The sequence below is a fragment of the Hypanus sabinus genome, chromosome 12, assembly GCF_030144855.1.
Source record: "Hypanus sabinus isolate sHypSab1 chromosome 12, sHypSab1.hap1, whole genome shotgun sequence".
In the NCBI taxonomy this organism is placed as follows: domain Eukaryota; kingdom Metazoa; phylum Chordata; class Chondrichthyes; order Myliobatiformes; family Dasyatidae; genus Hypanus; species Hypanus sabinus.
Genome location: NC_082717.1, coordinates 63,579,875 through 63,864,076, shown reverse-complemented (window position 1 = coordinate 63,864,076; position 284,202 = coordinate 63,579,875). Strand labels below are relative to the sequence as shown.

The 284,202-nt window shown below is 40.8% G+C and overlaps 1 protein-coding gene across 1 annotated transcript; it reads right to left on the bottom strand.

Annotated features, from left to right (window-relative positions):
- Positions 1-158,839: 158,839 nt before the first annotated feature.
- LOC132402944 (synaptojanin-2-like) lies at positions 158,840-281,025 on the bottom strand. Its single transcript, XM_059986082.1, has 27 exons — positions 280,695-281,025; positions 276,774-276,860; positions 263,693-263,957; positions 258,493-258,718; positions 239,576-239,659; positions 233,251-233,312; positions 226,656-226,752; positions 219,566-219,738; positions 217,746-217,827; positions 215,934-216,086; positions 205,631-205,787; positions 205,310-205,501; positions 198,004-198,088; positions 197,162-197,302; positions 190,899-191,091; positions 185,759-185,917; positions 182,245-182,404; positions 180,940-181,045; positions 173,943-174,164; positions 173,037-173,115; positions 171,549-171,717; positions 169,486-169,641; positions 169,275-169,397; positions 169,072-169,187; positions 167,177-167,285; positions 166,982-167,073; positions 158,840-165,854 (listed from the first exon to the last, which is right to left on the bottom strand). The coding sequence occupies exons 1-27, from the start codon at positions 280,816-280,818 to the stop codon at positions 165,240-165,242; spliced, it is 4,227 nt and encodes a 1,408-aa protein (XP_059842065.1). The 5' UTR covers positions 280,819-281,025; the 3' UTR covers positions 158,840-165,239.
- Between the last annotated feature and the right edge of the window lie 3,177 nt (positions 281,026-284,202).

Sequence of the window (284,202 nt, the reverse complement as noted above, 5' to 3'; positions counted from 1 at the left end):
GATTTGTCAAACATGACCTTCCATGCACAAATCCATGCTGACTGTTCCTAATCACACCCTGTCTATCCAGGTAATTATATATACCATCTCTAAGAATACTTTCCATTAATTTACCCACCACTGACGTCAAACTGACAGGCCTATAATTACTAGGTTTACTCTCAGAACCCTTTTTAAACAATGGAACCACATGAGCAATACGCTAATCCTCCGGCACCATCCCCATTTCTAATGACATTTGAAATATTTCTGTCAGAGCCTCTGCTATTTCTACACCAACTTCCCTCAAAGTCCTAGGGAATATCCTGTCAGGATCCGGAGACTTATCCACCTTTATATTCCTTAAAAGTGCCAGTACTTCCTCCTCCTTAATTGTCATAGTTTTCATAACTTCCCTACTTGTTTCCCTTACCTTACACAATTCAATATCAGTTAACATTTACTTTGTTTTGTTCAATAGTTCCACTTAATATCAGATAAATATATACAATATACATCTTGAAATTCTTGTTATTCACAGACATCTACAAAAACAGAAGTGCCCCAAAGAATAAGTGACAGTTAAAACATTAGAACCCTGAAGTCCCCCCTCCCATGCACAAGCAGCAGCAACATAACGACTCCCCCACCCACTTGCGCAAAAAAGCATCAGCACCCTTCACCCACCAAGCATGCAAAAGCAAAACCCCCAATAAAGATTACTATCTGCAGTGCAACTAATTATTCACCTGACAAATCAACATGCCACAGGGCTCTCTCCCCAATAAAGGGAAAAACAGGTGCCCGCTTTCACAATAAGAGGGGAGACATAACAAAAAACTCGCTGATTTACGGTGTTAAGAGTCTGTTGCGCTACTTTTTTTCCCCTGAGTTCTCCACCTGGAGAATCGTTAACATTCTCTCACCCATCAACAGGAGAGAGAGAGAGAGCGAGCATGACTCGCCGAGTACAGAGCCTCCGACAGCTAATCCGCTGTTCCTGATGTTCCGTTCTCTCATGATGATTCAGTTGGTAGCATCAGCTTAGGATCAGTCCGTCCACAGCGTCATGAAATTTCAGAACCCCAAAGGCGCACTCGTCTTCTAGACTACATCCTTGGGATATTGGAAAAACAGCCGGACATGAGTCTTCAGGAGCGGGTCCCACCACTGCAAAGAATCCGGAGTCTAAGTGTAACTCCAGGTCGCGGTCTTCAACAGAATCCAATATACCCTGCAAAGGAAAAGAAGAGACATCAAACATAGAAATTAAGCTGTTTTCGTAGATGAACACAAAGGAGTTGCAGTTTAGCATCATCGTAACCTCACCTCGCCTATTTGGTCAATATGCGAAGCTAAAACAATATACTTTTACTCTGAAACTCAGTGAAGTTCAAGACGGTGCCCATAAGACCTCAAATGTAAACAAGCAGTTGCATTTCACATCCACAGGTAACATCTTGTCCAGCATAATCATCAGACACATTCTTCCCAAAGTCACTTAACAGGTGTTCAGGAAATAGTTCCTTCCAACTTCGTTTGCAAGCATTCTGATTGGCAGCTTTCTTCTCTGCTCATTCTGTTGAGAGTGCTCTTAACTCTCGGGCAATGTGAGCAAAAGATAATGCCGAGTCACACTGTAGAGATTAGTGTAGTTGCTGAGCGATCCTGATGGAATACTACTCCAACTGAAACACCATCTTTAGATGGAGGGCAAACCTGACCCTATAGGAAAGTGCAAACTAAACTATGCCGCAATTCAAAGATAATATCAGTTTCCTTGCCCTCTGGCTGATGCTAGAGCAATTTATTTTGTTGCTGATGTCCCACCATGTGTGCATATTTGCTGCCACATTTCCCAACATTTAAATAACGCCTGTGAAGTGATCTATTAATAATTCTGATGATCTAGAATGTGTTATGTAGATGCCTTTTTAAATTTTTATTTTGATATATTGCAGACTAAGTAAGCTAAGAATAGGAAAAGGAATTTAGTGTTGGCAGATGTCAGGAATTGGGCATTGAATACAAAATTGTGAGTGGTGCATAACTGGAATGCAACTAGATTAGGGAGGAGAATGCCAAGGGATTGGGCATTTAACCTATCTGATCACTTGATCTTTGTATTAGAAAACTGTTAAGAGAGACTAACTTCCAAGACAGAACTTTAAATGACAACATTATGCTCAAAACAAGTGGGTATGAGTCAGATCTTCCAAAAAATTAATTTAGGTGTAATATCAGGGAATTTTTTGAAGTGTGACTGTTATATTAGTGTGGTGGAAAACTGTACTCTTTTTCCTTATACGGTGAGTTAAAAATGATTGAAAAGACTGCAGGTGTGTTCACTGAGTGACTTTTTTAAAGTTTGTGTGGTTGTCCACTGAAGTATATGTAGAGGCAATTTGTTTTTGCGGTCTTTCGTCATGGAACCTCTCTGTCTGATAGTCAGGAATTTCCAGATGATAGACTTGATGCGCTATTATTTCTTTCCAAGTTCCTTAAAGCTGCTAAACTATTCAACCAGCAGGAGTCATCTCTCCATCAGAGAAGGTGTGTTTAGATTGGAGATCCCTGCGAGTGTGTTAATAACATAGCTCAAAATCCACAGCAGCAGAAGAATGGGTGTATTTTTGTCGAAACAGCTTTGAAAGCTATCTCTTTCAAAAAATATAGGTAATAAACTTCCTGTTGCGCCTTTAAGGATGAGATGTCAGGCATTAAAGAATTCTTGAAGGTAAATTAAGATGAATTTAAGATATTTGAAGTGGAGAGGGAGCATTTTTATTGAAATGTGTGGAACTGGCACAGAAGTGAATTTGAGGCCTGGGGCTGATCAGTCACAGTCGTATTGAGAAACCAGGTGGACTTCATATGCTCCAGTTTTCTGCTGTTCTTGTGAATTTTAGTGCAGATTCCATATAAAAGAAGCTGCTTCCTCAAATTCCTGTCCTTTATCCAAGGCATAAAATAAAATTAAGTGAGTTGGCAATAACAAATACAATTTGAAATACCAGTATTAGTTAAACACATTGAGTCTCTGTGGTTCAATGCCATTTAATTAACGTGTGCAACCCAAAATAAGCAATGATGAAAATTTGCAAGGTTTAGAAAAAAAATCAAATGAAAAACTTCAGTTCATTTTCAGAGATACAGAAATGAAAAACAGAGGAACTTCAGAAAATGCTAACATCACTCAACTTGTTAGAGCTGCTGGAGGGAGAATTGATGAATCATCAGAAATGTATTCATTCATCGATAGTACACATCCATAGATGATCCTCTATATTGCTCTTAAATGAGGCAAATAACAAGCAGTGAGCTTCTAATATCCTTTGCTGATGTCACTTAATTAACAAAAATGGTTTATGTAACAGTGATTCAAAACTCATGCTACATATCTATTATATCATAGTTCTTACAAAGTATTTTCATACCAATATACTTCTTTGTTTTTCCTATACAAAGTAACAGGAGTACCAAGCTCTAAGTACATTAAATTGTTCTATTAGCTATTTACAATGTAAAATGGCACAAGAAATTAATTATTCATGTGCATACAAACATAGACAATCACTCTAAAGTTACCCAAGTAGATCTCAAGTACAGCATAATAAAGATTCAAAGTTTCAACGTACATTTATTGTCGAGGTCTGAATGTCGTATACAACCTTGAGATTTGTCTTCCCTCAGACAGCCACAAAACAAACATCATGAAATCTGTTCGAAGGAAACATCAAACACCCAAAGTGCAAAAAAAGAGAATAACACAGAATATTAAACATCAAACTGTGGAGTCCTTGAAGCAGTCTAGGAATGTTCAGTTTAGTTCAGCTCAGTTCAATTTAGCATCGTCGTTGGTTGACTGCAGGCCACAGAACTCATCTGCCCCGATCACAAAGTAATAATTTTAGAAAAGGAATTATGAGAGATCAGAAACACGTATAACATGAACTGCAGAGTCCTCTCAAAATTAGTCCAATCCACAAACAGCACCGATCAAACTTTGCCCAAGACCCAAGACTCCTGCGCTTTCCTCTGGCAGTGGAGAGGGAGACTGATCAAATGCAGGCAGATGGTGCTGAACACATGATTGCCTTCTGCTCTCTTCCTTGTTGATTTCAATCTTGCCCAACACTTTGATTGATGAGTTGGTTGAGAATTTAAGCTAATCATGGGTTCGTGCTCTGCCATTAGGCCACACACTTCGTTCCCAACCTCACTCTCAACCGTATTAAATTCCCTTGGAGACAGTAAAAGCTCAGTTGACCCCAAAACACATTATCAAAATGTAAATTATGGGTTCCAATCACACACAGATTAGTAGTAGAAGTATATTTAACAGAAGAATGAGAAGAAGTTGTTTCGTGAACTGTTTACAGGACATCGCAGTTAGTCACGTTGGTTTCAGGTGTCATAAAAACAAAACCTTTTAACATCATGTCTCTGAAACAAACCCAAATGATGACTTCTTGAAAGGGCATCATTTCTAACAAATGTCATATTCTGTACTAATGAATATCTATGAATACAATATATAAGGAACATTCCAAACATTTGTAAACTACAGGCCTACAGAATGATTTGTAATGACTACAGTAATCACAATTATATATTGTTTCTAAAATATATCAGACTCAACTATAATAATCTCTTAATTTTCTTATTGCATCCCATCTTCATATATAAATTTCTCTGACTTCCCATGAATATTGGAACTCTCTCTTTTCTCTGTTGGCTCTTTCAAAGGTGGGAGATTACTAGCTCTTACCATCCCTCTCTCGATTCTTTCTACCACTCGCAACACTGCCATTACAGTTTTCAGCTTTTCTTGTTGCACCTTGACTCTTGCCTTCTAAATGCATTCAATCCTGAAGTAACCACCTTACGTGGCTCTTCATCTTCCATTTTTCAGTGCGTTCCAACATTGGTACTGCTGTCTTCTGAACATACTGACAATCTTGTGTTATTGAAACAGACCACAAAGATTCATTTCCAATCTGATCACTGCAAAAGACTCTGAAAATTCATTTTCCCAGAAAACCAAATTGATTCACTCCATCTTGTTTTAGTATCAAATTCCTCATCAGGGATTATTCATCCCTCGTTTATTTGCATTTTCAGTAAAGTTTCTAACTGGCAGCTGGTTCCACAACTGTCTATCTGTGATTGTTCTAATGCTGTTAGATTGTATTGCTTGGCTCCACACTGCTGGATCTTCTTTCAGTCTCTTGTGCTTGCAGTATTTGCATATTTGAATGGATCTTTTAGCTTTCTCTTCTCTGGAAAGCCTTCTCTTTGTTTCTCTCAACCTTGACCCAGTCTGTGACTTCTCTTCACATGGGCTCAGTTGACTCTGTGCTGGTCCACTGCAACTTGTACAGTTTTCACTGTGTGTAACAGTATGGAAAGAGTTATCACGATGGTCTCTTGTAAAGGAATGCCTTTATTCGTCTTTCCATGTTATGAAAATGTGACTGTGACTTCTCATTGTCTATTGTTACCTTACTTGACTTGTAGCTGTCAGTCTCAGTGTTAACACATCTGTAAGCTTGGTCATCTGTCGGCTACCTGAATACTGATTATCTTGGACATGTAAGTGCACAGACCCATTTGAATAGTTCTAGGACTGTTCAGTTCTTTGAAAAATCCTGCGTAAGTGGTTGGTTCAATTATTACGCATGATCACATGCCCTGAGCTCGACTCACACTTGGGAAAGGTAACTCCACTCGTATGTCTCCTCTGGCAGCCCGATAATCTCTCTTTAGAACTTGAAAGAGTTCCTCTTGCTTAGCACCAGTTTAGTCTGCACAAGTGAAAATAATAGAGATATTTTCAATGCAGACCAGCCAGACTGTTATTATTAACAGTGCAATTTGTTGATCGCATCTTGAACTGATATTTTGCAGGTAATTCAACTTGGAAGAAAACAATAGAATCCATTTAATTTTGACAACTCCACCTCTTTGTTGTCCTCCACTTTTCTCCTTGCACCACCCATCTAACTTGCAGCCTGCTGGCAACCCACACACCAAATGATCACAATTCAGAAAGCGGTCTGTAAGTTGTGCCTGATTACATATTTGACCGCCATCTCTTCTGATTCATAGATGCACATGTCAGTTACATAAATTGGTAAAAATTTGTGAAGATGATGAATTAAAGTCTCATGGCTCTAATGTACTCGCTACTGTTTGTCACTGGTCCTCCTTGAAGCTTTAGTAATTTTCTCTTATCACTTTCCTCTATTTTATATCTCCCCTCAGACTTTTGGTCTTAGTAACATTTTCACTTATTCCATGTGCAAAACAGAGCTCCAATATCTCATGTATGTCCAGCTCACCAACATATTCATTTCTGCTACCTCCTGCCAGCATAACTTTCTACCTGGACCCACTCTTTCCTTTTCCCTCATTATTCCTTGATAACACCTCAATATTCCTCTTCTAAATGCAAATGTAACATTTGCAGATTCTACGCTTTATTGCTGTTTATCAGAGCATTTGACAAGGACAGAGCCAAGTTTTCTTTATTGATGGTAAACCACAGTTAGGTGAGAGCATGAGTGGAGGCAATAATTTGAAACAAAATTGATAAAGTCTCAACATTTCTAGGATCTTCTGCACACAATCCCCAACCCAACTTAAAATAGTACTTAATTTAGTTTTATTGAGTCCACAAAATTTGTCCACAACATTGAGACTATGTGATTTCATAGTCTAACTAACAACATATGGTTACAAAGTAAATGCATTTTTCATTCCACATATGCAACAGGCACATGGTACTTGAAGTATTTGGTGTAATAATGGTGCAGCTTTGCAACGCCCAGGGTCACGTGACCTGAGCATATGCCAAGAAGACTCATCAGTGGATGCGCTTTTAGCAAAGAGAACTGGAGAGCAACTGTCAGTCTTTGAATTTGAGAATTGCCTGGCTTTTCACTCGTGCTGGATAAATACTCCTCTGAGTGACCAATTTTGCAGCTACCTTTGACTTTTGCTTGAAGTGCATCTTATAATATAGCACTCAGATGTCCAACTTAAGGGAAAATAAGGCAATGTCATGGGAAGCCTCATCCTAATTCATTAATCTGGCATACCCAAGAATGGAAAAGCCTTCAAAAAGTGATGGATACGGCTCAGTACATCGCAGAAACTTTCCTCCCACCGGTATGCACATCTACAGTGTGCATTAAAACACGAAAGCAGCATCCATCATCAAGACTCCCACCATCCAGGCCATGCTTTCTTCTCACTACTACCATAGGGAGGGAGTTACAGGAGCCTTGGGTCCCATGCCACCGGGTTCAAGAACAGTTATTTACCCTTTAACCTTTAGGCAGCAAAATACTGAACCGATCATTGAACACAATCTGTAGACTCACTTTCAAGGAATCTACAACCCATGTTCTCAGTATTAATTATTTATTCTATTTGCACAGTGTGTCTTTTGCGCATTGCTTGTAGGTCTTTGTGTGTAGTCTTTCATTGATTTGATTGTATTACTTTGTTCTACTGTGAATGTCTACAAGAAAATGAATCCCATGTTCAGATCTCATGGTAGTATGTACTTTGATAATCAACTTACTTTCAACTTTGAATTTAGGTATGCCTGAAGATCTAGTTACGTCTGGAATCCTGCAGCATTTATGGGAGCCTAATGAGTCTTGTCTTTTTCATTTTCACTATGCTAATGAATAGCAATTGCTCAATTAGAACAAGGTGAAAAATTTACCCTGTAACATCATTTATACAATATTATCCAAAATAGTGTATAATTTTCATTGGAAAACATATTGAAACACTTTACTCGTTAAATGTAATGCTTCTCTTCAAAAAGGCTCTGATTTCATCGGCCTTACTGAAGGAAGTATTTCTTCTGCTGAAAATATGATAGAAGGGTTCATTGCAGGTTGTAAAGACTGTAATGATTATTAAAACAGCCAAGACTGTGGGAGGGGGGAAAAGGGGGGGGGGAAGACACCATGAGAAGTAGGAAATGATGCAGATTTCAGAAATGAAGTATCTGGAACTGTTCCCTAACACTTTAGGGATTGGTAATTCCCAGTGCATCCACAGATGTAAAGTCAGTATTGTTCAGTTGTATGATGTGGCAATAATACTTCATATCCCTTTTGAACAGTGGAAAATCAAATATGCCTTTACACAATGACTGACATAAGTAAACAGTGATCACCACTTTTTCCTCCAAAGAAATCTTTAATCAGAACCTTCTGTCACACAGCAGCCCCCCACCTGACCCCAAATTAAGGCATTCAGAACTATATCACTGGGGATCACTTGAATTGTTAGGAAGTCTGGTATTTGCAACAAAATTTATTACCTCTTTTAAGTAAGCATTCTGTCTTTTTGTCAGAACTGAATGGTGCTGGAATAAATCTTGTTATTGGCTGAAGGTGCTTATTATCTAATACATGCTGCAGTATTTTTCAGAATGTGCAAAGGATATGTTGTTTTGATCAAAAGCTCCAATAGATCAGAATCACAGCTACAAACTGTTTTACCTGAACTATTTGAGAATGGACTGGGATGGATGTGGCCACCTAATGAGAAGTATAAATTGTGAGGAAACCTTTGTTGCATTTGTAGGTGTTTAGATCTGTGTTTCATAAACTCTGTTTGAGGTGGCATGGTATGTCTACATGTCTTCAGCTGAAGCCACTGATGGGATGCATATCTTGGTGTTCTAGCTCCGCCTGGCTCTGTTAGAGATGCATAGCTTTGAGAAGCAAGTTTGAACTCCAGTGCAAATGGCCACAAGAAGAATAGACAATGCACATTAATCATAACTGAAAGGACATTTCCTTGGCAGTATTACATTATCCTGGAAATTTATTCTCAACAGTAAGGATAGCTAGGTAACAACCCTCAAATAAACCATCTGTTTGTATTCTTGAGCACCGTGTGCAATGAGAGCCTAAGCTACAGGGGCACTTAGTGCCTTTCTCACAGAAGTATTTTGCCAATGCAAGATGTGTTGCACATGATGTTTTTTGCAAGCACATGTTAATTCCATGAGTTTTACATCTGCTGTAAGGAATCACCATTCAGTCTGAGGAGTTCAAAGTCTGATCTTCAGATTTGGCAACAGCCACCGCCCTTGCACAGTCAGTTGGAGGTGTGGTCCAGTCAGCTTCAGATGGAACATTTGCAGCGATCCGCCTGAGAATGAATAAAACCCAGAACTGTCACCAGTGGTGTCCAGTGGCTCTTTCGTACTTGTATGCTGCTTAGGATCAGGGTCATCTAACAAACCGCTCAAACCTTGGAGCCTTCTTCAACAGCCCAATTGATAGCTGCACAGTTCTAACCTCAAACTTAGCTAAGTAAGTTTAAATCCAGTACCAATGGCCTCAAAGGACGAGCCCACAACAGAACAGTTTCTCTTGTGTAGCAGTGAATCAAATAAGGCCATGTGACATCTGCAGAATGAGCCGATGAAGATTCATTCTCTGCAGTACTCTCTCTCCTGTCAAATGTCTGCATCATCACGTTCATCTGATCAAGGGCATTCACTGCACCTTGCAAACTCCGACTTTGTTTAAATTAATGAAAACGTATTAGAAGCAAAACTCAGCTGAGCCACTATTTATCAGTTTTACTTTGATCATAAAAAATCATTTTGCCCACTCTGCAATGCAAGTGAGAGATATTTTAGCTATTCTAATCGGCTGTTCAGATTGAAAACATAATTGTGCCATAAACTTAGCATGAAAATGCACACTGTATGAGATGAAGGATGTTCCAAACAGTTACCAGAATGGATCAATACTACAGAAGAGATTTAACATTTCCAGTATCCTGTTGTGACTTGATTTATAATTGCAAACCTTTCAATAGAAGGATCCAGCTGCAAACCCCATACACTTCCAATTAGAAAAGCAACCAGTCCATTTACAATGCAGCAGGCCATGTGCATCCTTTGTTGTGCCAGTTCCATCCAGATTAGTTGCTGGCATTTCAGTACTGATTAATACCAGGTCTTGTGAAACAAAATGGAAAACTTACTAAAATGACCTATAGAATTAAAAAGAAAAGATTAGTGTGATCACTCATGAAAATTCACTTTTTATTATTTGTCCTAAAATTGCACAAAATATTCATTTGTATCCGCCTAAATTGAAATAATTCAATCTGATTTCACAGGAAATTCAGGCATGCTTTATGAGCATCTTGAATGTAGCTGTTGCTTTTGGAGAGAAACTCATCCAGTTTGTGCATAAAGTGATATAACTTCAGAACTGAAAATGTTATTAAGCTGACCATGAGACTGTTTAGCCTGAGGCCTTGGATGTCTTTAAATGTGCATCAGTAGAAGAGGAGCAGGGTTCGAAAATTCAAAGTAAATGTATTATTAAAATACAAATACATCACCATATACAATCCTGACATTTATTTCTTTGCAGGCATACAAGAGCCATAATAGAATCAACGAACAACCACACCCAGCAGAGTGGACAAAACAACCAATTGTGCAAAAGAAATGGTGCAGAAACAAAATCAATTATAATAAACAAATAAGCAATAAATATCAAGAACGTGAGATGAAGAGTCCTTGAAAGTGAGTCCATAGGTTGTGGGAACAATTCAAAGATGGGGCAAGTGAAGTTATCCCTATTGGTTCAGAGCCTAATGGCTGAAGAGTAATAATTGTTCCTGAACCTGGTGGTGAGAGTCCTAGGACGCCAATTTCCAAGAGACTACTCCAAAATCCCCATTTTCTTAGTAATATTTTTTGTATTACTGGAGACAATGGGTCAAATTAACAGTATTTCTGGGTATGAATGTTCTTTTAATGTAGGTTGACAGGGGAATATTGGTTCTATTGGAGGGAGAGTATCATATTCTTGTTTATATTGTCCTATGGTGGATTTTTAATTCTCTATCAAGAAAGTAGAACCGTCAGTTTAATTTCCCCAGAACCATAGTCCCTCTTGATCATTTTGGATTTTTCCAGTTCCACACTGAAGTATTGTCCAAAGTTGTGTGTCCCAGTCCTGTATTAAGGATTAAACTAAATACCTCCTTGACTTAAAAGGACAGGGCATTTTTTATTTGGATCAGTTGATAACAAAATGAATGTTTAACCTTCCTTTCCTCTTAAAGTCATGATCCACCTTTCTAGAATGAGCATCTACCCCCTAAATTGGCCAAACTTTGTTTAATCCGAACAAATGCAATCGTGCTTTTCAATTTTGGTCTCAGAAGTAAAGTCTTATTAAACTCTCCATTATCAACATCTTTGTAGCTCTATGAGTAAGAGATTATAAGTTTTACTCTTGTTTTTGGGAACCAAATTCTATACAATTTTCTAGTTAGATGTAGATTCAAATTGATTGCATTTATTTCACATCCAGCTAACAGAGCCGTCAAAGAAAGGTATCTTTTGTGTGTCATAGCAAATATGTGTTATACTTTAGCATACAATTTGCCTGAGTGAGATATCACCAGGTGAGCCTGGTGATTAGGACTTTTTTCCCCAAATCCTTCTCAGAGATTTTTATTTTGCACCGCAAATGCTGGAAGTATGAACTTGCATAAGCTGTCTTACTTGTCAAATAAATGTTGACAGGGCAGGGATGAACTCACTCCCTCTTTGCTAAGTGCCCTGAGAACTTCTCTAGAGTTCTGAAAGTTTAACATTTATTTGAGATGCACTCCCTCAGCACCGTGTTGAAATGAGAATAACCAATTGCAGGTTTCTAGCACAGATAATGAACGAAGTACCTTTGGAGTTTCAGACACAAGAGGAACATTGTTTGAGATAAGTCGTTTACTTCTGCTAAAAACCAGGAAGTGAAAATGAACCTCAGGCCTAGATTAAAAGAGTTAACATTGGTACAGATGTGCCAAAAAGAGAAGTGAGAAAGTAAATTACTGAAGTCTGCTTTGTTGGATTACTGTACAGGGAAAATCCTAAACTGGGAAAAAGTTGCTAAAAAGCATTTTTTTTCTCCTAACAACTAAATACTTTTCCAGGTGCCTGAATTATGGCTTACAGTCCTAGACTATGATCACCAGATGAGACCATCCATTTCCTTTCTCTTAGATTTTGACAGGACCCAAGTGCAGTTTTATGTCAGGAATTGGCAGCCATGCCTTGTGTTTCTTGTCTGCCATATTAGAGCTTATAACTTTTTAAAAGTAATGTTTAAACTGCATTTATTTGTACTTTAAAAAACATTTTATTGAAGGTCAACTGAGACAATAATACATTAATTCAAAAATGACTCAGCTGTAGTACACACAAACTCACAATAGCCAACAAAACTGGTAAAACAGTCAGCTCCTATCTCCATTTCATGTCTGGCTGCTGACGGTCATAACAATATAATGCTGCAAAAAATAGGTCAACCTATGAATCACCAGCTCCTTGAAAGGGAAACATCTGGTTTTCATTTGGTATCAGTCACTATAGATTGTTTTAGTTCATAGATTAACTGGAAATAAATTACAAATTTGCAGCAAAGAAATGGGCCATTCAGTCGAGCTGGTGTGGCCTGTTCCTTATGCTACCCACAGGCCTTCTGCTACTCAATTTGTTCATACCTCAGTTTTGTTCTTTACCAACTTTTCATATAATTATGGATCTACAATTACTTTAAACTAGTATACAAATTCAGCATCTTTTCTAACAGCACACAATCAATTATTTCAAGTCATTTTTTCAATGTAACATCAATATTTTGATGTCATTTTTTTTGCTGAGCCTTCAGATTAAGAGTGAAGAAAAGAGTCTCTGATACCTTGCTTATCTAATTAATAGAGAGGTTCCTTCAAAAGGCCAAGCAGAATCTTTCAGCACTTTGTACCTCTCACTTCAACTCCTTAATTAGATCCTGGATTCAATAGAAATGAAATTTAAGTTAAAATATTGCACTATGCATAATGTATAGAAAGCTAAACACCCATTAAATATTCTCCCATATATCAATATTTTACCAACGGACTTCACTTTTGCTGGAATCCCTGTTTCTGCTTTCTTCTCCAACTGCAGATTAAGTATATATGTGTGTATGTGTGAGAGAGAGAGAACACAACGTTAGCTCATATGAGAACAGCTTGTGCATAAAGCACATATTTAGTATAAAGATCATGACACTTCACACATGTGTGGTGAAACAAAACTAGATCAGAGCAGTGATGGAATTTAAGGAAAACAAGCAGAGAGTTTTGTGGAGAAAAATCTAGATCTTTGGACCTTTGTTGAAGGTAGGGTGACCAATTGTGGAGCAGTAAAAATCAGGGATGTGGCTAGAACTGAGAGCAGAAATTGCTTTCAGTTGTAGAGATGAGAAGATAAAGGATATAGAATGGGTATTTGGAAAGAATTGGTGAGTATCTTGAGGCCACTTGAAAATGGAGGACATGTTGGTCAGTGAATATAATATATGGTGGATGGGTGAAGAGGATTGGTGTCACTTTAGATACTATAAGCTTTACCTGCAGTTAGCAATGCTAATGGTGAGTCTTTGTATCCAAGATCTTTCTCAAATGAAATGCTCAGTGAGATATTCATCCATGAGCTATTCTGTCAACTGGGCTCAATAATGGCTGATGCTACTTAACATCTTGTTCCTCTGCACATTCAGTGTCCAGGTCATGGCATGTTCTCTGTAATGGGACATGGTGTAGAGGAACAGATTTGAACAGATATTGTCCAATGCTACTCTATGTCCTTGCCCGTGTTAGGAATCATTAGCTGTCCCGTGTTTTTAGTGTTCTCTTGTGGCCTGCCCAAGTAGCTGGAACAAAGACAGCACAGAGACCTCATCAAGTATGAATGAACCATGTAAGTGGTGGATGAATCCTTTTAAATAGTCTGTAACATAAATTGCTATACCCTAGTTTATCACATATTAAATGCAATAATTAGAGGAATCCAACAATGAACATGGGCTTCTAATTTAAATACTGTATTCAGAGTATTCGGCATGTACCACGAGTAAACAAAGCAGAAGATTGTTGGAGCTCTAGCAGAGATTTTGCATCTTCCTGAGCCATGTGTGAAGTACCCAAAGACTGAAGAACAAATGATGTTGTCCCTTTATTCAGAATGACCAATTGGAAACTGCGAAGGGACAAGGTGAGTCTTGTATCAGAAGTGAGGAAATTATTTGGGGGGAAAGGTAAGGAGCAGGATTTATATTCTCTTGGAAAGGTAGGGAGTGATTAGGAAGAGTCAATGTGGTTTTGTGCCGGGGAAATTTTGTCTCACTTCAGTTTTTTTGAAGAGGTAACAAAAATATTCAGAATGTTTTCAGAATCAGGTTTATTATCACTGGTATGTGATGTGAAATTTGTTAACTTAGCAGCAGCAGTGCAATGCAATACATAACCTAGCAGAGAAAAAAATAATAAATAAAATAAAATAATAATAAATAAACAGGTAAATCAATTACTTATGATGGATAGATTTGTTAAAAAACATGCAAAATCAGAAATACGGTATATTTTTTTAAAAAGTGAGATAGTGTCCAAAGATTCAATGTCCATCTAGGAATCAGATGGCAGAGGGGAAGAAGCTACTCCTGAATCGCTGAGTGTGTGCCTTCAGGCTTCTGAGGGCATGCCCTGGGTGCTGGAGGTCCTTAATGGACACTGCCTTTCTCAGACTCTGCTCCCTAAAGATATCCTGGGTACTTTGTAGGCTAGTACCCAAGATGGAGCTGTCTAGATTTACAACCTTCTGCAGCTTCTTTCGGTCCTTTGCAGTAGCCCCCCCCACCCCCATACCAGACAGTGATACAGCCTGTCAGAATGCTCTCCACGGTACAATTATAGAAGCTTTTGAATGTATTTGTTGACATGCCAAATCTCTTCAAACTCCTAATGAAGTATAGCTGCTGTCTTGCCTTCTTGACAACTGCATCGATATGTTGAGACCAGGTTAGATCCTCAGAGATCTTGACACCAAGGAACTTGAAGCTGCTCATTCTCTCCACTTCTGATCCCTCTATGAGGATTGGTATGTGTTCCTTCATCTTACCCTTCCTGAAGTCCACAATCAGCTCTTTTGTCTTACTGATGTTGAGTGCCAGGTTGTTGCTGTGGCACCACTCCACTAGTTGGTATATCTCGCTACTGTATGCCCTCTCGTCACCACCTGAGATTCGACCAACAATGGTTATATCTTCAGTAAATTTATAGATGGTATTTGAGCTATACATAGCCACACAGTCATGTGTACAGAGAGTAGAGCAATGTGCTAAACACACACCCCTGAGGTGCAGCAGTGTTGATAGTCAGTCAGGAGGATATGTTATCACCTATCCTCACAGATTGTGGCCTTCCAGTTAGGAAGTCAAGGATCCAATTGCAGAGGGAGGTACTTCTCAATCAGGATTGTGGGAATAATGGTATTAAATACTGAACTATAGTGGATGAACAGCACCCTGATGTAGGTGTTTTTGTTGTCCAGGTGTTCTAAAGCCGTGTGGAGAGCGTCTGCTGTTGACCTATTGTGGTAATAGGCAAATTGCGATGGGTCCAGGTCCTTACTCAGGTAGGAGTTCAGTTTAGTAATAACCAACCTCTCAAAGCATTTCATCACTGTCGATGTGAGTGCTATCAGGCAATAGTCATTAAGGCAGCCCACATTATTCTTCCTAGGCACTGGTATATTTGTTGCCTTTTTGAAGCAAGTGGGAACTTCCACTTGTAGCAGTGAGAAGTTGAATATGTCCTTGAATACTCCCGCTAGTTGATTGACACAGGTTTTCAAAGCCTTACCAGGTACTCCATCAGGACCTTCCACCTTGTGAGGGTTCACTCTCTTTAAAGACAGTCTAACATCGGCCTCTGAGACGGAGATCACAGGGTCATCAGGTGCAACAGGGATCTACACAGCTGTAGTAGTGTTCTCCCTTTCAAAACGTGCATAGGAGGCATTGAGTTCATCTGGTAGTGAAGCATCGCTGCCATTCATGAAGGTAGGACAACAGATGTGGTTTGACAAAGTTACAGCTGATAGATTTTTCCAGAATATTTCGATGGGAGCATATGGGAGCCAACTGGATTCAAAATTGGCTTGATAGGAGGCAGAGGAAGTCATCAAAGGATGTTTTCCTGCTGGAGATCTGTAGTCAGTATTGTACCATAGGGATGCTGCTCGGCCCAGTGTTGACTGTTACATACATAAATGGCTTAGAGGAAAATGTTGGACTGAGGTGTAAGTTTGTTGATGACACAAAAGTTGATGGAGCAGGTTATAGTGAAGAAGATTGTAAAAGTATACAGAGGCACATATAGTGGAACATTTGGAAAGTCAGCTGGAGCAGTGGCAGATAGAATTTAATCCAGATGCATGTAAGAAAGTGGATTTTGGAGCATCAAATATTAGCAGGATATACACAGTAAATGTTAGGGACACCATGAGTGTAGATGTACAAAGGGATATTGGGGTGCAAGTTCATAACTCTTTGAAAATGGCAGCACTGATAGATCATGTAGTGAAGAAGGCGGTCGGCATTCTTGCCTTCCCAGGCTGATGCAGTGAGATGGGATGTCACATTGGTCAGGTCTCTCTTTGGAAATCGTGTACAGTTCTGATCATCATGTTCCAGGAAAGGTGTGGTAGCAAAACAAACAGTGTAGAAGAGTTCACCAGGATGCTTGGAGAGATTAAATTATGAGGAGGATTGGATAGGCTGGCTTTATTCTTACTGGATTGTTTGGGACCGAGGTGTGACTTTATAGGGATTTATGGAAATATGAAGGTCATAGAATGGTAGATAAAGTCTTCCTCAGGTGGAGTCTCCAATACGAGAAGCCATAGGTTTAGAGAGATTGGAGAGAAATTTTAAAGCCATAAGGACGTGTTTTCTTGGAGTGTGGTGGTTATATTGAATGCACTGCCTGAGGAGATGGAAGAAGCAAATGTTACTCTAGTGCTTAAAAAGCATTTGGACCTGTAGCTTGGTAGCAAAGGAGTAGATGTACTGTATATGGACCTAATGCAGACAAATAGTATTAGCATAGATAGGCATAATGGTCTATCTATGTGTGAGTTAGGCTGAAGACCCTGTCTTAATGCTATATGACTCTCTATACCATGAATGCCAAAAGACCAGTCCAGTTCCACATGGCACGCAATGCGTTTTCAACTTGTAGTGAGCACGCATGGCCCACTTACCATGCCAGATAATTACATTCCAGCTTAGTGCCAAAGAAACCGGCAGAGTTCCACTGGATTTTGAGTAAACTCTGAAATAAGAGTAGCAATTTTGGTGTTTTCCAACAGTCCATGAAAATTCCTTTAACAATCTGATCAAGGAAATTGCATCCATACTGAAGCTTTGGCTAAAGCATAAAGAACAGATCAAATCCATGCACAGAAAATTGGGTTCATAAATGATGCACCAATAAACCAATATATCTGAAAAATTAAATTGTTTCATTCTGATCCTTTAGTTTGTGACTTTATCCAGCCTTTTTATGATGTACTGAAATACTGTTGAGAGAATTCTGTACTGTTGTCAGAAGTATGTTTTATTGTGGTAGTTACCCTCTCTGATAATGTCAGATACTAATTAGTTATTTCAATAACACATCTGAGAGTAACATAGATTTTTGGATGCAATGCTCCTCAAACAATGAAGATAAACTGATGTGGGTTTAATGTATTTTAAAAAGTAAAGTTCTAAACTCCAAGCTTTGGTGGATATATTTTAGAGAGATGATGTGAAAGGGATAGGTTCATAGATTGCAATAAAAGCTGAAGGTGTCTGTTTAAATTAGTGGACAGACCCATGACTGATCATAAAGTCAAGAACTTGTCGAATCAATTGTATCAATTTTGTTATTCATCATATCCTTCATATTTCAAGAGGTTTTTGATGGTGGTTGGGTGGATGGGGGGTAGGGGGAGGTGATCTGGGATGGGATGGTGTTAATGTGAGGAAATTAATGGAATGAAAGTTAGACATATGAAAACGAGATAAGTTAAATAATAGTCATGCAGTACAGAAACAGTTTAATAGGCCTCCATGTCCACACTAACCTCAAACACCCACATATTAATACAATCTTCCAACACTTGTCTTAAGACCATCTAATCTGAGATGATTAAATGCTGCCAGTGACTCTGCTTCCACCACTCTCTCCCATAGTGCATTCCAGGTATTAATCTCACTCTGGGTAAAAAAAAAGAGTCCCTTCTGAAACCCTTTGAAGCCTCTGCCCCTTATTCTATGTTTCTGTCTTCTGGCAAGTGGAAAAATTTCCTGAAATCAACCCCTCATATTTTAAAAATATCCCTCAATTTCTTTGTTTGATCCCTTGGGTTAACAGACCTAGCCTTTCCAGTCTCTCCTCATTACTGAATGCTCCATCCTCAGCTACATCCTAGTGAATCTCCTGTGTATCCTCTGCAGTACTTTCACATTATTCCTGCACTGTGGTGAAAGAACTGCGTGGAGTACTCCAGCTAATGTCTGGCCGATGCTTTATGAAGCTGGGGCATTAACATATGTGAAGAATAATGTAATGAGAGGAATTTTGTTAAGGCAACATAATCAGGAGTGGGAGAAATAGTACAATGGTGAGCTTTCAGGAGTGAGTGCACAAATATAGGCGAATATGCAGACGTGTTCATCTTGACTTGCCTGGTTAGGTCATTCAAGCATTTCTTGTACGGAATCCAGGAATCTGGCAGCATTTCCAAAATCCTTGAATATATCCAGCCATGACTCTTTATGGAAGCAGCACATTTCTTCCCGTTGTTGTTGAGGAAGAACTGTCTCTGAGCAGACAGAGATTCCAACAGAATATCACAAGAGACATAGTTCCATGCCTTTAAGAACATTGGGTTAATCTTTTAAATTGCTGTATCTTAATGCAACTTAAAAATCCATTTTTGGATTAACCCTTTAAATATTCAAGATCATGTCAAATCTCTGTGACTCTCCATATGCTTAACTTTAATTTCATGCATAACTACTTGCATTAAATGTATTAAAATTGACATAATGATCAAGGTGAATTGCTTTCTGTTGAGGGTAACTGTTCCATGCTAGCGTTTATAGTCCACACTGGCTTCCATTCGTTCTATCATTTTATTTTATCCAGTGAAATGTGCAGTGATTTAATGCTGTGTCACTGAAAAGATTATTACAGAATTTTAGTTTACATACAACATTAACAATTAATCAAGCCTTGTCACCCTAGGCAGTAAATGATAGGAGCAGCAGTAAGAAGTCTGTACATACTGTAGGCCAAAGGATATCAGAGGTTGCCATTTCAAAATGGAGAGACCCATCAAAAATGTTTTGGCACTTTCTTCATCTCTTATAATACTGAAGTGAGAAAATCAGATGAAGATTTATTTATTCCAAGCCTCATCATTATATCTATCACCTTCTGAATCTATTGAATCAAAAATATCACCACTGATTTGTGTTTTGTTTTTATTTTATCACTAGTATTCCATTTAAAATAACATTCAAATTCACTCCTGTTCTCTGTTGTCCAATCAATGCTGTCATTAGGTTTGGTGGTACATGTTTCCGGGGTTTTGTATTTTCTGCCCAATTTAGTGGGGGGGCGTAGAAGAGAGAATAATGAGGGTGGGAGTGCTCCTTAATTATGTTGGCTATTTTTCCGAGGCAGCAGGAAGTGTAGACAGAGCCTCTGTAAGGGAGTAACACATACAAAATGCTGGAGGAACTCAGCAGGTCAGGCAGCATCTATAGAAAGGAATAAACAGTTAACGTTTCAGGCTGAGACCCTGAATCAATGCTTAATGTTAATGATGTGTCTCTGGAAGGGAGGCTCGTTTGTATGAAATACTGGGTTGCATTCACAGGTCTCTGCAGTTATGTGCAATTTTAGCCAGAGCAGTTGCTGTACCAAGCTGTGATACATCCAGATGGGATGATTGCTGTGGTTCCTCTGTAAAAATTGATTGGAGTCAACGGACATATGCTGAATTTCTGTAGCATCCTGAGGAAGTAGAGGTATTGCTGTGCTTTGTTGGCTGCAGCATCAATGTGGCTGGACCAAGACAAAGTGGTTACGCCTAGGAGTTTGAAGCTGTCAAACATCTCTACTTCAGCACCAGTCATGATGTGTGCTCTGCCCACTTTCCTAAAGTCAATGACCAGTTCTTTTGTTTCACTGTGTGGTAAGCTAAGTATAGCTGTCTGGACACGCCCCCCCCCCCCCCCCCCCACCGCTGACTGCTCCTGCCACACAGACCCCTGTATAAAGGCGATTGGGGGCACTGCTCCTCCCTCAGTCTTTGACATGGTCGTGGTCCCTTTTTTGCTGTTAATAAAAGCCTATCATTCACTTCCAGTCTTCTAGAGTTATTGAAGGTGCATCACGCTGACAGTGAAGCAAAGGTTTCATTTGCCTCACAGTACTCAATCTTCTTGTACTCTCTCTTGTCATTGTTTGAAGTTTTTCAGAAGGTAACACCTGAAGGAGTAACAACTGGCCAGATGTGACCACACTGAAGCTAATGTAATATGTAGTTTTTGCCCAGAAAAAGATTATCTATCTATCAGCATTCAAATTGTTCATGCATTTCTGAATTTTTGTGGAGGTACTATGTACACAGTGTGCACCCAGCAATGATCTACAAGCAGCAGTAATATAAATGACCAATTAAGTTTAGGTGATACTAATTTTGAAACAGATCTAGGATAGAATACTGGGGAGAACATACTACCTTAAAAATATATTGGCTCTGCAAAAAAAACATACTTGTTAGACAATTTTGAAATTAAGCCATTGTGTTGGTGCAAAACGAGTGAGAACTATTCATTAAACCCATTTATACCCTGCCCATTTTTCCACCTATTTTCTCTCATCAAAAACAACAAATGAATAAACGAGTTTTATATGTAAACAGGACTGAGATTTCTCAGCTTTGGGCAACAAGGACTGGACCTTGAGGACATGTGTGAATCAGGCACCATTGTACAATAATCTTCCTATTCAGTTTAATTAAATTAAATACAATTGGCTCAAATTTAGTCTATGCAAACCCTTGGTAGTTTACTCTGGTGGATAAACTACACTGTTATAAACCTATATTGTTCCCATGTGTATGTGGATTGAGTTATGTTGTAATTTCCTTATATTAAGTCAATAAAAATGTTAATCTGAAACAAATTACCCCAGTTGAAATTGGATGTTACCATCACAATCAGCTAGTTTTTTTTCACATATTAAAAATGTATTGGGGGGGCCTTCTCCTGTTGAAAGGGTTGCATCATGCAGATTTTCCCTATAAGCTTTTATTCTTGATTCAATTATAACCACATGATTTTTTGTTATCTCTTGCATCCATGAACATATCATAGGAAAAGCAGAATAAATGTAGATTGTATCTATTGTAATTGAGTCGAAATTTAAACAATGTAATGTCTGCTAACTATTTTGTAGTCAATCCTTACTGGGATTGTTTACTCACGTGTAAATCTTGTTTCACAAACAAATGATGTTTCAATTTGGAAATATAATAAAGGCAATAAGGTTTAGGAAAGAAATGCAACACAATGGGAAATAAGCAAAGCATATAGAAAGGCATGGGATTCTTCATTAGAGCTACCCTTCTCCTAATTAATTATGTTTGTAGTAATGAGTGGGGAATGGTATTTAAAACATATAGGAACAGCCATCATTCATTTAGATCTTAGCCTATACATATTAACAATCCATTTACAATTCACTAAAGTGTAATGCAATTTGTTTTCAGAGAAGTAGCAGTGAGATGGAATGAATAAATCCAAATTGTTTCCAAGTTACACAAGATGCTGCCAAGGGGTTGCTTGAAAGCAATGAAGATGAAAAGGCCAAGGGTACACTTTGAGGTGCCTCTGAGTCTATTGTTCTGAGCTTGAGGGAGCAGCAGTTATGCTTTGGGTTGGCAATGAGAGTGAAAGAAAGGAGAAACTAAATAATACAGGGATAAAATAGATTCTGCTAGTGTACAAATTCACTTGGTTAGCATTCCTTCACATCAGTTATTATTTGCTTTTTACTCCTCCCTCCCTTGACGGCAATTTTTCATAAATACTTGAGATAGAGCTCATTTGAACTCACTGCTGGTTGAATTAAGCCTGGCCACAATCACTTAAAACATTGGTTTTGAACTATTCTGGTCTGTTGAGGCCAGCCATATTAAACTGATTAACTTTAAAAAAAAATTCTGATGTGAAGCAGTTATTGTTGGGTTTTGAATTCAATTTTAATGTAATTTTCTACACTCATGAAAATAAAAAACGCTAATATTTAGCCCAGGACCACCTCCTCTTTAAGGCTCCCAGAATCAGTGTCAAGGACTTCCTGCTCTATATGCAAAGCTACTATGTGTGACCACTTCTTAACCTCTCACAATTGTTCACTCCTCAGTGATGGCAACTTTACCCTCTCCAACAATTCCCTCTTATTTTGCTCATTATCTCCCTGTGCACCCCCCCCCCCAATCATATTTGAATTTGCTGGCTCAGGAACATAGCTCACCTATAATTTCTGTGTATTGTACACTGACACCAGTCTCAGACTGGGTGGAGTGTAACATGACACTTGGAAGTGAAGAGGTGGGAGCACGCTGGTGGGAAGGAGAAGGAGACTAGTAGAACATCAGGACAAGGCAGGTGTAGGACTAAGCACATGGGTGACAGAAGCTTTGCACATGTATAGTTTGAAGCTTCTGCAATAATTATCTAAATGCATTATGATTATATGCACTGTGTGCACACGTTCGACCAATATCATTAAGGACGTGTGCATGTGCCGCCTTCGAGAGTCAGCATATTTCAGTTCCTGCAGCTGCACACACCACTGGGACCAGACATGGCAGGAGGTTGCAATAAACTGTGCCAGAAAACACAGACACGCTGACAAAGCTGTTGCACGGTTAACTGCAGAATCTGACCCAAATATGCCCTCACTCCAAATTCTGAAGAGCACTCTTGTACTAATTTATACTTTCCCATTACCAAGTAATTATATGTCCTTGCTGGGCCAGACTGTCATTGTAGTAGTGTATTATTTGCAGCCACAGGCTTTTGACCGAGCTGGAGCTGATTTCAGACTGCCCAAACATCATGGCCCATGAAACTCAAGCACAATCAGTTTTACAGAGGGAAACTATTAACTGATTTGGAACTGAGCCCTTCAGAAAGGAAGCCAGAATGCATCATCCTAGTACGTCTCCCTTACTAACAAATGCAGGAATTTCAATTTGACTTCTTTTGGAGAAGAACTTTAAACAGATACATGTTACTCACTAATGTACATATACATACATTTTTAAAGTGAATGATTGCTGGGGGCCCTGTCCCCTCCACTAATACCCCTCTCCCACTAAAAATCAAATAAGAACTGATTGTTCTGAACCAATGTTTACTATTATAGGTTGTAACTTCAGAATACTTTGAAGTACTGTGTGCAAAGCTGTCAAAATCAAGTAAGTGTGATTGGCATATTTTCAATGTAATTTCAGATCATAGATTAAAATCAGGCCAGGTTTATTCTATATCATATCCCATAACAATTGGGCATTATCATTTTGCTGTGCATCAATTTCCTTCAGTACATTCAGTTGTCAAGTCCTTTTGGATGTAAGAAATGTGGTATCTTAATTAAAGTGTGAATGTTGCTTTCGAGAGCAGGAGGAACAATATATTCTCAAGTGATGGATGGAAGCAGCCTGTAGATTTCATCAAAATTTGTGACTGGACTTAGCTGAGGAGGTGGGTGACAGTCTCATGTCTCGAATGTAAAGTCATGAGTAAATAGCAGGCCAGCATATTCAGATAAAATGAATGCATTTTCTATTGCCTTGGGGTTCCTGCTGTTGGTAGTCTAGGTCTCTGAAGTATATTGGAGAACAGGAATCCCCAATGCCAAATAAATTTTCAAACAGACTTCTCTTGTGGATCACTTCTTTATCTCCTTGCTGCTGGGGACATCTCGTCCTAATAGTGAAAAGTAGCGAGGGCAGATGGAGAAGGGGGTGACAGCAAACAGCAAGCTGAGAGTCACACTTGTCAACTAAAGGCAGTTGCTGCACAAAGTGGTCACCCAATATGTGTTTAGTTCCTCCAGTATACTGTAGAGGAGGTCCCAATGTGAACACTGAATAATGATACATTGGATAGGAGAAAGTGCAAGTGAATCACTGCTTCACATGGATGCCCGAATGCTGAGAAAGAAAGATGAAAGGACAGGCATTGCACCTCCTGCTGGTGTGTGAGAAAGTATAGTCACATAGAAAGCGGTATGTGGGAACAGAAGAGTGGAACAGAAGGTAATGAGGGGACAGGAGTTGAGGTGAGTATCCGTCTAGTGGTGGAATCCTGTTAAATTTGGCTTGAAATTGCAAAGAACAATAGATACTCTGAACACAAATGTTGTTGGAGGTAAGCATTAGGGCATTTCTGTTCTTGCTTTACTAAGGGTTCTGTCAACTATGGTAGAGGTGAGGAAAATTCAGAGGGATCTCTGCAGAATGTCACATAATGAGAACTAATGTGACAGAGACTGAGGATTTGAGAATTTAATTGGAATCCTTACAGGAGGCAGAGGGCAAGCAGGTATAAACCACGGATCTGTAGGTTTGTGATGGATGTGTGTTCCTCGCCTCTTCTCTGAGATAGATACTGAGAAACCTAGAATTGGGAGGGAAATGTTAGAAGTGGGCCATGTGAATTGGAGAGCAAGATAGAAATTGGCACCAAAAAGGAATACTTCTTTTGAGTTCTGGGGACAGCACTCAACATTTGTCAGTGTAGTCAAAAAGAGATGAAGGAGTGACATTGGGGACTGAAATGAACTTTGTTCCATGCAGCCTGCCAAAAGCTTGAGCCTACACAAGTGACCTTTTTTTTACCTTTAAACTGGAAGAATTAAGTTGAAAGAGAAGAGATTGTGCATCCATGGGGAAGACAAAACAGTTGGGAATTGGAAACTATCAATGTGGTAGAGGTGGTCTGAAGTGTGGATGGGAGAGGAGAGGGGATGCATCAGGAATCAAGGATGGTGTTAATACAGGAAAGACATAATTTCAGTAAAGGAAATGCAGGGGCACCCCGCTTGTGGAAATTGGACAGAAGGTAAGAGCTGACTAAGTGGTCCTGGAACACCACAAGGCTGGAAGATGTCCTGAGAAAATAAAGTTTTTGACTGCATGAGAAACAATGGTCTGAGTTCAATATTGGATTCATGGTCTGGAGGAGGTATATGAGAGATGACATTTACCTTTGAAAGATTGGGACAATAACAAACACTTTTTTTTGCAAGTTTGATAATGATGTCAGTATTGGTTCTTAGTGAACAACTAAACAGACATATTCCCTTTGTCTATCCATTCCTCACCCTACCTCCACTTGCTTCTCCACCGACCGAACTTGCTTCACTCTTTCTTAGTTCTGTTATGTGATCTGTATGTGAAATGTTGCACATTTCTCTTTCTATGAAATGTTGCATGTTTCTGCTATTTTCATATTAGTTTCCTCCACTTGACTCTTCTTGTCCTCGCGATTATTAAAATTACTTCTGTTATCAGAGTTATTTTGATCATATCGCGGCACATTACAGATGGTTGTGATCTTTCCTGCCTGGTAAATGTAACTTGTTAGCTTAAAAATGCAGGAAATGCTCTACCTGAAGAACTATGTCAAATATGTGCCAGAGGAAAATGAGACAGCAGCTGTAATATGAGTTTTTATTCAGACCAGACTGTCACATGTTTAAAAGAGCACCTGAACTGTAGCTCAATTGTGTCTTCATTCCTCACCATCTTCCTGAGCCTGGGCAAACTTAGGAAAAAATAATTTAAACCCAATTAAATCAAAGTCTTCATTAACCTACTATTTCTTGACATGGCCCTTGGAATCAAGGATAATCTGCTTCCAATCTGATTTTGTAGGTTCTGAGATAGGGTAGGATTATAGGAACCACAGACTCTTCTGCCAAAGGAATAGGAAGTAGCTAATGGGTGGGTAGATAGTTACTAAGGTGTTTCCAACCTAACCAACTATCTTAGCACACTGCCTTATAGATCTTACTACCATCCTGAATGCGCTTTGACATTTTCGGTCCTCATGGCCAGAGGTTTTCTAATTTCAACAGGAATGATGCACTTTTTTCAGGTAAGCTAAGAGCATCACTTTAAACATTTTCCCTTGTTTGCCTGGTAGTCTTATATTGCAAAACTTGGAATGCAGTGTCTGTTTGGAAGTCCAGTGATGGCCTGCCCAGCATAGCTGAATGAATATCATCAGGACCTCTTTGCTGAAGATGTCTGTATTGGAGACAATGCTGATATTGAATTGGTTTTTCCTTTCAGTACATTTGGAGCATTTTGCAGAGGCAAGATTAGTGATGTTTTTCAGTGTGCTGAGATGCTTGTTGTAGGTAATCCATGTCTGAGTAGCAAATAGAAGGACAGGGATGCTATCTGCCCACAGGGCCATGAGTCATGATCCAGCTCCAAGGTCATGCTCTGCAAGTACCGTACAGTACTCCTCAATCATTGGAGATGATTGCAGGGACATGGAAGGTGAACTTCACCATTTGTATCTGCCTTTACCAAGAGCTAGCTCCAGGATATGGGAATTGTATATAGTTTCTTGTGAACTGGCAATGTTAGAGGGAAGTACAGTACAATGGAGGAAAGTTGGTTGAGGAATTTAGCTTTGTACATAATAAGATTAATAAGTGTAACTATCTTCAACAAAAGTAATGGGTCTGTGGGACTGATAAAGAGGTCTCCCTGTTGCTGCCACAGGGGAAGTATTTCCTAGCTACCTTTTCCCAGCGGCCAAAGAGCTGCTTCCCAAATCAAATTGTAGATCCTGCTTGTCAAGATTGATGATGGACATGATCTTCAACACACACAGGTGGGATTGTTATACACTCTTCTCAAATATGGTTGTCCACAGAAATTTGCTTCCAACTTGTATTTGCTCCACAATGGCACACATGCCAAAAGAGGAACCAAGATTCTACAACAGAGCCAAGCTCAGCAAGGGCTGATGTCAAGAAAGGCTGTGGCATCAACTAGGATAATTTATTCATGAAATAACTAACCTTCCACGTGCACTCAATTAACACCTGGAGTTTGGTAAGTTTGTTACTTGTATGCATATAAGCATGCCTCCAATGAACCCATAACTGATCAGTAATCACAATTTAGCCTTTCCTGCCACTACCCAATTGCACCCCAAATGTTAATTCTTGACAGTCAAAATGAACACTGTTTTGGTGTCTTAATGTTTTCAGTTCTAGGCACTTAGAATCCCATTATTGGGTAAAGTACCATTTGAGTTTAATCATAGAGAGATCTATATTTTTTTGTAACAACAGGCCGTGTTCCACAGGCCATAGATCATGCTTCCATCAAGTTTCTGTGATTTTTCAACCATCTCCCATTAGTTTCAAACGAGATAAACCAGTGTGGAAGAAGCACTATCATGAGTTGGACTGAATTAGTACAGAGTTGAATAATCATGTATACCAAATATGACCTAGAACTTTGACTCCCTTGGTTTCTTAGGAGAACCAATATTAACATTTGTTTTATGTTTGTTCAGGTATCCATAAAGTTCCAAAATTCTTTCCAGTGCTTTAGAAGTGAATGAGACTCAGAAAATGCTGTGATGTGGAAACTTTGGAGACAGTTCAGAGGAGATTCACCCGGATGTTGCCTGGACTAGAGGGCACATCTTATGAAAAAAGGCCGACTAGGACTTCCCTCTTTGGAGCGAAGAAGGATGAGAGGTAACTTGATAGAGGTGTACAAGATAAGGGGCATACTGTAGATAGAATGGGTAGCCAGAGACTTTTTCCGGTGTGGTAATGGCTAATACAAGGAGCCACAATTTTAGGGTGATTAGAGGAAAGTATCAGGGCAGAGAGAATGTCAGAGGTATATTCTTTACACAGTGATGGGTGTGTGGAGGGTGGTGCCAGGTATATTATGATAAACTGCAGATATTGAATATAACGATGAAACTCAGAGCGATTTTCTATAATAAGTACAATGTTTTGCAATATAAATAAGCAATGTACTCTTCCAGATTTGCAAAAATCCAATCTTATCCAAAAGGTTTTAATGAATCATTTATTTAAAATTATTAACTTCTGACACACATGCAGCTGGAAGGTAAAAGCATATGGAAAAGTCAGAATCTCTAAATTGTAAGACTGGTTGTAATTAGTCTGGCTTCACTTGAATATAACTTCTTTTTCCTAGACAGCATTGTGTGCCAATTGAATTACTGCAGCTTCCATGCCTAATATAATGGCATGCAGTGATAATGATATCATCTGAGACTGAATGCAGTGATGTAATGTTTGAAGTAGTTGCCTAGGAGAAGAGTGCAAAATAAGAGGCAGCACACAAGTCGGTTGTAAACCTCATTTTTTGTTGTTGAAAATTCATCACAAAGTAAATTATAAAGCAGCCAGACTATATCTATCAAGTATAATGATTTGCTCCATGAATTCCCTGATTTCTGCTTAATAGTATGTGATGATGTAGCATTATAATTTTTATGGTCTACAGAGAGAAAGTGGAAGAGTTCGAGGCCAGGTGCTGGGCAAATAACCTCTTCCTCAATGTCAACAAGACAAAGGAGATGGTTGTCGACTTACTCTCACTCTTTTTTTTACATCAGTGACGCAGCAATGGAAACTGCAAGCAGTTTCAAACTCCTGGGAGTGCACATCTTGAACAACCTCTTATGGTGTCCCAGAACACATCCTACACAATCAGGAAAGCTCAGCAACACTTCTGGTTTCAGAGGAGGCTGAGGTGTTCTGGGCAATGCACATCTATACTCACATCATTGTACAGAAGCGCAGTAGAGAGTACCCTGCAATGCTGCATCACTGCATGCTACTGAAGCGCACAGTGGCAGACAGGAAAGCTCTGCAACAGGTAGTCAGAACTATGCAACACATCACCGGCAGCAGCCTACCCACTATCAAGGACACATATACAGAAAGGTACCAGAAAAGGGCCAATAACATCATGAACAACCCACCCTGCTCATGGACTGCTGATCCCACTTCCATTAGGGAGGAGGCTATGTAGCATCCCTGCTAGGATCACCAGATTCAAAACCAGTTACTTTCCCCAAACAGTAAGGCCGAGCAACACCTCCATCTACTAACCCCCAACACACCCCTACCACTACTACTTTATCATTTCCTGTCACTTACCTTATTTACAGACACCCACTGTATGGACATACAATCAATTTATGTGTATAAGCCATCTTATGTATTTTTTTTATGATTGTGTTCTTTATCTTATTGTATGTTTTTTTTGTGCTGCATTGGAGCTGGATTAACAACTATTTCATTCTCCTTTACACTTATGTGACTTTAAACAATCTTGAATTATGAATCTTATTGTCTTCAGTCATTCCACTATTGACCAATAGTAATTTGAGTTTCGATTGTGCTCTCATTAGGTACAAACATTAGACCTTGACGTCTCGATGAATAAAGATCCCCCAAAATATCCCATGGATTCACTTGGACCAAATGACAGTGAGGAGAAACTTGGAAATCAGATTTCCTCCATTTACCTTTTTATAGCCTTTGTGCATACTTACAGGGCACAGAACATTTTTTTCCACAGTGTGTGTTCCAGTTCAAAGTGTTTTCTCTTTCTAAAGGAATGCACAATAAGGGTTAGCATTTCATTACAAGATTACTGTGGTTTCTGTTTTCAACACTTTCGTATTGATTGTAGTGTGTTAACCACGTGTCATTTATATAGAGTTCCACTGATAACAGTGTTGAAAACACATTGACTGCCAACAAATTCAAGAAAACTCGGACCTCTCTAGGCTCAATGTTTTTCACAGTTTTGCACAGTTTAACTAAAGCCATATGCTAACTTTGAAGGGTAAAGCTGCAATTGACTACCCTATGATCATCTAAAATTGTGTAATGTATTTCTATATGCACAATTTTTGCACAAGTTTTAAGATAAATGGGACATGGTTTGAGTTCAAAAGCAGATAAGTGTTTGCACCAAAAGTGATGGATAGTTTTATGTTTTTTGATATTTCAAAATATTTTATTTTCTGATTACCTTTCTTGTTCCCCCTCTGTGGATTAAAACCAGACGCTTGTTGATGTCATCTCACACCAGTGTTGTGGGAGATAACTTAGACCTGCATTTCAGAGTGTTGGTATTCTACATTGTTGGAGGTGTTCTTTTTAAATGAAATGTTAAAGTGAACCCCTGTCTTTTCTCTCGAGGGTAAAAGAATCCAAGGTACTATTTCTAGAAGAGCAGGAGTTTGTGAGCCAGGGTATTCCAATGATCCAATGTTCACCAAGATCATTAAATTTCATCATCTGATCATTCTTACCATTTTCAGGACCTTAAGTGCAAATTAGTTGCCACATAATCTACATTTCAACAATAACCACACATCAAACACATTACTTTGGGGGTGGAGCTTAGGAGGACGATGGTGCGTAACAGTGACTCCTTTGCTTGCATCTTCAGAAACAGCTCTATTTCCATCTTTAATATCTCTATTTACCCTTTCAGGGTTCTTTTGAAGACCCTGACCTGGAGTTACACACTGACTTCGGTTCTTTGCAGGAATAGGACCCGCTCTCAGGGTCTCACAACTGGCTGCTATTCAATAAACCAAGGACGCGGCCTGGAAGACTAGCACGTCTTCAGGGTTCCGGGATTTTGTGGCTCTGGAGGTGGGTAGTCACGAGGTCGGGGCCGCCGACTGGTGTGTTGTGGGAGACAGAAGATTGTAAGCACTGAGCTGGCTGTGTGCCCAGAGTTCTTTGGGCACAGAGCTCAGAAAAAATGGAACAACAGATTTTTAACATTGTAAACCAGTGGGTTATTTGTTAGATAGATAGATAGATACTTTATTCATCCTCAAGGGGAAATTCAACATTTTTCCAGTGTCCCATACACTTATTGTAGCAAAACTAATTAGATACAGTATTTTACTCAGTATATGATATGCATCTAAAATCACCCTCCCAAAAAGCATTAATAAATAGCTTTTAAAAAGTTCTTAAATAGTTTACTAAAGTGCATTGAGTGGTAGCTTAAGCTCAGTCTTAACCCCGGCACTTTAACATGTCTTGCCCCTGGTGGTTGAACTGTAGAGCCGAATGGCGTTGGGGAGTAATGATCTCTTCATCCTGTCTGAGGAGCATTGCATTGACAGCAACCTGCTGCTGAAGCTGCTTCTCTGTCTCTGGATAGTGCTGTGCAGAGGATGTTCAGGGTTTTCCATGATTGACCGTAGCCTACTCAGCGCCCTCCACTCTGCCACCGATGTCATACTCTCCAGTTCTGTGCCCACAACAGAGCCCACCTTCCTTACCAGCTTATTAAGACGTGAGGTGTCCTTCTTCTTAATGCTGCCTCCCCAGCATGCCACCACAAAGAAGAGGGCGCTCTCCACAACTGACCGATAAAACATCTTCAGCAGCTCACTACAAACATTTAATGACGCCAGCCTTCTGAGGAAGTACAGCCGACTCTGTGCTTTCCTGCACGGGGCATCTGTGTTGGCAGTCCAGTCTAGCTTCTCGTCTAACTGCTCTCCCAGATACTTGTAGGTCTTAACCTGCTCCACACATTCTCCATTAATGATCACTGGCTCCATATGAGGCCTAGGTCTCCTAAAGTCTCCCCTTTATGTCTCCCCTCTCGCTGTGAAATGGAGAAACATTTTTTCCCTTATCAGAGAGAGAACGGGTGAACGAGTAGTCTTTGGGGTACTGCAAGTCTGTGACTTTACCGATTATTTGCTGCACGTTGAGTGCTTGGTGGGAGAGTGCTGATGCTTTTTTGCTGGGGAGTGGGGGTCATTGCTTTTCTGCTTATGTGTGGGTGGGGGGAGCTTTGGGGTTCTAACATTTAACTGTCATTCATTCTTTGGGGCAGTCTGTTTTCATGGATGTTTGCAAAGAAAAAGAATTTCAGGATGTACACATTTGTATATTGTATACACTTCTCTGACATTAAATGGACCTTTCAAACCTTCTTTATCAACCACATTGGAATGTCCTATTTTTGTAAATGATGATGTCTCATCCTAAACTTTTCTGTGTATAAAATTAGAATGTATGCACAATCTTTTCTTGGCTGGCCTGCCAGTTCTGATCCACTTTTTGATGATTGATTTGAGAAACAGGACTTGAGCATTTGAGTTACAGGGTGAGGTTGAATAGGTTATGACTAATTCCTGAAGCTTAGGAGAATGAGGAGAAATTTTATAGAGGAATACAAAATTATAAGGGTATTGATAGATTAGATGTAAACACGTTTCTTCCACTGAGGCTGGGTGAGAGACTAGAATTAGAGGTTATAGGTGAAAGGTGAAATGTTTAAGGGGAACATGAGGAAGAACTTCTTCAGCCAGAGGGTGGTGAGAGTGTGGAGTGGAAGTGGTGAGAACAGCTTTGATCTTAACATTTAAGAGAAGTTTAGATAAGTACATGGATGGGAGGGTTATGGAGAGCTATGGTCCAAGTACAGGTCGATGGGACTAGGCAGAATAATAATTTGGCATGGAATAGATGGGCTGAAAGGCCTGTTTCTGTATTGTTGTGTTCTGTGGCTCAGAAAGTAATGGTGAATTGTATCTGTGAAAGCTGCTCTCTCGATGTTATTGGGGAGGGTGTTCCAGGAGTTAAATCCAGCAATCATAAAGGATCAGCAATACATTGCCCGATCAGAAAAGTATAAAACTTGGAGGGGAACCTGCAAATGTTGGGTTTTTTTCAAGGTTGTGAAGGTGCTGTCAGACTGGCCTGAGTGGGTCACTGCAGTGTAATTTGTAATCAGTGTGTTTCTGCAGAATGAGGAATGAGTGACTTTGACAGAGCCTCTAGGAAACTTGGCTTGCAAGTGTAAAAAGCCAGAATTGGAGTTGTTGTGTCATATGCAGGCACTCAGCTTCAGAAGAGATGTGAAGTCACTGTAGAGGATGCAGAAGAAATTTACCAAAATGATTCCGGAAATGAGAGACAAGTTTTGGTATTCTAATTGGAACACAGAAGGTTGATGGGAGTTCTGTCAGAGTTATTAAGGATGATGGGGAGAGAAAGGGAGGGGTTAGGGTCTGGAATGTGTTGCCAGGGATAGTAGTGGAGAATTGTAGGATTTTAAAGGTTATTGGATCTGTATCTGGGGGAAAAAAAGAATTTGCTGGAGGAAGGGGAAAAAGCTGTCCTGTACTTGCAAGGAACTGATATGATCGTGACAGGCTAAAAGGCTTCCTTTATTCTTTAGCCATGAGAGACATACAGCACAGAAAGAGGCCCTTTGGTTGTCCATGTCACCTGTTTCTGCGATTGCTGCCCTTAAGTACTATTAACTTTGCAGTGGCTGGTGGAAGATGTTGATATTCAAAGCAGCAGGGTGCTAATGATTTTGAGCCAAGAAGATTTCCCTTCATACTGCACTGTCTCAGCATGAGTGAGAGTGGTCAGGGCAGACTCTTTCTTAGGAATATTATCACTTGTAGGGTGAACTGATTGCTGCACTGCTACAGTACCACACAACATCCTTTAAACGTTGGAGTGCAGTGATCTGATGGAAAAAGCCTGAGCCTGAATAGCAACTATCTGAGTTTGCACAATGCTCTGACACTGGGTGGATGGGTAGGCAGAGGGAGTGGGGCTCTGTTTTTGCTGCATGGAAACTGCATGGATCCTCAAACCAGTAATTTCTCAACTGGTTCCATGGTGAACAGGATAGATTGTAAGCAAACCTTTAATCAAGATTGATCAGACACTATTCTATACTCTTCGATATCTTACAAAATTTCTCCAGTTTTGCCACTGCACCAAACTTTTCATTGTTATGACTGGTGGACTTGCAATGAATAAAGTACTGCATCCCCACCCCACCCTGTCTATAGTTTGCAAAAACCTCTGGGCCAGTGTCATAAAATTTTACAGATTAAAGATGAAGATTAGCTTTATTTGTCACAAGTACATCAAAACATTGAAACATACAGTGAATTGTATCAATCGAATCAAACCAAATCAAACAAAATTCAATTATCATTCAAAGCATGCAAGAATATAGCCGAATGAGATGGAGTTCCTCTGGGGGCCATGGTGCAAAAACATACACACCCATTCAAAAATAGCGAGTCAAAAAATTGGACATGGTCACTGATGCACCATCAATAACTCACTCTGAGACGTAGGCGAGATATCGGCTTTTATTGACTGGAAGAAGGAACCAGGAGTGAGTGTCTATCATACAAGGTCTTGGAGACTGAGGCCGAGCTTCAGGCCGCAGGTCTCCTTTATACAGGGTCCTGTGGGAGGAGCCACAGGAGCAGTCAGCAGTGGCGTGTCCCGACAGGCACATAGTTCACCACATTCACCCCCCCTTCGTTTGAAAAAGTCCTCATGTAGCGAAGGTTCTTACAAGTCAAGCCGATCAGGCGGTCGAATCTGTCGCTGCGATCGACGTAGCACCGGCTGTGACCACATAGGTGCCGGCAACATTGGTGATTGCACAGGGGACGGGGGTTGCGCTTGTTCCTGCCCACTAGGCGCCGGTGATCCCTCATGCATGTGCGAGGCGCCTGGTATAAATGCGTACGAAACGCCCGGTATACAAGTGTCGTGAGGAGTCTGTGTAGGGCCTGGTGAGCACGGTGTCAACTCTGGTGCAGGGTTCACAGTTACCGGAGAGCCTTCAGGGTAGTGGTCTGCTGCACCTGCGGGTGCCAGGTCGCGGATGGAGACCGTGTCCTCCCGCCCATCAGGTAAGACCACGTAAGCATACTGGGGGTTCGCATGTAGAAGGTGAACCCTCTCCACCAGCGGGGAGTATTTATTGCTCCTCACATGTTTCCGGAGCAGCACTGGCCCCGGGGACGTCAGCCAAACTGGTAGGGTGGTCCCAGTGACAGACTTCCTGGGAAAAGAGAATAGGCGTTCGTGAGGGGTGGCATTGGTGGACGTACATAACAGAGAGCGGATAGAGTGCAGTGCCTCAGGGAGGACCTCCTGCCATCGAGAGACCGGCAACCCTTTTGACTTAAGGGCTAAAAGTGTGGCCTTCCACACTGTGGCATTCTCCCGCTCCACCTGGCCATTACCCCGGGGATTATAACTCGTGGTCCGACTGGTAGCAATGCCCCTAGCTAGCAAGTACTGGCACAGCTCCTCACTCATAAAGGAGGACCCTCTATCACTGTGGATATAGCAGGGATACCCGAACAGAGTGAAGAGCTGGCGCAGGGCTTTTATGACGGACGTGGCAGTGGTGTCGGGGCAGGGGATGGCAAAGGGGAACCGTGAGAACTCGTCAATAACACTGAGAAAATAGACATTGCGGTCAGTGGAGGGAAGGGGGCCCTTAAAGTCAACACTCAGGCGTTCAAAAGGGCGGGTGGCCTTGACAAGTTGTGCCGTGTCAGGACAGTAGAAGTGCGGTTTGCACTCGGCGCAAATTTGGCAGTCCCTGGTCATCGTCCTGATGTCCTCCAGGGAGTACGGCAGGTTCCGAGCTTTCACAAAATGGTAAAATCGGGTGACCCCCGGATGGCAAAGTTGTGCATGAAGGGCGTACAGCTGGTCGAGCTGTGTGCTAGCACATGTTCCCCGGGATAGGGCATCAGGGGGCTCATTGAGTCTGCCAGGCCGGTACAGGATATCATAGGTGTAGGTGGAGAGTTCTATCCTCCACCGCAAAATCTTATCATTTTTGATCTTGCCCCGCTGTTGGTTGCTGAACAGGAACGCAACCGAGCGCTGGTCGGTCAGCACGGTGAATCTTTTGCCAGCAAGATAGTGCCTCCAGTGCCTAACAGCCTCCACTATGGCCTGGGCTTCTTTCTCCACCGCGGAGTGCCGAATTTCAGAGCCTTGGAGGGTGCGAGAAAAGAATGCTACTGGTCTGCCTTCCTGATTAAGGGTAGCAGCCAGAGCGAAATCGGAGGCATCACACTCCACTTGGAAGGGAGCGGTCTCGTCCACTGCATGCATCGTAGCTTTGGCAATGTCCGCTTTAATGCAGTTGAAGGCCGCGCAGGCCTCAGCAGAGAGGGGAAACGAGGTAGACTTGACCAGGGGGCGAGCCTTGTCTGCGTAATGGGGGACCCATTGGGCGTAATAGGAAAAAAACCCCAGGCACCGTCTGAGGGCCTTGAGAGTGGTGGGAAGAGGGAGCTCTAACAGGGGGCGCATACGTTCGGGATCAGGCCCAATAACCCCGTTTTCCACGACATACCCAAGTATAGCAAGGCGGGTGGTACCAAAAACACACTTGTCCCTGTTATAAGTAAGGTTCAGAGCTGCGGCCACTTGGAGAAACCGTTGGAGGTTGGCGTCGTGATCTGGCCTGTCATGACCACAGATGGTGATGTTATCCAGATAGGGAAATGTGGCCTGCAGTTGGTACTGGTCCACCATCCGGTCCATTTCCCTCTGGAAGACAGAGACACCATTCGTGACACCGAAAGGGACGCGCAGGAAGTGATAGAGCCGGCCGCCCGCCTCGAAGGCGGTGTAGGGGCGGTCCTCTGGGCAGATGGGGAGCTGGTGATAAGCGGATTTCAGATCTATTGTCGAGTACACCTTATACTGAGCAATCTGGTTGACCATATCCGCGATGCGGGGTAGGGGGTATGCGTCAAGCTGCGTAAACCTATTGATGGTTTGACTATAGTCCACCACCATCCTATCTTTCTGCCCAGTCCGAACAACAACTACCTGGGCCCTCCAAGGGCTTGTGCTCGGCTCAATGATCCCCTCCCTGAGCAGCCGCTGCACCTCTGACTGAATGAAGGCCCGGTCCCCCGCGCTGTACCTCCTGCTTTTGGTTGCCACAGGTTTACAGTCGGGGGTCAGGTTGGCGAACAGCGGTGGGGGAGGGATCTTGAGAGTGGAGAGGCTGCAAGTGTCGGTAGCGCAGCTGTTGGCCTGGTTCTGGATGGGATGTGTGTGTCCGTGTGTGTGTGAGGTCAGTAGCGGGGTATGTGAAGAAGTCCCACAAAACTGAGGATTCTTGACAGTGAGTGGTGGGAGGGGCCCATCGTATACCATAGTCACACTTTCGAGATGGCTCTGGAAGTCCAGCCCCAATAGCACAGGTGCGCACAGATTAGGCATGACCAGCAGTTCAAAGTCCCGATATTCTGTGCCTTGCACCACCAAAGTCGCTACACAACCCGCCCGGATGTCTGCGGACTGCGACCCAGAGGCCAAATGGAACCTCCGACTGACCGGCCGCGTTGCAAGTCCGCAGCGTTGCACTGTGTCCGGGTGAATAAAACTCCCAGTGCTGCCCGTGTCAAACAGGCATCCAGTCCAGTGCCCCTCCACCTGGATGTCCATCATGGACCTTGCAAGCTGGTGTGGGGCACTTTGGTCGAGAGTCACAGTGGCCACAGTTGGATCGCCGTCGGGGTACCCGGTCAGCATCGGAGGGTCGGGGGCGGGGCATGCTGACGCCGACAAAGATGGCCGCTCACATCCGGGGCATCCGGTCAGCATCCGAGGATCGGGGGCGGGGCGTGCTGACGTCGACAAAGATGGCCGCCCACATCCCGGCATGCAAGATGGCGGCCCCCACGTTTCACCCGCAGCGCTGCACCCCGCTCGAGGTTGAGACTTACAGACCTTGGCGAAGTGGCCCCGCTTTCCGCAGCTGGAGCAGGTCGCTTCTCGCGCTGGACAGCGTTGTCGAGGATGTTTCTTTTGGCCACAGAAATAACAAAGCACGAGTTTCTGACGGGCCACAGCCGTGGTCTGGGTCGGGGAGCGCGTGGAATCGCGACTGGCGGCGGCGTTGGCGAAGTCGCTCCCGGGAGCCGGCGGTGGCGGGGTCTGAGGCGTCCACGAAACCGGCGGGGAATCGCGCGACTGGACAGCTTCGGCGTTATGCAAAGCAGCTTCTAGAGCATTTGCCGTCTCTATCGCCGAGCTTAAGGTAAGATCTGAGTTCTCCAGCAGCCGCTGGCGCATGTACACTGACCTCAGTCCCGTCACAAAGGCGTCTCGCACCAGCAGCTCTGCATGCTGTTCTGCCGTGAGCGTCTTGCAGTCACAAGGTCGGATGAGGGTCTGTAGTGCTCGGAGAAACTCAGCGCACGATTCGCCAGGCCGCTGTTGCCGGGTAGCTAAACGATGTCTTGCGTAGACGGTGTTCACCGGCCGCAGGTACTGTCGTTTGAGGGCGTCCAGTGCCCCTTCGTAGGTCGGCAGGTCCCGGATAAAGGAGTAAACTTTGGAGGAGACCCTTGAGAGTAGGATTCTGTGCATAACGGCGGGTTCAGTCGCACGAAGCTCCGCCAAGTACGATTGGAAGCATGCAAGCCAGTGTTCAAAAGCGAGAGCTGCGTCAGGGTCTTGAGGGTCCAAATCCAACCGGTCCGGACGCAAAACGGGTTCCATGTTTTAAAACTTCCAGTCAATAAAATTGATGCACCATCAATAACTCACTCTGAGACGTAGGCGAGATATCGGCTTTTATTGACTGGAAGAAGGAACCAGGAGTGAGTGTCTATCATACAAGGTCTTGGAGACTGAGGCCGATCTTCAGGCCGCAGGTCTCCTTTATACAGGGGCCTGTGGGAGGAGCCACAGGAGCAGTCAGCAGGGGCGTGTCCCGACAGGCACATAGTTCACCACAGTCACACAAGAAAACACATTTTTAGTCCAAGCCCCTGAGTGACAAGTCCCGCAAGTTGATGGTTCCGGCAGTCCTGCCTGTAGTTCCACCATTCCAACATTGGAGGGCAGCACTGATGGGAGAGTCCACCCTCAACTGAGCACGGATGTCACACTACACCTCCTCTGGCTTCTCCTCACCAGGGACTGCAGCAGCAAGCCCCTCACAGCCTGAGGCCTAGTCCTCGCTACAACAGAGGCAACAATGCTGTCTCACCACTAACAAGGGAAACAGGCCTGTGGCAATCAATGTTCAACAGGGTCTTGGGATCGCAGAAGAAATGTCCGAGACAGTCACTCATGGTCTCACTGCACGCTGCCTTCATGGACCAACTCCGGGGTCTTTGAGTAACTGGCAACAGCATGGTCTGCTCCCAGGTCAGTTCCTCTGAACCCAGTCTGGCTCCTCCTGCAATCCAGAGTGGCCTGACACTGCTCTTGTGGCCCAATGCTCTGACCATTGCTGTCCAAGACTGTGCTGGGGGCTGCCTGTAGGTGTTGTCATGCTGCAGTGCCAACAATGCATGTTCATAGGTTACCGGTAAGCCTGTGCTGTGGAAGGAGATCAGAGCACCTGGAGGAAACGCGTGGTCCCAGAGAGAAACTCCTTACGGAGGCAGGAATTGAACTGGGTCACTTGTTCTGTAAAATGTTATGCTAACTGTTACATTACTATTTATTACAAATCACTATAAATTGCAAATTGCACATTTAGACGGAGATGTGCATAAAGATTTTTACTCCTCATGTATGTGAAGGATGTAAGTAATAAAGTCAATTCAATTACGGTGCCACCCTATCTTGGAGCCAGCATTCTACACTGTCATGCTTTCATTTTTAGGATTATAGTGCCTTCCACTACGCACAACAGTCACTTTGCACCACCGCTTTAGGAGGAACAGACTAATCTTAATTTATCCTAACCACTTGCAAATCAGGACATATGCTGGAGTGTACAGCCAATTAGCAATGTGGTTTGTGCTGGCTGCGTGCTGCAACCAGTCATGAGCAAACAACATAAAACTGGAACAGTGCCGCATTGAAAACAATATATGTGGGTTTGCCACACTTTGTAATGCCCTGGCTGTTTTGAGAGCTGTCCAGTTTTGCTCCATCTTGCAATTCATGCATTTGTCAATAAGAAGTAATGTATTTGTAAATTCATACTAATCTGTACATCTATATTGATGTGGTAACCTTAGAATGAGGGTCGTTAAGAAGGCATCCGGTGAGTTGGCCTTTGTCAGTGTGGGTGATTGACTTCAAGAGCTGTGAGATAACGGTTCACCTCTATAAAACTCTAGTTAGACCACACTTGAAATATTGTGTTCAGCTCTGGTTATCTCATTATGGGAAGGATGTGGAACTTTAGAGAGAATGCAGAGGAGATTTATCGGGATGCTACTTGGATTAGATAAAGTGTAGTATGAGGAAAGCTGGAGCAATCTAAGGTCTTTCTGTTTGGAGTGAAGGAAGATGAAAGATGAGGTGTATAAGATAATAAGAGGCATTGAGAGTGGGCAGCTAGTGCCTTTTTCTAACAATGGCAACGGCTAATAAGACCATAATACCATCAGATATAGGAGTAAAATTAGGCCATTGGCCATTTCATTATGGCTGATTCATTTCCCAATCAGCCTCAATCTTCTGTTTTCTCTCTATAATCCTTAATGCCCTGACTAATCAAGAACCTATCATCTTCTGCCTTAAATATATCCCCCAACTTGGCCTCAACAGCCACCTGTGGCAATGAATTCCACAAATTCAAGACTCTTGGCCAAAGGAATTCTTCCACATCTCCATTCAAATTGGATGTCCCTCTATTCTGAGCCATGTCCTCAGGTTTTAGATACCCCACCATAAGAAACATCCTCTCCGCATCCACTCTGTTGAGGCCTTTCAACATTCAGTAGGTTTCCATGAGGTCCCCCCTCATTTTTCTGAATTCTAATGAGTACAGAGTCAAAGCCATCAAATGCTCTCCATGTTAAGCATTTTAATCCTGGAATCATTTTTGTGATCCTCCTTTGAACCCTCTCCCACGTCCTTTCTTAGATATGGGGCTTAAAGCTGTTCACGATACTCTTAAGTTAGGCATCACCAGAGTCTTATAAAGCCTCAAAATGACATCTTTGCTTTTATACTCTAGTCCTCTTGAAATGAATGCTAACATCGCATTTGCCTTCCTCACCACCAACTCAACCTGCAAATTAACCTTTAGGGAATTCTGTACAAGAACTTCCAAGTCTCTGTTCGACCAAAGTGCATAACCATACATTTCCCAACACTTTATTCCATCTGCAATTCTTTGGCTATTCTCCTAATCTGTCAAAATCATTCTATAGCCTCTCTGTTTCCACAACACTTCCTATCCCTCCACCTTTCTTTATATTGCCCACAAGCTTGGCTGCAAAGCCAAATCATTGACATATAAAATAAACAGTAGTGGTCCCAACATAGATTCCTGTGGAACACCAAGAGTCACCAGCAGCCAACCAGAAAAGGCTCCCTTTATTCCCATTCTTTTCCTCCTGCCAATCAGTGAATACTCTATCCATGCTGGTATCTTTCCTGTAATACCATTGACTCTTAACTTATTAAGCAGCCTCCTGTGACACTTCTGAAATTGCAAGTACATAAGATCCACTGATTCTCCTTTGTCTATCTTGCTTGTTATTTCTTCAAAGAATCCCAACAGATTTGTCAGACAAAATTTCTCATTAAGGAAACCATACTGATTTTGGCCTATTTTATAATGTACTTTCAACTTCCCCCAAACTACATCCTTAATAATCAACTCCAATATCTTCCCAACCACTGAGTTTTCCTTCTTCAGCCTCTATCCTTTCTTGAAGAGTGGAATGACATTTGCAATGGTCAAGTCCTCCAGATACGTGCCAAAATCTATTGATTCTTGAACGATCATTAATAATGCCTCCACAATCTCTTCGGCCATATCTTTCAGAACCTTTGGGTGAAAACCATCTGGTCTGGATGATTTATCTACCTTCAGACCTTTCAGTTTCCCAAGCACCTTCTCCTGGTAATGGCAACTTCACTCACTTCTGCCCCCGACACTCTCAAACTTCCAGTATACTGCTAATGTTTTCCACAGTGAAGACTGATGCAGAATACTTATTCAGCTTGTCCACCATTTTCTTGTCCCCCATTACTAACTCTTCAGCATGATCTTCCAGCAATCTGATATATACTCTCACCTCTCTTTGTCTTGATATATTTGAAGTAACTTTTGGTATCCTCTTTAATATTATTTGCTAGCTTACCTTTTCCTTTTTTTATGTCTTTTTTAGTTGCCTTCTGTTGGTATTTCAAAGCTTCCCGATCCTCTAACTTCCCACTAACTTTTGCTCTATTATATGCCCTCTCTTTGGCTTTTATGTTGCCTTTGTCTTCTCTTGTCAGCCACTGTTGTGTCATCCTGCTTTTAGAATATACTGCTTTGGGATGCTGCACCTTCTGAATTGCTCACAGAAATTCCAGCCATTGCTCCCGTGTTATCATTGATGCCAGAGCCCCTTCCAATCAATTTTGACCAGCTCCTCTCTCACGCCTCTGTAATTCCCTTTACTCCACTGCAATACTGATACATCTGACTTTTGCTTCTCCTTCTCAAATTGCACCGTGACTTCTGTCATATTATGATCACTGTATCCAAAGGGTTCATTTACTTTAAACTCTCTAATCAATTCTGGTTCATTGCACAACACCCAATCCAGGACAGCTGATCCTCTGGTGGGCACAACCATGAGTTGCTCTAAAAAGCCATCTTGTAGGTATTCTGGATCTTTGGATCCAGCATCAACCTGATTGTTCCCAATCTACCTGCATATTGAAATCCCTCATGTCTATTGCAACATTGCTCTTTTGACATGCTTTTCTGTAGCGCATATCTTTGCTACTGTTCAGAGTTCTGTATATAACTCCCATCAAGGTCTTCTTACTCTTGGACTTTCTTTGCTCTACCCACAATGATTCTACATTTTTTGATTCTGTCACCTCTTTCTAAGGATTTATTCCATTTTTATTAACAGCCACTCCACCCTCTCTGCCTACCTGCTTGTCCTTTCGTTACTAAGTGTATCCTTGTGTAGGCCAGAAAGAACCACAACCTACAGATCAGTGAATTTGGATGAATCAAGGAGAGCAGACCAATTGTCTTTGCGCCTGCCATGTGTTTACGAATGGAGGCTGACATTTTGTGGAACTGTTTTATGTCCCCATTATGTGAGCTTGGTGCTTGGCTTGATCAGTGTTCTAAAGTAGACACGATGATCTGCTGGACTGAGGATAATTTCTAAATAAGAAGTTAGTTGTGAGGTGTTCTTTGGTTGGATATAACATGCAGGCTTGTGACTGCTAGGGTCTGTGCCTGCCCTGAGTGAATCAAGCTGGTTGTTAATTGAGAACAAAGCCATAAATTACCGATTGTCTCTTGCTGGGATGCAGGCAATGGCAATAAATGGATGCTGGATTGAAGCAGAGACAATAAAAAGGGTTTAAAGATCAGACACATGACCTGTCAGCAATGACACTGGAATGTAACATTTCTGGTAATTACTGGAATCACTCTGTGTCTCTCTGATCATTATTACAAAGAGTGATTGTCATAACACTTGGATATTAAGTTCCCAGCTAAAATCTTCTTTCAGCCATAATTCAGTGATGCCCACAACATCAATCTGTAATTGTGCTACAAGTTCATCGACCTTATTCCATATACTGCATGCATTCAAATATTACACCTTCAGTCCTGTACTCATCACCCTTTACAATTTTGCCCCCTTTTACAATCCCATCCCGTTGACTGCAATTTTGCCCTATCATCAGCCTGCCCTTGCGAGGAGTCTTACTGCACACTGTTCCTGTTTCTAAACCAACTACTCCATCCTTAGCCCTATCACCCCAGTTCCCATCCCCCTGACAAATTAATTTAAACCCTCCTGAACACATGTCTGAAGTAGGTTATTTACACAGATAATGAAATGTACATTGAATGCACTGCAGGGTTGGTGGTGGAGGCAGATATATCAGGGACTCATAGATACAGAGTGAAGGGTTATGTGGGAGGGACTGTTAGATTGACCTTGGACTAGGTCAAAGGATTGGCACAGCATTGTGGATCGAAAAGCCTGTACTGTGCTATGCTGTTCCACGTGCTATGTTTTAAGTTTAAAGTGGAGTATTCAAATACAGTTTGATGCTTTAGACTATTGTACTGGTTGACACAGATTTCCTAATTTTTTCCTTGATGAACATGTTCTAATTATTCCTGTAAACACCTTTCCTATAACTGACATGTCAAGTGTTTTCTGGATCAATCTTCCTTTGACAGAATCAAAAACAAATGGGCCTCCTACTTTTCTCTACAGTCCATTTCAGACCCATTTGTACCACTAGAAATAAATACAGTAGAGATTTGTACAGCCCAGAGCCTGTCTTCCTTAAGTTTGGCAGCAGATAGTATTCCAACCAGCTTCTCTATCGATGTTAATTTTTCCAATTCTATTAAATGCATTGGCCTTAGAATTCCATAGATGATGGTTGATTGGAATGAATACAGATTTTCCACTTTGGTCATGTGTGAGTAGCAAATTATTTCTTAATTACATAACCTTTACACAGGCCCCAACATTGGTAGGAAATCTAGAAAGGCAGCCAAAACTTCTTAATGAAGTGAACTGTTAAAGTTCACACCCAGGTGGTTGAGGTTGGACATAAAGATGCTGCGCTGAAGGCTTTAGTGGACAAAATATGAAGAAGTAGGCAAAATGGCTTGCAGTCCTGGACTAGGAGACAACCTCAGGGCATTACTAAAAGGTCATTACTTGGACTTTAACATTTGGTGCACCTTGTAGTCCCATTCTGAAAGTGAGAAAACTGGAGATTCTAACCATTGGCAAGACTGAGAAATGTCATTTAAAGATGTCTTGCCCCTAATAATCTTCTCTTCCATTGACTCCTTAACTCTCATACACTCTGCATGACAATATTGAGATGGCATCAGCACACAATTCTTCATTTCTGTTCCACCCCATCATTACCTAATTCTCACATTTTTCTCATTTCTTATTTCCTCTTCCTTATCCTCGCTGGAGTTTTCTTTAGTCATTATTTCAAGATATGTGAATATCAGACTTACAGCAATTAATAATTGTGGTTACCATTTCTGATACATTTTTATTCTTGTCCTAGATCTAACAACACAGAATGAGGAATACCTTGCTGCCTCAGAGTAATCCCATCAGTACCATTCATCCACTTATTTTCTTTTAAGCCTCCTGTCTCCGCAACTTCAATTCTGACGTCCAACAATCTGCAATTTATAGCAGCCAGCTGATTTACCAGCATTTCTTTGGAAGACAAGGAAACTCACATGGTTGCAGAGAGACTGCCATCTCTACACTGATCAGGACTGACTGTAGATAACCAAACAACGCAACAACAGCATGAAGTGAGACTAGAACTAGGGGATGTAGCCTTGAGATTCGGGAGAGTAGATTTAGGACGGTGAAGAGAAAGAACTGCTTTTCCCAGAGGGTGGCGAATCTGAGGAATTTTCTGCCCAGTGAAGCAGTGGAGGCTACCTCAGTAAATGTATTTAAGACAAGGTTGGTTAAATTTTTGCATAGTAGGGGAATTAAAGGTTATAGGGGAAAGGCAGGTAGGTGGAGATGAGTCCATGGTCAGATCAGCTATGATCTTATTGAATGGCAGAGCAGGCTTGATGGGCCAGATAGCCTACTCTGCTCCTATATCATATGTTCTAAAGTGCAATGATTCTAGGACACCACCAAATCCATAAATTTATATTCTCAGTTGTCATAGTTGGGTTGAAACTCTTGTTAAGATCAGGAGTTCCCAAGCTTTTGTTATGCCATGGACCACCAAGCCAAGGGTCCATGGACTTAAGGTTGGGAACCCCCACTCTCAATCCAAGGTCCAGGCATTTGCAGGCTAAAGCAGTTAAAGATGGGCTTTTATTAATAGCAGAGTTGAGAGACTGAGAGATCAAAACACACTGCAAAACCCATCTCCAACATACCAGACAGCAAAAATGTTGGTTTGAGTATTCCAGAGGCTGTATGCTCTCACCAGACTCCTTTGCAGCTGTGTAAAGATTTCTATTTGGAGACATGAACCATATCCAGAGGTATGCATTTGAGATTGTGGAACAACCGTCTGGTAGTTTGAAAAATCTAGCCACAAATAGTTTCCACAGCTCAGGATTCAAGCGAGTAAAAGCACAATAATAAGCATCCCCAGTCCAAACACAATCTGGCCTATCTTTAACTCACCAGTGATTCCGGAGCACTCATACTTCAATTATCAATGCCTTTACCAATATTTGTTATACAAGAAATGGGAAAGTAGGTGAAGGCAGAAAGTTTCTAAATGCTTTCATGACACCACCCCTTTCTAAAGATGAGCCTGTTAGCTGCTCTTTTACAGCACATTCAGCACAATAATCTGGGGTGAATTTTTTGGCAGGGGTGCTTCTGCATGAAGTTGAGCTTCTTTAGAATAGTGCAGAAGATAAAGATGCAATTGCAGAGGGAGGTACAGAGGCCCAGGTTCTGCAGTTTCTCAATCAGGATTGTGGGAATGATGGTATTAAATGCTGAGCTATAGTCGATAAACAGCATCCTGACATAGGTGTTTGTGTTGGCTAGGTGGTCTAAAGCCATGTGGAGATTGCATCTGCCGTTGACCTAAGGTGGCAAATTGCAAATTGCAGTGGGTCCAGGTCCTTACTGAAGCAGGAGTTCAGTCTAGTCATGACCAACCTCTCAAAGCATTTTGTCGCTGTCAATGTGAGTGCTACCAGGTGATAGTCATTAAGGCAACTCACATTATTCTTCTTAGGCACTGGTATTATTGTTCCCATTTTGAAGCAAGTGGGAACTTATGCTCATAGCAGTGAGAGGTTGAGAATGTCCTTGAATACTCCCACTAGTTGGTTGGCACAGGTTTTCAGAGCCTTACCAGGTATTCCATTAGGACCTTCCACCTTGCAAGGGTTCACTCTCTTTAAAGACAGTCTAACATTGGCCTCTGAGACAGAGATCACAGGAACATCAGGTGCAACAAGGATTGTCACAGCTGTAGTTATGTTCTCCTTTCCAAAGTGTGCATAGAAAGGCATTGAGTTCATCTGGTAGTAAAGCATTGCTGCCATTCATGCTATTGGGTTTCGCTTTGTAGGAAGTTACGTCTTGCCATAGTTGCCGTGCATCCTATGTCACCTCCAACTACGTCTGAGATTGTCTCTTTGCCCTTGAAATAGCCCCCTGCAAATCATACCTTGTCTTCTGGTACAGGCCTGGGTCACCAGACTTGAATGTCACAGATCTAGCCTTCAGCAGACAATGTGCCTCCTGGTTCATCCACGGATTTTGGTTTGGGAATGTGCAGTAAGTCTTTGTAGGCACCCACTCATCCACACAGGTTTTAATGAAGTCAGTAACAACTGCAGCATACTCATATGGGTTCGAAGATGAATCCCTGAATCAGTCCACCGATTCAAAGCAGTCCTGTAGGCGCTCCTGTGCTTCCCTTATCTATACAATGGTGAAGGCATTAGGTGCACTGTTTCATGCATGTTGATCCCATTGCTTAGATCATCTAAAGCCTGCTTGACATTGGCCTGAGGTGAAATGTAAGTTGCTAACACAATGACCTCAGAGAACTCCAATGGTAGGTAAAAAGGATGGCACTTCACTGCTAGATTTTCCAGGTCTGGTGAGCAAAATTGGGATAGCACTGATATATCTGTACACCAAGAAGAGTTGAATATGAGGCATACTCCTCCACCTCTGCTTTAGAGAAACTATAGATCTAGCCTGACAGTGTATAGTAAAACTGCCGATCTGAATCATTGCATCTGGTACAGAAGGGGTTAACCAAGATTCAGTGAAGCAAAGAACACACAGGGTCCTAATGTTTCTCTGATTCAGCACCCTAGCTCTGAGATCATCGATTTTATTCACCAGAGACTGCATGTTCACCAGCAAGGTCATCGGTATAGGGAGTTAAGCTTTGTTTCCTTAAATGCGCTTGTAACCCTGATCTACACCCACACATCTTCCAAGGAGTCCTCCGTGGGGGCTTACGACCACAATTGGTGTTGTTTCCATCAGTTTTAAGCAGTGATTGCTTATTTAAATACATTGAGACATCTTTGTTGACTGTACTGTCCTTGGAAGCAGTTTTGCTTTTTAGCTGTATCAGGCTGAAACTGGAATATTTAATTGTATCCATTGAGAGTTCTACTGCTACTTGAGTCGCACCTAAGCGCTCCAGAACTGTCCTCTGACTAAAGTAATTTCTCCACATCTCTGTTCTAAATGGATGTCCTTCAATCCTGAAGTTGTGCCCTCTTGTCCTGGACTCCCCTACCATGGGAAATAACTTTGCCATATCTAATCTGTTCAAGCCTTTTAACATTTGGAATGTTTCTATGAGAACCCCCCCCCCCCCACCCCTTGTTCTTCTGAACTCTAGGGAATACAGTCCAAGAGGTGCTAGGCGTTCCTCATATGGAAGCCCTTTCATTCCTGGAATCATTCTCGTGAATCTTTTCTGAACCCTCTCCAAAGTCAGCATATGCTTTCTAAAATAAGGAGCCCAAAACTACACACAATACTGCAAGTGTGCTCTCACAAGTGCTTTATTAAGCCTCAACTTCACATCCCTGCTCTTATATTCTATACCTCTAGAAATGAATGGCAACATTGCATTCGCCGTCTGCACCACCAACTCAACATGGAGGTTAACTTTTAGGGTATCCTGCACAAGGGCTCCCAAGTCCCTTTGCATCTCTGCATTTTGAATTCTCTCCCCACCTAAGTAATAGTCTGCCCATTTATTTCTTCCACTGAAGTGTATGACCATACACTTTCCAACATTGTATTTCATTTGCTACTTCTTTGCCCATTCTCCTACACTATCTAAGTCTCCCTGCAGGCTCATTCTTTCCTCAACACTACCCATTCCACACCTATCTTTGTATCGTCGGCACACTTAGCAACAAATCCATTAATCCCATAGTCCAAATCATTGACATACATCGTAAAAAGCAGTAATCCTAACACTGAACCCTGTGGAATTCCACTAGCAGCCGGCAGCCAGTCAGAATTGGGTCCCTTTATTTCCACTCTGTTTTCTGCCAATCAGCCAATGCTCCACCCACACTAGTAACTTCCCTGCAATTCCATGGGCTGTTATTTTGTTAAGCAGCCTCATGTGGGACACCTTGTCAAAGGCCTTCTGAAAATCCAAGTAAACTGCATCTACTGTATTTCCTTTGTCTACCCGGCTTGTATTCCATCAGGTCCAGGAGATCTATCCACCATCAGACCATTAAGCTTCCTGAGCACCTTCTCAGTTGTAATCTTCACTGCACAATCTTCACTTCCCTGACACTCTGGAATGTCCAGTATACAGCAGATATCTTCCTCTGTGAAAATTAATGCAAAATACGCATTCAGTTCCTCTGCCATCTCTCCTCAACTCTCTTTTACCCTTTATTTACTTAAAAAAGCTTTTAGTATCTTGTTTGATATTAGTTGCCAGCTTCCTTTCATAATTCATCTTTTCCTTCATAATGACCTTCTTAGTTTTCTTCTGTAAGTTTTTAAATCCTCTATCTTCCCACTAGCTTTGGCTTCTTTGTATGCCCTCTTTTTTGCTTTTACTTTGGCTCTGACTTCACTTGTCAGCCATGGTAGTGTCCTTCTATTTGAAAATGTCTTCTATTTGGAATATAGCTATTTTGCACTTCTCTCATTTTTCATAGAAACTCTAGCCATTGCTGCTTTGCTGTCTCTTCTGCTAGTGTCTCTTTCCAGTCAACTTTGGCCTGGTCCCTTCTCATGCCATTGTAATTTCCTTTATTCCACTGAAGTACTGACACAATGGAATTTTGTTTCTCCTGCTCAGATTTCAAAGTGAACATGATCATATTGTGATAACTGTTCCCTAAGGGTTCCTTAACCTTAAGCTCTCTTATCGCCTCCAGATCATTGCACAACAACAAGCTGTTCTAAAATGCCATCCCTTAGACATTCTATAAATTCTCTCTCTTGAGGTCCAGTACTGGCCTGGTTATTTCTTATACACAGGGCCAGACCACCCCTTCAGCTTACTAACCTATCTTTCCGATACACCGTAAATCCTTGGATGTTCAGCTTCTAATGGCAGCCAGCCTTTTGCCAAGTTTCAGAGAGGGCCACAACATCATACTTGCCAATCTGTAGCTGAATTTCAAGATTGACAATTTTATTTCTTATGCTGCCTGCATTCAAATGTAACACTTTCAGTCCAGTATTTGTTGCTTTCTGTTTTAACTGCACCATGCTTCTATTGTACTGTAAATCACCTGACTGACTGTGATTATGCCTCATCTCCTGTCTGTTCTTTCTATCATCTCTGTTGCACACTATCTTTGATTTATTTCTGTTTCCCCCTTCCTCAGCCCTATCACCCTGGTTCCCATTCCCCTACCAAATTAGTTTAAACCCTCCCTAACAATTCTATTAAACCAGTCTGCTAGGATATTGGACCCCTTTGGGTTCAGGCGTAACCCATCCTTTTTGTACAGGTCGTACCTCCCCAGGAGAGGCCCCAGTGATCCAGGAATCTGAAGCCCTGCCCCCTACACCAGTCTCTCAGCCGTGCATTAATAAGCCTGATCACGCTAATCTTGTGCTCGTTAGCACGTGGCACAGGCAGCAGCCCTGAGATTACTACCCTGGAGGTAGATTCGAGACATCCCGTACCCTGGCACCTGGGAGGCAACACACCACATGGGTAACTCTATCAGGCTGACAGAGCCTCCTGTCTGTTCCCCTCACTATGGAATCCTCTATGACTACCGCATTCCTCATCGTCATCTCTCCTTCTGCGCCACGGAACCAGGCTCAGTGCCAGAGTCCGGATCACAGTGGCCGTCCTCTGTCAGGTCACCACCCCCCCCCCCCCCACCCGCCAACATCATCCAAAACGAGATAACGATTACTGAGGGGGATGGCCACAGGGGTGCTCTCTACTGTCTAGCTCTTCCCTTCCCCTCCCTGACAGTGACTCATTTGTCTAATTCCTGCAGCCTCGGGGTGACTAACTCCCTGTAGCTCCTATCTATCTCCTGTTCGCTCTCCCTAGTAAGCTGTAGGTCATCAAGCCACAGCTCCAGATCCCTAACATGGTCTCTCAGGAGCTGCAGCTTGGTGCACCTGGTGCAGATGTGACCATCTGGGAGTCTGGAAGATTCCCAAGATTCCCACATCTGACACCTGGAGCAAAGCACTAACCCAACAAACATGCTCTCTATTCTGCAAAAAATGCAAGGAAAAAGTAAAGTCTACATACCCACATACCTCACCAAACCCCGAATGAACCAAAGCCCTAGCACTCTGACTTAGATCACTCCCTTGATAACCGTTCCACTAGGCAGTGTCTTCCTTTTATGCCTGAACCTTCCTTGTCCTTCAATGCACGATTGGTGCTCTGGTTATAGCTGAGTTCCCATGAAGCTTTCCCCTTTTAAACTTCGCTCCCGGACCTGTGCATCGCCTCCTTTCTGGTAGCTCTCGAACTCATGATTGGTGTGCCTGTTATAGCTGAGTTCCCATGAAGCTTCCCCCTCTTAAACTTCACTTCTGGACCTGTGCACTGCCTCCTCACTCGTAGCTCTCCAACTTGGGTTTGGTGCACCGGTTATGATTGAATTCTTACTGCAGTTTGAGAGGGAGAAGTATAACTCACATGCATCAGTATTGCAATGGAATAAAAGGAGTTATAGAGGCACGAGAGAGGAGCTTGCCCAGGTGGATTGGAGGAAGATACTGGCAGGGATGACGGCAGAGCAGAGGTAGCTGAAGTTTCTGGGAATAGTTCACAAGGCACAGAATAGATATGTCCCACAGAAGAAATAGTTCTCAAATGGCAGGGGGTAAGCAAACGTGGCTGACAAAGGAAGTTAAGGACTGCATAAAAGCCAAGGAAAGGACATATATGGTAGCAAAAGTAAGTGGGAAGTTGGATTATTGAGAAGCTTTTAAAATCCAACAAAAGGCAACTAAAAAAGCTATAAGAAGGGAAAGGAGGAAATATCAGGGCAAACTAGCCAATAACATAAAGTAGGATACCAATAGTTAAATGAAGAATAAAAAGGAGGTAAGAATTGATATTGGACCACTGGAAAATGATGCTGGTGAGATAGTGATGGGGTACAAAGAAATGACAGATGAATTAAATGGGTACTTTGCAACAGTCTTCGCTGTGGAAGACTCTAGCAGTGTGCCAGCAGTCTGTGAGTGTCAGGGAGAAGGAGGAGTGCCATTGCTATTACAAAGGAAAGTGGGCGAGGCAAACTGAAAGGTCTTCAGGTGGATGAGTCACCTGGACCAGATGGACTACACCCCAGAGTCCTGATGGAGGTTGCTGAAGAGATGACAGATGCATTGGTCATGATCTTTCAAGAATCACTTGATTCTGGCATGGTTCCGGAGGTGTAGAAGATTACAAATGTCACTCCACTCTTTAAGAAGGAAGGAAGACAAAAGAAAGGAAATTATAGGCCAGTTAGCCTAACCTCAGTGGTTGGCAAAGTTTTGAGTCTATTATTAAGGATGAAGTTTTGAGGTACTTGGAGACTAATGATAAAGTAAGTCAAAGTCAGTATGGTTTCTGTAAAGAAAAATCTTGCCTGACAAATCTGTTGGAGTTCTTCGAGGAAGTAACAAGCAGGGTGGACAAAGGAGAGGTAGTGGATGTCATTTACTTGGATTTTCAGAAGGCATTTGATAAGGTGCTATGCATGAGACTGCTTAACAGGATAAAATCCTATGGGGATACAGGAAAGATACTGGCATGGATAGTGGAATGGCTGACAGGCAGGAGGCAGCGAGTGGGAATAAAAAGGGCCTTTACTGTTTGACTCTGGTATTCCTCAGGAGTTAGTTTTGGAACCGCTACTTTTCAGATTGTTTGTCAATGATTTGGATAATGGAATTGATGACTTTGTAGCAAAGTTTGCAGATGATACAAAGATAGGTGGAGATGTAGGTAGTGCTGAGGAAGCAATGCAATTGCACCAGGACTTAAACAAATTAGAAGAATGGGCAAAAAGTGGCAAATGAAATACAGTGTTACAGGAATACAGGAATAAATATGGAGAAATTTCAAACATCAGAGGTGCTGAGGGACCTGGGAGTCCTTGAGCAAGACTCCCAGAAGGTTAATTTACAGGTTGAGTCTGTGGTAAAGAAGGCAACTATAGTGTTGGCATTTGTTTCAAGGGGAGTAGAATATAAAAGCAAAGAGATAATGCTGAGGCTTTTTAAGACACTAGTCAGGCTGCATTTGGAGTATTGTCAACAGTTTTGGGCCCCATATCTCAGAAAGGATGTGTTGTTGTTGGAGAGAGTCCAGAGAAGGTTCACAAGGATGATTCTGGGAATGAAGGGGTTAACATATGTGGACCATTTGGCAGCTTTGGGCCTGTACTCATTGGAATTTAGAAGAATGTGGTGGGATCTCAATGAATGTTGAAAGGACTAGAAAGGGTGGATGTGGAGATGATGTTCCCTATGGTGAGGGTATCCAGAACTAGAGGGCAGAACCTCAAAATTGAGGAGTGACCTTTTAGAACAGAGAGTAATGAATCTGAGGTATACTCTGTGGAGACCAAGTCCATGGGTATACTTAAAGCAGAAGTTGATCATTTCCTGATCAGTCAGGGCATCAGAGGATATGGCAAGAAGGCAGGTGTATAGGGTTGAGTGGGATCTGGATGGAATGGCAGTTCTGCTCCTATGTCTTATGGAGTCGCTGTGATATGGTGAACTATGATCTTTGATCAGAGCTTTTGCTGTGTGTGTGGCAGTGGCTTTCTTTGCTAGAATAGCTTCCACTGTTGCCAATGCATCTGAGTATCCATGATACTTCGGTAAAGTAAAAATGGATCAGGAGGGACAGGAGCACTTAATTATGGTAGCTTTTTTGCTACTCCAGGATTTGGTTTCTGACATGTTATGCATCTTTCAAACGTTTGTTGAGCTTGAGCCTTGAACTTCAGATTCCAGCACCACTGGGAGAAGCTATTGATTATCTTTTGCACTCCAATGTGTCCAAGAGCTTACATCTCTCAAATATCTTCTGTGTTCATCTGATACAGAGTTCAACTCTACTTCCATAATTTCAGTTGTTGGCTTCACTGTGTATGATCTTTTATTCCTTCCCATGCTGCCCCTTTTGCAATTTCATCAGCAAATACATTTTCCCAGCTTTCCATTGTAGTCATTTTTGGAATGGCGTTCACATTTTAACACAACAACTTCTGATGGCAGTGGTATGAGATCTGTAAGCTTGTATACTAGTTGCCTATTTTTCATTTGGGTAACTACAGCTGTAAGAAATCCTCTGTCTCCATAAATTTTGAAAATGATGAACAACTCCGAAAGCATATTGAGAATCAGTGTAGATACCAGCTGATCTTCCTTCTGCCAATTTACAAGCTTTGATTAAAGCTTTTAGTTCACAGACTAAAAGTTGCACAGAGGTACCAGGAACCATTCTTTCCGATGCCAGCATTTAAGTCCAAAGCAACTACTAGAGTTCCCCTCTCAATCATTGAGGAGCCATCAATGTCAGAGTAATAACTAACATGATACCATTGGACTCCATGTTGTTGAGTTAAGACTGCCATCATGTATTTGTCATAGGCATACAGGGTAAATGGTTTACCTGTATCAGGGATTCTTAATGCAGGTAAAATACACAGTGTCACCTTTAACATTTGAAATGCTTTCAGTTGTTCTCCATTAGGAGTCACAGGGTTGTCTGAGTGTTTACTGCCTTTCAGTATATTGTTGAGTGGTTGAGCATTAATTGATTAAACTGCCACAAGCAATGATTTCATCTTTAATCCTGTGTGCCTTCACTCCCTATGTCTTTATTGGAGCAAGCTGTGACATAGTTGTCAATCTTACTGTTTTATCAGTTATTCTCATTTGAGTTGCTAGCAGCCACTGTAGAGTCCATGTCACCCTGTCATTCTTTGGAGTTTATATGGTATCACTGTCTCGGGAGACTGTTCGATATGAGCTGTAGCTCCTCAGACGTAGTTTCAGAAGCAGATGTTTCCCAGGGTGGGGCACCAGAATCACTAGCAGAACTGCCTACTTGAAGTCGAGGCTGCGCTTGTCCATTTTGTTTCTGAACTCTGCACAATGCATTTCAATTGAATTACGGTATTGTTCTTTCACTCATTTGGTTAATGCAAAGATTTGCTTGTTGGACGTTTTACTGTCTATCATGCTGTTTTTGTAGTTTATCGCAAGTTTTGCCACGAGAGGCATATTGAACTGTTACATGCATATAAGAACTGCTTAAAATACAAGCAAATAATTAATTGTTAAACCACAAAGAAGATAACAATTAAACAGTCTAATCTAAGAAATAAGCAATCAGATCCAGCACCATTATTACAGAAAATAAGTCAGATTCTTTTGCATGGAACAAATGTGTTTAACTTTTTACTTTGGATAGGGCGTGATTTAAAAAAATGTTCCCTCTACTTCTGCTGAAGGAGTTGGCCTGAAATGTTGATTGTACCCTTTTCCATTGATGCTGCCTTGCCTGCTGAGTTCCTCCAGCATCTTGTGTGTGTTCCTCTGCTTCAATGTTGGGTAAGATTGATTTCATCTTTTGGTTTTGCTTTACGTTGTGAAATGTGGAAGCTAGGAATAAATTATCCAATTTAAATCTCTACAGATAGAGGGAAGAGGGATGAGAATAGAAGCTAACAAGGCAAATAGAAAATTTGCCTTCTGAAATCCCAACTATGTTTTTGTTTGTTTATACTTAGTCAAGCCTAGTATGTCTACTATTTGGCTTCTCTGACTCTTGTGGTTGATAGGAATATGAGAAAATTCACACTTGGACCTTTTTTTTTGTACCTTTTTTAACAGCATGTGGCAGTGAGTAAGTGAGAAAATGCTTTTCCTTTGAAATCAATATTTTCATGATGTACCTTTCAATTCCCCTGCAGAGATTGTATTGAGTTTTAAGAATTTGTGCTTTATCACTGAGTCAAAGAAATATGAACATGTTTGTTTGTTGTTATCATAGAATGAGGAGTTCAAAATGTGGTGCTTCCCCTGCATGAAGAGTATACATTCAGGAGTCACATTCAGAATACAGAGTGTCAGCATGTATGATTGTGATAAGGAGAAATCTTTTTATGCAGAAGATTTGGAAACTTCGGAATTCACTTTCAGGGCTCAGTCCTTGAATTAATTCAAAGTGAAGGTTAGTAGATTCTGATATAAAGGAAACCCAAGGAAAATATGGAAAATATGGAAAATATAGCTAAAGGTTAGCTTGAACTTGAATTCTGAACAAGGATCCAAGGGCCAAGTAGCTTGCTAAGGAACCTATTTCATGTGCTGATGATAAAATTTTGTGCCAAATGCAGACACAATCAAGGGTGCTAATTGTTTTTATTTCAATTTCCTCTGCAGGGTTAAGTACTTTTCTCTCAATAGGTGAGCAATAAAATCACATTTTCCAAAATGTCAGCTGAGGAATTGTAGGGACATGAGACATGCAGATTTGAAAACTGATTTCTTTGAGCCATCAACTATAGATCATTTTTATTAAAAAAGTACTCTATACATTAAAATAAATTAAACTTCATTCAGATATTGTGCGTGTGTTGGTAAACAGGTGTACTGATTGCATCACTGGTTTCCAGAAATAAAAGGATCATTTCTACCTTCAGTGAGTGGACTGGAAACTGTTGGAATCTCGCAATATATTTGTTTTGTTGAACCTGGTGGTAAAATGAAAGCTTCTCAACAACTGTAAATTTTAAAGGTGTTGTCTGAGAAAGATTGCAAATCATTGTAATTCTGTTCCCACTTCCCGGTTTTGAACTTAACTTTACAGGATAGACTGAAAAGTGTTCTTTCAGTAGTGATGTAAAGATATTTTAAGTTAACTTGTTTAAGCATCTGCGCAATTCTCAGTACAAGTCTGCAGCACAGAACTTATTGAATGTATTTAATACCAAATTCAGCCATGTGTATGGCTCATACCAGCTGGTATCTGAGGGAAGGGTAATCAAAAATATAAACACCATTTTATGCAACTCACAAAAGGATTAGTGGTATTTTAGCAGATTTTCAATATCATGGGCATTTCACACTATTGAACAAATGCAAAACCTGAAGATTTAAAGCCACAACAAATACAAAGCGGTAGCATTTAGCTTCACTTATGCTACTTTTATAGACAGTTGTTTAAATGTTCATATCTTCTCTCTTGTCTTTTACCAAGTTTTTTTTTAAACAATATACTTCCAATTTTATTGACTACTCCTGCACTTGTTCTTCCCACATAGAGTACATTTCTCTGCAAATCTGGAATAAGCCAGAAACTCTGTGAACACAAGGAAATATGCAGACGCTGGAAATTCAAGCAACACACACAAAATGCTGGTGGAACACAGCAGGCCAGGCAGCATCTATAGGAAGAAGTACAGTCAACATTTTGGGCTGATAATAGTAATTATTATCTCTTCTTTCAGTTAGTCCTGACAAAAGGTCTCTGCCAGAAATGTCGACTGTACTTCTCCCTATAGATGCTGCCTGGACTGCTGCGTTCCACCAGCATTGTGTGTGTGTTGCTAGAAACTCAGTAAAATGTCTTTCCAGTCATCACGAATACAAATACTTAGGGCAGAAGGATGTACTACAGATATTGCAGCTCCTTTGTGAAAAGGCAACCGCCACAGCAGAAAACCATTCCACAGTGATGAATTTTAGCATTAAATTCTCAGTTGGTCATTTTTCAGATTGGGGCACTGAGTTTTTTCATATACGTACCTGTATGTTTAAGGTTTCACTTAGAAAATAAGAGCATTGTAGAAGTGAAAATAATGTATGGAAGAGATTCTTGTTCTCATGCTTGCACTAAAAAATATTCCCTGGACAAAGTAAAGCAGGAAATTGGGTGGGAAGGATCACACCGGTCCAACAGTCTACTTGATTTTCTGCCAATTTAGGTGAACAGTGGAAGGTTCAGAGACTATGTTACTGAATTGTCCCTGATCAAGTTTCCTCCGTGCACAGAATCAGACTGTTTGTCCAACATCCAGACTGGTTGAGTAGAAATTTCCTCCAACTACTTACTGGAAAACATTTATCCATAGTCTAGATTTAACTATTTCATCACCTTACTCACTGATCTCCCTCTTTCAGTCAACTTGAATCACTATGGAGCCATGTATCTATTTTCTGTCTGTATTTTGTGGTGCATTTATTATAGTAATCTGTTGTGTAGGTAGAAGCAAATGAGTATAGTCAAGTATTCACGTTTTGTCTTAGGTGTTTAATTTTGTTAGAGGCAACTGGGAATGATTTTTTTTTGTTGACTGTTAATTGGAATGAGTGTTTAAATACACAAACTTGGCTAATTCAGATACAGCTTATATCGCTAATTGCAATGAGTAGTTACCTAATTATGCCGTTATACCACCTTGTATCTCTGATATCACTATTAGACTTCAAGTTAGACTGTTATATCGTTAATTTAGTTTCATTATTTTTATGGCTACAAGGTTGTTTGTCTTTGCTGGTTTTATAATAAAGAATCAAATGTTCCTTTTTCAATTTGGGAATTCATTACTTGGAAGTATCCTGGCTTAATTATACCAAATGAACTCCAGTCTATGGCAAAGGATTGCCTCGGACCCATTGGCAAAATTGGAATTAAAACTGACAACATATTGGAAACAGGAGCAACTTGCGGTAGTATTATCTGCAACCTTTTGTTGATTCATGCTGTGTATTTGTAGTTTGAACACAGTTTTGAATGGTCAGTGTTGTCCATCCATTGGGGAACATTGCTCAATCATGTGGTGTTTGCTTGGGGTTTCGTTGCTCTATTTTATTGAAGCTGAAATATTTTGTTTGCTGACGTTTGAATTGAAGGTTGTTTGTTTTGCCTGGTTAAAGTGCTGTTTCTTGACTTCATTTATTGAATTGAATATGTTGGTGCTGTGAGTAAACGAAGAGTTTGTTGAGAGTCACACAACTAGAGAAAGTAACATGAGTGTATTGAAGCATGGAATTGGTACCAATGATCCTGCAGCTGGGGCTTGCAAAAGAGAAATTGGAGTTAAGGCTAATCTAATCAGAAATTTCCAAAGGAGTACAAGACAAATGTGAACAAAATTACAGGTTTAACACCATCAACTAATGATCTTATGAAAATTAAAGAAAAGGCCTTGCATGTGCAATCTTGTCTTGAGGGTCTGACTAATTTCTGTGAAGCTGTTCCTAAGCAACATCACATGCTTATCTCATTACTTACCAAGCTCAAACAGGTAAGACAAAATAGATGTTTTTCAAACACTGATGTCCATAGTAGTGAATACATAGGGTATATGAAAGGTGATTGAACCAAACGTGATCCATTGAAGGTCATGTTGCTGCAACAAATGAATATGGGTCTCACCTTCCATCAGCCAATGCTCTGTAAACTCCAAGTCATGTTTTGACTATGCATATAGTAGGTAACCCACAAGATGATGTAAACACAAATGATAGTGTGTCAAATGTCAGTGCTTCAAATTCTGTTGCTGGAAGAAAATCTTTTGTATGTACTACATCCTCTGCATGCATTAATCACACGTCAATGATTATTGAAGGGCAAATGTGCTAGAAGACCAAGAGAAGCAGCTGCAGGAAAGGAAGGGACAGCTTAAGTTGAAGGAAGAAATTGCTGCATATATGGCTAAACTTAATGTGCTAAGGGCTTCAAGCGTGGCGAGTGTTCAAGGTGCTCCAGCAGGACAGTCCTACGGCCAGAGTTCCTATATTGACAAAAGCACAAACACCCAATATCAATGCTGATTTATTCATTCCTCTGGTGTCTGTGAAACTTGAATAAAACCCCCAAGAGGAAGTTCAGGGTGTTTCCTGCCTGCACTCATGAGTCACTCTCAACCTATGTCAAATCCAGCAGCTCAAAGTGCTCATGAGGACGTTAACTTACAGCATGAAAATACATTTGTTTTAGATGATAGAGATTAAAATATTACCGCTGATATTATGAGGAAGCAAAATGAAATAACAACCTTATTGGTACAACAGCAACACATTCCATTTGTGCCCAAAAGGAAGATTCAAATTTTCTACTGTGATCCATTGTTGTATCATGCCTTCCCGAAGGCTTGTGAAACCAGTGTTGAAGGCAATACTAATGGCAATAGTGATTGCCTCGATTCTGTTGAACAGCACACTAGAGATCTCCCTTGATAAGTTGCCAGCATGTTGACCCTAAGAAGGGATATGTAAAAGCTAAGGCTTTACTACAGGAGCATCTTGGTCATGAACAGAAACTCAGAATCAGGTTTATGATCACTGGCATGTGAAATTTGTTAACTTAGCAGCAGTTCAATGTGATACATAATCTAGTAGAGATAGTAATAATAAATACATTAAGACATAATAAATAAATTACAATTATGTGTAATGAATAGATTATTAAAAATGTGTAAAAACAGAAATGCTGTATATTAAGAAGTGAGGTAGTGTCCAAAGCTTCAAAGTCCATTTAGGAATCGGATGGCAGAGGGGAAGAAGCTGTTCCTGAAATGCTGAGTGTGTGCCTTCATGTTTCTATATCTCCTACTTGATGGCAACAGTGAGAAAAGGGAATGCCCTAGATGCTGGAGGTCTTTAATAATGGACGCTGCATGCAAAATTGCATCTGCCTGCATGCAAATTGCCCCTTCTTGGGTACCTATCAAATCTGAAGATGTGAAAGCTCTGGAAGACTACTGACTTTTTCTTTTGTGAAGCCATGGACGTGCCTGCTAATACAGTATGTCGAAAGGAAGTGTCCCATAAATTTAGGGATAAATGGAAAATGGTGGTCTGTAAACTGCAAGAAAAGCACAACTGTAAGATTACTTTCACTGATGTTGATTTTATAGAAAGGCAACTAAAGATTGCTACACACCCTGAGTTTGGAAATATACAGCATGATTCATCACCAGCAATTAGCAAAGGTGTGAACAAAACTAAGTCACAACTGCATTCATAGGTTAAAGGAAGCAGCTTTTTTACTACTGTGGCCACTGTGAGAAGTAAAGCTAAAACAGAACATAGAACTAATGGAACAGAAATGGTCTCACCAGCTATAAGGCTTTGTCTGTTCTGTGAGGATGTACACACATTGGATTTGTGCCCTCAGCTGGAGAAAAGGGTTTACAGGATTACCATCCTAAAAGAAAATAGTGTCTGCTTCAGCTGTTTGTGTATAGGACACATCAACAAGAATTACAGGAAGTGTCTTTCATGCATTATATTCACTCTAATGAAAAGGATGTTGAATCAAAAGAAGTGTGAAAGAATCAGACACAGCAGGGAGTAACACCCTTGTATCTAATGGCTTTAACATGGGCAATCATGGCTGTAAACTCACAGTTTCAGTTTAAGTAAAGCTAAGAAGGGTAATAAACGGTGGTTACTTAAGCTTTCCTAGATCAAGGAAGTACTGCAGTGTTCTGCACAGTGGGCCTCATGAACAAGCTCAAAAAGGAAAAAGGACACACATTCACTTACACACCAGGGGTCAAAAGAAGATTGTGAGTAACTACATTGTTTCAGGACTGGAAGGGCTGGCTTAGATGGTGAAACTACTGTGAACTACCTAACATCTATACGCAGAAAAGTATACCTGTCCACAGAGGGAACATTGCATGACAGGGATCTCCAGGGATGGTCTCAGCTGAACCATGTCCATTTGCCAGAGATTGAATCAGAAATTGAGCTGCTGAGAGCGACAAATGTGCCAAAGGCATTAGAGCCATTGCAAGTGATTTGTGATGTTAATGATTGACCCTATGCAACTAGAACAATGTTGGTTTGGACTGTGAATGGACCACTGAAAGGAGATCATGGTGATGGAAGAGACTGCACAGGCAGAGCTGACCGTCAACAGGATCTCAGTTTTGAACTTGGATGAGCTTTGGCAGTGGCAATTCTACACAGTCTTCCCTGAATGCATGTAGGGTGAACAACCTGGTTTGTCAAGAGAAGACCACTAGTTCATGGAGCTGGTTGCAAATTCTGCAAAATTGATGGGTGACCACTACCAGATTAGTTTACCTTTTGAGAAAGAAAATAATAAGAAGATTGCTGACCAGTGTGCTCTAAATCTAAGGAAGAGGTTTAAGAGGGATTTGTCATTTCACATTGACTACACAGCTTTCATGAAGAATGTCATCTCTGATGGTTATGCCAAGAGTGTACCAGCAGAGGATCTGGAATGCAGTGAAAGGGAAGTCTGGTATATTCCACATCATGGTGTTTATCAACCCAGAAAGGGGAAACTTTGTATTATATCTAACTGTGGAGCAACTTTTCAGGGAATATCACTTAATGCTCAGCTCTTACAGGGACTCAATCTTACTAGCTCACTGATTGGAGTAATAACCAGATTCAGAAAAGAGCCAGTGGTGATCATGGTAGGTATTAAATCAACATTTCATCACATCAATGTACTAGCAGCAAATGCTGATTAACTGAGGTTTCTCTCGTAGCCTGATGGTGACGTCAGCCAAGATATGGTGGACTTTAGAATTATGATACATATCTTTGGAGCACCTTCATTACTGAGCTGTGCCAACTTTGCTCTTAGGAAATGCAGAGATGGTGACCAACAGTTCAGCTGCGAGACGGTGAATAAGGTTTTGCATTGCTTCTATATTGATGACTGCTTGTATCAGTGTCCTCTGAGGAAGAAGTGGTGAGTCTTTATCATGACCTTTTATCCATTTGCGTTTGAGATGGCTCTCGACTCACAAAGTGGATAAGCAACAGACATAGTGTGCCAGCTGTCACAGTGAAAGGGCAAAGAGTGAAAGACGTGAAGGACTTGGATCAAGATGTACCTTCAGTGGAGCAAGTATTAGGTGTGCAATGGTGCATTCAATCTGATGCTTTCAAATTTAAGGTCACAGTGCAAGATGGACAACTCACCAGAAGGGGAGTCCTCTCCACAGTTAATTCCATCTGTGATCTGTTAGGAATCTTGAGTCCAGTGGTGCTAGCTAATAAGAAGATCCTTCAAGATCTGTGTAAGAAAGGGCTTGGCTGGGGTGACACTATACCAACATCCGCTTCTAACGAGTGGACAAGCTGGCTGGAAGAACTCTACCAGTTGGAAGATTTCAAGGTTGTTAGATGTTTGAAACTCCTGGATCTTGGAGAAGTTCCTGCTGCATAGTTGCACCACTCTACAGACACAGGTGAAGAATGCTTTGGAGCAGTGACTCACCTATTGTTGCACAACATGCGCTCTGGGATGCACAGTGCTATTATCATGGAAAAATCTAGGGTAGCTCTATTGAAGTCAGTTTCCGTCCCTCACATGGAGCTCACCCCTGCTATGATGGCAAGTTGTATGGACACACTGTGGAGGAAGGAGTGGCACATGCAGCTTCAGGACTCAGTATTTTGGACCAGTAGTGCTCGTGCACTGAAGTACATTAAGAATGAAACTTCCAGGTTCCAAACCTTCATTGGAAACAGAGTTTTAGAAATTCTTAAGGTCTCACAAGCATCTCAATGGAGGTGTCTAAACACTTGAAGCAACCTGGCAGATGTGTCCTCTAGAGGGATGAAGGTGAAAGCATTCCTGAAGAATGAAATTTGGGTCTCAGGGCCTCAGAATTTCCTTCAGCCTGTAAGTGAATGGCCTGCAAATCCCGATTGTTCTGGGGAAATTCTGCTAGATGATCTTGGAAGTAAGAGGAGCGCTACGATGAATGTCATGCAGATTGAAGAGGAGGTGGAGGTGATCTCGTCTTGGACCCATTTAAGGAAGTTAGTCTGGATTCTTAGGTTTAAGAATATGCTCTTGTTTCTTAAAGGGAACAAGAAGCTCTTACTCTGTCTGACTTGGATGAAAGACAAGAAGGGTATTTTCTGGGGAGAGAGAGAGTAAGAAGGCCCAAGGTCAGATCAGCAGAGATTGTGTATCAGTGGAGCAGCTCAGAAAGGCTGAAATGGAGATCGTTAGATTTTCACAATGAAAGAGATTTCCAGATGAATTTTCAAGTTTGGAAAGAGGATAAAGTGTGAAAATAAACAGCCATATTTTCAAGCTCAATCCAGTCCTTGAAGATGGTGTCTTGAAAGTTGGTAGGCAGCTTAGAAGGGCAGCCTGCTTGAAGAGTCTAAGCATTCTGTTGCACTGACAAAGAATTTCCATGTTCTCAGACACAAAATGCTGGTGGAACACAGCAGGCCAGGCAGCACCTATAAGGAGAAGCACTGTCGACAGTGCTTCTCCTAATAGATGCTGACTGGCCTGCTGTGTTCCACCAGCATTTTGTATGTGTTGTTTGAATTTACAGCACCTGCAGATTTCCTCATGTTTGCTCCATGTTCTTAGACCTCATTCTGAGGCGTGTACATTAAGAGGTGGGACATGGTGGCCATAACCGCGTTATCTAGCTGTGCTAAAAGTATTGGATTCCTGTTGCTAGTCTAGCTATAAGAAGAATCTTGTCTAAATGTGTTGTTTGTTGACTGTTGCATGCAGTTCCAGGATGCCAGCACATGGCAGATCTCCCTCTGGACAAGGTCTCTCCAGATGCACCTCTATGTTCTATGTGTAAGAGTGGACTACTTTAGACCTTTTGAGGTGAAGAGTAGAGGGAGTAGAGTGAAGACGAATGGGGTTATATTCACCTGTCTAGCTATATGAGCTGTTCACATTGAGGTGCATCTTCTTTAGACACAGATTACTTTGTTAATGCACTTTGACACTTTAGAGCAACATGAAGACAAGTTCGCACCAGTGCTGGTAATTTCTGCTCTAGAGGACTGTTAATGACTTGACTGGAAGAAGAAAGAAGACATTTGTATGAATGTTAAGATGTTTGACCTTGAGGATGTCATGTCTCTTATTTTAGAATTATGTAGTTGTAATTATTAAAGTGTAATAATCAAGGGGTTTGTCTCTAGGAGCCATGTGTCTATTTTATGTCTGTATTGTATTTTGTGGCACGATATTATGGTCATCTGTCATGTGGGTTGGGGCGTAGTAGAAGAAAATGAGTGTAGTTACATATTCTTGCTTTGTCCACATTGTTTAGTCTAGTTTTGTTAGAGACAACCAGCAATTATATTTTTTGTTGACCGTTAATTGGAACCACTAAAATACGCTAACTTTGCAAATTCTGATATCACTTATTTCACTAATTGGAATGCAGTTATGATAATTATGCTATTATGCTGCTTAGTGGCACTAATATCGCCAACAGACCACTAGTTACATTGCTATGTTGCTAATTTAGTTTTGTCAGTTTTTTTTTATCAATACAAGATCATTTGTCTGCTAGTTTCATAATAAAGTATCAAACGCACCTTTATCAATTTGGTGTTGAGTGCCCTGGCCTAGTGTCTTAGTGTTTTGAAGTAACAGCTCCATCGCCTAAAATGCAGCAGCAGCATCCTAAACGGCACCAAGTCCTGTGGTTACTTTCCCGGCTTTCAGTGTTAAGCAATGATTGAATTTTTAAATGCTCTGCTAGTTGGAGAAAAAAAGAATATCATACTAACATATGAGATTTAGATCAGAAATCTTTTTTTGTTTAAATATCGATGTTTAAGATAGTAAATCATTGGTTTAAAATGGTTGGTGCGCAAATAATCAAGACCAGCATAAAGGGATTTTAAACATGAATCATGCTGTTATTTAAAAAAGTATATATACCAGGATAAATGATAAGTTAGGGGGAAGTCAAAACGTTAATGGAAGTGTACGACCTTTGTTAGGAGCACTATATAGAACGTAGAATGAGAACAACATATGGGCTCTTGGGCCCATGGTGTTGTGCTGGCCTTTTAACCGACTCCAATATCGATCTAACGCTTCACTTCCCTCCTGTATAGTTTCCAATTTACTTTCATCCATGTGCTAAAGAGTCTCCTACATCTCCCAAATATATTTGCCTCTACCACCACCGTGGCAGCACAATCCACGCTTCCATTCTGTAGAAAAACCTACCTCTAATATTCACGCCCCCCCCCCCCCGTACTTTCCTCCAATGATCTTAAAATTATCCCCTCCTTTATTAACCATTTCTACCCTTGGGAAAAAGGTGCTGGTTTTTCACTCCATCAATGTAAAACCACAAGATATCGGAGCAGAGGGAGGCCATTCGGCCCATCAAGTCTGCTCCACCATTCAATCATGAACTGATCCAATTCTTCCAGTCATCCCCCCTCCCCTGCCTTCTCCCCATACCCTTTGATTCCCCCGGCTAATCAAGAACCTATCTATCTCTGCATTAAATACACCTATTGACTTTGCCTCCACAGTCACTCATGCAAACAAATTCCACAGATTCATCACCTTCTGACTAAAGTGATTTCTCCGCATCTCTGTTCTAAATGGATGTCCTTCATTCCTAGAGTCATGCCCTCTTGTCCTAGATTCCCATACCACGGGAAATAACTTTGCCATATCTAATTTGTTTGGCCCTTTTAACATTCGGAATGTTTCTATGAGATTTCCCCGCCCCCCCCCCAGTCTCCTAAGCTCCACGGAATACAATTTATCCTTTCTAAAATAAGGAGCCCAAAACTGCACACAATATTCCGTGTGATCTCACGAGTGCCCTTATAGAGCCTGAACATCACATCCCTGTTCTTGTATTCTATACCTATAGAAATGAATGCAAACACTGCATCTGCCTTCAGCAGCAAAAACTCAGTCTGGAGGTTAACCTTTATGGCATCCTGCACAAGGACTCCCAAATCCCTTTGCTTCTCTGCATTTTGAATTCTCTCGCCAACTAAATAATAATCTGCCCATTTATTTCTTCCACCAAAGTGCATCACCATACACTTTCCATATAACCATATAATAATTACAGCACGGAAACAGGCCATCTTGGCCCTTCTAGTCTGTGCCAAATGCTTACTCTCACCTAGTCCCACCTACCTGCACTCAGCCCATAACCCTCCATTCCAACATTGTATTTAATTTGCCACCTCATTGCCCATTCCCCAAAACTATCTAAGTCTCTCTGCAGGCTTTCTGTTTCCTCAACACCACATGCACTTTCACCTATCTTTGTATTATTGACAAATTTAGCCACAAATCCATCAATCCAATAGTCCAGCTCATTGACATACATCGTAAAAAGCAGCGGTCCCAACACTGACCCCTATGGAACTCCACTGGTAACTGGCAGCCAGCCAAAATAGGATCCCTTTATTCCCACTTTCTGTTTTCTGTTGATCAGCCAATGCTCCACCCATGCTAATAATTCCCTTGTAATTCCATGGACTCTTATCTTGCTAAGCAGTCTCATGTGCAGCACCTTGTCAAAGGCCTTCTGAAAATCCGTACACCACATCTACTGCATCTCCTTTGTCTACTCTGCTTGTAATTTCCTCAAAAAATTGCAGAATGTTAGTCAGGCAGAATTTTCTTTTCAGGAAACCATGCTGGCTTTGGCCTATCTTGTCATGTTCCTCCAGATACTCCATAATGTCATCCCTAACAATCGATTCCACAACTTCCCAACCACTGATGTCAGGCTACAGGTCTATAGTTTCCTTTCTGCTGCCTTCCACCCTTCTTAAATAGCGGAGTAACATTTGCAATTTGCCAGAATCTATTGATCCTTGAAAGATCATTGTTAATGCCTCCACAATCCCTCCAGCTACTTCCTTCAGAACCCGAGGGTGCATTTCATCAGGTCCAGGAGATTTATCCACTCTCAGACCATTAAACTTGCTGAGTACCTTTTCAGTCATGATTTTCACTGCACATAACATACACAAAATGCTGGTAGAACACAGCAGGCCAGGCAGCATCTATAGGGAGAAGTACTGTCGATGTTTCGGGCTGAGACCCTTCGTCAGGACTAACCAAAAGGAAAGATAGTAAGAGATTTGAAAGTAGTGGGGGGAGGGGGAAATGCCAAATGATAGGAGAAGACCGGAGGGGGTGGGATGAAGCTAAGAGCTGGAAAGGTGATTGGTGAAAGTGATACAGAGCTGGAGAAGGGAAAGGATCATGGGACGGGAGGCCTCAGGAGAAAGAAAGGGAGAAGGGAAACACCAGAGGGAGATGGAGAACAGGCAGAGTGATGGGCAGAGAGAGAGAAAAAAAAACAAACAACTAAATATGTCAGGGATGGGGTAAGAAGGGGAGGAGGGGCATTAACGGAAGTTAGAGAAGTCAATGTTCATGCCATCAGGTTGGAGGCTACCCAGCCGGTATATAAGGTGTTGTTTCTCCAACCTGAGTTTGGATTCATTTTGACAATAGAGGAGGCCATGGATAGACATATCAGAATGGGAATGGGACGTGGAATTAAAATGTGTGGCCATTGGGAGATCCTGCTTTCTCTGGCGGACCGAGCGTAGGTGTTCAGTGAAACGGTCTCCTAGTCTGTGTTGGGTCTCACCAATATATAAAAGGCCACACCTGGAGCACCGGACACAGTATACCACACCAGCCGACTCACAGGTGAAGTGTCGCCTCACCTGGAAGGACTGTCTGGGGCCCTGAATGGTGTGAGGGAGGAAGTGTAAGGGCAGGTGTAGCACTCGTTCCGTTTACAAGGGTAAGTGCCAGGAGGGAGATCAGTGGGAAGGGATGGGGGGGATGAGTGGACAAGGGAATCGCGTAGGGAGCGATCCCTGCGAGAAACAGAAAGGGGGGGAGGGAAAGATGTGCTTGGTAGTGGGATCCTGTTGGATGTGGCGTAAGTTACGGAGAATTATATGTTGGACCTGGAGGCTGGTGGGGTGGTAGGTAAGGACAAGGGGAACCCTATCCCGAGTGGGCTGGTGGGTGGATGGGGTGAGGGCAGATGTGCGGGAAATGGGAGAGATGCGTTTGAGAGCAGAGTTGATGGTGGAAGAAGAGAAGCCCCTTTGTTTAAAAAATGAAGACATCTCCTTCGTCCTGGAATGAAAAGCCTCATCCTGAGAGCAGATGCACCGGAGATGGAGGAATTGCGAGAAGGGGATGGCATTTTTGCAAGAGACAGGGTGGGAAGAGGAATAGTCCAGGTAGCTGTGAGAGTCAGTAGGCTTATAGTAGCTATCAGTAGATAGGCCGTCTCCAGAGATAGAGACAGAAAGATCAAGAAAGGGGAGGGAGGTGTCGGAAATGGATCAAGTAAATTTGAGGGCAAGGTGAAAGTTGGAGGCAAAGTTAATGAAGTCAACGAGCTCAGCATGCGTGCAGGAGGCAGCGCCAATGCAGTCGTCGATGTAGCGAAGGAAAAGAGGGGGACGGATACCCATATAGACTTGGAACATGGACTGTTCCACAAAGCCAACAAAAAGGCAGGCATAACTGGGACCCATACAGGTGTCCATGGCTACACCCTTGGTTTGGAGGAAGTGGGAGGAGCCAAAGGAGAAATTATTGAGAGTAAGAACTAATTCTGCTAGACGGAGGAGAGTGGTGGTAGAGGGGAATTGGTTAGGTCTGGAATCCAAAAAAAGAAAAGCGAAGAGCTTTGAGACCATCTCGGTGGGGGATGGAGGTATATAGGGACTGGACATCCATGGTGAAAATAGGATGGTGGGGGCCAGGGAACTTAAAATCATTGAAAAAATTCAAAGCATGAGAAGTGTCACAAACACAGATGGGAAGAGATTGAACGGGGGGGGGGGGGGATAAGACGGTGTCAAGGTATGCGGAAATGAGTTCAGTGGGGCAGGAGCAAGCTGAGACAATAGGTCTACCTGGACAGGCAGGTTTGTGGATCTTCGGTAGGAGGTAGAAATGGGAAGTGCGGGGTTGGTGGCAGTGGATGGGAGATCCCCAGAGCTGACAAGGTTGGTGATGGTATCGGAGACAATGGCCTGGTGCTGCTTAGTGATTCACTAAGCATTCACTATTCACTATAGTGATTCACTATTGCTGATTCACTGCACATATTTCACTTCCCTGACACTCTTGAATGTCTGGTATACCGCAGATGTTTTCCACTGTGAAGACTGATGCAAAATACGCATTCAGTTCCTCTGCCATCTCAGTGTCTCTCATTACAATATCTCCAGCATCATTTTTCTATTTGTCCTATATCTACCATCACCTCTCTTTTGCCCTTTATATACTTAAAAAAGCTTTTAGTATCTTCTTTGATATTATTCGACATATCATCTTGTACACCTCTATTAAGTCATCTGTCATCCTCCTTCACCCCAGAGAGAAAAGCCCGAGCTCACTCAACCTTTCCTTGTAAGACAAGCTCTTTCGTCCAGGCAGCATCCTAATAAATTTCTTCTGCACCCTCTCCAAAGCTTCCACATCCTTCCTATAATGAGGTGACCAGAACAAAACCCAGTACTCCAAGGATAGTCAAACCAGGGTTTTATGGATCTGCAACATTACCTCACCACTTTTGAACTCAATCCCACAACTAATGAAGGTCAACACACCATACACCTTCTTGACCACCCTATCAACTTGTGTGGCAACTTTGAGTAGGCTATGGATCTGGATCCCAAATTCCCTCCATTCCTCCTTACTGCTAAGAATCCTGCCATTAGCTCTGTACTCTGCCTTCAAGATCAACTTTTCAAAGTGTATTGCTTCACACTTTTCCAGATTGAACACCATCCTCTACTTAGCCCAGTTCTGCTTCCTATCAATGCCCCATTGTAACCTATGGAAACCTTCTATACTCTTCACAACACCACCAACCATATATTGTCCCTTGAGAGAGTTGGGGAAGTCATGTTCTTGTTTAAGTTTACGTTGCTGTTTATGTTTCAAGACAGTGGTTCTCCACTATTTGAAACTGAAACTGTCAACAAAAAATACTGTGTAGACTGAATTAAAACTAGACAGCAAGACAATAGCAGATGTACCAAACATGTACAATTTTTTCATTTTAAAATCTGTGAAGAGGAAAATTCCAGTAATGCTGTTTCTGGGGAAAAAAGCCATGGACAGAAACTTGTTGAATATTTATTGAGCAAGCAGGTGGTTCTGATGAAAATAATAAGAAATATAGGAAAATCCACAAGACCCGATGTTTTGGACTCCTGATGTTGAAAGTAGAGTTCTCTAGGGGAAAAAAATCCTCTTCTACTCAATAATTTGATTTGGAATGCACTGAAGCTTTGAGGAAGAAATAATTGCAACTTCTAAGAAAACGGAATGAACTAAACTGTTTTACAAAAGAGACTTCATAGTTTGATTAGGAGAGTGGTCATCTCTCTTGGATTCAGGATCTATATACTTCCATTGGAAAGTTGCTGATCTCACTCTGTAATCTAGGATTGATGGGACTGGTAAACCAGTTAACCACAGTTCGGTCAGATTAATTATGCCTGTCAGAAAGCTGCCAAATCAACCCTTAAGGAGAGAGTTGTTTAGCATTTTGGCATTATTTAGCATTTTGAAGGGTATGGCTAATTTAGATGAATTTATTGAATGTTTGATTAATAGAATAGATCCTGCTTCATCTCTGAATGTTATGATTTGGAACTTACTGGTCTTTAATGAAATGTAACCTACAGGACATTCACACATAGTCACATTTTTTGAAAAGTTGATGGAAAAGTCAAAGTCAACAAGAAAGCAGTCATAGTGGTGAAATATGGTGTTACAGGTAATGAATTTTCATTATATTTATTAATATCCCAAATTAATAGAAACGTGTCCTGTCTGTGTTGTAAATGAACATGCTAATAGACAATGCTCATTATACTTCTGATTTCTAAACCTGAGCATTAAATGATTTGGAACCATATTTAATGGTCGCAATAAGGGGAAATTTCTTACTAATGACAGTTAGTTAAAAAGGATTGTAAGTATAACTAGTATAAATTAGTAAGTATAAATAGATGCTGCCTGGCTGGCTGTGTTCCACCAGCATTTTGTGTGTGTTGTTGTAAGTATAACTGTTGACAAGAGGAGCCTTGAATTTGATGAAAATAGATGAACTGAGGTCAAAGTGATGACAAGTGAAGTTGCAGTGTGAATTGATCTGCTATGGACAAGAAAAATAAATTGGAGTATTTACTATTTCTTTAGAAACTGAACAGCTGCAAAGAGATCTGAGCCAAAGTACATTAATCACTAAAACATTAAGGGCCACTTCCATAATCACATTAACATCTGAATGTATACCAAGGATGATAGATAGTGACTCGGGTAGCACAGGGGTCATATTTGGACTCCAATTTTTCACAATCTGAATTGAAATTTGACAGAAGGGCTCAAATACTATGCAAGTTTGCTGACAACACTGAATTTGGTATTGATAAGGATGTAAAGACGCTACAAAGGGATATGGCTGAAACTGAGTTAACTGATCAAGAGCATGATAGAATATAATGTGAAAAACATTGTGGTCATCCGCTGTGGTACACAATAGAAAACAGCATTTGCACAATAGTAAGAGACTGGGTCATGTTGATATTCAACAGTAGGAATGCATTTAGACTTTGCTGAAGATCAACATGGAGATGCAACAGACCATGGCAAATAGAATGTTAGCCTTGTACAGGAAGGGAGAGAGAATACAAGAGCCAGGAAGACTTATTGCAATGGTATAGGGCCTTGGTGAAGCTGCATCTGAATGGAATGCACAGTTTGATCTCCTGAACTAAGAAAGGACATACTTGCCAGAGAGGTAATTTGCCTACCAACTCAACTGGTCAACAGATGACACAGTAGCCACTGCTCTACATAACATCCTTACACATCTGGAGAAGAAGGATGCTTCTGTGTGAATGCTTGGACTACAGTTCAGCATTCAACATCATAATTCCATCCAGGCTCACTAGGAAGCTCAAAGACCTTGGCCTTGACCCTGCCTTGTGCAGCTGGATCCTGGACTTCCTGTCAGATCACCGGCAGGTGGTGAGAGTGGGCTCCCTCACCTCCATCCCTCTGACTCTCAATACAGGAGCCCCTCAGGGCTGTGCACTAAATCCCCTGCTTTACTCCCTGAATACCCATAACTGTGTCACCACCCACAGCTCTAATCTGCTAATTAAATTTGCTGATGACACTACACTGATTGGCCTAATCTCAAACAATAACGAGGTGGCCTACAGGGAAGAAGTAATCTCTCTGACACAGTGGTGTCAAGAAAACAACCTCTCCCTCAATGTCGCAAAAACGAAGGAGCTGGTTGTGGATTACAGGAGGAATGGAGATGGGCTAAACCCTATTGACGTCAATAGATCTGGGGTTGAGAGGGTAAACAGATTTAAATTCCTCAGCAGCTACAGCACTGAGGATCTCATGTGGGCTGTATACATCAGTTGTGTGGTGAAAAAGGCTCAACAGTGCCTCCTGCACCTCAGACGGTTGAGGAAGTTTGGTATGGGCTCCTATATCCTAAGAACTTTCTATGGGGCACAATTAAGAACATCCTGACTGGCTGCATCACTGCCTGATACGGGAACTGTACCTCCCTTAATCACAGAATTCTGCAAAGAGTGGTGCGGACAGCCCAGCACATCTGTAGTTGTGAACTTCCCGTGATTCAGGACGTTAACAAAGACAGGTATGTACAAAGGGCCTGTAGGACCATTGGGGACCCAAGTCACCCCAACCACAATCTATTCCAGCTGCCACCATCTGGGAAGCGGTGCCGCAGCATAAAAGCCAGGACCAACAGCTTCTTCCACCAGGCGTTAATCTTCCACTGATTAACGCACATTGATTTGTATGTATTTCTATGTTACATTGACTGTTCTATTTATTATAATTTATTACAAATTACCATAAATTGCACATTTAGACGATGACGTAATATAAAGATTTTCACCCCTCATGTATGTGAAGGATGTACAAAATAAAGTCAATTCAATTCAAAAAATCATTAGATTGGTTCCAGGGATCGTGGGCATGCTGCATGAGGAGAGACTGAGTGGACCAGGATTGCCTCCTCCAGTATTTAGATAAATGAGAGGAAATCTCATTGAAACCAACAGAATTCTGAAAGGGTTGTGCTACTTAGGACCGAGATGAAGAGAAATTTTCTTAATTGGAGTTCGATGAATTTTCACAGGCCTACACGTGAGACCTGTGAAAGTTTATAATACAACTGCTGTGTCAAAGAAAAATTGGATAGATTTCAGGTTATAAAGGAATCAAGGGGTAAGATACAGTGCTTTAAAGTAACTGCAAGCTAGAAGATCATTCTTGATCTTGATACATGGCCCACTGCTGCTCCTGGCCCACTAAACAAAAGTGCTGCTGGGTGCCTTTTAGATATTAGGGCCAGTGTTTGCCATTCTACCAATCAGGGTCTCCCTGAGAACTCTGAATATCTATGTGATTATTTGCAACACTTCTAAGCTTTGTGCCACGTGCAGACATGAAGTTCTAGTTTATTGATAGGTTATAATAAAACCATTGACCTGATTGATACGCCAGTATATGTTCAGTTCTTGTCTGGAAAACTAGAGCCCCTTACCCAATTTCATATTCAGGAACCTTCAGTCTCTTCACTTCCTCTGGTTTTAAATTTGTTTGGTTGCTTAAGCAAACACTGTTCCAAAATGCATCTTTTCTCTTTTTTTTCCCCATCAAAAGATAAATTGCAGACCAACAATACAAATCCATGTTGAGGGAAGGAAAAGCTGCAGATGCCTGAAATCCAAACAAAATAAAAAAGCTGGAGGAACTCAACAGTCCATCTAAGGAAAAAATACAGTTGGCGTTTCGGGCTGAGACCCTTCAGCAGGACTGGAGGGACAAAAAGTTGAGTAGATTTAAAAGGTGGGGGGAGAGGAGGGAGAAACACGAGGTGATAGGTCAAACCAGGAGGGAGGGGTGAAGTGAAGAGCTGGGCAGTTGATTGGTGAAAGAGATATGGGGCTGGAGCGTCTGGTAGGCACTTCAGATCCCTCCAGACTAAGACTAATAGGCACTGGAGAAGTTTTTTCCCTACTGCGGTCACTTTGCTGAACAGTTAACTGCCGGTTAACTGTCGGCTAACTATTACTTGGATTGCACTACCTGTATGTATAATCTATATTTTCATTTATATTTATCATCTGTTACGAGCAGAGAGACAACATCTGCCGGAAGTAAATTCCTTATATGTGTACAGGTACTTGGCGATTAAAGTCTGATTCTGATTCTGAGAAGGGGGAATCTAACAGGAGAGAACAAAAGGCCATAGAAGAAAGAAAAGGGGAGAATATCACCAGATGGGCGGGCAAGGAGATAAAGTGAGAGAGGGAAAGGGGGTTGGGGAATGGTGAAGTGGGGGGATTACCAGGAAGTTTGAGAAATTGACACTTATACCATCAGGTTGGAGGCTACCCAGACGGAATAGAAAGTGTTGTTCTATGTTGTTTTGTTTTATTCATTAAGCCTATATATATTTCCAAATGGCAATTTTCTGCAGTTAATTGTTAATTCACAGCTATTTGATCCCACTCAGTGAATAGGTGGGCCTATAAATTTGAAATTTATGTCACCAGAGCTCCTGCTGGTCCCCACAGTTTCAACTTTAGATCCCTCGAGGATTTAGTGTATCCCTGCTGAACTTGGATAGTTGATGCTCAGTTACTAACTTTTAAGTAACTTGTGTTCATCAACATTTATCTCATGAAAAATAACTTGAAATAATGTATTTTTTCAGGAGTCTGGTGTTGAGCATGCAACAATGGGCCACAGGCTTTCTGTTAATCTTTCCATTTTCCAGCTTTATCTTCTACTGACCTCACAGATTAACTCGTTCCATGCTCCCCCAAACCTACTTTCCCACCATTCATCACCCTCAGGCCGCTATTATAGGCAATGGCTAGATCTGTACTTACCTGTCTTCTTCCATAAGTCAGAGCTCATGAGGATGGGGAACTTTTCATTATTTAAGGCAAATGCCTCCAACACATCACATAGCTTTGTAGCACCAGCCCTTCAAACAAAACACTCATTAGCAGACCATGACTGCCTGTTTAGCATTGCATAAAATAGGTGTCAGTCAAATCCTACATGTGTGCAGTGAATAGCATGTTTAATAAAGTAGGTGAGTTACATATTTAGTAGCATCGACTGTACTCTTTTCCGTAAATGCTGCCTGACCTGCTGAGTTCCTCCAGCATTTTGTGTGTGTTGCTCAGATCTCCAGCATCTGCAGTTTTTCTCTTGTTTGTGATATTTAGTGCATGAGTTATGATCTGGTCACATTTACAAACCAATTAACACTACTTTCTACTTCAGACTTGGTTCAAGCAAGGGGAGGAAATGCCACAAATTGTTTGGTTCCAATGCATTTAAGAAAGATGGGTAACAGTGGGTGTGTGACATGATATGTCAGTTTTGAACAAATAAACTATCTCAGCATTAAAAGGAAGATTCAAAGTCAAAATCTATTCGGAAAACATTTAAGACCAAGAAGGAATAAATTAGTACTGCGTGCAGCATTATGAGCTGAAGGGTCTGTACTGTTCTTTGTATTTACTAAAGGTCACAGGATAGAGGGCAAGAGAGGGGCAAATTTACATGAAAATTTCAGACAGCTGAAAGAAGTTTAGAATATAGTATTCTTTGTTGATTAGAGAAAAATAATTCAGAGGCAAAAAAGAACAAATATGAGTGTTTTATACTTAAAGGTGAATGAAGAAAGAAACGGTGCTAGATCTAGTTTTTTTATTCTTAAAACATAGAAAAAAGTCCTTTGGGCTATTGAGTCTCAAACATCCAATTGATTTAATCTCCCTACTAATTTTCTAATAACTTGGGAAATTTCTTTCTCATCTAACTATCAATTCCATTCCAACTTCCCTACCACTCACCTGCAGAAACGATAATTTACAGGAACCAGTTAACCTAATAACCAGTACATCGTTGAAAAATGGAAGGAAGCTGGAGCTCCCAGCAAGACCCATGTGATCACAAGGAAAGAACATGTAGTCTCCACAAACTGCTGGCCATGAAGTGTGGAATTGAACTCTGGTCATTAAAACAGTAAAGGACCTGAGGCTCTGCTGTACCAGCATAACTAGTCCTGGAAAATTAAGTAAAATAAGAGAATGGTTTCAGTGAGAGCACTTTGAAATAGCCATTCCTATTATCATTAGTTTCAATATGATTATGGAAAATCATGCTGAAAATCAAGATTTCATTAAAATTCAGTGAGTTTGGTATCCTAAAATTAAAACAAAGAAGTGTAAGACCCTTATTGAGTGATCATGGCATAAAGATTAGAGGGGAAAAGGAAGGCCATATGAAGATAGATCTCCTTGGATGGCTTGAGCCAAATTTAGTCATGATATATGCACGAAAGTTTAGCAGGCAGGTGTTGTACACTGGTTTATTCTGTGTGTGTTTTATGTATGGCTTTGAAGATGCAATCATAATTTTGCAAATTAATAGCAATTTCTGGAGCCCCATACGCTGGTTAAAGGTAGTCCATATTCAGATTTTAAAGCTTTAAAGGGAGTGGATATCAGATGCACTGCTGAAAATCATTGTGCATCTTGGAGTCTCCTGACCAGGACAGGAGCACAGATCTGGAAACAAGCAAATTACTTCAGCAACAGCATTACTTCAGATGTTGGTGGAACTTGTTAAAATCAGAGATGAATCAGAATTAGGTTTAATATCACGGGCGTATGTCATGAAATTTGTTAACTTTACAGCAGCAGTACAATGAAATACCTGATAAATATAGAGAAAAAATTACAGTAAGCATATATATGTTTATTAAATAGTTAAGTTGAAATAAGTAGTGCAAAAATAAAGAAATAGAAAAAATAGTGAGGTAATGTTTCTGGGTTCAATGTCTATTTCGAAATCAGATAGCAGAGGGGAAGAAGCTGTGTTATTTCTTCAGCAGTTTGAATGGGGCATGACTATGCAGGCACGTGGAAGTCAGCCGGTAGAACAGAGGGAAGAGATTAAAAACAAGCAGAGTTGAAACGGTGACAGTTACTTCTTCAGTAGTTTGAACGGGGCACGACTGAGTAAGCGTGTGGAGGACGGACAGAACAGCGGGAAGAGTTTAAAAAGGAGACAGCTTTATAGAGTGGGAGACAGAGTAGGAAGGCTTTGGCTCAACGGGGCTTAGGTGGTAAAGAATCGAGGCAAGGTAGGTTGCCAGTTTAGAATACAGACAGAAAGAATGTGTGTGAGGTCGGCTTTCTGTGCTCGGTTTCACGTGTGGGAGGTCCTGGAGACTCCCAGTCTCCTGGATGACTCCATCTGCACCGGGTGCATTGAACTGAAGTTCCTTAGGTACCGTGTTAGATGTAGTTCGATGACCACCTTCTGGTCAGGGAGAGTGAGGAGGTGATAGAGAGGAGCTATAGGCAGGTAGTCACTCCGGGGCCTGGGGAGACAGATAAGTGGGTAACAGACAGGAGAGGGAAGGGCAAGAAGCAGGTGCTAGAGAATACCCCAGTGGCTATCCCCCTTAACAATAAACACTCTTGTTTGAGTACTGTTGGGGGAGATGGCCCTGTGGCTCAGAAGGGTAGGGAAAGGAAGAGGATGGCAGCAATGATAGGGGACTCTATAGTTAGGGAATCAGACAAGCAATTCTGTGGATGCAGGAAAGAAACGTGGATGGTAATTTACCTCCCAGCTGCCAGGGTCTGGGATGTTTCTGATCGCGTTCACAATATCTTGAAGTAGGAAGGAGAACAGCCAGAGGTCATGGTGCATTTTGGTACCAATGACATAGGTAGGAAAAGGGAGGAGGTCCTGAAAACAGACTACAGGGAGTTATGAAGGAAACTGAGAAGCAGGACCTGGTAGTAATCTCAGAATTATTGCATGTGCCACATGACAGTGAGTATACGTTTAGAGTGAGGTGGAGGATAAATGCATGGCTGAGGGATTGGAGCAGGGGGCAGAGATTCAGATTCCTGGATCAAAGGGACCTCTTCTGGGGCAGGTGTGACCTGTACAAAAAGGATGGGTTGCACTTGAATCTGAGGGGGACCAATATCCTGGTGGGGAGGTTTGCAAAGGCTATTGAGGAGAGTTTAAACTGGAACTGCTGGGGGGGGGGGGGTGGGGGGGGGGGAGGTGGGAACCGAACTGAAGTGACGGAGGAAAGAGAGATTGGCTCACAAATAGAGAAAGCTTGTAGATAGTGCGAAAGGTAGGATAGGCAGGTGTTAGAGAAGGGACGCACTCAGACCTATGGTTTGAGATGTGCCTATTTTAATGCGAGGAGTATTACGAATAAAGTGGATGAACTTAGAGTGTGGATCAGCACTTGGAGCTATGATATTGTGGCCATTACAGAGACTTGGAAGGTGCAGGGGCAGGAAAGGCTACTTCAAGTGCCAGGCTTTAGAAAGGACACGAAGGGAGGCAAAAGAGGTGGGGGTGTTGCTGATCAGGGATAGTGTCATGACTGCGGAAAAGGAGGAAGTCATGGAAGGGTTGTCTGTGGGTGGAAGTTAAGAATAGGAAGGGGTCAATAACTCTACTGGGGTGTTTTTTTATAGACCATCTGATAGTAACAGGGACATTGAGGAGCAGATAAGGAGACAGATTCTGGAAAGGAGTAATAATAACAGGGTTGTTGTGGTGGGAGAATTTAATTTCCTAAATATTGATTGGCATCTCCCTAGAGTGAGGGGTTTAGATGGGGTGGAGTTTGTTGGGCGTGCAGGAAGGTTTCTTGACACAATATGTAGATAAACCTACAAGAAGTGAGGCTTACTTGATCTGGCATTGGGAAATGAACCTAGTCAGGTGTCAGGTCTCTCAGTGGGAGAGAATTTTGGAGATAGTGATCACAATTTTATCTCCTTTACCATAGCATTGGAGAGGGATAGGAACAGACAAGTTAGGGAAACATTTAACTGGAATAAGGGGAAATATGAGACTATCAGGCAGGAATTTGGAAGCATAAAGTGGAAACAGATGTTCTCAGGGAAATGTATAGAAGAAATGTGGCAAATGTTCAGGGGATATTTGTGTAGGGTTCTGCATAGATACATTCCAATGAGACAGGGAAGGATGGTAGGGTACAAGAACAGTAGTGTACAAAGGCCGTTGTAAATCCAGTCAAGAAGAAAAGAAGACCTTACAAAAGGTTCAAAAAATGATAGAGATCTAGAAGATTATAAGGCAAGCAAGAATGAGCTTAACAACGAAATTGGGAGAGCCAGAAGGGGCCATGAGAAGGCCTTGGTGGACAGGATTAAGGAAAACCCCAAGGCATTCTACAAGTATGTGAAGAGCAAGAGGATAAGACATGAGAGAATAGAACCAATCAAGTGTGACAACAGAAAAGTGTGCATGGAACTGGAGGAGATGGCAGAGGTACTTAATGAATACTTTGCTTCAGTATTCACTATGGAAAAGGATCTTGGTGATTATAGGGATGACTTGCAGCAGACTGAAAAGCTTGAGCATGTAGATATTAAGGAAGAGGATGTGCTGGAGCTTTTAGAAAGCATCAGGTTGGATAAGTCACTGGGATCAGATGCGATGTACCCCAGGCTACTGTGGGAAGCGAGGGAGGAGATTGCTGAGCCTCTGATGATGGTCTTTGCATTATCAATGGGGATGGAAGAGGTTCCAGAGGATTGGAGGGTTGCAGATGTAGTTCCCTTATTCAAGAACAGGAGTAGGGATAGCCCAGGAAATTATAGACCAGTGAGTCTTACTTCAGAGGTTGGTAAGTTGTTGGAGAAGATCCTGAAAGGCAGGATTTATGAACATTTGGAGAGGCATAATATGATTAAGAATAGTCAGCATGGCTTTGTCAAAGGCAGGTGATGCCTTATGAGCCTGATTGAAATTTTTGAGGGTTTGAGTAAACATGTTGATGAAGGTAGAGCTGTAGATGTAGTGTGTATGGATTTCAGCAAGGCATTTGATAAGGTACCCCATGCAAGGCTTATTGAGAAAGTAAGGAGGCATGGGACCCAAGCAGTGGCATATCTAAGGTATGGCATGTGCCCTGGGTGCCACTTGAAGGGGGTGCCACTGAGCAGTTTCTATTAAAGTCAGACAAGCCATCCTCGGACAGTGAAAAAAGAATTTTCTTCAGATGTATGATCTGTCTTTGATTATCATGGGTGAGAAGCACTAGGATGGCCTTGTTTCAGAGCATTGTGTAAGAAGACCATAAAACGTTTCTTCACAAAGAAGGGAAGTGGAGCTGAAGGATGGAAGAGACGAAAGTTGGAGGCAGAGGAAGCCAAGAAGTCGAGCAAGTTCTTCATGCCCTTCTTTGAAAAGCTCAGAACAATTGGTTCAACACGTTCCATGGAGTCACCTGCACCTGCTACACTTTTGTTAGAATCCGAAGGTGGATCAAGTACAAATGCGTCATAAGCCAAGGAGGAAGTCAAGTCAGATAAATCCGAGTATGACGAGATTAAGAGTGAGGCTACAGCAGAGAATGTGGACGTGACAGGAGGGGAAGACGATGGTGGTGGTGATGTTGAGTTTATTGGCGAGATTTTACCTGACGAGATTGAACCTGACGACACTGAACCTAATGAACTGGATGGTGTCAAAGAGCCTCGAACTGTCATACCAGAAGTGAGTGAACAGCATGACATTGGACTTCAGAAGTTCAACAAGGATACTGGAAAAGCAATTCTGCCTGATGCGTTGAGAACAGAAATAATAAAGCTGGGTTTGAAGTATTTCCAGAACAGCGAGGGTCCTTTCCTAACAACAAATAACCACTCAATGAACAAAACTTGGTTCAAGAGGAAATTGGGAAATGGTCATGGTGAGGGAGTGACTTGCTCATGGCTGCTCTATTCCCCTTCTAAAAAGTCTGCATTTTGTATCTGTTGTTTTCTCTATTCCCTGTCAGACCGTCAATCCTCATTGGAGCAGGAAAGTGGATTCAATCAGTGGAAAACACCTGAAGGGATTAGTGTTCATGAAAATGCCAAGAATTATCGGGAATGCTTCACACAGTGGAAAGAAATCTAGCTGGCTGGAAACAGAGGAGTTATTGACACGGTATTTCAGTCACAGATTGAGAAGGAAAAGCAGAAGTGGCGTGATATCTTGACAAGAATCCTTCACTGAATAAAATTCCTTTTGACTCAGAACCTGGCTTTGCGAGGACACAGGGAGTCACTTCAGCTAGACGATGACTCCAATGTAGGATATTTCATTGGCTTACTGAAACTACTGGCCATCTTTGACCCTGTCATAAAAAAACACCTCACTTATTTGGAAAGTCATCCTGGATCCACGTCTTATCTTTCACCGGGTGTCCAGAACAAATTTATCCACATGATGGCATCTACTGTTCACCAGAGTTTACTGAGCAGTATTCGTAAAGTCAAGTACTATGGTCTCATGTTCGACTCGACTCCTGATCAGGCACACCGTGAGCAGGTGTCAGAAATATTCAGGTGTGTGGAAGTTGATTTTGAGAGGTAAACAGTCTGTGTCCGAGAGCCCTTCCTTGGTTTTATCCAGATAAGCCAGAAGGATGCTGAGAGCTTGGTTGAAGACACCTTGAAACAGCTAGAGGAGGACGAAATGGAGCTACAAGATTGTTGGTCACAGTGTTATGACAACACTACTGTGATGGCTGGACACGGAAGTGGTGTTCATCAAAGAATAAGTGAGAAAAACAACCTGGCAGTGTTTGTGAATTGCAACACTCACTCACTCAACTTGGTGGGTGTACATGCAGCCAAGCAGGATACAATGATGGTCACATTTTTTGTAACCATCGAAGCTCTCTACATGTTTTTCTCTTATTCAACACAGCGGTGAGAGAAGCTCAAAAACACTGTGCCTGTGTTTGTTAAGTCGGAGTCTGAAACCAGATGGAATGCAAGGACAGAAACAGTGAAGCCCGTCAACAAGTACTTTAAGGAGATACTTAAAGTTCTCCAGGACATGATAGACAATGAAAACAAGACCAGTGAAACAAGAAGTGATACAGGGCAGTTGTACAACTGCATGTTGAGTTACAATTTTCTGATTTTGCTAAGATTTTGGAACAAAGTACTCATTCGCATTGATTGACTCTATTCAAAAGTGGCTGCAGGATCCTAGCATGAACTTCCACGATATTGCCCTGGATTTGAAAGCCCTCCGAGATCATTTTTATGATGAAAGAAGTGTTGGTCAGTGAGTCACTAGAAGAAGGAGTCGGTCACTTTCAAGAATGGAATATTGAAATTGAAAGACGACAGAGACAAAAGAAATGAATGGCTGATGAGAACTTGAGAGATGCTGGATTAACAGCTAAGGAGAAAATGGGAAGAGTCATGAAGGGAACACTCGACCATCTTCACAGAGAAATGGATGAAAGGTTCGTTCATTTGCATGACACTGACCCAAGTTTGGGTTCCTTCTCGATGTCGAGGGACTGTGTTACAGTGCCAACAGTAACGGCCTAAAGAAGAAGTGCAAAAATTTTGGCAAATTGTACAGCTCTGATGTTGATGGACAGCAACTATATGAAGAAATTTTGGATTGCAGAGTGTTGTAATGTCAAGTCCTGAAGAACTTCTTGAATTTATTGTTCAGTATGGAGATGTGAGCGTCTTCCCCAATCTTCACATTGCTATTCAGATAATGCTAACCATTGCAGTTTCTATTGCCAGCTGTGAGAGATCATTCAGCAAGTTAAAACTAAAACTTCCATATTTGAGAACCTCTACGGGTCAAGGCTCTGCTGAGTGTAGAAAGAGTCAAAACTGAAAAAACTGACTGATCGCATCATAGACCAATTTGCATCAGTGAAAGCAAGGAAGGTGCAGTTATAATTTTCATGTAGTGCCATAATTTGTTAATTAAAAGATTAGCGAGCTTGACTTGTAATTTTGAGCTGATAAAGTTATCTAAAAGATGGGTGTCTGAAGTTTGGACAGGGGTGAAATTTCAGTGCTTGCCGTAGGTGCTGCTTTCTGTAGATACGCCCCTGGATCCAAGAGGGCAGTGCTTTGTGGATCCAGAACTGGTTTGCCCACAGAATGCAAAGAGTGGTTGTAGATGGGTTATATTCTGTTTGGAGGCTGGTGACCGATGGTGTGCCTCAGGGATCTGTTCTGGGACCCCTACTCATTGTGATTTTTATAAAGGGCCTGGATGAGGAAGTGGAGGGATGGATTTGTACATTTGCTGATGACACAAAGGTTGGGGGTGTTGTGGATCGTGTGGAGAGCTGTCAGAGGTTACAGCAGGACATTGATAGGATATAGAACTGGGCTGAGAAGTGGCAGATGGAGTTCAACCCAGATAAGTGTGAGGTGGTTCATTTTGCTAGGTCAAATATGATGGCAGACTATAGCATTAACGGCAAGACTCTTGGCAGTGTGGAGGATCAGAAGGATTTTGGGGTCTGAGTCCATAGGACACTCAAAGCAGCTACACAGGTTGACTGTGGTTAAGAAGGCATATGGTGCATTGGCCTTCATCAATCGTGGGATTGAGTTTAAGAGCCAAGAGGTAATGTTGCAGCTATGTAGGACCCTGGTCAGACCCCACTTGGAGTACTGTGCTCAAGTCTGGTCGCCTCACTACAGGAAGGATGTAGAAATCATAGAAAGGGTGCAGAGGATATTTACAAGGATGTTGCTTGTATTGGGGAGCGTGCCTTATGAGAATAGGTTGAGCGAACTCGGCCTTTTCTCCTTGGAGCGACGGAGGATGAGAGGTGACCTGATAGAGGTATACAAGATAATGAGAGGCATTGATCATGTGGATATTCAGAGGCTTTCTCCCAGGGCTGAAATAGCTAACATGAGAAGGCATAGTTTTAAGGTGTTTGGAGGTAGGTACAGAGGAGATGTCAAGGGTAAGTTTTTTACTCAGAGAGTGGTGAGTGCTTGGAATGGGCTGCCGGCGATGGTGGTGGAGGCAGAAGCGTTAAGGTCTTTTAAGAGACTCCTGGCTGGATACATGAAGCTTAGAAAAATAGAGGGCTATGGGTAAGCTTAGGTAGTTCTAAGGTAAGGACATGTTCGACACAGTTTTGTGGGCCGAAGGGCCTGTATTGTGCTGTAGGTTTTCTATGTTTCTAAGCTGTCACTAAATCACTAATTCACTCCTGCTGCACCTCCTTCCTGATGGCAACAGTGAGAAGAGTCATGTCCTGGCTGGTGGGAGTCCTTAAGTTTTCGAGTGATTTAGTTGACAAACCAAATCTCCTCAAATTCTTAATCAAATATGGCCGCTGTCTTGCCTTCTTTATAGTGGCATCAATATGGTAGGACCAGGTTAGGTCCTCAGAGATATTGACACCCAAGAACTTGAAATTTTTTGCTCTCTCCATTTCTGATCACTCTGTGAGAACTAGTTTGTGTTCTCTCTTCTTACCCTTTGTGAAGTCCACAATCAGTTCTTTGGTCTTGCTGTGACACCACTCAACTAGCTGGTATATCTCGCTCTAGTACGCCCTTTCATCATCCTCTGAGATTCTGCCAACAATGGTGTATCATCAGCAAATCTATAGATAGCATTTGAGCTTGGCCTAGCCACATAGTGATGGGCATAGAAAGAGTAGAGCAGTGGACATCCCTGTGTTGCACTGGTGTTGATCGTCAGCGAGGTGGAAATGTCATTACCAATCCGTGCACATTTTGGTCTTCCATTCATGAAATCGAGGTTCCAGTTACAGAGGAAGGTACAGAGGTCAGGACTGCAGAAATTATGATGTTAAATGCTGAGCTGTAGTCAATAAAAAGCATCCTGACATAGGCATTTGCATTGTCCAGGTGATCCAAGGCTTCGTGGAGACCATTAAGATTATGTCTGCAGCAGAGCTAATGTGATGAAAGGCAAATTATAGTGGGCCCAGGTCCTTCCTGAGACAGGAGTTAGTTCTAGCCATGACCAACCTCTTGAAGCATTTCATCACCATAGATATGAGTGCTACTGGATGACAGATGTTAAGGCAGCTCATGCTGGTCCTCTTGGGCACTGGTGTAACTGTTGCCTTTTTGAAGTCTGCATAATTTTAAGAAATGACAGAGATAGCCAAAGATACTTCTCCAGAGTAATGCTCAAATACTCATTCTTATGGCTGGGAAATATCAAAAGCATTTAGTTAAGGTTCAAGGAAACAGTATTGTGCTTGTTGCACTGTGATATACAGAGACAGGTTACCAACCCCATACACATCCCACTCTAGGCCGCTGTGGCCGCTGTATTAGGTACAGGAGTGGAAGACAGTGTGATCTTCTGTTGCTGTAGCCCAACTACTTCAAAGTTCAATGCGTTGGGCATTCAGAGATGCTCTTCTGCACACCACTGTTGTAACGCATGCTTATTTGAGTTACTGTTGTCTTCCTGTCAGCTTGAACCAGTTTGCCCATTCTCCTCTATCCTCTGTCATTAACAAGGCATTTCTGCCCACAGAACTGCTACTCACTGGAATTTTTTTGATTTTTGAACCATTCTCTAGACTCTAGAAACTGCTGTGCATGAAAATCTCAGGATATTAGCAGTCTCTGAGATGCTTAAACCACCCTGTCTGGCACCAACAACCATTCCACAGACAAAGTCACTTAGATCACATTTATCCCCCATTCTGATGTTTGGTCTGAACAACAACTGAACCTCTTGACCATGTCTTTCTGCTTTTATGCATTGAGTTGTTGCCACATAATTGGCTGATTATAGATTTGCATTAATGAACAAATGTACCAAATGAAATATATGTCATATGCAACACTGAAAGCCCAGTAATTAATGAGCTCACAAACAGAGATGGCCAGAGATACATTTGGACTAATGCTCCAAAAAATCTGTCTCATGGCTGAGAAATATCAAACACATTTCATTAAAGTTCAAGTGCACTACAATACTCACCAACAAGTTACCAAACCAGTACACCTCCCACATTATGAGCTCATAATTTTTATTTAAGGGATTTTGACTATCTTGGGAAGTCATGTGGAAATTTTGTGAACTACATGGGCTTCTGTTGAACTAAATGGCTGGTCAGTGATGGTGTAGCTGCTTGGCACTTCCAGAGAACCAGATGGAATATTTGGCTTCAGCATAATTTTTTAAACTTTATGAAGTAAAGTTGCTTTTTAAAGTTTCTTTTTGGATTACAAAATAAATTGGCTATGGAACAGGTCAAGAAGTCAATATCAATGGCTATTTTAACATAAAATTTAGTTTGCCCTTGCTATTTTTCAAGCTGGTATATATTTAATTTCAATAAAAAATCAAATATAATGTGGCAAAGTTTCCACTGTGAATACAATTGGCAATTCAGGTGCAAACTGTGCCCAAAAATACACTGGCTTTGAAAATTACTTTTCTCCTTCTCAAATTTCTTCTCAGTTTCATTTGGCTATCAATATACTGAAAATCTGTCCTGAAGCAGCACTATGGGACCAACATTTTAAAGCATTATAGTCTTGGAAACAGCCTTGGAAATATTTATTTTATTTAAAACAAAAAAAGAGACTTTTAAAAGATATACACATTCAATTACCTGGAATAATAGAGTGTGCCTACAGGTCACCCTTGTAGCATCTGCTCAGGACCTGATGCACCATCAATAACTCTTGGAGACGTGAGGCGAGATATAGGCTTTTATTGGCTGGAAGAAAGACCAAGCAGCAATTGACCACCACACTACGTCCTGGAGACTGAGAACGGGGTTGTGTCTCCAATCGCCTTTATACCGGGGTCCATGGGAGGAGCCACAGGAGCAGTCAGCGGGGGGGGGGGGGGGTGCGTGTCCAGACAGGTATGTGTAGTTCACCACAGCACCACCTCCCCACTCCCCAGATCATGGTCATGTGAAGCCATAGGGGCTGGCAGTGGATGGTCATATGAGCAGTTAGTACATATCACAGGTTCTGATTGTGCAATCACTGACACCAGGCAGACCATCTCTGAAGAGTATTGATAATGTCTGGGGTCACCCGTCTTGTAAAGGCACTGCCCAGAAGAAGGCAATGGCAAACCACTTCTGTGGAAAAAATTGCCAAGAATAATCATGATCATGTAGACCGTGATTGCCTGTGTCATACAACACAGCACATGGTGATGATAGGTAGGGTTTGTAACATTATCACACCAGATCTATAAAAAGCAAAAGCCTACTTATGTTTGATTTTCTTACATATCTTCTCAGAGATTTACAAATTTGCAGTGATCTGTAAGTTTGAAATTTTAATCAATTCAAATATGTTTAAATCACTAGATTGCCATAAGATGGGCAGAGAAGGTGAAGGAGAATTAGGAATTCAAGATTGTTTAATGTCATTTCCTGAACACAACACAATACAGGCACTTTGGCCCACAAAGCTCTGCTGAACATGTACTAACTTTAGAAATTACCTAAGGTTACCCATAGTCCTCTATTTTTCTAAGCTCTGTTTACCTATCCAGGAGTCTCTTAAAAGTCCCTATCATATCTGCCTCCACCACCATTGCTGGCAGCCCATTCCATGCACTCAGCACGCTCTGCATAAAAAAACACCCCCAACCGCAAATTTACTAATCCATCCCTCCACTTCCTCATCCAAGTCATTTGTAAAAATCATGAAGAGTAGGGGTCCCAAAACAGATCTCTGAGGTACACCACTGGTCACCGACCTCCATGCAGAATATGACCCGTCTCCAACCACTCTTTGCCTTCTGTGAGCAAGCCAATTCTGGATCCACAAAGCAAGGTCCCCTTGGATCCCATGCCACCTTACAATAAGCCTTGCATAGGGTACCTTATCAAATGACTTGCTGAAATCCATATACACTACATCTACTGCTCTACTTCGTCAATGTGTTTAATCACATCCTCAAAAAATTCAATCAGGCTGGTAAGGCATGACCTGCCTTTGACAAAGCCATGCTGACTGTTCCTAATATATTACGCCTCTCCAAATGTTCATAAATCCTGCCTTGCAGGATCTTTTCCATCAACTTACCAACCACTGAAGTAACACTCACTGGTCTATAATTTCCTGGGCTATCTCTACTCCCTTTCTTGAATAAAGGAACAACATCTGCAACTCTCCAATCCTCCTGTCCCCATTGATGTAGCAAAGATCATTGCCAAAGGCTCAGCAAACTCCTTCCTCGTCTTCCACAGTAGCCTGGGGTACATCTCATCCAGTCCCGGAGACTTATCCAACTTGTTGCTTTCCAAAGGTTCCAGCACATCCACTTTCTTAATGTCTATATGCTCAAGCTTTTCAATCCGTTGTAAATCATCCCTACAATCACCAAGATCCTTTTCCATAGTGAATACTGAAGCAAAATGTTCATTAGGTACCTCAGCAATCTCCTCTGGTTCCATACAGATTTTTCCACTGTCACATTGATTGGCCCTATCCTCTCAAGTCTTATCCTCTTGCTCTTCACATACTTGTAGAATGCCTTGGGGTTTTCCTTAATCCTCCTCGCCAAGTCCTTCACATTGCCCCTTCTGGCTCTCCTAATTTCATTCTTAAGCTCCTTCCTGCTAGCCTTATAATTTTCTAGATCTCTATCATTACCTAGTTTTTTGAACCTTTCATAGGCTCTTCTTCTTGACTAGATTTTCAACAGCCCTTGTACACCATGGTTCCTGTACCCTACCATCCCTTCCCTGTCTCATTGGAACATACCTATGCAGAATGCCACACAAATATTCCCTGAATATTTGCCACATTTCTGCCGTACATTTCCCTAAGAATATCTGTTCATAATTTATACTTCCAAGTTCCTGCCTGATAGCTTCATATTTCCCCTTACTCCAATCAAATGCTTTGCTATCTTGTCTGTTCCTATCCCTCTCCAATAATTATGGTACAGGAGATAGAATTGTGATCACTATCTCTAAAATGCTCTCCCAATGAGAGACCTGACACCTGACCAGGTTCATTTCCCAATACCAGATCAAGTACAGTCATTCCTCAAATAAGTTTATCTACATACTTTGACAGGAAACCTTCCTGAACACACCTAACAAACTCCACCCCATCCAAACCCCTTGCTGTAGGGAGATACTAATCAATATTTTGAGAAATTAAAATCTCCCACCACAACAACCCTGTTATTGTTACACCTTTCTAGAATATGTTTCCCTATCTGTTCCTTGATGACCCTGTTGCTATTGGGTGGTCTACAAAAGAGACCCAGTAGAGTTATTTACCCCTTCCAGTTCCTAGCTTCCACCAACAGTGACTCCGTTGACAATTCCTCCATGACTTCCTCCTTTTCTGCAGCGTGACACTATCTCTGATCAGCAGTACCACACCCCTACCTCTTTTGCCTCCTTCCCTGTCCTTTCTGAAACATCTAAAGCCTGGCACTCGAAGTAACCATTCCTGCCCCTGAGTCTCTGTAATGGTACAACATCATAGCTCTAAGTACTGATCCAGGTTCTAAGCTCATCCACTTTGTTCATGATGCTTCTTGCATTAAATTAGACTCATCTCAAACCATCAGTCTGAGCGCATCCCTTCTCTATCACCTGCCTATCCTCCCTCACACACTGCCTACAAGCTTTCTGCATTTGTGAGCCAACCACCCCCTCCTCCATCTCTTAAGTTCGGTTTCCACCCCGCAGCAATCCTAGTTTAAGCTCTCCCCAATAGCATTAGCAAACCTTCCCGCCAAGATGCAAGTCCCCCCCAGGATTCAAGTGCAACCAGTCCTTTTTGTACAGGTCACGCCTGCCTCAAAAAAGGTCCCAATGATCCAGAAATCCGAATCCCTGCCCCCCGTTCCAATCCCTCAGCCACACATTTATCCTCCACCTCACTCTATTCCTCTGCTCACTGTCGCATGGCACAGGAGTAAGCTGAGGGTAGTAGACACCAACAGAATCAACAAACACATTCGTAAGGCCAGTGATGTTGTGGGGGTGGAACTGGACTCTCTGACGGTGGTGTCTGGAAAGAGGATGCTGTCCAAGTTGCATGCCATCTTGGACAGTGACTCCCATCCATTCCATAATATACTGGTTAGGCACAAGAGTACATTCAGCCAGAGACTCATTCCACTGAGATGCAACACTGAGCATCATAGGAAGTCATTCCTGCCTGTGGCTGTGGTAAACAATGTATACCTGTCTGGACATGCCCCTCTGCTGACTGCTCCTGTGGCTCCTCCCACAGACCCCTGTATAAAGGCGATTGGGGCACTACTCCTCCCTCAGTCTTCGACCTGTCGTGCTCCCTTTTTGCTGTTAATAAAAGCCTATAGTTCACTTCCAGTCTTCTAGAGTTATTGATGGTACATCAGTGGCCATCAAACTTTACAACTCCTCCCTCAGAGTGTCAGACACCCTGAGCCAATAGGCTGGTCCTGGACTTACTTCCACATGGCATAATTTACCTATTAACTATTTAATTATTTATGGTTTTATATTGCTATATTTCTACACTATTCTTGGTGCGACTGTAACAAAACCCAATTTCCCTCGGGATCAATAAAGTATGTCTGTCTGTCTGGCTGTAATCCCAAGATTGTTGCCATTGAGGGCTTGCTTCTCAACTTCCTTCCTAACTCCCTTAGGTCTGTCTTCAGGACCTCTTCTCTTTTCCTACCTATGTCATTCTCTTGAAGTCAATAACCACTCCATAATCCTCTAGGATGGAATTGTAGAAATACTTGAAAAGACAATGCTTATAGTGTTAACTCAGAATTTTGACCTCTTTGTGCTGGAAAAACTTGAAATAATATTGGTTCACAAGTTAACATTCTGACTTCTACTTGTGAAAGAAAAAATAGAACCAAGATGAAGAGCGCACATTCCAAAAGATATTTTCTTAACTGTGGAATTTAAAAGCAAGGGTTACAATATTGGAAAAAGAGGTAGGCCATTGAAAGATTGATATAGGGATTTTTCCCTAGTCAGGCAATTATAAACGCTTGGAATTCCTAACTCCAACAAGCTGAATAAATTCAGTCATTGTGTTCATTCTATAGAGATACTAGTAGATTTTTAGATATTGAGGGAATCATGGAATAATAGGGACTGTACAAGGATGTTTAGCTGTGGTAGAGCATCAGACATGTTCTTGATGAATGGCAAAATATGGATGAGTGAAATGGTCTTTTCTTGCTCATAAGCTTTGTGTTCTTCTGTAAGAGTGATCACCAGTGACTCAAGTTCACTTGCATTGTTTGTGTACAGATATGCACAGAGAGATTGTACTATTCCTCTGGTGGTGCCCAAGGTCCTTCCAAGAGTTGAATCTTTCTCGGAAGGATGATCAACGCCATATGCTATTAATTTACTTTGTTTTTCAGTGGGTTTGGAAATATATAAAATACCTTATTGAGACTTGCACCAGCTCTCAGCTGCCATGAATCATGCCCATACCTTGTAAAGGCATATAGGATGAAATTCTTGGAGAGGAAAAGTGGAATAAAAGGTTTAGCAATAATCTCTTTGCCAGTAATTCTTTCAGAAAATTCAGCAGAAGTTAATGTGGAAACTGCACTGAGGTAATACTACCTGGAAGGGTGAAAAATATACTGTTATTTGAATTATGTCTACATTTCCATTGCAGTGGAAAACAAAAAGACTTAGAATTGCAGAATGAAATTGTAACTGTTTGGGCATAGGATGTGGGCATTATTGGAAGCCTAGCATATATTGACCATCCCTGATTACTTTTGAGAAGTGGTTATTGTTTTCTCTTTATGACTAGAGCAAGGATTGGCAGAAAAGGCACGACTAAAAGTGTATGTAGGATTAAGACTCATACTGAACCTTTGGGAACAACCCCTTCCCCTCCACTGTCAGATTACTGGATGGTCCATGAATGTTACCTCACAACTCCTATTTTGCACTATTTTTTATTTTATCTATCTATGTATTTATTAATTGTGACTTAATAGAGGTTTTTATTTCTTGCACTGCATAATCGCTACAAAACAACATGCAACAACAACATAATAAACCTAAGTCTGATACTTGGCTTACTTCTGGATTGCTTCATCCCCCTTCTCACTAAATAAATTCATCAGCTTGAAACTGAATTGAAAATTGACTGCATCCACAGATAGAGATCTTGGCAGGCCCAAGATATCCCAAATACGTTAAGAGATATGGGAGCTCTTGCCTGGTCCCTTAGCAATGTAATTTGTTTGTCCCAGGTTGTCCTTTCAGATACAATCAGCTGTTTCATAATTTGGTAAGTACTGTTGAGCAGACTATATTGAATGGTGGTCAGAATGCCCTGGTGCAGGGTGTGAATATTTAGGATAGCAAATGTGCTCAGTGTAGTGGTCACTGCTGCCAGTCCTGTCTGAGACGGATGCATCTACGGACCAGGAGCAGATGGACGGAGTGTTTTGGTAATACACCTCATAAGAGAAAATAAAATATCATGGGATATGTAGAAAACATGTGCTTTAATTTCAATTGAAAATGAACAAATGCATTACAACAAAATATCTGTCTTTGAAGTCCCATGGTATTTAGCTATTTATTGAAATGACTTTTAAAACACTGAAAATTAAATTAATAAAATACTGCTTTTTTTAATAGTAACAGTTATTATTTTAAAGCACTAAAAATTCTGTTATCCTTCAAGATATTATCATCATCACTCTCCTCCTGCCTGTCTTTATTTCAAAAATGGTAGGAGATGCAGGTCTACTTGTCCTGCTCCTTCTTATTCAATTGTGCCCTGTGCCAAAACTCAACAACGGCCAGCACAAGGACAGAACAGTGACAGTGCACCAGTATGCGGAGCGCGTTATTTGATCTTGAGCGCATTTTTTTATTTTGAGAATGTACGTGCACCTGCGCACTACTCATGTCCATCACTTAACAGAAATGACATGTAACATGTAAGGCTTATTGAAAAAAATATTTTCAAATGCATTTTTTACATAACACAATGAAGAAACTTATTTTTAATTTCAGTGGGAACAGTGTTGTTGGTCTCCCTTTTTAGCCAGCGCATCAAAGTCTGGATTTAGTTTTGTTGTGGCGATTCTCAGGATGGATCTGAGGTGTTGGTCAGTTAACTTGGATCTGTGGCTGGCTTTGTTGATGTTCATGACGCTGAATGCCTGTTCACACAAATAGGTCGAGCCGAACAAAGAGTAAAGTGCAAATGTGGAGTAATACGCTGCACCTCAACAAAGGTCAATGTATATAGAGTGCATCATCTATTGGAAAAACGCCAGAATTGTGTTAAATTTGAATTGCAAAAAAACGTTAACAAGGTTTATAAATATAATTTCATCAAGTTCTGCGGGCCGGATTAAAAAGCTTAACGGGCCGCATATGGCCCGTGGGCCATAGTTTGCCCATGCCTGAATTAGCCTCTTCTGCCTGCACAATGTACATACAGTTCTATTTCATGCACATTCATAGGTATCTAAGAGCCTCTTGAACATCCCTATTGTATTTGCATCACCACCATTCCTGGTAGCATGTTCCAGGCACTCATCACTCTCTGTGTCTTAAGAAAAATTACTTGCCCTACACATCTCCTTTGAACTTGCTCCCTTTTATCTTAAATGTATGCCCTCGGGTATTAGCCAATACCACCACGGGAAAAAAAATGTCTATTCTGGCCATGACTCTCATAATTTTATAATTCTATCAGGTTTCTCATTGGCCTCCGCTGTTCCAGAGAAAACGAGCCATATTTGTCGAGCCTCTTTTTATAGCACACACTGTCCAATCCAGGCAGGATCATGGTAAACCTCACAAAGCCTCCATGTCCTCCCTAAAATGGGGCAACCAGAACAAGCATGCCGTACATGTGCTTTACTACCCTACCAACCTGGCCAGTTACTCTTGGGCAACTATGAATTTGGACCTCCAGATCCCTCTGCTCACCAACACCATTAAGGGTCTTACCACTAAGTGTCTCTATATTTGATCTCCCAAAGTGCAGCACTACATATTTCGTCGGCTTAAATTACACCTGACATTTCTCCGCACATAACTGCATCAGTGTTCTATGTTATTCACAATGCCATCAAACTTCGTATCATGGTTTGTACCGACCGGTCTTGACTGGCTTGGGCCAGTCCCAAATGGCTCAGACTGGTCCCAACTGATTTAAACCTGTCCCGACTGGTTTGATCCAAACTTGACTAATTTGCATCCAATCTTAGTGGTTTAGACTGGATTTGACTAGACTCTACTGGCTGGGATACAACATACCAGTATGGGTCAAAATTGACTTGTTTGAGCCAGATATGATTGGTCCTGACTAATTTGGACTGGACAGAATCAGTCTGGACCAGAGCTTACCACTTTGGTCTGGATCTGGGTTTGAACTCGACCCAACAGGTTCTAATAGGTTTGAATTGGACCTAAGGTCCCAGAATCCTCACCTCACAGAATTCAGTCTCCAGCTGAGCTAATTCGCTCCACATTATCAAAGAATGGCTGATGGCACTTGATACAGACATTATCCCACAGCAGAAGACCTGAACTTCAGAGATAAATGCACCTACTTAAGCTGCTCCGGTGAGCTGCAGTATTGGGACCTACCGGATAATGTGGAAAATGACCCAGGGACAGCAGGGCAAATTTAGTCCAGATAATTACAAATTGATCAATGTATTCTTAATAATCGGCAAAGTGACAGAACCTGCCATTGACAATGCTATGAAATGATACCAATGCTCAGTTTGGACTTGTCCTAACAATTATAGACCAGACCAACTTGGTCCTGACTGATTATAATGGTCCCAACTAGACACTTCCCCACTCGATTTCATCTGCTCATCATTTCAAGAAAAGACCCAAGCAATTTGGATGAAGCCTAATTGGCTTAGATTTGACCCAACTAGTTTGGACCAGTTCACAACAACCTGGACTGGATTTGACCAGTCCCAACCAGCTTGGACTGAATCAGGCTCGACCTGACTGGTTTGGACAGGTCCAGAGTGGTTTTAGCCAGTTTCAACTGGCTTGGGCTGGTTACAAATGTTTTAGTGATTCCAACTAGTTTGGACTGGTCCTGTCTGATAAGGACAATCTTCATGGTTTTGACTGTATTAGACGACATTCTTCCTCCCTCACTGACCCCACCAATAGCCTTCTTCCACCATCTCCATGGAGTCGTTGACCTTTCACACTCTGATTCCAGTATCCACTTGTGGACCTTCTGTTCTCAACACCCTTCACCCTGCCCATAACAAATTAAATTCACATTCTCTTCCAAAAGCTTCTCACCCTTATAATGCTTGATGTTCCATCATGCACAGAAACTTCCTGTGTTTTGACTAGAATGGTCATGAGTGGGATGCCCAACCACCGATGAATTTGTCTCGGCAGGCGGTAAGGAAATTTGAAGCAATAATATCACAGCTATCAAGTTGATGCTTGGAAATGCTGGCACGTGTGTGTAAAAAGAATGTTTTGGACTTCTGCTGAGATTCTGAACTATCTTGCCATTATTTGGAGCCACTTTATGTTGATACATTTGCAGTAGCTGCTCATGGAGTCCAGTAGTAGTGTTGTATCACGTGAGAACTGGGTTGTAGATGATCTCAGCTCCTGCCACAACTGTAGACTTGATGCTAGATCTCTGACCATCATTGATTGCAATTTGGCAAAGACCCTGAAGGAGTAAGTTCACCTTGTTAAAATTTATTTGTGTTTTTTTCCATTGAAAAACACAAAACATTCATTCTAAAGTGCTTCAGGTATTTTAGTTAATATTTTACATAACACATTTTCTTAAGTTCTTCATTTTATTTTTAATGTTTCTTAAACATTTTCTTAAGTTCTGACAGCCAGCAGATCTAATTAGCCACATCTAATTTGATAACTCATATTTTGTGATGTTAACTATCAGTCTTCTGTCATCTCACCCAAGATTATTGACACTACATTTCCACAACTTTCTGAGTGTCAGAAGCTTATCCAGGTGGAAGAAAGTGTTTCTCACTTTGATTTATCCCAACCACATACAGGAAATGATATTTATGTTGTATATGTTGCGTGTCTCTTCCAAGAATGATATATAGTAATTGAAAAATACTCCTTAGTTGATATGGTGGTGCTTCTAACACCACCATATAGTTGTCCAACAGTGGTGGTTCTTGCACCTTGTGACACCTGGAGTTTGGATGTGTTTTTCCTCCATTATGTAGATACTGAATCCATTTATGTGTTTACTGTGAAGAGTCTCAGCATCATTTCTGATTGCCTAGCGCTTACATATAACCAAATTCAAAACATAAAACTAGCAACATATTAATAGGGCTTTAAGCCAAGTATTGCCAAACTTTCAATGGAGACATTTTTTTTTATTCTAAATGTCTACACAATTAACCTTTCATTTGAAATATCTACTGTAAAACAAGGTGATTTCATAAAAGCATTTTCATTTATTTCAAGCCATCATCCAAAGTGCAAGTAGGGGGTCACTAAGTATGTTTTTATCAGCTGCAATATCTTGACCCAATTCTTGATCCAAAACAATCAGCACCAATTAGCCAAAGGTGAAAGAGACCTGCCAGCAGCTATGTGGGAACTCCAACCTGCGCTGCATAGTTTGAAATATAGCTGCTACTTAAAGAGGCAGAACACCAGGTAAACCACATGATGGTAAACCAACATAATCTCACAATTGGCTACATTTCATGTCAATCATTTCAGCTCATATACGAAAAAAGACCAATGATGATAGACGAAGAGTTTTTGAGATTAGAGAAACTGAACATAAACAGAAAATATTTCAGACTGACTGAAGTGAAAGCAAGATTACGTCAGCAGGAGTAAGATATTGTTCACTATGTCTCCTGAGTTTGAATTTCAAAACCTAGTTCCAGGGGATTGTGTGCTGTCCTGGCACGATCAAAAATATACTTTGGGAAGTATTTTACAGAATCGTGTCTTTGCATTAAAAAAGATACAGATGCAGGAGTAGAACATAGAATTATACAACACAATATGCACCTTTTGGCCCACAATCTTGTGCAGACCTCTATAAACATACTCCACAATCAATCCAACCCTTCTTTCATACACAGAGCATAACCGTCCATTTTTCTTACATCCATGTGCCTATCCAAGGATGTCTTTTTAAGTGTTCTTATAGTATCAGCCCCTATTACCACCCTCCCCCCCTCCCCCCCCCCCCCCCCGGCAATGTGTCTTAGACATCCACCAACACTCTGTCTGCATAACAACCTCTGGCATCTCCCCACAATTTTCATCCACTCTGCTTAAAATGATGTCTTCTGGTATTGGCCATTACTACTGAAAAGGTGCTGGTTGTATGCCACTCATAATATTTTATATACTCTCTCAAGTCATGTCTCTGTCGTTCCATAGAGAAAAGCCCAAGTTCCCTTTTCTTACAGGCCAGTCAGTTCCACAAATCTACTTCACTATTTGGTAATATTATGGCCGGTGATTAATGGCAGCATCAGTTTCCTGTATGGAACCCTTATCGAAAGATCTGATACTAATAGTGGTTTATTTTTCTGTAAACTCTGATGGGTCACAAGTGATTTATAACCAGCACACTGAGCAGAGAGGCTGCAAAAAAGGGAGATATTTGAACTTAGCCGAGAAACAAATATAGCAATGAAATCAGTAGCCATTTCAACTGACCTCCTGTGTTTAGCAATAGCAGGGAAATAATATGCACTCAGCTGGTTGAATGATAAGCTTCTCTGCATTTGAAGTTGAACATCTGAATGAAATATAATTGAGTTCAGGAACTGAAACCATTTGATTCATATACAGATACTGAATGTACGAAATAGATTCAAGTAGTATGCCTGTGATGTATTGTTCTATGATTCCACATTTACATTAAGGAAAGCCATTTTAGCACCGATAATAAATAATCTTCCAGTTGCCATGCAAGTAAAGGTATTTTCTTTCCAGAAGAATGGAAAATGTGAACAAGGTTTAGAGGTTTGGAATGCAATCAAAACTTTTACTGAAACCAAAAGAATTAGTTCAGCACTTATTGGTTATGCCAAGTTGATTTTACAACCATGCTGATCAATCCATCACTCACTTTAATACTGATATCCATCATCGTCTCAGAGCTTTATCTGGCATGAATTAGTGAAATGTATTTGCTCCTCTCAGTACATCAGCCAGCACTTAAAAATTTTGCTGAATGTGGTACAAAACTGTAAAAGTTCCGTGAAGGAAGTTGTTCATTTGTTGTGGAAAACATGAGAACAGTTTCAAGCGGGGGGAGCTTGCTCTATATTTAAGCTGTAAAATACATGATAATAACCCGGTGGAGGAATCAAGCACAGATATGTTCGAGAATAAAATACATTTCTGATTTCACTGTGGAATCAGATTGAATTCTGTGGTCACATTTATCCTCAAGAAAGTGGAAGATGGTTCAAGGAGACTGTAATAGCAATCATAAGCATAATAGCTGCTTTGGAGAAACAAGGTGACAGGCATCAATATGTCAAGACATTTGGGTGTGTTATTGCCCCTGATGAAACAGGAAAACAAAGTGAGGCAGGAGATGAGTAATAAAATTCTATGGTGTTTGGGATGAGCATCTGAAACTACTCTTAACCGCTCTATTTTCTCCATGTCCAGAAATTAAAGTTGGAAATTGGAATGTTATACACTCAGACTTGACTGGGTATTTTGTTGTTTTTGCTTAACTCCTGTGGGATGAGAATTGAATTAGAAAGTTGTAAGGTTGCAGAATGAAGTGCAAACTCTTGTATTACGAAAACCAGTTGCTTTGTATGAAAGAAATGGAATTTTCTGTACTGCTGCTATTGCAGGTACTGAGTCATAGACACTCACTCCAGCTGGAACAGTAGCACTGGTGGCAGCACTGTCCTTTCCTCAGTAGATTTGAGGAAACAAGGTTCTTTAGTATCTGAGAGAATTTCAATTGACTACGGTTCCTCATTTCCTCTGAGCTATTTTTCCACATACTTTGTAATCCAATTGAATGAATTCTGCAGATATTTCCACAGTTCACCATCCATGCTATCACACTGAGCTGACTGACTTACATTCATTTCACTGAAAGTAGAGGCTAGGGGAATGTTTAAACTGTTTATGAGCTGCTGATTTTCCCAATACTCTACAACCCTTATGCCCAGTATTCCATGGCAAAGCCATGAAGGATATGTAGTTAATGCTTTGTTGCCAGAATTGCTGAGATACTCATTATATTTGCAGCCAAGAGCTGACATATTCCAAATGTCTATAAAGCAAGTCCATTCAAGTTTCTTTATCCTCTACTTGTGATCAGTGTGTGAATGTTTCCTGATCTTCCTCGATATAGAGGTCTACAGTTTTTGCTTATTGTGGTTCTCCCCACTTAAAACATTTTCTGTCAGTAAATAAATGACCCACATGAGTAGTTTCCTGTGTAATCACAAACAAGAGAAAATCTGCAGATGTTGGAAATCCAAGCAACACACACAAAATGCTGGAGGACCTCAGCAGGCTAGGCAACATCTGTGGAAAAGAATACAGTCAATGTTTCGGGCTGAGACCCTTCTCAAGATTCATGAAGCGCCCTCATGAAAGGTCTTGGCCTGAAATATTGACTATACTCATTTCCATAAATGCTTCCTGGCCTGCTGAGTTCCTCCAGCATTTTGTGTGTGTTCCTGTGTAATCACCTACTTTACAGAAGCTATTATCAAAGTAAATTTAAAACATACACTTCTACCAGCCTCTGCAAAGCCATAATGATGATTTTACCATTATCTCTTTGCCACAGGCTAGAGCCAAATGTTTTGTTGCAGTGTTAATCAGCTGATGAATGTACAGTATTCCCTCCCTGTGTTTCCCTGTGTACAGTATTCTTCTGCAATTTCAATTTAAACAACTCTAGATTCATGGAATAAATGGAATAAATTGTGTGGTATGCAGAAAGCATCCAGAATCTTCGATCTCTGGGCATGTGGCACTAGATGCTGCTTCTTCAAAAAAGTACAATAATAGAGCCAAAAATCTTGTGTGGAGTTGGCAGTGCTGGTGGTCACGTGATGTAGTGTGGGATCGTTTTGACTGCTGGGCGCAGGTAATGTCTCTTTTCTTTACTGTTTCATTGCTCTGTCATTCGTTCTGTTAAAAAGCATCCATGGAAGTGAAATTTAATAACTTTCTGATGCTACTGGATAAGAAGCATCATCTTCTTCATGATCCCAGATGATATTTTCTAATTGATAGCATCATTTGCACTCCATTTTTTCTAAGTTGAGACACCAGAGCTTCAACAAACTTTAACAGCTTGTGTTTTCTCTCTTATTGCAGATGTTTATTTTATTTCCTATTGTAGAAGCCCATTGTGTGGCTTTAAATTGGTGTAGTCCTTGAACTTCCTTAGAATCTTTTGTTGAATCCCCATATATTACAGAAATATAGGCCTTGTTATAGGGACAACTAAAGCTGCATCGTGAATATTAGTCATCTGAAGTATTTTTTTTTTGCTATTTTGTAATTTACACCATTTCACCACTACATTCTAAATGTCGTACAGCATCATTCCACGAGTCTCCCACTAACATTAAAGTAAGAGCTAGAGAGTGCCAGAGAAGTTGGCTAACCCCAAATAATGGCATGGGGCTATTTTTTAACCCTGGACCCATTATTATATGAGTGACAGCATATGAAGTTTGTGCTGTCTTGCATTTTTAAATGATTGCTTTGCGTATCTATTTTCCCAGCACTGTTCATTAGCTGCATATATGAGGAGAAGTATTGTAAGTGGATGTTGTTATTAAAAAGTAGCCTGTTCAAGGCAGGTTTTCTTCAAGTAACTATATGAATCACAGCTTTTAAAAGCTTGTGAAGGAGTTCTCAAGTATTCAACTTGAATATATTCTACAACCCTCTTCAGTGGCCTTTTTCGCTCACTACCCATCCACCAATAATCTCTTCCAATCATCATCTCCTCACCTCAGCTTTCCTTAATTATGTTATGGTCACAGTTTCCATTCCAGGTATTTTTTTTTAAACTGTGATATCTGGGTCAATGTTGTTGTCACTAACACAATTTGTAGAAACATAATGTCAATGGTCTTCAGTGAAATGCCCTTTCCTCACAAATCAAAGTGGCACTTAACAGCAGGATAGAGCTGAAGGAGAGTAAGTGCTTCTCTATGTATTTCATGTGCAGGAAGGCATTGTCAGTCAGACAAGAAGTCGTTTTGCTGAGGCCATGACAAGCATCCATTGTGATCAAGAACGAACATTATTGTATTCCTAATTCCTCCCTCCTCCCTCATCCATATTCCCCTCTAACTCTTGGTGTCCTCTAATGTGGACGTTGCTGGCTCATGCTATAGCACGTACTTCTTACTTTAGCCTCTCTCTTCAGCAATTTAGCCCTCGACTCAAATGCAGTAGTGGCTGAGCGCACAGCTGAGTGCCATGTTTCAAACTCGTGCAGATGCCCTTGGTTTGAAAAAGCACCATGGAATCACATCAGCATTACAACTGTCATTCCCTGCCTGTTTTGTATGGTGTTGGTGATTTTTAGTCACATAGTCCTTTTGGTCATGCTGCTATGAATGCTCTTGGGCAGATGCACATACACACCTTGGACTTTCTGAGCATTGGGATCATAACATTTTGCTCAAGAAATTGGCACTCCTCTGCCCTTTTTTATGAGGAACCTTATCATCTGTAAAAGATTCTTAGACAAACCAAAGAATCCTAGACAAACAGTACATTGTGTACTGTCCTGGGGTTTAAAATACCCAGCTTATGGATATCCAGTGCATATGAACATGCTTCCATAATGTTAAATTCAAAATTCTGTATCTGTCGTCCCTTAAAAAGTCTGTATATTTCAATGAGATCACTTCCTGTTCTTTCAAATTTAAGAATCCATTCTGCCTTCATACAACATAACCTCACCCCAGGAGATATCACTATAGTCCCTTCTCACATTACTATCCTTCCTTAGGTGGGAAGAGCAGACCTGTACACAATATGCTAGATGCAACCTGAATCATGCTCCATATAATCAGAGAGGGTGCCTCTACACAAATATTTAAATTCTCCAGGAGAATATTTCTTAGTAATTGCTAGCTGTACTGGTATGTTAACTTAGGGCTGCTGTCATTGTTAGGACAGAAGTAACTTTGGCAAGACATTCTTTATGAGCTAAGGACAATCAGGAGAACTAGGGAAGTTTCCAAGCCTTCTCAATCTTCTTCAAGCTGCAGGCTCCATTCTGTGCCTATGCAGTCCCATTCAGATATCACTTGCTATCACTTTTACCAAATGCATATACAGATTCTCCAACCTTTCCTATTAGTATACCTTCCCCAAAGACAGCTGAACATTCACCATTTGGAGCCTGTGGCATGAGTTGTTCATCTTCAGTTGACACAGAATTAATAGATGATTTGCTAGAGACCCTGTAATGTTACAACTTTATCAGCGACTCCAAGGTCAACTCAAGAAACTTACGGATATTTGCTGAAATTAGATTGACACATCAACCTACTCTGATTTTTGTCAATGTAAAGTGTGAGAATTGAAAAGGAGTGATTGCACTCACTTAATGTGAATCTCTGGTTTGAGTGCTATTCTAGAAAATGTGATGCTTGTCATAAATTGGCAGGATACTGATTAATGAAACAATAGTCTTGGCCCAGCGGCATTCTAACACTTTGCACTGGATCCTGGCCACATAACCCAATGGGTTTATCTGTAAGGAATCCAGTGAAATCTAGAGAATTAAGTTTTAAAAGAAATTGACTATAATCTGGCTCATGCAAGCATTCCTAGTCCTCAGGGAGCCACAAAGGAAAATTTAGCCTCCACTGATCCAGGCCTCCTTGGTTAATAAACTGTGCCAAACTTTAGAGTGGTCATCCAACTGTAGATGCCATTTTGCCAGCTGTACTTTGATAAAGGCAGGCTCCCGCCTTCTTCCTGACCAAATGCTGATTTCTGCTTCCAGTATTGCAATTAAATCTGCCAGATCTTCAGCTCAATCACGTTGAGCATATTGGCTCTCACAGGAATCTGACTGAGTTAAAACTGACTTTTTAATCATTCATAAGCTGTAAGACACAATCATGATTACTTTACATTCCTTAGGAATCGGGCACTGTTGGACTTAATTTGCATAAGAAACATTCTCACATGTTTTCATTTTAAGGTTCCAGATATGTGGAATTAGCAAGTGAATTGGAGTCCCCTGATTAAAAACAAAAAATGCTGAAAATGCTCAGGCAGAGTCTATGGAGACAGATGCAAACTCAAAAGTTTCCGCAAATGCTGGAAATCTTGGGTAAAATACATAAAATGCTGGAGGAACTCATCAAATCAAGCAGCGTTTATGGAGGGGAAGAAACAGTGGACGTTTCTTGGCCCAAAACATTGACATTGGCCCCCCCCATGAATGAATGCTGCCTAACTTGCTGAGTTCTTCTAACATTTTGTGTGTAATGCAAAAATGACCTTTATGAACTTAAATCATTCCTTTCTGCACACACAAGCTGGTTGTTGATATTCTTTGATGTTCTTGGCATGGTTTTACAGTACAAACTGGAAATTCTCACCAACCAAAATTTGCATAATGTTCTGCTGTTTTATTTTTTAACCTTAACATTATTCTTGAGATCTGGGCATTGAAGGCAAGGCCGGCAATTTTTGCCCATACGTAGTTTCTCTTGAATTGAGAAGATTTGGTTGATCTTTTTAAGAGTCTGCAGTCATGAATAGTCAGATTGAATATGGATGGCAGATTCCCTCCCAAAAACAGGCATGGTTCTTACAGCAACCTGATAGTTTTTGAACATCAACATTAATGACATTTTGTTGTATTATTAAACTTAAATTATACAGCTGCCATGATTGATTTTGATCTGGAAGTGTTAGTCCAGACCACTGTCCCTCAAGCTCACTGTGCCAATCACTGTGATCACAGTTGATCATTTATCTCAATTCTCAACATCTCTCATAAGTTTTCAAAACATTTTAACTTGATTTCTATAGTTATTTGTGGGAAATGATTCCACAGGTTCACTACATTCTGAGTGAAGAAAACTCTCCTCATTATGAAATACATAAAGTTTTGCCTAACCTGGAAGGGCTGAAAGTAACTGTCTGAGAAAAGAAGGATGTTTCAGGAGTCCTAGAATGGAAAGCCTCATCTTGAGAACAGATGTGGGTGGGGAGGGTGGAGAACAGAGAAAGGAATGGTGTCCTTACAGGAGACAAGGTTGGAAGAGGTGGGGTCAAGGTAGCTTTGGGGGAAGGTTGTTTTAAAGTTGACACCAGACAACTCTGTGGAGTCCTGCAATAGAACATACTATTTTCTGAGTCAGATAAATACACTTTGTCTTTAGAAATAGATATACTTATATCTTTCTCCTAGCATCTACATCTGAAGTCTAGTCATCAAAATACATCAAGAAGGTCATCAATGGTCTTTTGGTCATGGTCAACCCCCAAAGCTTTCCCACTGGGCAGGAGCAGTCAAGCTGAAAGTTCCCAGAGAGTTGCTGCAAGGTATGTATCCTTTACAAAAAGTTACAATCATCAAAAACTACTGGACCCTGCCTAAAAAAATTATATTAATAAATGATCTCATTCCATCAATATACAGCTGGCTATAAAGCTTTTTGATGGAATAATGTGGATTTCTTTAAGTTCTTCAAGAATAAGAAGAGAAAATGTAGGAAGTACTATGACACTGAGTTCTGATGGAAGATCGTCAAAATGAAGTATAAACTCCAATTCCTCTCCACAAACGTTTGCTGAGTAGCAACACCATTTTAAATGTTATTTCAGTTTTCCACCATTGTGGTTTTTTTGTTTGGTTTCCATTTTTCCAGATAGCTGTCACAATTCCTTCATCCAATACCAGTCAAGCATCCTCACACGTTTCTAATGGTTAAGGAATATTCGAAGATGCTTAGAAGGGAGCAAAATCAATCTCTCTCAAAGAAAACTTCAAGGGTGCTTTCTAACCTCAGCTTTCTGTGTATGTCATGGTTGTGATAACTGCCAGGATTGTTGCACATGGAAAACACAGGAAAAATCTTTATATTTGACAAGGAAGAATTGGACAAAGGGAATGAAGGAGGTAACATCTCATCTTTCAGCCAGAGATGAGATGGTAAGAATGGGGTAAAAGCACAACATTATGTGGTCCAACAAGTCTCCTTGCATTAAAGACTTTATATCATGACTTGAGCCTTACAATAAAGAACACTGAAATTCTTGGAATCTGTTACTGCAAAGCTGGCATTTTGACAGTTTTGATTAATTTTCTGGTCTGCATGTGTGGGCACAGGGAAGAACAAAGGCCAAGTATCCAGGTGAGAAGAGGCTTGGAAAAAGGAAAGATCAGAAAGGCACAGCGAATAGAAGACTGTGACTCACAAAGAGGTTTGTCCATCTTGCTCAGGAGCCTAATGTAAGCTGCCCCTGTTCTATTTGCTTGTTTTATGAGCCATTATTTTGCTACATCAAAGGTCAAGAGATTTAATAGATGGGCATTGTTCATGAATGGGTGTTCTTCCTATAATGCTTACATTGAGCGTGAGGAGAATTGAGTTGGAAATAAGAAAGGGAGTTGCTCAGCTGAGGGAATTGAGAGACATCAGGCTGTTTCGTAACTGTTGCCAGGTAAAAGCAGAATGCTGTATGTACCCATTGTCAATGTGAAGATGTGAAACATGCAGGATGGTGAGGGGATTGAGCAGGAGTCAGAGGGAAGGCGTTGTTGTTGCATGTCATCTATAACTTTGATAAACGTCCACAGATGGAGAGTATATCGATTGGTTGTGTCATGGCCTGGTATGGAAATATCAATGCCTTTGAAAAGAAAAGCCTATAAAACATAATGGATAGAGATTAGTCCATCATGGATAAAGTCTCGCCTACCATTGGGTACATTTACATGGAATGCTGTTACAGAATAGCTGAATCCTTTGTTAAGGAGCCCACCATCCAGACCACACACTCTTCTCACTGCTGCCACTTCTCCTTGTGTCTTAGAGTCATAAAGTCATATAGCCCTTCAGCCCCACTACAGCTTTCTGATTGACAGCTCAGACCAACACCTACTGCTGCTATACCAACCTCACACAGTTTGCCCTGGACTTGCACATCTGCAAGAACTAGAGAAGCCCCAGTTTCAGTTTGAATAGAAGTTTCAGTTGTTTCAAAGTTCAAATTCAAAGTAAATTTATTATCAAAATACATATATGTCACCATATACAACCAGGAGATTCATTTTCTTCCAGGTATTCATGATAAAGTATAAAGAAGTACAATAGGATCAATGAAAAGTACATGTAAACAAAGACAGGCAAACAACCAACGTGCAAATGTCAACACACCGTGCAAATACAAAAATTAGTAAGTGATAAATAACTAATAAATACTATTGAGACCAGGAGCTGTAGAGTCCTTGAAAGTGAGTCCATAGGTTGTGGAATCAGTTGTGACCTCAGTGTGAGAGAAGTTATCCACTCTGGTTCAGAAGCCTGATGGTTGAATGGTAATAACTATTCCTGAACCTGGTGGTATGGGACCTAAGGTACCTATACCTCCTCCTTGATGGCAGCAGTGAGTAGAGAGCGTGGCATAGATGGTGGGGGTCCTTGATGATGGATGCTGCTTTTCTGTGATGGTACTCCAAAGATGTGCTCAATGGTGGGAAGGGCTTTACCTGTGATGGAGTGGGCTGTCCACTAACTTTTGTAGGCTTTTCTGTTAAAGGGCATTGGTGTTTCACATACCAGGTACAACCAGTCAGTATAGACTCCCCGTGCATCTATAGAAGTTTGTCAAGGTTTCAGATGATATGCTGAATCTTAGCAAATGTCTAACAATGTAGAAAGATCAAAGTAAAGTTATCAAAGACCTGTACATACATGTCATCTTATACAACCCTGATATTCATTTCCTCATGGGCAATAAATCAATACTCAATAAATCCAAACATAATTGAAACAATGAAAGACTGCACCAACTTGGGCATTCAACCAGTGTACAAAAGACAACAAACTGTGGAAATTCAAAAAGAAGGAAATAATAATAATAAAAAAAATAAAAAAGCAATAAATATCAAGAACATGAGAAGAGTCCTTGAAAGTGAGTCCATAGATTGTGAGAACATTTCAATGATGGGCAACTGAAGTTGAGTGAAGTTGTCCCCTTTAGTTCAAGAGCCTGATGGTTGAGGATTAGTAACTGTTGCTAATCCTAGTGGTGTGAGTACTGAGGCTCCAGTACCTTCTTCCTAATGGCAGCAATGAAATGTTCTGGGTCATGGGGGTCTCTGATGATAGATGCTGCTTTGCTGCAACAGCATTTCACATTGATGTGTTCAGTGATGGGGAGGGCTTTACCCACGATGAAGGAAACCATATCCACAACTTTTTGTAGGATTTTCCATTCAAGAGCATTGGTGTTCCCATACCAGGCTGTGATGCAGCTAGTCAATATACTCTCCACTACATCTACAGAAAGCTACTGTGCTTTCTTTGTAACCCACATATGTGCTGGGTCCAGGATATGTCCTTTGAAATGATAATGCCAAGGAGCTTAACATTACTGACCCTCTCCACCTCTGATCTCCTGCTGAGTACTGGCTCACGGACCTCTGGTTTTCTGCCCCGAAGTCAAGAATCAGCTGTTTGATTTTGCTGACAATGAATGAGAGATTGTTGTGACACCATTCATCCAGATTTGCAATCTCCTTCCTACAAGCCGATTCATCGGCACTTTTGATTTGGCCAGCAGTGGTGTTGTCAGCAAACTGAAGTATGGTATTGGAGCTGTGTTTAGCATCACAGTCATAACTATAAACTGAGTAGTAAAACGGACTAAGCAGAAAACCTTGTGGTGCACCTATGGTGATTGTGGAACAGACATTGTTGACAATCCAAATTGACTGAGATCTGTAAGTGAGGAAATCGAGAATCCAATAACACAAGGAGGTATTAAGGTCAAAGTCTTGGAGCTTATTGATTTGTTTTGAGGGGATGATGGTGTTGAATGCAGGGCTGTAGTTAATGAAGAACATCCTGAAGCATGCATCTTGACTTATTGTTATAGTAGGCAAATACGAGTGGATTCAAGTCGCTCCCCAGGCAGGAATTGATATATTTCATCACCAGCCTCTTAAAGCACCGGATGATTGTCATTGAGGAAAATTACCATGTTCTTCTTGGGCACCGGTATAATTGAAGACTGCTTGAAGCAGGTGAGTACCTCAGACTGACAGAGTGAGAAGTTAAAACTATCAGTAGACAGTTAATTAGCAAGGTTTTCAGTACTTGGCCAGGTACACCATCAGGGCCAAATGCTTTGCTTGGATTCACCCTCCTGAAGAACGCTCTCACGTCTGCTTCAGAAACTGAAATCACGGTTTTTGGGGGCGTTGGCAGTTCGTGAAGGTGCCTCCATGTTCTGTCAGTCGAGGTGAGCATAAAAAGCATTGAGCTCATCCGGGAGCAAAGCCTTGTTAACACATATTTTGCTTGGTTTGGCTTTGTAAGAAGTGATATCATTCAAGCCCCATTACACCCATCCATCTACGAATCAAGTTTGGTCCAGAATTTCCACTTCACATGTGAGATGATTTGTTCTGGACAACTAGTACTTCCTCTAGTTGCCAAGCCTGAATGCTACCAATCTAGCCCTTGGCAGATTGAGGGTCTCTTGGCTCATCCAGAGCTTCTGGCTGGGGAAGACGCTGAATGTTTTTGTGTGGACACAGTCTTCATTGAGTGTCTTTATAAAGTCTGTGACAACCATGGTGTATTCATTCAGATCCTCTGATGAGTCCTTGAATATGCCCCAGTCCACTGACTTGAAGCAATCCTGTAGCAGCTCCTCTGCCTCCCATGACCACCTCTTTGTTGTCCTTTTGAAAATGTGCCAGGGTTACCTAATAGGCATAGAGTTGTACAGCATGGAAATAGGCTCCTCAGCCCAATTCATCCATGCCAACCAACTTGCCTAACTGAGCTAGTCCCATTTGCTTTTGCTTGGACAGTATCTCTCTAAAGCTGTTTAAATGCACTTTGAACATTGTATTTATCTCCAACTTACTACTATCTCTGGCAGCTAATGCCATATACTTTCCATGTGGGAAAACTTGTTGCTCAAGTTCTCTTTAAATCTTTTTTTTCTCACCTTAAACTCATATCGTCTAGTTTTAGACTCCCCTAACCTGCAAAAAGGATTGTAACCATCCACCTTATCTATGCCCCTAATGACTTTATAAAACTCCTTGCTGTCTCCCTTCAACCTTCTTCGCTCCAATGTGAACCTTTCCAGTGAGTCCTTATGAATCAACCCCTCCAACTCTGGCAACATCCTTATGAATATTTTCTGACTCTGCATCCTCTGGTTTAATTTCATCCTTTCAAACATGGGAATCTGAACTGCTCACAGTACTCTGGGTGTGATTTCACCCTTGTTTTGGACAGTTGTAGCATGATATTCCAATTTATGTCATTGAGCCCCTGACTGATGAAGGCAAGCATGTCATATGCCTTCACCACACTGTCTAACTGTGTTGGCACATTCAAGGACCTCAAGGACTTGTACCTTGAGGTCTCTGTTTTAATACACTCCCTAGGGCTTTGCCATGATTGTGATCAGCTTCTTGCTGGGGATGTACACAGCGTCCAGTGACCAGTTCAAGCTCAAGAAGAGTCTTGAATGCATTTCAATCCCAATATGAATGACCTGTGACCTTCATTCACATGCTGCCAAAAGGTTTCCCATTCGTTTCAGAAATGAGTTACAACACTGCTCGAATTTAAAGTATTGTTTGCATACTCAAGGGAACCACAGCACTGGAGAAACCCATAAAATGAGACATTGCATCATGGACATTCTATTCCAAATACATTATCTCCCTCAGTTTCTGTTTCCACTTTGAGTAGCGACTGTATGAATGCATATGCTTTAAAAAGAACAAAAGCAAAAATCTCTATCTTTAATCATTGACATAAATGCTGATGCTGTGTATACACAACTGGAGCATGTTACAATGACCACAATTTAATTGTTTTACACATCCCTACCATTCCCTTGTACTTTAAGACCCGATTCTCTTAATGGCACTGAAGGATCACAACATCTAAGATTTCCCAGTACGCTGCAGTTATGGAGCATGGTCAGAGAGCTGGTTAGACATGACACCTTCTTAAAGGTTAATATTGCATGGACAGGAGTCTGGAATGCTTAAGGTTGGTGTAATCAATTACAAGTAAACTAGTAAACAGTATTGTTCATCATTATGCTAAATCATGTGTTTGCACTGTTCATTTCCACAGTGCTCACTTGACAAAATAGATAACTGTAAACCAGTTGCTCATGGCAGTCTGTGTGCTAACTTTCCAAATAACACAATGACAGCTGTAAGCAGCTTGCATCATCTTCTGTCTACCGTACTTTCAACCTTCCCGTAGGGATCTCCAGACGATTAAGGCAGTCTGTATTAGCTGTGCTGTTGTTTGTTGTTCGGAGACCTGCCAATGTTTCCAGTTGATACTCCCAATTTTGACTCATCCATATTTGTACCTGCTGGAAGCTAAACTCTGACTGTTTCTCACTGACTCCTGGTGAGTCTGCTCTCACTGCCACACTGCTCATGGGTCTCCTGCAAATCTAAATGATCTGTTGTAACTAGAAATGAAACACTGAATCTGGGGAAAAAAGATACTTAGTGAAATCCTGCAATCTTGTTTTTTTAAGGCAAGGAAAGGAGGCATGAATGCTGTGGTATTATGATGGTTTGTGAGCACAATCTCTGTTTACAGTTTGAAATAAATTATTGGGTGCATTGAAGTCACAACATTTATATTATTTTCCTTATTTATTTAAGAATGTTTTCATACTATGCATATTTTTGATTTCTACTGCGGATATATTGATATATATTAGACTGCTCTGCAGTCTCTAATTCAATAACTTTGTTCATGAAGGATTATTGATTTAATTTCCTATTTTCTCCACTGTTAGTATAGAACATGGAAATCTACAGCACATTGCAGGCCCTTCAGCCCACAATGTTGTGCCGACCATGTAATCTACTCTAGAAACTGCTTAGAATTCCCCTAGCGCATAACCTTCTATTTTTCTAAGATCCAGGTACCTATCTAAGAAGCTCTTAAAAGACCCTGTTGTATCCACTTCCACGATCGCCGGCAGCAGTGCATTCCATGCACCCACCACTCTCTATGTGAAAAACTTACAGCCATGGGAAAAAGTCTTTGGCTATCCACATGATCAATTCTCCTCATCATCTTATACACCTCTATCAGGTCACCTCTCATCCTCTGTCACTCCAAGGAGAAAGGCCAAGTTCTCATAAGGTATGCCTTACAATCCAGGCAACTAAATCCCCTCTGCACTCTCTCTATAGTATCCACATCCTTCCTGTAGTGAGGTGAACAGAACTGAATGCAGGACTCCAAGTGGGATCTGACCAGGTCTTATATAGCTGTAACATTACCTCATGGCTCATGAACTCAATCCCACAGTTGATGAAGGCCAACACACCATATGCCTTCTTAAAAATACTATCAACTGTGCAGCAGCTTTGAGTTTCCTATGGACATGGACCCCAAGATCTCTCAGATCCTCCACACTGCCAAGAGTCTTACCGTTAATATTATATTCTGTTTTCAGATTTGACCTACCAAAATGAACCACTTCACACTTATCTGGGTTAAAGTCCATCTGCCACTTCTCAGTTCAATGTTTCATCCTATCAATGTCCTGCTATAACCTCTAACAACCCTCTGGGCTATCCACAACATCCCCAACCATTGTGTCATCAGCAAACTTACTAACCCACCCTTCTACTTCTTCATCCAGGGCACTTATAAAAATCACAAAGAGGAGGGGTCCCAGAACGGATCCCTGTGGAACACCACTGGTCACCGACCTCCATGTAGAATACAAACCATCTATAACCATCCTGCCTTCTGTGGGCAAGCCAATTCTGGATCCACAAAGCACTATCTCCTTGGATCCCATGCCTCCTTACTATCTGAATGAGCCTTACATGAGGTACCTTGTCAAATGCCTTACTGAAATCCATTCACACTGCTCTACCTTCGATGTTTTTTGTTACATCCTTAATCAATTCAATCAGGTTCATATGGCAAGACCTACTCTTGATAAAGCCATGCTGATTATCCCTAATCAGATTATGTCTCACCAAATGCTTATAAATCTTGCCTCTCAGTATCCTCTCCATCATCTTGACCACCACTGAAGTCAGACTCACTGGGCTATAATTTCCTGGGTTATCTCTACTCCCTTTCTTGAACAAAGGAACAACATTTGCAACCCTCCAATCCTCTGGTACGTCTCCCATCCCTATGGATGGTGCAAAGATCATCTCAAGAGGCTCAGTGATCTCCTTCCTCACTTCCCACTGTAGCCTGGGGTATATCTCATCCAGTTCCAATGACTTATCTAACTTAATGCTTTTCAAAAGCTCCAGGACATTCTCTTTCTTAATGTCTATAATTCTCAAGCATTTCAGTCCACTGTAAGTCATCCCTACAATCGTCAAGGTCTTTTTCCCTGGTGAATACTGAAGCAAAGAATTCATTAAGTACCTCAGCTACCTCCTCTGATTCCATGCACACGTTTCCACTATCGCACCTGATTGGTCCTATTCTCACACGGCTCATCCTCTTGCTCTTCACATACTTGTAGAATGCCTTGGGGTTTTCCTTAATCCTGTCCACTAAGGCCTTATCATGGCCCCTTCTGGCTCTCCTAATTCCATTCTTAAGCTCCTTCCTAGCAACCTTGAAATTTTCTCGCGTTCTAACAGTACCTAACTTTTTGAACCTTTCATAAGCTTTTCTGTTCTTCTTAGCTCAATTTTCTACATCCTTTGTACACCATGGTTTTTTTTTTACCTTACCATCCTTTCCCTCCCTCAATGGAACATCCTTGTGCAGAATGCCACATTTCTGCCATGCATTTCCCTGAGAACATCTGCTCCCAATTTATGCTCCCAAGTTCCTGCCTAATAGCATCAGATTTCCCCTACCCCAACTAAATGTTTTCCCAAATTGTCTGTTCCTATCCCTCTCCAGTGCTATGCTGAAGGAGATAGTGTTGCGGTCACTACCTCCAAAATGCTCTCCCACCGAGAGATCTGACACCTGACCAGGTTCATTTCACAATACCAGATCAAGTACAGCCTCTACTCTAGTTAGCTTATTTCCATCTTGCATCAGGAAAACTTTCTGAACACACCTTACAAACTCCAACCCATCTAAACCCCTTGTGCTAAGGAGATGCCAATTAATACTAGGCAAGTTAAAAATCTCCCATCACAACAACCTTATTATTTTTGCACCGTTCCAGAATCTGCCTCCCTACCTGCCCCTTGATATTGTTGTTACTGTTGGGGGGGAGTCTATAAAAAAAACATCCAGTAAAGTTATTGCCCTTTTCCTGTTTTGACTTCCACCCACACTGACTCAGCAATGAACAGTGGGAAAATGAGTTCTTATTTATAGTCAGGAAAACCGTTGTGCATTGTTTGTGAAAACACTTTGTCACATAATAGAAGACATGATCTTACTAGACACTATAAAACACAACATCAGACTGAAATAGAAGGAAAACTGAAGCTAGCACTTGGGTCTGAGTTATGGAAAAAATATGTGATTAAGATAAAGGAAGAAATCAAAAGAAGACAAAATATTTGTTAAAAGTCTCATTAAGAAATGTTCATCTTGTTTTTATATTAAATCAATATCTATATTAACATTTTTACAGGAATTGAATGGGAGGTACAAGAGTTGTCTGGCGCATCTGAACTCGTGAGTGAAAAAATTGACGCATGGAATGTAAAGGGTTGGCCAGCCCTGCAGTAGACAATCCCTCCATGACTTCATTCTTCTCTGCAGCCATGACACTATCCCTAATTAGCAATGCCACACCCCACCTCTTTTGCCTCCTTCTCTGTTCTTTTTGAAACATCTAAAGCCTGGCATATTCCTGCTCCTGAGACATCCAAGTCTCTGTAATGGCCACAATGTCATATTATCTCTGACTTCAGCTGTAGTTCAGTACCATTTTATATTTTTTGTTAGTTTTCTTTTTTCAATGTGAATATGACAAAGGCAGCTAAATGAAACAAAATGTAAACTGGGCTAGTCTTCAGTAGTTTGTGGATCCTGATTACTGTCCAGAGTGAGATACTGAAAAATGCATTTACTTGGCAAGCTGGGGATCAGGAAACTGGTGATACTTGACAACCCTTGGATCAGAATCGGAGAGAATATTGGAATAAACCAGGCAGGAATGAAGCTGTGATGAAAGATTGGCTGATTCTAAGACAAACTGATTTGATAACAATTACAGTGTGGCATTCCTATGGAAATCATTCTCGGGCTCCACTGGGCTGAATTTTTGCCAATCATCAGACAAGCCATGTTTTTGCCACAAACTGCATTGTAAGTTATCATATGAATTGCTCTCAACTTTCATTCAGAAAATTCTTCACTACATAAGCCACAAAATAATTTCACATTTATTTTAATTGATTTTACAGTTTCCAAAATTTAGCAAAAGATATGCCGAACAGGCTTTCTTTTTGCAAAGTATGTACATTGTTTAAGAGCATAAGAATGCAAGAAATAAGACCAGGAGTAGGCCAACTGGCCCACCATTCATTAAGATCATGGCTGATCTGTCCATGGACTCAACTCCACCTACCTGCCTTTCCCCATAATCTTTAATTCAAAGTTCAAAGTAAATTTATTACCAAAGTACATATATGTTACCATATACAACCTCGAGATTCATTTTCTTGTGGGCATACTCAATGTCCAATAACCATAATAGAATCAATGAAAGAATGCGCCAACTGTATGTACAACTAGTGTGCAAAAGGCAAAAAATTGTGCAAATACAAAAAGAAAGAAATAATAATAATAAATAAATAAGCAATAAATATTGAGAACATGAAAGTGAAACTTTCAAGTGAGTCCATAGGTTATTGGAACAGTTCAATGATGGGGCAAGTGAAGTTATCCCCTTTGTTTCAAGAGCCTGATAGTTGAAGGGTATAACAGTCCCTGAACCAGATGGTGTGAGTCCTGAGGCTCTTGTACCTCGTATCTGATGGCCGCAGCAAGACGAGACCTTGACCTGGGTGTGGAGGTCCCTAATGATGGATGTTGCAACAGTGTTTCATGTAGATGTGCTCAAACGGTGAGGAGTTCTTTGCCTTTGATGGATTGGGCCATATCCACTACATTTTGTAGGATTTTCCATTCAAAGGCACTAATGTTTCCATACCAGGCCGTGATGTAACCAGTCAATATACTCTCTACTACGCATCTATAAAAGCTTGTCAAACTTTTAGATTTAATGCTGAATCTTCGCAGAATTCTAAAGAAATAGAGACATTGCTGTTCTTTATTTGTAATTGCATTTACATGCTGGGCCCAGGACAGGTCCTCTGAAATTATAATACAGAGGAATTTAAAGTTGCTGACCCTTTCCACCTCTGATTCCTCCGATGAGGACTGGCTCATGGACCTCGGGTTTCCTCCTCCTGTAGTCAACAATCATCTCCTTGAGTGAGAGGTTTCTGAGTGGCACCACTCAGCCAAGTTTTCAATCACCCTCTTATATGCTGATTTGTCATCACTTTGATTCATTCTACAACACTTAGTGTTGTCAGCAAACTTGGAGCTGTGCTTAGCCACACATTCATACGTGTAGAGTGAGTAGAGCAGGGAGCTAAGCACGCAGCCTTGTGGTGCACTTGTGCTGATGGACATTGTGGTGGAGGTGTTGTTGCCAATCCAAATTGACTTGGTCTGCAAGTGAGGAAATCCAGGATTCAAATACACGAGGAGGTATTGAGGCCAAGGTCTTGAAGCTTACTGATTAGTTTTGAAGGGATGATAGTATTGAATTACCCTGCTATGCAAAAATCTATCAAACTGTGTCTTAAGTATATTCAATGAGGTGACTTCTACTGCTTCCTGGGGCAGAGAATTCCACAGATTAACTATTTTCTGGGAAAAGCAGTTTCTCCTAATCTCTGTCCCAAATCTACAGGCCCCACCCCCAAAATCTTGAGGCTCTATCACCTAATTTTAGTCTCATCTACCAGTGGTAACAACTTTCCTGTGTCTACCTTTCATTATTTTATAAATTTCTATGTAACCCCATCTCTTTCCTCTGAATTCCAGTGAGTTTAGTGTCAGGTGATCCAATCTCTCCTCATAGTCTTTCGACTTTCATCTCTGGAATCAACCCAGTGAGCCTCCTATACACTGTCTTCTAAGGCATTTTGTCCTTTCTCTAGTAAGGGTATTAGAACTAAACTGTTTGGATTCAAGGCTTTCTTTTTTTTAAGCAATAAAATATGCATTGCTGTATATTTTAACAGTATTAATGATAGTTGTTTTTCATAGTTTCAGAATATTTTCTTGTCAGTTGTTCTGCAGGTTTTCCACACTCAAATTAACACCCATCTTTCAATGTTTGTGAAGGTAGTTAACTTTCTCTATTACTGATGCAGCTGGCATGAACATAAGACAGTCAGAAAATCATAGAATCAGAATGAAAAGCCCGTGGATGTCTCCTCAGCCCATCATATCTCTGGTGGATTATTGAAGGTCTTCCCAATTGGATCATCTCTATTAATCTTTTCTCATTTCATGCTCCCCCCCCCCAACTTTTTTAAACTTTAATAATCTAATTCAAGTTGTCAAGGAGATTGTTTCTTTCCTTTATTTTCAATTATGTATATATCTTTCCTTCAAATACAAATATAACTTTTCTTCAAAACCATTTCCCCTTCTGAGTTTATTTGTGTGCTTTACTCTCGATGCCCTGCTGGAGAGCAGCTTGATGACGACTCTTGAAAAGCTGACATTTAATCCAATGCACAGGAGACTGAAGACACCTGAGTGGCCATTGTTTGCAGGGAACTGTCTGAAGCTGATTGGAACTGTGATCCAGGTTCACAGACACAACTGGAATCTTGATGGAAGATTGTGTGGCAACAAAAGGATGGACGGTTCCTAACAGCAGGTTTTGAATAAATTTTAACATGGGCCATGTAATTGAAACTACACTTGATCTGAGCCAAAAGGCCAAGAAGTGAAAGCCATATTAGCTCATACCCCACCACCAGGTCTTGAGTTTGACATTTCTGCCAAGCTAAACATAGCTCATCTTGACTAATAAACAGGCCACAATGACACAGTTATTACTTTGGTAATGCTCAGTTCTGTTGTGTCATTTGCATATTCATATCCAGTCTAACAGCAATGAAGGTCTCACTGAAGTGCTGTATGTTGCCACCACATCTGCACTGTGTTCTCATCTGGAATGATGTCAGCTCGTGGTCCCTGAGTGATAGCATGAGAGATGATTATGACTGAGAAAGTATATGCTGCTAATGTTAAAGTAGAAATAATTAAACAACCATACTTGATAAAAAATCTGAACTCATTTAAGTTGTCGCTTTGCGTTGGGGAATTAATATTGTCAAATAGTTCAATGTCTAAATAATTCCATTGTTTGCTGCACATATATCAAAACCTCATCCTCTGATGTTTAAAATTGGCCAGGTTTTGGTGTTTGCATACAATTCTTGAAGTGTTCCGACTCTTCTCTTGCAGACTACCTGGATGGACATTGAAGAACTAGCTCTGTCCACGTACATTGGATGTGGTAGACATGCAAAAGGGATAATCATGCACAAGGATTAAACGTAGCACAGACATCCATTTGAGAACCCTCTTAAAACTGTCATTGATGGCCGTCAGGCCGTCAGTATCACGTCAGGACTGGGGTGAGTGTCATGGTGGAGACAGAAAGTTGATTTGGACATGTGGGAGAATGATAATGATTCTGTGTGCATTAAATTGGCATGACTAGTGATGATGGAAGTAAAGATGTGTGCAAAAGGAATTGCTTGCATTAGAGAGGACATGGGACAGATGTCTACACAAGATGTCAATGTATCTAATTTTGTTCCTCATTCCTGACTTTGAGATTTCTGATACAACGTGATCTGCGGTCACCCATCATTTAGTGCAATGCTGTACTGTGCCTGAGGTGAAATATTAAACTGATCTCCTGTTGGCATTATCATGAGCACATAAAATATTCCAGGATACAAGTTTTCAAATCAAACAGAAAAGTTTTTGGTATCTGAGCCCATATTTATTCTGCAAATGCTTGTTCATTATGTGCCATGTCATACGACATGGGGATCATGGTTTTTCCGTGACCAGAGTTGGTCTTGACAACTTTTTCTACAGAAGTGGTTTGCCATTGCTTTCTTGTGGGCAGTGTCTTTACAAGATGGGTGACCCCAGCCATTATTAATACTCTTCAGAGATTGTCTGCGTAGTGTCAGCAGTCGCATAACCAGGATCTGTGATATGCACTAGCTCATTTAAGCATCAGTAACCTGCTCCCATGGCTTTACATGACCCTGATTGGGCAGAGGGGGGGTGTTGGCTAAGCAGGTGCTACACCTTGCCCAATGGTAAGCAGTAGGCTAGTGGAGGGAAGGAGTGCCTTGCAGAAATGATCTAGCAAGTGTGGATTGGGACAGGCTCTTTTCTGGCAAAAGTGGAAGGCCTTCAAAAATGAAATTTTGAGAGTACAAAGCTTGTATATGTCTGTCAGAATAAAATGTAAAGATAACAAAATGTAGTGAACCTTGGTTTCCAAGAGATTTTGAGGCTCTGGTTAAGGGAGAAAGGGTGGTCCGTAGCAAGTATAAGCAAGCAGGAACAAATGAGGTGTTTATAGAGTACAAGAAATGTAAGAGAACACTTAAGAAAGAAATCAAGATGGCTAAAAGGAGGTATGAAGGTGCTCCAGCAGCCAAGGTGAAGGAGAATCCTAAAAGATTCTACAAGTACGTGAAGAGCAAAAGGATTGCAAAGGACAAAATTGGTCCTCTGGAAGACCAGAATGGTAATCCATGTATGGAGCCAAAACAGATGGAAGATCTTAAATGCATTCTTTGCATCTGTATCTACTCAGGAGATGGATGCAGAGTCTATTGAAGTGAGGCAAAGCTGCATCAACTTCATGGACCCTGCACAGATTACAGAGGAGGAGGTGTTTGCTACCCTGAGGCAAATCAGGGTGGATAACTCCCCAGGGCCAGACAAGGAGATTGCGGGACTCTGCAGGAGGCAAGTGCAGAAATTGCTAGGGCCCGATAAGAGATTTAAAACATCCTAGTGACAGGTGAGGTACCAGAGGATTGGAGGATAGACAATGTTGTTCCACTGTTTAGGAAAGGCTCCGAACAGAAACCAGGAAATTAAAGGCCGATGAGCCTGACATCAGTTGTGGGAAACTTATTGGAAGGGATACTAAGGGACCGGATATATAAATTTTTCAATAGACATGGACTGCTTAAAGATAGTCAGCATGGCTTTGTGCATGGTGGGTCATGTCTAACCAATCTCAGAGATTTTTGAGGAAGTTACTAGTAAAGTTGATAAAGGCACGGCAGAGGATTTGACAAGGTCCTACATGGATGCTGGTCAAGAAGGTTTAGTTGCTTGGTATTCAGGATGAAGTAGTAAATTGCATTAGGCATTGGCTTTGCGGGAGAAGCCAGAGAGTGGGTAGTAGAAGGTTGTCTCTCTGGCTGGAGGCCTGTGACGAGTGGTGTGCCGCAGGGTTCAGTGATGGGTCCTCTGTTGTTTGTCATCTATATCAATGATCTGGATGATCTGTGGTTAACTAGATCAGCAAGTTTGAGGATGACACCAAGATTGGGGGTGTAATTGATAGTGAAGAAGGCTGTCATGGCTTGCAGAGAGATCTGCATCAGCTGGAAAATGGGCTGAAAAATTGAATTTGGAATTTAATGCAAACTAGTGTGGGATTTTGCATTTTGGTAGGTCCACCAGGGCAGTAAATGGTCGGATACTGAGGATTGCAGTAGAATAAAGGATTCTTGGAATCTAGGTACAAAATTCATTGAAAGTGGCGTCACAGGTAGTTAGGGTTGTAAAGAAAGCTTTTGGCACATTAGCCTTCATAAATCAATGTATTGAGTACAGAAGATGGGATGTTATGTTGAAGTTGTATAAGACATTGGTGAGGTCTAATTTGGAGTATTGTGTACAGTTTAGTCACCTACCTACAGGAAAGATGTAAGCAAGGTTGAAAGAGTGCAGAGAAACTTTACGAGGTTGTTGCTGGTTAGGACTGTATTTTTTAGAACATGGAAAATTGAGAGGAGATTTGATAGAGATATACAAAATATGAGGAGTATAGATAGGGTAAATTCAAACAGGCTTTTTCCACTGAGGTAGGGTGGAACCAGAGGTCACGGCTTAAGGGTAAAAGGTGAGATATTTAAGGGGAACATGAGCAGAAACTCCTTCACTCAGAGGGTCATGAGAGTGAAGAATGAGCTGCCAGGACAAGTGGTGCATGCTAGCTCGATGTCAACATTTAAGAGAAGTTTGAATAGGTACATGGATAATAGGGATCTGGAGGGCTGAGGTCACTGCGTAGTTCAATGGGAGTAAGCAGTTTAAGTGGTTTTAGTATGGACTAGATGGGCCAAAGGGCCTGTCTCTGTGCTGTACTTCTCTATGATTCTATAAAAGTACTGTATTGTCTACGAAGAATAAAGCCAAGGAAAGCAGTCTGCAAACGCAAACGTGTCTTGTCTTTTTTTTGTTATTGGTAGCAAGTTTACTTTTCCTATTGGATAGTGAGGAGAATGGGTCAAGAGGTGGCAGATGGAATCAAGTGTAGTGAAATGTATGGTCATGTACATTGCTAGAAGGAATAAAGGCATAGCCAATTTTCTAGGTGGTGAGTGTATTTGGAAATCAGATGTGCAAAAGGGACTTTGGAATCCTAAAGGTTGACTCGCAGATTGCATAAGTAGTAAGGAAGGAAAATTCAATGTTAAAAGAGGAAAAAAATCTTTGTTACAATATTTCTGATAAAATCAATACGAGTAACTTTGGTAGCTCTAGGCCTCTACTCTCTGGAGTTTAGAAGAATGAGGTAGTAGTGGGGGGGGGGGTGGAATCTCATTGAAATCTCCTGAATATTGAAAGGCCTAGATAGAGTGGACATGGAGAGGATGTTTTTGATTTTAGGAGAGTCTAGGACCAGAGAGCACAACCTCAGAATACACAGATGTCCCTTTAGAACAGAGATGGGGAGGAATTTCATCAACCCAAGGATTGGTAATCTCTGAGATTTGTTGTCACAGGTGGCTGTGGAGGCCAAGTCATTGGGTATATTTAAAGTGGAAATTAATAGGCTTTTGATTAATAAGAATGTTAATGTTATGGGGAGAAGGCAGGAGAATGAGGTTGAGAAGGAAAATATATCAGCCATGAGCGAATAGTGGAGAGGATTTGATGGGCTGAATGGCCTATTTCTACTCCTGTGTCCTTTTATTTTAATTTCAAGATACATCACAGAATAGGCCTTTCCAGCCCTTCAAGCCCCACCACCCACCACCCAGTGCCTTTTGCTGGGAAATAGGGCTCTTGGGTCTTATTACATACTGCAGAGAATAAAGTGACAACTCATATTGATTTTATCAGAAATAGCAATAGTTTTTTTTAAACAGTGCTGATGCTTTTTCCAAATTGCCTTCTATATGTCATTTATGAATTTGACTTTGAAGTAGTTGAAATGAAATCATGTCATGTCTGTCTGGTGTATGCCTGCTTATGTTCAAAGTTCAATGTAAATTTATTATCAAAATATGTATACATTATACAACCTTGAGATTTGTCTTCTTGCAGGCGGCCACAAAATAAAGAGATGCAATAGTGGCAATGGTTGCAGTTCAGCACTGAAATGTCTTGATTGTGCAAATAGTAAAAAAATAGTGAACAAAAACACATGGAACATGATCTGCCAAGTCCCCGAAAGTGAGCCCATGTCTGCAGATCATGTTTAGCTCTCAGGCAAGTGAAGCTCATCCCGATGGCTGGAGGGCAACAACAGCTCCCGAACTTGGTGGCGTGGGGCCCAAGACTCCAGCACCTCCTACCCAACGGAAGCGGCAAGAAGAGAGGGGGGACTGACCAAACGCAAGCAGACAGCACTGAGCTCCTGTCCATTTCCACTCTCACCCTCAATGCTGTTCAACACTTTCACCCTGCGCAGAGTAATGGAGCGGCCACAAGTTTCTGTTCCTCCATCAAGAATCGATGCAGCCACGCCCTGTGAAGGACACCCCAGCCTTTGCTGCACTTTCCACTCGCATCCTTGCCGAATCCCCCAGGAGAACGCTGAAGGAGCAGATTGTTTAGTTGGCTTAAAAATACATCCTTAAAAGGAAATTACAGCTGCAATCAATTGCAGTTCAGAAGTCGTGGTGTATCTGGAAGAATAAGAGTACCTACTTTTGTGTGTTGTCTTCAATGTGTTGCCATTGGTCACTGGCAGTATTTTGCCACTGCGTATGATGGAGACATCAAACCGCAAATAAAAAAGCTAATTGGGTAACTCCCTCCCCCTCCATTGAAAACTGACATTGTTATTTTGCCTGTGATCTTTCTCATGTTAATTCCAAATTCAAATGTAAGTGAAGTTCTTGCTGTTTACCAAAGCAGACACATTGAAGCAGTTCAATGCAGGTTCAACATTTCAACTCGTTGTATTTAAGGTTAAGGTCTGATCTGATCAGTTTATTTCAAGAAGGAATATGTCTTAAAATCATCTTATTTTTGTAAGTGAGTCTCTAATTCAGTCATTCTGTAAGACATTTTATGATCTTCCACAGTTTTTATTGGCCAGTCCTCATGCAGGAAATGTGTGCAGCAGAGATTTCCTGTCTTTTGGCACTTAGTGCATTTGAAGACGTGCACAATGTGGAAAAAACCCAGTCATCAAATACTGCAAGGTCTTTGTCAAATGTCTACAATCAGCACATTCCATGCGTGTGATCATCAGAAACAATTAGATATGTGCCACATAGCCTTTCACTTCATATTCTACTCCAAGAAGTTCAAGATGAAAGGTCGTGTATGTTTAATGTGTCTTTCCTGTTCTCAAGCTTATTCCATAAGACCGTAAGACACAGGAGCAGAATTAAACCAATCAGCCCATCAAATCTGCTCTGTTATTTCATCATAGCTGATCTATTTCCCTCTCAAACCCATTCTCCTGCATCTCCTTGTAACTTCTCATGCCCTGACTAATCAAGAACCTATCAACCCCTGCCTTAAACAATGACCAGGACTCCACAGCCACTTGTGGCAACAAATTCCACAGAATCCCTATCCTCTGGCTAGAGAAATTCCTCCTCATCTCTTTTATAAATCGACTACCCTCTATTCTGAGGGTAGGCCCTCTGGTCCTAGACTCCCCCACCATAGAAAACATCTTCATCATATCCGCTCCATCTAGGCATTTCAACATTTGATAGATTCCCACGAGAGCCCCCTCATTCTTCTAAACTCCGACAAGTACAGACCAGAGCTGTCAATCGCTCCTCGTCTGATGAGACTTCCACTCCTGAAATCCTTCTTGCGAACCTCTTCTGAACCCTCTCCAATGATATACAAATGATTCACAATTTTCAAAGTTAGGATAGTGCAGATAGGGTCATTTTGGCCACCATTTGCATAAACAACATGAGTGAATCTGCAGATGCTGGAAATAAATAAAAACACAAAATGCTGGCAGAACTCAGCAGGCCAGACAGCATCTATGGGAGGAGGTAGTGACGACATTTCGGGCCGAAACCCGAAGGTTTCCTGATGAAGGGTTTCGGCCTGCTGAGTTCTGCCAGCATTTTGTGTTTTTACTATTTGCATAAACAACAGTTTTGGTTCATCATCTCATTCAAAAGGCAGTACTAAAAGCAATGCAGCAGTCATCAGTGTTGTCCAAATTATCTAAATGGTTATATGCAGAGAGTGGGAAATATAATTGGTAACTAGCTTCCCAGAGTAGGTGAACTTGGATGGAAGACTAGACAGCTAAACATTGAAAATAAGAACTGATATGACCTTTGTGCTTGATGTTGAGGGAGAGTGCAGAGCTCACAGCACGCAGAATATTCAACTGAACTTGACTGATCCCCCTGCTTGTTCGATAAGTGAGCTCCTCCCATGTGGGAGCGGCTAACTGAGTGACTTAGGAATCACTATTAACAACCACTACAATCCTGATCCTAAACATCTCACCTTTACATAAAATGCAGGATAAAGGTGGTCAACTTTCTTGCTCTTTAAGAATGAAGTAGCCATTTGAATATATTGAGGCTGGTTTTATTCTAATAGTGATATTAGGCTCTTATTTTGCTGGGATCTCTTCAGAAGACCAAGCTGGCAAAAGGAGGCCAGAAGGACAGAAGCTATTACTTTTTTTTCTGAAGACTTTGAAAGGTACTTATACATCATCTATAAGCACATACTGTATGATCAGAAGAGATTTAAAACAATCCACTTCCTCCAATTTTTTGCTACTTTAACTTTAGCAACAGCGGCACATTACCAATTCTTTCGTGGAGACCCTGTTATTATAATCTGCCTAATGATCTAGCCACACACATCCTAATTACAGCTTAAACTGCACCACTTTGCCAAGTGGTCAAGCTGTTAATTATGTTAATTGCTTAAAATGCATCCTGAATTAATACTGCAGGCCGCCAAGGATTTTGGGGACTTAAGTTTTTCCAGAATGGTGCATTTATTCAACACAGAAACTACAAGAAATTCTGCACAGATGCTGTAAATCTTCAGCAACACACACAAAATGCTGAAGGAACTCAGCAAGTCAGGCAGCATCTATGGAAAAGAATAACGACTCAACATTGTGGGCTGAAGACACTTCATCAAGCCTGGAAAGAAAGCGGGCGGAAGCCAGAATAAGGTGGTGGAGGGGTGGGGGGGTGGTAGTACAAGCTAGCAAGTGATAGTTGAGAATAGGTGAAGGGGAAGGTGAGTGGGTAGGGGAAAGAGGATGAAGTAAGAAGCTGGGAGGAGATAGGTGGAAGAGGAAGAAGAGGGAATCTGGAAATGGACCGGAAGAAAGAGGAGGAGGGGAACCAGAGGGAAGTGAAAGGCAGGGGAAGGACAGATCCATCTTGGGGAGAGGAATCTCTGGGTTTGGATGGGGCAGAAATTTCAAAACATTAGACCTAGAACTGGTCATTGGGGAAGAAGGAATGGAGATGATTTCAATGTTTGGGGAGAGTTGTGCTTGAAGAGCAGGAGAAGATTGGAATGGATGTGAGGATAAAGATCAAAGAATGTATGGAGGTGGGTGGTGGGAGTGTGAAAAAGATTTGTGAGGGACCTCACAAGTAAGGGACCTCCCGCATCCAGGGCATGCCCTTTTCTCACTGTTACCATCAGGTAGGAGGTACAGAAGCCTGAAGGCACACAGTCATTGATTCAGGAACAGTTTCTTCTCCTCTGCTATTTGATTCCTAAGTGGACATTGAACCCTTGGACGCTAACTCACTTTTTAAAAAAATACACTATTTCTGGTTTTGCACTTTAAAAAATATCTATTCAATATATGTAATTGGTTTATTTGTTTGTTATTTTTATTTAATATATTAATTTTTTTCTCTGCTAGATTATGTATTGCATTGAACTGCTGCTATTAAGTTAACCAATTTCACATCGCATGCCGGTGATAATAAACCTGATTCTGATACTCTTGAAGCTGAAGTGGATTCCAAGCATTGGGTCCAGAACTAGGATCACTTGAAATGACATGACAGGAGGCCTCCCAATGAATGTGAAAATATGCATCTGTGTACATTGGTTTAGTGTGCACATTATCAAACTGAGGAAGTGTCATCCTTCTGTATAGGTATGATATTGAAGATGTTGGTAAATCTCTAATCTTGTTCTGAAATTTTTTTCCTGCTGAAGTTTGATTGCATTGCACATGCACTGCACTGCACCCATGCCCTGTAAAGGCAGTATCAGACATTGTATCCATGCTCTGTAAAGGCGGTACCAGATATTGTACCCATGCCCTGTAAAGGTGGTACCAGATATTGCACCCATGCCCTGTAAAGGTGGTAGCAGATATTGCACCCATGCCCTGTAAAGGTGGTAGCAGATATTGCACCCATGCCCTGTAAAGGTGGTACCAGATATTGTACCCATGCTCTGTAAAGGTGGTACCAGATATTGTACCCATGCTCTGTAAAGGTGGTACCAGATATTGCACCCATGCCCTGTAAAGGCTGGAGTAGTCATACTTGCTGTCCTTGTTGCCTCTTTGCTTCAATGTTCAGAGTGACCTGATGCCTGCTTGGGTGTGGAAGGTTCACAGTGCCCAAAAGGTGCTGTTCTGTCTGGAATGAGCATGAGTTTGGGTGTTCATTGCCACAGGCTCCTTAGGTTTGCGCTGCTATAGAGCAGAAGGGGAAGGTAGCAAGAGTTTGCAAGTACAGTACAGGTATGTGCATCAGATCTCAACAGGATGGGGCACTGCTTGTACTCCAAAATGAGAAGTCATGTCCAGAGCAAGTATGATGCAGGTGTTTAGTGTTCAACTGAGTTTGCACAGTGATGTGATATAACATGGAAATGGCCATTATCACATTTACTTTGACAAGTATCAGTCTCCTGTTCCATGAAACTGAAAACCTTTGAGTAAAATTTCTCAGCAATTCTGCCTTTTAACATTAGGCACGTTGTACTTTGATAAGCACCTGAATGTGCAAGGCAAAGAAGATTAGCTTGTAAGTTATGGTAATGGGATAAAAATAGATCAGTACTTAGAGTCATAGAGCAGTAAGGAACAGATTTAGGTCACTTGGCCCATCTAGTCTCTGCTGAACATAGACCATAGCTGTCCATACTCATTCCCTCCATGTACTTCTCTTAACCTCTCTTAAATCTCGCAACTTCTGCTTCTGCTTCTGCTTCTGCTGGCAGCTCGATCTATACTTGCACCACCCATTGTGAAGAAATTCCCCTCAGGTTCCCCTTGAATATTTCACGTTTCACCCTTAACCTCTTGTTCTAGTCTCACCAAACCTCAGTGAAAAGAGCCTACTTGTGTTCACCCTTTCTCTACCCCTCATAATTTTGTATACCTCAATCCAATCTCCTCTCATTCTCTTATGCTGTAGGGAATAAACTCCTAGCCTATTCAACCTGTCCCTACAACTCAGGTTCTCAAGTCCTGACAACATCCTTAGAAATTTTGTTTGTAGTCTTTCAATCTTATTGATATCTTCCCTGTAGGTGGGATAACAGAATTACACACAATATTCCAAATTTGGCCTCACTAATGTCTCATACAATTTCAAAATATCATCCCAACTCCAGTACTGAATATTCTGATTTATGAAGGCTGAAGTGCCAAAGCTCTATACATCCCTATCTACCAGTGCCGCCGCTTTCAAGGAAGTATGATCAGTATTCCCAGATGTCTTTATTCTATGGCGCTCCTCAGTGTCCTACCATTCACTGTTTAAGTCCTACCCTACTTGGTCCTCCCAAAGTGCAACACTTCACACTTGTCTGCATTAAGTTCCATCTGCCACTTTTCAGCAGATTTGCAAGCTTTGGTATCCTTCCTTGCTGTCCACCACACTCCCAATCTTTGTGTCATCTACAAATTGCTGATCCAATTTATCATATTATCATCCAAATCATTCATATAGACAACAAGCAACAATAGATGCAGCACTGATCCCTGCAGCACACGCCTAGTCACAGGCCTTTAGTTAGAGAGGCAACCATCTACTACCACTTTCTGGCTTCTTCTGCTAAGCCAATGTTGCATCCAATGTGCTACTTCATCCTGAATGTCAATCAACTAAACCTTTCCTAAAGTCCATGTTAACAACATCCATGGTCTTCCCTCCATCAATTTTTCTGGCAACTTCCTTGGAAAAATTTATTAAGATTGGTTTGACATGATTTGTCACACACAAAACCATTTTGACTTGCCCTAATCAGTCCTTGTCTATCCAAGGTCTTATAGATCCTGTCCTTTAGAATACTTCCCAATAATTTACCCAGTCCTATCATCAGGCTCACTGACCTGTAATTTCTCATCTAATTCTTAATCATCTTTGATCTTAAGATGTAAAGTAGAAATAGTTAATGAAAAAACTTTGAGCCACCTGAGATTATCTTAGAGCACTTTGACCACTGATTTGTTCATAGAAGTGAGACCATAAGATATAGAAGCAGAAGTAGGCTATTCGGCCCATTGAGTCTGCTCTGTCATTCAATCCAGGGCTGATCCAATTCTTCCAGTCATCCCCACTACCCTGTCTTCTCCCCATACCCTTTGATGCCCTGGCTAATCAAGAACCTATCTATCTCTGCCTTAAATCCACCCAGTGACTTGGCCTCCACAGTTGCTCATGGCAACAAATTCCACAGATTTACCACTCCCTCATTAAAGTAATTTCTTCTTACCACCCTCTCACTAAGATAGATGTTGGGCTGCAGTGCAAGAGAAGAGCTTGATAAAGATTTAGTATAATTTCCTTGGCTCTTTTTATAAAGGACAGAACAATATATGTGGTTTTAATATACCCTGTAAATTTCAAATCTTTGTCCATTCTATGATCACTCTGTTTCTGCCATAGTACTTTTGAAATTGTATTAAATTGTTTATGCCCTTTCTGTTCATTTGCTCTGCCAGTAATATTTAGTTTTGCATTTATTTATATTAAATGTTATTTTTCATCTTGTTATCTTCTTAGCACATTCCCCACTGCTTATTTTATTTCCACATTTTTTACCATCTGTCCTCATACCTTCTCGCAGTTAGTCTATCCTCATTTTAAGGCACCTTCCCCATCCCTCATGCCTGCTCACAATTTTCCTCTGGCGATAGTCCCATTGCCTCTGCCTGTTACGATTTCAGAAATCCAGTGATAGATCAAATTATGCTTCACCCACTAATACTCTCTGACTTAGACACTCCCACTGACTGAATACCAGTCATCTTCAGCTTCCTGCACCCATTTTAATTCTACTTCCTAATCCCATTCCGACATGTTAGTCCATGGCCTCTTCCACTGCTGCAGTGAGGCCACACTCAGGTTGGAGGAGCAACACCTTATATTTTGTCTGGGTAGCCTCCAACTGATGGCATGAACATCTATTTCTCAAATTTTCCTTCACTTCTCCTTCACCTTTCCCTCTCTCACTTTATCTCCTTACTTGCCCATCACCTCCATCTTGTGCTCTGCCCCTTTTTCTTTCTTCCATGAGCTTCTGTCTTCACCTGTCAGATTCCCCCTTCTCCAGCCCTTTATCTCTTTTGCCAATCGACATCCCAGCTCTTTACTTCACCCCTCCCTCTCTCCCAGTTTCACCTATCACCTACCATCTTGTACTTCTTCTGCTCCTCCCCTCACCACCTTTACACTCTGACTTCTCATCTCTTTTCTTCCGGTCCTGATCAATGGTCTCGGCCTGAAACATCTCTCCAGCGTTTTGTGTATAAAATATTGGTTAGGCCACATTAGAAATGTTGTGTGCAGTTCCAGTTTCCCAATTCCAGGAAGAATGTGCAGGCTTTGAAGGGGAGGTTCACCATGATGTGGCCTCGATCAGAGAGTACTACCTACAAGGAGAGATTGCACAGACTTGGATTTTCTTTGGAATGTTAGAAGGAAGACCTGATAAAAGCATATAAAAAGCATAGATAGTTACTTTCTTTTCCAGGATAGAAACATAAAAGAGGGCATAGTTTTAAGGTGAGATTGTGAAAGTTTAAGGAAGATGTGAGGAGCAAGTGTCTTTGTGCAGAGGTTTGGTGCCCAGAATGTGCTGCCAGGGGTGGTGGTGGTGGTGGAAGAAGACAAGATAACTGTGTTTAGGAGCCATTTAGGCAGAAACCTGAGTATGACAGGAATGGAGAGATATGGATCATGGGCAAGAAGATGGTATTAGTTTCATTTGACATCATGGTCAGCACAGATATTATGGGCCAAGGGGTCTATTCCTGTGCCTCATTGTTTGCTGGAGAAGTTATGGAGCAAGTTGAGAAGAGGACATGTTAAAGTGGGAAGTTTGAACTGCTGTCCTTGTAGGCAACACAAGGTAACACTTGGGAAAACTGCCATATAATTAGGACACTCAAGTTTAAGACAATCAAACTTGTAAATACTAAACTTAATCTGGACTATCGTGTTCATATTTGTCACCAAACTTTATGAAGTGTAAACAGGACTTTATTTCCTAATATAGTTATGCGTTGCTTAACGTCCACAACACGTTCTGTGAAATCAGACGTTATGTGATTTGCAAGTTGTGCGAACACTCATATTATATACTTAGAAAACCTATATGGAGTACTGTAGTGTATCTGTATTGACTAAATAGCCAAGAACTTATACTAAAACTGTATATTGTACACTATAATACATACACTATAATTTTTATTTCATTTTAAACTTTTAATTTTTTTTCACTTTTTAAACTTTTATGTAAATACTTTCTTAGCCTATATCACACACAATTTATCATTGCGTGACATGCCTAAAGCCTAAATCTCGAGCAGTAGCATTCACTGGTTTTCCACCTTCGTATTGTTTAATAACCTTTTGTTTCACTTCCAAATCAATACTTTTCCTTTGCCTCTTGCTGCTGCTATCACTAGGAGAGGCTTTGCTGTGTTTGGAAGCCATGATGTACTTTACGGTAATATTTTCGAAAGAAAATTAAACAGAGAGATAACGCTACTACACTCAAGAGACGCGCGATACACAAGATTGGCTACATCCGCTACGTCACGTTCTCCGATCAGGACTACAGACGTATATGCAGTCAGATGTTGTCTGAATGGATGTTAAATGGCGCACACCTGTAGTTATCGATGGAGAAATTTATCTAGTACGTTGAAGTGATCTTTTGATTGATTGTAAACAAACAAAATCAGCACAGACACCTACTGCAGATAATGACCGCCTTCATACAATGGTTCAAATCTTCACTTTCATTGTAATATTCAAGGTAATTGTTGATATCTTCATAGTCCAAAACTTGTTGATGCAGTGGCATTGGTTCATTTTCACTCCTGGCTGTTTCTGGCATTTCCAAGTCTGAATGCTTGCAACCGCAACGAGCAAAACAGAGATTTGAATCGTCTTGCTGCTTATTTCTTGCCACTGTCGGTGACAAAATGACTGCTTTTTGAGCACAAATACATGCAACTGACACGATTGAAAAAGTATTTGCTCTAAGCAGATTGTATTGCCCAAAGGCCACACAAATGGATGCAACTAATGCTAGGTAGAAGTTGTTTGGCAACAGTCTCCTGTTCTAATTAAGCAGCATAGTGTCCCAAATAAATTACGGGAAACCTGGTAATATTTGGAATTAGTTTTTGTTCTTTAAGAGTTGTCCAAAATAAGCAACTGCCCTGATTAACCAATGGCTCAATTAACTGGAATCCTGTGTACTAACTTTGTGGGTGGAGAGCAGCTTCATGAGCAGGATTGTAGGTATTAAGGGAATAGGTTACATTAACTCAGTTTGTGTTCTCTTGAGTTTCAAAATACTATAATGTGGGACCTTGAACCTACTGAAATAAGAAGAGAAAAGTAAAATGATACTTTATTAAAAGCAAAGCACATATACTCTAGGTTTGGGAAAATTTAGCTGGAAAAAAGATAACAATGCCAAGAGTTATGTAGGAGGTACGAATTTCTGTTAATTGATAACAGAAGGTTGCAGATTTTAAGGAATGTTGAATGATTGTTCTTTTTCCAAATGCTGAGATATGTTAGAAACTTTCAAGTAATAAATTTCAGCTATTTATTGGAAGGTTATTAGATCCACAAAAACATAACTATGAAAAAGCAAACTAAGTTGGCAAGAAGTATCAGCGGTTTTAAGGCAGTAAACACAAGATATATTTATGACATAGAAAACAAATCACTGAGAATAATCATAGTGTCTATGAGACTTTCCTACAAAAAAGATTGCTGAAATTGTGATTTTGCAGCAGGTGAGATTTTTGAGTCAGTGCAATACCTACACTGACAAGTCTATAAGCAGCAAGGTAATTAACAACAAGTATTTTGAGTGCTAGCACAGAACCAGCAGAGATATAATGACCATTATGTTTTGGAGGCTTCAGTGATTTAATCTACATTATGATTTAGCTGTTTGTTGATAACTGTTATTCCATTGTTTTAGGCATTCTGAAAGGATGCAACATCTGAGACTTCCTTTGGATCCCCTGTACTAGCTCCTAACCATATCATACCTTTCCAATCACTATAGGAGATCTTGCAGTTGCCCTTTTACCTCCTGCCTCCTCCTCCCCCCCCCAGGGTTGCAAAGTTTATCGGAGGCAAAATTGTGAGATGTATATTTCTGACTTTTGAGGAGAGATTGTTTCAAGATAACGAGCCATGCTTTAAAACCAAAGTATATAGAAACTTTGAAAATCCAGGCTTGGTGCAAGCTTGGCTTTCTTTTACTTTGTACATTCAATATTCATCCCTTACCCTTTCAAGAGCTGCATAAACTCAATTTTTTTTTGCTGAACTCACTATGTGACTTCTTTTCATGAGTTGGATGAAGCTAAATTGAAGGAATGGCAAAGCATCTTGCAAGAGTCTCAGGCCCTGGAGTTCATTATATTATTTAATGATGTAATAGCTGACCTGATAGCCACCTATACTCTGCATCCCTCCCTGCCCATGGTGACTTTCAACTCTATTGTTTATTCAGTATTAATGCATTTTTAAGACCATAAGATATAAGAGCAAAATTAGGCCATTTGGCCTATCGAGTCTGCTGCACTATTTCATCATGATGATCCATCTCCCTCTCAGCCCCAATCTCCTGCCTTCTCCTGTAACCCTTAATGCCCTGACAGATCCAAAATTTATTAATATTGTCCTTAAATATACCCAATGATTTGGCCTCCACATCCACCTTTGGCAACAAATTCCACAGATTCACCACTTTTTGGCTCAAGAAATTCCTCCTGATCTCTGTTCTAAAAGGACATCCCTTTTTTCTGTGACTGTGTTCTCTGGTGGTCTTAGACACCCCCACCCTATGAAATATCCTCTCTATATCCACTCCATCAAGGCCTTTCACCATTTAATAGGTTTCAATGAGGTCACCCCTTATGCTTCTGAATTCCAGTGAGTAGATGCCCAGAGTCAGCAAATGGTCCTCATATGACAGGCCTTTCAATCCTGGAATCATTTTCATGAACCTCCTTTGAACCCTCTCCAATGACAGCACATCCTTTCTTCGATTAGAAACCCAAAACTCACAATACTCCAAGTGAGGCTTCACCAAAGCTTTATAAAGCCTCAACGTTTCATCCTTGCTTTTATATTCTAGTCCTCTAGAAATGAATGCCAACATCACATTTACCTTCCTCACCACCAATTTCACCTGTAAAATTGACCTTCAGGGAATCGTGCATGAGGACTCCCAAGTCCCTTTGCACCTCAGATTTTTAAATTTTCTCTCCATTTAGAAAATAGTGAAAATTCTTTGGTAAAATAAATAAAATTCTTTTATTTCTTCTACCAAAGTGCATGACCATACACTTCCCAACACTCTAATCCATCTGCCACTTCTTTGCCCATTCTCCTAATCTAAGTCCTTAAGTAGCCTATCTGCTTCCTCAAAACTACCCGCTCCTCCATTTATCCTCATATCATCCACAAGCTGGCCACAAGTCATCAATTCCATCATCCAAATCATTGACATATAACATAAAAAGAAGTAGTCCCAACACAGACCCATGTAGACCACCACTAGTCACCAGCAGCCATCCAGAAAAAGCTCATTTTATTACCCTTCTTTGCCTCCTGCCAATCATTCAAAGCCCTATCCATGCTAGTATCTTTCCTGCAATACCATGGGCTCTTCACTTATTAAGCAGCCTTATGTGTGTCACCTTGTCAAATGACTTCTGAAAATCCAAGCGCACAATATCGATGAATTCTCCTTTGTCTATCCTGAATATTATTTCTTCAAAGAATTTCAATAGATTTGTCAGGCAAGATTTTCCCTTGGAAACAATTCTGTTGATGGCTTATTTCATCATGTGCCTCCAAACTCCCTGAAACCACATCCTCAGCAATCGCCTCCAACATCCTCCCAAACACTGAGGTCAGACTAACTGGCCTATAACTTCCTTTTTTCTGCCTCTCTCCCTTTTTGAAGAGTGGAGTGACATAGTAATTTTCCAGTCCTCTGTAATCATGCCAGAATCAACTGATTCTTGAAAGATCATTACTGATGCCTCCACAATCTCTTCAGCCATCTTTTTCAGAACCCTTGGGCATAGACAATCTGCTCCAGGTGACTTATCTACCTTCAGACCTTTCAGTTTCCAAAAGCCAGATTCCTTGTAAAGGCAACTTCACACACTTCTGCCCCATGACACTCTTAAACTTTCAGCATATTGCTAGTGTCTTCCACAGTGAAGACTGATGCAAAATACTTAGTCAGTTCATCTGCCATTTCCTTGTCTCTCATTGCTACCTCTCCAGCATCATTTTCCAGTGGTCCAACATCCACTCTCACCTCTCTGTTACACTTTATATATGTGAAGAAACCTTTGGTATTCTCTTTGTGTTTATTCTTTTCCTTCTTTATAACTTTTTTAGTTCCCTTCTGCTGGTTTTAAAAAGCTTCCCATCCTCTAACCTCCCACTAAATTTTGCTCCATTATATGCCCCTGATTTGGCTTTTATGTTGGCTTTGACTTCTCTTGTCAGCCACACTTGTGTCATCCTGCCTTTCAATTACTGCTTTTTGGAATGTATATATCTTACCTTATGGACTGTTCCCAGAAATTCAAGCCATTGCTGTTCTGCCATCATCCCCACTAATGTTTCTTTCCATTTAATTTTGGCCAGCTCCTCTCTCATCCCTTTACTCCAGTGTAATACCAATACATCTGACTTTAGCTTCTCATTCTCAAATTGGAAAATGAATTCTATCATATTATGATCACTGGCCCCTGAGGATTCCTTTATCTGAAGTTCTCTAATCAATTCTGCCTCATTGTACAACACCCAATGCAGACTAGCTGATCTCCTAGTGAGCTCAACCACGAGCTGCTCTAAAAAGCCGTCTCATAGGCATTCATGAAATACCCGCTGTCTTGGGATCTAGCACCAACCTGATTTTCCCAATCTACCTGTATCAGCCATGACTGTCATAACACTGATCTTTTAACATGCACTTTCCATCTCCAGTTGTAATTGGTAGCCCACATCTTTACTACTGTTCAGGGGTCTGTATATAACTTCCATCAGGGTCTTCTTACACTTGCACTTTCTTAGCTCTACCCACAAAGATTCTGCACTGATATCACTTCTTTCTAATAATTTGATTCAATTTTTTACCAACAGAGCCACACCACCCCCTCTGCCTCTGCCTGTCCTTTCAATACAATGTCTATCTTTAGGCATTAAGCTCCCAGCTGTAATCTTTTTACAGCCAAAATTCAGTGATGACCACAACGTCATACATGCCAATCGGTAACTATGCTATAAGTTCATCTACCTTTTTCCATATATCGCTTGCATTCAAATATAACACCTTCAGTCCTGTATTCACCCTGTTTGATTTTGTCTGCCTTTTACGTTGCAATTTATCCTGTTGGCTGCAATTTTGCCTTAGCACCAACCTTTCCTTGCTAGCAGTCTCACTACACACTGCCTCTGTTTGTAAACCAACTACCCCATCCTGAGTGTTATCACTCCAGTTCCCATCTCCCAGCTTCATTAGTTTAGACCCTCCCAGACAGCTCTAGTCAACCTGCCTACAAGAATATTAGGCCTCCTCTGGTTCAAGTGTGGGTACACTTTTATATGGGTTTTCCCTTCACTAGAAAAATCCCAATGATCCATAAATCTGAAACCCTCCCCTCTGTACCAGTTCCTCAGTCACACATTCATCTGCCAAATCATCCTATTCTTGCTCTCACTGGCAGGTGGCATAGGCAGCATTCCAGAGATTACTACTCTGGAGCTCCTGATATTCAGCTTTCTACCTAACTTGCTAAAATCTCTCAAGGACCACCTCACCTTTCCCACTTTAATATCTGAAGACTCTGTGTTGATTGTATTTTGTGGAAGAGAGTTAATAATAATAACTTTATTTATAGAGCACATTTCATATAGGTGATATAATTCAAGGTGCTTTGCAATGGGATAAAAGTCCAAACATAAAAATAAAAAGACGTGAAAATAAAAGACAATTGATGTTACTTAAAAGCAAAGTTAAATATGTTTTGAACTGAGGTTTAAAAGGGACAAATGAGCATTCCTCAAGGTTTTATGTATTGACTTCCACAATTTAGGAGCATTGTTCAAAAAAGCTGACCTGCCAATAACCTTTTGAGGGAGATTGTTGGAACTTTAGAGACCAGCAGAAGAAGATCTGAGAGCTCGAGCAGGATTATAAAACGAAAATTATTCTATGATGAACTCTGAAAGCTTACAGGAAAACATATTGTCTCTGTCCTCAGTAGATGAAATCTTTTTTTATTATTGGTAATAATTCTTGATTCTCTAGAAGATGAATCACACTCTCCACTTTCATCCCACCAAGGACCACCAGGATCATTGGTATCTCTGTTTCACTTACACAAATCTCCTTGTGATCCAGGATATTTTCCTCCAGCCTATATGCCAAGCCTGTTTTTATATCATATTTATTACCTCCTTGTGGCAGAATAAAAGCCAGTAGAAATGATAAGGATATCCTCGCCCTTGATGTGACCCTGTCCTTTCAGAAAAATATGTCAAATTTAAATCAAGAAAAAGGAGTGTTTGATGAAAGGGAATTCTGTGAGTGGAGTAAGTAAATAAACTTTTAAAATCACATACAACAAAGCTGGAGACTCTGCTGTTTCTATTGTGGGAATGAAGCAGGAAAAGTGAAGTGTGTTGCATTGGGAGAATCTGGTACCAGTTTGATCAGAATACAATGAACTTCAATGCAGTTCTGGAAATGGGCAAGAGACAAATGATGAATTTGCAAGAGAGAGTCAGTTTTGGTGATTTGATATGGAATTGTCATCAGATTGCATAGCAATGCTGTGTGGCCAGAATATCAATAAACATGTATTGGGGAGGCCTTTATGAGAGGCATAACTTAGGTCCACATCAAATGCTTTACCATGGCATGAAGGATAGGGCATTTAAAGCAGTAAGTCTTTGGATGAGAAAATAAATGCAGTATTTAGATAGAAATGAATTAGTTGAAGGTACTCCACAAATGTCAGATTAGAAATGAAAAGAAGATTGAGCAGAATATGTGGGGGGAGGGGAGAGAGAAAAACTGAAAAAGGAGATGGAGTAACCACATCAGATGATAATTAGAAATCATAAAGGAATCAAAGTAAAAAAGTTGAGCTTTTTTAACTGAAAGGATGTTTGTCGTGTTATAGAATTCAGATGTGATGGGTGCCCATAACAACCTTCTAACATAATTGGAAATATAAGAGAAGTTTCAGGGTTATTGACAAAGCATTGGAAATTGAAGAGCTCTTTTTGGCTCCAACTCTGCTATATAATTCTAAGACTGAAATTTGTTCAGGGACAAAGAAAGAATGAAAGCTTTGGGATTTCATTTTGACTGTACAGTTTAAGATCAGAAATGTTATTTTTCCAAACTGGCAGCTACAGCTATTTCTGGTCTGATTAATGGCCACTCTTCCAATCCAAAACACCAAGTATTTTCTTGTCATTGGAGCTGTTCATAGGAAAGTTTGTCAACTTTGCCAGCAGAAAACAATTGAGTTAATTTATCGAACATTTGAATGATAGTTGACTCTTTGGCCTTATATGTTGCTGGAAAAGTTCATTTGAGAACTAGCATTCCCTGCCTTTGAGATTGACTCAGTGTTAGACTACCCAATGCATGAATCTTGGTGTATACACTACACCCTTAAAAGAATTTTCCATGAAGAATAGAGGGAAGCTGTCTTAGCCCACTGCTTGATGTGTTCCCCTATCCACTGTGCTGATGTTTGTTGGGTATCTTAGTACATTTCTTCCAGGAATGTCTATGCTGCTGTCTCTCAGTTCCTCATCATCCAGGTGCTTGGAATGAAGAATTAGATGAATGGAAATAAGCTCTTTAATGCTTTGAGATTTACTTACTTGTTTTTTTGAGATACAGCACAGAATGGGCTCTCTCGTTCCTTTGAACTATGATGCCCAGCAAGTCCCTGATTGTACTCCTAGCCTAATCATGGGACAATTAACAATGACCAATTAACTTTCTAACCGGTACGTTTATGGACTGTACAAGGAGATCAGAGCATCTGGAGGAAATCCATGTGGTCACAGGGAGAACGTACAAGCTCCTTACAGGCAGTGCAGGAATTGAACCTGGGTTGCCTTTATTGTAAAGCGTTGTGCTACCATGCTGCCCTCATTGAGTAAATAGTGTAGTTATTCAGTTAGATCTTGGATGATCTGTGATCTAAATTTATAATTTGTTCCTTCTTCCAGTTCATTCATGTAGTTGTCAATACTAATGAGAGCTGATCCTTGGATATTCAACTCGTTACATACCTCCAGCCAGGAAGGACCCATTTATTCTCAATCTTTGTCCTCTATCTGGCAGCCACTTTGGAATCTGTAACAACACACTTTCTCGAATAAGGTGTGCTGCTAACATATGCCTCAGCCTCCACATGGAACATTATTAAATACTTTTTGGAAAACTAAAAATGCTAGTTTTGGAAACACTACATCTGTCTCTACCTGCTGCTCAAAGAAATCAAGCAGATTTGTCAAACAGGATTTACTTTTCATTGACTGGTGTTGATTGAGTTTGATTATGTTCACCTTTCCTGAATGATTATTTCCTCTTTGGTTATTGACTCTAACATGTTGCTAACAATAGTTGTTAAAATAACTGGCATGTAATTCTCTGCCTTCTGTCTTCCTCCATTTTTGAACAAAGGAGTCACACTGGCTGTTTCCCAGTCTTCTGGCACTCACCTGGAACTCAGTGAGCTTTGAAAAATTTCTATCTTAGTATCATCTGCACACAGTACCTCCACAGCCACTTCTTTTAAAATCCTCAGGTGACAGCCAAAGGTTACTCATGGTTTGTCAGTATTCAGGCCTGTAAACTTTAAAATACTTCACCACCTGTGATTAGAATTTATGTGAGTTCCTTCCTGCTAGTTGAAATTAGCGCATCTCTATTTTAGAGATATTTCCAATGCCCTCTATGCCGAAAGATTAAATGAAGAAATTTGTGCAGGTACAATATCATGAATATTTGGAATTCTGCAGAGAGAATAATGAATATTGGTTATTGGATATAATCAAGCAGGAGATCGAATGCTTATGGCTAACAGGGTCCATTCTGAAAATCAATACGTTATATTATGTACTGTTAAGTGCTTGCATGGTCTTGCATTTATTTAATTTTTAAATTGAGTGTTAAGGAGTTGGTGTACTGAATAGGAGGCTGGAATACTGCAGGTTCTTGCTGTTTATTTTACAATGAGCATTCTCATTGTGAGAATGCAGTGACATTTCATATCTTTAAAACTGACAAAACAGTATTTGTACAAACAAATGTGAACTGCTTTGAATTAATTTAGTTTTTAATTCTGCACATACCACCCTTATGCTTGTTTACATTTTTATCAATTGATAAAATGGAATGTTAGGACCACACTTGCAGCCTTCCATTTCAGAATCTCCCTTTGGCCCGTACTCTTTCCTGCCCTATGCAGCTAATTCGTTGTTTTGTTTACCTGAGAGCAACCCAGAAACCCATTTGACTTGTATTTGTTTTATGTAAATCTTTTAGTAACCGATGCCAAGGTTTGACCAGAGGCAAAACTACATAATACTGAGTATTAAAATTAAAAGGTAGGAACAACCATTCAGTTTGCTTTTTAGTTCTGTGGTCATTGCATGTTGGTGTAAAGTTTTACTGCCTTGAAGCAACTGATTGCAGTCAATTAGTCTACAGACTTGAGAAAAAGTGGACCAAGACATTTTAGGTGATTCTGTGTACACGAAAAGGAAACATGGATGGTAGTTTGCCTCCCAGGTGCCAGGGTGCACGATATTTCTGGACACATCCATGATATCCTGAAAAGGGAGGGTGAGCAGCCTGAAATTGTGTTACATATTGGTACAAACGATATAGGTAGGAAAAGGGAGAGAGGTCCTGAGAAAAGAATACAGGGAGTTGGGAAGAAAGCTGAGAAGCAATCCTGGTATTGTTGCCTGTGACACATGATAGTCAGGATAGGAGTAGAATGAGGTGGCAGATAAATGTGTGGCTGAAGAATTGGAGCAGGGAGCAGGGATTCAGATTTCTGGATAATTGGGACCTCTTCTGGGGTAGGTGTGAACTGTACAAAAGAGACGGGTTGCACTTGAATTTGAGGGGGGGGGCAATATTCTTGCTGGTGATGCACCATCAATAAATCACATTGAGACGTAAGGCGAGATATCGGCTTTTATTGACTGGAAGAAGGAACCAGGAGTGAGTGTCCATCATACGATGTCCTGGAGACTGAGGCTGAGCGTCAGGCCTCAGATCGCCTTTATACAGGGGCCTGTGGGAGGAGCCACAGGAGCAGTCAGCAGGGGGCGTGTCCAGACAGGCACATAGTTCACCACAGCTGGCAGATTTACTAGAGCTGCTGGGAGTGGTTTAAACTAGTAAGGCAGGGGGATGGGAACCAGGATGATAGAGCTGAGGATGAGCCAGCAGGTTTACAAGTAGATGATGGGTGTAACATGGTTGTAAGGAAGGACAAGCCAATGATTGGGTACAAATGCAGACAGTGCAAAGAGTTAAATTGTACTACAGAGGCAAAGTTCAAAAGGGAGAAGAATGCAGGACTGAAGGTGCTGTACTTAAATACGTGTAGCATACAGAATAAGGTGGGTGAACTCATGGCGTAATTAAAGGTTGTTCAGTATGACACCATGGGCATCACTGAGTCATGGCTGAAAGAAAGCCATAGGTGGGAACTTTGCATCAAAGGACATACTTTGTATCAAAAGGACAAGCCACAGGCCGTGGTGTGGCTCTGTTGGTAAAAGATAGAATTACATCTTTATAAAGAGGTGACATAGGGTCAGAGACTATTGAGCCTTTGTGGGTGGAGTTAAGAAACTGCAAGGGTAATGAAACCTTTATGGAAAGCATATATAGGGCTTGAAATGCTAACCGAGATGTGAGGCTGAGTTTGCAAAGGGAACTGGAAAAGGCTAATGACACAATTGTAATGGAGTACTTCAATATGCAAGGGGATTGGGACAATCAGGTTGGTGTTGGGTAGCAAGAGAGGGAATTTGTTGAATGCCTATGAGATGGCTTTTTAGAGCAGCTTGTGCTTGAGCCTACAGATTGGATGTTGTGTTATAACCCAGATCTTATTAGGGAGCTTAACGTAAAGGAACCCTGAGGAGACAATGATCATAATATGATTGAATTCATACTGCTATTTGAGAGGGAGAAGCATAAGCATATGTATCAGTATCACAATGGAAGAAAGCGAATTACAGAGGCATAAGAGATGAGCTTGCCCAGATGGATTGGAGGAGGATACTGGTGGGGATGACGACAGAACAGAAGTGGCTGATGTTTCTCAGTATAATTCACAAAGCATAGGATAGATCTGTTCCACAGAGAAAAGTCCTCAAATGGCTGAGCTAGGCAACCGTAGCTGACAAAGGAAGTTAAGGACTGCATGAAAGCCAAGGAAAGAGCATATAAGGTAGCAAAAGTGAGTGGGAAATTGGATGATTGGTAAGCTTATAAAATCCAACAAAAGGCAACTAAAAAGCTATAAGAAGGGAAAAGATGAAATATCAGGGCAAACTAGCCAATAACATAAAGCAGGATGCTTAAAGTCTTTCCAGTTATATAAAGAGTAAAAGGGAGCTGATATTGGACCACTGGAAAATCATACAGGTGAGATAGTAATAGGGTGCAGATGACCTTAATGGGTACTTTGCATCAATCTTCACAATGAAAGACTCTAGCAGTGTGCCAGAGGTCCATAAGTGTCAGGGAGCTGGAGTGAGTGCCATTGCTGTTACAAAGGAAAAAGTGCTCGGCAAGCTCAAAGGTCTTAAGATGGATAAGTCACCTGGACCAGATGAATTGTATCCCAGAGTCCTGAGAGAGGTTGCTGAAGAGATAATTGGTCATGATCTTTCAAGACTCCCTTGATTCTAGCATAGTCCCAGAGGACTAGAAGAATGCAAATGTCACTCCACTCTTTCAGAAGGAAGGAAGGCAGAAGAAAGGAAATTATAGACCAGTTAGCCTAATCTCAGTGGTTGGGAAAGTGTTGAAGTCCGTATTTAAGGGGTACTTGGAGACTAATGATAAAATAAGTCAAAGTCTGCATGGTTTCTGTGAAGGGAAATCTTGCCTGACAAATCTTTTTGAGTTTTTCAAGGAAGTAACAAACAGGATGGACAAAGGAGAAGCAGTGGATGTCATTTACTTGGATTTTCGGAAGGTATTTGATAAGGTGCCACAAGAGGCTTCTTAACATGATAAAAATCCTATGGCATTATGGGAAAGATACTGGCATAGATAGAATGAATGACAGGCAGGAGGTAGTGAGTGGGAATAAAAGGGGCCTTTTCTAGTTGGCTGTGAGTGACTAGCGGTGTTCCTCAAGGATCAATATTGGGACTTTTCACATTGTTAATGATTTGGATAATCAAATTGATGGCTTTGTGACAAAGTTTGCAGATGATACAAAGGTAGATAGTGCTGAGGAAGTGATGCATTTGCAGCAGGACTTAGACAAACTGGAAGAACGGGCAAAAAAGTGTCAGATGGAATACAGTATTGAAAAATGTATGGTAATGCATTTTGGTAAAAGGAACAAAACTGCAGACTATTATCTAAATGGGGAGAAGGTTCAAACATCAGAGGTGCAGAGGGACGTAGAAATCCTCGTGCAAAACTCCCAGAAGGTTAATTTACAGGTTGAGTCTGTGGTGAAGAAGGCAAATGCAATGTTGGCATTTGTTTCAGGGAGTAGAATATAAAAGCTAGGAGCTTTTATAACACACTAGTCAGGCTGCACTTGGAGTATTGTCAGCAGCTTTGGGCCCCATATCTCAGAAAGGATGTGTCGCTATTGGAGAGAGTCCAGAGAAGGTTAGACAATAGGTGCAGAAGTAGACCATTTGGCCCTTCGAGCCTGCACCACCATATTGAGATCATGGCTGATCATCTACTATCAATGCCCGGTTCCTGCCTTGTCCCCATATCCCTTGATTCCCCTATCCATAAGATACCTATCTAGCTCCTTCTTGAAAGTATCTAGAGAATTGGCCTCCACTACCTTCCGAGGCAGTGCATTCCAGACCCCCACAACTCTCTGGGAGAAGAAGTTTTTCCTTAACTCTGTCCTAAATGACCTACCTCTTATTCTCAAACCATGCCCTCTGGTACTGGACCCTCCCAGCATCTGGAACATATTTCCTGCCTCTATCTTGTCCAATCCCTTAATAATCTTATATGTTTCAATCAGATCCCCTCTCAATCTCCTTAATTCCAGCGTGTACAAGTCCAGTATCTCTAACCTCTCTGCCTAAGACAGTCCAGGCATCCCAGGAATTAACCTCGTGAATCTACGCTGCACTTCCTCTACAGCCAGGATGTCCTTCCTTAACCCTGGAGACCAAAACTGTACACAATACTGCAGGTGTAGTCTCACCAGGGCTCTGTACAAATGCAAGAGGATTTCCTTGCTCTTGTACTCAATTCCCTTTGTAATAAAGGCCAACATTCCATTAGCCTTCTTCACTGCCTGCTGCACTTGCTCATTCACCTTCAGTGACTGATGAACAAGGACTCCTAGATCTCTTTGTATTTCTCCCTTACCTAACTCTACACCGTTCAGATAATAATCTGCCTTCCTGTTCTTACTCCCAAAGTGGATAACCTCACACTTATTCACATTAAACGTTATCTGCCAAGTATCTGCCCACTCACCCAGCCTATCCAAGTCACCCTGAATTCTCCTAACATCCTCATCACATGTCACACTGCCACCCAGCTTAGTATCATCAGCAAATTTGCTGATGTTATTCTCAATGCCTTCATCTAAATTGTTGACGTAAATTGTAAACAGCTGTGGTCCCAATACCGAGCCCTGTGGCACCCCACTGGTCACCACCTGCCATTCCGAGAAACACCCATTCACTGCTACCCTTTGCTTTCTATCTGCCAACCAGTTTTCTATCCATTTCAATGTCTTCCCCCCAATGCCCTGAGCTTTGATTTTACCCACCAATCTCCTATGTGGGATCTTATCAAATGCCTACTGAAAATTGAAGTACACTACATCCACTGGATCTCCCCCGTCTAACTTCCTGGTTACATTCTCGAAAAACTCCAACAGATTAGTCAAGCATGATTTACCCTTGGTAAATCCATGCTGGCTTGGCCCAATCCTATCACTGCTATCTAGATATGCCACTATTTCATCCTTAATAATGGACTCTAGCATCTTCCCAACCACCGATGTCAGGCTGACAGGTCGATAGTTCCCTGTTTTCTCCCTCCCTCCTTTCTTAAAAAGTGGGATAACATTAGCCATTCTCCAATCCTCAGGAACTGATCCTGAATCTATGGAACATTGGAAAATGATTACCAATGTATCTGCAATCCAGGGCCACCTCCTTTAGTACCCTAGGATGCAGACCATCTGGACCTGGGGATTTGTCAGCCTTCAGTCCCATCAGTCTTCTCATCAGCGTTTCCTTCCAAATGTCAATCTGTTTCATTTCCTCTGTTACCCTATGTCCTTGGCCCATCCATACATCTGGGAGATTGCTTGTGTCTTCCTTAGTGAAAACAGATCTAAAGTACTCATTAAATTCTTCTGCCATTTCTCTGTTTCCCATAACAATTTCACCCAATTCATTCTTCAAGGGCCCAACATTGTTCTTAACTATCTTCTTTCTCTTCACATACCTTAAAAAAAAACTTTTGCTATCTTCCTTTATATTCCTGGCTAGCTTGCGTTCGTACCTCATTTTTTCTCCCCATATTGTCTTTTTAGTTAAGTTCTGTTGTTCCTTAAAAACTTCCCAATCATCTATCTTCCCACTCACCTTAGCTCTATCATATTTCCTTTTTTTTTAATGCTATGCAGTCTCTGACTTCCTTTGTCAACCACTGTGGCCCCTTTCCCCCCTTTGAATCCTTCCTTCTCTGGGGGATGAACTGATTTTGCACTCTGTGCATTATTCCCAAGAATACCTGCCTTTGCTGTTCCACTGTCTTTTCTGCTAGGCTATCCGTCCAGTCAACTTTGGCCATCTCCTCCCTCATGGCTCCATAGTTTCCCCTATTTAACTGCAACACTGACACCTCCGAGCTGCCCTTATCCTTCTCAAGTTACAGATTAAAACATATAATATTATGATCACTACTTCCTAATTGCTCCTTTACTGCAAGATCGCTTATCAAATTCTGTTCATTACATAACACTAAATCCAGAATAGTCTTGTCCCTGGTTGGCTCTCGTACAAGCTGTTCCAAGAATGCATCCTGTGGGCACTCTACAAACTCCCTATCCTGTAGTCCAGCACCAACCTGATTCTCCCAGTTCACCTGCATGTTGAAATCCCCCATAACTACTGCGACATTACCTTTGCCACATGCCAATGTTAACTCCCTATTCAACTTGCACCCAATATCCCTGCTACTGTTTGGTGGCCTGTAGACAACACCCATTTGGGTCCTTTTGCCCTTACTGTTCCTCAGTTCTATCCACACAGACTCTACTTCTCCTGACCCTATGTCCCCCTTTGCAAAGGACTGAATCTCATTCCTCACCAACAGGGCCACCCCACCCCCTCTGCCCACATTTCTGTCCCTACGATAGCACGTATACCCTTGTACATTCATTTCCCAGGTCTGATCTCCCTGCAGCCATGTCTCCGTTATCCCAACAACATCATAGTTACCCATTCGCACCTGGGCTTCAAGCTCATCCGCCTTATTTCTGACATTTCGTGCATTCAGATATAGAATTTTTAGCCCATTTCTCCTCTCTCTGTTTGAATCGCTGCCTATTGTGCTTAACCCAGCTCCCCGAACTCCCATTGGGCTATATGCCCCTAGAATTTTGTTGTCCTTCCTAAATTTACTTATTCTTTCAACACATTTAACTCCATGTTCCGTCATACCATCCTTCTGTACATGTGTCCGCCTTATCACTTGTTCCGCCTCACCTTTCTATACTACACACTTAATATTCCGGAACCGTGTAGTCCCCACCTGTCCTTTATTCTTCCTCTCGCTATCCTCTCTCACATTATGGATCCCCGCCCCCTGAAAATTTAGTTTAAACCCCCCCCAAGAAGCACTAGCAAACTTCCCTGAATGAATGTTAGTCCCACTCCAGTTCAGGTGTAATGAAGGGGTTAACACATGAGAAGCATTTGGCAGCTTTGGGCTTGTACTCACTGGAATTTAGAGGAATGTGCGGGGATCTCATTGAAACCTACTGAATGTTGAAAAGACTAGATAGGGTGGATGTGGAGAGGATGTTTCCTATGGTGGGGGTATCCAGAACCAGAACAAAATTGAGGAGCGACCTTTTAAAACAGAAGTAAGGAAGAATTTTTTTAGCCAGAGAGGAGTGAATCTGTGGAACGCTCTGCCACAGAATGCAGTGGAGGACAAGTCCATGGGTATATTTAGGGTGGAAGTTGATAGTTTCCTCATCAGTCAGGGCATTAGGGTTACAGCAAAAAGGCAGGTGGCTGGGGTTGAGTGGGATCCAGGATCAGCCATGATATAATGGCAGAGCAGACTTTGTGGGTTGATTGCCCTAACCCTAATTCTGCTCCTATGTGTTATGGTCTTATGGAGACCTAGGAAAAACTTTTCTATGAAGCTTTTGGTAGTGTCTGGAATGCACTGCTTGTGGATGTTGGAGACTGTTTACATTCTGACACAGATGGTGAACAACTGGTGAGGTGAAAGTTGCAAGGCTATGGAGAAAGGATAGGGAATTAGGACCATAAGACATAAGAGTATAATTAGGCTATTTGGCCCATCGAGTCTGCTATTCAATCATGGCTGATCTTGTTTTCCCTTCCTCAACCCCATTCCCTGGCCTTCTCCCTGTAACCTTTGATGTTGTGTCCAATTAAGAACCTTTCAATCTCGGCCTTTAAATACACCCAACAACCTGGCCTCCACTCTGCCTGTGATAACAAATTCCACAAATTCACCACCCTCTGGCTAAAAAATTTTCTCTGTATCCCTGTTTTAAATAGATGCCCCTCTATCCTGCAGTGGTTCCTAATGTTGTCATAGCTGAGGGTGCTCGTGGGGATAAGCCCCCACTACCTATAAAGTGCTCCAAATGGCATGTATCTCTAACAGCCTCTGACAACCACGTCCAACTCTTGGGCTTCATGTATAGCTTAGGTACTAGGCTTGGCGGAACTGTTTCTACTGATAAGAAAAGGGGCAAAGGCGGACCACTGGTGCCTCAAAACCAGTTGCTTCGGGCAGGTGTGGCTCATCAGCCTTGGATGGCAGCCGCCTAGTAGAAGGAAAACTCTGATTTTAAACCTCCGCTGCCTTGTGGCCATACCCACCCATGGGAAAGGCTTCGGGAGTAAACCCCAAGGAAGAAATCCAGAATTGGGGCCCCTAAATCAGTTTGATGTTGTTCACATCTTCATGCTGGCAACCTCTGCAATGACGTTGGTATCAAGCTGTATTGATGCTTTCCCTTCCCTTGGGCAACATCGGTGGTATGGAGATGGGAAACCCGCTGCATGGGCAACAGCTGGTTCTTCAAATCTTCCTGCCCAGGCTTGCACCCTGGAGAGGACACAGTCCATCAGAGGCACAAACCCATGATGCCCTAGGATCGATGGCTGCCTACTACTATTCTGAGGCTGTGCCCTCTTGTCCTAGCCTCCCCATCATAGGAAACATCCTTTCCACATTTATTCTATCTAGGCCTTTCAACATTCGAAAAGTTTCAATGAGGTCCCCCCCACCCTTCTAAATTCCAGTGAATACTGATGCAGAGCCATCAAATGCTCCTCATATGATAACCCTTTCATTTCTGGAATCATCCTTGTGAACTGCCTCTGGACCCTCACCAATGCCAGCACATCTTTTCTGATATGAGGACCCCAAAACTGTCCATAATACTCAATGGTGAGGCCTCACCAGTGCCTTAGAAAGCCTCTGCATCACATCACTGGTCTTGTATTTGAGATCTCTTGAAATGAAAGCTAACGTTGCATTTGCCTTCTTCAACTCAACCTGCAAATTAACTTTTAGGGTGTTCTGCAGAAGGACTCCCAAGTCCCCTTGCATCTCAGATTTTTGGAATTTCTCACCATTTAGAAAATAGCCAACATATTTATTTCTCCTCCCAAACTGAATGACCGTGCATTTTCCAACATTGTATTTCATTTGACACTCTCTTGCCGATTCTCCTAATCTGTCTAAGTCCTTCTGCAGACTCCCCTATCTGCCCCTCCACCAATTTTTGAATCATCTGCAAACTTGGCAACAAAACCATCTATTCCATCATCTAAATCATTGATATACAGCATAAGAAGAAGTGGTCTCAACACCAACCCCTGCGGAACACCTCCAGTCACTGGCAGCCAACCAGTCAAGGATCCTTTTATTTCCACTTGCTGCCTCTTACTATTCAGCCAATCCTCTAACCATGCCAGTAACTTCCTTGTAAAACCATGGGCTCTTAACTTGGTAAGCAGCCTCCTGTGTGGCACACGAGCTAGTAAACAGAATTAAGCTACTGTTTAGCTCAGTGGTCAACAGTCAGCCCAGCATGGCACAATGGGCTGAATGGCTGTTTTCCTGTCTGGTTGTGTTTCTCTTTACAATGAGTGAAAACTATGTGAAAGAATGTTGTACAACATGATTGGGTCATAATTCTGCTCCTTACAAATAACATTTGCCACACAATCAGATCCTGTTATTAGTCACTATGAAGTGCTCATATATGGCCTATGCTGTCAAATTTAGCTCAGTATGGCTGAAGAAGCATTCAGCAGCTGGAAAGAACCCAACAAGCATGATCAAAAGGTTTTGGGTTTATTGGTGTTTGATTCCTACTTTGTTCTTCTTGAATTGTGCAAGTGTTTAAAGTTTTTGTAGCCCTTTAAAATGCTGAAACCTACAGGGCAGCTTCAGCTGTTTTTATGACTTTCATGGATCCAGTTGCTCTGAGGCATGTTGGCGTTCAAAGGTATTTCCTTGTGGAAATGTTGATAACAAACAAAGGATAAAAAGAGCAGAAAAAGTCTTTGCGAAGAGGCAGAGGGGACAAAACATCTCAGTAAGAGGCAATACCTAAGCATCTTGCCAACTTTATTGAAAATAGTTGTGGGTTACATTCGAGTTAGGTCATTGTCATTAATATTTACCATGTAATCTAGCTCTGTGAAGGGTGAGAATTGATTGCTTGGTAACTTTCAAAGGGACCTTCAAAGCTTGATTTGAAGATGTTGACATAACCTGTTGCATCATGGTCACCACTGTACCTCTGGATGTTTCTGTAATGCACACCTGGACAATGCCAGGATTTTGCAGGACAACAGCACATTCAGAGTCGCTCTCAGGACCATGTCCTTATTTTGGGCTAAGTTTTTGAACCTTGCTTCAGGCTCATTATGATGGCTTTGACTAAGCTGACTGGCTCTCTGACTCTGATTGCTAGATGATCCACTGTGATTCTTGTGGCCTTAAATGGAGTGAGGAGCTAAGAACTTGAAGGAAGATTTAAAGACATACCAATTGGACTGGTAATATTGCTTGCTTTTGGTGGCCAGAACTGACTACTGCAGATGAAAGAATTTTTGAAGTTGATTGAATGGTGTCAATCGTTATTGTTTTCTGAATGAGACTTCAAATGATCAGTGAATCAAGGAAATGAAAGGGTTTGCAGGTCAGATAAACAAGTGAAAATATGCAGATTGCTGGAAATCAAAATAGTTTGCACAAAATGCTGGAGGAACTCAGCAGGCCAGGTAGCATCTATGGAAAAGAGTAAACAGTTGACATTTCAGGCTGAGACCTTTCATCAGGATACAGCAGAATCCTGATAAACCTCTTCTGCAGCCCCTCCAAAGCCTCAACATCCTTCCTTTAATGAGGTGACCAGAACTGTATGCAATACTCCAAATGCAGTCTAACTCAAGCTTTATAAAGCTGCAAAATAACTTCCTGACTTTTGAATTCAGTGCTTCAGCTAATAAAAGCCAGTATGCCAGGTCAGATGAAGATGACTTTGTATTGTGGAGACTTTAAGGGGATGCCTGGATGAGTGCTCTTTCAGCTGTAATCACGCTGGTTGCTGCTCCTAAAGAAATTCTTGTCACTTCTTGAAATGTGGCAATGCATTGTAAACAGTCAATTCTGGTCAAGATCATGCGAGCTCCGCTGTGTGTCAAGGTCAAGGCTCATACTTAGTTGTTTTTTAGGTTTGTAGGGATGGTTTTGGGGGCAGTGTGGAGAATTAGGGTATAGAAAAGTCCTAGACAAGTAGGAATAAGGAGAATCCTAAGACATTCTACACATACATCAGGAGCAGGAGGATAACTAGGGAAAGGGTAGAACCACTCAAGGATAAAGGGGGTAACATTTACCTGGATGTGAAGAATGTGGGTGAGGTTAATGAGTATTTCCCAAGGAGAAGGATGTGGAGGATAGGGAGATCAGCACTGAGAGGAGGTAGTGTTGGGTCTATTTAAGAGCATTATGGTGGATGAGTCAATAGACAATAGGTGCAGAAGTAGACCATTCGGCCCTTTGAGCTGGCACCGCCATTTTGAGATCATGGCTGATCAATTACTATCAATACCCAGTTCCTGCCTTGTCCCCATATCCCTTGATTCCCCTATCCATAAGATACCTCTCTAGCTCCTTCTTGAAAGCATCCAGAGAATTGGCCTCCACTACCTTCCGAGGCAGTGCATTCCAGACCCCCACAACTCTCTGGGAGAAGAAGTTTTTCCTTAACTCTGTCCTAAATGACCTACCTCTTATTCTCAAACCATGCCCTCTGGTACTGGACCCTCCCAGCATCTGGAACATATTTCCTGCCTCTATCTTGTCCAATCCCTTAATAATCTTATATATTTCAATCAGATCCACTCTCAATCTCCCTAATTCCAGCGTGTACAAGCCCAGTCTCTCTAACCTTTCTGCATAAGACAGTCCAGGCATCCCAGGAATTAACCTCGTGAATCTATGCTGCACTTCCTCTATAGCCAGGATGTCCTTCCTTAACCCTGGAGACCAAAACTGTACACAATACTCCAGGTGTGGTCTCACCAGGGCTCTGTACAAATGCAAGAGGATTTCCTTGCTCTTGTACTCAATTCCCTTTGTAATAAAGGCCAACATTCCATTAGCCTTCTTCTCTGCCTGCTGCACTTGCTCATTCACCTTCAGTGACTGATGAACAAGGACTCCGAGATCTCTTTGTATTTCTCCCTTACCCAACTCTACACCGTTCAGATAATAATCTGCCTTCCTGTTCTTACTCCCAAAGTGGATAACCTCACACTTATTCACATTAAACGTTATCTGCCAAGTATCTGCCCACTCACCCAGCCTATCCAAGTCACCCTGAATTCTCCTAACATCCTCATCACGTGTCACACTGCCACCCAGCTTAGTATCATCAGCAAATTTGCTGATGTTATTTTTTATGCCTTCATCCAAATCGTTAACATAAATGGTAAACAACTGTGGTCCCAATACCGAGCCCTGTGGCACCCCACTCGTCACCCCCTGCCATTCCGAGAAACAACCATTCACTGCTACCCTTTGCTTTCTATCTGCCAACCAGTTTTCTATCCATGACAATGCCTTCCCCCCGATGCCCTGAGCTTTGATTTTACCCACCAATCTTTTATGTGGGACTTTATCAAATGCCTTCTGAAAATCGAGGTACACTACATCCACTGGATCTCCCCCGTCTAACTTCCTGGTTATATCCTCGAAAAACTCCGACAGATTAGTCAAGCATGATTTACCCTTGGTAAATCCATGCTGGCTCAGCCCAATCCTATCACTGCTATCTAGATATGCCACTACTTCATCCTTAATAATGGACTCTAGCATCTTCCCCACCACCGATGTCAGGCTGACAGGTCGATAGTTCTCTGTGTTCTCCCTCCCTCCTTTCTTAAAAAGTGAGATAACATTAGCCATTCTCCAATCCTCAGGAACTGATCCTGAATCTAAGGAACATTGGAAAATGATTACCAATGCATCCACAATTTCCAGGGCCACCTCCTTTAGTACCCTAGGGTGCAGACCATCTGGATCTGGGGATTTGTCAGCCTTCAGTCCCATCAGTCTTCTCATCACCGTTTCCTTCCGAATGTCAATCTGTTTCATTTCCTCTGTTACCCTATGTCCTTGGCCCATCCATACATCTGGGAGATTGCTTGTGTCTTCCTTAGTGAAAACAGATCTAAAGTACTCATTAAATTCTTCTGCCATTTCTCTGTTTCCCATAACAATTTCACCCAATTCATTCTTCAAGGGCCCAACATTGTTCTTAACTATCTTCTTTCTCTTCCCATACCTAAAAAAGCTTTTGCTATCTTCCTTTATATTCCTGGCTAGCTTGAGGTTCATACCTCATTTTTTCTCCCTGTATTGCCTTTTTAGTTAAGTTCTGTTGTTCCTTAAAAATTTCCCAATCATCTGTCCTTCCACTCACCTTAGCTCTATCATATTCCCTTTTTTTTTAATGCTATGCAATCTCTGACTTCCTTTGTCAACCACTGTGGCCCCTTTCCCCTCTTTGAATCCTTCCTTCTCTGGGGGATGAACTGATTTTGCACCTTGTGCATTATTCCCAAGAATACCTGCCATTGCTGTTCCACTGTCTTTTCTGCTAGGCTATCCGTCCAGTCAACTTTGGCCAGCTCCTCCCTCATGGCTCCATAGTTTCCCCTGTTCATCTGCAACACTGACACCTCCGAGCTGCCCTTATCCTTCTCAAATTGCAGATAAAAGCTTATCATATTGTGATCACTACCTCCTAATGGCTCCTTTACTGCGAGATCGCTTATCAAATCCTGTTCATTACATAGCACTAAATCCAGAATAGTCTTGTCCCTGGTCGGCTCTCATACAAGCTGTTCCAAGAATGCATCCCTTAGGCACTCTACAAACTCCCTATCCTGTGGTCCAGCACCAACCTGATTCTCCCAGTTCACCTGCATGTTGAAATCCCCCATAACTACTGTGACATTACCTTTGCCACATGCCAATGTTAACTCCCTATTCAACTTGCACCCAATATCCATGCTACTGTTTGGTGGCCAGTAGACAACTCCCATTTGGGTGCTTTTGCCCTTACTGTTCCTCAGTTCTATCCACACAGACTCTACTTCTCCTGACCCTATGTCCCCCTTTGCAAAGGACTGAATCTCATTCCTCACCAACAGGGCCACCCCACCCCTTCTGCCCACATTTCTGTCCCTACGATAGCACGTATACCCTTGTACATTCATTTCCCAGCTCTGATTTCCCTGCAGCCATGTCTCCATTATCCCAACAACATCATAGTTACCCATTCGCACCAGGTCCTGATGGGATATACTCAGGGTGTTGAAAGAGGCAAGTGAAGAGATTGCTGGAGCCTTGACCAATATTTTTGTGACCTTTCTCGTCACAAGCAAAGTCCCGGAGGACTAGTGAGCAGCTAATGTTGATCCAAGTGAACCAGAGATAACCCTAGAAACCATAGACCAGTGAGTCCCACATCAGTGGTGGGGAAGCTAGTAGAGAGAATTCCTAGAGCTAGGATTTATAAGCATTTGGAAAACCATGGCTTAATTAGGGAGAGCCAGCATGGCTTTGTGCAGGGCAAGTCACGATTTACTAACTTGATTTAGATTTTTGACGAGGTGACAAGGACAATTGATGAAAGTACAACTGTGGATATTGTTTACATGAATTTTAGTAAAGCTTCTGACAAGGTCCTTCAAGACTTCTGACAAAGTCTCATTCAGAATGTTAAGGTGTGTAATATCAATGAAAAACTAGCTGTTTGGATTCGGAACTGGCCCACAGAAGACAGAGGGTTGGTCGAAGGGACTTATTCTTACTGGCAGTCTGTGATTAGTGGTATTCTGCAGGGACCTGTGCTGGGAATTCTGCTGTTTGTGATGTACACAAATGACCTGGATGAAAATGTAGATGGATGGGTTAGTAAGTTTGCAGATGATATAAAGATAGGTGGTGGTGTTGATAGTGTAGAAGACTGGCAAAGAATACAGTAGGATAACTTGCAATATGGGTGGAGAAATGGCAGAGTTTAACCCGGCCAAATGTGAAATGTTATACCTTTGTACGTCAAATGTAAAGAGAGTGTACGCTGTTAAGGGCAAGACCTTCAACGGTGTTGATCAGCAAAGAGATCTTGGAGTCAAAGTTCATAGCTCCCTGAAAGTGGCTCCACAGCTGGATAGGGTGGTTAAGAAGGCAATGCCATCTTTTCCTAACCTAGCATATTTGCCTTTATTAGTCAAGGCACTGAAATCAAAAGTCAGGAAGTTAAGTTGCAGCTTTATAAAACTCTAGTTTGGCTGCATCTGGAGTATTGCATCCAGTTCTGGTTGCCCCATTAAAGATGGATGTTGAGGCATTGGAGAAGGTGCAGAAGAGGTTTATTGGAATTCTGCTGGATTAGAGGGCATGTGTTGTCTCAAGAGGTGGGGCAAACTTGCATTGTTTTCTATGGAACTGTGGAGGCTGAGGGAAGATCTGGTAGAGGTTGATAAGATGTTGAGAGGCATAGATAGAGAGGCCAGTATCTTTTCCACAGGGTTGAAATGTCTAATAGCAGGGGGCATGTATTTAAGATGGGGGGGGAGGTAACTTCAAAGTAAGTGTGAGGGGCAAGTTTTATTTTACATAGAGTGGTGGATGTCTGGAAGTTGCTGCCTGTGGTGGAGGCAGAGGCAGATATTTTCGGGACTTTGAGGAGATGTTTAGATACTGTAGACACATGAATGTGATAAATATGGAAGGATATGGACATTGTGTAGGAATAAAGGACTAGTTTAGTTGACTATTTGATTACTACTTTATTTGGTTCTGCATAACATTGTGGGCTGAAGGGCCTGTTCCTGATATGTTCAATGTTCCAGATTAGGATGTAGAGACAGGTTTAAGGGGAGTTGGAGGCCAGGGCAATAAATGAAGAACCAGATATTGGGTTGTCAGGCCCCATTGCAAGTGCTGGTGACCCCTAAAGTGGCTAGTCACCTCCCCCTGGGTCAGTGAGTCCAAAGTTTGACCCCCAGCGAAGGTCCTGGACAGTAAGTCCTTGGGTTGGTACCAAAGGTTGAAGATCGAAGTGGGTGATTTCAGAAGCTGAATTCCGCAGGTCAGCATGTTCAGAAGTTGGAGGCCCAGTGTCTGCAAGTCCAGGCCAGGAGTTGTACGTTGGAAGTCCAGATGCAGCCTGTCCTGGGGTTGGAGGCCTGGGTGTGTGTGAGTTGGTGGGATGGAGGAAAGGGGTTTGTCACTACTGTTTCTTGTGATATGCAGCTGGACATTGTGGACATGTGATGTTGGCTGTGGAATGTCACGGTGGCACTTGCAGACTGCACCCAGCACATTCCTTAATCTGGGATGGTTGTTAACACAAACGACACATGTATATGTGATTAATAAATCTGAATCAATACATGTGTGTTGCAGCTAATAGGACCTCACAGAAGCAAAAATGATTGTGGCTGTCAGTGTCATAGTAATGCAAGCCGAACTGTTTTCACTTGGTGACCGTTACTTAGGAAAGGTTAAACCTGTGGACATATTGGTCTTAAACCAGGACTTCCGACCTGTGAATTTTTTTTCAGTTGGGAGTGTTCTGGCCCATTCATTGTCTTGCTTTTCTGTTTGCCTGATTTGATGTTTTCCTTATTATGACACAGACAAAAACCTACTGCATCAATTCTAGTGCAAGGATTCCCATTGCAGATGCACTCACGATGTACAGTTCTTGACCCTGTTGGTAATTATAGATAAATGTAGAAACCATTAAGAATCTGTTACACAGATTGAGGAGCATTTTTCCTGCTCTTGTCATGATTAATGGTGTGTTGGCTACACTGTCACAAATTGAGTTAAATTGGCATTGGGAATGCATAGTTTTAGTAGCTTACTGCAGGGACACCTGACACTAACAGGTATGGAACCCTGAAACAATGCATTTTCCACACTGCAAATAAAAGAGTCAGCAAATATATACCACTAGCACTGAACAATGATATAAATAAACTTCTGGACCCCAAATTATGATGTGGAAATTCAGTATTATATAGTAAGTTTAAATGTTTTACATATATTGTATATGCATCCAGTGTCTTATTTAGGATTCAAATATATATGAAAACAGTGAATTTTTTTCAGATAATAGGGTATTTTACCTGGATATGTAATGTATAGATTGTACATTGAAATATTAAAGTCAGATGTGAAACATTCAGGCTGGAAAATCCAATGCCTTCATTATAATAGTGAAGTTATTAGTCTTTTTGTAAATTGTAACTATAAATTTTGTAATCAGAAAAATGTAAAATAAGCATGAAATAGTTCACTTACAATATTAATTATGTATACAATATCTTAGTTAGAAATGTAGTGATACCTGTGATGTTAGTAATTTAGAATATTACTGATTTGCGGAGAGTGGCCTGCAGAAAGCAAAGTGATGTGTTGGATTCTTAGTACCTGAATTAGTGTTCTGCATATGGTGTGCATCCAGTAGTATAACGTTGTTCCTGTACACAATTGTTTCATTATGAAATATGCACTGTTTACCTTGGAATATTAATGTCACATGCATAACGAGTATGAAGCAGAGTATTAATGAATGGTTTTATTATTGAAACATGTACAAATTCTCTAAATTTGAATCATGAGATGCCTACACAGTGTTTGATATAGAAATATTAATACCATATGCATTCTGTGTGATCTTGAATATTCAATGCCGTGTATTCTCAATTTGCCCAAAAATGTTGATAACACATGTGTGCAGAGTCTGAGATATAATTTTAATGACATTTGCATGCCATGTGTAGTTTGTTATATAAATAACACATGTATTTTAACCCTACTTAGAACATATTGCAGACAATGCCTGGAGTGAAATGTTAGTGGTACATGTGTATAGATTTGAAATGAAAAATGAGTAACATGTGAATGCAAAATATGGTATAGGATATTACTAACCTGAAACACGTCTTTACTCCTGAAAGTGGTAAAGACACGTAGTGTTTGACCTAGGATAAAAACTGAATAGAATTTCTGATGTGAGATATTTATGAAATTAGCTAACAGTTGTTTACAAATATTAATGAGTATCAATGGCACATGAATAAAATAGATGGACTGTGTTACTGCAGTGAAATATTAATTTCATCTACAATATCAGACATGGACAGGAAGTATTTGGTGTAAAAACACAAAGACTCATACAAGAGTGAGCTAGAATGTTGAAAGACCATCACCTGTTTTCTAGATTGTTGTTTTAATGAAAGTTGCATGTGCTATCTTTACAGTGAATGAAGTGGAAATTTTGGGTGTTGCTAACAATGCATCATCCAATTAAATTTTTACCTGAGGTCCAATTTTGAATGTCAGTATCCCAGTCTGTGTGATTCAGCTATATTATTCAGAACAATTGCATACAAGGTCTAGACTGGAATATTAGCAAAATATTGTTAGAGTGCCTGGTCCAGAATATTAATAACATATGCATATACTATCTGTACTGAGATAGAAATAGAATGTGCACTCTGGAATATCAATGAGTTGTTATACTTCATCCAACAAACTTCAACAGCATATGCATGAGAATGCTGTTGGTGTTTTCTGAGGTAGCAAATAAGATATTTTACATCAAAATTAGTATGATGTGCTCAAAATAAGTCTATTTTGATTATTCATTTCATGTGCATGCAGTACTGGTCATGGTTTATTGTTGAATGTATACAGTGCATTAACCAGAAGATTAATCTTAGGTGTGCAGTTTGTCAGGCTTGTATTGTTAATAACGTGTAGTATTATAGTTAATAAACTGTATCTGGACTGAAATATTAATAACTTTTAACAACTCTACTATCTAAAACAGTAATCTTGTTTGGATGAAAATATTCTGATCTTGCTGCACTCACTGATAGAGCTAATGAACTGTGAACATACAAATTTGAGTCAGAATATTAATATTGCTTGTTTAGAACATCTGAACATTGAAGTAAGGAAAAACATTTAAAAGATGAACAAAGTTTCTGACATGGCATATTAACATAATTTATAACATGGCATATTAATGACTTAACAGAATGTAGTCCACAAATTACAACAGGAGATAGAAAATGCATGCCAAAATGGCAATGTTACAATGGTGATGGAGATTTCAATGTGCAGATAGATCAGGAATATCAGGTTCACAGACTTTGTAATCATAAAAATGTAAAATAAGAATGAAATAGTTCACTTTCAATATCAATTATGTGTACAACAGCTTAGTTAGAAATGTAGTGATACCTGTGATGTTAGTAATTGAACCCTCTCTGCTATAAGCACATCCTTTATGTATATGAAGGAACTTTTGGTATCCCCTTTAATATATCTGGATGGCATCCGTTAGTCTCGTGAGACCATGGATCTGTGCCTGGAAAGTCTTGCTTCAGTGTCTCCAGGGTGCAGGCCTGTGCAAGGCTGTATGTTAGTAATTTAGAATATTACTGATTTGTGGAGAGTGGTCTGCAGAAAGCAAAGTGATGTGTTGGGTCCTTAGTACCTAAATTAGTGATCTGCATATCAGAGGGAGTTTCTAGAATGTCTACAAAGATAGCTTTTTAGAGCAGCTTGTGGTTGAACCTACTGTAGGATTGGCAATTGTGGATTCTGAGCTGTGCAATGAACTGCAATTAATTAGAGAACTTAAAGAGTTAAGCGATAGAATTATTATATTATGATAGAATTCAATCTGCAATTGGAGAAGGAGAAGCTAAAGTCAGATGTATCAGTAGTGCATTAGAGTTAAAGGAATTACAGAGGCATGAGAGAGGAGTTGGCCAAAATTGACTGGAAAGGAACACTGGCAGGGATGACAGCAGAGCAACAATGACTGGAGTTTCTGGAAGCAATTCAGAAGATGCTGGATATATATATATATCCCAAACAGGAAGAAGTGTTCTAAAGGCAAGATGACACAACTGTGGCTAACAAGAGAAGTCAAAGCCAACATAAAGCCAAAGAGAGGGCATAAAATACAGCAAAACTTTGTGGAAAGTTAGAGGATTGGGAAGCTTTCAAAAATCAACAGAAGGCAACTAAAACTGTCATTAAGATGGAAAAGATAGAATATGAAGGTAAGCTAGCCAATAATATTAATATTAAACTGTATCAGCCCTTGCCCCTTGCGATTCGTGGCGTGGCAAGGGGAGACTCGCTGCTGGGACAGCTACCGGTCTTTCATATAACCTCGTCCAGGCCTGCACCCTAGAGAGACTGAAGCAAGACTTTCCAGGTGCAGATCCATGGTCTTGCAAGACTAACGGATGCCATCTAGTAATATTAAAGGGGATACCAAAAGTTCCTTCAGATACATAAGGATGTGCTGATAGTGGAGAAGGTTCAAAGTAGGTTCATAAAAATGATTGAAAGGCTTGTCATATGAGAGCGTTTGATAGATCTGTACTCACTGGAATTCAGAAGAATTAGGGGTGAGGTCATTGAAACCTATTGAATGTTGAAAGACCTCAGTAAGGGAGATGTGGAGAGGATGTTTCATATGGTGGGGGAGCTTGGTGGGGTCTAACGCCACAGCCTCAGAATAGAGGAGCTTCCTTTTTGAATGGAGATGAGGAGGAACTTCTTTAGCCAGAGAGTGGTAAATCTGTGGAATTCATTGCACAGGTGGCTGTGAAGCCCGTCATTGGGTATAATTGAAGCTGATGTTGATAGATTCTTGATCAGTCTGGGCAGGAAGGAATACAGGGAGAAGGCAGGAGATTGGGGCTGAGAGGGAAAATGGATCAGCCACGACGAAATGGTAGAGTACTCGATGTGCCAAATGGCCTAATTCTGCTCCTATATCTTATAGTTATAATAAAGAAATGAAATATGCAGATGAGAATGTACCATTTATATGGGGAATAGGTACGCTGGTGCAAAAGTTTTCAACTTAACAGAAGTATCTAAAAGTGGAGGGAATGCATTTAAGGGGGTGTGGTATGATGGGGACTTTAGGAAAATTGTTTTCAGTGTGAGTGTGGCTGGAATCTGGAGGGTATTGAATGTGGGAGGCAGAGACACTCAACGTTTAAAACATATCCTGAAGAAAGCTTAAATTGTCAATGACTGTAGAGTTTTGAGCAAGTGGGAGGAGTATAGATGGGGTCGCTTGCATATTGGCATGGATATGGTGGGCTAAAAGGGCTGTTTTAGTCTAAATTTGACCTGGAATATTGGTGTGTGAAAACTGTCTGACCTGAATTAACAAGGATGTCAACCGTTAATATCCATTCTGCTAGTTGATCAATTTTGTTATGTTGAAGAGTTGTTTTCGTGTGATGTAAAGTGATTTCTTCCAGTGGAAAGTTCATGCTAACACCTTCAATTTTCTGTTTTTGTATTTGTAAGCTGCTTTTTTTGTGGCATATCAGGATTAGTTTATCTTAAATAGTGATTTTTATAATTGGCACTTCATTAAATAATCAATGAGAAAATAGTTTGAAGGAAGACCCAATCACCATTTAAAGTAGATGGTGAAGAGAACATGGGAGTGGTGGGAGGGATCAAGTTGGATGGTCCCTTTAACCTATTGCTTCTTGTCAGTAAATAATCCAGGGAGATCAGAGAAGTGCTACAAACTTCTAATTTACTGTAATTGATGTTTTTATGTCATTTTCATGTGAAGAGGAAGAGCAGGGGAGTAAAAAGCACATGTAGATATGATGATCAGTTAATATCAAAACCAACACAATGTGCTTGTGATACAGGTTATCATAGATTTAAAAAAAATCTTATGGTAGAGGATATGGTTGATGAGCTAAATTTGGTACTTTGAAATCAAAAAAGCAGATGATAACATTGTAATAAAGACAGACAATGATAAAATTAGAATATAGAGATAAAGAGGATATGAGTCACAGTGTTATTTGAAATATATGGCTGCAATCTATCCTTGCTTAAGTTAAGGATAGAAATTGTGTAAGTTGAAGGAAATGGTCAGTTGACATTTCTGGTTGAAACTTTTCATCTGGACTGAAAGATAACGTGGAAGTAGTCAGTATAAAGGTGAGGGCAAGCAATCCATCACTAATTCATCCTGGCTGCTGCTTCTCCATTTTCCAGTACAGATAAAAGGTGTTTACCTGAAATGTTGACTGTTGATTTTTGTACACATGCCACATGACTTACTGAGTTTGCTCAGCTTGCATTTGTTGCTTATTTTATCTTGAAATTGTATTTTTTTATTCATTGCTGCAAATGTGCTTCAGCATGTTAAGAATGACAAAACTGTAAATACTCCAGGCTGATGATAAGATGGAGTAAGCTGTAACCAATGAGAATTTGGTGAATAACCTTTTAGAAAGCATGGGAAATATCTACTTATGGTTGGGAAAGTTGAGTTTGTCAAATGACAATTGCATGGATTTCAAGCAGGTGTCTCTTGAAGCAATCTCACTGGTGGAATAGGAGTTGTGGCTTGTTGCATGCATGGACCAACAGTAAGTATTTACCAATGATGCCATTAATAGACATGAGTAAAATTGAAGGTGATGTGGTTATCAAGTTTGATTCCTTGTGACTCAGAATTAAGATGTTTGCATTTTGATAGAGAACTTGTTAGTTGTTATGGAATGCCTGAATGAGCAAGGTGGGCCAATTCACTGCTTTTCTGTCACAGTGTTGTAAGATGCTGTTTGGGGTTTACCCATGTTGTGTTGGGGTGGTGATAATTGCACAAACGGAAGGTGCTGAGTGGAAACCGAGTCTCAGTAGTGTTCTCTGTGGGAGCATGAGTGGATCACTGATTCTGTTTAAGGAACTACTTAAGCTGGAGGTGCTTGTTATTGAAGGTCTTCAAATTTATATTTTGGGAGATGGAAGGGTTGACTCCGAGCTTTGAAGGATTGTGAGGCCAGTTATTTTGGATCACAAATGATTTTCTTATGGCACAGTGTGGGTGAGAGAGTAGTCAATCAACTTGTCGTATCCTACAGGGTTTATGGTGTAACACTGCAGAGGCCAGTTTTGAATTATGTAATGTTGTGTTGACTCCATTTTGCATTGATTCTATCAGCACATTTCTATGTGGGACATATTCTGAATTGTTAGTGAGGTATTAATGCAGAAGAGCAGAGATATTTTGCTCCATGTTCCTGGTTACCCTGTACTTTGAACATTATGTACAACAGACCCGTTTCCCCATCTGGAAGGAAGAATATACTTGACATGCTTGATAGAGGGAGTGGCATATTTGGCATGAGAAAAGGTTAAATCAGAGGATTGCAGCTTTCTTGATATCAGAAGACCGAGAATCTGTAATTCAGAGTTAACATGATTGATGTTCATCCTAGTGTGCTATCTGGACTCAGGGTCACAGTTTCAAATCGAGGAGTTGGGCAAGTGATGACTCAAAGTTATTTAAGGTGGGGAATATCTCCTTCAGAGGACTGGTTGCTTAAAATATTGAAGGCTGAGAGAAGTGAGATGAGGTTAGCACTGAGGTACAAGGCAGCAATGATCTTTGTCAAGGATGCAGGAAGCACATCCAGTTAAGATGATGCTGGTGAACCTCTGTGACTTCTGGCTAGTAGAAACAAGGGTAGCAAACCAAGTACTTGGTAAACCACACTTTTTCTGGCAAAAGATCATTGCAAGTAATAGTCTGCAACTTCCCTTTGGACTTGGAGGCAATTCAAAGTAGCAGAACCAAGGCAAGGTGAGGTGGCGGGCCCATTGCCAAGAGTGTGGAAGAGCGATGAAGGTCGGTCACAGGATGAATCAAAACCGCGGGGTCCAGGCGCCAGACGCAACTGACCGAGATCTGTGGACGGAGATTTGCAGGCCTAATCAAAGCAGTAAAGTCCTGCGTATCCAAGCTGCAGAACCTGTAGTTCGGACGGAGAGTTAAGTGCCAGGCCAGATTGAAAAGGTCAGCGTGTCGAGGCCCGAGGCAAGGTACAGGCCGATTAAGATCACTCCTCCACTAAGTTTATTTGGCTCTGGGCTGAACTACGTAATTCCCTTGCAAACTTCAGTTCAGAAACAAATTTGCTTGCAGTACTGTTTGTATGATTTTTTTTTCATTGCACATTGGGTGTTCGGCGGTCTTTACCAGGGGCTATTTTATTTTCTTACAGGCATGAAGAAATTTTTTATTCTCTGCACATTTGGTATTGTATTTTCTCATATAAATGGGGTTTGTTTTGGGTTTTCTTTGTTTTGTGGATGTCTGTTAGGAGACAAATCTCAAGGTTGTATAATGCATATATACTTCGAAGCACACAGAGAATGGGCTTGTATTTGTGATACGAGGATGGATTACAATGGGTGTATGGAGAAACCAGTAAGGTGAGATGGTGAGAATGTGGAAGCTGGGAAGGTTGTGAATTGAGATATTGTAGTTTGGTACAAACCAAAGTTGTACTTTTTTAAAATGTGTTTTGATATATGGAGGGTGCAGGTAATGTAGATATGGAAACGTGTGATTAAAACAAATAATTAGAAGGGGAATGGAATTAAGGAGCGTATTGCTAAGAGGATGGAGTTTAGAAGTTAGGAAAATATTCTTTACTGGTGTGCAGAATTGGGGTGAATGCACCTTATCTATTGTTTTTAATTCTACTTTAAGGAGTATAGTTTGAAAGCATTTGTACAAATTCTTGTAGCTTGATTGACATGATATATCAGCTGTCTTATCACCGAAGGAAGGTAAGTTGATGCTCATTGTGAAATCTCCTCATTGAAACATTGAAGATTAAAAAAGCATTAACAGGATAGACTTTCAGAGCATGTTGCTGAGTCATTTTTCAGAAGGCATTCCCCCAGTGTAGTTGATGGTGTGGGGTGTGTATTGTCAAAAAGTAGTGAGTGAATCCAAGGTTTGACTGAAGTGATTTGTAGAGGTTAACTCATTTAGATATGTTATTCTTCAAGTGAAAGATAATTGTGTTCAATTCGGTCAAGGATTAAGAGGAAAAGTGAGTAAAGTTGCTGTTGTGAGGTGTGATTCTAAATGAAAGTTGTCATTTTTTCAAGTTTGTTATTGTGTAGAGTTCCTAAAGGAGCATTAGTGCAGTGGTACCCTGTGGTGTGAGAAAATCACTCCCAGGTGAATGTTTTTCAAATTGTAGGCTGGTATGAATTGATCTTGTGTCACTTTAGCATTTGTCTAACTACTTAGTAAACTCTTTGAATAAATAGTATTATATAAAGGAATGCTCTGGCAACTATATACAGAATAAAGAATAAACTAATGAAAGAAATATTCTCAGTTTTCTTGTGAAAATATGTTATGATTATATTGTTCCTTCAGTCTGTACATCTATGTATCTGGTCAATATATTCTTTGTAAGAAACTTGATCAGAAAATGCTTTCATAAAGGTGACATGGAATTAAATTGTCTTTAAAAGGACTGAAGCTGTGGTTGTCTTGTTGGTTCTTTAGTCATTGACTGCTATAAATTGTTTGAAGAAACATAATTCTTGTCTGAGGTAATACATGAGTCTTTGTGTCCTTTTTGAAAAGCTGTAACAGGATGTGCTTTCCTTTCAGTATCATTTATAAATTTGTTGAATGGGGTTTGTTTTGTTTGAAGTTCGTTTTTATTTTTGGATTGGGCTAGAAGATTAGAGTTGTCTGTCAACCAGTTGGAATCTGAAGGGTTTGTGTTCTGCAGAAGCTTACAGCGATTGCTCAGTGAGGGATGGGTGTTGCACACTCTAGGAGGACCTGACCTACAGACAGGGTGGAGAGTGTGAGTGGTATTACTGTTCATTGATTTTATGAGGACACTGTGATCATCTTGAAGATCAGGAGGTGTATTCTTCTTTCGGCGTGGAGGAGCAACTGGTGCAGTGGTTGCATCTTCTGAGTTTGTGCCTTGGCTATTACTGAGTTCATGTGAAGTTATGTCAGTTATACATGGCTTCTCTTGTTTGGGATTGCATTTTGACCGAGCAGATATCTGTTTGATCACTCCTGAAGATTTTAAGGAAGGCGATGATGATTGTTCCACTTGGCCAGACTTTGAAGTCAGTGTACCCCTGTTACCTTCCTTACTGTTTGCAGCCTGTGGAAAAGATTTATGAAAAAGAAATTAAATACAATACAAATGTATATCATACTAGATCAGTCTTGAAGGTGCAACATTTTATGTTGCTGCAGCTGTAAATGAGAAATTTAGTTGGCGGTGAGGTTGTTATTGGATAAAAATAATAATGGCAATTCAAATGACTTGTCTGTGATAGAGTGGAGACACATTGGATAGGAAAGAGATTCAGCTGGGTCTGTGCATTTCTAGAGGCTCATTTATTATTGAGATATTGTACGGAATAGCCCCTTCGAGCCACCCAATGACTCCCAATTTAACCCTAATCTTATCACGGGACAATTTACAGTGCACAATTAACCTACCAACTGGTACAACCTTGGACTGAGAGAGGAAACTGGAGCACCCAGAGGATACCCACACGGTTACAGGCAGTGGTAGGAATTGAATCCAAGTTGCATGTACTATAAAGTGTTGTGATAACCACTACACCACCATGCTGCCCCTAATGTTCGGAATATGGTTTCAATAATTGTATTTTTTTGTTGCACTTGAGGGGGTGGGATCAAGAGCTGGTATTGAAGTGAATAACGGTGAAGAGTGAGATTGTAACTGCAGTTCCCTGGAGTGGAACCTACCTTGGGTCTTAGCACTGATGAAGAATTTGTAACATAAATTGCTCAGAAATAGGTGTTTGGATAGATTGACTCTGAGCTTCACATCACTTCCTTCAAGCTTGCTGAAACAGCAGAACTACATGGTGGTACTTTGCAAAAGAATTAATGTTTTTGCTCTCTTACCTCAATGGGCCTGGACCCTTCTTTAGTGTCATAATCTGTTTGAGGTGGCATTGATGTTTCAATGTTTGTTGTTGAATTTGAATGAGGTAGTGAGTTGCTGACTTTCAGAAGTGGAAATTTACGTGCAGTGAAATTCACACTACAAACTTGTAGTTGGACATAATTGTCTTAATGGAGCATTTTTATGAACAGAGGAAGTTACATCGAGAGGCAGGTACATGATACTGTGAGCAATGATATTTAGAGTTTTTTCTGGTGATACATGTAGCATATTTTAACAATAGCATTTCCAAAAACTGTATGATTCCCTTTAAAGCATAAAAAGGCATGGTGCAGAAAGTAACTCACCAGTTGACCTTTCCACTGTTCAGTGACTGGACTTGGAGCACGTTGTTGATTTGATGCAAGTGGTTTTGAAAGCGAAGAGGTTGGCAAGTGACCTGGAGTTGGAGGGAAAGGTTTAAAGTAGACTTTCAGAAATACCACTTCTGAAATGGAATGCGTCTTTGCTGTTTACGTACATACAAATTTAACCAAACTCACCAGATTTCAGCTCCATTAACTGCTTTATTGCCTGTTCTGCTTCCTCTGTAGATGTTGTTTTGATTTGCTTCACATTGTAGGGTTTGCTTATTCCAGTTCTTTGTGATAACTGTTAAGTTACATTTAATCTCACGTGAAAATAGAGCAGTTAATTTTTGTGTAGAGTAATCCTTCAGTCGTAGAACACTACAGCACAGAAACAGGTCCATATACTCTGTGACAACCCAATAATCTTCAGAACATGTCAAACTACAAATGATTACTTATAGTTTCTTTGAGATTTTGACTTCAACACATCTAATTTCCTCAGATTCACCATCATGCTAGTCTATTGTACATCAACCTTGTCTGCTTTCTTGTGTCATCATTATTTTTATTCTTGTGACATTATTACTAGTGATTGTTTTCATAACTCCCAACAACTACTTGCTTCTGGGTTTTCTTAGAAAGTTCATTTTTCATAGGTACCGCACTGAAACTTCATTTCACTCCCAGTGACAAATCAAACTATTAGATCAATCCTGAGAAGTTATCAGCAACTATGTATTTCTCCATTTTTAAGCAAACTTTGGAAATATTACTTTTAACAATATCTGACTGAGCTGCATTTCTCTCCTCAAAAAGCATTTTAAAAAATTTTGTGAGCACTGCATGGAAAAATAATTTGACACACATTTATCAACAGCATGGCATAGGAGTGTACATGGAGACCCACTGAAAGCAGATGACCTCACTCTTACACCTGTTATAAGATCAATCTTTAACGTTTGTCAGCTCTCACATTCACTTCAGCACAAGTTCAGTCTGACTGAGTGAACATCAAGTAGACACATTGCTGATCTTTACAAAACCTGCAATTTGTTACCAACCTCATTCTTTTCCAGTAATCAGCCTCCAAATGTCCAACTCCACCGATGACTATCTCTGCCAGATTCACATTCAGTACCAACCCCTCGCCCATTTCCATCTCTAACACATTCCAAACCTTTAGCAAATTCCAATTTTCTGATCATACCTGCAGATATCTGTTCTCTTCATAACTTCTTTCCCCAAAAGGACTTCTCGAGGCATTTCTTTCCTAAGCACAAGACCATCTTTACTATCTTAAACTCCTTCCATTTTCCAAATTTACATGTTGACACATGACCTGAAATTGGCTTGGATGTGCCCACCCCTTCCTTCGAGAGGCAATATAGTCCATTCAGCACTATGGTAATCAACCACAGTCTTCATAATTGATAGGACAACTTCAAAGGGGTATATTGTACCTTTAAGCTTAGATCCTGATACCAACACACTGTTCAACTGAACATATTCCTCCCAGTCATTCCTACAGCAACTACTTTCATTATGTGGGAAGCAAGGAAAAGCTGCCTCTGTGAACATTTTACAATTTAGTCTGAAACCACAGCTCACTAATTAATTGCACAATTCAAATAGGGATGGAGAAGAAATTTCAAGAAAAGACATTTCTCAAATGATCTACAAAAACATGTTACCACTTCCAACTTCTCTCTTCATTCACAATCTTTCACTGAAAATATTGATGAGATAACCTTATTTACAATTTATCAGAGATATCCCTGTCCTCCCTGCAGCTTCACAAACTTCTCTCCTTCACAGTTCTGAGGTAGTGTCTTCATCCTGAAATGTTCAGTTACAACATTTTCAAGACATCTACATGGAAGCGCTCATTCAAACGGAGAGGATGACACCATTTGCCTTGTGGGTGCCATATGATCTGGACTGTGCAACAAAACAGAATATACTCACACTGAGTAGAGATCAGAAGACTAAACAAATTGAACAGCTTTTTCAAAGACGCTACATGTGTTTGTTGGGTCAGGTGACCTCCCAGAGCTTGTCAGTCTATGAATTTCAATTCTATTACTTACAGACTGCTGACCAGTTGTTGGAAGATTCTGCACTGCACTGAAGGGACTGGCTTGAAAACAACTTTCTTCACGTGGATGCAAGATATCAGATGCAGATTTCTTCAAACTTAGCACAGCTGGAAAATAGAGAATTAATGTAATGATAAATACAGGATCAATAAAACGGATGCTGATGGTTGCTGTTGAACTGCAACAGCTCTTACTTGGAGGAGGAGGTCGTTGTGGAGGCTGAGGTCTGTCAGGTACGGATATTGATCTGCTTGCTGTTCGTGGTCGGAATTCACCAGGTACCAGTTCCTGATTTATTGTGGTAGATTCTTCATCATCTACAATATCATAAAATATCAAAGATACTGAGCTTTCTGGACGTAACAGCACAGCATGCATATTCATTATCTTTAGGTGGTTACATACCATCCACTTCAGCTTTTTCAGAATGAGGTGGTCTGTTTGACAAGTAGAATTCAGCACCAGTTTCAGAAAATCCTTCTGGTACAGTTTTGTGGTTCATGTTCAGACCTGTCAGCAATTGCTGAGGAACAGTTTCATCCAAGTCTTCATCTATATCTCCTGTGCACCAGAAATGACATATCTTTGGCTTATGTTAGCAAACAGTTGTATAAACAGTTTAATACAACTTAATACACATATTCTTTCAGATTCAACAGTCAGCATAATCCTAGCGCTCATCAGAAGGAAATCAGATGCCCAAGTTTCTTTTCCATTCACTTCTGATAAAGTTGGGTAATTTGCTCATTTTACTCCCCTATGCACTAGTTTCCACTGTTTTACTATAACAAGCTGAAATCAAAATATTGAGATACCAGGCAGATTGTGCAGCATCTATGGAAGGAGAAACCGTTAACCACCGAAGAGTTTCCTCTCTCCCACATATTAGCTACCACGAGTATGTCACTGTTCCGATCAATGTAGAGATGTTTCTCAGTGATTGGGTAGAACACACCAGATCCCATGTAAAATGTTCCAGTACAATAGTTTTGTACTGCCTTGTCTGATCATATGTCAGTTTCATACTTTCTCAGACATGAATTTTTAGTAAATGTTGCCATTTTTTCCACAAACATCAATGGCTTCACGTCAATAATAATCCATTCACCCTTAAAAACTTTAAGAATGGCATTAGTTTAGATAAGAAATTTATTTCCTAGGTTCAATACAGTGATGGAAAAGGTGTGGGATAAGCAAAAACAACCAACAAACTCAAGAGGTTGGATGAAGAAGATCCTATCGGGTAACAGCAGGTCTCAAACCTTTTTAGAGTGATCTGCACCCAGGCAGAAAGACGGGGGCTGTATCTGGTAGCCAGGAACAGAGAGAATGACCCCCATCAATTGTGGAGGGGACAGAAAGTGAATCAGTGAGCAGGCAAGAGATCAGGACTGGAGATCAAGAAATACATTTGTCACTTCAGCACAGACAAGTTGCTACATCCAGAAGACAGAGCAACAATTACCCTTACTGCGCAACGTCCATTAGCTTCCACCTCTTACAAACCGCTTAAGGGCCTGAAAGCAAAGTGGTTAGCTCAACGCTTTACAGTACCAGCCAGCTGGGTTCAATTCCCCCTGCAGTTGGTAAGGAGTTTGTATGTTTGTATGACTCTGTGGGTTTCCCTCAGGTGCTCCAGTTTTCTCCCACAGTCCAAAGTTGTACTAGCTGGTAGGCTAATTGGTCATTGTAAATTGTCTTGTGCTAAGGTTAATGTTATATTGGAGGATGCTGGATGGCATGGTTCGAAGGGCATATTCTACACTGTATCTTAATAAATAAAATAAAAATTTTCTCTGAGCAATGGTTATAACAATAGAGGGAACATTGATGAGGAGCTGAGTTAGAAGAGAACCAGGATCTCATTCCGTGATGGACGAGATTCAAAAGGTAAAACACACAAGCATCCAAACGGACTAAGTTTTGATAGACAGAGGAAAAGAATAATATATCCATTAAAACATCACATTCTATGGGTTGACAATTATGATTTGAAGATGCAGCTAACAAGGGTGGACTGTTAAATCCTATAAAACCTGTGAACAAAATAATAATACATCTTCATTCTTCACTAAGAATAATTTACATATTTGCATTTGTTACTCAAAAGAAGGTGTTAATCCATGGAAAACAAATTGTCAACAAAGAAAACTGAGGTGGGGAAATGTCATTGACATTAATGATGGGCCATTTGTCAACAACATCTTGCTAACAAATAGAAAAGACATAGAAAACTAACCCAATCAACTTGAATTAGATACAGTAATAGAGCATAGGAGTTTACAGTAAAGGCTCTTACTGGTCATATTAAATTTATGTATCACAGATCAGGGAACATGATCCCAAATCAACAGAAGCTAACAAATGAATCACTGCATGGACAAGATGTAGGGTCAACATCCATCAACTTTGAATTTTCTGTAACAGTGTGTTAGAAATATTACAGAAAATCCATGCCGCCATGTTACCTTCAGTGTCATAATCCAGACTGCTGAAATCAAAACTTTCTTCAAGCAAGCACGAATTTGCAGTTGGAGACAAAGGAGCAATACTGTTTCTGTTTCTGTTAAGTTCTTCATGTAGATTATGCAGCCAGTTCCTGGTTCGAGGTCTAACACTCATCACTCTGCCATTAACCTGCAAGGTATTAAAACATGATTTTGTGGTTGCTGTAATGATTCAAAGTTATGGCTGTGTATTTTCAGAAAGCTGGGAATTCCAGCTTACCAATAGCACTGTTGAACATGACAACTTCTCAACATCATCACTCACAGTCACAAAATTATCTTTCATTCAATTCGAAGGGAAGCAATTTCTTTAATTTGAATTCAATCTTCACAAACAAAAATTACATTGGAATTCACCCTTTTCCATATATAATGCACAGGAGGCCTTTTAGCCAAATCATCTGATCTATATGATCTAGAGTGATTTTCTCCTTCTCCCAGGGGCCTCTGTTTTGAGGGTATGGAATAAATCTAGCTCTCCTCTGCCCTGCAAGAACACCCTCTCATCTCTGCACATACCTCATTCTGCTGACTGATACCTTGCTACCTTCTCCCAGTAACATCCTGTCTTGGGCCTCCTGAGATGTAATGTTACTGGAGGTGTAGTTTTCCCAATCATCATGTTTTTGGTCAAACACTATTTTACTTTTGCCTGGACGTGACCTACATTAACACAAAACTGTCTAAACAAGGGGTGGCCAACCTCTCACATTCCATGCGTCAATTTTTTCACTCACAAGTGCAGATGCGCCACACAACTCCTGTAATGCCATTCAATTCTTGTAAAAATATGTTAATATAGAACTCGTGCGTGAAAAAATTGATGCATGGAATGTAAAAGGTTGGCTACCCCTGGTCTAAGCCTTTACTTCTGGACCAAGACTTCCAGGCTTTGTTAAATATTGACATATATACCATACTGCGGGCCTTGTACAGATTTATCAACACATGGTGGTGGTGGTGAGGACAAGACATATATCATGAACGATGATACATGGATTCAGATTATGATGGCAAAGAGATAATTAGTGTGGCTAGAGAGGAGTTGTGTGCTTGCAGTAAAATATTAGCAGGGATGTTCAGGAGTGATGGGACAATCAAGGCAATGGGATAAAGGGAAAAATGATCAATATGGCTGGAAAGAGGCTGCGAACACACCAGTAAGTGAGGGTGTAGGCAGGGCAATAGGCTGCAACTAAGCTGAGAAGGAGATAAACCCAGTGAATGAATACAAGTCAGAGTTAAAGTGGAACAGTTATCAGTAGGACCACAAGATCGCTCTCAGACATACACAAACACAGATCTTTCTTCCAATACATTCAATCACAAGTTCTGACTTCATCCCCATCGTCCTTCTCTGCTCAGACTCAGCAGGTTCACAACTGCCATTGAGAATGCGTCTTAAATCAACACACAATGGTGACTGTGCTACAACAGAAGTAAATTCACCTTTTTTCCATCCAGCTCCAAAACCTTCAAAGCCATGCGACTATCCTGAAAAGTCACTAGCATCTGTCCACGATCACATCTAAGAGAAAGTTAATCACACAAGTGTCTGAGGCAAAAAATCAAGATCAGTAAAGTGATTCACATTAATCATCTACAGCAATTTATTTCAGTTTCCTGGAGCTAGGTTTAGTTTAATCACAGCTGCAATTACAGTAGTGAAAGCAGAAAACAGGACTTGCAGCTCTAACGTCTGGTAGCAAATTGAACTTAACAGGAATTTGTGAGAAAGGCATTAACAAAGTGAATTGGCTGACTTAACATTACAGACATTATTTATATTTCATTGTGATATGCAATTAAAAAAAAGTTGCTATTTCCAAAGACTTAGCAATCATCCTGTTTGGTGTTCCCCCAATATCTATCTTCAGAGTCATAAAGCAACACAACATAGAAAATGCCATTTAGCCCAACTCATCCATGCCGATTTCGTGACACTTACCTGCATATGACCCATATCCCCTCAACTTTTCCTATCCATGTACCTGTCCAAATCTGTTAAGCCTTGTAATTGTACCCACACCAATTACTGTACTTCCTCTGGCAACTAGTTCCATGTATCCAGCACCATTTGCTTTGAAAAGGTTTCCTCCTCAGGTTCCCCATTAAATGATTCCTATCTATCTTAAATCTATTCCCTTTTGACTCCCCTATCCTGGGAAAAAAGATCATGACTTTTCACCTCCTCTAAATACTTCTGTAGAGTTTGTATTCCTCTCTAAGGTCAGCCCTCAGCCTCCTGCACTCTAGGAAAAAAAGCTCCAGCCTTTACTTCAATAAGTGAGAGTCCGAGAACGAGCCAATCAATATCATTTCAATACCCATTTCTTGTTGATAGATAACGCTTACCTCACCAACACAATAACAGTGCCATAATTCTGAAAGTAAGAAACTATTTCATTCCTGATGTCATCTGGAAATTCCTCTTTTGGTTCCTTGGTTGGTGCCTTAAGGCACACCACCACAGTCGCATCGGATGGTCCCTGTGAAGATGTAATTTCTTGGAGTATTTGTTCACGTGCAAGAATATCCACTTCCTCAATATTCACTTCAAAGACAGCTAACACAGGCCTATGTTTGAAGCGTGAAGAGGGTTTTAAAATTGAGCAAAATGAAATAATATTACAAATGACATGGACATATCAATACTCCAGCATATCATTAAAATTTCTTTTGTAGTTTAGCTATTATTCCAATATGCTACATGTACCATTTTGTAGAAGAGTAACTCAGCATGCTAAGAAGTATTACAAATAACTAGCACCATCTTTCGTGAAATAAAGCATTAATTTTATCTTATCAACCAAAGTGTACATATAAAATTCATGCCCTGTCCTGTATAAGTGTTAAAATCTAAATCTGTAAAGGTGGCTGAAGATGAATCTCAATGCCATCATTGGTATTAATCTCAATGATGACTGATCCAATGTCCCCAGATTATCAGCTGATGTACAGGTTAAATAATCATCAAACCACATCTCTCCTCACATTTATCAGATGTTTCAAGCAGTTTTACACATTTAGGAGATGAGCAATCTCTATATTTACTCTAAGTATCACAGAGAATCTCTGATCTCTGGATAGAATAATGACAAGGTGTTCCCTTGAACCCTGAGGGAGGCAAGTACAGAAATTGCAGTGGTCTATGCAGAGATACCTGAATATCTGTGAGCTACCAGAGGAATTGGAGATAGCCAATGTTGTTCTGCTGTTTAAGAAAGGCTCTAAACATAAACCAGGAAATTACAGGCCGGTGAGTCGGACATCAGTAGTGGGCGAGTTATTGGAAGAGACCAGATAGACAAGTACTTGGATAGACATGGATTGACTAAGGATAGTCAGCATGGCTTTCAATTCAAGTTTAATTGTCATTTAACCATACATGAATACAGCCAAACAAGACAGCATTACTATGGAGACAAGGTGCAAAGACACATTACCAAGAGTTACATTCAGTAAGCGCACACAAGATCACAATCACTTTATAAGAGTACCGGAGCCCACTTCCTCCCCACCCCCACAACACTGTGGCTTGATGTATAGAAGTCCACAAACCCATATAGAACACCAGTAAAAATACAACACAAAATATGCATGTATGTATACAGACAAAACCCTCAGCTCAGCAATATCATCTGTCGACTGGCCCTTGATGTCTGCTTGGTGACACCATATGCAAGCACATGGACTTCAGCAAGGTGTTTGACAATGCCCCACCTGGGAGGTTGGTCCGGAATGTTCAGTCACTTTGCATTCAAGATGAGGTAGAAAATTAAATGAGAGTTTGGCTTTATGGGAGAAGCCAGAGAGTGGAAGTAGGTGGTTGCCTCTCTGACTGGAGGCCTTTGACTAGCGGAGTGTCACAGGGATCACTGCTGGGTCCATTGTTGTTTGCCATCTATATTAATGATCTAGATGATAATGTGGTTAACTGGATCAGTAATTTGCAGATGGCAGCAAGATTGGGGGTGTAGTAGACAGCAAGGAAGACTAGAGCTTGCAGTGCGATCTGGACCAGCTGGAAAAATGGGCTGAAAAATGCTAGATGGAATTTAATGCAGACAAGTGTGAGGTGCTGCACTTTGGGAGGACCAAGCAGTATAGTCTTACACAGTAATGGTAGGGCACTGAGGAATGTGGTAGAACAAAGGGATCTGGGAATACAGGTAATTAATTCATTGAAAGTGGCGGCACAGTTGGATACTGTCATAAAGAATGCTTTGACCTTCATGAATCAATGTATTAAGTGCAGGAGATGGGATGTTATGTTGAAATTGTAGAAGATAGTGGTGAGCCCTAATTTGGAGTGTTGTGTGCAATTTTAGTCACCTACCTTCAGGAAAGATGTAAACAAGTTTAAAAGAGAAAATTTACAAGGATGTTGCTGGGACTGAAGGACCTGAGTTATAAGGAAAGATTGAATAGGTAAGGACTTTATCAAATCTCCCCTCAATCTTCTATGTTCCAAGGGATAGAGGTATACAAAGTTATGAAGGGTATAGATAGGGTAAATGCAAGCTGGCTTTTTCCACTGAGGTTGTTTGGGGCAACAACTGGAAGTCATGAGTTAAGGATGAAAAGCAAAGGTTTAAGGGAATGTGAAGGGCAACTTCTTCAGTCAGAGGGTCATGAGAGTGTGGAATTAACTACCAGTGCAAGTGGGACATGTGAGCTTGACTTCAACGTTTAACAAGTTTGGTACTAGAACATTTAAATGACTCGGCACAGAATAGATGGGCCAAGGAGCTTGCTTCTGTGCTGTCCTTTTACAAAAATGATTTAATGAATGTGAATCATTAAAAAATACTACAGCACCAATTTCTCTTCCTAACATAATAACTCCTTTGTCACTTCTCCAGTAATAGTAATGTAGGCCAAGACATGAAAGGAGACAACTACAAGGGGCTGGCAAACAGGGCTACCTCCCATGACAACAGGAGTCCATGTGTACCTGCACACACTGCAGTTTAACTCCAACACATCCTTTTGTTTTTGCCTGGCAGCTTCTCTGCTCAATAGCCAGCCTGACCGAGAGGCCTCCTTTTCAGCCATGCAGTGAACTGCCTAAAGGAGTGGGAAGGAAGGGAAAGAAGGCACTGATAACCAATGCTGAGAAATTTACCCCAACTTGGAAAAAAAAATCTCAAGTCCCTCTCACAAAAAATAAACAAGATATGGCCCTGTCAGTGTGCTCCCAATATCAGCAAGGTGATGGCAGACATCAACAATGGCTATAAGCAGCACTTGCTCATTGATACCCTGAACCCAGATAAACAGTCATCTCAACCTCGGTTCAAACACGGACCAATGAACTGAATTCCAAAGACAAGCTGAAAACAACTTTCTTTGATGGCAAGGCAGCATTTGACAAAGTGTGGCATCAAGGAGCCATGGGAACATTGAAGTCAACAGGCGTCCAGGGGTTGAAGTCGTACCTCAGACAAAGAAAGGTGATATTTGGTGGAGGTCAATGATCCCATCCCCATAACATCAGTATAGGAGTTCCTCAGGACAGTATGCAAGGCCCAACCATCTTCAACTGCTTCATCAACCTTCCTTGCAGCAGAGGTTAGAAGTAGGGATCTGTGCACTACAATCAAATCCATTCACAATACCACTGCAATTTGCACAATCCATGCCTGTATTCACCAAATCCTGAACAACTTTCACTCCACTAAAGGGGCACAGGAATCTGAAGTCCAGGTGCAGGGTTGCCAACACAAAAGATTAATAATTCCTTTCTTCTTACAATTGCTGCTTGACCTGCTGAGTTCCTCCAGCAGATTTTTCTTGATTCACTCCACCAAAGTTCTATGCAATGGTCATTAGCACCAAGGCTGGGTCTAGCCATCTATCTTTAGCATTCCATGGGAAAAGCATCACTGAGTCGCTATTTATCACAGTTCCAGGGGAGGAGGTTTCACCACTGATCAGAAACGTAATTACATCACTGACATAATTTCTGTTGCTGAGATCAGAAACTGAGACCCTGACATCCCAAAACCTTTGTGCAATCTACATGACATTAAGTGAAGAGTTGACGGAGAACACTCCACTCGCCTGGGCTACGCAGCTCCAGCAACCAGACAGGATTCAAAATTATGCGGGGCACAGCTACTCTGGACTAGTACCTCATCAAACACCCTAAACATGCATTCCCCTCCATCTCTGTACTGCAAATTACAGAGCAGTCACCTCAGCTAGACTAAAAGCACTTCTCAAAACCATGAACCCAACCACCAAAGGTGAAAAGGACAGCAAATATCTAACAACCCACCTGCAGGTCTGTCACCAGAGTACACCTCCCCAACTGAGAAACATCCCACCGACTCTTCATCATTTCTACATCTGAATCCATGAACTCGCCGCTCAGCAGGACCATGGGAGCAGCTTCATCAGAAGGACTGCTCCAGTTCACCATCCCAAGGGTAACAAAACAACAAAGTGTGTGGGAGGGTTGAGTCCAATATGGAGGGAGTCTTACAAATGCCAAGAATAAACTCTTCTACTCGCACTGCCTCTCAAGTACCCTCATCCACCTTGGCTCTGTATCTGCCCAAACGAGATCTGCAAAGTTGAGTTACCCATTGTAAATACTACTACACAAGTTCGATCAAATTCTTATTGCGAAAGTTACATTGCCCGCTGCCTGCAGTATAACAGTCAGTTGCAGCCAGACTTAGTTTCATAAACTAGACAGTGCAAGCGTTGGAACAGAGTGCACTGCTCCTGTGAACAATGACCTAAACATTTGTAATCTCATTATGTTCTGGACTCCATGCTATGCCTGAAAGAAATCTGTACCAATAGAAAGCTGGCACTCCCACAACTTACCAATACAGTGATATTCTCACACACCACTTCTCATACATGTAGTCTGATCAATGCTTTCAAAGAAATGTGCTGCTAAAATTGATGGTGGACGAAAAACAAATATACTTCTTCAACAGAACAAAATAAGGAAGAGAGGTTCCACTAAGAGTAAAACCATAGTTGCAAATATACAGTAAATCAGCTGCGCTGGCTGACCTGCTTTTCCCAGAGGTATCACGTAAAGTACTTTAATTCAGCAATCAATAGTACTTCAAAGGCAACACTATGTAAATAAGAAAATGGAAATTAAGTTTTCCAAAATATAATGGGTCATTTAGAATCATGAATTCTAATTACAGGACAATCAATTCTTTACATGCAATGGAAAAACTACCTATTTATGACGAGGAGGTACAATAATGTAGAGTCTGCCAAAACATACAACGTAGGTCTTGGCTTTTCAGACTGTGATTCCACACAACAACATAACTAAATATGTTCCAACAACAAATCTAGTGTAGAGAAGCTTTTCCTCTTTCTCAATTGTTGCCTGAATAAGTTCCAATTAATAAATACACACATCAGATTTAGCTGCAGTAGCTTCATTATGGTGGAATAAATGGATGCTTCATCCGATCAACTTCAAAATATTATAAGCAATTTACAAATTTCTTAAACTGGATGGAAAGTTTGACTAAAATAAAATGAAATTGTAATAAAAGTATTATATAATACCAAAGTTTAATGTTCAACTGGTATTATAAGCAGGGCTTCGTATAACTGCTAGAATTGTGGCATTGTTAAAGGATCTGGTAGAGCTACACCACCACCTTGAGACAACAGACTGCATCAACAGCATCACATATTAGTAAATTTGGTTATTAAAAGTATAATAAAAATTATATTACAAAACAAATTCAGGGAAAAGTAGAAATACATGCTCACACATGCTTTTTTGATATAAAATAATGACATGTACCATAAAACTGTATGGCCTATAAAAATGGAGCTGCTTACCAATACTTTGTTCAGGGTATTACACAAGTACACCTCTTCCTACAGTACAGCACCTAGTCTGGCTATGACTCATGAGGGAAACTTGAATAGGCATTTAGCAGAGATCATAGGGATGGTATTAGGGCATTTAACCCATCGTGTCTGCTCTGCTATTTGATCTTGGCTGATTTATTTTCCCTCTCAACCCCATTCTCCTGCCTTCACCACATAATCTATGACACCCTTATTAATCAAAAACCAATCAACCTCCACTTTAAATATACCCAATGACTTGGCCTCCACAACTGTCTGTAGCAATGAATTCCAAATTCACCACCCTCTCTCTGGTTGAAGAAATTCCTCCTCATTTCAATTCTGAATGGGAATCAAGTGGAGATGGAATCCTATCAGGCCGGGGAATAGGGATATTATAGATGTGGGTGCAGGTGCCACGGTAACATACAGCTTGGGGCATCCTGGAGTTTGGAGTTGAGTTCTGGTGTTGATCTCTAAGAAGTCTCTGTACGTCCTCCCTGTAGATGCGTGGGGTTGCTCTGGTTTCTTCACACAGAATAAAGGAGGACAAGGTCGGTTAATCGGTCATTGTAAATTGTCCTGTGATTAGGTTTGGGTTAATCGTTGGGGGTTGTTGGGCAGCATGGCTCGAAGGGTCATAAAGACCTACTCTTTACTGTATCACCAGAAATAAAATAATAAATAATAATTGGTTGGAATTGGGGTTGGGAGGGGGTGGGGAATGGTCAGGAGCAGACTCCAGTCTAGGTGTTTCAGTTGTTGAGAGTGTCACCGTGTGTTGTTTCACAAGCATGGAGAGCACTCAGTCAATTTTCAGTAGTGTATTTGTACCGTGCGCAGTGCCCAAAGGAATTTCTAGCAATGATCCAACGTTTGAGAAACATGCTGGTGACACCTTGTGGCAGGCAAGTAATTCTGCACCATTATTCATTTATGCTTTTAATTTTCAGTACAATCCATTTAACCCTTTTATACACAGCCTCCCATGACCAATCATTTAGAATATGGTGAAGAAAGCTACAAGTGACTATTAATATCAGGAAAAACACTAACCTCCTAACCTTTTCCGTACAATACTAACATGAGAAACTACTTTGAAAAAGATCAATTTTGTTAAGACACTGCACACTAAAGTACTTCTGGAAATTGAAAATACCTCGTCACCCCTTGACATTTCTATTAGAAACACGTCACTGTTAAAAGGAGCAGTTAGGCATTCCATTCCTCAGCCTAATCAGTTATTTAGTTAGACTAAGGCTGACTTTCTACCTAAGAATCATTTCCCTGTATCAAAACCATATCTTCATCCCCTGAATATTTACAATCTCTCGAGTCTCCACACCTGTATTGTACACACAATTCCAAAGCTTCACTATCCCTTGGAAGAAGAAACTCCTCTCATTTTTATCTTGAACAACTAACCCCTGCTTTAAGATAGTGATGGCTGGTCCTTGACTATCAAGCTCCATGAGAATTTGGGACAGTGATTTCTGTCACTTACCTGTGATCCGATGGAGTCAGCTCTGCCCTCCCATAATAGAGCAGATCACTTCCAGTCCCTCTCTTCTTTGTCTCTAATTCACAATCAGACCCCCTTAAATTGACATCTGAAATACAGGAAATGGCAATATGTCAAATGATCACCATGGTTTATTCACAGAACAGGACGGGCCATTTGGCCCACACCAGTGTGCAGACCTTGATGCCAATTTATACTAAATAGAACATAGAATAGTACAGCACAGCACAGGCCCTTCGGCCCACAATGTCCTCTTCCTGTGTATTATCCATATCCCTCATTCCTTTCGTATTCATGTGTTTATCTGAATCTGAAAGCCTCTTGAAAGCCACCACACTGCCTGCTTCCACTACTGCTGCTGGTAACCCATTCCAGGCACCTATCACTCTCTGCATAAAAATACTTGCCCCTCATGTTGCCTTTAAACTTCCCTCCTAACCTTAAAAACCTGAACAGTATTCAATCTAGCTGGAGCCATTCCTGTGTCTACTTTGGAGGAATCTGATGCTTTGGCTCTGCAAGGACCAGGTTTGGAAGGCTCCTTTCAGCTTATACCAACATGTTCCTCACTGGCACAGACTTCTTTGGCTCACGCTGGATGAAAACAGTCTTCTCAGCCATGGTTACTGCTAAGATCAATGAAGGTTGTTTGGTCAATACCCTAACCTGTGAAATTCTGGGAAAGACAAAGTTCACTGTGAGTGTAAGAATTCAAGTTGCCTCACAATAGCAAAGGCATCAAGAAAAATGTGGTTTAATAACCAAGAAGTTAAAGGGACAAAACTAGAAACCAAATAATTTCTCATATGAATAAAATAAAATGACCCAAACAAAAACATTTTTCTTCAGTTTTGTAAAGGAAGATCCCAGATACAGTAAGATCTGACTCACAGAAAAACATACCAATCCATCAGAAATGCGGACACATGTGGAGGGGAGAGATAGCAACTCAGACAGAGAGGAAGGAATAACTCTACATTAAACTTTACAAATAAATTTGATGATAGCATCACACCAAACAAAATGTTGAAATACTAATTATACAATGACGATTATAGCTCCATATTTGTTGAAGAGGCATCATTAAGTTAATATATGACTCTGTGGTTTCTTCATTAATGAAGTTTCTTTACCCAGAGTTAAAAGCCCATCTCCAGATAATTTGGCTCGGTCAATGAGAGGAAACGACTGCTTTCAAGATACGAGATCATTATTCAAACTGTTGCAGGATATACTTACACTCCCTATCTTCTTCTCGCTAATAACTCAATTTAGTAACATAAATACCTGGTATATCACAGGACATTCTTCTTTTCTTCCAAAACAACACCCTATCAGTCCAGGCTGGAGTTCGGCACTTGTCACTAGTGTCATAAACGTCTGTTCCCACATCGTATTTGTATGTTGGAGCAAAGGTGATGGTGCCTTCAAAGAAGTCTTTAAAAATCTAAGTGAAGGAATGATGGTTTATTTTAATTTGAAGGATATTTAACATTGCAAATGACTACTCCTCAGAAAATTATTCCTTTGATGATTTAACATCACAGAAAATTCTCTTAGGTTACTTTTATTAATTATACTGCGCCAGGCAGTCTGGTGCAGCAAGAGAAAGGGGCATCTGAGGTTGCACTACGCAAGTACAGTCAATGCACTGCACACAGGCCCTCAATGTCGAATCCTGAAAATGACTTTCATGGGTGATCCCTTCCACTGCCTTTACAGTACAGGTCTGTAATGCAGCGAGGCAACCAATACCAGAGGTAGTGAAGATTCTATGTACAAACTGTTAATGAGGAGCCTTGTAGAGCTGCCTGCATCGCATCAAATGAACTCCTGGGTTCTCTGCACACTGCTTTCCCCATGTCTGTTTTAAAGTACTAATCCGGTAATTGCTCTTTATGATTCCATGTGCTTGGATCAGAAAAATGGGACAGCTAAAAATATTTAAAGGGAAGGAAATTTTTCTCTAGTTCTACTAAGTTATACAATCATGACACCTCAACATTAGAATTCAGTTATTAGGCTTAGAAAAACTACACTGCCTATTCACCAGGATGTGATGAGATCTCCAGAATAAAATCTGCTGATATGACTTGATTTTGACTTCTTAAAGAATTTGAAGTCGAAAGAAACCCTTCAAGTTTGCATGGGGAGAACTCTTACATTACCTAAAAATAACAGCCAAAGGAGATTGGATACAGTTTACATCTCACACAGAGGGTAGAACTCTCACCTGCAGACCCCAATCATGTTTGTATCTATCACTCAGTGCACTGCATGTAAATACACAAGGGAACCAGGAGCTCATTGTTTAAAAAAAACAATCGTGAAGTGAATTTCCTTTGGAAGGAAAAATCAAGGTAGAACATACAAGGTAAATGGTAGGACACTGAGGAATGCAGTAGAACAGAGGGATCGAGGAATACAGATACAAAATTCCCTAAAAGTGGCGTCACATGTAGATGGGGTAGTAAAGAGAGCTTTTGGTATATTGGCCTTTTTAAAATCAAAGTATTGAGTATAACAGTTGGAATGTAATGGTGAGGTTGTATAAGGCATTGGTGAGGCTGAATTTGGAGTATTATGTGCAATTTTGGTCACTGAATTACAGGAAGGATATTAATAAGGTTGAAAAAGTGCAGAGAAGGTTTACAAGGATGTTGCTGGGACTTGAGAAACTTATGGATAGAGAACGGTTTAATAGATTAGGAATTTACTCCCTGGAGTGTAGAAGAATGAGGGGAGACTTGATAGAGGTATATAAAATTATGATGGGTGTAGATAGAGTGAATGCAAGCAGGCTTTTTCCACTGAGGCTAGGGGAGAAAAAAACCCAGAGGACATGGGTTAAGGGTAAAGGGGGAAAAGTTTAAAGAGAACATTAGTGGGGGCTTCTTCACACAGAGAGTGGTGGGAGTGTGGAATGAGCTGCCAGATGAAGTGGTAAATGCGGGCTCACTTTTAACATTTAAGAAAAACTTAGACAGGTACATGAATGAGAGGTGTATGGAGGGATATGGTCCAGGTGCAGGTCAGTGGGACTAGGCAGAAAAATGGTTCGGCACAGCCAAGAAGGGACAAAAGGCCTGTTTCTGTGCTGTAATGTTCTATGATAGCAAGTTGGTTTCTTATATCCTGTCTGGCCTTGGTTGCATGTGTAGAACAGCAAAAGTAAACGATGACTCTTTGAAGAGTAAATCTGAAGAATTAACAATGGGAAACAGGGAAGTTGCATCTGCCCAAAACATTAAAAGCATCCTGACACTATCATAATATCCAGGTATCATGGGAAGGTAGAAAAGAAAAATATTCAAAACAATAGAAAAGGAAAACTAACAATTCTGGCAACAGTCATTTCTAGACATTGATGACCTGAGGCCTTGGAGTTTGAACAAAATGGTTGCAGTCCTCAATTCAGTGAAGGCCCTTGATTCAGCTGAAGGGAAGCAGAATATTGCAAAAGTAATGTCTCTATTTTAGAATAAACTGATAGAAAGCAGGAAATTACTTAGCCAGTCAGCATTATGTCAGTCATTGGAAAATGCTGGAATCCATCATTAAGTAGTAACAGTAGCAATATTAAAATTAAGCAGAGTCAACAAGCTTTTCATTGAAAGGAAAATCTTGTCTGACAAATTTATTCAAGAGCATCAATGATGTAATCAAGGACAGCCAGAAGATATAGCATGTTTTTATTTCCTCAAAGTATTCAATTAGGTTCCACACAGAATATTATTGAACCAAAATGTTCATTGGGTTAGGTATAAAATATTAGGACAAATAAAGGTTTTCAGTTCACACAAGGTTGATTCTTGTAACGAAAGTGTTACCTTATAAAGAAAGAATGACCAGTTGGGGCCAATGCTAACTGAAGTTTATATTGAGCAGGGTTGAACTGATTGAAAATTATAATTGAGGCATTTTAACAGCACAGATGCCAAGAGAATATTTCCCTTTCTGAGAGCCTTGAGAGCCAAGGATCTGAACTTCAAAATAAGATGTTGTACATTTAATAAGAAAAAGAATTTTTTCACAGATGGCCACACATCTTTTAAATTCTGAAAGGCAGGGAGTCGTGACGGTCAAAGTAATTGGAACAAGTGAGAGGTTGCACCCCTAACCATCATAAAGACTGTGACCTTACTGAATAGTGGACAATTCTCTTGGAGTCATTTGGGCTACTCCTCTCATTACTTACATCTGTACCTATTTGCAGGGTGAATCAAGGTGCGAAGTCAATAGTAGAGAAGAGGACAACATGCAGGTTCTGAGATGGCTTTAAGTTGAGCTCTCACTTCACTTACACCCTTTCATCATCTATCCCCAGTGCAGTGATCCCAACCATTTTGTCAGAGTACCTGTTGAGCACAAACGAATCCCAGCAACAAAAGGTGCTCTAAGATCACAAGTGCACACCATGTACTCATCTTCACACCATAACAATTATAGGTTGATACAGACTGGTCTTTTGTGTGCAATGTTAAAGAAAATATGTTCTACATAACTTATAATATTAATTAATGAATGACGATCGGTTTTGTTCACAAATCACTTCTACATGTTCCCATGGTTGTGTTAAAGATAAATTCAGCATGCAACATCCTTGAAATCTAATTGCTGGCTCTTTATTTTCTTCATTTAATGGATTTATCCTAAGATATTCCTTAATTTAACATCTGATAGCTCAAACCTGTTTTCCTTGATTGGCCCAATATACCACAATTCATTGAAAGAAGCAAAAGCACTTTACTGTTAAAGTAAAACCCCCTTTTATATCCTCATGCTGTTTCTTTGCATTCACCTTGCCATCGGCTTTCTGCTGTTGAAGCTGGTCATAAGCCTGAAGACCCGTCCAGTCCCGTCTCTTAATATATTGGATGACTTCATCATGCGGAAGATCAATGCGGAAGTTTGAATCTCCACACCAAAATATGTAGTCATGTGAAAAAACATTCTTCCCCTGCCACGAGGAGGAGAAACATATTATCCTTTCAACCTTTGATAAAGATTGCATAGCACTTAAAACAGAAAATGAAGGTAACTGAAGGAATGTTGAGAACAAAGGCTAAAATGAAGAAGCTAAGTTTTAAAACTGCATGTAGGTTGAACAATAAACTGCTGGAATACAACTGTTGCTTACTGTAAACAGATGGGACAATGACCATCTGGACAGTAAGCACAGCTGTAGGAAAAATGCACTTATTTAACAAGTGATTCTTAGATATTTTTAGATAAAGGAGAAAATATTTTTCACTTATTATTTAGTGTTTTACAAGCAAGATGTTAACGTAAATTTATGACCCAAAAATAGCTGTTGGTGTTGACCTTACAGTGAGACACCTGAGAAATCTCATTTTTCTGGCAGACAGTTTTGTTTATCAAAAATCTGCAGAAGCTGGAGATGTGAAATTTTAATCATTTGTCTTTCCACAGATCTCTCTGACCTGCTGACTATTGTCAGAAGTTTGTTTTTAAATCTAACAGCTGCTATTGTGTGCAAGCTTTCTTCCCAACACTCACTGGCTCTGACACTGTGAAGCATCAAAACATTGAAGCACTATTAAATATTTCTTATCAATACAGAAAGCCCGAGTCAATGAAAAAATTCCGACTATCAACTCAATCCCATTCCACCCATTTCCTTACAATATACTCCTGCATGCAAGAAAATGTACACTTCTGATTCCACCACTAGCCTCTAATCTTGAGGAGAATTCCTGCAGTGAATTAATCTGAAAACCAGTTCCCTCTAGGATGTGGGATGTATCCCTGACACTATGCTGACCCCTTGCATACAACAAGCATCAAGATCAAATCAGGGTTGTGCAATATCAGCAGTACCATTCTGCAAACGTGTTAAAAGAACTAAAAATAAATTCCAGCACTTAAAACCAAGGTAAACTTCTTAAATACTTATGAATTAACAATGCATATTTAATATAATTTATTCACGATCAGTTTAATGCATATTTAATGTATATTTATTCATGATTAACTTAATGCATATTTAATATGTTAATTAACTTAATTTAAAATATGTACAATATACCCTTTCCCTCTCAATGACAACTGGCTGAATTTCCATATGGTCTATCCTGGCATCAGTTCAACAGGCAGTTCTCCAACTGTGTTTATCACCTGCTTTTGGGAAGTCTAACCATTGTTCTATCTTCATCATCCAAATAAACTTGACTTTTGGCACACCCTAATTCAGTACATCTGATTGGTATTTTACCCATTTCAAACTGAAATATCTTTTCCTTCTTTTTCACTGCCTGATTTGCCTATTTCCCACAAAATTGAGTCTCTTTTATTGAACTGCCATTAGTGAATTATCTTAGTTCTTAAACATTAGTGTAAAATATTACTTAGATCATGATTGTACCAGCCATGTTTTCTTCCTCCTTCAGATTATTGTTTACCCAACTCTGAGCATCTTTACATCATATGCTAATTGAAACTCCATTTCGGTACATGGCAAAATCTTGTGCAAATGGCAATTGTCACTGCTTTTGGATTGACCAACTCGGGCTGTTGCAACTGGAGAACAAAACATTAGCATGAGTTTGCACTAAATTTTAAACTGGTCAGAGAGTTTGCATGGAAGCAGCATTTATTAAAGGACCCCTGCTACCCAGCTCATACTCTTTTCTCGCTGCTAACATCATGAAGCTCAGGACTCAGACCACCAGGTTCAGGAACAGCTATTACTCCTCAAGCATCAGGCTCTTGAACCAAAGGGGTAACTTCATTCAGCTTCACTTGCCCCATCATTGAACTGTTCCCACAACATAAGGACTCACTTTCAAGGACTCTTCCTCTCACGTTCTCATCATTTATTATTATATATTTTTTTCTTTAATTTTTGCACAATTTGTTGTCTGTTGCACACTGGTTATCTGCCCTGTTGGAGTCTTTCATTGATTCTGTTATGGTTACTGTATCTACTGAGTATGCCTGCAAGAAAATGAATTTCAGGGTTGTGTATGGTAACATTGTATATATGTGTCTCAGGAGTCAGTCTTGAGACTGCTGCTTTTCACACGATTCGTCAATGTTTCGACAAGGGAATTGATGGCTTTGTGACAAAGTTTGCAGATGATACAAAGGTAGGTGGAGGGGTAGGTAGTGTTGAGGAAGCAACGTGATTGCAGTAGGACTTAGACAGATTGGAAGAATGGGCAAAAAAGTGGCAGATAGAATACAGTGCTGGGAAATGTATGATAATGCATTTTGGTAAAAGGAACAATAGTCTAAATTATCTAAATGGGGAGAAGGTTCAAACATCAGAGGTGCAGAGGGACTTAGGGGTCCTCGTGCAAGACACCCAGAAGGTTAATTTACAGATTGAGTCAGTTGTAAAGAAGGCAAATGCAATATTGGCATTTATTTCAAGGGGAATAGAGTATAAAAGCAAGGAGATAATGCTGAGGCTTTATAAGACACTAGTCAGGCCGCACTGAGAGTACTGTCAACAGTTTTGGGCCCCATATCTCAGAAAGGATGTGTTATCATTGTAGAGAGTGCAGAGGAAGTTTACGAGAATGATTCCCGGAATGAAGGGGTTAACATATGAGAAGCGTTTGGCAGCTTTGGACCTGTACTCACTGGAATTCAGAAGAATGTGGGGGGATCTCATTGAACCTACCTAATGTTGAAAGCACTAGATAGGATGGATGTGTAGAAGATATTTCCTGCAGTGGGGGTTTCCAGAACTAGAGGACACAACCTCAAAATTGAGGGGCGACCCTTTAGAACAGAGGTAAGGAGATTTTTTTTTAAGCCAGAGAGTAGTAAATCTGTGGAATGCTCTGCCACAAACTGAGGTGGAGGCCAAGTCTGTGGGTATATTTAAGGCGGAAGTTGATAGTTTCCTGATTGGTCAGGGCATCAAAGGATATGGTGAGAAGGCAGGTGTATGGGGTTGAGTGGGATCTGGGATCAGCCATGGCGGCAGAGCAAACTCTTTTCTTTCTTTTTCAATCTTTTTATTAAGTTTCATATATATATAAGAAAAAACATAACATAATAATGAATAGGTTATAAATACAATAGACTTGAAATTACATTAGTAATAGGATAATAATATCCTATTGAACATCAACAAACAAGAAGTACATTAATCAATCGTCTATATAATTATATATGAAAAAAAAACAAAAATAATCATCAAAAGAAAAGGAAAAAAAAATTTGAAAATATATAAAAGAAAATATATATTGAAAAGAAAATATATATTGAAAAAAAACACTAAACTAAACTAACATGGGCAATAATAACAGTTTATAAGTATGTGATAGTGTCAAAAAAAAACTCCGGAACTCCATACCTGAACAAGAATAAGAGGAGAGAAGGTCTGAAAAAGGCCAAATTAATTCATATGAAAATGTCGAATGAACGGTCCCCAGGTTTCTTCAAATTTAATTGATGAGTCAAAAATAGTGCTTCTAACTTTTTCCAAACTCAGATAAGAAATAGTTTGAGAAAACCACTGAGATGTGGTAGGAGGATTTACTTCTTTCCAGTTTTGTAATATAGACCTTCTGGCAATTAATGTTACAAAAGCAATCATTCGTCTGATTGGAGGGGAAAACTGATTACCATCCTCATTTGGTATACCAGAAATTGCAGTAATAAAATGAGGTTGTAAATCGATATTCCAAATTGAGGAAATGGCACCAAATATGTCCTTCCAATAGTTATGTAAAGTGGGACATGACCAAAACATGTGGGTCAATGAAGCCACTTCTAAGTGACATCTGTCACATTGAGGGTTAATATGAGAATAGAATCGAGCAAGCTTATCTTTAGACATATAAGCTCTATGTACAATTTTAAATTGTATTAAAGCATGTTTAGCACATATAGAAGAGGAATTAACCATTTGCAAAATTTTTTCCCATTTATCTGTTGATATATTGTATCGAAGTTCTTTTTCCCATTCTTGTTTAATTCTATCTGATATTTCTGGTTGTATCTTCATAATCATGTTATAAATAAAAGCTACTAATCCCTTCTGACAAGGATTAAAGGTGAAAATCAAATCTGAAAAATCCAATGGAGTTGAATTGGGAAAAGATGGAAGAACTTTATGTAAGAAATTTCTAATTTGTAAGTATCTAAAAAAATTAGATTTAGGTAATTTAAATTTGTTAGAAAGTTGGTCAAAAGACATCAAAGTACCTTCAAAAAAAAGATCACGAAAACATTTTATACCTTTCCTTTTCCATATGTTAAAAGCTTGATCTGTCAATGAAGGTTTGAAAAAAAAATTAAGTAAAATAGGGCTATCAAGAACAAAGTTTTTCAGAGTAAAAAACTTACGAAATTGAAACCAAATTCATAGTGTATGTTTGATAACAGGATTAGATATCTGTTTATTGAATTTAACTAAATCAGCAGGAAAAGAGCCAAGAACGGAGAATATAGAATATCCCTTTACCTCACTACATTCCAAATTTACCCATTGTGGACACAATGGTGAGTCCAAATCTAGTTTCCAATACGTTAGGTTACGAATATTATTCGCCCAATAGTAAAATCTAAAGTTAGGTAAAGCTAAACCACCATCTTTTTTAGATTTTTGTAATTGCCTTTTGCTTAACCTGGGGTTTTTATTTTGCCACACAAATGAGGAAATTTTTTAATCAATGTTGTCAAAAAAAGATTTAGGAATAAAAATTGGTAAGGCTTGAAATAAATATAAAAATTTCTGTAAAATCATCATTTTAATAGCATTAATCCGACCAACTAATGATAAGAATAAGGGAGACCATCTGGAGCAAACTCAATGGGCTAAATGGCCTAATTCTGCTCCTGTGTCATGGATATACATGGTCTTTAGTAACACATTTACTTTGAACTCTGAAGACATTAAAGCGAATCCACCCCAACATTATTCAAAATGTCAGTTTGTAATAAATAAGTAAATGAATAAATACCATAGGGAAGCTGAGTTTCTGCATGATTTCACGATAATCTTCATTCCTTTCTTTCACTTGTGACTGTCCTGCTGTCAGGTGTGCAGTTACAAAGCACAGTGTGGTGCTGTAAAACTGTAAACGAACAGCTACAGCTCCTTTATTCCCGGTTTTTCCTCCCATCCCAGTTTTGACCCGATCCATCGCAACTTCTCTGGAAAAAAAGAAAAACATTTCCTGTGTTGCACTTTCCAATTCTCCATTTTAATAACAACATTAACAAGTAACAGTCTGCTGTGTCAGGATGTTTAAGCTAACCAACTCCACTCTCTCATTTTCTTGAATTCTTGGTGCTGAAAACCTTTTTTTTTCTCCTCAGTTTTAAATAGACCTAGAGCAAACATTTACATTTTAAAATCTTTGCCCAGGATATTTCAGAATCCAATGTTGCAGACTTCAACAAAGCATAAAACATGAGTTTAAGTTTTGCAAAGATAACAATTTCATTGCCAAACAGCATTTGTTGGTTTGATATGAAAGCATTGTTTTTAGAAACTTAACCCAACAAAACTGGTCACTGGGCCAGTATCCAAGATCCTTTAATTTTCAAAAAGAACCAATTGTGATCTACCATGCCATTCAAAAGAAGTGTACCAAATGATGTAAAATGATTAGTCAGATTGAAATCCGTATCAGTAAGTGTGACTTTTATCAGGGCTTTGAACATGAGCTTTAAAATTAAGTGCGACAGTTATCTGAGAATAAGAAATCATTTGCAGTGTCGTCCGGAGGCAGGGTGTGTTCAGCAGTGTGGTGCAAGGCAAAACAGAAGCTGCAGAGTGCCTTGAAAAAGTATTCAGCCCCCAACCCTTTGTTCACATACATGAGCATTACAACCAGGAATTTTAATCCACTTAACTGAGAATTTTTATCTGTAATCACATGCTCCTTTTATCAAGTAGAGCCCAAAAAAAAGGGAAAATTGTAAAGCATGAAAAACTAAAAATTCAAAAACTGAAATGTCAGATCAAAAGTATTCATTCCACTTTGCTCAGTACTTAGTTGAACCACCTCTCACAGCTATTACAGCCCGTAGTCTTTTTGGGTAAGTCTCTATTAGATTTGCACAACATGATGGAGCAAGATTTGCTTACTCTTCCTTGTAAATTGCTCAAGCTGTGTCAGGTTAGTTGGGGAGTGGCGGTGGACAGTAATCTTGAGGTCTTGTCTGAGATGTTTGATCTGGTTAAAGGGCAGGACCCTGACTGGGCCACTTGGGACATAATTTGAAGCCACTCTACAGTTGCTCTGGCAGTGTGCTTTGGGTTGTTGTGCTGCTGAAAGACAAACTCGCTCCCCAGTTTAAGCCTTCTGGTAGAGTCGAGCAAGTTTTATTTCAGAATCTCTCTATATTTAGCAGCATTCAGCTTCCCATCAATTCTGACCAGATTTCAAGTCCCTGCTGCTAAAAAGCATCCCCATAGCATGATACTTTACAGTAGGGATGGTGTTAACTGGCTGATGCATAGTACGAGATTTAAGTCACCTGTATCACTTAGTATTGAGGCCAAAACAATCCACTTTAGTCTCCTCTGACCTCAAGACCTTCTTCCACATCTTTACACTATCTTCTAAATGACAGTTTGCAAAGTCTTGACAGGCAAGAATATGTATGGTCAGGGCTTCTTCCTTGCCACTGTTCCATAAACAGCTTTTTTGTGCAAAGCCTCAGAGATGGTGCAGCCATGAACTTCATCTCCAGTTGCAGCCACTGACTTCTGCTGCTCCCTCAGGGTAACTGTTGGCCTTAAGGAAGCCTCTCTTACAAGTGCCATTCTTCTCTGCTGCCTAAGTTTAGAGTGACGACCTGTCCTAGCCAGTGTGGATGTGGTTTCCTATTTTATCCACTTTTCACAATGGACTGCACTAAGCTCCGAGATACATTCAGTGTCTTGTCCCTGAATTTCCCTGACTTGCCTTGAATGCTCTTTTGTCTTCATTTTGGTTTTGTCAGTTTAAGATATAATATACTGTTGGATCTTACAGAGAGAAGGGTATTTATTCTTATGAATGTGAATGATCCTCCAATTTTCTGCATCAACAATTGGGTGAGTTGGTACGGTAATATGCGGTACTGCACCTGAGGAAAGTTAGCACAATATTTACAAAGGGGATAAATACTTCTTCAGCATCACAATTTGGTTTTTAATTTTTAGTAAACTGCTGAAGGATTTGGGATTTTTCTTTCAATTTGACATGATGCACAATGTTTCATAGATTAGCTAAAAAAATCCTACTTCAATATGTTTTAAATTTATAAAATGAAACAATAAGATTTAAATATAGGTGTGGGGCCTGAATACCTTTTCAAGACACTGTCATTCGCCAAGAACAGGTGCCAGCACGAAGTAAGTTTGAGCAGGTGGAAATGCAGATTATTGATATCACATCCAAAACCAACTCATATTTTCATTGTAGTAGTGGGAAGCCAGCAATCACATTGGACCCCTTTAACAAATTCAAGTTCATTGCTGTGTCAGTGTGTCTATATTTGACATGGACTAAATGGGCTGAAAGGCCTGTATCTATGTCGTACTTCTCTATGACTCTACAACGCACGCAGTGTGCAGCACAGGTAAATAGTAAACAGTACAGTAAATAGCTTGCTGTTCTAGTGACGAGACCTCAGTGGTAGTGGGATATTCATTAGTCTCACAGACTGAGGGAAGAAGTTACTCAGTCTGGCAGTTGTAACCTTATTGCTCCTGTAACTTCTTCCTAATGGTAGTAAGTCAAGGAGATTGCAGGATAGGTGATACTTCCAGGCTCTTTGTTTATAATGCTCCCAGTAAATGTCACAAATGGGGGGGGGGAGGGAGATCTTGGTGATCCTCTTGGCGGTTTTTACCATCTTCTGCAGGGTTTTGCAGCCAGCATAATGACGCAGCCAGACTGGACACTCTCGATGGTACTCCTGTACAAAGTTGGCAGAATGGGGCCGGGGAGCCTTGCATACCTCAATACCCTCAGAAAGTGGACGTGCTACTGTGCCCTCTTGACTAATGAGATGGTGTTGTGGTTCCAGGTCAGATCATCCACTAGCACACTGAGGAACTCTGTGCTCTTCACTCTCTCCACAGCAGAGCCATTGATGTGCAATGGACAGTGGTTGACCTGAGCCTTCCTCAAGTCCACAATCATCTCTCTTGTCTGGTCCACGTTCAGATTCAGGTTGTTGTTTTCACACCATTTGACAAGTCTCTCCACCTTCTCTCTGCATGCCGACTCATCGTTGCTGCTAATGAGGCCGACCACTGTTGTATTATCAGTGAACTTGATGATGCAGTTTGAGCTGGAACTGGCAGTGCAGTCATAAGTCCACAGCATGAACAGCGGTGGACTGAGTGTACAGTCCTGGGGAGGCAGCAAGCTCAGTGTACTAGAGCTTGACATTTGTTGCTAACTTGGACTCACTTTCCATCAGGAAATCCAAGATCCAGTTACAGAGAGGTGTGTTGAGTCCCAACAAGGACAGTTTACCCACCAGCCTCTGAGGGATGATTGAATTAAATGGTGAACTGAAGTCAATGAACATAATCTTTATTGTTTTCCAGGTGGGACAGGACTGAGGTTATAGCATTATTATGGACTGGTTGGAGCAGTAGGTGAACTGGAAAGGGTCCAATGTAACAAGAAGCTGGGATTCTATATGATCTATCACCACCTGCTCAGAGTACTTCACAATTGTTGAAGCTTGTGCCACAGTTAGGCCAGTTACCATGGCTCTCTTGTGCATCAGGATAATGGTGGCTACCTTGACGCCTACAGGGACTGTGGACTGTTTCAAAGAGAAATTAAAGATGTTCGTTCAGACTGAGCCACACAGTCCCTCAGCATCTGAGCAGGCATGTCGCCTGGTTTCACATCTCTGTGCAAATTTGCCCTGGTTAGGATCCCCTCACCTCAGCTGCGGACAGTCAGAGTGCCTGTTCCTCAAGGAGAGAGGGGCTTTCCTTAATGTCATATCAACGTGGTCAAATCATGCATAGAAGGCATTCATCCCATCAGGAAGGGAGGTATCTCTATCGTTGACGTGCAGACTGGACCTGTTATCAGTTGTGGTTTCTATAACTTGTCACATAGGTGTCTGCGAATTTTCTGTGAGTACTCGTGCTTTGTCTTACTAATTGCATGGGAGAGATCGGTTCTTGCAGGCTTTAGAATTGTCCCATTCTCCGATCTGAAAGCAGTACACAAACCTCTGCAGTTAGCCCTAGTTTCTGGTCAGCCCTAGCAATGTAGTATTTAATCATGGTAACATGCTTAATCCATTTCCAGATGTAGCCAGTCACCAATCCTGCATGTTCATCAATGATGTGATGATTGTATCCCTGAATATGGATTGAATATGGAGGGATTGAATCCCTCCCTGAATATGCTCCAGTCATTGTTTTCAAAACAGTCCTTCATTGCTGAGGTGGCTCCTTCTGGCCAGGTCCTGATCTCCCCTTGAGCTGGTTAATCAGTCACCTGCATGTTGGGATTAACATGATACAGTCTGAGTTTCAGAGGTGAGGTGGGGGACAGCCAAGTGGGCTCCAGAAACATTGGAATAAATCAGGTCTAATACAGTTTCTGCTCTGGTTGTGAAGTTGACATGCTGGTACGACTTTGGCAGGACTGTTTAGAAGTTGGCATGATTGAAGTGGCTTTGAGGTCGTAATGGTGTCACAGAGCTCCTGAAGTGCCTCCCCAGCCCTAGCACGGGGGGGGGGGTGGAGGAGGGATGCAATAATCCCAATGGCAGTGAACTCCCTCGGTAAGTAGAAGAGCCTGTACTTCACCATTAAAACTCTAATGGCAGTGAGCCGTTACTACCAAGGCATTCACACACCAATTCTTACAGACAGAGAAACACAGACAACCTCCACAGGTCCTGGCAGAGACTGCAGCATTTCTGTCCACCTGAAAGGAGATTTGGCCTTGTAGACAGATGGGGTCCTAGAGCACGAGTGTGGACCTGCAGGGATCCGCTTTAAGTCTCGCTCAAATACCAGCACATTTACCACATTTCTGCGATCTCGAGCACCAATTCTGACTGCCACATCCCTGAGTAGCTGCAATAGGCTGCTGCATAGAGTCTGAGCCCGGTAACTGCCCAGTGCATGCGTTATCCCACTCACTAATGAGGCAGACTTTTGTTGTTCTTTATGGCCAGCAGCGCTTTTCGATCATAGAAAAGATGAACAGGACAAGAAATTTCACCACTGATTGGAGATGGAGTGGCCACTGTGACCATATGTGCCGCCATCTTGTCAACTTACAAATCTCCAGCGAGATCTAGCCATGGGACCATTCAGTGAGCTCTGTCGCGGGTCTTGCCCTCAGATCCACTTTTGTTGATTGCTATTTAAAACCATCAACTTCCCTTTATTACTCATGGTTTGGTCTCTATAGCTGGAATAGATAATTTTGACAATTTGTGAACCTGTAAAAGAAGAAATTCTTCCCCATTTCTTTCAATGTAGTAGGGAGGCCCCAGTGTCGTTTGGGAAGGAATTGCAAGATCCTGATCAAATGCGTCCTAGTGATTGTGGACTGATAAAGCAGACTTCTTTCTCCTGACAGTTGTCAGGCTTCCTCAAGGCTATCGCTCCTACATTTCAGACAGCTGAGCAGTATCCCACCACAAACCTCATTTTCACCTTGTGATACTGGAAAAGCTTGATGGGCCCTTTGCTTCAAAGTGCCCAGTCTCTGACCTGTTCTTAGAGTGCATCGTCCAGCTGAGTTCATGTTAAATGGAGAATGAATATATCACATTAAAATATTGTTTGTCAGATATATGGTCATTGTGGTAGTCAGACTGTGACCTATGGCAATGATCATTACTTGGTAAATGCATTACAGATCTACAAAAGTGAATGAGAAACCAGAATCATTGCTGAAAAGCCACAAACAATGAAGTGAATGCTACTGATTACAGATGAAAGCAGTTGGGCCTAAGATCATATGAAAGAAAAAGTAGAGGTGTAAAGGAGAGAGGAATTACAGGAAATTTTTAAAAATTGAGATTCGCTTTGTGAAATTCTTTGTTAGTGTTTAGTCTTAGAGTGAAACAAAAACAGAAAAGTTCAACAGTTCAAGCAGAATTGATCAAGACAGTGGACAGAGCAAAGGGGTAGAAGTAGAAACTGAACTCACTTCAAGAGAGTTAAAAAGACAATCGTCTTAGCTTAATGCAATTTCATGTAATTAAATTTGTTTAAACAGTAACTGCTAACCTAATATAGGGCACATGGTGGAGTCGTACAAAAATAAACAGACAGACACCCACAAGTTGCCCTGAAGACAGCATGATGTACTTGTGTGTTCTGGAGATTGCCTTCTGAAGTTGTTCTGACCACATTTTCCTGTTCGTTGTGCTGCAACAAAAGGAGCAAAGCATAAGAGAACAACGTAGTACTTCTCAATATTCTGCACAGCAGGGAATTTTGCAATCAGTGACAAAGGCATTCACATATATGGGAAATAATATAGTCTAAATAAATCTAATCTGAATTAAATTATTAAATTCAAATTAGACTTCCACACTTGTCATTTATCTCTTCAATTACAAACTGAATTAAATTACTGTTATATTACATAGGAAAATTAATTTTCTTTTTTGAATCAGAAACAGGATGCAAACCTTCATAAAGTAGCACTTAAACTTGGCAGTGGCTCCAGTATAAAGAACTTGCATGTGTAAATTTGTCCCAATTCTGAAGTATTATGATGGCAACAACATTTCAACAAAAGAGAAAACCGTTAATCATCTCCCAAGAGGAACAACACAGTAATTCATGTAATGCTATTACAGAGCCAGTGATCCCGGGTTCAGTTCCACCGTTGTCTGTAAGGGATTTGAACTTTCTCCCTGTGATCATGTGGGTTTTCTCTAGGTGCTCTAGTTCTTTCCACATTACTGAACATTTGGGTTAGTAGGCTAATTGGTCACATGGATGTAATTGGGCTGCATGGGCTTGTTACAATGCTGTATCTATAAATAAAAATACGAAATATCAAACAATACTTTGAAGACTTGGCTATAGCGATGAGTAAGTGTTAGATTAGATTTGCTCACCTTGCACTAACAATGTTTCCAGCATTGAGCTCCACCATTTCCTGAAATCCAATTGCAAAAATGTCTGGTGGGCAGTTCTCATTATCTATGTGGAGAACATAAAGGGCAAAACAAAGAGTTAAAGAATTATAGTCATCATGATTCTGACACCTGGCAGCAAAAATAATTTGTTTTCCTTTGTTTTCTATCAGTCTAAAGCTTAACAGATCTTTTGCAATTTTAAATCCAGGTCTTATTTGAACCAACAGTGGTTTAACTTAAAACCTGGGTGGGTAACTAAATAGCCACTGTTCACTGAAGTGCAGATATTACAGCCGTTGATTCCAGCACTACATGTGAACTCTGCTGTGCTCGATTTCAGCGGAGTACAGAGTGAGGTTCATTGCTAAAAGCCACAGAGAATGTCTCCCGAGATTCTCAGGTGTGTTCCATATATTCAGGAGACATAGAAAAAAGGAAATTGTATTCTCCTCCTTGTGTTTTTGGTGATCAGGAAGGGTGGACAGTTGGTTGGAAACAGACCAGGTACCTGATGCACATACAGGGGAGGACATTCGCAATGCAAGTAGCAAGACTCCTGGCACATGGATGAAGTGCTTGGACTGGCTCAATGATCTTCCAGAAGCATCCCATCAGTCTAATAATGAGCAATAAATTAATTGATACCAAAAGAATAGAAGACTTTGAGCACTGAATAAGAAAGTAAACCTGAAGGTTGAAGGATGTTGTATCCTATTTCTACTTTTATTATTTCTGTTTGAATAGCTTCACCACTCAGAATCCCATTTACTGTTGTATTGACAATATTCTGCATTGATATCAGAACACAAAACAGCACAACGTAGGCCCTTCAGCTCACAACATAGTGCCAACTATAGAACCACAGAAACAGGCCCTTTTTGGCTGTGCCGAACCATTTTTCTGCCTACTCCCACTGACCTGCACCTGGACCATATCCCTCCATACACCTCTCATCCAGGTACCTGTCCCAAGTTTTTCTTAAATGTTAAAATTTAACATTTAAACTAATTCAAAATCAATCTAACCCTTCCATCCATGTTCCTCTTTCAGAGTCACTCTTAATGTCCTCTATCACCACCCTAGCAATGTGCTCCATGCAGCCACCACTCTCTGTAAAATGCCCACCTCTAACATTCTCACTATACTTCCCTCTAATCATCTTGAAATTATGCCCCCTTGTATTAGCTATTTCTATTCTTGGAAAAAAGGGCTGGTTATTTACTCTATCTATGCCTCTCATCGTCTACACCTCTCCTACTACTGGTGGGGTATGTAGAATACTCACAAAAGTGTTTGCTCCCTTCCTTTTTCTGACTTGCACTCACACTGACTCAGTCGTTGTCACACAGACTCCACAACATCCTCCCTTTCTGTAACTGTGAAACTATTCACTGATAGCAATACTACTGCCCAACCACTTTTACCCTTCCCCCTGTACCTTTTGAACATCCAGAGCCATTCCTGCACATTATATTGGCCATATTTGAGTCATAGAAAAGTACAGTACAGAAACAGGCCTTTCTGCCCATCCTGTCCATGCTAAACCATTTAAACTGCCTACTCCCAATGACCTGCAGCAGAACCAAGCCCTCCATACTCCTACCATTAGTATACCTATCCAAACCTCTCTTAAATGTTGAAGTCAAACTTACATGCACCAGTTGTGCTGGCAGCTTGTTCCACATGCTCACGGCCCTCTGAGTGAAGAAGTTTCCCCTCGTATTACCCTTAAACTTAACTTTATTTTGTTTTACTTTATTCTAGCTCAATGCTCTGTGTAATGATTTGATCTGTGTGCAAGACTACGCTTTCATTTCATCTTGGTACATATGACATAATTAACCAAAAGCAACGTCTTCTCTGAGCTGCACTGTTTTACACTTACATATAGAAGTAATCGCAACACATTACAGCACGGTGAAAACCATTTAAATTGTACCAGGACAAATATTATATTTATATATACAATTAATAAGATTATGATAAAAAGCCTATTAATCAGTGTGAAACTAGCAAACTGTTGTCCAAGCTCATCTGGATCACGATGCCATGTGAGGAAGAAAATCTGTCAGTTATCTGGTCTGGTCTCCAGGTGAGAACAGGCACACCAATGTGGTTGATGAGACATAACAAACAACTTTGTTCATGGAGAAATTACAGAAAATTACAAGCAGACAATGATTACCAGCCCTGTCAATGACATCACATTGACCGACCAAATGTACTGTTATGAAGGTACCACAGCTCTGAGGGGCCGAAGGAGCGGGAGCAGCCCCCTCCTTCCGGAGAATCGCAAGATCGCTATTAATTCGGGTCTCAGACCCAGGAAGTGAGAGACAATGCAACGGTTTTGCCCATTGTTCTTAGAGGCACCTGTGTGACGTGCATGTCCCTGCTACGTGAAAGCTACCATGGATATGGACACCCTCGGGCAATGTGGGGGTGGGGATTGCATCACCCTACTTTGATGGACATCTACAACTCTGCAAGTCAAGACAAAAGGGGACTGCAGGAGGCAGTACCCCAGCGACGCACTAGAAGGACACCCGTGGCTGGAAGCCACTCAATGCCACGTGCGCTCCTAACTCCTTTGCCTGGCGAGCGGGTGGCTGATAATACCGAGAAGGACTTCGAACTAACAACGGGGAAGTAACGTTCCCCTGATTTTACGGAGTGGCTTCATAAAGACCCGGGCAAGTTTTTTTCGTTTTTCACCGATCCCTCTAAAACACGTGAAACCCAGCGATTCCCCGAAAGGCTAAAGACTTCTGAGTGACTTTTATATTTCCAACAGACAATATATTATCCCCTAGACAACAGCCGAGATTACTTCTTAATGATAATTATTACTATACCCGCGCTTTAGATTGAGTATTGATGATGTGCATTATCTGAATGTTTGTATTAACCTTACTTTTGTGCCCCTTTATAAATAAAAACGTTTGAAAATAGTGACATCAGACTTCAACGGACCTCTCTATCTTTGCTGGTAAGTTATCCGGTTACGGGATACGTAACAGTATCCAAATGTAACATCGGTTAATTTCCCTTTAAAATTATTCATTTGAAACTTGGAATCTAGGTACACTCCATAATGAAGCCTAAAGTCCAACAATTCAGCTCCACTATTATCCCAGCTCCAGCCAATGTGCTCACCATTCAATTAAAAAGCTACTGATTTGGGATGTAGAGTTGGTGTGTTGTGTAGCTGTGTTTAAAAAAGCTTCTAAAAGGGTAGAATATGAGATTAATAGAGCGTGTTAATGTTGTGAATTGTGGAGAGGACAGAACTTATTTTTAATTACTTTGTTTTAAAGTTTTAATATTGTATTTTTGGTACTACTTTGTGCTTTTAATCAATATTTTAAAATTTATTACTTAAAGTTAACCTCCAAGACTAACCACAATTTCAGCCCGTGGGGTAGTACTATGTTAGATAAGGAAAAGGGGTCAGGAAATCTGGCATTGAACAAATGCTCAAGGTGATTAATCACTGCTATATATAAAGTGGCACAATTTCACATGCTTCCATAACTTCACACTTTCAGATAATATTTTGTGGTGACTTGCATTTTTGTTTTGTGATCAAGCAACTGCTATGATTATCATTGCAGAGGGAGGATAAGGTGTGAACTTGTTGTTAGAGTGGAAAATTGGAGAGTTGGTTACTACCACATAGAAAGTAGTAAAGTTCTTTCATGATAGTAAGGTTGTGCAGCACATTGGAGATCATCACAGATTTCAGTCACACTGAACAATAGTTCAAAGCCTTTTCATAGCAGTAAAAGCCAAAGAACCATTGTTTCAGCAAACCATAGACTTTCCCTTTGTGCACAAACATAGTAAATACACTAGACATGTGAACAGGTTACACTTCTTAATTATTTGTGTTCAGTTGAGAGTCCAAGCTGCCCAGCATTTCCACCTTAGTTCATTGTGGTGACTGTTCCCGTGATATAGTTATATTGCTCACTGCTACTCGGGTGTGAGAACTGCTTCTGCAAGCATTGCTAAATCCAGGATTCTGTAAATCATCTTTCCCCATGCTTCTCCACCCATCAGTCTCTCATTTCTAGTAAGAGTTACCATGCTATAATATTTAACATCCATCACCCATCAATGTATCCATGTAAGGGAGTAAATAGTTTTGAAGTTACCAGAAATCCTTTCAACACTTGACTTCTACAAGTTCAGAAAAAAAAATATATATCAACAGAAGTTTGTTGCATCTGCCACAGCTGATTAATTTAAAGCTCACTGCTGAGGGATTGAGGGTAAACTTGGATCCTTCATGCTGCTGAATGCATGTTCGGCTGTCAAAGGCTTTCACAAGTTATTATCAGCAGTTGAAAAATAAAACACCAGAAACAAAAAGTGAAAATGTTAGAACTACTTGGTTGGTGAAGCACTATCTGCAGAAAGAAAAGCAGATGATTTGAAACATTAACTCTTTCCATAGAGGCATCCTGACCTGGTCAGCATTTCCAGTATTTTCTGTTTTATTATTTCTGGCAGCGTGATATGTTCTAATCAGACAGCATCATCTGTCTGTTCATACTGTATCTGGTTGTTTCTCATGGTGTGTGACCAAGTATAGAATTCAATTCAATTGTCAAATGCATCTCCAATTGCACATAAAATGCCACATTTGAGTATTTAAGAGCATTTCATCTGTCACCTGCCTCCATTCTCTCCTCCAACAGCCTGTTGGTGAAATTTTACAGAATTTCCAAGTTTTAAGTCATTTGCAAAGCTTTCTAAATTATTCATGAGCGCAGGTCACTTTTATTAATTAAATAGTGCCTCCACATAAAAATATTGGGAAGATATCCATAACCTTGCCTCCAGTCTGAAGAAGAGCTAATTACTGTTGAGGATCCATTTTCAGCTACATCTGCTTCTGCAGAAACTGCAGCACCCGCCATTCCACCTTCTCACATCTGTGTCATGGATTCCAAACACACTGTTCCTGAAAAGCAGTGATTCCCTCAAACTTCTTGAAACTCACAATGCTGCAGTACAGTTCACAATTCTGTATTCAGCACAGAATTCAATTGTATCAGATCAGCAGTCTTCCATCGTCTCAAAACATATAGGTTTTCCTTTAATGTCCCCTCATCTGATGTTAGGGCTTATTCATGGTTTTACAAAACTCAATGAGGTACCTTGGTTATTTATTTTATAATGCCACATTATCAGTTCAGTTATTTTATCTTTCCTGCCTTCTATCCAATTGCAGACCTACTGATCACGACATTCTCCCTCCTTACGTGCAAATTAAAATGTACCGCCTTCACTTTTTCTAAGTTTTAAAAAAAGTCATCTCATTGAAAGTTTAACCGTTTCTTGGTTAATAGGTGTTGCCTAGACTGCTGAGTGTTTATAGCACTTTCAATTTCCTTTCAAATTTGTAATTAATCATTTTTACTCAATGCTCCTGAGCCAATGGCTGACTTGTTTAGCCACTTGCCTTTAACATAGAGGCCTTCATTTCCGCTGACATGTCTAGTGTGAAAACAGCACAGTGTCCATTATCATTTGGAAGCTCAAACATAAAACATCAACCTACTTCATTCTCCACAATCTTCTCTTTTACATCTCCAATCCTCTCACACCTTTCTGAGTGGACTGGATCACTGTCCCATGCTTCTGAAAATTCCACAACTGCTTCCAACACCCCTCCCCCACCAAGTCAACCAAATGCATTATTTTTCTTTATTCATGGACAATTGCTTGTATTTGTTAAATGCATTTCCTTTGTACCACCATTTAGCTATGACACTGGCAGTGTCCTTTGAAGTGAACATTAAACAATTACCAAAGACTGACTTATTTGTCTTGCCCTTTATTTGCCCCACGGGAAGTAAATAGGATCCACAAGTCAAAAGGCTTTGTCAAAATGGTAGGGAGATGGCTTATTAAAATCTTTAAAGGACAAAACTGAACCCTTCATTCACATTAGTCTACAAGTAACAATAGTGAGCTTCATTTTCAATACTCAGTACTCATCGCAACCCTTCTTCTATGGCCTCCTTACTCCAATATTCCAATCAGAGGGTTAAAGACACAGAGCGGGTGTGAGGAAATACTTTAGATGGGGATACCTACTGGTCCAAGTTGAGGCAACAGTTGGTACACATGAGCTTTTTATCTCTCTATTGCTGGAGCTTCTCTGCTTATTCTGTTTTGCCTTCATCATTATTTGATATTAGATCATTCTTGACTTTAACATTTTTGTTCTTTATTTTCTCCATTTGCTTTTTTTTTCTGTTTCTGATGATCATGACTAAATTCTGATAAAAGGTAAAAAAGTGAAATATTAACATTGCTTCCCTTTCCACAAACTCCCTGACCTGATGACCATTTCTCACATTTGTTCATTTAAAAAAAAGTTTTCAAACATATGTAAAACATTGGGGTGGCACGGTAACCTAGCGGTTGGTGCAAAACTCTGCAGTGGCAGTGATCACTGATCAGGGTCCAATTCCTGCGTCTGTTTATAAGCAGTCTGTACACTCTTCCCGTTACCATGTAGGTTTCTTCTGGGTGTTCTGGTTTCTCCCCACAATGCCAAGCTACACGGGTTAGGGTTAGTAAGTTATGGGCATGCTACGTTGGCACCGAAGCATGGTAACACTTGCGGCTGCCTCCCATACAGACTTCGCACTGTGTAGGTCTTAGACACAATACACATTTTACTGTATGCTCTGATGTACATGTAACAAATAAAGTGTTACAAAGAGACATAAATTTGTTTTACAAAGAGACACTGTCACCTCTGACACATTTGGATAGTACAGATAGTTCTGCTCCAAGATGTTTCCATCACACAAATTTGATAAAGTGTGGTTGATGAACTTGAGAACATTATTTATATTATGTGGGCCCAATCAGTTATAACAACATTATTTTTGAAAATGCTGCAGGTGAAATAACTTTGCAGTTGTCCATCTGCAACTTTTGAGTCTGAAAAACCCTTTTTCCTATTGCCAGTTTTGTTTATAATGCTATTTTCCATTATGCGAGGTTTCCTAAGAGTACAACACTATAGCAGAAGTACAAAAAAAAGCAGCAAAATGCAGGATAGGTTGTTGCCCACTTATTAATGAACACCTTTCAGTTATCCATATCTCCTTGGAGGCCAGTGAAAATACAGAAATAAGAACAGAATTCAAAACGTTAATGGTTTACCCAATAAAGCTATTTTAACTTTGAGTGTAATGTTTATATTATTCAAACATATTCATCTAGCAATAAGCTTGAAAAGCAAGATTTAGAGGCACACCTTGGAAGTTAGTTTCTTTACAATGTTGAAGTCCATCAAGTAACCAGCTAGTGAGATCCACGACACTGAGCATCTTGCTTTTGAACTGTTTACCACCATTTACATTCCACGAGCCTACGCTGATGCGAGCACGGTTGAAATTTGTATATTCCATCTGCCGTTCACATACTGCTTTCAAAATTGCTGGCGGAGCTATGGGACAATAAAAACAATAAATTATTTTACATCACTGACTTATTTAAAACGCACAAGACATCATGGATGAAAACTGAAACATTAATATTTTGAGTCTCTAAATCTGTCATGAAGCTGGTTACTTACTGACAAGTGCACTGTCTTCCATAAGAATCACCGCCTTCTCTGCATAATCTTCGCTGTAGAAGTTCCCCCTAAGAAGCAAATCAATGGCTTCCTGTTTAGCTCCATCAAAGAAATTAGCTTGGATCGTTTTAGATACAGAACGTGCTCCATCTTTTACCTTGACAAACACAAATAATTTATTAATGGAGGCAAAAGCTGTGGGATATAAGCACTAAGTATTAATGTGGAGACAAGTATTTTTTTTCTCATCATTGCCATTGGTTTTTTTCACTTCAGTCAATTAAATAATCTTGCACAAGTTATTTTTCTGAGTGTGAAAGCCATACTGTTGTAAGAACCCATCTGGTTCACAATTTGCCTTCAGGTCAGTGAGTCACAGAAACATGCCATCTATGCAACCATCACGTCTAATCCCACTTTCCTGTATGAATTGCATTGCCTTCCCTGCCCTGCTCATTTAAGTGTCTTTAATTGTTCCTGCCCCCATCACCTCATTTCAGGTTTATCTCAAACACCATCCACTTGTTGACCATTTTACTTCTCAAATCTCCTTTCAGCCTCCTCCCTCTCACCTTCAGCCTATTGTCTCCAGTTTTAAACACCCCTACCTGCAGACTCTGGCTACCTATCCTATCTGTGCCTTCCATAATTTATTACACTGTACCGCTATCATGTTACTTCACAACCTCTTTTGCTCCAACAAAAAAATGATTCAGTTTATGTAAGTTCTCCTCATAATTCAACTCCACCAATTCAAACAATATCCTTCTGAATCTTTTCTGCACCCTCTGAAGCTTAATCTTTCCTACAGTGCAGCACCTCGAACTGTATACAGTATTAAAACTGTGGTCTCGTCAATACTTTGTACAAACTGCAATAAATCTAGCAGTTCACTCTTTACTTAAATGGCCTGGCAATTTGCCAAGTCAGTTGGTTCAAAAAAATCAAAACCAGGCAAATCACCCATTCAACTTAGGAACAGGATTTAAGCATGGGAAAAGCATACGTGGTCCAGAGAGTTCTGAAAAATCCTGAACTTCTCAAACTGAGAAACCTCGGCCACACTTATTCAAGCAATCACATAGTCAGCCGTAATCACAGAACCATTCCTTTCAGTCACATGCTTATAGTTCAGCGTCATCTTCTTACTTGCTAATGCTCCTAAGAATTGTGTTACTTTAATGATCTCAAAGGGGAAGGATGGCATTACCAATCAGGGAAAATAGCAAAGCAGTGCTCAGACAGGACAGACTGGGGAGCTCATCGACTACTGAGGCTATATAGAACAAAGAAACATAGAAAACCTACAGCACAATGCCGGCCCTTTGGCCCACAAAGTTGTGCCTACCTTAGAAATTACTAGGCTTACCTATAGCCCTCTATTTTACTAAGCTTCATATCCCTGTCTAAAAGCCTCTTAAAAGACCCTATCGTATCCACCTTCACCACTGTTGCTGGCAGCACATTCCACGCACTCACCACTCTCCGAGTAACTTACCCCTGACATCTCCTCTGTACCTACTCCCCAGCACCTTAAACCTGTGTCCTCTTGTGGCAACCATTTCAGCTCTGGGAAAAAGCCTCTGACTATCCACATGATCAATGCCTCTTATTATCTTGTACATCTCTACCAGGTCACCTCTTATCCTCCTTCACTCCAAGGAGAAAAGGCCGAGTTCACTCAACCTATTCTCATAAGGCATTCTCCCCAATCCAGGCAACATCTTTGTAAATCTCCTCTGCACCCTTTCTAAGGCTTCCACATCCTTCCTGTAGTGAGGCAACCAGAACTGAGCACATTACTCCAAGTGGCATCTGACCAGGGTCCTATATAGCTGCAACATTACCTCTCAGCTCCTAAATTCAATTCCACGATTGTTGAAGACCAATATACCATGCGCCTTCTTAATCACAGAGTCAACCTGCGCAGCTCCTTTGAGTGTCCTATGGACTCGGATCCCAAGATCCCTCTGATCCTCCACCTGCCAAGAGTCTTACCATTAATACTATATTCTGCCATCATATTTGAATATTTGTGTAGAACTGAGGAACGATCAAATTAAAGGGATTCAACCACCAGGTCAGCGGGCTTTAGAGAAGCTAATTTGTAGAGAGATTGCAGACTGTTACAAGAAACATAATGTTGTGTGGTAATAAGTGATATAAGTTTTCCATATATCGATTGGGATTCCTATACTGAGAAAGTGCTGTATAGAATATAGATTGTCAACTGTGTTCAGGAAAATTTTCTTGAGCATTACATAGAGGTCCCAACTAGAGAGAATGCAAAGATAGATCTTCTATTAGGGAATGAGCCAGAGGTGGTGGAGGGGAACACTTTGCTCTAGTGATCACAAAGACATAAGATTCAAAATATCGTGGAGAAGGATAGGTCTGGTCCTTGGGTTGAGATTTTAAATTGGAGGAAGATCAGTTTTGATTGTATCAAAAAAGAAGTGTGGATCGGGACAGGTTGTTTTCAAGCAACTATGTGGTTGGTAAGTGGGAGGTCTTCAAAAGTGAAATTTTGAGAGTAGAGTTGGTATGTTCCTTAAAGAATAAATGACAAGGATACCAGGTTTACGTTCAAGGAACCTTGGCTTTCGAGAGATATTGAGGCCCTGGTGTAGAAGGAGGAGGTACATAGCAGGTATAGGCAGGAAGGAACATACAAAGTACTTGAGGACATAAGAAAATAAGAAATAGGAGCAGGAGTAGGCCATCTGGCCCATTGAGCCTGCCCCGCCATTCAATAAGATCATGGTTGATCTATCCGTAAAGTCAGCTCCATCTACATGCCTTTTCGCCATAACCCTTAATTCCCTTGCTATGTAAAAACCTACCTAACTGTTTCTTAAATATATTTAGTGAAGAAGCCTCAACTGCTTTCCTGGGCAGAGAATTCCACAGATTCACCACTCTCTGGGGAAAATAGTTTCTCTTCATCTTCGTCCTAAATCTTCTTCCCTGAATCTTGAGGCAATGTCCCCTTGTTCTAGTCTCACCAACTAATGGAAACAACTTTCCTACTTCTATCTTATTTATCCCTTTCAAAATTTTGAATGTTTCTATAAGATCCCCTCTCATTCTTCTGAACTCCAGAGAGTACAAGAAGTGGAAGAAATCACCTAAGGAGGAAGTCAGGAGGCTAACAGAAGGCATTAGGTTGCTCCAGCAGACAAGGAGAATCTCATGGGCTTCTGCAGTTATGTTAAGAACAAAAGGATAGCAAGGGACAAAATTGGGCCTTTGGAAGATCTGAGTGGTCATCTATGCATGGAGCTGAAAGAGATGGGGGATTTTACTTATCTATTTTTATTTAGAGATGCAGTGCAGAAAAGGCTCTTTTGGCCTAATAAACAGCACCACCCAGCAACCCTCTCTATTTTACCCTAGCCTAATCACAGGACAATTTACAATTCCCAATTAACCTACCAACAGGTACACTTTTCAACCTGGAGGAAACACATGGGAAGAGCATACAAACTTTCATACAGAGGGTGCCACAACTGAACTCTGATGCCCCGAGCTGTAATAGCATTGCACTAACCATTCTACCACCATGGCACCTGTATTTATTCAGGAGACAGACAAAGAACTGCAGAAGTGAGACAAATCAACAATGAGATCACATTACAGACGAGGAACTGTTTGCTGTCGTAAGGCAAATTAGGGTGGAAGAATCCTCGGGGCCTGATAAGATCTTAGACCCTGTGAGAGGCTAATGCAGAAATTGTAGGGGCCCTAACAGTAATGGGTGAAGTGCCAGAGGAATAGAAGGTAGTTAATGTTGTTCCACTGTTTAAGAAATGCTCTAAAAGTAAGATGGGTAATTATAGGCCAGTGAGCCTCACATCAGAAGTGGTTAAGTTATTGGAAGTTAAAGGAGTGGATATATAAATATTTGGATTGGCAGGGACTGATTAGGGATAGTTAACCTGGCTTTGTGCGTGGTAGGTTATATCTAACAAATTTTATACAGTTTAAAAAAAAAGTTACCAGGAATATTAACGAAGTCAAGGCAGTGGATGGTGTTTACATGGACTTCAGAGAGGCATCTGATAAGGTCCCACATGGGAGGTTGGTCAAGAAAGTTCTGTTGCTTGGCACTTAGTACAAGAGACTAAATTGCATTAGACATTGGCTTTGTCAGAGAAGCTAGAGTGGTAGTAGATGGTTGCCTCTTTGACTGGAGGCCTGTGACTAGTAGTGTGCCGCTGGGATCAGTGCTGGGTCTGTTGTTTGTTATCTACATCAACCACCTGAATGATCATGTGGTAAAATTTGCAAATGATACCATGGTGTGGAGAATAATGGACAGTGAGAAAGGCTATCAAAGTTTGCATTGGGATCTGGACCAGCTGAAAAGAAGGCTGAAAAATGGCAGATAGAATTTAATGCAGACGAGTGTGAACTGTTGCACTTTGGGAGGACCAGCCAGGATAGGACTTGCATAGTCAGCAGTAGGGTACTGAGGAGTGCAGTATAACAGAGGGATTTGGGAATAAAGATCCATAATTCCTTGTAAGTGGATAATGTAAGTACATGGATGGGAGGGGTATGGAGGGCTATGGTTCCAGTGTAGGTCGATGGGACAGGGCAGATTCATAGTTCAGCACTATGAACTATGAATCTATGGCCCAAAGGACCTGTTTCTGTGCTGTATTGTTCTATGACTCTATGCTATTCCCTTCCTTAAATTATGTCACAGGCAGATAGAGTCATAAAGAGAGCTTTTGGCACATTGGCCTTCATGAATCAAAGTAATGAGTACAGGAGAATGAATGTTCTGTTGAGGTTGTACAAAACACTGGTGAAACCTAATTTGGAGGGTTATGTGCAATTTTGGTCACCTACTTACAGGAAAAATATCAGTAAGATTGAAAGAATGCAGAGACTATTTACTCGGACATTGCCAGGACTCGAGGACCCGACTTAAAGGGAAAGGTTGAATAGGTGAGGACAATATTCTCTACAACATTGGAGAATGAGGGGAGATTTGATAGAGGTATACAAAATTATCAGGGGTACAGATAGGTTAAACGCAAACAGGTTTTTTCTATTGAGGTCAGGTGAGAATAAACTAGAGGCTATGGGTTAAGAGTGAAGGGTGAAATGTTTAAGGGGAAGATGAGGGGGAACCTCTTTACTAGGAGGGTGGTGAGAATGTGGAGAGAGTCAGTGGAAGTGGTGGATTCATGTTCGACCAACACTTAAGAGATATTTAGATAGGTACATGGATGGGAGGGGTATGGAGGGCTATGGTTCCAGTGTAGGTCGATGGGACAGGGCAGATTCATAGTTCAGCACTATGAACTATGAATCTATGGCCCAAAGGACCTGTCTCTGTGCTATATTGTTCTATGACTCTATGCTATTCCCTTCCTTAAATTATGTCACAACATGTTACAGGGGTACTAGACAGGGCAATCTTGGGAGTGAACGTGCAGCTCATGGCTAGGCTGGTTTAGAACATCTCTGATCTGCAGACTCAAATTCTTTCTGAAATGGTTTCTATTGATTTGAGCCCAGTGAGCTGGACGATGCATATCCATACTCGTATCCTTCTACAGATGCACAGCAGAGAGCACCCTAACATGCTGTATCACTCTGTAGTATGAGAAGTACACTGCAGTGGACAGGAAGACTCCACAACAGGTAGTCAAAATGGCCCAAAGCTTCATCGGAAGCAGCCTACCCTCCATCTGGGACGTTTATATAGAAAAAAGCTAGCAGCATCATGAAGAATCCTACCCTGTTAGCCCCACTTCCAGTAGGGAGGAGGTTACACAGCATCCATGCCAGGACCTCCAGACTTAAAAACAGTTACCTTCCCCAAGTAATTAGACTGATCTACATCTCCACCCACTAACCCACATCACTTGCAGACCCCAGCGAGTTCTGATTGGCAACAACATCTCTTCCATCACCTCCATCAGTACAGTCACACGGCAAAGCTGTTTGCCTAGACCTCCGCTCTACTCACTTTACACTTATGCCTGCATGGCTAAGCACAGCTCCAATGCCATATTTTAGATTGCTGATGACACCACTTTTGTAGGCTGAATCAAAGGTGGTGATGAACCTGCAGAGGGGAGGGTGACTGAAAATCTGGCTGAGCACAACAACGACCTTTCACTCAATGTCAGCAAGACCAAGGAGCTGATTATTGACTTCAGGACAAGGAAACAAGAGGTGCATGAGCCAATCCTCATCAGGGGATCAGATGTGGAGAGGGTCAGCAACTTTAAATTCCTCGGTGTCAACGTTTCAGAGGACCTATCATGACGCCAGCATGCAAGTGCAATTACAAAGAAAGAACATCCTTATTTTGCAAAGATTTGGCATGACATCTAAAACTTTGACAAACTTCTATAGGTGTGTAGTGGAGAGTACATCATAGCCTGATATGGAAACACCAATGTCCTTGAACAGAAAATGCTATAAAAAGTACTGGATACAGCCCAGTCCATCACAGGTAAAGCTCTCCCCACCATTGTGCACATCCATAAGGAGTGTTGTTGCAGTAAAGTAGCATCCATAATTAGGGACCCCCATCACCCAAGTCACGCTCTCTTCTTACTGTTGCCATCAGGAAGGTGGTACAGGAGCCTCAGGACTCACACCACTAGGTTATTACCCCTCAACCACCAGGCACCTAAACCAGAGGGGGTAACTTCACTCAACTTCATTTGTCCCATCACTGAACTGTTCCCACAACCTATGGACTCACTTTCAAGGATTCTTCATCTCATGTTCTCAGTATTTATTATTTATTTATTACTCATTATTATTATTAGCATTACTTTTTTCCTTCGTTTTGTAACTGCAGTTTGTCTTTTGAGCACTTGTTGTCTGACCTGGTAGTGTGTTTTTCCATTTCTGTTATGGTTATTGGGGATTTAGAACGACAGAACACTACAGCACAGAAACAGGCTTTTGGCCCTTCTTGGCTGTGCCAAACCATTTTTCTGCCTAGTCCCACTGACCTGCACCTGGACCATATCCCTCCAAACCCCTCTCATCCATGTACCTGTCCAAGTTTTTCTTAAATGTTAAAAGTGAGCCCGCATTTACCACTTCATCTGGCAGCTCATGCCATACTCCCACCACTCTCTGTGTGAAGAAGCTCCCCCTAATGTTCCCTTTAAACTTTTCCCCCTTCACCCTTAACCCATGACCTCTGGTTTTTTCCTCCCCTAGCCTCAGTGGAAAAAGCCTGCTTGCATTCACTCTATCTACACCCATCATAATTTTATATACCTCTATCAAATCTCCCCTCATTCTTCTACTCTACAGGGAATGAAGTCCTAACCTATTCAACTTTTCTGTCACTCAGTTTCACGTCCCAGCCACATCCTTGTAAACCTTATCTGCACTCTTTCAAACTTATTAATATCCTTCCTGTAATTCAGTGACCAAAACTGCACACAATACTCCAAATTTGGTCTTACCAATGCCTTATACAACCTCACCATAACATTCCAACTCAATACTTTGATTTATAAAGGCCAATGTACCAAAAGCTCTCTTTACGACCCTATCTATCTGTGACTCCACTTTAAGGGAATTTTGTATCTGTATTCCCAGATCCCTCAGTTCTTCTGCACTCCCCAGTGCCCTACCATTTACCTTGTATATTCTACCTTGGTTTGTCCTTCCAAAGTGCAATACCTCACACTTGTCTGTATTAAACTCCATCTGTCATTTTTCAGCCCATTTTTCCAGTTAGTCCAAATCCCTCTGCAAGCTTTGAAAACCTTCCTCACTGTCCACTACGCATCCAATCTTTGTATCATCAGCTAATTTGCTGATCCAATTTACCACATTATCATGCAGATCATTGATATAGATGACAAATAACACTGGACCCAGCAATGATCCCTGTGGCACACCACTAGGCCTCCAATCAGAGAAGCAATCCTCCACCACCACTCTCTGACTTCTCCTATTGAGCCAATGTCTAATCCAATTTACTACCTCACCATGTATACCAGAGGTCACCAACCTTCTTTGCACCACGGACTGGTTTAGTATTGACAATATTCTTGTGGACTGGCCGGGGTCGGGGGCGGCGGTGTGGGTGTTAAATCACGACCGGAATATAGGTGATAAGTCAACTATAAGTCACTTATAAATGGCTAAAACACTCAATTTTGTTTCTAAAAGGGTTTATCTAACAAATTTAATATTAAACACACAGCACATATTTTCCTCGCATGAACATAGAGATAAGTCAATTATAACTCACTCATAAGTAAATAGCATCATAACATTTTAAGTAACGTTTGGAACTTAAACACACAGCGCATATTTTCCTCGTGTGAACATATAAAATCATTGCAACACACCAGTGAAAGGACAAGGTCAGGGCTGGAGGTCCCCGTACCGGGGAGACAGCGACCGACTGACCGAGGAGTGCGACAGGGCGCGTGCCCATCCCCCTTGCAGGTAGGTAGGATCTATCAGCCGACAAAAGTTTGGCTGGAGGGATGACTTTCAGTAGATCGCAGCGAGGTAGCTGCTCTGCTATCTACGAAATCCTGAGCCTGAATTAGGTTGTCTGCGAATATTTTAGCACCGGGTTCCCCATGAACATTCGGTGTGCTAAACAGGTTTAGAGGCGGCGCCCATCTGTCTGCGCTCCAGGCCAGTAGCATCGGCACTTCCTGCCGGCCGCGCGAGGCAGCCAGTTACCCAAGGCCAACCACTGATCCTTGGTGCTAGGATGTCACTGCGTTTAGGCGACTGATGACCTTGCGTGGGTAATGACCTCGAATGCATTCAAGTTCAACAGTGGGCGTGACGAAATGAGGAAAGGTGCAGCCGACTCATATTGTTTCATATCAACAAATCATAGCGTTTCCTCTCGGCCCGGTAGCACATGCTTTATGGCCCGGTGGTTGGGTACTACTGATGTATACCAAGCGGCTGAATCTTCCTAACTAACCTTCCATGTAAGACCTTGTCAAAGGCCTTACTGAAGTCCATGTGGACAACATCCACTGCCTTCCCGTCATCCACTTTCCTGGTAACCTTCTCAAAAAACTCTAATAAACATGACCTACCATGATCTATTGAGTATGCCTGCAAGAAAATGAATCTGAGAAAATGAAAATGGTGACCTATATGTACTTAGAATGCTGAACCCTACCATACCCCTACTTTATCATTTCCTGTCAGAGTCGCCTGGTGTACAGATGCTCCTGTGATGGGCATCACCTTGTGGACATACAAAAGATAGCTATATACATCAAGTGTATTTATATTTATTGTGTTTTTTTATTATTGCATTTTTTGTGCTAAATCAGAGCTGGAGTAGTATTTATTTCATTCTCCTTTACACTTGTGTATGGGAAATGACATTAAACATTCTTGAATCAAATGCTGAATCACCACAAACTACAAGAGTTTAACGATACTTTGTCAATGGATTAATCTCCAGCAATACAAGATACCTGTCATATTCATTTCTCAGAGGGATGCTGTCAAGTATAAATCACTTAATGCCATCTGTATCCCTTGGGGTACAACAATTTTCAGATAAGTGAACAAATTCCACACAAAGGCAGACTGTGTTTCTCCCCCTCTCCACCCCATAGGCTCATCTTCCAGGTAGGCTCACTGAGTAATGGGGCTCTGCAAGGAAGCTGACTACGATCCAGAATAAGAAATTAACAACTTCCTCAAGATCAAACTGGACAGAACAGGTGCCCTACTGAGAGCTTCCCTCTGTAAATTGTCATCCAGCTAAATGATAAATGATTATCATTTACCTAAATGGTAAGAAACCAATTGATAAAGGACTGCCTCAAAGGCAATTCCCAGGGTCTCTATCTGACACCTCAATCATTATTAATCTGAAAGAACCCAACTCCAAATATAATGAACAGCCTTGACAGTTTAAATTCATATATCTGAGAAACCTGAGCTGAAATTACTTGTACTATTTATGGCTGACCTATTATTTTGAAAGTCGAGCTATTTCCCAGCCTACAAGTCAGTCTTCTGTTTTAACTGCTTTTGTGCTCAAGTAGAGAGGCACGATAATGGCTTGCACATCAATTTTTTTGCCTTGTTCTTTTAAGAAAATACAACATATTTGTACATTTTGACTTTTGTGGGACTGGGAAAGTGTGAGTATAGTTTACCTCATTTTACTCAAAGATTGGAAAGCTGCCCTCCAGATGAAGTCACTCTCACACAAACACAGAATTATAAATACTGTACATGATTTTTAATGCTCTATAAAATATTCCTATATCATCTTTGAAAGTGTTCAAATGCACGCTTCATATATTACCTTGGTTTTCCCTTCTCGTGCACGATTTCCTATGAAAATCTTGCTTAAATTTTGTCCATTCATTGACCACATTGTTTTGTAGAATTCCACAAAGCGTTCCACTACTGACTTCTTGCTGGCCATTCCCAAGCTCTCCAACTGGTTGTACAAAACCTATGAATTGACAAGAAAATAAATTAAAGTAATAATTTGCCTTGATAGTTTTGCTTCTGTTATTCTGGAAATGTTTTATTATTTATGACTGATTGATAGTTTATCAAACTGTAACAAACGCTTCTCCATTTTACAATTCAGCCACTGCCGACCTTTCAATCATGTGTTTAGAGTTACACACAGTAGAACACGAACAGTACAAGAACAGGTTCTTTGGCTCACTATGTCTATGACAACCACAATGTCAAATAAAACAAATATTTTGCAGGGAACATTCTCTGAAAGTACATATGCCTCTCAAAATGCGACTATCACGTCTGCTTCCAGCACCAGCTATGTAAAAGATTTACCATGCACATCTCCCTTACATTGAAATGGTAAAAATTAAAGCTGTGTCCTGTAGTTTGTGACATTTCTCCCCAAGAAAAAGATGAGATCTAAACATCTCCATAGATCCTCTCCATTAAAAATATCGTTGATTTATTTATTAATCAAAATTATCATTCTTTCCTGAAGAGGGTTTCTTACAATTCCATCATATATCCCATCACAGATGGGTAATGCAGTGGTTGATTGGCAGGAGGCAAAGAGTGGGAATAAAGGGAGTATTTTCTGGTTGGCTGCCGGTGAGTAGTGGTGTTCCACAGGGGTTATCTGTTGGGACCACGATATGTTAATGGCTTGCATGATGGAATTGAAGGCTTCATTGCAAAGTTGTTGGACCATATGAAAATAAGTGGAGGGGCAGATAGTTTTGAGGAAGTAGAGAGGCTACAGAAGGACTTAGATTAGGGGAATGGGCAGATAAGTGACAGATGGAATACAGTGTCAGGAAGTGAATGGTCATGCACTTTCATAGAAGAAATGAAAGGGTTAGCTATTTTCTAAATGGAGAGAAAATTCAAAAATCTGAGGTGCAAAGGGACTTGGAAATCCTTGTGCAGGATTCTCCAAATGTTGAATTGATGGTGAGGAAGGCAAGTGCTATGTTAGCTTTTATTTCAAGACAACTAGAATACAAAAGCAAGTATGTGTATTTACAAAGCACTGGTGAGGCCTCACTTGGGAGTATTGGGAGCGGTTTTGGGCCCCTTATCTTAGAAAGGATGTACTGGCACTGGAGAAGGTTCAAAGGAGGTTCACAAAATTGATTCCAGAATTGAACACCTTATCATATGAATAGCATTTGATAGCTCTGGGCCTGAATTCAGAAGAATCAGGGGCGACCTAACTGAAATCTATCAAATGTTGAAAGGCCTTGATGGGGGGTGGGGGGGATGTGGAGACGTTGTTTCCTATGGTGGGAGAGTCTAGGACCAGAAGACACAGACTCAGAAAAGAGGGCTGTCCTTTTAGAACAGAGATGAGGAGGAATTTCAGAGAATGGTGAACCTGTGGAATTTGCTGCCACAGATGGCTCTGTTAGCCAAGTCATTATGTATATTTAAGGCAGAGGTTGATAAATTCATGGTTGGTTAGGGTATGAAGGGATACGGGAAGAGATTGGGGCTTAGAGGAAAAATGGATCAGCCATGATGAAATAGCGAAGCGGACTTGATAGACTAAATGGCCTAATTCTGCTCTGGATCTTATGGTCTTCTGTCTCCTTCAAACAAAACACTCTCTTTAACTAAATTTTTCAGTAGCTAAAATAATTACCTCCAAAGCCACAAAGGACTGGACACTGTTGGTTCGATCCAGGCAATCAAGACAACTTGTTCTGAATGTTCCAGTCTGAAAACTTTAAAAACACCGTACATGAGAATTCAGGGTTTTACCTCCCCTAATCTAAAGAAGATAATGTTCAGTCTTCAGACTGCATACTTTAATAACCCACTAAAACCAGGAGAAATCAGTGGTATGTTGTATAGGATTACCTGCAGACAAAAGTATTGTATCGGGAAGCCTGAACCTCTGTCTTCAGTGCTCAGCACATGCACCTGTGGCCATGCCCCAACTGCAATCCTTACCCGGACAGGGCATTGGTGGGTAAAATATAATGTCACAATATCCAATCCAAAAATGAACTCCCAACTACTTCTGTGCCATCACTCAGCTGTTTCCCATCACCACAACCATGTCACGATCCAACTCTACCTTATTTTACCTATTGTTGAATCCTCATTCTTATCCGTAACACCTGCAGCATCCTGCCTGGCCTCCCTTATTCTACACTTCAGAAACCTGAATTCAAGGACTCTGCTGCCCATGTGCTAACCAAATGCTGTATCTCTTGACCTACACTCATTTCCAGTTATAATGCAACAATACTAAAATTCCCACCATTGTTTTTATATTCCTCCATTTCTTCTCCAACCTTGCAATACTCTTCAAAGCTCCCTTGAGTAGTACTGATTTTAATTTCTCTACTATCGGGGCCATGCCTTTAGCTGCCAAGATCATGACAACAAACCTCCCCTTAATGTCAGCAATACATGAGAGTTGGTCACTAACTCCAAGAAAGTGGTTGTACACATTGCTCCTTTTTCCGTCAATGGTGCTGAGGTTCAGAAGGTTGAGTTGCAAGTTCCTATGAGTGAACATCACTAATACCCTGCCCTGGTCCAAACACGTAGACACCGTGACCAAGAAAATTCACCAGTGCCTCCACTTCTTCAAGAGGCTAAGGAAATTTTGCATGTCCCCTTTGACCTTAACCAGTTTTTAATTGATGCACCATAGAAATCATTCTATCCAGATGCATTGCAGCTTGGTGTGGTAATTGCTCTGGCCATGACTACAAGAAACCTCAGAGCTGTGGATACAGCTCAGTGCATCACAGAAAGCAGCCTGGATAATCAAAAGATCCTGGTCATTCTCTCTGCAATTTGTATCAGGCAGGAGATAGAAAAACCTGAAGGCTCAATGACAGCTTCTATTCCGCGATTATAATACTATTGAATGCTCCCCTTGTACAGTAAAACAAACTCTTGGCTCACAAACAGCTCGTTGTGACCTTGCACCTTATTGTCTAATTGCACTGTACTTTCTCTGTACAACAACACTTTATTCTGATCTCTGTTATTGCTTGACCCTGTACTACCTGTTATAATACCTGCACTGTTATAATAATTTGATTTGTACGGACAGCATGCAAGACCAGATTTTCTACTGTACCTTGGCACATTTGAGAATAAAAAGCCAATTTATCGATCTATAGTTGCAGCAATCAGAGAGGAGCAAGCTTCATCACAGAGCATCAACTGGAAAAAGCAGTGTTATGTAGATGCTCTACCAAACCTCAGTACTTAGCTGTTTCATCTTGTAGGCAACATTCCTGCTTGTTCAGCTTGAGCAAACATTATTTCTATAGTTTCTCACAACACTAATGTGTAATTTATAAGCAGAGTATGCTTAATTCTTTAGTGAGACTTACACCAAGGGGAACCATATAAAAAAAAGCATATCATTACCTATGCATGACTGTGTTTCAATATTTCAGTTGTAGTATGAAAGCAAGACAAATCTGAAAGACTCACCAAACAGGGACATGCTCTCTGCCGGTGAAGAAGCCAAATCGTTCCAGGTGCTCCTCCAGCTGAGGAATTATCAGTGAATGCAGCTTCCCCACCTTGCCACTCTTCAAACAGTGATAGCAGTCGAAGTTTATCATTGGTGTGCAGACCGCATGAAGGGAGGCCCACAACAACTTCTATCAATAAATAGTTATAAAATCAGAGTAAGTACAAAATCTGACCTTTCAGCCGACTGTGACCCTGATTTTCAACTGATCCTACTGCCTTTACAGATTACCTCTACCTCAGATGCTCCACAGGCACCAGGTCAATATTTGTTAATGAATGGACGTTATAATAAACCCCTCACTCCTCACCAATCAGCAGGGCAATGAAGTGCTTTTCACAAGCATGGGCGATGTTGGAAAGCAAAATACAACACATTCAGGAAATGCAGATGATGGAAAAACTCAAAAGAGGGAGGCAGTGCAATAAAGACAGAAACAGCCCTGAAGTTTGACAGTCTCTCATTGAATTGCTATTTCTCCCTCCATAAATTTTGTTCAGCCCTATGAATATTTCCAGAATTTTCTATTCCTGGAAGAATATTTAGGCAAGGTGGAAGGGGGCAATGGAACTGCCATTGGACTGATGAAGTGGTAGTGATGAAAGAGGCAGTGAGCAAGATTTATAGCATTTGGATAAAATGTGTGTTGCTGGTTATGTGTGGTTAGGGTAAAATTTATTGAGGACTAGAATATAAAAGCAAAAATGTAATGCTGAAGCTTTATAAGACAATGGCCAGACTGCACTTGGAATATTGACAGAATTTTTGAGCCCCTTATCTGAAAAAATTTAAGTGATGGCATTGAAGAGAGTCCAGAGGAAGTTTACGAGAATTATCTTTGGAATGAAAGGGTTAACATATGGGAACTGTTTGAGTTTTGGGCCTGTATTCGCTAGAGTTTTGAAGAATGAGGGTGAATCTCATTGAAACCTATCGAATATTGAAATGCCTAAATGGAGAGGTCTTGGAGAGGATGTTTCCCATACTGGGGGTCTAGGACCACAGGACACAACTTCAGATAGAACGGCATCACTTTAGAACAGAGAACAGATTCACTACCATCTTTTTCCAGAAGGTAGTGAATCTGTGGACAACACACACAAAATGCTGGTGGAACGCAGCAGGCCAGGCAGCATTTATAGGGAGAAGCACTGTCGACGCTTCAGGCTGAGTTCACTTGTATCAATTCAGACGAGCAGTTCAAATGAAAAAATTTTTAAGAGTAAAAATAATCAAATGTCCCTTCCACTTATATGAACAAAGCAATAAATTGAAACAGAACAACAGAGTTGTGCTTTTAGTGTTATGTAACAAACAGATGCAACCATATAACTCTTATAAATCAATGCATGTGCATCTGCCCTGTTATTCAATTATTGAAATAGAGGTTATATGTACTCAGGCTCAAGATATTGCTTTGACTCAAATTTGAAAAAACAGTCACTCTTCTGATTTGAGTTACAGCATTCTAGAACAATTCCAGACGGAGATTCTGCAATTCCAATCCCAACTCTGTCCCTGCAGAGTAATCAAGACACAGAGATAAATAATAATTTCAACAAAAATAGACTCTAAATTCAGAAATAGTGTTATTAAAAATTTGGCCTTGCTGGCTGTTCATATTTACAAGAAATTATTCGTTGGTCACACAGCGCAAGGTTTAAAAACAGCTTGGGTGTTTTTCAGTGGGCTGCAATCAGTATGAGAAGCTGGCCGAGGTTTAAAAAGAGCAGTGCTGTTTTTAGCTGTGGGCTGTAAACATACCAATAAAAAGACAGCCGGTGTAAGCGGAGGGACCATTGTTGGAGTGCAGCACTTAGAGTTGTCAGGCTTTCACTCAACAGGCTTCGGCAAGACAAGCACAGGTGGAGGTTCTAAGCAGGTTTCTGGTGAGTTTATTTTTCTGTAAGTACATAGCTAGTACACTGAGAATGGATCAGAGGTAGAGGCAGGCAGTGCTGAGTACCTCTGTGGCTGCTCTCCTTAGTAATAAGTATACCACTATGGATACTGCTGGAGGTGGGGCAGGAGGGTGAAGAGACAACCTACCAGGAGGAAGTAGTAGCAACTGGTTCTCTGGCCCGGAAGGGAATGGGGAGAGAAGGAGTGCAGCAGTGATAGGGGATTCCATAACTAGAAGAGCAAAAAAACAGATTATTCTGTGGATGTGGAAGAGAGACCTATATGATATGTTGCCCTCCCCCACCCCCAGGTGCCAGAGTTACGGATGTCTCGGATCAGGTACATGGCATTCTCAAGGGGGAAGGTGAACAGCCAGAAGTTGTGGTACGTATTGGTACCAACAACAAAGGTTTGAAAAGTGAGGTGGTCTTGAAGAGAGAATACAGGGAGTTAGCAACAAACTGAAAAGCAAGACCACCAGGGTAATCATCTTTGGATTGCTGCCTGTGCCACGTACCATTGAGGGTAAAAATAGGATGATTTGGCAGATTAATGTGTGGTTGAAGAATTGGTGCAGGGGGCAGGGTTTCAGATTTCTGGATGACTGGGGCACTCTTCAAACCTGTACAAAAAGGATGGGTTCCACCTGAACCAAGGGCCACCAGGTTTGCTTGAGCTGTTGGGAGGGTTTAAGCTAAACTGTCAAGGGGCTGGGAACTGGAGTGATAGGACGAGGATGGGACAGATAACATACAACTAGATAAAGTGTGGAGTGCAACTGTGAGAAAGAACTGGCTAATGATAGGGCAGTCAGTGAGATGAGTTAAAGTGTAATGGGGACAAAAAAATTAAAAGGTGATGAAAACAGAACTGAAGATGTTATATTTGAATACACACAGTATACAGAATAAGGTAGATGTTCTTGTAGCACAGTTAGAGATTGGCAAGTATGATGTTTTTGACATCTTTGAGTCGTGGCTGAAAGAAGATCATAGTTGGGTTCTTAACTTTCAAGGATACACATTACATTGAAAGGCATGTAGCAGAGGGGGTGAGGTGACTCTGCTGGTAAAAAAAAAATGAAATCAAATCCTTAAGAAATGGTATCTGATTTGAAGATGTAGAATCCTTGTGAGCAGAGTTAAGAAACTGCAAGAATAAAAAGATCGTGATGGGATTTATATATAGACCTCCAAATAGTACTTAGGATGTGGGCTACAAATTACAATGGAAGATAGAAAAGGCTTGTAAAAAGGGCAATGTTGCAATAATCATGAGGGATTTCAATATGCACGTAGTTTTGGAAAATATGGCTGGTTCTGGATCTCATGAGAGGGAATGTGTAGAATGCCTACGAGACAGCTTTTTAGAGCAGCTTGTGGTTGAGCCTACTTAGGGAATGGCAATTCTGGATTGGGTGTTGTGCAATGACCCAGATTTAATCAGGGAGCTGAAAGAAAAGGAACCATTTTAAGGCATCCTGCAGTTTGAGAAGCTAAGATCAGATGTATCAGTATTACAATGGAGTAAAGGGAATTACAGAGGCAGGAGAGAGGAGCTGGCCAAAGTTGATTGGAAGGAGACTCCAGCAGGGATGCCGGTGGAACAGCAACGGCTATTTTTTTTCTGGGGGGAGTTTGGAAGGTGCAGGAAAGATATCTCTAAAGATGAAGAAATATTCCAAAGGAAGGAAGAGACAACCGTAGCTGCCAAGGGAAGTCAAAGACAGCATAAAGGCAAAAGAAAGAGTCTATAATATAGCAAAAATTAGTGGAAAGGTAGAGGCTTGGGAAGCTTTTAAAACCAACAGAAGGCAACTAGAAAAGTCAGAAAGAAAAGATGAAATATGAAGGTAAGCAAGCCAATAATATAAAAGAGGATACAATAATTTTTTGTCAATTACAGAAAGAGTAAAAGAGACACAAGAATGGTTTATCAGACTGCTGAAAAATGACACTGGAGAGGTAGTATTGAAGGACAGAGAAATGGGAGATGAGCAGAATAAGTATTCTGCATCAGTCTTCACTGTGGAAGACTCTAGCGGAATACCAGAAATGTGAGAGTGTCAGGGGCAGTGCATGTCACTGCTGTTACTGAGGTGAAGGTGCTTGGAAAGGTGAAAAGTCACCTGGACCGATGAACTACACTCCAGGATCCTGAAAGCAGTAGCCGAAGAGATTGTGAGGTACTAGTAATGATCTTTCAAGAATCATTAAGATTCTGGAATGGTTCCTGAAGATTGGGAAATTACATATGTCACTCCACTCTTTAAGAAGGGAGGGAAACAGAAGAAAGGATGCCATTTAGCTTGACCTCAGTGGTTGGAAAAATGCTGGAGCCCATTATTAAGGTACTTTGGAGAGACCTGATAAAATAGGACAAAGTCAACATGGTTTTCTTAAAGGGAAATCTTGCCTAACAAATTTGTCCGAACTCTTTGAGGAAATAGCAGGCAGGATCGACAAAGGATAGTCGATGGTTGTTTATTTGGATTTTCAGAAGGCCTTTGACAAGGTGCTGCCTATAGTATCACAGGAAGGATTCTAGCATGATAGAAGATTAGTTGACTGTCAGGAAGCAAAGGAGGACTTTTGTGGTTGACTGCCAGTTACTGGTGGTGTGCTGTAGCGATCAGTGTTTGGACTGCTTCTTTTCACATTATACATCAATGGTTTGTACATAGGAATTGATGGCTTTGTGGCCAAGTGTGCAGACGTTATGAAGATAGGAGGAGGGGCAGGTAGTGTTGAGGAAGCAGGGAGGCTGCAGAAAGACAATTTGGGAGAATGGTTAAAGAGGTAGCAAATGGAATATAAAGTAAAGAAATGCGTGGTCATGCACTTTGGCAGAAGGAATAAAGGTGTGGACTATTTTCTAAATGGAGAGAAAATTCAAAACTTAGAGGTGCAAAAGGACTTGAGAGTCCTCATACAAGATTCCCTAAAGGTTAACTTGAAGGTTCAAGTCAAGTTAAGTCAAGTCACTTCTTATTGTCATTTTGACTATAGCTGCATAACTGACCATAACGAGATGTTTTTCAGGACCATGGTGCTACATGAAACAGTACAAAAACTACACGGAACTACATAAAAACAACACAGAAAGTAAAACCAGACTACAGACCTACCCAGGACTACATAAACTGCCCAAAAACAGTGCAGGCATTACAATAAATAATAAATAAGACAATAGGCACAGTACAGGGAAGTAAGTTGGTATCAGTCCAGGCTCTGGGTATTGAGGAGTCTGATGGCTTGGGCGAAGAAATGACCAGACTATGTCGTGAGAGCCTGAATGCTTCAGTGCTTTTTCCCAGATGGCAGGAGGGTGAAGAGTTTGTATGAGGGGTGCGTGGGGTCCTTCATAAAGCTGTTTGCTTTGTGGATGCAGCGTGTAGTGCAAATGTCTGTAATGGCCGGAAGAGAGACCCTGATGATCTTCTCAGCTGACCTCACTATCCGCTGCAGGGTCTTGCGATCCAAGATGGTGCAATTTCTGAACCAGGCAGTGATGCAGCTGCTTAGGATGCTCTCAATACAACCCCTGTAGAATGTGATGAGGATGGGGGGGGGGGGGGGGGTGGGAAATGGACTTTCCTCAGTCTTCGCAGAAAATAGAGACGCTGCTGGGCTTTCTTTGCTATGGAGCCGGTGTTGAGGGACCAGGTAAGATTCTCCGCTAGGTGAACACCAAGAAATTTGGTGCTCTTAACCTTTCTTAAGGTGCTCTGAACTCAGGTTTAGTTTATGGTAAGGAAGGCAAATGTAACGTTAGCATTCATATCGAGAGGACTAGAATATAAAAGTGAGGATGTAATGCTGAGGCTTCATAAGGCATTGGTCAAACTACACTTGGAGTATTGTGAGCAGTTTTGGACCCCTTATGTGAGAAAAGATGAGCTGGCATTGGAGAAGGTCCAGTGGAGGGTCATGAGAATGATCCCAGGAATTAAAGTGTTAATATCTGAGGAGTAGTCGACGGCTTTGGCCCTGTACTCGCTGGAGTTTTGAAGAATGAGGGGTTATCTCATTGAAACCTATTGAATATTGAAAGGCTTAGATTGAGTGGATGTAGAGAGGATATTTCCTATAGTGGGGGAGCCTAGGACCAGAGGGCAGATCCTCAGAATTGAGGGCCATCCACTTAGAGATGAGGAGAAATCTATTTAGCCAGAGGATGATGAATTTGTGGAATACACTGCCACAGAAGGCAGTGCAGCCCAAGTCATTAGGTATATTTAAGGTGGAGCATGATAGGCTTTTGATTAATCAGGGTGTCAAAGGTTATGGGGAGAAGGCAGGAGAATGGGGCTGAGGGATAACAAATCAGCCATAATGGAACGATGAAGCTCAATGGGCCAAATGGCCTAATACTGCTCTTCTGGTCTTATGTTTAAACTGCCTTTCTTGAACTTCACCAGATAAGCACCATCCAATTAAAAGTGGAGCACTAAATCTTGCTGATTGATTTTTCAGCAACATTTAAAGCGGTCCAATCATTTAAAGCCTATTTGAATGAGGCAGGAAAGCAAACAGGGAGAAAAAGACATCAGGAACTTTTTTAATTAGTCTGTGTCAAAGCTGTGAAATAAATCCAATTCAAGATAATATTAAAGAAGTGAGGCTCTGGGCAAATGGACATTAATTACCAGCAAACTCAAATTACCTCCCTTAAGCCAAAACTAAAATTCCACCCAGTAGAAATGGGCTCAAACTTGCAACCTGATAGTGGGAGACCTGTAAATCACTAAGAACACAACTATTTTCTGACTGCTTTGATATACAACCCTCCCACTACCACACCTCATGCCCCTGAAAGAATATCCCGTTTAAATATTCAGCTCTTCGGAAACTGCTAAGCAGATTAGGACATGCTTGGAATGTTTATGAGCAAAAGCACAGAATGTGACAGATGTTTGGTGAAGTTCAGGTACGAATTACCTCATGTGGTTATGATTCAGTAGGAATACTGGAAAACAGGTTCAGAGGCCATTTGAGTACTTGATCAGAACCATGAAAATTATGACAGAGTGAGGAAGAGTTGCAGAGCAATGATTTAGTCCTGTGATAGATGATCATCGTGCAGATCATTCACAATTCTATTATCTGCACAAAGTGTGTAATCTGCCATTGTTGGTAACCATACCTTATAAGCTCTGCCGAGGACTTCCTCTCCTCCTTTATCTTTTAATAGGTTGACAATAACTTGATTTCCATACTGTGCCTTCAGCAACATCAGATGCCTGAGAAATTAAATGTAACATTTTACTTTCTAAATCAGAGTTAATTACTTTGTCTTTAAAACAATGATATCCTACACTATAAAACTGGTCCATGGACCTAGGAACACTACCTCATTATTTACTTTTTTGCCTTTTTTTGTATTTTACAGAAACTTTCATGTTTTGCAGTGTACTGCTGTCACTGTTTTGGATAGAACATTACACCCTGGTGCCCTTTGCCCTCTCAGGTTGGGGTTAGCGATCCCATTAAGAGTGTCTTCTTTGTCTGAAGAACAAATATTAACCTCGATGTCATATAAAATTGATATAACAAGGCAAGGAATTAGGAGAAGATGGCGGCGCGACACAGCGCGCGCAGCCTCTCTGGAGAATGGATATCTGTTCCGTGTTAAGTAGGGATCTGTGCACAATCCTGATTTGATGGAGGCAGACGTGAGAGCACGGAGGAACTTCTGGAGAAACTTCTGAAATGCCCGCTTCACTGCCGCTGCTACTGTGCAGTCCGGAATCTCCGGAGGAGAAGGCCTCCGAGACCTCGGCTTTGCTTGTTCCGGCAGCCGGGACGAGGTCGAATGCGCTCGGGAGGCTGTATCGGAGGGGCTGGTCGGAGGCTCGAAGTTTTTAGACTGACTCAGAGTCTGCTGTCGTCGGGTGCTTCCAAGGCATTGTCAGTGCCTGGAAGTTTATGGCAGGGAGAGTTCTCCCGTTTGCTGCCTGATATCGGGACGATTGGAGTCGATCGGGACTTGAGACTTTTTAATCCGCGTCCATGGTCTGCGTTTATCAAATTACGGTATTGTTTTGCACTGCTGTAACTATATGCTTTAATTATGTGGTTTTGTCAGTGTGAGTCTTTGTCCTTTTTTTATTTTGTGATATCACTCCGGAGGAACATTGTGTCATTTCTTAATGCATGCATGCATTTCTAAATGACAATAAACGAGGACTGAGTGTCCTCACAATCTAAAAACCAAACGGACAGGATGCACAGAGTTTTAAGAAAAACAATTAGCAAAACTTTGTTGCAGCCTTAGTCCAAAGAGAGACCAATGAGCCGAATTTCAGAAGTGACGTGAGGGTGACTGCCCTTCACATTGAAGTTTCTTTAAGCAAACGTGACAGCTTTGGTAAACACTCTAGTGGTTGGAGTCATTTCATGCATCAAGGAAGATGCTTGTGCTCACTGGAGAAAATGAGAACAGCCTCCAGTCATCCTTGCAGGAGATCCACAAGCAGTGCCCTTATCCCAACTATCTCCAGCTGCTTTATCAATGACCTTCCTTCCATCACTGGTTCAGAAGTGGAGACATTTGCTGATGGTTATAGAAAGCCTAATTCCATTTGCAACTCCTTAGAAACTGAGAGTCCTAAAAACATTTAGGCAAAACATATTTGTGAAAGTAACAGATACATTGATGAGAGATTGGTTAGTACTGCTGTTCAAAGGGACCAAGGTGTGTCTGTAGTTCTCTGAAGGCTAATATACAAGTGCAGTAATAGAAGAAAGAGTCAAGTAGTATGTTAACCATTATTACAAGACAATTTAAGTAAATGATTAAGGAATTTTATTACAATGATATAAGATGCTGGTGATCCCATAACTGGAGTATTGTGCACAGCTTTCATCTCTTTTTCTAAGAAAGAACACCCTTGCCAAACAGATTACAGTGAAGGTTCACATGACTGGTTCCACGAACGGTGGACTGAGTAGACCAGGACTGTATCACTTGGAACTCAGGAGAGCAAGAGGGGGTCTGATAAGAATGTACAAAATTCTTGAAGTGCTTGGCAGGCTAGATGTGGTACATGAGATAGATGATCTGACATATTAATGAATGGCAGAGAACATTCAATGTGCCAGATATTGTTCACCTCATTATTTATGTTCTTAAGTGCCACAAAATTGCAAGGTATTAGCTATCTCCAACAAAAGAGAATCTAATCAGCTACTAATGACCCACAGGCAGTGCCCTTGTCCCAACCATCTCCAGCTGCTTTATCAATAACCTCCTTCCATCACTGGGTCAGAAATGGAGACATTTGCTGCGGGTTACAGAATGTCCAATTCCATTTGCAACTCCTTAGAAACTGAAAGAGTCAATGCCACATAACTGTGGTAAACAGTGTTTCTCCAGACACGTGGACAAGGAGACAGTTGCTGTGAATAGCTCTCTCTTCCAAAAGGCTGGAATTTGTACCACACCTTCTACTGATATGCATTAATTACTTAAAACCAGTATTCATGCAAACAATAATGATCAGGAAGAGACCTTTGCTCCACTGAGCCAATTCCACATAACAACTATGTTTGAGTACAGTCTCCACCTCATACAAAACCAAACACTTTCTTGAGAGAAACAAAAAGCAATTACAAGTATGGAACAACCAGGGGTAAAAATTCCTGCAGTGTTTCAATAACCACACCTAACCCCTTCTGCTGCTTTCAAATTGAATAAAACAACATGCAGTGGTGAATAGCTGTTTATCAGACAAAATATACTTTGTTATCTCCAAAGGAATCCACATTTGAACCAATCATATTTTTGAAATACACTCAGTGGCCATTTTATTAGTTACCTTCCATACCTGGTAAAGTGGTCACTGAGTGTACGTTTGTGATCTTCTGCTGCTGTAGCCCATCCACTTCAAGGTTTGATGTGGTGTGCATTCAGAGGTGCTCTTCGACACACCACTGTTGTAATGCATGGCTATTTGAGTTACTGTCATCTTCCTGTCAGCTCATTCTCCTCTGACCTCTCTCATTATCAAGGTATTTTCACCCACAGAACAGCCACTCACTGGATGTTCATTCTCTAGAGATCATTGTCCATGAAAATCCCAGGAGATCAGTGGTTTCTAACGTACTCAAACCAACCCATCTGGCACCAACAATCATTCCATGGACAAAGTCACTTCGATCACATCTCTTCCCCTTTCTGACATTTGGTCTTAACAACACTGAATCTCTGCATGTCTGCATGCTGCCACAATAGGCTAATTAGATATTTGCATTAACACATGTACAGGTACAGGTGTACCTAATAAAGTGGCCAGGGTGCATACGCCAGTGGCTTAAGACTTGGATGTACAAGACATAATTTCACAACCTGCATTTGCAGGAGGAGCGAGCAAGACTTCCGAGGACATTGAGTATGCCAAAATAGCCAACAATATGCCACATAAAACTTAGTCCAATGATATTTTCTGCCTATTGAAGGGAATGAAAAGGAAATATAAATTACAAATTATGTAGGCCACAGAAATAGAGAGGGAAATCACACAAACCTTTTTGAATGCAGTTGAACCAATTTGCTTTATCAGCTGTGACACTGAGAAAAATGTGAAAAAGATAAAACCAAACCCAGACAAGGCCTCAGCCACATTGCTGGATCAAACTATGGGCACTGGAATTTGAATTGGTTTATTATTGTCACTTGTATTGAGATATAGTGAAAAGCTCACCCTGCATGCTGTTCATACATATCAAATTAATGAAGTGTATTAAAACAATGAAATAAAACACAATAAAATACAGAAAGTTTAACAGTTAAATAGAAAATGTAGTGCAGATAAACAATAAGCTGAAAGATTATAATGAAGCAGATTTTGAGGTCAAGAACTGTGCTAGGGAAACTTTCAATCGTCTTATAACAGTGGGACAGAAGTGGACAGAAGTAGTACATGCTTTCATGCTTTTGTTTCTTCTGCTCGATGGGAGGATGGAGAGAGACAGAGAGTGTCCAGGGTGGGTGGAGTGTTTGGTTACGCTGGCCATTTTACTGAGGCAGCAAGAAGTACACATAGAGTCCAGGGAGGGCAGACTGGTTTTTGTTATGTGTTGAACTGTGCCCACAACTCTGCAGTTTCTTGTGGTCACATGCATAGCAGTAGCCAAACCAGGCCTTAATGCACCCAGAGAGGATGCTTTCTATGGTGCATTAATAAAAATTGATAAGAGTCGATGGAGATATGCCAAATTTCTTTATCCTATGAGGAAGCAGAGACATTGGTGAGCTTTCTTAGCTGCGGTGTCTATGTGGTTGGATCAGGACGTGCTATTGGTGATGTTCATTCCAAGGAACTTGAATCTCTCAACCTCAGCACCATTCATATTTCAGGAAGAACGCCATTACTTTGGAGGGAACTTATTAGGAAAGGGGGAGTTCATTCATATGGAGGCAGAAGGTACTAACATTCATTCAGTGGCAGAAGGTACTACCAGTATATCAACAAAAGAGCTGTTACCCTTCATAATAACAGAGGTGAATGGATTACTGAAAAAATCGTAAATACAGCTTTAATAGTGATTTGAAATGTGTTGACAATACCATTTCAAAGCAGACATTATGCATGACCAGTCAAAGACAGATCAATTAAATAGCTCTTTCCGATAGCTACACAAGTGCTGCAGTTAAGGTTGTTAGCATTCTATGATTTGACATTTGAACCAGAAAGTGTTATAACGGCAACTCTGTTGATGCAGGACAGAATTAATAGAATTTTTAGCAGTAACTTTGGAACGCCCTTAAGGTAATCCACTCATTCTGTTAACAGCCACAGCTAATAGTTTAAACTTCAAAATTACAATGACTAATGCTCATTTTTCATCCCTGTTGTTGTTGCTATTTGTATATTCACTTTAGATTACACCCTAATCTGTACTTCCTTATTTACCTTTTAATCAATCTCTGTTTTTTGAAATTCTGTCCAGTCATCAGGCAGATGACTCACATGGCTGTTACCATTTATAGTACCAGCAATTTTTAAAAAATATTTGATTTATGATAGATTTTCTTTAGTTAACCACAGTGTGTGCTTCCTCTGTAATTCTTCTCTCACTTTAATGTACCTATTCTGTGTTTCTGAAAGAGCCTTCTAAATCGAAAGAGTATTTCAATTGAATGATCCCATAACCTATTTTCCAGTTTATTTTCACTAGCATTACTTTCATGCCCTCACAGTTGCTCTTATTTGGTTTAGAATACCAATGTTTGGATCAGTTCTTCTCTGCCTCAAAGTGCAAGTAAAAATCAATCATATTATAATTGCTTTTACCAACAGATGCATTCACAACAGGGTCAATGATTTATTGCACTATACAATGATTAATTGACAAGGTCAATTCTATATCATTGCACAGAACATCACGAGAAACTATCCTGAGAGTGCTGTAATTTCCTCATATTATTGTTCTTCTGGTTTTTCTGTGTTCTCTGTAATTAAAATCCCTTATGATCCCTTATTTATTTAGAGGTATAGCATGGCCTGCACCAGCCAATTACACCCATGTGATCAATTAATCTACTAACCCATATGTCTTTAGAGTGTGGCAGGAAACCGGAGCAGCAAGAGGAATCCCACACAGTTGCCTTATTGACAATGGCAGAATTGAACTTGGGTCACTGGTGCTGTAACCAGTAGGCTACTGTGCCGCTCAAATCATGGAACCTTTCTGACAAGCTCCTATTTTTTTCTTTCTTCATACACTGTCCTACCACGTGGCTATTGTTTGGGGTGTTGTTTCGTTAGGGTACCTGTAACACCACTTACACAAGTAATCTTGTGTCTTTATCGCTCCTCAAATTGCTCCCTTTCTTGGATTCTTCAAATCAGATCATCAGTGTAGATTATACCAAGACTATTATTAACTCACTGCCATGTATCTTACAATAATCTCGCTCCAATTTATGTCACCCTCTCATCTGTCCTTTACCAACCTGCAGGAGCCTCTCAGCTTTTGCTCTTTAAATTGGTGCCTAGCTCTACATACTGGTGATGCCAGGGTTCATAATATCTTTTCTGGGCCAGAGGGTAATATAGCAGGATGACAATAATTCAGTAGTCATGGAAGATGTTGGAAACCACACATGTCAAGTATCTGGGTGTCACCTTTCCCTCTCCAGCCCCGAGCAGATATTCCTAACAATGGCATTGGGCATGCAGTACAACCTTTTGGACTCTTACTCTTTGCACTACATTCTTGTTCGCTTCCCCCACTCCACTCCCAACCTAAATGACTCTCTGTACCATAGCATCGCATTCACTCATCTCATCAGTTCCCACTTTCATCCAAACAAAATGAAAAAATTCAAACTTATCTGAAAATTGAAGGTTGAAGCTCTGATATTCCTAACTTCTGGGTAACTTCGCTTGTCTCACTTGTGGTAACAAAACTCAGTTCCTGACCACTGTTCAGATCATAAGTCCCTATCTTACAGGATGTGACTGTCTCCAAGTACAAAGCATCCAAGGCACTTGCCCCCTTCCTGGTGAGTATATAACCCTGAAGATTGCTTGAGGAATTACTTAAGATTCAAATCGCACTTCAGAATGCATGGCGATTTGAATGCTGATCGATGTTTCACTGTCTGATTCTTAGGTATTTTATTATTGACAGAAAATAGTGAAATCATTAAATGGCTAGGAACTGAGCAAAGCCTTAAAAGTTACTTAGAAAATTGTTCAGTGTACAGATCAGTTCTCAATATAGTACATTACCTGTCAAAAGCTGGGGCATTTGCTTCAAGACCTCGAGTCAGGCGCAGATGGTGAGAACCAACCTGAGAAGTTAATTAGTAGATAAAGTGGTTTAGTGATCTTTCTTATTTTAATGGAACAGCAGACATTTCCTTCCCTTCACTTATCATTGATCCCTCCTACTGCGTTCGAGTTCTCAGAGAGTTGGTAGATCTTTGTAACATCAGTCACCTCCTCAACACTATGAAGAATATACAATAGCCATACACATACATTTTCCAACAATAATTACTGGCAGGAAAGTAAGTAAGTGTCTTTGCATATACTACAAGAGATGGCCTTCTGCTTGTACATAGTGGGGAACAGGGAAACTGGGTGTATTTATACACACTGACTCACCAAGGTCAATACATCACAGAATGTATTGTGAAAACATGTTTAAAACAATGGATGACACAGCCGAAATAAGAACCAAGGATATGGACAAAAGTCAGCAGAAAAACAAGAGTTCACGTTTCAGATTAATGACCTTTCTGAAGAAAGATTATCAAATTATCATGAGAACTCTTTTACTCTCAACCAATTGCTACAGATGTTGTCTGAACTGCTATTTCAACCATTTGGTATTTTTATTTTATATTTCCAGTATCTGTAGTTTGTAAATTAAATAAATGTATTACCATTATAATTTTAAAAGGCTGGGCACAGATTAAGCTTTAGACTAACCAGCACTTAAGAAACCAAAACCATATCCATGAGTATACAAGCGTACTACCAATGGGAAATGATCAGTGCCCCTGGCAAAGGGTGGATGCATGCAGACTCGTTGTATGGCAACCAGGCGACATCGTGGTCAAGTTATTGCAGCAGCACCCAAAGTTCTGACCATTGATAGGAAACTGTAGTTAGATACGCCTCAAACCAGTAGCCAGGGAATTCAGTGGTACTAACAGTGACCATAAAAGTACATCAGTGTTGTGGGAAAAATATCCATTTCAGACACCAAAAATCTTTCAGAGGAGCCATCTGGTACAGATGGCAACCAAACCCACCACCATGATTAACTCTGAGCTGCCTCCAGGATGGATAATTAATGCCAGCCTTTCTGAAGATATCCATTTCCCATGAAAGAATAAGTGCAAAGTGTGATGGTTACATGCATCTACGGGCTGAGTGCTGGCTGCCATAGCTGCTGTGATAGACTGGATGTCACAAGCTGACCAGAAGGAGGATGAGCTTCTGAGCTATGTAAAGACATGGATACCTACCACATTTAAAGGATAATATTATACCTTTGTGCAATAACTTCATGCAGTACATTTAGGCCATTGTGCCTGTGCAAGATCTTTGATGCAGCCATACTCCTGGTACAGACTGACCACCACAAATTGGCATGGTCAGTATTAAATAAACACCTCTTACCCACTTGATGAGCACCTCACCCTTGGATAATAAAGAAAAAAACAATGACAAATGAAAAAAAATTCTTTCACAAACTCCTGTACTGGTCTGCCAGAGAGAACTGCACTCAGCAGCCACTTCATAAACGGAGTGACATTTAGCCTTTAAAGAGCGTAATATGCCTTTGTCTGGGGATCCAACAGTCCAACACAGTGACAAGACCTTTTGATGCTTTATAACATCAGGATGCTGTTCATCGACTATAGATCAACATTTAATACCATCTTTCCCACAATCCTGATTGAGAAGTTGCAGAACCTGGGCCTCTGTACCTTTCTCTGCAATTGGATCCTTGACCTCCTAACCAGAGACCCCAATCTGTGGGGATTGGTGATAACATCTCCTCCTTGCTGACGATCAACACTGGTGCACCTCAGGGGTGTCTACTTAGCCCACTGCTCTACTCTCTCTGTACCCATGACTGGGTGGCTAGGCAGAGCTCAAATACTATCCATAAATTTGCTGATAATACAACCATTGTTGGTAGAATCTCAGATGGAGATGAGAGGGTGTACAGGAGTGAGATATGCCAACTAGTAGAGTAGTGTCACAACAAAAACCTGGCACTCAATGTCAGTAAGACAAAAGAGCTGATTGTGGACTTCAGGAAGGGAAAGACGAAGGAACACATACCAATCCTCAGAGGGATCAGAAGTGGAGGGTGTGAGCAGCTTCAAGTACCTGGGTGTCAAGATTTCTAAGGATCTAACTTGGTCCCAACATTTTGATGCAGTGATAAAGAAGGCAAGACAGCAACTATACTTCATTAGGAGTTTGAAGAGACTTGTATGTCAACAAATACACTCAAAAACTCTATAGATGTACTGTGGAGAGCGTTCTGACAGACTGCAATACTGTCACGTATGGGGGGGAGGGGCTACTACACAGGACCGAAAGAAGCTGCAGATGGTTGTAAACTTAGACGGCTCCATCTTGGGTACTAGTCTGCAAACTACCCAGAACACCAAGAAGAGGTGTTCAATATTAAGGACCTTCAGCTCCCAGGCCATGCCCTTTTCTCAGGTAGGAGGTACAGAAGCCTGAAGGCACGCACTCAGTGATTCAGGAACAGCTTCTTCCCCTCTGCCATCTGTTACGCCTGTGCACCCCCCCCCCCCTTTTTGAGAATCGTAAGATCGTTATTAATTCAGGTCAGGAGACCCAGGAAATGAGAGAGAGACGTTTGGAATGTCCTGGCCCCAGCGATACAAAGCCACGGAACAGGTCATTGTCTCTTGGAGACGGAATTGTGTATTGAGTACTGTGCTTCGTGGAAGCCCTCAGGCAACGTGGGCTGGTTGGGGGATGGCATCATTCTACCCTGAGTGACATCTGAGACCCCGTGAGTGGAGATAAAAGAGGGTCTGGGGAACAGCCCTTTAGACGCACCAGGAGAAACACTAGAAGTCCCGTGACAGCGTTTAATATCGACAGCCGGTGGAGGGCCCATGTGTGTCCTTTCCCGTTGCCCCGGGATTGAGGCCTTACCACGGAAGGCAGCTTAGCTAAAGAAGAGATCACCACCGACGCTATTTCCAAGGATCGACATCATAAAACGGAAAACCAGGCAAGTTCTAAACCTCCGTCTCTCTCTCCAACCAAAAGCTGCAGCTTGAATGAACTTGAGTGACTTTTATATTTCCATCAGACAATGCATTATCCCCTAGACAATGATAGAGCCATTTCTTATTATTATTACACCCGCGCTTTTAGATTTAGTATTGACGATGTATATTATCTGTATGTTTGCAATGATATTATTTTTGTGTATTTTTATCAATAAATACTGTTAAAAATAGTACCATCAGACTTCAATGGACCTCTCTATCTTTGCTGGTAAGTGACCCAGTTACGGGGTACGTAACACATCCAATTCCTAAATGGACATTGAACCCGTGAACACTACCTCACTTTCTTAATATATATTATTTCTGGTTTTTTGCACGATTTTTAATCTATTCAGTCTGTATACTGTAATTGATTTACTTATTTGTTATTATTTTATTTTTTCTTCTTCTATATTATACATTCTTCTTCTAATGAACTGCTGCTGCTAAGTTAACAAATTTCGCGACACACGCTGGTGATAATAAATCTGATTCTGATTCTGACCCATTGGTGAATTTGCATCCTCTGTAGCCAGCATTTGTCAACGCCAATATAAGGTGGTTTCTTCCACATTGTAGATCTGCCCGGCACTTAAATTTTCATCAGAAAATAACTTAATGAACAATAAACTTAGCAGCTGCTTCCTTGTCTGCTGACTGTTCTTCGCCACACACTGCATGACATTTTACGCCATGTTGCTGCTCGAAGTGCTATAATCACACTCCTAATCCAGTCCCAATTCTTCATGAAGTAATTTCACTTGTTTCTTCACCTGACAGTTCAACACTGATGCAGAGTTTAAACCACTTTATAAGAACTTTATCTAGTTATGAACATCTTCCCTCTTTCATTGTTTTCCTTATGCACATCTGTTTTTTCTTGGTTTACTGTCAGCAAAGAACTGGAGCAACTTTTCTTTTAGTTTCTTTCTATCATAAACTGTGAAAGAGCCACAGTTATACAACTCACATTTGCTTTTCACAGACACACCAATGTCAAGTTTTTTCAGAACTTCCACCTTATTTTGTATAGATTACATATGGTGTTTGCGCTTCCTTATTTCAATGAAGACATGATTAGGGCTAGATAAGCACTGGTTATAAAAATAAATGCAGAATAACACTAAGGAATGACTTGCTTCTTTGAAAGACCATGTCAACAACTGATTCTGCCAATGGCTCTACTAAAATAGTGGTGACAAATTCATGTGGTGACATGGGAAATTTGAAATTTGGAGAAAATTATGTTTGAACCAGCGGTGGAGCCAGATCGCTGATTGCTGGATTTGAGGCGGTCGACTTGTATTAATTTTTGCCTGGCCCCGCGTTTTTTTTTTGCGCTTTCTTTCTGACAATTTATCCAATTCCCCTTTGAAAGTTGCTATTGAGTGCTAGGTAATTTGTTCACAGTTATCACAAGTAAACGCAAAATTCCTTCAATCTGTGCTCTCTCATAATTTATCTTCTTAGACTGGAAACAGTTTCTTTTTATTTTTTCAAATTTCATTGCATATCTGAACATTTTTGACAAACTCTTCTCACACTATGGAGAATAAGTCCAGTCATTCCTGTTACGTGCCCACGGGTTCCGTTTACTGTGAGTGTCACTTCAAGAGACACCTGGATGAGGCGGGACGATGATATCAGTATAACAAGCTGTGACAGACCGCTGGGATTTTCAGTGGTAAGAAAGAGAGAGAGAGAGAGAGAGAGAGAGAGAGAGAGTGGAAGGACTTTGGATTGCAAGCTGCCAGCAGGAATTTGCAATAAAAAGGGTAAAGTCTGATACCTTCCCATGCCCAAAAGATTGGGTTGTTCAACAGAACACCGTGCATTGGATGTGGGACCGTCACTTCATATAATCCAAAGGTGGATTTTTGTTGGAATATCCTGTGGGACCACTGTTGTTGACCCTTATCTGGATTCGGGGGTGTTATGTGGTAACCACTTGGAAGAAAGGATATTCCATGACTGTTATCTGGTGGTACTTCTACGTGGATTTCGGAATGACTCGACAGATAAGATTTTAGGCGACTATTACTTTGTTTACGCAGCATGGAACCTGTGGAATTTCTTCATAATCATCTTCTCACTATGTTTTAACGTGAATTAACAAATCTCTCCCCTCACTCATTTATTCTGTGGATTGTTGAATCTTTCTACTTTGCCATCTGAATCTTAAGACTTTAAGAACTGCTCCTAAACTTGATCGTTTGGGAGCCGCACACACGTATACATGCATAACACTGTTAATTTCTGTTTATTTCATTTAATTTTCTATGTTTTGAGTAGATACTAATAAAGATAGTGGTTTTAACATTAAAACCTGGCTCAATTTGTGATCTATTGCTGCTGATAAGTAACAGTCCAGTCTACAAAATGACAAAACTGTTGCACACTACCAACCCAGCAATTACCTTATGAACCTGTTCTTCCTGAAATGTGCCTAAATGAGCCTCACCTTTGATTTATAGAAATAAATCACAAACTTCCTTCATGATGTAATTTGTGCCAATAATCCTGTTTACTAATTTTTTTGTCCATAGCAGGTTCAAGTTGCAGCTAAACTTGTTTCTCAGTGCAAGGAAATGATGATAGATTTATACAAATTCCTTTTTTTTAAAGCATTCATCTCCAAGGATACGTGTCAGTCGATTCTTATTAAAGGTTTGATTGTCATTAAGAGGTTAGTTCGACACGTCTCCTCAGTGCTTCAGAACTACTGTGAAAACTATTATTGAAAGCTTGAGATTCTGATGGCCAACTCTCCGTACTTTCACAAGTCTCAACTCGTCTTGTCACTGCATTCCAATGCAATGGATAAAGAAAGCAAAGCAAATTTGCATTGGCTTCTCCATCTTAAGTTAACCTTTCCCCCTAATAGTTCATCCCACTTTTGTTCTCTTAAATCATTACAGCTCTGACTTCAATTATTAATGAAAAATAATCCACGGATGCAAGACCCTTCTCTATCATGGTATTGTAACAATGGAAATGTGCTATGGATAGTAATAACCTGAAATTAGTTTCTGTTTTTAGAAATACATTAAAAGTGCAAAGTAATATAACTTCAGGCTCTCTTTAAAAGGATCCGTGAGGGTACCAACTCTAATGAGTGCTGAACAACAAGTGCAAAGTTTGCACTGAATACATAATTATCAAGACACAAGTTGAGCTGCCATCTTCCAACACCCCCAGCAATGTGTAATTGCCCAATTCCATGAAGTGTTGAGAATTACACGTTTGGAAAAAAGAGGAATTAAAAAGGTCCAAGTTACCTGTACTCTAGTTTGCTCCCAAAATAATGGAACCGACCCTCGTATCTGAACGTAGGAAGACACTGCATCATCCAAGTATATTACCTAACAGTGGAAAAGAACATTAAGTCAGTAAACAGAAGTCACAATACCCATGAGGATATAGATGCCGATGTTGGAGCAGATCATTCAAATCCACTTCGCAATTCAATAAGGTTTGATTATGTACATATTCCACTTTTCTACCTGACCACCATAAGCTCCCAAAAATCCAAAAATTGATCAATCTGAGCCACAGATAAATGACACAGCTGAATATCCACAGCAACCCAACACAGAGAATTTGAAAGGATGACTCCCTGCAAGGAGGTAATTTCCTATTCTCAGTCCTAAATGGCTATTCACTTAACCCGAGGTCATGCCCATAACCTCCTTATTAGTTAAAACTTCCTGGAATCTCAGGACGTTGCATCTCTTATTCTTCTTGGACAATCTTCATTCTTCGAGGACAATCTCGCATTTCTACCACATGACCCCGCTCCTGGGAATCAACCTGGTGAACCTAAGCTAAACTTACACCAAAGAAAGCACCTCTTCAATTACAGGGAAATATATGATATGCTCCCATTCACAAAATTCAAATAACGATTGCAAACACTATCATTCTTACGAAATATCTCTTAACATTTGTAATCCATGTCTCTCAAGATTTATACTGCATATTTAGAGTTTCAGATCTAGAAATTTCTTTGTATCAAAAAAGACCATTTGGGGTCACTTGTTTAATTTGTCTTTCTGAATGGCAAGGACCTGTGATGGGAATACTTGGTCGCAGAAATAGTGGGTGATTAGGTGAGGAGGCCAAGGCATATGGGGACAGCTTATGATCAGTGCAGTTGAAGGGGAAGTTAGAAGCTTGAAGCCATCTACATTTTTTTTTGAACTCAGCTAGGTAACTACCTTTCCGGAATATTTTTCGCATATGCAGTATATCCAGTATTTAATTAGAAAAGCCACAACATCAGCAAGAAATAAAAACTAAGAATCCAAAAAATGTAATATTTATCCATTTGATTATAGTTAGGGTGCACAGCAACCGGGGAGCATCAAGCTGACGAAGTTCTTCCTGAATGCCATATCAGGAACTTTGCAAAATATTAAATGATTGAAAAATTTCGTATCAAGCCCTGTTAACCCATCAAATATAGTATTTTTCGAAAGTATTTGAACTAATAAGAGGGGCAAGAATGGGGAAAAACAATGGAAATAAAAAAAGTGACACTGTGCCTGCAGACGAGTGACTCTCCTACCCAACTGCGTGCTAGCGGGGCAGACACTGGGCCTCGTTCAGGCGAAACTGTGAATATGATCAAAATTTTGAAAGAGATAAGGGAGTTCCAGAAAGATATAAAACAGCAGCTCCATGATATTAAGTAAGGGCTCGCCAATGTCAATCAAAAAATAGCGGTAGCGGAGACTTGAATTGAGAAGGTGGAAGATCGCGTTCAAAACTTGGAACAGATACTAAGTAAGACGATAAAAATATTAAATCAACAAAAAGGTAAACTGCTTGACCTGGAGGGAAGATCACGGTGGAAAAAAATCAAGAATATGCAACATTCCCGAAGCAGAGGAGGGCTCGTCTAAGATGGAATTTGTCGGAAAGTTGCTGTGGGAAACGCTGGAGATTCCCTCGACTATGGAGCTGGAAATTGAGAGAGCACATTGTGCGCTCGTCCTGAAGCCTACCCGAGATAAAGCAGATAAGCTACACTCAATAATAATTAAATTCCTTCGATACAGCACCAAGGCGGAGATTCTACGAAGGGCTTGGGGTAAGAAGAGGGTGTTTTTAAGATGATAAATTAATATATTTCGACCAAGATTAGCCCCCACGATCCTGCAGAAATGTAAAGAATACTCTGAAGTAAAGCGAATATTAAAGTAAGGAAAGATTAGATTTCAAACTCCGTACCCTGCTAAACTTCAAGTGTTTTATGAAGATGGGACATGGTTGTACCAGACAGTGGAAGAGGCGACTACAGACATGAAGGCCAGAGGTTTGCCCATCAGGGTGATCAAACTGAGGGAAAGCCTGGCAGAGGAATTATCCCGCTCTTCTTGGGAAATAGTGTGAGAATTGAGAAGGCAGGAGATGGGAGGAGGCCGAGAGAAGTATATCAGGAAGAGACTGGGGGTTTTCCAAAGACAGTCCTCACCCCCTCCAGAACAGCCATAAAGTTTGGCTAACTTTAAAAATGTTGAGAAGCTAAACTGAAGCAAAAGTAGACGGTGATATACCTATCTCGAGAAATACTTATTATAATGTGGATTTTATATTACTTAGTTGTTATTCTTTATTTGCTCACTTACTCCTTTTTCCCCACCAGTGTGTGTGTGTGTGTGTGTGTGTGTGTGTGTGTGTGTGTGTGTGTGTGTGTGTGAGTGAGTGAGTGAGTGAGTGAGTGAGTGAGTGAGTGAGTGAGTGAGTGAGTGAGAGAGAGAGAGAGAGAGAGAGAGAGAGATGTGTGTGCATATATCTGTATGTGTGTATGTATACATGTATGTATGTGTGTGCATGTGCATGTATGTGGAGGGGAGGGGAGAGGAGAGGACAGGAGAGAGAGAGGGAGAGAGAGAGAGAGACACACACAGGGAAATCTTCTCTGTGTAATGGATTTGTTCACTGACTTTTATGAATACTGCAATGGGGGCCTTCAACTCACAAGTAGGAGGGGTTATCCCCCACAGCCAGGCATTTCCTCTAGCTCAACGCAGGGTCATCTGCAAGAGACCTCAGCCTTGGAATCACACATTCGTTGCCATTTTTGTTATTATTTGCGTTTCTTGGTTCTTATTTGTTCAGGGAGTAGATCGATTAAGTTTTATTCTGCTAATTTCAATGATACATTGACAGATAAATACAGATGGCTAAGGACAAAGTAAAATTCATTTCTTTTAATGTCAATGGGCTATTAAATCCAATCAAACATAAGAGAATTTTATTCAAAATGAAAAAACAAGCCCATTTAGTATATTTACAGGAAACCCACGCAAGTGATAATGAGCATAGAAAACTAAAGAGAATGGGCTTCACTAATTTGTTTTTCTCCTCATATAAATCAGGACATAGGAGAGGAGTTGCTATTCTTATCTCAAGTAAGCTAAATTTTGAAAAAGTATTTGAAATGGGAGATAAAGAGGGCAGAAATATTCTGGTAAGGGGGAATACAGATGGAAATTCAGTTACACTATTGAATATATACGCACCCCCGGGAAGTGATATTGGTTTCTTTCAGAAAATTACTGATATTATGGTAGCGGAAACAGAAGGTCTCCTGATATGTGGGGGAGACTTAAATTTACAACTACAACCAAACTTAGATTCTTCCAATAGAAAACCTATGAAACAAAATCCTTACATAAGAAAATTAATACACTTTTTGAGGATGTTGGTTTAATTGATATATTGAGGGACCTTTTCCCTGACAGAAAGGATTACCACTCATTATTCCACTCCCTATTCTGTATATACAAGAATAGACTATTTCATAACATTTGGAAAAGACAAAGCCAAAATAAACACCTGTGGAATTGGGACAGGTAAGTGACCATGCACCTATATATTTATCTGTTGATTTTGACCTACAACCAAAGAATACTATTTGGAAACTAAATTCAAGTCTACTCAATGATCCTTACTTTAAGGAACAAATTAAAAAAGAAATTGGTCTCCACTTAGAATTTAATGATAATGGAGAGGTTTCATCTCCCATTTTATGGGATACTCTGAAGGGTGTCTTAAGAGGGAAAATTATAGTGATATCTTCATATAAGAAAAAAATAAGGAATAAAACATTAGAGGAATTACAAAATAAACTGAAGGAACTAGAGAAAAAACACAAATTGAATTTGGGACAGGATACATCAGGGGAAATTTAAAAAATTAGGAATTAAATTAATAGTTTGGCTACTCAAGAAATCAGGAAAAATTTAATGTTTCTGAAACAGAGACATTATGAAAGTGGATCAAAATCTATGAAAATACTGGCGTGGAAACTGAAAAAAAGATGGCAGAAAATACAATTCATAGAATTAAGGACCCAAGAATGAAAATGATAAAAAATAAGCTAAGTGAAATTCAAGAAGCTGTTGAAGTGTTTTACAAAACTCTATATTCCAAAGTTCCAGGCAGAAGCATAACCCAAATTGACACCTTCTTGAATTCTCTAAAGTTACCCACTATAAGCGAAGAACAAAATAGAACGATGACTGCTGACAAAACTGAAGTTGAATTAAAAGCTGCAATAAGTAGGCTTAAATTAAGCAAGTCACCAGGATCAGATGGGTATATGGCAGAGTGGTACAAAGAATTTTAAAAAATGAGTTAATTCCTGTTTTACTCCCCATACTGAACTGGGCTCTAAAAAAGAAACAAATGCCACCCAGTTGGAAGGAAGCGATAATCTCAGCTATACCGAAAGAAGGCAAGGATAAAATGGAATGTGGGTCATTTAGACCAATATCCATTCTTAATGTAGATTATAGATTATTTACCTCCATCATGGCCAAACAACTAGACGAGTTTCTACCCATACTGATACATAATGATCAGACAGGTTTTATACGACAACGCCAAACACAAGACAATATATGAAGGACACTTCACATTATGGATCACATACAAAAAAATAAAATCGAAGCAATAGTGATAAGAGTGGACGCTGAAAAGGCATGTGATTTAGTTAATTGGAATTTTCTTTACAGAATTTTACATAGATTTGGTTTCCAAGACACAATTATTAAAACTATACAGACACTATATGACAATCCTACAGCTAGGATTAAAATCAATGGATATTTATCAAATAGTCTTATCCTAGAAAGGGGCACGAGACAGGGTTGTGCATAGTCATCACTACTCTTCGCATTCTATCTGGAACCATTAGCTCAATACATCAGACAAAATGAAGATATCAGGGGAATTACTATTAAAGGGACAGGGCGTAAATTGGCTTGTTACACGGATGACATTTTGATCCATCTAGGGCAATCAACATACTCTTTTTTTTTTTTTTAAATAATTTTTTATTGCATTTTTAAATGATTACAAAGTATGAAAAAAACAATGTATATAACCCATACCCCCTCCCCTTAACCCCTCCCCCCTAACTGCCCCTTAGAAAAAAAAGAAAGAAAGAAAGAAAGAAAGAAAGAAAGAAAGAAAGAATGCCTGGTGGTTGGAAGATCTCCACATGCTCCATGGAGTTCGTAATAATTTTAATATGTATATTTATTTCTTCCCCCTAATAACCAATTGTTTCATCTTAAAAGCATCTATATATTTAATCTCTTTACCTAAATTGATGCAATCCTTTGAACAATATGGTCAATTATCAGGATACAAGATCAACATAGATAAAACCCAATTACTTTCATATTACTATAGCCCACCAAGAGAAATTAAAAGTAGATATCCCTGGGAAAACAGAGTCTTTCAAATATTTGGGCATCATTATGCCAAAAGATTTGGCAAAATTATCAGAACATAATTATCAGCCTTTATATTAAAAAAATTAAGGAAGATATGGCAAGATGGAACCAGATACCTTTTATCAGTCTCAGTTCAAGGACTGAGGCTATTAAAATGAATATACTACCCAGACTGTTATATCTCTTTCAGACCCTACCAATAGAGATTAATCCAAATCAAATGAACGAATGGAACAAGACGTTATCAAAGTATATTTGGCAGGGTAAAAGGCCTAGAGTTCGTCTCAAAACTTTGCAATTAGCAAAGGAAAAGTGGGGATGGGGCCTACCTTCTCTTAAAGATTATTATTTTGCAGCACAGTTGAGAGCTGTGATATGTTGGTGCAACCCATCATATGATGCTCAAAGGAAAAACATGCGGATACTTCCCATCCCCATACAAGCAATTTTGGCTGATAACAACCTGCAAAGGTACATAAATACTATTGATAACCCATGGGTGAAATAGACTCTTAAAATATGGAAAACTACTATAAAAGAATATAACCTAGAGGGAGATAATTGCAATTCTTAAATGGTGTGCATATGACTCAGATTTTACACCAAATAAATTGGATGCTGCATTTAAGGACTGGATAGCTGAAGGAATAACAGTTCTTTGCAACATAATGAAAGAAGGAACACTGTTCAATTTTGAAATGCTTAAAGAGAAACACTTACTAGAAAAACAAGATTTTAATCGATATTTACAGATGCCACAATATGTTAATAAGATGCTTAAAAGGCAAGTACATGCTTGATAGGGCTATTTAGAAAAGCATATAATTCAGATAATGGTAGTAGAATCATTTCAAGCATGTTGTCAGATCTTAAAACACATTCCACTTCATACATTAAAACAAAATGGGAGAAGGAAGGAGGGATAATTATATCTGAGGAAGAATGGACAATAATATGGAGATATCAATGGAAGTGCACCAGTTCACAGAAATGGAGGGAGTTTGGATGGAAAAACTTGGTAAAGATATTTTATTACACCCTCTGAGAAATCCCATTCTGATAGTAACCTCCCTGTTTGCTGGAGAAATTGAGGAAATCAAAATGCAAATCATTATCATACTCTTTGGGACTGCCCTGTTATCAAAAACTATTGGAGGGGGATGCACAATGCCCTACAAGACATCTTTAAATGTGAAATACCCTTAGAGAATAAGACCATATATTTTGGATATATACCTCAAGAATGGTTGAAAAGAGATAAATATTTAATGAATATACTGTTGGTGGCTGGTAAAAAGACTCTTACTTGGAAATGGTTATCACAGGAGAGCCCAAATTTAAATGCATGGATGGAAATTACAATGGACATTTACAAAATGGAGGAGATAACAGCATCTGTTAATCATAAGCTGGAACAATTTGATTCATACTGGGAAAAATGGTTTAACTACATAATGCCTCATAGGCCTGATTTTATTCTCACAAATCAATAAATATGTTGTAAAAAAAAATTACTCCCTACTTGTACATAGTTTTCTCCTTTTGCTTGTTTTTTCTCTCCACTCTTTTCTATAAGTGTATACATACCTCAGATAAATATTATGTGGAGATCTGTGACATAAGATTATATGATATATATGTACAATTCTGAAATACATCTTATGAAAATGTTTGTTTGATGATGAACTTCAATAAAAAAAATAAATTACAAAAAAAAAGATTGAAAAATTTTGCTGGTTTGCTCAGCCCAAGTGCCGGTAAATGGAATCTCAAACCTTCATCCAAACTGGATCCATCTCCAATTGACAAACATAAATATCACTTGTGAATCTTACTTGTATTCTAGAAAACTGCACAATTCATGAAATTTAAAACACAATTTAAAATGTGATATCTGCAGCAAGGAGAGAGGGGTGACAATTCAGCTTGGTGATCTTTCTGGAGCAGTGTGAGATGACCTGGCTTTAAGGAGCTCAAGCAGAAAGTACAACAGGGAAGTCTCTGACAGGGAAGAAGACTTGGGAATTTAACTGATTAAAGAGATGAGAGCTGAAAACTAAATTGGGCTGATGGTAGAAGAGCAAACCAGAGGATCATTGAGGGAACAGTCTGTCTGGAATGCTGAAAGCAGAAGCTAGTCAGAGGATCATAGTTAATTCAATTAGCACTTAGAGAACTGGATCACCGATCAAGTCAAACAAGTGTGAAACCTAACATTACAGTGGGGAATTCAAATTAAAATAATTAATTAAATCAAATTTACAATGGCTGGTCTCAGTAAATATAACTACAAAATCTACCAGAATGGCATTAAAACTCATCTGGCTCACCAATGCTCTTTAGGGAAATAAATCTGTAGTCCTTTCCTACTTTGATCTACATGTGACTCTCCGAACATGGACATGACAGCACCTTGCAGTCCATGATGTTATGCCAATATTTTAACCTACTCTAAGATCAACTAGCCTTTCCCTCCCACACAGCCCATTTTCCTATCATCCATGTGTCTATCTAAGAGCCTCTTAAATATCCCTAGGGTATCTGCCTCTACTACCAGCCATGGCAGTGTTCAACAAACCCTCCATCCAGTTTAAAGACACTAACATCCCCGCTATACTTCCCCCAATCACCTTAAAATTATGCCCCCTCATATAAGCCAATTATGCCCTGGGGAAAAAATATCGCTGGCTGTTCACTCAGTTTCTACCTCTTATCATCTTGTGCACGTCTATCAAGTCACCTCACATCCTCCTTTGCTCCACAGTAGAAGGCTTGCTCAACCTTTCCTCAAAAGACATGCTCTCTAATCCAGGCATCATCCTGATAAGACCCCTCTGCACCCTCTCTAAATCTTCCACACCCTTCCTACAATGAAGAAAGCAGAACACAACACAATACACAAAGTGTGGTCTAAGAAGGATTTTAAGAGCCTCAACATTATCCTGTGGCTCTTGAACTCAATCCCCTGACTAATGAAGACGAACACCCTATCAACTTGCACGGCAACCTTGAGGAACCTATGGATGTGGACTATTCCTTCACACCGCTAAGAATCCTACCATTAATCTTGTATTTTGCCATCAAATTTGACCTTTCAAAGTGAATCACTTCACACTTTTTTGAGTTGAACTCCACCTGCCACTAACCAGGAATGCATCTCACTCGCCCTGAGGACTTATCATAATGTTTTTGAAAGTTCCAGTGCATCCATTTTCTTAAAGTTGACATGTTCTAGCATATCAGTTTGTTTTACACTTTCCTCACAAATGTCAAGGTCCCTCTCACCAGTGAACACTGAAGTTACATAGAACACAGAATAGTACAGCACATTACAGGCCCTTCGGCCCACACTGTTGTGCTGACCCTCAAACCCTGCCTCACATATAACCTCCCACCTTAAATTCCTCCATATACCTGTCTAGTAGTCTCTTAAACTTCACTAGTGTATCTACCTCCACCACTGACTCAGGCAGTGCATTCCTCGCACCAACTACTCTGAGTGAAAAACCTTTCTCTAATATCCCCCTTGAACTTCCCTCCCCTTATCTTAAAGCCATGTCCTCTTGTACTGAGCAGTGGTGCCCTGGGGAAGAGGTGCTGGCTGTCCACTCTGTTTATTCCTCTTAATATCCTGTACACCTCTATCATGTCTCCTCTCATCCTCCTTCACTCCAAAGAGTAAAGCCCTAGCTCCCTTAATCTCTGATCATAATCCATACTCTCTAAACCAGGCAGGATCCTGGTAAATCTCCTCTGTACCCTTTCCAATGCTTCCATATCCTTCCTATAGTGAGGCGACCAGAACTGGACACAGTACTCCAAGTGTGGCCTAACTAAAGTTTTATAGATATGCATCATTACATCGCGTCTCTTAAACTTTATCCCTCGACTTATGAAAGCTAACACCCCATAAGCTTTCTTAACTACCCTATCTACCTGTGAGGCAACTTTCAGGGATCTGTGGACATGTACCCCCAGATCCCTCTGCTCCTCCACACTACCAAGTATACTGCCATTTAGTTTGTACTCTGCCTTGGAGTTTGTCCTTCCAAAGTGTACCACCTCACACTTCTCTGGGTTGAACTCCATCTGCCACTGCTCAGCCCACTTCTGCATCCTATCAATGTCTCTCTGCAATCTTCGACAATCCTCTACACTACCTACAACACCACCAACCTTTGTGTCATCTGCAAACTTGCCAACCCACCCTTTTACCCCCACATCCAGGTCGTTAATAAAAATCACAAAAAGTAGATTTTTGAATAAGCCTATCATGTGGAACCTTGTCAAATGCCTTACTAAAATCCATGTAGGTCACATCCACTGCACTACCCTCATCTATATGCCTGGTCACTTCCACAAAGAACTCTATCAGGCTTGTTAGGCACGATCTGCCTTTCACAAAGCCATGCTGACTGTCCCTGATTAGACCATGATTCTCTAAATGCCCATAGATCCATTCTCTAAGAATCTTTTCCAACAGCTTTCCCACCACAGACGTATGGCTCACTGGTCTATAATTACCCAGACTATCCCTACTACCTTTTTTGAACAAGGGGACAACATTCGCCTCCCTCCAATTTTCCGGTACCAGAGGCTCAGCAATCTCTTCCCTCGCCTCATGGAGCAGCCTGGGGAATATTCCATCAGGCCCCAGGGACTTATCTGTCCTAATGTATTTTAACAACTCCAACACCTCCTCTCCCTTAATATCAACATGCTCCAGAACATCAACCTCACTCATATTGTCCTCACCATCATCAAGTTCCCTCTCATTGGTGAATACTGAAGAGAAGTACTCATTGAGGACCTCGCTCACTTCCACAGCCTCCAGGCACATCTTCCCACTTTTATCTCTAATCTGTCCTACCTTTACTCCTGTCATCCTTTTGTTCTTCACATAATTGAAGAATGGCTTGGTGTTTTCCTTTACCCTACTCGCCAAGGACTTCTCATGACCCCTTCTTGCTCTTCTCAGCCCCTTCTTAAGCTCCTTTCTTGCTACCCTATATTCCTCAATAGACCCATCTGATCCTTGCTTCCTAAACCTCGTGAATGCTGCCTGCTTCCACCTGACTAGATTTTCCACCTCACTTGTCACCCATGGTTCCTTCACCCTACCATTCTTTATCTTCCTCACCAGGACAAATTTATCCCTAACATCCTGCAAGAGATCCCTAAACATCGACCACATGTCCATAGTACATTTCCCTGCAAAAACATTATCCCAATTCACACCCGCAAGTTCTAGCCTTATAGCCTCATAATTTGCACTCCCTCAGTTAAAAATTTTCCTGTCCTCTCTGATTCTATCCTTTTCCATGATAATGCTAAAGGCCAGGGAGTGGTGATCACTGTCCCCCAGATGCTCACCCACTGACAGATCTGTGACCTGTCCCGGTTCATTACCTAATACTAGATCTAGTATGGCATTCCCCCTAGTCGGCCTGTCAAAATACTGTGACAGGAATCCATCCTGGACACACTTAACAAATTTTGCCCCATCTAAATCCTTGGAACTAATCAAGTGCCCATCAATATTAGGGAAGTTAAAGTCACCCGTGATAACAACCCTGTTATTTTTGCACCTTTCCAAAATCTGCCTCCCAATTTGCTCCTCAGTATTTCTGCTGCTACCAGGGGGCCTATAGAATACCCCCAGTAGAGTAACTGCTCCCTTCCTGTTCCTGACTTCCACCCATACTGACTCAAAAGAGGATCCTGCTACATTACCCACCCTTTCAGCAGCTGTAATAGTATCCCTGACCAGTAATGTCATCCCTCCTCCCCTTCCCCCCCCCCAATCCCTTTTAAAGCACTGAAATCCAGGAATATTGAGAATCCATTCCTGCCCTGGTGCCAGCCAAGTCTCCGTAATGGCTGCTACATCATAATTCCATGTAGGTATCCAAGCTCTCAGTTCATCACCTTTGTTCCTGATGCTTCTTGCATTGAAGTACACACACTTTAGCCCTTCTACCTTACTACCTTTACACCCTTTATTCTGCTGCTCTTTCCTCAAAGCCTCTCTATATGTCAGATCTGGCTTTACTCCATGCACTTCTTTCACTGCTCTATCACTCTGGGTCCCACCCCCCTTGCAAATTAGTTTAAACCCTCCCGAATCATGCTAGCAAACCTACCAGCAAGGATATTGCTTCCCTTCGAGTTCAGGTGCAACCCATCCAATCTGTACAGGTCCCACCTTCCCCAGAAGAGATCCCAATGGTCCAAAAATCTAAAACCCTGCCCCCTGCACCAACTCCTCAGCCATGCATTCAACTGCCATCTCCTCCAATTCTTACCATCACTATCATGTAGTACTGGCAGCAATCCTGAGAACGCCACCCTTGAGGTCCTGTTCTTCAGCCTTCTGCCTAGTTCCCAAAACTCACACTTCAGGACCTCATCCCTCTTCCTGCCTTTGTCATTGGTCCCAACATGTATCACGACTTCTGGTTGCTTTCCCTCTCATACCAAGATGTTGTGCACCCAGTCAGAGACATCCCCGGACCCTGGCACCCGGGAGGCAACAAACCATGCGGGTGTCTTTCTCACGTCCACAAAATCTCCTGTCTGCTCCCCTGACTATAGAGTCTCCAATGATGACAGCTCTCCTCTTCTCCGTCCACCCTTCTGCACCACAGGGTCAGACTCAGTGCCAGAGGCCCTGCCACCGTGGCTCACACCTGGTCGGTCATACCCACCAACAGCATCCAGGACGGTAAACGTATTATTCACGGGAATGGCTACAGGGGTGCTCTGCACTACCTGTCTACTCACCTTTGCTTTCCCCCCTTGGACTGTCACCCAATGACCTGCTTCCTGCAGCCTAGGTGTGACTACCTCCCTGTAGCTCTCATCTATGACTCCCTCATTCTCCCTCATGAGTCGAAGGTCATCCAGCTGCTGCTCCAGATTCCTCACACGGTCTTCCAGATCGCCCAGCCGTAAGCACTTCTGGCAGATGTGACTCTGCGGGAGAGGGGTGATCCCCCAAGTCTGCCACATCTCACAGGAGAGGCACATCACTGTCTCAGGAGGCATTGTAAAGACTAACTGGGAACAAGCTCGTCCTCCACCTCTTCTCATTGAAGCCTCTCGAGTCAAAGCCTCAAATCTCCACTCCTTCACTGGCTCACTCATTCACTGTCTGCTTTCCACAGTTATGTTTTCATTAGGGACCTCCCACCTACCTCCACCAACTCAAGATAGGTTTCCTCTATCCTTGATCAGTCCTACCTTCATTCTAGTCATCCTCCTGTTCTTCACATGCTTGTAGAATGCCTTGGGATTTTCCTTAATATCAACCATGGTTCCTTCACCCAACTATCCTTTCTAAATCTTTAATAAAATCTTTTTATTAATATTGTAATATGGACAGAATACAGATGATATATTGATAAAGAAATTACCAACATACACATTCCATTACATATGAAAAAAAACCATACATAATAGTTACAATATAAATGAGTTTACCAAGACATAAGCCATAAGATATATGTATGGACATAGTAAATCTAAATATTTCATAATGTATAATATAAAAAAACAGAAAAAAGAAAGAAAAAAAACAACAACAAAATTTATATAATGCAGAACTAGCTAATCTAATCTAATAACTATAACTAATAAGTAATATAAAAGAAAAAAAACAGAAGAGAAGGAAAAAAAAAATGGGCTGTTTATAATATCTCACAAAAATAAGTATTCATCAATGCCGTCACTTCCGGTCCTCTCAAAATACATAAGCTAAAAGCTGGGAAATCAATTGAACTTGGCACAGGGTCATATTACATCATATGAAAATGTTGAATAAATGGTTTCCATAACTTTTCAAATTTAATAGAAATCTCAAAAGTACCACTTCTAATTTTTTCTAAATTTAAACATAACATAGTTTGAGAGAACCAATTAAATACAGTGGGAGGATCAATTTCTTTCCAATTCAACAATATAGATCTTCTAGCCATCAGAGTTAGAAATGCAATCATTCAGAGCCTCTTTATAAGACTAAACAGGATTGGGAAAGAGAGCTTAGTTTTAGTATTTCTAGTGAGAATTGGGATAGAATTCTTCAATTAGTTAATACATCATCGTTATGTGCCAAACATTCACTAATACAATTTAAGGTCGTACATAGGGCCCATATGTCCAAGGATAAATTAGCTCATTTTTACTCTCATATAAGTCCTATTTGTGATAGATGTCATTCTGAAATTGCGTCTTTAACTCACATGTTTTGGTCGTGTTCATTTTTGGAGAAATATTGGAAAGATATTTTTGATATTATTTCTGCGGTTTTGAATATCGATTTACAACCTCATCTTATTACTGCAATTTTTGGTTTACCAATGTTAGACTCACTGCATTTATCTTCACCCAACTATCCTTTCCCTGCCTCAATGAGACAAACCCATCCAGAACCCCATGCAATTACTCCAGAAGCAACCTTCACATTTCCATTGTACATTTCCCCAACTACATCTGTTCCCAAATTACTGCCCAATAGCATCATTATTCCCCCTCCTCCAATTAAATCCTTTCCCATACCATCTGCTCCTGTACCTCTCCAAGACTATGGAAAAATTCAGGGAGTTGTGGCCACTGTCTCTGAAGTACTCATCTGAGACAGTATGGGCTCATTTCTAGTTGGCTTGTCTACATACTGTGTCAGGAATCCTTCTTGACACACCTAACTGTAGCAGTTAGTGCTTTACAGAGCCAGCAATCACCAATTGGGGTTCAATTTCCACCTCTGTCTAGAAGGAGTAGGTCTCCTCGTGACCACATGGGTTTCCTCTGGGTGCTCTGGTTTCCTCCCACAAAAGACAAACAAGTTAGTAGATTAATTGGTCACATGGGTGTAACTGGATGGCCTGCGCTCATTGGGCTGGGCTGGATGGGTCTATTACTGTGCTGTGTCTCTAAATAAAGAAAAAAAACTTTTTCACTAAGGAGGTACCAATCAATATTATTGAAGTTGAAATCACCCATGACAAGAATGGAATTGAACGCAGTCCTGCCGTACTCTTTTCCGTAGATGCTGCCTGGTCTGCTGAGTTCCTCCTGCATTTTGTGTGTGTTGCCATGACAACTGTTATGTTTGCACCTTTTCAAAATCTGCCTCCCAATCTGTTTGTCAATGTCTCTGTTGCTATTGGGGAGTCAGCAGAATATTCCCAAAAGTGTGATTGCTATTTTCCTGTTTCCGACTTTCACCCACACTGACTCTGCAGATGATTCCACCATCATATCATTCCTTTCTATAGCTATGATACTATACCTGATTAGCAATGTAACTTCCCCACCTCATTTACCTTCCTCTGTCCCTTTTGAAACATCTACACCCCGAAAAATCTAGCAGCCGTCTCTGCCCTCGTGACAGCCAAGTCTCTATAATCTCCACATCGTTGTTCCAGGTATTGACCCATCCAAGTTCATCACCCTTGCTCTCTATTTTTCTTGCATTAAAATAGCTTCACTTCAACCTATCCTACTGACTGCAATTTTGTCCCATCAACTGCCTATTCTTCTTCAGCATCTCCCTACATGAAACATCTACCTGTACACCCACTGCCCCATCCTCTGGCTCCCATTCCCCCTGTCAAACTTGTTAAAACCCTCCCCACAGTTCCAGCAAGCCTGCCCACAAGGATATTGGTAACCCTCAGTTTCAGTTATAACCTGTACTTTCTGTACAGGTCATGCCTTTCCTAGAAGAGATTCCAATGATCCACAAATATGAAACCCTGCCTCCTGCACCAATTCCTCAGCTACACATTCATCTGTAAGTCAACCTATTCTTACCCTCACTGGCAAGTGGCACAGACAGCAATCAAGAGAAGGTCATGAATGAGGAAAGGGATGTAAAATGGGCACTTCACTTTATCTTCTTTCCAGTTTAATTTGTACATTGCACTGCTAATGGACACTCTTGGTCAGGAAAGGCCTAGATCTTTACTCGCTGCTGTCATCAAGAAAGTGGCAGTGGAGCCTCAGAGCCCACACCACCAGATTCAGGAACAGTTATTACCCTCAATCAGAGGGAATAACTTGACCCAACTTCATTTGTTTCATCATTGAAATGCTCCCACAACCTAAGAACTCACTTTCAAGAACGCGTCATCTCATGATCTTGATATTTATTGCTTATTTATTTATCTATCTATCTATTTATTTATTTATTTGTTTGTTTGTTTGTTTGTGTTTCTTTTTCGCATTTGCACATTTTGCTGTCCTTTGCACATCGGCTGTTTGTCCTCCCTGCTGAGTGCAGTCTTTCATTGATTCCAATGTGTTTCTTGGATTTATCGTATATGCCCGCAAGAAAACGAGTATCAGGGTTGTAACTGGTGATATATATGTACTTTGATTGATAGAGTGGATGTTGAGGGGATGTTTCCAATTATGGGGAAGTCTAGGACCAGAGGGCACAGCCTCAGCATACAGGGACTTAGCTTTAGCACAGAGATGAGGAGAGATATCTTTAGCCAGAGGGTGATGAATCTGTGGAATTCATTACCACAGATGAATGCAGAAGCCAAGTCAAATTTAAAGGGAAAATTGATTGTCAGGGGCATCAAAGGTTGCAGGGAGAAGGCAGGAGAATGGGGTTGAGAGTGATAATAAACCAGCCATGATGCAATGGCAGAGCAGACTTGACGAGCTGAATGGCCATATTCTGCTCCTATTGTCCTATTACAACATCTTGAGGCCCTACTTTTCAGTCTCCTACCTTGTTCCCTATATTCTCTCTTCAGGAAGTCATCTTTTTTTCCCACCCTGCTATAAGTCACTGGTACCAATGTATAGTATTAATGGTAAGACTCTTGGCAGTGTGGAGGATCAGAGGGATCTTGGGGCCCAAGTCCAAAGGACACTCAAAGCTGCTGTTGACTCTGTGGTCAAGGCAGCATACGGTGCATTGGCCTTTATCAACCGAGGGATTGAGGTCAAGAGCCGAGAGGTAATGTTGCTGCTCTATATGACCCTGATTAGACCCCTCTTGGAGTACTGTGCTCAGTTCTGGTCACCTCACTACAGGAAGGATATGGAAAACATAGAAAGGGTGCAGAGGAGATTTCCAAGGGAGCATGCCTTATGAGAATAGGTTGCATGAACTCGGCCGTTTCTTCTTGGAGCGACACAGGATGAGAGGTGACCTGATAGAGATGTACAGGATGATAAAAGGTATTGTTTGTGTGGATTGTCAGAGGCTTTTTTCCAGGACTAAATTAGCTAACATGAAAGGGCACAGTTTTAAGGTGCTTGGAAGTAGGTACAGAGGAGATGTTAGGGGTAAGTTTTTTTTAAAAAATGCAGAGAGTGGAACAGCAATGGTGGTGAAGGCGGAAACAACAGCGTCTTTTAAGAGACTCCTGGATAGGCACATGGAGCTCGAAAAATAGAGGGCCATCGGTAACCCTAGGTAATTTCTAATGTAAGTACATGTTCGACACAGTATTGTGGACCAAAGAGCTTGTATTTTGCTGTAGGTTTTCCATGTCTATGTCAATATGCACCATAACCTCTGACTGCTCACCTTCCCCCTTTAGATGCTGTGGGCCTGATCTGGCAACTGAGAGGCAATGTGTCATAGAGTCTCTTTTACATCCACAGACTTTTTTGTCTGATCACTTAACTATTGAAACCCCTAACACCACTGCTTTTCTATTTGCACCCCTCCCCCACCCCCACTTCTTCCCCTCTGAGCCAGGCTCAGTTCCAGCTTTTCCTGACAGGTCACCCACCATGTCCAACAGTGTCCAAAGCCTTATTGTTATTGAGAGGTATTGTGCACCATCTGCCCATTCCCTTTCCCTCTCCAGACAGTCACCCAGCTAGCTGCCTCCAGCAATTTAGGCATGACCATCTCCCTGTACCTTCTATCTATCACTTACTCATTCTCCTGAGAGAGTGTAGAGAGAGGGAGAGGGAAGCGGAAGAAAAGAAGCAGCTTCCTCGTTCATGGGCAAATCAGAATGAACAATTCGTGCAGATATTATCAGAGATATCCACATACAGGAACAAATAAATAACATTTTGAAAACAGTTAAAATATGATGAAGACAGTACATTGAATGTGGAGGTTGATAAGTTGGAAGGTAATGACACTGAATTACTGGATTAAATTAATTATAGAAGGGAGGGAAATATGAACAATTCAGGCAGCTCACACCCATTTGCACTGAGTGCTTGCATGGTTACAGTGTATTGAAATTCATCAAGATTTAGAGCAGAGGAAATACATTTATTCTAATGTTAAGTTGTTCCAGAGATGGTCTATCAATCCCCTGATGTTGCTAAGGTCAGCAAGTTGGCATGCAAGAGGCATTGATTTATGACACATCAAATCTGTAACACATCAGTGTTTGCACAGTGTTAACTGTATTGCTATGCTGTAACTGCGCCTTGCTCATTCAAACTTACAGCTCTGAGTCAGCTTGCTATTTTTTCTGGGCCAGGGAGAATGCTCATTTCAAAAACCCAGGCCAGAATGCATCTTGATATAATACACATTACAAATCAGGATCTACTTTCGTTTTATAGTATCCACAGCAAAGCAGCACCCATTCAGGCTGACGGGAGCTTGCTGGTACTAGGACAGAGGAGCACAGCACAGGAAAGGACCCTACAGACCCATGGTGCCTCTGCCAACCATGATGCCAAATTAAACCAATTTCATCTGTACGCATAAGACCACGTCTTCCATTCCCTAAATGTCTCTTAAATGTCACCACATCTGACTCTGCTAGTTGCTACCCCATCACCCCAAATGAACTCCCAGCAATGTGTTTCAGGCACCTATCACTCTCTGCGTAAAAACAGCTTGCTACACACATCACCTTTAAATTCTCTCTCTCTCTGACATTGCAGCTATGACTTTTCGTATTAAAATTCTGACTAGCTACCCTGTTTAATGCCTCTCCTAATTTCATATACTTCAATCAAGTCACTCATACTCCAGAGAAAACAAACCAAGTCTATCCAACCTCTCCTTACAGCTAATACTCTTTAATCTAGACAATTTCCAGCTGAACCTCCCCAAAGCCTTACTGTAATGCAGAAGCTAGAACTGCATACAGTAACTAACAGGTGGTTGAACTGAAGTTTTATACAGTCGTAAATGTGACTTACTGATCTTTTTACTCAACACACCAACCAAAGGATGCAACCATGCTGAACACCTACTTTACCACCCATGTGCATTCAAACTTACAGAGAGATATAGATTTGCCCTCAAAATCAGTCTCGATATCAATTCTCCAGAGCACCCTGTTATATACTGTATAATCTCCTCCTGCATTTGATCACCTAAAATACAACACCTTACACTTGTTCAGATTAAACTTCACTCCAGCCATAATAATAGCACCAACCTGTCAGTCTGAATGGTATGAAATATACACAAGACCTCACGTTTTTAACGTCTAAAATACCTGTTCTGTTTCAACGAAGTTCGATACAAGCCCATCATCGTCAGTTCCTTGTCGGTAGAATCTGGAGCCAACACGTTCACAGCTGAGCCGCGATATCAGGCAAGCCTTGGCCTTCTTTTCTGTAGCGTAGATGGTGCGGATTTCTACCACACCGCAGATCACCTTCAGCAGCCAGTCAGAGCAATTCACCTGGAACTGGTTGAGATGTACGTGCAAACTCTGATTCCTACAGTACGTCACATGGAGGCAAAGATCAAGTGGAAACAATTAGCCACTTCTCAGAAGCAAACATGATCAAGCAGTTTATTTCAGCTTTGGAGGAAAAATTCACACTGCAGTGTTCTCATGGTCAATGGTAATTCCCACTGCTCCATTACTTTCTCATCACCAGTTCCCAAATATGCTTTTTGAATTTGAAACCCCCATCAGACAGGAATCAGTAGAAAATTTTTGAATGATTGATTGCCTAAATGTCACTGCAGTGCCTGAACCGAATCAGTACACATTCATTAAGTTAACCTCACACATCGCCTATTTTGCCCACTATTGACTTAACCCACCTTTGAAAAGGTGTTCGTAATTTAGCTCAACATCAAAAGAAACATGAAAGCAGGGATGTGGAATTTATACAAGTTCTTTGAAAGTGGCTCCTAATAAACACAAGAACTCAACGACTCTTTTGTGGTCAATTAACAACAGCAGGGTAACAATTAAATCACTGGGATTATGAGTTAAAGTTGTGCAATTTACCATCATAAATTGCTACAAGCACAAAGTAATTCCCCACTATCAACTCTCAAAGTATTCATTGTCCAATTCTGATACTCCATTACCAACACTGGGCAGGATGAAAATGTTAATTCTAATCCTGAATCACTGACAACAGACACATATTCAATCAGTAGCAGGATCTTTCATCCATGAAGTTTGCCATGTAGGTGTTTTAAGTATTTAAATTAAAAAGATGGAATCAGCTAGAAACTGCATACTTCAACACAGGTATCAATACAAAGTCACTCAAAGCTAATCTGAGTTAAGTTATTCACTGGCCTTTTTATGTCTTTTATCAAGCATAATAGGGGTTTCCCCACAACGTATCTGCATTCTAGATATGTTAGTGCTCTTTTCCAAAGGAGGCTAATTATTTCAGATCAACAATACCTAGAACAAAACATGCAGTGGTCCTGATGAAGAGCCTCAGCCCAAATCGTTGGGCTGGTCTTGGTCCAGCATTTTATCTGTGAATCTGTGTCAAGGTTCCCCAGTAAACTGCTTCTACATGCTGAAGAACCAATCACATTATCACAATGTATATCCTGTATTGCAGATTCTCATTGAGACATTCTCATCTGCATTCATTTTAAACAAGCACATTTTCTACATCTTCAGCAACTCAAATTTCACTGCATTTTCAACCCCCAGGAACCTGCCACAATCCCATTTTTCTTCTCAGGTCCCTGCCTCAAATTCAGCCCCCTCCTCCTCTCTCATAAACCTGCCCTAACTCATGCCTCCTCCTCTAGGACACCACTCCAGGGAGGGAAGCAGCTACTGAGGCACACAGTATCATAAGATTATTTAAAAATGCAAACACAAGGAAATCTGCAGATGCTGGAAATTCAAGCAACACAAACAAAATGCAGGTGGAACACAGCAGGTCAGACAGCATCTATAGGAAGAAGCACAGTCGATGTTTCGGGCCAAGACCCTTTGTCAGGACTAACTGAAAGAAAAGATAGTAAGAGATTTGAAAGTAGGAGCGGGAGGGGGAAATCTGAAATGATAGGAGAAGACAGGTCCTGTCTCCTGCATTCATCTGCAGGTCCTGTCTTCTCCTATCATTTTGGATTTCTATAGATGCTGCCTGGTCTGCTGCGTTCCACCAGCATTTTGTGTGTGTTGATTATAGGATTACTGAAGTGTTTTGCAAGCTCCCCCGCTGGTTATTAATGCACATTAATACTTAGCATAGAATTCTGTATTAAAGCTCAAAGGAAAGTATCGTTTGGACAGTTTTGGAACAGAATGCTTTCCAACAATGCTGTAACATGCAGTGTGAGCCTTTCTTCCCTTTAACCAGTCTAAATTGACACAGCATCCCCTTCAAAATTATTTTCCCACTAACTGGAAACCATATTCAAAGAAGCAAAATATCGAAGTGTGCACACACAACTAGTACTGTAGCCATACATACTGGATGTGGTTTGAATCTGTGCAGTGAGGGGCATTCTGCTGAGGTCAGAACTCCTTAAGTTTCCACTCATACAAGTTTAATAATCAATTACTTTCATGAACGTGAAATATTTAATTCAAATTACCATTCCCATGCATCCAAATGAGAAAGGAAGCTCATCAAATGTAACCTACACTCAAAGTACTGGTTACACAATATACTTCCTTTGTCCTTTAGCACAGTGCTGCTGGCTGTACTTCAGTTTCAAATTACGTTAAGTTATTAACATACATGGCCATTTTAATCCTGTGGCTTTCTCATATTGCGGGCAATGACTTTGCTGTACATTCCAACATACAGCTACCATTTTGAATAGAGAGTTGTTGGACCTCCACGTTCACTGTGATCTCATGCCAAAAGCCATTTATGCTTTCCTCCATCCCCAAAGTATTCTCCCCATTAAATACTCAATCCCTCAAAAACTCCATATATGCTTCAGAATGGAGTGGGGTGATGCGCAAAACTCATTAATCTTGGCACACTGGAATGTGTTATTTTAAGAGACTTTCATCATTAGATATTTCTCCCCACATCTCATCTCATCTCCAGCACTCAACAGCAAGTATGGTTGGGAGTTACAAATGTGATTGGAAATGGAGCATTTAAAGGACCAGTCCATGGTTAGAATTGGGACAACAGATGTGGCAATGAATTAGGAGAAACAGCACTGATGTGAAAGATCAGCCACCATCTTGCTGAGTCACAGAGAAGGCTGCGAGGATCAGTTGGCCTGCTCCTGCTCCTGACTCTGCAGGAGAAATGTTTGCCCTGTAACCAGTTAGGCTGGAGGTGACCAAGAAATGCTGAGCCGTAGCACACGATTCAGTGCAGGAAGCTCTTTAAAGAACTAACCACTCAGGAAAAAACTCAGGTCACTTACCTTTCACCCACGCCTATTGTGCAGATAATTCCACCCCATTCCTCATATTTACTTCCTCTCCACTCACTTAACCTGAAAACGTCACCGTCATTTTCTATGTGCTCCGATTGCAATTTAATTCATACACTTGAAAATAATAAAGCAGCTCCTACCTGCATACAACTAAATGTGGCAAGTGACACACACATACACATCACTCAAGCACTGAGCTATGTCTTTGATCAGGATCATTAACTTTTCCTCGTCAGAGATGCTCAGTTTCCAGTGTTTTCTGTTTATTTCACATCTTCTGCAACTGTTTTATTAAAAATTGTCACAATGTCACATAACCTGATCTTTACTTTTTCAAATATCATTAATCCAATCAGACAACAGCAATGATATTTTGTGTTTTACAGAGCAATTGACGACATATGGCGTCACTCTCCTCACTTCCAGGTTACCAGGTCAACTTCAGTTTTACGGTTGTTACAGCAACCATAATTTATTTTCCCTACAAAGGGTGAATTTGGCCTTAAAGTGGTGCTAGATGGCACTAACTGTTGCCAAGCATCATTATATTTCAAATGTCCCATCAATGAACACCACGAGCAATAACAACTAGATGTAATGTTACTCTTAGTGAGCAAGTTACATAAAAGATGGCTTGCTGTATGTACTACTCTAAATGGGCTTAGGTTAGCTGTAACGTGTGTTTTCCTCACCTGTTCCTGAGGGTGATAAAAACTAGTCCCCAGATATTTGCTTCTACTTTGTCTTTGTATGTAAAACTATTTGAAATAACCCATACTGGCGTGTGAATGCAGTTAATTTTGACGAACTGTTTAATTCATCAATGAAATGACAGCTTCTTTAACAGGAGCAGGAGTGGCTATTTTCAAATGTTGCAGATGCACCAGTGCCCCAAGAATTATCAGGTACAAACATAATACAGGTTGAGTATCCCTTATCCGAAACACTTGGGGCTGGAAGTTATTTGGATTTTGGAAGACAGTGAGATAGATTGGGATTGCCATCATTTACAGCTCTAAATTTATGTGCTACTGCTAAGCAGTTTTTATCTCTATCTTGTTCATCACACTTACGTACTCAACAGTATAACTAATTACATACTATTAATATAATGAAAATATAATGTGTGCAGGGTAACAAAAGCAGGATCGGGAGAATAACTGAATCAGCTGTTGAACAACAATAAACATTGGCAGGCTTTCAGTCTCCACCTACAACGTTGTAACATTTTGATTAAAAAATTACAGTACAATGTATTTGTATTTTACTAATTTTGTAGGTTTTATGTAAGGTATAAAACAATAAGTATTATAGACTTGCTCTGGTGCTAGATTTTTGTGATCAGCAGACGCTTTAAAAATTTAATGCCCTGCCTTTTATTAAATTTCTGCAGCCAACCTGCTGTATATTCACAATTATTTCAATGTTCAGTTCAGTTCATTGTGATAGATCCTTGCTTGTTTCATGATCAGCATACTGATAAGCAGCACAAGCTCACTCCCACTTAGAAGATATGCAATCGAGATCTTCGCTTTTTTGCTTTCTGCAGTTTTTTTAAATCTTTCACTAATTTCTGTTCATTATACACTTCTGAGAACTATCTGTTCTGTGCAGAGACCTGTGTATTGCCTGGGAATCTTCCCAGCATCTGTGAGACTTTCCATTTGTGATGTGATGCCACTATTAAAAAAAAAGAATTTGAATTTTGAAGGTGTTTGGATTTTGGAATTTCAGATAAGGGGTACTCAACCTGTATTAATACTAACCTTATCTATTATTTGCCTGTCACCATTAATTTAAATCCTGGAAATCTCAGGGAAACCTGCACCAACTTCTACATATGCCAGAAAGCAGTTAGGGAGGAAATCATGACCAAAACTCTGCATTTCCCTAATCATGAAGTAGAACTACAACCTGACTATTAACATTACTTAATTTACCATCATTTGGACGCACAGCTCTTGGGCCCATTTAATCCATATTGCACTGAGATCTCAAATGCAGAACTAGGAAGCTAATATTTTTGAGGGTCATCATTTCTCAGTACAGCTAAATAAAATAAAATAGTGAGCTACCAGAAAAAGTGACTTGCAGTCTCTTGATCCTTTGAAAATCGTTTCTGTGCACAAAGATCCAGATCAAAAGCTGAACCAATTGATGAAAAGTAAAATGTGCCAGTATTTAGTAATTTCCTCAAAGAAATAATTCGCTCTTCATCTGTTGTTTCTTCTTGCAGAGGAACAAACTCTGTAGCAGTAATCTTACAAATGTCAGTGTCACAGATTTTTCCAACTGATGTACATCCTGTCACCATGACCAGAAAGCAGAGTGTGGAGTTACCTGAAAACGAAAAGGACAGAATTACAATTTTCAATTTTTAGCTGGGAGGAAAGAAAAATCAGAGAATTATGTAAAGTTCACATCCTTCTACAGAAATGGGCCAAGAGGGAGATACAAAATATAAGGCTGTGATGAATAGCAACAAAGTGGAGTTTGAAGTGCCATTATATGAACGTTCAAACTGTAATCATCCATTTAGTAACTTGTGACAAGTGCTATTCCCCCATCGTCTATGTGTTTCTGATTAAACAATACCTGGATTTTAAAATGATCGTATTTCCAAATCTGCTTGCACAAGACTCAGGCAATGCATTCAAAACTACAACAAACCAATGAGTATATAACCGTTGTCTCAATTCCTTGTAGCTTTTTACCAATATAATCCATTCACACCATCCTGATATCAAACCTTCTCCCTGCAAGCTCTACCATGATTTATCATGACAACAAACGCCTCAATAAATAGATGTTGCATCACCTTTGAACCAAAACTCCTTGTGTATCTCTGCATAACTGAATTAATTTGTCTTGAAATATCCTGTATAACTGTTCAATTTTAGTCCAATTATGTTTTCATTACTTTTTTCTTTGAAACATTTCAAAGCCTAATGCCCCTCCGTTATTTTTTAGATAAAATTTCCACTCATTTGCAGTCTTTTATCCTGATACTGCTTTCTTAAGTCCAGTGTATAAGTTACAAAGTCTGTGAGGGAAATGGATTTGACTAACAGCTATTATTATTTTCTCGTACCTAATTAGCTGCTCTTTTCCATTATAAACAGCAGACTAGTTATATGACATGGCGAAGTTGAACATAAATAACCATTGATGTGGCAAGCCTCAGAAAAGTGACAGTGAGCAACCTACTTCAAATATCGCAGTGGTCTGTGGAAGGAATTCATGCACAGGTACATGTTCCTAGGAGTTGACCAGAAATGATAAGGGATTTGCCAAATATTTCCAAATCAGTATGTTGCGCATCCTGGGGAAACTTGTATGAAGTAGTTTTCTCCCTGCACTGGTGCCAGAGTACTTCAATACAGCTTTAAGAAGTGGTGTTAACATTACCATGATGAAAGACAGGGGAGGAGGAGGAGGAGAAGAAACAGTGAGATATGATAAGGATGTGGTGCAAACCAGAGGAGAGGCAGGTGTCAGTCATCTTTGGGGATAGCACAGAAGATTATTTATCATTCACCAATTCCAGCTGGTTCCATGTGTTGTATATATTTGGCCTCTGAACATGGCTTGGAGGTGACATTGCTCTATATGCCATGTAACATCCCACTTTCCCTACCAGCACTGTCACAGGCCTCACCAGTTGGATGCTCAGCAGTCAAAGCAACTGAGAGGATATTGAACAACTTAGGGTTGAGGTTTATGACCAGTTGATCCTTGACCCTGAAAGAGGTGGCAAGTTACCAAGCTCGAGCGTCTATAAAAGGTGTAATACGTTGAACTGTGGTGATTGATGGCAAGGAAACAAATGCAAAAACAGATTAAATTCTGTCAGTGTGTTGCCTCTGTTGACATACATAAATGTGTTTTAATAACACTTATTTTTCATAAGCCGTTTTGGTCTCTTCCATGAACTGTTTATTTTACCCTCTCCAGGCAGAAAGTCGGTATGCAAAACCTTAAAAATCAGGTTATTTTAACAGTGGCATAATACAAGGTGCTCTGATGAAAAAAAGTGGTGGATAGATATTGAATGCAATTAAAGGCAAATGGAATGCTGGTCTCAAGTGGACTAGAATACTAAACAGAAAACATTTAAGTGTACACAGCTTTGGCCAGTCTTCTCTGCAATACTGTATTCAGTTCTTGGCAATCATCTCATTGGAGTTTTGACTACATAGAGAATTATTAGACAAATTCTGAGGCCTACCGGGAACCACATTTGAGGCTGGGTTTGTGTAATCTGACTTGTATTTGTCCAGAGTATAAGACATTGCAGGGTGATTAGGTAGATGCAGATTAATTATTTGTTTTTCTGGGAATCGTAAATGAGTCATTAAGTTAGACCTCGGCCATTTTGGAGTGAAATCATAGAAATATACACCAGGATATGTTATGTTATTTGATGCTTTTGCTGGCCAAAACAAAATGCAATTCTGGCAAATCCCATTTCCAATTTCTGACCAAAGCACCATGCCTTAATGAAATTCAGTTAATTCTATTGGGCAGGTTATGTCATTCTTATGCCAAATTCCAGATACCAGGAAGAAACACACTACTCCAAGCTGTTATTGGAGGTTTTCCAAAAGCTTTCTTCACCTCCCATTTCTACCTGTGCCACCACTTTCACATTACAATGTACCTCTATCCCTGTGCTGTTCTGCTCAAGGCTTCAAGAGATGTAAGGCTATGGCACTTAAATACAGCCATGAACGAAAGGATAAAGGTGTACTTGTAGAGATTTCACATTTCAAACCTCCAAACAAATTAAGTACTTCTGAACTGTACCAATTGTAATGAGAAAACGTGCAGCCAATCCGTGCAGAATAAAATTCCACAAACAGCAGTAAAAGCAAAGTTCAAAACTGGCTACTGATATTAAAGCATTATTTCAAAAAGGCATAATCTAATGGGCTTAACACAGTGAGCTAGGGTGAATTCCTGGCAAGCCTATTTCTACAAACTTGATTGAGGGATAAACAATGCTCTAAATCTTAGGAAAACCATATCCTTTCTTGAATAGTATTTTGGGATATTTTCATATACCTGAGACCCAGGTAGAGGGCAGAGCCTAGTAACGTCAACAAAAGACATTACTCGCTTCAGAGTATCATCTCCTCAAAGCTACTCTGGAGTTTGTTTAAATTTAACATTCAAGCTTCCGGAGCAGGCTTGAACCAAAAACCTGCCTCAAAAACAACGTGCTTCTACCAAGTCAATAATAAAACTCCTGGCTTGTCTTCAATTACAATGCAGACCTCAGAGCACTTAAGCAAAACTTGCACTCAGAACCAAGATAATTTAAAACTCAAGGTGGATCTTTGTTATACAAAGATGCTTGTCTTTCTGCTCATTCAGAGGCCCACTTCCTAGTTGCAGAAAGGAAATTAGTAGGTAGGCTTTGTTTTCAAACTCTGAACACAATTGGTCCTTTATCAGCCTGCACTTCCATAAAACACCGGGCCCTGACATTAAAGGTCAATGATCAAAAACATGAACCAATTCATGTCTCAGGGACACATCTCAGCAAAGGTAGAGAATGTTGATGAAATACATCACCAGCATCTTCTCTCATGCCAAAGTCCCCAGCACCATAGCCTTCATTATATCCATTTAATTCCATTGGGCAGGCTATGCCATTCCTATGCCCAACACCAGATAGCAGAAAGAAACACACTACTCTGAGCTGTAAATGGAAAGCAATTACCAGGTTACTGAAGGTAAAGTTCTGAACACCTCCTTAAGGAAATGGATCAAACACACTGAATCCTGGAAAACACTGCCCCATAACTAAGGTAAACTAGAGCATATGGAAGATCTTTGTGAACCTCAGGCCCACATATTAGAAGCATAAGAAATTCAAGAAAAAAAAAGAGCAGGTTACTCAGTCCTTCAAGCCTGCCCCATCATCCAAAGTGTACCCAAATAATCTGCCCCAGCTTCATCCCATCTGTACCAGTTCCTCGTTTCTCCCAATTCCCTAATCTATCAAAGGAGAATCTACTTCCTCTTTAAATGCTCTCAATGGGCTAATTTCCAGAAACTTCCAGGATAGGGAATTCCAAAGGTTCATCACTCTCATTGAAAAGATGCAATACATTTCAGTATTGAATTAATTCTTCCTTATATTTTTAAACCATGAGTCCTTGCTCAAGATTCTCCCATTAGAAAAAAATCTCACCATCTACCCTGTCACACCCCCTCGGGATCTTCTGTTTTAGTAAGATCACACCTTAAATTTGTTAAACACAGAAGAATATAGAAAATAGTTAAAAAGTCCAAAAGTCGAAGAAATTTGACACAGTGGAGTTTTAAATGGAATACCGAAGTTGATGGTGCTGAATGGACAGAGTAGTTGGCCAACGGGAAACAGAATAGGTCTTTTCTCTATTTGGCAAGATGTAAAGTGTTTGTGTGCTAGGGAGAATGATGCTGCAGCTTCAACTTTTTAGTATTTATGTGAATGACCTGGGCCCAGCCACCGAATGTGCAGTTGCTAAATTTACTGATGGCACACATATTGGCTGAAAAGTTACAAAGAAAACACAAGGAGAATACAAAGGTCTAAAGATAGGTTATGTGAATGGACAGAGCTGACAAATGGAAAATAATGTGGGTAAATGTAAAACTCTCCATTTTTGCAGGGAAGAAAGTTTATTACAATAAAACTCAGATAACTGTTGGGAAATTGACAGTGTCAAAATAGCAAATTTTGTGGATTTTACTTGTTCATACTCAAACCCACAGTAATATAGCCAGTCAGGTGACCTTAAGAGGAGCAAGAGACATGCAAGCACTCTTGACTTCTGTTCTGTCACAAAGTCACTCATGGTACTGGCCTGAACCCCAATATTTGCTGTACAACCAGCCCACAGGCCAGATTCTGGCCATGGCTGCACATCAGACTGTTGGCTCTGGTCACACACTTCTGGACCCTCGGCTCACACTCCGGCCTGACAGTGAAGTCAAGTGCTAGACCATCTGAACAAATCAGAGATTTACAATATTGACACTTCTGGACCCTCGGCTCACACTCCGGCCTGACAGTGAAGTCAAGTGCTAGACCATCTGAACAAATCAGAGATTTACAATATTTAATTCAAAAGAAGATTGCAGAGAGATCCAAGTAAACTCAGCATTTGATTAACAAAAGGCCAGTCCATAAATACAGCAAGTAATTAATAAAGTTAACATCACTGTTTATTTTTGGATAATCAAAAAAGTACACTAGTTATAAAAATAAAAATCTGCAGATGCTGGAAACAAAATAAAAATAGAAAATAATTGGAAATACTCAGCAGGTCAGAAAGCACCAATAAAATGAAACATAGTTAACATTTCAAGTTGAAGACCTTTGGTCAGGTATCTGTTGACTCTGCTTCTCTTTCCATAGACACAACCTGACCTGCTGAGCATTTTCTATTTCAGGGAGACTACGCTTTAGTTATAAAGGGCATTGCTGAGGCCAATTAGGGGTACATGGGACAGTATCTATTTCCTTATAGATGAATTGGAAATAATAGAGGTTTGCTACATTAATAAGTTGGAGTGGTGCTTCATCAAACACCTCCACTCCATCTGCTAAAAGTGGAACTGCCCAGTGGCCAAGCATTTTAATTCCGATTCCTACTCCTGTCTTGCCACGTGGGTGCCAAACTGCGGCCACCCTCAGCAACACCTTATAGTCCATCCAACCTGTTGCAATCAATATCCATTTCTTCTTTCAGTAAAAAAAGAATTTCCCTCCCCCTCACCTCTGCTTCTCTTGCCTACTCTGGCTTCTTACCTTTTCTTGCCTATCAACTCCCCGTGGTGCCCCTCCTCCTTTCCTTTCTCCCACGATCCACTCTCCTCTCCTATCAAATTCCTTCATCTCCAGCCCTTTACCTTTCCCACCCATCTGGCTTCACTTAATACTTTATAGCTATTCCTCTTCCCCTCCCTCAGCTTTTTATTCTGACGTCTTCCCCTTCCTTTTCAGTTGTGAAACGTTGACTGCTTGTTCATTTCCGCAGATGCTGCCTGCTCTGCTGAGACCCTCCAGAATTTTGTGGAATTTCCAGCATTGCAGAATGTTTTGTGCTAGTGAACTGAGGAATTAATTAGTAAATTAAGTATGAAAACATTCAGAACGTGGAAGCTGTATTCATATAATAACCATATAACAATTACAGCACAGAAACAGGCCATCTCGGCCCTCCTAATCCGTGCTGAACACTTACTCTCTCCTAGTCCCACCGACTTGCACTCAGCCTATAACCCTCCATTCCTTTCCTGTCCATATACCTATCCAATATTACTTTAAATGACAATATCGAACCTGCCTCTACCAATCATGAGTAATTGTATTCATGAAGCAAACAATTTAAGAGAAGAATTTACATCCAATGTACTGCTGAGAAGGAATTGACAACACACTTACACTATCAGCAGCTTTGGGATATTTTTCTTCTTGCAGTTTCGTTTTTGTTGAAACTTATTGAAATGTGCCTTAATAAATATATAAACACCATGAATCTATTTTTGATGAAAGAGGGGATGTCTGATTTCCATAACGGTCTGTGCTCATTACATCTGATCATACTGAAGGAACTGAAATGTACAATGAGTAATATTGAGCACCTCAGAAACCGCTCCGGAAACAACATGATAATCATTCCACACAGAATAAATTTCTCAAATAAAAGAAATCATGGAGTCATTGATCTATTGGTGATCATCAATCATGACAAACCAGCACCAAGAAACATATTCATAGTAAGCATCAATCACAGCCATTGGACCACAGCTAACATCAACTTAGCTCATCACAATGACCGCTGAATCCATTTCTATCACCTCTAGCTAAAGCAATTCAGATTCTAACTTGATTCCTGGAAAAAAAAGTTACACAAAAGTTTCAAGCATGTTTCCAGGACTTGAGGAGCTGAGCTATAGGAAAAGTTTGAAGAGGTTAGAATTTTATTATCTGGTGTGCAGAAGAATGAGGGGTATACAAAATTATGAGGGGTACAGATAGAGGGCAGGCGTTTCCACTGAGGTTGGGTGAAACTAGAACTATAGGTCACAGGTTAAGGGTGAAAGGTACAATAATTAAAGGGAATCTAAGAGGGGTACCTCTTCACTCAGAGGGTGTTGAGAGTGTGGACCAAGCTCCCTGCCAAAGTGGAAGATGCAGCTTTGATTGTAACAGTTAAGTGAAGTTTGGACAGGTACATGGATGGGAGGGGTATGGACGACTATGGTCCAGGTGCAGTCTGATGGGGCTTTCAGCATGGACTAGATGAGCAGAAGAACCTATTTCTGTGCTGTAGTGCTCTATGACTCTTTTATTCTAACCCATTATCTTAAACCTGTAGTTTCTACTGATCCAACTGCCACGACAAAAATCATTCCCCTACCCACTCTTATCAATGCCCTCCTGGAGGATAAAGGATTTGTTGGGTGAAGAGACAAGAAATTGAGGTTGCTATGTGTATAATGCTTAGGGTAAAAAGTTATAAAAGTTGTCATAAAGGTGAAAGAACTCTCCAGCTTGGTTAGTATCTTGTATTTTAAAAATGACCACGTGAAAGGCCAATTTATGTATCAGCTCACAGGCTAAATGATCCTGAGAGAGCAACCAAGCAACAGATTACTTGTGCAGCTGAGCTGCTATTCACTGTCATGAGTCACTTGGGGTCAGGGGTTTGTATAAATCTGGAAGTTGAGGCCCAAACTGTTCCTTGGTCAAAGGCCAGCTATTTGGGAGACTGGGTCAGCAGGCACGGAAGAGACCAGCGATCCACAGGTGAATATCAAGACGCTGGTCCATACAGGTGGAAGTGACAAGGGCTTGTGAACCCCCAGGTCACCGGGGTTGGAGGTCCACGTGAGTCCTGAGGTCAAAACCATGATTGGTCAATACTCAAAAGTTGGCAAAGTCCAAAGGAAAAAGCTGAAGATCAAAGTCCAGAGTTCAGTGAGTCTATTGAAGACTGAAGTTGGCAAGTCAGAGGTAGAGGTCTGTGAGCCTGGGCCAGGCACTGGGGGTTGGAGGCCTAATGTCTGCCAGTTTGAGAGTCCAGGGCCAAGAACTGGAGGCTGGAAGTGGTCTGAAGTGGGGTTTGAGGACTATCTGTGTTTATGAGGGGGCAGGGTGAATGGGAGGGTGACTAGGTTTGCTATTGATACCTTGTTTAGTTCTGTTGTTGTTGCTGCTGCTGCTTGCTTTGTTCTGCTGAATATTGTGAGCATCCTGAGTTGGCACTAAAATGCGTGCTGATATTCACAGATTGCCCCCAGCACATATTTGGGTGCATTGATATGTTTCGATGTACATGAGACAAATAAATCTGAATCTCATACTTAACGTTCTTAATTAACATTCATAGTTAAAATACAAAATTCCAAGCAAGCTGGAAAATACTTAAAAGGATTAGCTGAAGATTCAGAACACATGCTTGGGTCTGCTGGTTAGCTTAAGTACATTTCCTTCCATGAACATTTCAGATTGATCTGAAACACTGAAAACAGTTAGGAAACTAATAAGCCCCAGATCTTCAGTTACCTGCTGGCAACAGATTCCTTATCACCACAAAGCTACTGGAGAAGAAAAGCTGGTTTCCAGGTTGAACTAAATGTGCCTTGAATGTTGTGGGTATTAAAAAGCCAGCTTTGCCTTGGGTTGGTGATGTTGATGGGTATAATTGGTTGGCAATTAGATTTATCAACTCCTACCAGATCTGGAAAGTACTTTGTCCGCATAAACAACCACTTTCATAAAGCAGGGGGTTTTTTTTCCTTTCGAAAGGTGCTTGAGCAATGTTATATTGTACCCACAACCTGCTTTGTTTAGTGAAGTTAGAAAACCAAAATTATTTTTAGAAAAGACACTATAGAGAGTTAGTCATTCGTGCTTTACAGCAACACCATTAATTCCTAACCTGACAAAAATGTTAAGTATTTTAGGTGATACAGAAATCAATAAAAATCCAACATTTCTCTTAACTAAAGGTGCTATAAATAAACAAAATCTTAAATGATGGAAATCTCTCTAATTCTGTTTACTTGACTGATCCTACTTGTTCTTACCATTCAAGGGAAATGTATCCTCATTTGTGAGGTCTCATAAATAGACCACAGAAACTGTGCTTCCTTCTCCTTGGAGCAGTAGATATTTGATAGACCGGTGTCATGAAGTCAGATAAACTAAAACTATTTTCGGTACCTGGGAAATCAACATACTGACAGCAGAGTTTGTGTGAAAAACAAAAATAGCAATGCATGAGAGGAAGAAATTATTTAATATGAGGCATATTTAGAGTTAGGCATATTCTGGCATCTTAACTCTTGCTTTTCAGTCCTTAAGAAGGATCTCGGCCTGAAACGTTGACTATTTAGTCATTTCCATAGAGGCTGTCTGACCTCCAGAGTTCCTCCAGCATTTTGTCTGTGCTTAGGTATACCATGTCCGATTTGCTTTGGAAATGGTTTCAGTAGAACCATCAATAAAGGATCAATAGATGGACGAGAGAAAAGGAATATCAAGGATATAGTGATGGGTTCAAAATGTAACTCTTCTGAAAACTGGGACAGAGTGAATGGGTCGGTGTCCTTTCTCATTCATAATTCTAGGTAAAATTAGCTGGAATAGTTCCTGTAAAAATTTGGGCAAACAGGCCAGTATATCAAACAGAAACACACTATCCCCATAGATCACATGCTGCTTTTAACTCCTGCTCTCTTTCAACCAACTGATTTCATAGAGTTGGGTCTGTTCCACTCTGCATTTCAGCCCAGCTGGTTCATGCTGACCAAGGTGCTCTATCCAAGCTCGTCCCATCTGCCACCATAAACCACCTTCTAAATTTTTCCACTTATGTACCTATCCAAGTGTTTAACACTTCATCACTTCCTCTGGCAGCTCATTTCATATCTATTTCACACTTTGTGTAAATAAGGTGACCCTCAAGTTCCTATTTAATCTTTCCCTGCTCACCTTAAACCTAGGTCTTCTGCTTCTTGATCGGAGGAAAAAGACCGAGACATCAACCATGTGAAAAAGAACTGAGTACATTTACCCTAACTTTGCCACTCATGATTCTACACACCTCTATAAGGACCTTTCAGTCTCCTATGCTTCAAAAATTAAACTCCTGGACTGTCCAACCTCTCCCTATAACTCAATCCCTCAAGTCCTGGCAATATCCTTGCATATATTTTATACTCCCTTTCTAGTTTAATAACATATTTCCCTTAATAGACTGACCAAAACTGAACACAATACACCAAGTGTGACCTCACCAGCATCTTGTACAACCTCACTATGACCTCTCAATTTTAAACTCAATGCCCTGAATGCCAAAAGCGTTCTTCACAATCGTCTCCCTGTGACTTCACTTTAAGGGGGCAATACACTTGTATTCCAAAAGTTCCTCTGTTCCAGAACAGTCACCAGGGTCCTGCCATTTACTGTTGAAATGCTAGCTAGATATGACTTTCCAAAATGCAAAATCCTGTTCTTTTCCAAGTTCAATTTCATTTGTCATTACTGGTTTGCCATCTACCAAATTTCCTTTGGTATAAAATTTGAAATCACTATTACATGAGAGAGCAACATAATAATGTAGCAGCTATCGCTGCTGCCTCTTGGCTTCCAACACTGAGACAGATGGGAGAGGGAATGAGAAAATCAAAACTTTCAGTAGGAGAAAAATTCCTGAAAGGTCTGTAAGAGAACTTCCTTGACCAGCCTAAGCTGCACTGGATAGAAGTCTGGAAATGAAATCAGACATGGTGTTTTGGGAAACTGATTGTTATGATATGTAGCATTTTTCTGAAAAAGGGCATGCTGATTCAGAGATACGAATTGTCAACTGGAAGAGAATTAGCTATAATAAGCTAAATGAATCAGGCCAAAGCTAATTGGAAATAATCACCAGTAGCTAATAAAACAGAAAATGCTGGAGATTCACCAGCTATTGCTGGAATAGAAACGGCAGTGAATTTAACAATAACCCACAAGTCAGAACCAGATAATCTACACTTCCTTTTCTATCCAAGACATGGCCATCAATTCTGGGTGCTTCACCAATCAAAAGCCTTCTGAAAATCTGAATATCCAACATTCACCAACTCTAATGCATGTACAACACTAGATATATCCAATAGATTACTAACATAAGATTTCTCCGCCATAGATTGCTGTCAAATCTGCTAAATTCTATTATTATTTTCTAAGTCTATACATACTCTTTATTAAAACTTCCAGCATATTTCTTACTACCAATGTATGATCTCAAATCCTAATTCTCCATTTTATCTCTTGTTCCTTTCTTTCATAATGGACTCAAATTTCTATCCTCCAGGATCCATTCAAAATCCATACAATTTTAGAAGTTAAGTAACCCGATACCAGTTCACTTACACCTCTGGGATTTAGAGCTTTGGGATTTATCAGTTTTTAATACTTTCCTTATTTACACAAGGCCTTGACTCTCTAGCATTTCTATGAAGTTCTTTGAATATAAATAAAATGTTGTTAATAGCAAGAGAATAAAAAGTAGCAGAGGAATTAAATCCCATCACCCCTCCATGTATTTAAAAAGTCTTGAACATTTTAAAATACTTAATCTTTGAGGATAACTGAATATGGTCATAGACAGACTGCTGAATTGACAGACATAGAAGAAAACTGAACTGATGAACAAAAAGATGTAACATATAGTATATAGCACAATATTACAGATCAGGGAAATCACAGGAAATGTCATTCCTGTGCTTCGACCCCTACTGCCCTCTCAGAGAGTCAGTTACAGACCCCCAACACCACCTGAGGTAAACGTTTTCCTTATCATCTCTTTAATCCTTCTACCCATTACTTAAAGCATGATGCAGACACTCTGGCCTGGCAATATCTTTAGAAATGATGACAGTCAGACAAAATCCCTCCATTTCATATAGAGATTGCACTGATCTCTATTTTAAACACCAACATTTTCCCCAGGATTAATACATGCTAGGAGCCTTCAAAATGGGACAATTCTACCCACCAGCCCAAGTCACTCCATTCTCAATGGGGAACTGACTTTGATGTGAATTTAAATTCAGAAGTCACAGTCTGATACTAACAAAAGACAGAAGACTAAATGCCATTAGAGGCACATACTCTTCAGAAGCCAAATATATTTTAAATACTAATTGCACTCATCCTGGATCTACTTGGGTCTGAAATTACATATCATGCTGTCCTCCACAGCCAAACACGGTTCTATGAAGTCCTATTATGAGCTATCGAACCTATTCTGGCATCTATCCTGTGCAGCACAACAGTAAAGCCACATAACACATCAATGAACCAGATGGGCTTTCAATTCCAGATAATTTGGAATTGGATCAAGTATACATTGCACATTTGTAATAACAGAATTTCAACTCTTACCCGTGGATTGTTAACCCTGATGTCTGGATTACTTACTGATCTGATAATTTAACCATAACACCATAACTGGAACAACAATTTATCCTATTTTTAAAGAAAGATAAATATTGAGGCCATGGAGTACAAAGGTAATTGTAAAGTGTTATAAATCACTGGCTAGTCTTCAGTGGAGGTAATTGTCCAGTTAGGATATCAACATCTCTTAAAGGAGATGTATGAGGAGATTTATCAAAATAGACAAGGGAGAGAAGAGGTTTGATTGTTGTTCTTGGAAAGCAAAGGATAGAGATTTAATAGTAGTGTTCAGCATATGGAGGAGTCTTGATTAATTCAATGGTGAAAGCAAAAGTCAGAAAACAAATTTCAGATAATTGGCAAGAAAAGTAGAATTGGTTAATTCATATTACAGCTGGTCATAATCTGGTAGAACATTCCACCGTAATTTTTAAAAGGGAGTATACTTGAAAGTGCATTCTAGTATCAAATAAGTTGGCATTTCAAAATACCTTGAAGGTCATGAAACCTAAAAAGCAGAAAAGCATATGCATACATACACTATCAACATATTAGTTTTAATAAAACCAGCATTATAGAATGTAAAAGCACAGATTTGCTATTTTAATCTTTGTATTTAAAATTAGATGTTTTATAAAAGTGATCCCTATTTTACCTGATCCCATTATATTCAGAAATTTTAACACCACCAATTCACTTACCATTCTTAATTCGAAGTACACCCAGACAGCCGTATGCATCCATTATTTTCTCATAATGCTCCTTCGCAACCTCCTTCTCTACTGATGCTGAAACAAAACCAAACATTCCCATTACACAAATGACATGTGGGATCTAACTGGAATTTAAATAGTGGTTACGTAATGGAAGGGCTTTAACATCCACTAAAGGCAACTCAAAACAAATATAAATTGCACAGTCCATGTTCCCACGCGATTAACGCGATCTGCTTCGTAACTCCATCCCCTCTCCCTTCAAGCTTTAAACTGTTAACATTTCTTATCCTTTAGATCTCAGTACCAATCACAGACCAGAGGACTTACTCGTGTGTTGCTTCTGGTAATACCACTGCTGAACTCCTCACGGCAAGTTGTGACATCTATGAACACAGCATTTAATATCTTCTGCAACACACAAAATGCTGGAGGAACTCAGCAGGTCACAGCAGTATCAATGGAGGAAAATGAACAGTTGCTGTCTAGGGCTAAGACCATTCAGCAGCACTTGAAAGAAAGTGGGCAGAAGCTAGAATAAAAAGATAGGGGGAAGAACAGATATACAGACTGGCAGGTGATAGGCAATACAGGTGAGGAAGAAGGTAACTGGGTAGGGGAAGGGGAGGTGAAGGTAAATAAAGTGAGAATCTAGGAGGTGATGTGGAAGAGGCAGGGTGAAGAAGAAATCTGTTAAGAGAGGACAAGTGACGACAGAATAGAGAAGGAGGTGGCAATTAAAGAGATGATGGACAGGTCGCAAGGTTTGGGGAAGAGAGGTGAGAAGGCACAGGAAATCAAAGAAAACAGAAGGTAATGGTTACTCCCCTTTTCCCTTATTTCTGTGGCCCTATCACCCCTCCGCTTCCCCTCCTCCAACAATCACCTTCCTCTGGTTCCCCTCCTTTTATTCCATGATCTGCTATCTTATCCGATTCCCTCTTCCGCCCTTTCTTTTTTGTTCAGCACCTATCATCCCTTAGCTTCACACATCATTCCCACTTTCCTGCTCATCTGGACTCACCTATTACTGCCAGCTTGCCTCCCCGTCTCCCTTTCCCCTTCCTTTATTCTGGCTTCTGCCCCCTTCTTTCCAGTCCTGGTGAAGGGTCTTAGCCTGAAACATTGACTGCTTATCTCCCTTCCTAGATGCTGCTGACCTGCTGAGTTTCTCCAGCATTTTGTATGTTAGTCAAGATTTCCAGCATCTGCAGAATCTCTTAGATCTGATATCTTCTCCCATTACTGGTAGGTTACTTTTCTTTCAGACCTAGTCACAGTGCATTTGCCATGGCTAAAAACATATCTACAATGAACTGTGCAGCACAGTACGAGTCCTTCAGCCCAAAACATTGCGCCAAACTAGATAAGACTATTCCATAATCAATCTAATCCTTCCCACCTTCACAGTCTATACCCCTTCATTTTTACGACATCCATGTGCCTCTACCACAATCCCCGGCAGTGGATGTCAGGCACCTATCACACTCTGCATAAAAACAAACCTACACAAAACCTTGAAACAACCTTTTTCATTCTTGCAGACTGAACTGAATTCAAAACCAGACCAGAAATTTGCAGAGGCAACAGCTAATCTATGACAGCACATCCCTATGTCAAGTCCTGCAAAAAGTTCTCCCATTAACTTTGAACTGACCTTTGAGATGTAATCAGTGAAAATATTTTTACAAAGAGAATACTTCAGCCCATCTAGTTGAATTAATCTCCCATCACTGCAGCATCCTTCAATTCACATCAGTTTACATGATCAGAACGAAAGCTGTTCATGATATTACTCTTATAATTCTGTATGTTGCATATCACTACAATGGGGATCTGTCAACAGTGACATCCAATATTAATGGCACTGCTAGAAAGTAAATAAGCTGCATCAGTGTATTCATGGCTGAACATCACACTAGAACACAAAACAGTTTAAATTACTATGTAAACTATTTACCCTGTATCTCAAAAAAAAACTGCTGGGAGAACTTAGCAGGTTGGGCTGCATCTGGAAAGAAATTGTCAAATATTCCTTCCTTTCCAATCCTGATAAAGGATCTAGGCCCAAAACACTGTTTATTCCTTTCCATAGATGTCTGACCTGCTGAGTTCCTCCAGCATTTTGCATGTGTTACTCTGGATTTCCAGCATCTGCAGAATCTTGCGTCCATTCCTGTGCCCCCCACAGATGTTGCTTGACCGGCTGAATTCTTGAAGAGATTTGCTGTTATTTGCTCCAAATTCCAGTATCTGCAGTCTCTCGTAGCTCTAATAATCTCCCGCATAGGAGATTCCTGCCCAATCAAATGTTCTCAAACCATTTTGTGGAACTTCAAGGCCATTGTTTTCATCATTCCTCAAGATTTCAAAAATGAATACACCTTTGGATCTATGTACAAACCTATCTCTCTTGTTTAGACAATGTCTGCTCTTACCAAACTGTTAAAAACATAACTGTCAAAAAATAGCATCACAATACAGGATTATCTAATGCAGGTGACAATTTCAAAACAACATCACACAGGACAATTAAGAGGCATCTTTGAGATGCAAAACCAACATCTACTTCTTCAGACGAATATTAAAACCACAAACAAACAGAAGGTTATTAGGTGTGTAGGCTGGGAGAATGAGTTTGTTTTTTTTCTTAACCATGATTTTAAAGTTTTAGAAGTACTTATTTCAGGCAACACGCAAGACATTCACTCCACTCTCATCTAACATTAACCAAACTGCATCCCACTGCAAAGCAATCTAAATAATTTGACATTAATTCTATTCAGGTCTATAAGGTATTAACTATTGGAAACATATACAGAATTGTACTTCCCTGCAAATGACTCAAGAAGGCAGGAAAAAATTCGGTACAATTGTACTTCATTATTAATCAACTGTATTTATATCTATACCTCAGAGAAAATCAGTACATACCGCAAAGAATTATGGGAAATTAATGTTAGTGTGTTCATGTATTTAAGGAAATTGTACATGTGCAATTTGCAATATTCGACTGTACTTCATCTTCCATCCCCCTGTCGAACCTGTGTGTCCCTTTGCAATTGGCTCAGTCTGCTTTCTCACCTCGCTTTGCACTGTCAGAACCCTTGCAGACAAGCTTAACTGAGTTGTGTAACTAGATGAAGACCACCCCTCTTGAGCAAATAGACACGGACTAAAACCATACACAGTCTTACATCTCAGACTTCACTCCCTGCCATTGGTATAACAGCCAACATCACTTTGTTAGCTATTTGCTCGCTGTTGCGTGATGTATGCTGTGGTGCGGTGGAAATTCCCCTCATACGAAATAAATTGCCTTCGTTACAATCCTATTTACTTTTCTCCATTAACACCTTGGTCCCACCAATATAGTTAAAAAGTAGTCCAATCTCAAAACCATACTGGCCAGAACCTTAATGCCAGAGCCCAGTGAAATGCAACCTCTTCTTCCGAATATTTACCTCTGATAATTTGCATAGCAGTCAAAAACTAATCAGGTTATTACCATGACATTCTGTTTCCCAATTTATTTCCCAACTTCGGTTAATGCACACGCCCTCCCACATACACGCAAACTGAACATCCGTGCAAAAGACTGATAGAAAGTATATTTTACAAAGATTTCTGCATTAACCAATGCCGGCAAGGTGAAAGTGTTTGAAGGGCAAAATACAAATTTCTCAATACCAGTATTTTGTTTGAGTTCGATTTTTTAATATCGCATCACTAAACCTGGGCTCAGTTTATAGGACAGATGCTCCCCTTCTACCTGGAAGCCCAAAAGCACTCCGACCCCCACCCCTGCTTTTTGCTGGGGTTTTTTGCGTGTTCCTAGGGCTAAACTGAAACGGATAAGTCCCAAGGGTGAACCCTATTGTCACCCCGGAAACGCGGGCGATTACTCACACACGACGGCCACCGCACCCGCCTTGAACAGCAGGCAATCCTGGCGATTCCTGGAGCCCAGCAGCACGCTACAGACACCGGGCTCCCGCTTCTCAAACACTCGAAACCCTTTGGTCAAAGCCATGGCTGCGCTCCAGAGAAAAACTGGTCAGAGTGCGGTGCGTTTCCCAAGTCTGGCTTCCATGTACGCAGCGGCTCGCCACCTACGGTTCGACCTCCCCGGTAACTTTGCCGCAAAACCGACCACTCCCACTACCCAGCCTCAAGCTCTCCTTCCGCCCTGTCCAAGGTGGATCGGTCTCAGGGCAGCACAGCCAATAGCAAGTGCGGAGCCGCCAACTCGTCCAACTTTCACTTGGTCGCGAGCGCCATCAAGAGGTTGCAAACGAAGAGGCAATTGCAGGGGCTCCGCAATGGTACAGTACTGTATGCCCCTTAATGGGGAGGGTGGAAACGGTGGTCCAGAAGAAATGCCCGAGCTGGGTTAGGACTCCGGCATTTTGTGTTCTTGTCCTGGTAAGCAAGTGACCAATGGTCCAAGTTAACTATAGAGGAGACAGGGACAACTCCCTATGGGCTGTTAAAGTTGAGGGTTCAGGTTAGGTAATCATGGGGTTTATCTCCAAGACACGCCCCGTTACAAGGATCCCAGACTTTAAGTGGGCAAACTTTGTCTCAAAGGATTACTGGGCTTTTTACTGGTTAATGGTTACCGATTTGTAATCTGGATACCGAAATAACTCCAATATTCTTCTTCAAATTGGTGTTTTGGGGATCTTTTACATGTACGTGAGGGAAAATTTGACACAATTAATTCAAGCAGTCTTATTTTCAAGAAACTCTAAATATTCAACAAATTGATAAGTTTGGCTATTGTGTGGTTAAGAAAGCAAGAAAAAACATTCCTTTGATTTTGTTTCATTTCATGTTTTCAAAACAAACAGTATCTGATTTTCAGAGAATGACTGCGGGACAGTACTTCAATGGGGTTTGAACTGACTGGGGAAGCGGAGTTTAAGTGGGGAAAAAGAAGGTTGCAGATGGGAGTTAATGTCTCCCTGTGTACCTCACCAAAGATTGGGCTCCACCAGCTCATTTCCTTCTACCTTAAACCCATCAACCTTTATTTTCCAACTCCACTTTTCCTTGCTAACCTGGCTCCTTTGCACATTATCTTACACCCCTCTTCAGTCCACTAATCACTTACTGACCCCAGTCTCATCACTCCCCCTCTTCATGTTGGCTGACTTTTCTCTCCATACCTGATGAATGACCTTGACCCAAAATGCTAATAATTAAATCAACAGTGGTAATGTGTGAAGACACAAGAGACTACAGATGGTGGAATATTGTCCAAAACTGAAACTGCTGCAAGAATTCGAGGGATCAAGCAGCATATGTGGAGGCAAAAAATTGATTGATGTCTCAGGTCAAGACTTTACATCCAATTCAGTTCCGGATATCTGACCATTTTTTTAAAAACTCAGCTTTCTGCCAAAGAGAATAAACTCTCATTCTTCCATGTAGTATGCTATCCATCCTGTTAGTGCTCATTCAATCAACTTCCCTATATTACTGCTCTTTGCACCTTATCACAACTTACAATTCCAGTCAGTTTTGCATCATTAGTGCCTTGGAAACATCACATTTGATCTTCTCATCCAAATCCTTGCTGTCATGAATTAGCTTGGGTCCAAGCATAGTAACAGACATCCAATCTGAGAAGGACCTGTTCATTTCTTTCTATTTTCTGAGGGTTCATGTTGAATGCATAAATCCATGTTCATTTAGCACTATGGTCGTAGGGCAAGGGGTGCTGTAGAACAAAGGATTCTGGCAATTTAGGTCCATAAATCATTGAAAGTGGCATCACATGTAGAAAGGGTCATAAAGAAAGTTTTTGACACATTGCCCTTCATAAATCGAAGTACTGTGTACAGGAGATGTGATGTTATGTTGATGTTGGAGAGACCTAATATGGAGTATTGTGTGCAGTTTTGGTCACCTACCTACAGGAAAAATGCAAATAAGGTTGAAAGAGTACAGAGAAAATTTACAAGGATGTTGCCAGGACGGGAGACCTGAGTTATGAGGAAAGATTGAGTAAGTTAGGACTTTATTCCTTGGAATATTGAAGACTTAAGGGGAGATTTTACAGAGGCATACAAAATTATGATGTGTATAGATATGATAAATGTAAGCAGGTTTTTTCCACTGAGGTTGTGTGGGACTAGAACTAGAGGTCATGGGTTAAGGGTGAAAGGTGGAACATGAGGGGAAACTTCTTCACTCAGAGGGCCGTGAAAGTGTGGAATGAGCTGCCTGAGCAAGTAGTGTATGTGAGCTTGATTTTAACATTTAAGGTAAGTTTGGATAGGTACATGGATGGTAGGGGCATTGAGGGCTACGGTACTTGTACAAGTCAATGGGGGTAGGCAGTTTAAATGGTTAAGCACAGAACAGATGGGCTGAAGGGCCTGTTTCTGTGCTGTACTTTTCTATGACTCTATGACAATCATATATCTTGGTACCACATCCTTTATTGTAGTTCCAGCACTTCCCCATCTACAAAACATTTTTTCGTCTCTCTCATTTCTTATAGTGTGGTCATATTTACCAGTTTCCAGTCTGCAGCAACCATTGCAGAATCATTTGTATTTTGGAAGGTGATAACCAGAACATCTACTTTCTACATAGCAGACTGTTTCAAAACACTGGAATGTAGTCTGAGGTCTCAATTTGTCAAGGTTGTAGTTCTGTGAAGACAAACACAAAGTATTTAATTTCACTATCATCTCCTTAATCCACATTATAAATTCTGCAGTCTCCACCTGCAAGAGATCCACATCTGCCTTGCTATCATTTTACAAACTAATCGATATTCTTTGGGTTGAAAAAAGGAAAAAAATGTTTTTAGTTTACTCAAAACTGTTAGTTTAATTTACTCTCATACCCTACTTTGCACTTATGTTTTGGTCACTCTTTATTGAATTGTATAATGTTCACAGCCCTTAAGCTTGTTACTTTTTTTCCAGCACAATAGTAGTTCTAAATTTGCCTGCTCCCTCATTGGTTCAGTACACTAGTCTGGAAATCTACCAGGGACACATTCCAGGAATTTATCCCCTAGATTGCTCCCTTTCAGATGCAGTTCTGCACTTGAAAGAAATCCATCTACAAAAAGCTTTGGTTTAACAAGTGTATTGTTCAGGCTGGATAGATCTATCATTTCTAAATTGAAGTTTATGTTACATTTAATTTTAAATTGCGCTCCATATAATTGATTTGAGTGAAAGCAGTTTGATAAGAAAAAAAGTGTAAAAAAAAAGAGCAAGATCTAAGAACATTAGTGCCTCTCCAAAGCCCAGCACTGAAACACAAACTGCAACCTACTGGTTCAGATCAACAGGAATGCTTGACATTAAACTCCCAAAATAGTTACAATCGGCCCTCCTTATCCGCGGATTCAACCAACCGCAGAGCGAGAAAACCCGGAAGTTCTCGCTCC

Excerpts from the sequence above, each read along its gene's own strand:
- LOC132402944 (XM_059986082.1), bottom strand. The coding sequence starts at position 280,818 with ATGGCTTTGACCAAAGGGTTTCGAGTGTTTGAGAAGCGGGAGCCCGGT. Across the intron at positions 174,165-180,939 it reads CTGACTCCATCGGATCACAG|GCCTGTGTTAGCTGTCTTTG; the intron begins GTAAGTGACAGA and ends CTTCAAACATAG. Across the intron at positions 167,074-167,176 it reads GTTAATGGAGCTGAAATCTG|GTCACTTGCCAACCTCTTCG; the intron begins GTGAGTTTGGTT and ends CTCCAACTCCAG.